Raw genomic sequence first — 239901 nt, forward strand, 5'->3', positions numbered from 1 at the left:
TGCCAGTGTAAAGAACAAGTCTTCATCATAAGATGGAATGGGGGAGATGTATTGATCTGATTAGGCTAAAAAACCATGCTGACACTCAAAGGAACTTGGGTTGCAGCAAGTCATGTTGGGGTGCAGGAGCAAAGGCTGCTCTCCCTTTGAAAACATAACATCCAGTAGGTACTCGGATCTGTAGCTACAAGACGTGTATTGACTTGTTTACCCACAGAATTTGAACTGCCTCAGTAGGTATGCTACATATAAAGAAAAAGGAAGATGCTTTGAATTGCCCCTCTTTGGGGGCCTGGCTATTATTTCTTTGCAAATATGACTCCTAAATAGTGTCCTCTTGTACATTAAAGAGAGAGGTGAGAGAGAGAGACCTACATTTTAAACCTCTTCCAGATACATTGAGAATGAATTTAGCATCTTTCCTCAGTTGTCTACGTGTAGTGATGGAAAAAATCCTCAAATCCCAGAATACTGTAGTTAGTTTTTCAAGAGGCAAGTGCCCATATGCATATACAAACCCTGTACTCCATCATATGATTTTCAAGAAACTTTCACTAATAAATCTGAGGCCGGGGGGGGGGGAATATGTGTGTGACCCCATAGAATACAAACATGAAATGCTTGGTTTTCCAAGCACCAGAGATATTTTCAGCTAGTACCCACATAGTTTGTATACATTTGAATTCCAAAGAGCACCAGTCAGTGCTGCATCCCTGTTGGGAGATTTCCATAGACCAGCGTTTCTCAGCCAGTGGTACCACCAGTGGTATTTGAAGTGGTGTCCGCTGGTACTCATGGGACCCCCAGACCGCCACTGGCAGTGAGACACAATGTCACACAGTGTGACAAACAGTGGCTTGGTGGGCAGAGCTCTAGCATGTGCTTTTCGTATACTCAAAGAAGCCTCCCCCGCCCCCCGAGCCTTTTAGCAGTGTTTGTTGTGTCATGTCTGGACACCCAGTCTGGAAGTAACTGACATCATTGCTAGTTACTTCCAGTGGTACTTAACAATAGGTGGACTGTGAGAAGTGGTGCGGTGGGGGGGGGGCAAATGTTCTGAAGTGCTGCCATAGGCCATCAATAAATTCTTTTGGCTTCTTCAGGCTTTTCTGCAATTACAGACTTGTGCAGAGATCCTTGTCAGTTTGAGCATGGAAGAGAAATTATCTATGCACAAGTCTTACCTGTACATTTCAGGAGGAAAAACTTTCAGACCATGAAGTTATCCTTTCCAAGGGATTAACATTGTGGAACAGCAATCATATTTGCAGATCAGGCACGTACTTTGAAGACATGCCCTAAAAAGAGTGAAGACTTCTGCTTGCATTATAGATTATCCACATGGTAACTGCAGTACATTCTTAGCTCTATGAGTTTGTATAATAGGCCTCACAAGTTTCTTTGTGTTTAATCAACTGCTGTGTTCCTTATAGGAAGTCTCTAGTGTCTGTAGCTGAAACGGCAACTGCTGAGCAGAATTTGAGGTCTTTCTGAAATAATCATTTTAATCAATAGCAAGAGCTCTTTTAGTTGCCCAGGCAAAGTAAAAACATGTTGCTAAGGAAACTAGAAATGTCACTGTTTAACCCATTTTTGCCCAGGTGTATGCACCTTGTTGTGTATATGCAATGTTGGGCAGAAATGGCTTTTTTTAAAAAGCCTCTTGGAAATACACAGTTCAGCCCATGGGAAGATGCCATGGTTTAAAATTGGGACGTTTTTGTGCTTCCTGCTTTAGCTAAAGAGGCGACAGGTTAGAAGAAGGTTAGGGCCTGATCTACAACTTTAGTGCTCAGTGGGGACAAGCCCCCACCTCCTGCAGCAAACCCTCTGAGAGAGTGCTCTGCTCACCTGCCTGGTTTTTTCCAGCAATGCTGCTGTGACTTGGGTCCATTGACAGTGAAGAAGTGGTGTAACCAAATGACTGCAAGATAAGTAGGTGCAAAGTACTCCAGACACTCAAAAGCATTCTATAAATGTTAAGTATGGCCTGCCATTACCGATCTTGTTCATGAACTTCAAGGTTCCCTGGAACAACTTTAAAAATTAGTGCTCTAGATCAGGGGTCTCCAAACCCCGGCCCCGGGGCCAGATGCAGCCAGCAGCGAGCCTCTATCTAGCCTGCAGCCAGCCTCTTGTTCCCTGAAAGCCTCTGGCCCACTTGACTGAACGTGACCAGAGCTGTGCTTTGATTGCATCTGGAGGGTGTTCTGAGGGTCAGAGAGGCTGAGTGAATGAGCCCACTCATTCATTTATTTGTTCATCTAAGTTCCATCTCTTATTTATTTAAATTTTATATATATGTAAATTTTTTTCCGGCCCTCAGCACTGCACCAGATATTCCATGAGGCCCTCTGGCCAGAAAGTTTGGAGACCCCTAGATCAGTGGTTCTCATTCATTTAGCACTGGGGCCCACTTTTAGGGGAATGAGAATGAGTCATAAAGGAATGAGATAAAGGAATAAAGATAAAGGAATGAGAATCAGTCAGGACCTGCTGGAAGTGATGTCATCAAGGAGGAAAATTTTTAACCTAGGCTGCAGTCCTACCCACACTTACCCAAGAGTAAGTCCCATTTACTATCATTGTTAAAAGCATATAAATAGTAGCCTGTTCAAAGTACTGATCTGTAACATTTCCCCAAATGCGCTCACATATCATCAAGTATAATAGATTAAAAATAAAATATTGAAATGATTGGGGGCACACCTGCAATTGGTTTGCAATTCACATAGTGGGTCCTGACCTACAGTTTGCGAAACATTGCTCTAGATCACCTAGGGGAAAGGTGGATTAGATTTGGGGGGGGGGGACCAACAATAATAAAGACATGCATTCTAATGGTACCTGCACATCCTTGCCCCTCTGTCCTGGACCAGTTCCTTAACCCTGTCTGCAAAATGTGGTTTACCAACTGCCACACACCTTTGTCAATATTGCACAGGATGGCTTAATATAAAGGAGATACTGCTATGTAGTTTTGATGGGAACTTGTTTTATAACATGGTTGTTGACAATATGCAGAGAGGGAGGAGAGGAGGCCATCATCAGAACTGCCCCACACTCCATGAAAACTTAGCTCCAGCTGCAAAGTGACTCTTTTCTCAAAGGCAAAATAAATTTCCGTATTGTAACATGGTACAAGCTCAGCAATTTGGGTGCATTTGAGAGAGGTTTCTAACACCTTCCTCAGTGTGAACATCACCAAAAGAGCTCTGAGTTCAATGGCAGAAATGCAGAATACTGTTTGCAGTGGTTGCAGTTGTTGAACTTGCATATGGCTGGCTGGCTGGCTGCTGTGTGGAGCCAGATGCAGGGTCAGCGACTGTCACAACTGAGATTTTTCTGGAAGGGAGAGGAAGGCTGGTTCCTAACAGCTATGGGTCCTCTGCCTGAAGGGTTGAGTCAGGCTGTGCTCCTCTAGCCTGTGGTTGCATAGATTTTCACATAGGCCCCTCTTGAAATCCAGAGTTTCAGCATAGCTCTTACTGGGCAACAGGGTCCTTCCCTGCAATCAAAAGGTCACAGTAACAAGAGCTGCTGCTCTTTTTAACCAGAGTTCCATTTGGAGTGAAAAAGATAAATTGTTGCATTCTTAAACATTTCAAAATATAATGTATTGGCATGCAAGCCAGTGGAGCACAAGGCTACTGCCTGCAACTGAGCACTGGATTTGGATGGGGGAGGGGGAACTGAAGTAGACGGCTGAAATCTTAGAGGTGATGAATGGAGGGAAGTTTTGACTGCCTCAGCCTCCCTCTAACCTGAGATATTAGAAATGCAGTGCAATGTTTTAGTAAACATTCACCCAGCCTCTCCAACCTCCAGTGTGGTGAAACTGGACTGCACTGGCATCAGTAGAAAAGTGTTTGAAACAGTTAAGACGAATCCATGCTCTATCTGTGACCTTGAGCGTGAAAAACTTAGTTTCTACATACCTCCAAGTTCTACGTGCTTCCACAGGAGTTCATGGCAAAGATTTCTGTGGTGGATGCTCCAGATGAAGACTCTGGCCTCCCCACTGACAGTGACGGCTTCCCTCAAGATTCGTGTGACAGATGCATCAATTGGGCCCTGCACAAAGGCTTTGGGGATTCCTCAACTGCTCTACGGGTCTCTGTGTCCAATTCCTTCTCCAAGACCATTCTCCTCTGGTCCCAGAACCTGGCAGCAACTGGTGCACAGGGTGCCCAAGGAGATAAAGGATGAGTTAAAGAAATTTCTTCTATCAGCTGCTTTCCTGGCAGATTCATCCATGGGTAATGTCTTCACCAGATAGTTGTGTGACCCATGGCTAAGGCACATGTTGCACAACCAGGCATTGGGATGTGGACTCAGCATCCAAAGGGTGCCTGGTAGGTGTCCCTTTATCAGGGTGAAAATTATTTGGCAACACCCTGGGCCTTATCCTGGTAGAGAAAAGAAGGCGTTCTTCACCAGGAGGAAGGGAGACCATTCAAAGACACACCACTCCTTTTCACATCCAAGGATTGATCCAGACACAGCAGACAAGGAGGATTCAAGCCTAGATGGCAGCTCCTGTTTTCTCCTACAAGGCCAGGGTCCAACACCTCCCCTCATCCTAGTACAAGAGGGGCCAAACACTAGTCAGCATGACACCCCACCCATGCCCACAGGAGGGCTCTTGCAGGCCATCATGGGCAACTTGGTGGCACTGACATTAGACTGGTGGGTCTTCAAGAAAGGGACTTACTCTAGAGCTTATTTTTTCCACATTCAAGTACACCTGAGACAGAGCATGGACACCTGTCTTTGCTGCTTCCTTTGGTTTCAGGGTGAACATGTCACTGCACTTTTGCAGCAACACCCCAAATTTCTACATTTTTTGATCCAGGCAGCTCTTGCCTCCACTGTAGGGGAGACAAAAAAAAAATAGTGTGAAGAGGGACCTGGAAGTTCTGTCTCCGAACAATGGGAATGTCACTCTAAAGTCTCTCCCACCCACCCACCCCCATGGGTGACTGGGGTCAGCATGCCCTTTCCCTGGTTTGTGGTTCTCTCGCTGCTTTGATTATGACCCTTGATTGCTTACAAAGTGAAATGAGATTTGCTGGCTGGTAAGTACATGATACCTGTTGCCATGGGTACTGTTATCACTCAGTTACATTCCTGCTGTGCTGTAAAGGACTTGGTTTTATTTCCTATTTATGTTCCAGAATCAAATGCTCTGACAGATCGGCCTTTCAAAAAAGTTTTATTCTTCTCCTGGCACAACACTGCTGTGGTCTGTCTTACTCTGATAGAAATGCAAAAGCAAAACACGCCACACTTAGATTCCTATAATGAATAATGTTTTGAGAATGGCAGTCTGCAGATGGATCTGAGGTTTATCTTTTGAGCTATACAACCTGAAGAGTCCAAGTACATAGGTCTGTGGTTCCTTGATAACTGCAGCTTCCTCGCACTGAAAAACATGTGCTAGGTTTTTCCTTGTGTGTGCCTGGTGAATGAGTCTGTCAGCATTGCTTCCATGGCTACCACAACAAACAAGACCACAGAACAGACAGACATTCAGTGAGGCCAGAAGAAAGATTAAACCCCTCTTTGGTAACTTCACAGTGGGGTACAGCATGGTAGAGCAATAGGAACAGAAGGCAGCAAGCCCCAAGAAATCTGGCATGGAAGCATTTCACTGACACTCTGGTATGCTGCTGTCTCTAACAGAGCAATGCCAATTTCTTCAGGAGCACGAGGGCATGTTGGATACGGAGTTGACACCTCCATCCGATGGTTTCCTGAAGGAGGAAGGAAACTTTACATGCCACTTTCTTCCAAGGTCAACTCCTATCTCCAGAGGTAAGGGTTTGTTTAAAAGTAGAATAATATTGGGAAACAGCAGGAAAATAACTTTTCTGATTTGTGAAACCTGCCTGTAGAACATTCTCTTGGGCATTCTCATTGATGAAGGCTACAATCCTATGCACGCTTACCTGGGAGTAAGCACTATTGACTGTAATGGAACTTACTCCTGAGTAAACATACAAAGGCTTGGGCTGTAGGGCATTTATAACCACAGCAAAACTATGTTATGGCATTGCTGATATCGGGAAGGGATGATCTCATTCATCTGGTTGAGGAACACAAAACAAAAAGTTTACCTTAAATGAAAAGTGTGTTGTTGTTTTTAAACTATCATTCATGGTAGCATGTTGATGAACAAGTTCTCACTCGAATGTATAAAACAAAACCAGGACAATGAGGCATTAATATATTGCATGTTGAATCCACACCCACATTGTGTGTTCTCTTTTGCTGCAGATATTTATACTGCCACCCTGAAGTCAAAAAGAGATATTTTAATAGGCACTCTGAAGTAAGTGATACTCTTTGAGAAGCAAAATAATGTGCATGTTTTCTGAAACTTCTTCCGAGAATGTTCAAGAGGCCATTCTGTGTGATGCTCTGATCCATTACCCAAAATGAGTACATCACTCGCCCCCTGGTGGCAACCAGGGAGAAAAATATAAGAAACGGAGTGCGTTCCTCTAAAGCAGGGGTGTCCAAAGTTTTTGGCAGGAGGGCCACATCATCTCTCTGACACTGTGTCAGAGGCCGGGGGGGGGGGGGAAGAATTAATTTACATTTAAAATTTGAATAAATTTACATAAGTTTACATAAATGAATATATTAAAGATGAACTTATATGAATGAATGAAGGTCTTGCAATAGCTCAAGGCCTATAAAGGGCCTTACACAAAGCAAGGCTGACCTTTCCTTTGCTGCCGCTATTGCATCATAGACATTAAACAGCAAGCAGTGGAAGAAGCCCTCATCCCACAGCTCACACGAGAGGTCAAACAATCGCCCTCACGCTGAGAGTAGTTGTGTCAGGCCAGTGCAGGCTCCAAAAAATCTCTGGAGGGCCAGAGGCTCATTGGAGACTGGGGGCTCCCTGAGGGCCGTGTTGAGAAGCTTCAAGGGCTGCAAGTGACCCTAGGGCTGGGATTTGGGCACCCCTGCTCTAAAGATACTACAATAATTGGCTGTTGAGAAGTACATACTGCTTTTTGGATGGCAAAACATGTTGTCTCAACTGATTGCTGTTTTATGGACACAATTAAGAGGAATCAGAGGGAATGAAACATTAGTGAATCAAAGAAATGCAATGCCATACTTTGAGTAAAAGCAATATAGATTTACTGTACTTAAAAAGTTTCTAGCCCCAGCTTTCTCAAAAGCAATTAAAGATGGCTCACAATATCATAAAATAAAAATAGAGGAATAAAACAAAATGGCATAAAATAACAGAGCAACATAAAACTAAGAGGGTGGTGAGAGACGCTGGAGCCAGCATCAGGAGTGGAGAATGCTTGTTCAGCAAACACCTGTCACTGCCTGCTGAAATACATGTTTTTGGCCTCTACCTAAACACCAATAAGGAGGGTGTCATCTGAAAGTCCCATTCATTGGGCAGAGGCCACCACAGAGAAATCTATCTGCTGCGTCACTGCCCATCAAACCTCAGAGGCCCATTGCAGGAGTTTTCAAGTGGCAGGGGGGAGACAGTCCTTCAATTACTTGGTCCCATGCTGTTTAAGGTCATAACCAGCACCTTGAATTTTGACTGTAAACGTACTGGCAACAAGCACAGCTGACAGAGTAACAGTGTAATATGCTCATAGCACTCTGTTAAAACTCTTGCAGCTGCATTCTAAGCCAGGTAAGTTTCCAAAGGGCCTGCAAGGGCAGCCCCATGTACAGCATTTTGTAGTAATCCAACCAAGAGGTGAATACAGAATGTTTTGTTGAATAGCAGTATATAAATACTCTTAAGGTTACATGGATAACCATGGTCAGATCCATTTGGTTCTGAAATGGGCACAGTTGGCATACTAATTGAAGCTGGACAGAAACACCCCAAGCCATAGCCAGTAGCTGGAAATTCAGGAGTACTCCCAAACCATAAACCTGACTCTTCAATGAGAGTGTAACGCCATCCAGGACTGGTTGACACATCATTGCCACATCAGTAGAGTCCCTGGTTATGAGAAGCTCTGTCTTGTTAGGATTTAATCTCAGATTATTATATAATTCATATTATAATTTAATTTTTTATTTAAAATTTAAAAATAAACACAATTGTGTGTTTATTTTTAAATGAAGAATGCAGAGCAAAGTGAGTTGAATTTACTGTACTATACTTCAGTTATCTTTTTCCTGCCTTTGGAGGCAGCACAGACCTCTATGACAAAGTTTCTCATAGTTTATGGATTTGAACCCTTTCTGAACTTTCTACTTCCAGTAAACTTTTTCAGTTAGACGGCATGCCCAGATCGGTGATTCACAGAGAGCAACAGGGGTAGGTTCCTTCTGAGCATGTGCAATTCCAACTTGGTGTATCTCCAGCACTGGCATACCTGGGAGAGGGGTGAGAGGGGCAAACGCCCCAGGCAGCACCCCATGGAGGGGAGGCACAGTGACCCCCATCTCTATTTTTTTTATTTTTTCAGGTCCAGTGGCCTCCCTGGTCCTCAGAAGGCCTTCTGAGGCTTTCAAAATGCCAAAAAAATTGCACTTCCATTTTTCCACAAAAAGAGTGACTTTTTTGGGCAGGGGGGTAGAGGAACTAAATAACCCCTTTTGTTAGCAGCTGTGTGCAAATTTCCTGCTCAGGGTTTCTGGTCTTCTGGGTAATGACCCAGATAGTTTGTTCTCTGATTAGTCTCTAACCAAAGGCATTTGATCCCCATACTGTATATGGTTTCCCTTGCTCTTGGCCACTTTTCTCACAATTCTCATATCAAGAGCTGGTCTGGTATCATGGAAATTACTGCCATCTTTCAGGAATTCTGCAGCTCACTGACAGCAATTTCCAGACAATGGGATGTCACTAATGACAGCCTTATTTTGCAGCAAACCAACACAGGCTGCAATCCTAACCACACTTTCCTGAGAGTAAGCCCCATTGAACAAAATATGACTTCATTACTTCTGAGTAGACCTGCTTAGGCTTATGCCCACAGAGTCTCTTTTGCTTTCTGCTCTGGGGCAACTGATGATGGAGAATATATCTAAGATAACCGCACATGGTCAGCAAGGCTGCAAATATATGGCAGTTGTTGCTTCAAAGTTTGTTTTGTTGGGAGAACCTATATAATACTGCATTGTTTACATAATGTATTTGATTCAGTTTGATATTTCACTTCCTGTTCCTGCCTGCTGCCTCTTTAGTTACAATTAGATTGTCACAATATTATATAAATGATAGAACACATGGTTGTTGTTTTTTAATGGTGAAATTTGCACCAACTTTGTGATATTTTCTCTCAGGATTTTCCCAACATAGGCAGAGAGCCATGGCCGACCTGGAACAAACCACATTCTTCAAAGGAAATATTTAAAGCAGGTAAGCAGCATTATGAAATCAAGCCAAAGACCTGGCATCATTTACTTGATGCATCAGCACTGAAAAGTTGGATTGGGCCCTTAACATCTTATAGAGGCAGAATGGTAGGTATGAATCTTGGAGCATGCAAATATATTTAAATTTCAGTGATCTATTAAAGATTAGGTAACTAACTAAAATTATTTAATCAGTCAAGACCCTGCTAGTTCTCAAATGAATCATATTATATTATTTAATGTTAATAGATGAAAAGCTGATACAGAAAAATCAGCAACAAAGCAGAGCACCCCACAATGGAAGTGAGTCAACGGTTCCAGCTTCCAACAGTACATCACCTACCAAAGAAAAGACTGCAAACAAAATAGATGATTGCAAAGCTGATACTTCCAGATCATCTCTCTGCATCCTCCTATAAAGGTTCTGTCAGGGAAGGTAGCAGGAGAAGGTCACAGGCTGAGGGAAATACAGCCTTAGTGCTCATGCACCCCTTCCTATTCTCCACTTTCCCTTTTTACAGGATCAGCGACTGAAGGGGGGGAGGGAACAGGTAGTTTGAACCATTGCCACCATCCCAGGCTAAAGAAACCAGGTAGGAGGCTGTTTGGGACAAGTTATCCCTCCCAGGACAGCACAGAACCCCAGGGATTTTTTTTTAATCAAACCCTAGTAGCACCTGTGAGCAAGCAGACAGAATTACCCTTTAGCTGAACTACTGAAAACTAGGCAGGCAAATAGTCAAAACAAAACTGGTTTATTAAAAATCCCTAAGCTAAGAACTAACAATATAGGACAAAGAAGTGAAACAAGCAGGCTGATGTTAAATGCCTAAACTCAGGTGGATGGACCCAAGGTGGATGGACCTTGACCAAATTGGATGCAGTAATTTAGAGGTGTCAAACATAAGGCCCGGGGGCATGCAGCCCAGGGGATGCAGCCCGCAGAAGCTTTTTATCTGGCCTTTGGGCTATCAGCTGCTGAACAATGCTGAGGTGTCACTGCTGAAAGGGTGGCCTGCATGATAATTGAGCTTTCCCATCTCTTGAAATATGATCAAGATTTTGTATTTTCTCTTCTGTCATTTGCGGCTAATGAGTTCCTAAGTGACAAAAAAATGCTTTTTTTTTTGTTACAACCTGTTTTGTGACATCACTTCCTGTCTAATGACATCACTTCGCCTCAGTAGGCATCACAAATGCTATTCTGTCTGCTATATGAAATGAGTTTGACACCCCTGTAACTAGTAACATCCAGCTGACAGAGCTAGGATACCACTTAGGCATACACAAACCCCCAGTCCTAAAGTATTTAGGGTACTGAACTTGCACTGAAGCTTCTGAGGGCTTAGAAATGTCCAAAAATAAGGAAAAAAAAAAATAGGGGAAAAGCAGGGCAGTCCTCATAAGTTCCTATGAATTCCTATGATCAGAATATCAATTAAAGTTTCTTGGCATGGCAAAAAACATGGCAATGGAGGGGAGGGGAGCTAATATATAAGCAAAGTCTCTCCCAGCTTGGAAAAGGCTTTTGAAAGGCTGTACATTAAAGAACAGCATACATATAACATTATAATATGTACAACAGCATCACTGACAGTAGCATCATAAGGTATGGGATGTTTAAACAGCTACACTTATCCCTGGTATTTCCTGTAGTTGAGAATTCTGGGCATCACTTTCTGGAAAAATTGAGAGGAGTTAAAAGGTTACAAATAAACATGGTAAAGGGTCTAAGACAGGGATGTCAATTATAAGGCCTTTGGGCTAGATACAGCCCACAGAAGCTCTTTATTTGGCCCCCAGGATGATTGGGCTCTCATAGCACCATCATCAACTGCTCTCAGCTGCTGAGCTACGAAGTGACACACCAGCAAAAGTGGCAGTGCTGGAAGGGCAACCCTGGGAGAACACAATTGTTACATGCGCCACCCTTTCAGCAGTGCTGTTTCTGCTTGAGGTGTCACTGCTAAAAGGGTGGATCTCCCAACACTGCCCTTTCCCCAGCACTATTTCTGCCAAGGCATTGGGAGGGAGAGATGGACGGAGGCTTCAGACGGTGAAGCAGAGTACAAAGGAAAAGGCAGACCAAGAGGGATGAAAAAAGGAGACGCTGCTGAGCCATTGGGAAAGCCCAGTTATCACACAGGCTGCCTTTCAGCAGTGTTGCTTCTGCCAGCCCTGGACTCTACCATATTTTGAAAAGAAAATCAATTCATATTTTTTTCTTCAGTCATTTGCAGCCAATGAGTTCCTAAAGGAGAAAAAAAATGCTTATTTCTGGTCATCACCTGTTTGATGATGTCACTTCCTGCCTAATGATATTACCTCTGGCCCTCAGCAAGCACCATGATTGCTTTTTGGCCTGTTGCATGAAATGAATTTGACACCCCTGGTTAATGAAGTAAGGTCAATGAATAAAAAAATAAATTAACTAAGAATATATTTAACCTGTTTCTATGTGTGTTTGGAAGTAAATCCCACTGGATTAAGGGGAGTTTACTCCCCATAATATATGCCCTGGGCTATAGTTTATCCAGACATGAAGCAGTATGAGAGCCCACATTTTTGAATGCTGCTTTAGACCTGGTCCACGTTCCATGGATTCTGCTGCTTTTGGCGCCTGCCTAGCATGATTTGGTACAGCCAACTCTGGCTCATATATCCCATTACCATTCTGAACACAACAATGTACTTGAACTTAATGGACATATGAAATAAAACATGTACGTACATATCTATCTACCTTTCAGTTTTCACTGACAAAAGCCATTGGGCATGACTGAATGAGAATGTCTAACTCTTTTAAAGTCAATCATGTTAGAGATAGTTCAGAGTAAAAAGAGAATTGGGAAAGAAAGGGGGGGGTTTAATGAGAGAATCAGCACTGAGAAGCTGAAGAGAAGCGATGCAGTCTCAGTTGGCAAGTGTGATACAGGCAGATATCCACATCCATGTTCAAAGGCAGCTCTGAGTAGCAGATACTGGGGATGGCCACCACATTCATTTCCTGCTTGTGAGCTTCCAGAGGCATGTGTCTGGAGCCTGAGAAAATGCTCAGCTTGGTGCGCCTTGGCCTGATCTGGAAAAGCAATGCTTACATTCTGATGGGTCAGGCCCCATGGTTTGTGTTCTAGCATTCAACTATATGAGGAAGATGTCAGAACAGACCAGATGTATGTTTGAAAAGGACTTCAGAGAAAAGGAAAATGTCTCCTAAGTGTAATCGAAGGTATTTTAATACAAATGAACCCAAATCCAAAAACCTGGAAGGGCACTCTGCAAATGCTCAGAGACACAGGTAATGGTGTCAGCATTTAAGAAAACAAAAGATGTTAGCTCTAAGGGGGGAAAAAAGTGTGATGTAGCTCTTCACAAAGGAAGTGACAAAGGAAGACAAAGGAAGAAGTAAATTGAGAACCTGGTTGCAATGAATTCTCATCTTGTCATTTCAACTGGAGCTCAATGTTGTGTCCAAGGTTGGCTCCAGGTTCTGGCGGACCCTCGGGCAAAGCTTTATGCTCAGGCCCCCATGACTTCATGGCACTTGCATGCCCTCATGCCCAGCAAGAGAAGGAGCATCCAAAATGTTTCCCTTTACCTTTCCTGGCTGCCTAGATAAAGGAGAGTGGTCTATCCTCTTTCATTGCTGTCAGGGCACAGTGCCACCTTTCACTTTGCCACAGGGAACATTTTGTGGCACCTTTCACAGTGCCACAGGGAACATTTTGGGAGGAGGAGTATCTAGAAACCGGGGTGATGACAACACAGCAACTTACTTTGTCACCCTCTCCTTTCCCGCTCTCCACAGCTATCTGCAAATGGGCTTCCTCAGGAGCCTGTGTGCCATCGCAGGGCTTTTGAGAAAGCTCAGTTGTGAGTGGGGTGAGCCGGAGAAGGGTGCAACACTGTGAGTCACTCTGTTGAGAGAGAAGTGTTACTGCTAGCTGCCTCATTTAATGACTTCACGGGTTGGCCAGGCGGGCCCTGAAAATTTCAGGGAATATCAGATACTCCTTTGTTGACTATAAAAGAGCTTTCAATTTCACTGCATTTAAATCCTGTCCTCAAGGCATCTGAGGACTGAATGACATAGGAATTGATCAGATGATATTGATCTGCTTGAAAAAAATCAACACTAAATTTATTACAGCTTTCCGGTTATTCAGTTATCCCTGTTGTATCCACGTTAGCAACAAGGAGTGAGACGCAATTCTTCTGAAACAATTCTCTGTCGTCATGGAACCACTGAAATGAAACAATCTGGAATTATGGAATCAACAATGATGGCAGTGGACAGCTAACACATTTTCTTTTTGACAATAATACTATAATATTTGCTAATGATACAGCGGCATCGGCATTAGTGGGGGTATTCTTTCTGGCATAAATACGAGTACTAGCAGGGAGGCTGATCTGGAGTAGCAGGGGCCCCACACCTCATCCCAGCACTCCCAACTGCTATGGACTAAAGAATAACAAAGCTCTTCAGGGCTAATGACACATTAAATCTCAGGTTTGATTTGACTTTCAGAGTGGGTACTTTTGACCAAGTCCCTCGTCAAAGTAAACATACAAAAAAAAGGTAATTTAAGCATAGCAGTCATAGGGCCAAGGAGTCCTCTTATGAACTGGGAAGTGAATTAAAAGGCAAAAAACAGAAGGTAGGAATAAATGGGCAGTTTTCACTAATGCAGGGAAGTAAGCAGAGGGATCTCCCATTCATCTGTACTGGGACTGATGCTATTTATCAGCAGAAACCATTTGTAATCTGGAGTGAAGTGTAAGGTAGCCACGTTAGGGGACAGTGAAATCCAGGAACTCCAAAGGGATCTCCAGGCCTGTCTCTGCAAACGGAGTAGACAGGCAACAAAACAGTCAACGGAATTTGTGCAAGGTGATGCACACATCATCCATTCTCGTGCAAGGAAAGTGCCCTTCAGGTAGACCACAGCTGCGAAGCAAGGACATCTGCAAGAGGGATCTGAAGGCCTTAGGAGTGGACCTCAACAGGTGGGAAACTCTGGCCTCTGAGCGGCTCGCTTGGAGGCAGGCTGTGCAGCATGGCCTTTCCCAGTTTGAAGAGACACTTGGCCAACAGGCTGAGGCAAAGAAGCAAAGAAGGAAGGCCCACAGCCAAGGAGACAGACCAGGGACAGACTGCACTTGCTCCCGGTGTGGAAGGGATTGTCACTCCCGAATCGGCCTTTTCAGCCACACTAGACGCTGTGCCAGAACCACCATCCAGAGCGCGATACCATAGTCTTCCGAAACTGAAGGTTGCCAACTATATGATGCACACAGAGGGGAAATGCTTCGGCTGTTTCTGCCCAACATTGCGTATATGCAACAGGGACCAAGTGCGTAATGACTGGTGATTATTCAGGAAAGAAGTCTCACTGCCAAATGTGTGGAGACAGTGAAAAAGGCCAGGCAGTGGTTCCCAAACTGTGAGCCGTGGCTCCCTGGGGAGACGCGGAGCACACAGGTTGTGGGTGCTTGGGTGCCTCACACGGTGGCGGCGCTTCTCAAAGGACTCGAAGGAGGGAGGGAGTGCAGAGCACCAGTAGTGTGGGTGCTGGGGGGGTGGGCAGTGAGGCAGAGCCTCCCCACTGGAGTCCTTTGAGAAGCGCCGCCGCCGTGTGAGGCACCCAAGAACCCACCACCCATGTGCGTGGGTGGTGGGTGCTTGGGTGCCTCACACGGCGGCGGCGGCGCTTCTCAAAGGACTCCAGTGGGGAGGCTCTGCCTCACCTGCCTTCCCACCTACTGCACATCCCTGCCAGACACCACCTCAGGTCCCACAGGTGCTACCCACTGGTTGAGAAGCCCTGAAATAGACCAACCTGGTTCTCTGTGATGTTTTTTACAACAGCTGATGAACTCCTGAATGAGAAGACACCATCAGTGGTAAGCAGCCAGGAGAGGTCAATGGAGCCTCCATGTTCAGGGGCAGTCTACCAGTTGGCCCGAGGTGGGGTGCTTGCTGCGACTGTCCTCGGGCTTTGCTTCAGAACACTGATAGGCCCTGCGCCTCTCTGCCTCGGAGCAGGATGCTGGGGCTGGTCCAGATGCCCCGATGACGTCACAGCGAAACCAACGGACGGGTTCGAACGTGAGCAGCGCCCTCGTAGTCTCCCCCTTTCCGGCCCCGTCCATTCTCTGCGCGGGAGGGGGCGGAGCGAGGCGGGATTCGCTGGCGTCACCTCCCGCCCCGCCCAGTCCCAGCTGCCCGCTTGTTTGTGTCTGCTTTTTTAATTGACTCTTCTGGTGCTCGCCCGCGCGCGTGTTTTTTTAAACTCCCCCCGGACGGCAAGGAATGCAGGCCCAGAAGGAGAACGTGCCGCAGCAGGTGGTAGAGGAAACAACAGAAGTGCGCGCGCCGGACAGCTCTCTGGTGAGTGTCTTCTCCAAGGCGAGCAGCGCCCCCCCCTCGAGCCTTGGTTCTACCCTTTGTCGCGTCATTGGTTTCGCCCGCGCGCGCTGGTGTGGCGTTTGGCGAAAGGGGAGGGGTCACGTGGTGCGGCAGCGACCGTTGGGCGAGTAGTCGCGCGCTGCTTCTCCAGCCCCTCCCCCCTCAGGGCTCCCTCCCCCACGTCAGGGGGGGTCTGAGGCGTCTCTCTGTGTGGAGACCTGAAGGCCCGTGTGGCACTTCAAGCACTACCAGCGCACTGGTGGCGGCGCATTAGAGCCCCCACTTCACCAATGGCGTCGTCCTGACGCCCCAGCCTCCTACAGGGGCCCCCTTGAGACGTGTCACCTCTTGTCTTTCAGCTCAGTGGAGTTCATTTCCCCATCCCAAGTATGGGTTGCCACATGCCATGGAGGACATGGTGCCTCTGCCTGTAACCACTGCAGAGAAGAGGGCATTGGGCAGGTGCCGCTCAGCATGGAAGGGTTGAAAAAGCTGCACTTGCCCACACTCCCTCTTCTATACAATGGTCAAAGGTATAGGCGCTGTGGCCCCCTTTGTATAGGGCAACCCTATAAGTAAACATGCGTAGGATTAGGCAGTTAAGATCTGTGTTTCTCAAGGTGTCTTCTCACATGGTCCACCTATTCAAAGTTCCACTTGGCATAACTGGTGATGGTGATGATGTCATCACCAGTCACTTCTGGCTTGGGAGGTTAGATGCGGTGCGACAGACACCAGTAAGAAGCTCAAGATGAGGTGGGTGCACTTTTTTGAGGACGGAAATGTACACTTTGGAGCTCTGCCTGCCAAACCAATCCTCTTGGTGCTGTTTGTTGCTTCGCATTCCTGGTCTTGCTGGGTTTCAGGGATCCTGCAAGTATCTTGAGTACTACTGGTGGTACCTGTACTAACGGTTGAAAAGCACTGGTGTAGATAATTGCCAACAGCAGTCTGTTATGCTTGCCATCTTCCAAAGCACCACACAGCAGGTAGGGTGCTGCCAAGACCCTGTGAGGGCATGGCAGAGGGTGACGCAGACCTTCAGAAGCCAGGTGAGGTGTTTTCCATTGAGTTAAATGGGACTTACTCCAAGTTCAGTGTGCACAGGATTGCAGCCCAAGGCAGTTATGTACCATGCAAGGTTAAGGTGGCCAGTTTTTTAAATCTGCTCCTCCTGCCCCTTTTTTAGCCATTGCTTGATCTGCAGGAATCAGCAGGTGAAACTTTTTTCAATAGAAAGATGAATATTGTCACTTATTTAACAACTTTATCTGCAAGAATTAAGGCACAGGAGCAGGTGTGACTGGTTTGTTTTCTGGTCATTTGGCAACTTTGGTGAATGGCAAACTGTCACTGAGCATACCCTTTACCAGAAGTCACAACCACATCTCAGTTCTGTGATATGTACTTATCACTGTAGTGAAGACTGTACATATGCATGAAAAGTAGGGGGAAGAAATTGCTCAAACTCATGTCATACTCCTGTGTAGTCCTGTTTACAGTGTAATGAATTGTGCATTCATATGAGATTTTGATTTCTTTTCCTTTAAAAGAACCATCGCAGATTAATTTTAATAGAAAAGAAACTACAATCTTGTGTGAATTCACAGCTTCCACTTTATACCATTCCTACATTCCCACCCGCTCCCAATCATTTACTGACATATTGTTGGAACTGGTTTAAAGATGTGTGTTACTGTGTGATGCGCATGTTTCAAATATTATATATGTTTTGTTCATATGTTTTAGGGATAAGCCTTAAAAAGTACATACTCTGAGGTCTTTGCCTTTAGTGCATGAAGCAGTGCTGAGTAAGAGAATATAGTGCTAGGTACAGAACAAGCATGTCTGTCTTATTTTCAGAATTGTGGAAGCATTGTATGCTTAACCAGTGTGATATGCTGAATATAACACAGAAATTGGGAGACATGAGTTCACATCCTTTATGAGCTATGAACTCACTAGGTGACTTGGCAAATCACTGGGCCTATCTCAGAAGTATGAAATAGTATCTTGAGCTCCACACTGAGCTTCTTGGAAGAGCATAATAAAACGTGATTAAAATTGTCTACATATGTTTCATATTCACAAAAAGCACTAAATTACTGTACAGTGAATGAATATCCATTCTATTTTTATGAGTGGCCCAATGGTTTTTATCAAATATGAATTTGATCTTTATTTGCATTAACAAATTACCAAATTAACAAATTACCGTTGTAAGCCGCCCTGGGTCCCTTTGTTGTTGTTATTAACAACAACATTGTGAGCCAATCCAGAATTGAAAATTGGGAAGGATCAGGAGTTCCTTTCATTTTCAAGGCTGATGGCTAGATATGAATTACCATTGTTGGCTAAGTCACAATATTTACTATTAATGTCTACATTTGGTCCTGCAGCATTATCTGCCTCTCAAGCTCCAGTACCTTTCTTCCAGGTCAAGCAGCGCTGTAGGCTTGATGGCCAGGAAGATAATAATAAGAAAACGACGACTGGTTCCAGTGACTTTAGTGACCCAGTTTACAAAGAAATTTCTTTGACAAATGGCTATATCAATAGAATGAGTAGAGATGAGCTGAGAGCTAAACTTGCTGAATTCAAGCTTGACACAAGGTATGCATTTTCCAGGTGCTTATCTTTGAGGACAAAGGAATGTGTGATGTATGTAAAGGAGAGACTAGAATTATTACTTACTAAGCTGTGGTGTAGGCTTCTTCATGAGGAAGTGACTTGAACTATTCACATAAGAACAGCCCCAATGGATCAGGCCATAGGCCCATCTAGTCCAGCTTCCTATATCTCACAGCGGCCCACCAAATGCCCCAGGGAGCACACCTGATAACAAGAGACGTCATTTTGGTGCCCTCCCTTGCATCTGGCATTCTGACATAGCTCATTTCTAAAATCAGGAGTTTGCACATGCACATCGTGTGCATCATTCACTAATAAGGCTATGCTGTATTTCTGAAACTAGGTGTAATAGGGCAAAATTGATGCAGTTTTGGAATCAGCACCCCAAATTCATGTAAAACCACCATGAATTTTAAAAAAAGGTTTTTCTGACCCTAAATTTTGCAGGCCATTGTACATTACAATTGTGTATAAAAAACAGAAGAGGGAAGTTCCATACACACTTTCTAAGTGCTTGAAAGCTAATTTGGTGAAAAAAGGGAAATAGAGGAGAATTGTGGTTAATATGATTATTTACTGATGTACCAAGTGGTGAGCCTTGTCAGAAAAAAATTAAGTTGTAACTAATGCTTCTCCGTGGATGCATTCTGTTGCATTGTACAAGTAACTTATCTTTTAGCCTTGGATTCCTATTTATCAGCTGGGAGTAACAGTGGCCTACTAAACAATTTTTTTCTAAATTTTTCAGATTCTTGTAAAAATATTTTTAGACTTGCTTTAAAGTTGTCACGTCTTGCTCTACACAAGACTGAACAATAGGAGCAACGTTCCCTTGTGTCCTGTTGTATCCGAGTTGGACCAAAACATGCTGCTATTTAAAATTGTTTTATAGTAGTCTACCAGATGCAGACTGACATTTGCAAAGAGAGCTGGCATACAAATGGAGCAAAAGATGACATGTTTCAGCTGTGGTTTCTACTCCGGCCCAGGACTGTGTTGAATCACCCTGGGTTGGTGGCAGATAAGCGCTATGAGATTTTCTTTTCCTTTGGCAGAGGAGTGAAAGATGTATTGAAAAAGAGGCTGAAGAACTACTATAAGAAAGAAAAGTTGATGCATAAACAGCCTACCAATGGAGAGAATTACTATGATTACATCTGTATTATTGACTTTGAAGCAACTTGTGAAGAAGGCAATCAGCCTGAATTTACACATGAAATAATAGAGTTTCCTATTGTCTTGTTAAACACTCGGACACTAGAAATAGTAAGTGGTCCTGTCTCCTTTTTAAAGTATTTTGTTGCTGCTTCAAAAAGGGGGAGGTAGCATTTTAAATGTAGAATGTTGAGTAAGGAAAGCATAGGCAGTGGAACCTTTTTAGAAATTTAAAAGTACTTATGAATATTGTTTAATGTTTGCTAACTGTGTGTTTAGGTGAGTTTTGCCTCTTAGGAACTGTGGGATAACCCTTTCAAATATACACAAGCATACATGGGTTATATGGGTGTGTGTAGTCTCAACAGCTATGTTGGGCCCAGAGAAGCGGGAGGTCTTGGGCTCCTGTCTCTGAAGTCCTCATTGATATAGGCACAGTAGCCAACATGGGGCATTCTGGGCCATATCCACCAGACTTGTCTCCCTCCCTCTCCTGGGTCTCAGAGCAAAGGCAGGGAGAAGAACGACAGCACCCTAAGCCTCAGGGCCTTTTCCAGCTTCCCAGAGCTCCTCTCTTTAAGTCAGCCTCCAGCCCCTTCTCATCCATGGCCCACTCATTTTCTCCTGACCTTGGCTGGTCCCTTCCTCCCCCTTTCTTGTTTCACTTTCTCTGCCTAATTGCCCTCTGGATCCAATACCCATTCTCTGGGGGGGGGGATGGAAAGGCTCCTGCAGGTACTTTCCACTGGACACAAATGCTGCTGTAGAGACTTGCAGCATGGGGAGCTGTACTCTGCTCAACTGGACAATAGCCCTTTCTCTGCACCACTGAACCCTTCTCAACTCCAGAGATGCACCTAGACCTGGGCAGGCTGCTTCTTGAAGCGGGTAAGACTGGCCCCACTCAAGCTACTGCTTGTTAATGTCTCTTGATACTACTCATCATTTAGCAGAGATATTTGAAGTGGGAGCTAGCAGTATGTCTCTTTTTTGTAAGGCTTAGTCTACAAAGGTAGCAACCTGAGGTGATCGAGTGGAATGCAGATGTGCTGTGCATGCCATGTTTGATAGTTTTCCCAGTTACCAAGCTTTCTGCATGTTAAAAAAAAAACCTGGCACACCAGCAAAAATTGTTCTCTTAAGCCTTCCTCTGCTGTGCTTGTTTTCTGATTACAGCATGCTTTTTACATAGGAGTGCATTCAAAAATGAGGTGTGGGTCCTACAGTCTGAAATGGTAGTTCCTCCTATTTTATTCTGCTGCTGCATGTGTGGACCAAGCCTAAGACCTAGAGCAGCAGAAGTTAGATTTCATAAGTGCTTTATGAAATACAGATAATGAATCTTTATTTTGTCTGATTGCTTGTTAGAAATTATTACCTTATTTATTGACCGTTACTTTCTGCTTTTATAAAAGAAATTGATTTTCTTTTTTTCTTCCACACTGCTGCCAAATCAGCTTTCTTTAATTTATCTTATAGGAGGATACATTTCAACGATATGTGAAACCAGAGATTAATCCTCGGCTTTCAGAGTTTTGCATTAATCTAACAGGAATCTCTCAGGTAAGAGTCATGAGTAGCAATGACACAGACGGTTCTAAAAGGATACAAAATTAAGATTTTGACTGAAGTGCTAGCATCCAATTCAAAATGCAGATACACTCTTCCTTTTTTATCCATAGTTAACTTGTTCCTGAAAACAGACCTTATAGTGAAAATCCAGCTGAATACAATTATTACATTAATTTGAATAGGAAAAATTCTTACACAAGGCACACTAGTTTATATGTTAGGTCATTGGTTTTCAAACTTTGTTCTGGGAAATCCTGGCATTCCTTGAACTCTTGTCAGCATTTCTCAATGGGAAGATCAGTGTTGGTAGATAAGCTTCCTGAAAGACAGCTAAAACAAAGTTGACTGTTATTTACCTTTCTCTGCACTGCAGTCCCTCGAGAATGTTTAGCAAATCCTTGGCTGCATTTTCAGTCTGTGTGAGGCAACAATAAAGCCTAACTTGATAGTACGTTCTACAGCAGGGGTGCCCAAACCCTGGCCTTGGGGCACATGTGGCCCTTGAGGCCTCTCAATGTGACCCTCAGGGAGCCCCCAGTCTCCAATGAGCCTCTGGCCCTCTGGAGATTTGTTGGAGCCTGCACTGGCCCGACGCAGCTGCTCTCAGCGTGAGGGTGACTGCTTGACCTCTCATGTGAGCTGTGGGATTGGGGCTTCCTCCACTGCTTGCTGTTTCACATCTGTGATGCAGTGGCAGCACCAAAGGAAAGGCCAGCCTTGCTTTGTGCAAGGCCTTCTATAGGCCTTGAGCTATTGCAAGACCATTCATTCATCCATATAAGTTCATCTTTAATATATTCATTTATGTAAACTTTAAATGTAAATTAATTCTTTTTTCCCTGGTCCCCAACACAGTGTCAGAGAGATAATGTGGCCCTCCTGCCAAAAACCTGGGACACCCCTGTAGATTCTAGAGCAGTGGTTCCCAAATTGGTGGGTCACGACCCTCAAGCCAGGGAAGCACTTGTCCCTGTCTCTTTAAGGAGCAGGGAGGGCGGAAAGGCAGCAATGCCATGCCCAGGATCATGCTGCTGCTGCTGGGTGGGTGGGGGGTTTAACCTGAGGGAATGCCAGCCTCTGGGAGGGTGCAGGTTTTGGTTTTCAATAGCTTTTTTACTGTCTTGGAAGCTTGGGGAGCCCTGCAGAGATGTCTGCTGGGCTTCATGCCTTCCCCCCACCCCCAAGATACTGGCACTCACTCAGGTAAGTTGGAAAAAACCCCTTTCCCCCAGCAGCAGCATGATCCTAGAGATAGCATTGCTGCCATATCCTCTCCCTCACACATGGTGCTCCAACTTCCTTATAGGAGTTTGGGAAGCACTGCTCTAGAGTTCTCTGCCTCACACAGGGGTTCCTCATCAGATGTGTGAATGTTCTTGGGCAGACAAGTGCAAACCATTATTTGAAGATTAGAAGGTTGAAAAGCATTGGAGAACCCACCATGAACAGTGTAATGAGCTCATGTAGTATAGTGGCAAACAGCCCAATCCTATCCTTGGGTGTGCTGTATCCAGTGGAAGGCTTCAGTTGAGTTAATATAACAATAACAATCTTAAGGTAACATTCAATTCAAAGCAGGCAAGGTAGCACTAAATTTTGAAATGGCTGTTCACATCCTAATTATTTGGGTGAGAGTTTTTGCTTTTCACTGGTATGCTATGCAGTAGTGAATGCACATTTTAAGTGTTTTTCTTTTACTAATTCATGAAGCACCAAAGGTATAGGATGTAGATCTTTCTTATCAGCCTTTTTTACAGAAACAGCTTACCAGCCATGGTGTGTCACAAGAAACTAGAAGATAGAATCTTTTAGAGTTTAGTGAGTGCTAGTTTTATTTTCAGAAAACTATAAATTTCTCAACATTCTTTTAGAGGTTTGACCTGTCTAAATTCTCAGCTTTTGTTGTCATAAGAACATAAGAGCCCCACTGGATCAGGCCAAAAGCCCATCTAGTCCAACTCCATCTTATCTCATCTCAGTCTTGTTAATCTTTTTTTTCCTTCCTAAATCTGAGTTTCCAGCATATAATGTTTGCATTTTCATTAATTTCTGGCATTGCATATTTTCAGGCCCTTGTAGACAAAGCAGATGACTTTCCAAAGGTTTTGCAGCATGCTATAGAATGGATGGAGCAGAAGGAACTGGGAAGCAAATATAGCTATTCCATATTGACAGATGGGTATGTTTTGGAAATAGTGTGCATATATTTAGTCAATTCAACTTTGTATGTATTACTGTCAGTTGAGGAATATGTAATGCAAGATTTTGGCTGTGTTTTAGTGACCTTTCACTAAACTGCTGTAGCCCTTTGGAGTTACAAATTTTGAAATGTTAAGATAGGAAATGAAACTTTTCCTGCGGTTGTGAACGTTGGGACTCTTTGGTTAGTACTTAAATGGAGGAATTCTCAAATACTCCTGATGATTTAGCTCCTCTGGCTCCCTTCTTTTTCACCATATGTTTCTATTAAGAAAAGCCTTGGCATAAGGTTCACTGGAAGCAGGCTTCCCTGAGACACCCTTAAAGTACTGTGCCCATGTATTGATTGCCCTTGTGTCATCTGAAGAGGGGTAGAAAAAGACAGGTCCTAACCTAACCAGGTCTACTCAGAAGTAAGTCCTATTTTATTCAGTGGGGCTTACTCTCAGGAAAGTGTGTTTAGGATTGCAGCCTGAATGTGTCTGTCATGTTTTTTCTCTCCCTTTTTTCAGATCCTGGGATATGAGTAAATTTTTGAATATCCAGTGTCGTGTTAACCGACTGAGGTATCCTTCATTTGCTAAGAAGTGGATCAATATTCGAAAAGCCTATGGGAATTTCTATAAGGTTTGTGTCAAGGTCATGTATCCTGCCTGACCGGTTCATCCTATTGGTAGGAAAATGAAAAGTCTAGCAGATGTCTTTCTATATCAGGAAGGGCATGGAACTTGATTGTACATTGGGACTAGTGAGCAGTTCTTTAAGCTTTTGTGTGGCCACGTCAGATTAGTGTGGTCTGCTAAATATACCAGACTTTTGACAATTGGAACCTGAAGTTACTTTTTGTCTGACTTCCACAGTTGCAGGAATTAAATAGCTAGGCACTGAACATGAATTACCCCAACTTGGGGGAAAAGAAAAATTAAAGTCTCTAATACTGCATTTCCTTCCTCCCCTTTATTGAAAAGTTTTCTACACATAACCTTGATTAGTATCCACATCACTCATGTTATTCATGTTTTCAATAAGTGGATGGGTGAGTCCTTGAAAACAGGAACCTAGTATTCACAGAAAGCAAGGCCTTGCAGTAGAATCCTTCACAGGTCAACAAACTGGTACTTGATTCCTACCATCCTGCCTTTGGCCTCTGAAGTGCTAGTCTGCAGTGTATTGTCATGCTCCCAATTACAGTTCTTCCTGACTCAGCTGGTCTTGGTTGCCTGTGAACAATGCTCCTCAGGAGCATCTTCAGGCTAACCTCATAGCAGAGGTGGGGAGACACAGGAGTAGAGCCTCAGCTTGGCTGTAGATGTATTGAGGAGAAAGGGTGGCAAATAGTGATTGACTCTAGTTAGTGCAAGGTAGACTAGGCTGTTAGTAGCAGTAGGGTAGGAAGCAGAGTCCCAAATCAGCTATTGCTTTTCTGTGCTCACTCCCTTTGAATTTGGTCACACGCCAAACTTGTTTGACTTCAAGCTTCCAATCACCAAGACCCCAGTCTTTTAACTGTTCCTGAAGTTTCATCAATCTGGCTTGGTCACATTTAGATAGAGATTTTTTGTGAGTGGGAGGGATATTATCAAGGGGTTGTAAACTTATGGGAATTCTAATGAAGGGATAGGTTAAGCTAGAGCAGAGGTGTCCAAACTTCTTGGCAAGAGGGCCACATCATCTCTCTGACACTGTGTCAGGGGCCAGGGAAAAAAGAATTAATTTACATTTAAAATTTGACTAAATTTACATAAATGAATATATTAGAGATGGAACTTAAAGGAATGAAAGACGGTCTTGCAATAGCACAAGTGCTATAAAAGACCTTGCACAAAGCAAGACCAGCCTTTCCTTTGCTGCTGCTGCAGCTGCATCACAGACGTGAAACAGGCAAGCAGTGGAGGGAGCCCTCATCCCGCAGCTCATGCAAGAGGTCAAACAGTTGTCCTCATGCTGAGAACAGTTGTGTTGGGCCAGCGTAGGCTCCAGTAAGTATCTGGAGGACCAGAGGCTCACTGGAAACTGTGGGCTCCCTGTGGGCCAGATTGGGAGTTCCTGAGGGCCACAAGTGGCCCCCAGGCTGGGGTTTGGGCATCCCTGAGCTAGAGGAACATTGCATTGCTCAGTGTACTCTTCAAGATTATGAATACTTTGCTGCAATTCCAGTAACTGTTCCCTTCTGCCCAATATGGATCCCCTTTATACAGATGCATAAAACTAAGCCTTTCTTTTAAAATAGCAGAACTGAGTGTAATATGGTTTTTCTTCTTTGCCAGATGCCCAGAAGCCAAACTAAACTGTCATCCATGCTTGAAAATCTAGGAATGGATTATGATGGACGGCCTCACAGTGGACTTGATGATTCTAAGAATATTGCACGAATAGCCATTCGTATGCTTCAAGATGGATGTGAGCTACGGGTGAATGAGAGACTGCATGGTGGGCTGCTTCTGTCAGTCTCTTCATCTACCCCAATAGAGGGAGCTCCTGCACCACAGATGCCCAAGCTTAGATAAAGATTAGAAATTGAGTTCTGCTGTATTGAGAACCTTATCTGAGATCAGCCATTTCAGTGAACTAACTTGTGCTTATTTGCCAGTAACTTGCTGAAATTTACAATATATTATTGCATCACCGATGTACTTAATATATGTTAGTTTTATGACCCTCATTGTTGATCCTACTAGTTTTGATATAAACTATGCAGGAAACTGATAAGATAGTTGTTTATAAAATAAAGTCAAAGCAAAAAGTTTGGTCCACACATGTAACACTTTTCTTTAATTCAGTCAGTATGAAGTAGTATTGAGTAGCATGGGGTGGCTCACTTTTGCTTTTCTTCTTCAACATACAAGGATATACTGTGGAAAATGGACCAAATTGGCTTGCCTTCTGCTCATATTTGACAACCATCAGTTTTGATTGTTTAAATCAGGCACAGTGCAGGCTATTCAGTGATTCCAAGTTTGGATGGGGATGTAAGAATGTGGAATTTTATTTTAAAATTGTTCATTTTTAGACCACTTAATAGAAAGAGGTTTTATACAGTAATCAAACATTTTGTGTCTTTTGTTTTCAAAATATACTAAGTCCAAACTTAGTAACTTGTAAAGTCTCATTAATTTCAGTAAGTGAGTTAAGGCATGTGTTTAACTCTCCCACTGAAATTGATTGAACAAAAAAGTGCTATTTTTGACTGCCCATTATTTTGACAATACTTTTATGTACATGGAGAGCTTCTGCTTATTTTTTTCCACTACAAATTAAATAGTACAATGTGATGCATTCTACCTCTGTTGTAAAAAGAACTGCAGGAACATACTTCCATAATATTTTAATATGTTTTGACTTTTGGTTTGATATATGATATTCATCATAAGACCAAAGGGAAACTTGCTAGTCTTGTGTATAGAAATAACTATGGGAAACTGTCAGAAAAACCTGTAAACTTTTGTCTCAGTGTTGCAAGTCATGCATAATGTGAAAGATATGCCTTAATAAATACAGGTCTGATTTCTCCTGGCACATAAAATATACAATAGTTTAATATTGTTCAAATGTATAGCTTTTGTTGGTGGGTAGATGATCCTTCTGTTTGAGTTGGTTTATCAATCATATTTTTATCCCTCCCTTTCTCTAAGGAGTTTAATTGCCTAATGTGGGTGTCATATCCTCATTAAGCTCATGAGCTTCAGAGGTTATTTATGTTCTGTACCCATTTGTCCAATGAGTTTTATGGCTGAGCAAACATTTAAGCCCAAGGTTTCTTCATCAAAGTTCCAGTAACTGTGTGTATGTGTGGGTCTCTTACATAGAGTGCAGCTCTGGTCCCCTTCAGAGGGCTTAAGGAACTGAAAGAGCCACAATTTTTGGAATTGGGGGGGGGGGTCCAAGAACAGCTACTCTACCTGTGTGTGTATAAATACTATACTGCCCTTCCTCCAAGGAATTTAGGGTGGTATACATGGTTCCTTCCTGTTTTTGTCCTCGCAACAACTCCAGGAGGTAGTTGAGGCTGAGAGATAGTGGTCACCCAGAAGCTTCATGGCTGAGTGGGGATTTGAACCTGGGTCTTCCACATACAAATCCAATTCCCAAACCACTACACCATCCTGGTTCTCCATTCTATCTCACTGGTTCTGTGCCTTGTTTCACTTGTTTAGTATATTTACTGTCCCACCATTCTGTCAAAGCAGTCAAAGTGATTTCCATCTTTATGGAATAATGGCTGAAGATCTAAGAGTACAATCCTATGACCATTTACTCAAATAAATTCCAATAGACTCATGTAAATATGCACAGGGTGTAAGAGATGGTAATCTAAAGAAAAAGAGCTGGAACAGAACAGGAAAAACAGGCACATGCAGGTATTGACTCTGTAATCCCAAACTCCATATGGTTCTGTTTATAGCTTATGTGCTCAGAGCATGAAGCAAGAGTTGGTCCAACTACAGAACTTGTCCTGAAAAGATCCTGTTAAGAAATTTCCCCTCGTGCCAGTTTCCCTATCTTCCCCCACCTCACGTTGGTGCTTCCACATCAAAAACGGTTGCACTGTATCGGGGGGGGGGGGGGAGAGGATTGGGAGACTTCCAAGGTGAATGGGGATTTAACCCCCCTTACACTTCTTGAAGCCTCCTGCTTTGCTTTCCTCCTTAGAACTGCACTAGTGATTTCATTAGTACAAGGGGAGAAAGGTGACGAGTGCATTGCTGGAAAGCACTTTATGGCTCTTTTTCAGCAGTTAGCACTGGTGGAATGCTTGAGTGTGAAAGCCCAGTAGGACTGGCTGTAAGTTGTAGACAGATAGGTGAAGATGGGATGTGAGAACAGCAGAGGCTAGGTAAGAATTGTACCATCTAAAAGCTATGCTTAGGTACCCTTTCTATACTTGGTATGCAGCTGTAACCTCATGCAATAACTGTTGCAACATCAAGCAATAGGACAGCTTGGTTGGCAACCTTCAGTCTCAAAAGACTATGGTATAAGCCTACAGCACCCAGTATTCCCTGGCAGTCTCCCATTCAAGTACTAACTAGGCCTGACCCTGCTTAGCTTCCGAGATCAGACGAGATTGGGCATGTGCAGGGTAACTTTGATCAAGATGACACTGTCTCTGCCAGTGCAAGTCATAGGAAGCCATTCGCTGATGTGTAGGCAAGCAGAGCTAAATTAGTTCATGTTTAGAAATTTTTTTTTTTCATTTATCCTGGCAAGGATTAGTGGAGATAATTCTATTTATCTGTTCTATTTTGGGCTAGTTAATGTTTCTCATGATTTTTCTTAAGGTAGATTTCCCAACAATTTCCTGAGGCCTGCCCCGTAGGTGCAGTTCATGGCAAAATGCATCCATGAGCCACATCTGTGAGTGTCAATGTACAGGGGACATGCAACCACACGTTCACCCCAATCCAGGGATTTCTTCAGCCATGCTAGCTTCTTCTCAAGGGCTGTTAATCCATCCTCTGGCAGTCTTCCTATGTTTATGCATTGCGTAGCAACACTTGCCCAGCAACTCTGGGGGAGTTTCCCCCAGAGAGCTTGCCCTTCTGAGGTCAGACAATTTCCTGGTTTCAGCATACTAGGTGATTTACCACTCCCATTTCCACTGGGAAGTTTTCCCATCCTTCAGTTTTGTTCTTTAACCAAGAAAGCAGGATTCCCCCCCCCCCCCCGGGGGAGGGAGCTGGTTATTCAGGATGACCTGCCCTAGTTGGAACCAGGGAAGAGAGCCTGATACCAATAATGTGTAATAAAATCATTGGGGGGGGCGGGGTTCAATGCAGCAACCACATGAATCCTTTTCAGCTGAATGGTGGGCATCCAAGCTCAGCCCAATGTCTTTCAGCATACTTAAAAGTTCTGGGGACCACAAGAATGAGACTTCCCCCATTCAAGGGGGAATGGAGAGCATGGGCAAAGGGAGAAACATGGAGGGAAATTACATATTCCAGATGTTTAAAAATAAAATTTTCAAAGGAACAGTTATGTCCCAAGATATCCTGCAAAAAATATTTACATAAAATATCTCATTGAGTGACTAATTAGCACCCAAATGGCTAACGTTCTTCCTAATAACTGGTGTGTCAGTGAATGGAAAATGATTACTATTGCCTGGCTTCAGTTTGCTGAATCCATCTAACAGATGCACCAGCCACAGGCATAGTACACGATTGGCTGGTCCAATTTTACGAGGGCACTTCTCTTCCCATGTTCTGTTCTCTAATCAAGAATGAGGGGTTCTCTCCAAGCCAATTGATTGCAGGTTACCTAGGATTCTGTACCCAAGCAGAACCAGGGAAAGAAGCTAGTCAGTGGACAGGTGGGATGAGCGGTGATGCTGGATCTGTGAGATTTCTGCCAAAATGATCAGAGAGAGCTCTGTGGCTATTTCAGCAGTGAGGAGCTGGCTTCATTAGTGGTTCAAATCAAGAAAGAGATGGGGGTTTTTTTGGAATAAACTTTTTGTTCAAGTGTTGGGAAAGTGTTTTGTTTTGAACTAAGTGTTTATTTTTAAAGCATTTTACAGCCAAGTTACGTGTCATGGCATTCTGAAATAAATCTGAAGAAATGTGGTCACTGCCTTCCAATTCAGCAATAAAACAAGGGCAATAAAACATTCCAATGCAACAACAGCTATTTACTAATGCACAGCAAAAGGGTGCTGAGTTCCTTTGCAGCATCAGGGAATTACAGTAGCAGCAATCTACAAATGTGCAAAAGACAAGTGCTGGCAAACTGGTTTCACAGAAGGGGATTGTACGGCCCCTCAATGACACCACCTGCTAGTGCTTCTCCCCCTCAGCTTTGAATGTTCATGCCTGGACAAGTAAGCCTCCATCACAGCAGTCTCTCTCTCCATGAAGGAATTTGGTATGCACTGTGATCAATGCCCAAGGCAGAAGTGATATTCCCCTTCCAACTCTCCACTCCTGCTGAGTGACCATGCCCCCAACTTCCCAAAGCAGAAAGAGGAATTCTCTCATTCAGAATACATCTGTTGCAATGCTTCAAAAAACACCAGGTTGTTTGCATTACCCACAGTTTTGGGATGACTCATCTGATGCAGAAGGTCCTATCTGTGGGAGAAAGACTCCTCTGAGGATCTAGGCTCAAAACCACAACTTCTTTGCTCTCCCCTACACCCCTGGGCCTATGCATCTGCTGCACTACTCCTGTGCAATTCATAGGGTATGATCAGCTCACAATCAACACACAGGAACTAGTCAAGGATGTTGAAGGGCATGATTGCCCTGGTGTATCCAGAATGACTATTATTCTCCTTCACCAGTTTGTTGTTCCTCAGTTCCTTGGTTTTGCTCTAGCATGCCTCAAGGTCTCTCCAGTAACCCATCTCCTTGCATGTTTCCAAAATGTAGTAGCACTGCTCTACATTTTGGTAATTTTGGGTGAAGGCTGCCTGGACAAATGTCAGTGAAGGATCTCAACTCCTCACTCCATGAAAGATTCATTGGACAGCAAGGAAGCCCCTTACTGCTGGAACTGGAAAACCACTTTACTCCATTATGGGTTGAACAAACTTGTTTTCTTGCACCCACTGATCAGAGGGTTCTTCAAGAATCTAAACTAGGGATCCCTAAACATTCAGTGGCCAGGATGACATCACTCAGTATTGTTCTTAAGGTGGAACAAGAGTGAGTCAATTATTGAAAATAAGGTACACATTGTGTACATCACTCTAAGAACATTCACAAAAAGAGAAAAGTATTTGTGACTGCCTGCTGTCTTTCTCTCGCAGCTGGGCTCTCCCCTAGTCCCACAGTTTGCTTCATCCAGCAGGCAGAAGAAGGTGTATGGAGATAGGCAAGAGTGGATGGTGGAGTGGGGGGAGGTTCCATGGGCCAAAGGGTGTTGGTGGACCACTACGTGTGACTGCACAGAAGAAGGAAGAGAGGTTGCTTACCTATAGCTATAGTCCTTTGAGTGGTTGTCTCTGCAGACACCCAACCCACCTGAGTGTCTCCTCTGCAGGTCTGGCTCCAACTGTGGAACCTCTCGACAAATGCTACAATTTGATTATATGGAACAGTTTTCAAAGGAATGGAAGGTTTGAGTGTATTTCCCACCTTCAAAGCACATGGTGTGTAATAGCACACAAAGCACATGCTCACTCAAGAGCAGGGGCAGAACGCTCTGCAAGGCTCTGGAAGCTTCCAAGGTCAGCTCTGCATATGCAGAAGTCCACTGCATGTAACTGCACAGATGAAGAACTACAACTGCAATCAAGTCACCTGTCCTTGATGTTCTAGCTCAAGCATGGCAGGACATGGTGTTACCGACAGAAGTTGCCAACTGGGAATCATTCGAGGAACCCTCAACAAATGCTCAAGCGGAGAGTCAGCGCAGCGTTATCAAACTTCAGTAAACAAGGTCATAAATTGCCAGCCCAGCTGAAGATTTTGTGTGGATAAAGGCTAAAAAAAGAACTCTTGCACCAAGCTAGCCTTGCTTTATCAGTCCAATTGGTTGCAACATCCTTATCTGGGGGTATGATCCAGCCAAAGTTAAGCATGCTTAAGTCCCGTTGGTTTCCATAAAAGAGATACAAGCACCTGCTTAACAGCCACTGTGAAATTAAGATGATGTGAAAATGCTTTATATGGGCTGGGTGGCACCCAAAAATTTCCAAAGTATACAAAATCCCATGCTAGCTCAGCAAAGAAGATCCACAAGCTTTATCCAGCTGTTGTTGCAAATGGGGATGCACATCTGGAGCTACTGGTTGCATAGTGGCTAAGAGACTGCACTACGAATCAGGATTTCTGAAGTTGAAATCTCGACTCTACCATGAACTAATTTTGGAGACCAGAGGTGACCACTTCCCTTTCTGTGGCAGTTGAGGGTCATTAAAATGTATGCACCTTCCAGGATTATTGTAAATATAACAATAAAGTAAGAAGTGTGAAAAGCTTGAACATCGGAAGTGTTATGTATGTACTATTATTACTAGCTGTCCACGACTATAACTGAATCAGGGCCTTCTTGTCCATTTTCATTCCAATTTATTTTCCTCCACTGGGATTCTTTTTGTCCCCCAGCACATACGATCCCATTTGAAAACCCCTCAAGAAGTGTGGATGCCATTATGCTCACTTTGTCTCTGACCTAATTTATTTGCTTTGCTGAGCCAGTGACAAAGTCCTAAGTTACTCAATAGCCAATGCAGGCAAACAGGCCCACAGAATATTATGTCCTGACCTCTAAAGCAGAATTAATAAAATATTAGTAGTAACTGTTAATAGACAGCTTTGCAATTTGGCTGCACAACCAGAGCAGAGTTAAGCTCTTTTAGGGATCACTGACTCATGTGTGTAACTCTTGTTGGAATCAATGGGACCCCAAAGTACTTGGTTGGTTTAGGCAATCTAAATTGGTTGTGGCTTATCAGTGAAGAGTTCCTGAGGGCCATTGTAGAAAACTCACAAAAATGTCTGTAGAAAATGTAGAAAACTCTGTCCGCAGTAATTATGAAAAAGGAAAAAAAATCACTGTTAGGAATTATTAAGGAAAGATCTGAAGTTTCATAAAGCTTTATACAAATCCATGTCCTATTGTACTGATCTCCCATTAATCAGAAGAACCCAGAAACAGATTGGGATTATGACAGATGTCCATATTCTTGGGGGGGGGGGGGAGAGTTTAGTAGTATTTTATCCAAGTGTTCCTCTGTGTAATCCGGGATTTTTTGCACAAGGCTGAAGTCTTAAGTTAGTTTGCTGCACTCCAAATAAGGCTCAGCACAATGATCCCTGCTTTATCAGTCATTATATGTTGCTGAGGCCAAACATCTCCACTGTGCCCAACTTGTGCGTTTCTTGGGACATCTGGCTGGCTACCAATGGGGTGAGATGGCAGATGAACCTTCTTCCTGATCTTGCAAAGCCGTTCTTCTGTTCTCCTGCATCCTAAAGCCATGCGTTCTCCATGCCTGTCCCATTCACTGACCTCTACCCTGAAGGACAAACCATTGCTCAGTTTCTGCATTCATTTTTGTTTTGGGGCAGAATATGGTGTATCTTTGTATGCTATTGACAATAAGTTCAGCTCTCCTTGTTCTCCTAAAGTATGTTTGATTTTGTTACATCACATTTGTACTGGTAGTCATTTCTTTCTAATATTTTGCTTTTCCATCACCCCACTACAGTGGGCATAGCTGCTTCTGTGAGGAGCCACTCCTCACTGTCCAGACAATGTTCCTGGGGTCCAGAAATGTACTTTGCACTGATCCATTCGTGAATGGTCAAGCTTCAGAATCAGATTGGCACCGTATAGCTGGTTTCAGTTTCGGAGCACATGCATTCAGAAACAGCCATGGTGTTACAAACAAAATCAAAGGGATATGTAATATTAAAGTATGGATACTACACTTGATCTTAGCCAAAAGACAGAGAATATCTATTTATTATACGTTGAAAACAATTTTCTTTTCCTTAGGAGTGAAACTGTGGGTAAATGTTGGGCCAGAACTTTGATTCAAATTTCATACTGTCACCAGGTGAGAAGAGATAATTTCTCTGGGGCTGGATGTGGCCAATATATTAAATATTCTAAATACTTTTTTCACTGCACTAGAATCTTGCAGTGAAGGGAGGGGTAGCACTTCATGTCCCAGAATCTTTGCTTTTATTTTTATCTCTCTTTTTCACGTGCAAGTGAAATGCGGATGCCAAGCGATGTTTAAAAGTATCTGGACAATTCCTCAGAAACTAAAGGAGTTGGCAGATTAATTCCCAATGGTCAGGGGCCATTAGAGCTTTTTGCCCTTTTCTATAATGAGAAGAATCAGAATAAACTATGCAAAATCTTATGCAGATTTGTTTCATTTGCAGAGGTTATAAAAGCTGCAGAATTTAGTTTTTCTTGGTGCAGAACCTGATGCAAAACTGAGACCTCAGCAAAGCAGCATATTTGCTATCCTGACATCAAGCTTCTGTCTGCCCTGCAGAGTTGATATGACCCTCTTCAGAAGTTGACTGCTGTACATCACAATCTAGGGGCCAAACTAGACCGGATGTGGGAGGCAACAATGCTGGGTTTATAATGTGATCAGAGTAGTGGTGCTGATAGGGGTGTTTACTGCTTTTCTCACCGGCGCCTTTTCCAATCTACATCGCACACCTCCCAGCCGCTATTTGTTCTGAAGAACCTCCAAAGTTGCCCTCTTTCTGTTGCCACTGAATGTGAGCTGCTGACCCAATAAATACAGATTATTAACTCAACTATTATTTACTATCCTGGACATGTTCTAGATAATTTACAGTACAAACACACTTTCGTCCTTGGTGTCCATTCCTAGGGGGCCCAGTTTACTGCTTTGTGGATGCCACCATCAACACTGGCACGGATTACCCTTCTTGTTTGCTGTCTCCCAAGAGATGCCAAAGACTTCCTGAGGTAGGTCATGGCTGTGATAGATTGATTGGGAAACCATGATGGCAGGTTCCCAAGGGGAATCTGATCAGTGACTGAAAAGATTGCTAGCTTGGGTATCTGAATTACCTGGCACACTTCTGCATCTCTACACTGTGTTCAATCTACAGTAGCAATTTTCAACCCTTTTCATTTTATGGCACACTGACAAGGCGCTAAAGTTGTCAAGGCACACCTTTGGTTTTTTGTCCATCGACAAGGCACACCACACTGTCAGTGGGGTGTTCACATCCCCCAATGGCCCTACTAATAAATGACTCTCTCCCAGACTCCCGCAGCACACCTGCAGACCATTCACGGCACACCAGTATGTGGCAGCACACTCACAGAAAATTGCTGATCCACAGAATGGCCTTATTAAGAATGCACTGGATTCATGGGCTGGCCTAGTTCCCACTGAGTTGATAAGCCTGTGTGTGGGTTGTACCACTTCAGACCACAAGTGGCAGCTCACGTGATTGAATGCTCCCCCATTCAAAGACAACAGCCCTTCCTTGCACATAGAAAACGAGTGCCATGGAGTAGGCGAATCAAGAATGCTTCTCCTTAACATTTAGTTTGCTTTGATAAGGAAATTATTTTGTATGGAGCACTCAGTACTGAGTTCCCACCTGTATTCTGAAGTCATACATCCCCACATTTGTTGCCTATCTCAGTGAAGCGACACTGTTCGGGCAAATATAGATGGTCATCAGCAAATGCAAGGTTCCCATTCTCATGTTTGTGGCCAACATGCAAATCGGCCATGCCAAACAAATTCACAGCATTGCCAAGCCATTAATCAGCAGATGCAAGAACAACAGTAATTCAGTGTTGTTGGAAAAAGACCAGCAGGTCAAACACATCCGGCCAGTGCATATTGGCTTATTGTTGCACAAGCATCTTCATGGTTTGTTAACTCAAATTTGATCAAGTGGGAATCATATGCCAGCAATTTCATCAACTTTAAATTGTCAGTTGTGAGTGGCTTTTTGTGGTCTCTGTGCAGTCACATTTCTGGAGTTCTGTGCATGTGCAGAGTTGGCCTCAGAAATTTCCAGAACTTTGTGGAGTGAGCTGCCCCTGCACTTGATGGGGGAGATCTATCAATCAAGTGCAGGGGCCTTAAGCGTGGAAAGAACCCTATCCCTACCCCCCCAGTTGCTTTTTGATTACAGCTGAAGCAGCATCATTAGGACTAACTCCTCTTTCTCCTTTCAGAACAGTGGTTCTCAAACTTTAAGCACCGGGACCCACTTTTTAGAATGAGAATCTGTTAGGACCCACAGGAAGTGATGTCATGACCGGAAGTGACATCATCAAGTAGGAAATTTTTTAACAACCCTAGGCTGCAATCCTACCTACACTTACCCAGCAGTAAGTTCTATTTACTATCATCATTAAAAGCATATACAGAGTAGCCTGTTCAAAGTACAGATCTGTAATATTTCCCCCAATGCAGTCACATGCCATGGTAGCATCAAGTCTAATATATTAAAAATAAAATATTGAATTGAATGGGGACCCTTCTGAAATTGGTTCACTGACCCACAGTTTGAAAAACATTGTCTTAGAACAAAAGCTGGCCTTAGGGAGCCCTTTGCACTTGAGCATGTATGATTTGGGACAGGTACATACAATACTAAATCACCCCAACAGCAGTCCATTTAGTTGGGGGATGTCCTTAGTAACTGAATGAGAGACAAGGGGATTGCCCATGAAGGAAACCTCAAAGCTGAAGCCTTCCTCTCGGTAACTCATCATTGTCCTGTTGCGAACCTGTTTTCCATCCGTCGCAAATCCCAAGTTCAAAATATTTTCCAGCCAACTTGGACACAATTCCCAATCCATAGAAAATTCTCTTTCAATAGGAAGGGGGTCTGGTCTGTGTGTTTCCACGCTCATCACCAAGATCATCAGCAGGATACGCAAATTCAGTACCAATTGCATTCTGATAACACAGTGGTGGCCACAGCAGATCTGCCTCTGTTCAGGATAATGAAGGGCAAATATATCCACATATCTGTCCAGTCTTAGAAGGTTGAATACTCCCGCCACAACCTGGAGACATTGAAGCTAATGGTGTGTGGAGGATCTAATAGTTGGCATTGACAGTGCAATAAAGGACACCCTAGCTCATTCCATAACTTTCTCACATGCAAAACATATTTGAAGTGGAAACTCTTTTGTGCCTATGCAGCATCCAACAAAACAGAGGATGCCTCTTTCTAGGACATACTACAAGGAAGGCATCCACCCCAAACAGATGGGCTTGACAAATCTATTCATTTTGCTGCCATCTCTGCCTACCGTCTGGCAGCAGACAATAAGAACAGAAGAAGAGCTGTGCTGGATTAGGCCAAAGACCCATCTTGTCCAGCTTCCTGTATCTCACAGAGGCCAACCAGATGCCTCAGGGAGCACACAGACAATAAGGAACCTGTATCCTGTTGCCCATCTCTTGCAACTGGCTTTCAGAGGCTATCTCTAAAACTCAGAGGTTGCATACAATAATCATGACTTGTAGTCTGTGATGAATTTTTCCTCTATAAATCTGTCCAATCCCTTTTTAAAGGTATCTAGGCCAGGGGTCATCACCACATCCTGTGGCAAGGAGTTCCACAGATTAATTATTCACTGGGGTAAAGAAATATTTCCTTTTTGTCTTTTCTGACTCTCTTGCCAGTCAATTTTAGTGGATGACCCCTGATCCTGGTGTTGTGTGAGAGGGAAAAAAAACTTCCCTCTAGCCACTCTATCCATCCCATGCATAATTTTATGTGCCTCAATCACATTGCCCCTCAGGTGCCTTTTTTCTAGACTGAAGAGCCCCAGAAATTATAACCTTTCCTCATAAGGGAGATGCCTCAGCCCTCTAATTATTTTGGTCAATTTCTTCTGAACTGTTTCCAATTCCACTATATCCTTTTTGAGATGTGGCAACCAGAACTGGACACAATACTCCAGATGTAGACTTTCCATTGATTTGTACAATGGCAAAATAATGTTGGTTATTTTATTCTTAATTCTTTTTAAGTTATCCTGAGCATGGAATAGGCCTTCTTCACAGCCACCGCACCTTAGGTCAACACTTTCATCAAACTGTTCACTAGTACCCCAAGATCTCTCTCCGGATCTGTTACAAACAGCTCATAACCCATCACCATACATGTGAAATTTTGATTTCTTGCCCTGATATGCATCATTGAAGTGCTTCTGCCATTGAAGTGCATTCGTCATTTCCCTCCCCATTCCCCCAGTTTGGAGAGATCCTTCTGGAGTTCTTCACAATCCAGTCTAGATTTCACCACTTGGAAAAGTTTCATGTCATCCACAAACTTGGCCAACTTACTGTTTATCCTTGACTTCAGGTCATTTTTGAAAAAAAAAAATGAAAAGAACCAGTCCCAATAAGATCCTTGGAGCACACTGCTTTTCACCTCTTGCCTTTGTGACAGTTGCCCATTGACACCCACTCTCTGTTTCCTGTTCTTCAACCAGTTCCTAATCCATGAGGACCTTCCCCCTTATTCCCAGAATATCCTCTTCTTCAGAATGTTCTTTAAATGTTTGGCTAACCTTTACCCACCAATCAGATCTCCAGCTCCATCATGGAATTTGTTGTTGGTCTTGTCCTTGTTCATGGACAAGCCTTTCAAGCGTATGGCTATGGTGAACGTTTGCTTGCTAACAGTTAAAACAGTACTCTTATCAGTCATCCCTTTGGCATGGAGGGCCAGTGAACTGTGTGCTTTGCGCTCTAACTCTCCATGTACCACACACCACCTGGACAAAGCAGTATTGAGACCAGATGTTACTTTTTTCCCTAGTGTGAGCTCAGTGCTCCACGTTAATCTAAACGTAGCACTTTCAAAGCCCACCTTCAGAAGGGGAAAGAGCCCTGCACACACTGAATGTTAAGAGAGTTCTTTCCTGGTCTATATTAACTGAACTGCAAAATCCTAGGCAGACAACACTTTATGGCTTCATGTACTACCAGCAGCGCTGCCAGACAAAAATGTTTCCACCCAGCATCTGGCTCAGTGATAACTAAGACCATCTCTCTGGCAAACCAGTTGGCTAAGAAGGAACCTCTAGCTCCTTGAAGGGCCACACCACCAGAGTGGCTTCACTCTCCACCACTAACCTGAAAGGTGTCCCTGTGCAGGAGCTCTGCAGGACAGAAATATGGTCAAGAACAGGTGCCTCACTTAGGCACGATATTCTGCAGAGCTGCTTCTTCTGATGGATCTGCACCTACCTCTAGGTGAGGGGATAAACCAGCTAATCTCCATTATGTGTGACTGCACAAAGAAGAAGAGCAGGTTGCTTAATAATAGCAGTTCTCTAAGTGGTCCTCTGAGCAGACACACAACCCATCTGACTGTTCCTGCTGCAGGCCTGGATTCCAACATCTGAAGCCCCTTTCAAGTAGGAAATATGGACCAGGGGCAATCTTCAAAGGAGGGATTGAGCCTTCTTCCTATGTTTGAGGCACACAATCATGAATGGGTCTCCCCTCTTGAGCTCAGGGCAGAACACTCTGGAACCTTCCAAAGTCAGCTCTGTGTGCACACAGAACTCCACAAAATGTGTCTGCTATTAATGAACATCCATTTAGGGCACTGGTTCCAAACCTGTGGTCCGTGAACCACAAGTGGTCCACAAAACCCTGAGAAGTGGATTGTGAGGTCTTAGGGGAAAAAAAATCACCTTTGATCACTTCCAAAGTCTTGCCAAGTAAGCAACCTCCCATGGACCACCAAAGAGAGTAGAGATTGCCTGCAGCCACAACCACAAGTGTCAGCTGTGGCTGTGGGCGGTCCATTCTCTGTCCTCTCTGATAGTCTGTATGGGAGTACTTGAGAGACAGACTACCAGAGATGGTGGAGGCCAGTCTACCCACAGCCACATGTGGTCCACGATGATTCCAATTTTTGCCTCAGTGGTCCGCAGGCTCTGAAAGGTTGGGAACCACTGATATAGCGTGACCTTGACTGCCTCACTCTACTTTCTGGTTATCTGCTATTCTGGTCAAGTCTTCCTCCTCTTCCATTTCAAATATCACGCATGGGTCTGTCGATGGCATCCAGCCTATCAGAGGGACACACATAGGCCTTGTTACTATTGGATCCCAAAAAGCGCAGTACTCTAGACATCATTGTGATGCAAATATAATATATATAGTACTCGTCTCTGGATGAGAGGCTACTAAAGTGCAGATGAGAACTTTGACAAATAAAGCATTCCAGATTTACTGTTTGCCGTGTAGTAACAAGTCAAACAGGTTGGACAGTCAGTGCGTCTATGATTGAGTTCTCTTCTGTTTGCTTTGCACGAATTGACTGAGAGGCGCTTTGGCTTGCAGGCCTGCCTTTTGTGTACCCTCTCCTCAGTGTTTGCTTTTCTCCTTGCAAAGACGTGTGGAGCCCAATAGAAAGACGATTTTCCTTCACGGTGGAAAAATGGCCCTGCTTACGAAGCAATGTAGGTAGATTTTATCGCCATTAGGATGTCAGCATGGGGAAGGGATCTGAACCACAGAAAGTGACCTACTAAGAAAGTTACATGGGAAAAGTTACATGGGAAGCTGCACTGATGTGAATGAGAGCTGTGCAAGGAGATGGTAATAGGGACCATGTTTTTAGTGGAGCAAAGACTGAAAGGCTGGCAGGATCCCCATGACAAATGTAATGTCTGATTTGGTCTCCCACTGAAATAAATTGAACTGGTGTGTACAGTAAATTGTAGGACTGAGATGAAAATTTTCCATCCAAATGCCAAGAAAACACTTCCCCCCTACTTTCTCAGTGTATTTTGCCACTGCTTGTGAATATTCACTCCTTTCTCTTCATTCCTACTCCCCACTCTTTCAACAGTCCATTTATCCTCAATGATGTCATCACAGGGGAAAAAAACTAATTGGCTGCATTAGATCATGACTCCATACCTTTCCCTGTGTGATCCCTGATTGACGGAGATCACCTGCATGACTAATGCAGGAAGCATGAAGCTGTGAGCAGGGGCTTTGAAACAGTACCAAAGCAGTTGCAGGCAGTGATAACAATGCGCTAATTATGTTTTAATCCTGCTTTTCAGGCAGCTATTGTTTCATAAACTGGCTGGCTCACATCAATCCAAAATTCAATACAGCTCTAAATACAATTCAGTACAGTGTCTGGCCTAGAAGCCTTAAAAAGGGACTGGATGGATTTCTGAAAGAAAACTCCATCACAGGTTACAAGCCATGATGGGTATCTACAGTCTGAGATTAGTTGGTCACACATCATGAGGGCCAGGTGGGAATTCCTTGATGTCATCCAAATTAACCGTGGATGGCAGTTTTTTTGCCTTCCTGGTGAAAATGGCAAGGGAAGGACAGTGTGCCCAGTAGGTTTCCTGTTTTAAAAATTGCTGACTTGTGTTTAATAAAGTGGCCCAAGTGAAACCCAAGCTGCAGTCTGGTGTCTTCATTGGGGGGGGGGGCGTGCAAAAGTAAATAAAATGCCAAATGCTACCTCAGAATGACAGATGCAGGGAGGTGGCAGAGAGATGCAAGTATCTTGTTGTGTGCTCCCTGAGGCATCTGGTGGGCCACTGTGAGATGCAGGAAGCTGGACTAAATGGGCCCTTTGGCCTGATCCAGTGGGGCTCTTCTTATGTTCCTAGAAGTGGAGGCAGAGGAGGAAAGTCTGTTTGACAATGCCACAACAAAGAGAAGCTAATACAGAAAACAAATTCTTTGTAATAAAATATGTAATATTAATAGTCATTTGAATCCGGCTGGGTTCAGGGTAGTATGACTGGGATTCATCCTTGAACAGTTCATCCCTGGAAATGCTGTGCCAGCCCTTTGTCTTCAGAATGGTGGCAGGGGCCAGTGTCCTTTCCTTGGCCCCCAGTAGTCCCAGGGCAACTGACAGTTGGAGTAGAGTACTCTTCCTGGCAAGATGCAGACAGCAAGGTTTCCAAAGTTGCTCCTTCTCTGGCCAATGATGGGATCCAGTCTGGTCTTCTCCTTGCCATGGTGGAGGCATCCTCCTAGTAACCCTTGTCTCTCTGGTTGATTACAAAGGCCAAAGTGTTCTTCCCCACACATTGAACTGAATAGAACGCCCATTCACAAATTTTCTGATAAAATTTTTCCTCACACTCCACATCACTATTTTCAACCCCAAATGCTTCAACTCCCAATGCCTTATAAGGCATTAGGAGTTGAATATTTGGGGTTGAAAATAGTGATATGGAGTATGAGGAAAAATTTTGGCATTGGGAGGCCCAGGGAAGCCATGGGTCTCCTAATGCCTTATATAAGGCATTAAACATGTCACTTCTGGTTTCCCTCAGGCAACTGGAAGCAGTTATTTTTTCCCTTTTTGGTCATTCTGAAGCCTGCAGAGTCCATGGGTGGTTACATGCGGCTTCTGTGGGTTTCAGAAAGCCCTCCGGAGGTGACTGAAACATAACTCCGGTTGCCTTCAGAGGCTTTAAAGAAGCCTGAATCTGCGGATTTCAGTAGCCATGATTTTCAGTATCCATGGGGGTTCCAAAAATGGATCCCTCACAGATACTGAGGCCTCACCTACTCTCTGCAAAGGCACTTTGGCTCATTCTTATACACCAGGAAGTAAGTAGCATTGAAATGAACTGAAATGAATGGGGCTTACTTCTGAGTAGACATGCACAAGCTTGTTGTTCCTTCTCTGACTCCACCTTGTCCAGTGCTTTGCTACAGAAGCGGGCACAGACCAGCTCCCGCCTTCCCCTGCCCTTCTGGTTTCTTGCCACGGCACTTGCTTGTGGCAGTGACACAGGGAGACACTCTGTGGGGCCCCTCCAAGTGTGGGACCCAGGGCAGTCACCTGTTTCCTTCCCCAAGGGCAGGCCGGATTATGGCCCCTGACATCAGCAGCATGGAGACTCAATGGCTCGTGAGAAGCCAGGTTCAATATCTCTGCAGGCTCTGGAGAGCTGCAAAAGGATTCTCAGAGTGACTGGAATCCTGGGGCAAAGCCTGCCAACATTCCAGTGGAAAAGCCAGGCGGCTGAATTATTCAAGCCCAAAGTCATTAAGCAGCAGTATAATAAGCAAACCTGAACTCTGCAACTCTTCGCCATTTGCTAAAGCCCATTATCGTTGCTGCCAAGTAAATACGGCTGTGATGCATTCACCAGGGCGACAGCCAGTGGCCAGTCGGGTTCAACAAGATTTTGCCTGTATTGTTGCTGCTTGTTCTCGGAGGTGTTCAAGTGTGAGAGCACTGGGAAGAGTGCCAGACCTTCATAACTCATGGGAACTGTCACAGTCCCTTTGACTCAGAATTCCATTCACTGAGGGAGGCCTTGAATGTTTCTGAGCCAAAAGAGTGGCCTGCTAGTGTGTGCCAAAACTGCCCCCCACCTGAAAAGTACCAGCTGACCATTCAGTTGCCAACACAGAGGTGAGCAGGATGTATCAATGGAGGGACAATTGTGGCAATTGGCTTTGTTGGCAAGTTATTTTGGAAAGGGGCACCCTAGCCAGTCATCTTCCATACTCTTCCTGTGTCGCCCACCTGCTAAAGTAGCTGCTAGCCAGAGATCCCAAAAACTCTTTATTACTCAGGCTGAGAAAAAATTGTGTGGGGGCTGACCATAGCCTTTTGGCTGCTCCAGGTTGCAGTTGCACTTCTGTGCACACTTACAGGGGAGTAAGTCCCATCCTAATCAGCAGGACTTCCTTTTGAATAAGGAGGCATGAGGTTGAGATGCAGAAGACAAGGAACACATTTCAGTTACCACAGAAATGCTACTAAAATTAGCTGGTTGTAGTACATTCTTGCTCTAGCTGCAGTGTGTAGAAGTACAGCATGGATTAGAGCCAACATATTTTTGATTGGACACATCTCTTTAGAACACAACCAGAATACAATCATGGCTGGCCTTGAGTTTCAGGGGGCCCTTTGTGATGGAAATGCACAAGATCCCTTGAGGAGACAGGGTGTAGTGTCAACAGTGGCCCCTTGCTCTGGCAGGCAAACATAGGGTTAAAATGTGTAAGTGCGCTGCACAGCTGCAGCCACTAGAAACAATCAGGTGACTAAGGGATAAAAGCAGCACCTGAAGAAGGGAAAGTTTGCTGGGTGTAGAAGGAAGAAATTAGGAGAGATAGAGAGAGCAGAAGGAATGAGCTTGGAAGAGAGAGACCTAAACTGATGGATTAATGGACTGAGGAACTAACTGACTGGCTGGCTGGACTTGCTGACTGATGAACTGACTGACTGATGGGCAAATGGACTTCTGAGGATTGCTGGAATGGGCACTGCTGGAGACACTAGAGATTGGTGTTTGACTGCCACTCCAAAGACCTACTGAGGACCAAGTTGTTGCTGTGGTGGCTGGAGAAGCTGCTGGGAGGAGAGGGGAGGAAAGAGGGCCTCTGCAGGTTGAACAGGTGAGCTACGCTGGTGGTGGGGTCCTGCAGTGCAGAATTTAGGGCCATTGTTGGGGAATGCAGGGGAGCTAATTAGCTTAAGGTGGGCATAGGTTCTCTAGGTGAAACTTGGACTAGGGATCTGGTGAAACATCCATGTCAATGCCTTCTATGGGTTCCCTTCTTCCTGGGTGATGCCTGAGAGATTTGCTCTGCCAGCAGCACTGGAAGGCTAAGGACAGGGAGGTGGCCTCAGGGATCAGCAGTGAGACCTTGGAAGGCCCTGGGTAGTTGCCAAGGGATGTAGAGCCCTGGTGTTGGCCCCAAGTACAATTTTCTACCACAACAGCCCTCCAGAGCCCTGGGTAAGGGGCTGGCAGTTTTCAACCTTTTAGCACTGGGACCCACTTATTAGAATGACAATCTGTCCAGGACCCACTGGAAGTGATGTCATGTCCGGAAGTGACATCATAAAGCAATTTAAAATAAATAATTATAAATAATTAAGTTAAAGTAAACCTGTATTGGCAACCTTCAGTCTCGAAAGACTATGGTATTGCGCTCTGAATGGTGGTTCTGGCACAGTGTCTAGTGCGGCTGAAAAGGCCAATCCGGGAGTGACAGTCCCTTCCACACCGGAAGCAAGTGCAGTCTGTCCCTGGTCTGTCTCCCTGGCTATGGGCCTTCCTTCTTTGCCTCTTTGCCTCAGACTGTTGGCAAAGTGTCTCTTCAAACTGGGAAAGGCCATGCTGCACAGCCTGCCTCCAGGCAGGCCGCTCAGAGGCCAGGGTTTCCCACCTGTTGAGATCCATTCCTAAAGCCTTCAGATCCCTCTTGCAGATGTCCTTGTATCGCAGCTGTGGTCTACTTGTAGGGCGCTTTCCTTGCACAAGTTCTCCATAGAGGAGATCCTTTGGGATCCGCCCATCATCCATTCTCACGACATGACCGAGCCAACACAGGTGTCTGTTTCAGCAGTGCATACATGCTAGGGATTCCAGCACGTTCCAGGACTGTGTTGTTAGGAACTTTGTCCTGCCAGGTGATGCCGAGAATGCGTCGGAGGCGACGCATGTGGAAAGCGTTCAGTTTCCTCTCCTGTTGTGAGTGGAGAGTCCATGACTCGCTGCAGTACAGAAGTGTACTCAGGACGCAAGCTCTGTAGACCTGGATCTTGGTATGTTCTGTCAGCTTCTTGTTGGACCAGACTCTTTGTGAGTCTGGAAAACATGGTAGCTGCTTTACTGATGCGTTTGTTTAGCTCAGTATCGAGAGAAAGAGTGTCGGAGATCGTTGAGCCAAGGTACACAAAGTCATGGACAACCTCCAGTTCATGGGCAGAGATTGTAATGCAGGGAGGTGAGTCCACATCCTGAACCATGACCTGTGTTTTCTTTAGGCTGATCGTCAGTCCAAAATCTTGGCAGGCCTTGCTAAAACAATCCATGAGCTGCTGGAGATCTTTGGCAGAGTGGGTAGTGTCAGCTGCATCGTCAGTGAAGAGGAAGTCACGCAGACATTTCAGCTGGACTTTGCTCTCAGTCTGGAGAGGTTGAAGGTTAAAGTAAAACAAATAATTAAATAAGGGGAAGCCAGCCCTGTTCCACCAAGTGAATTTTCTCTAGCCTGCCTTCAGTAACACTCCCCCCCCAAAGAATCAGTAAGATTTTCAGCCCTACTGAGCACCCAGTTCAATTTAAGTTCTTATATTTCAAGCATATCACTATCAGGACCCAACTGGCTTTCTAAGTGTGAAAGCCCAATCCTATGCCAATCTACTCAGAAGTAAGTTCCATTATAGTCAGTGGGGTTTACTCCCAGGAAAGTATGGATAGGTTTGCAGCCTAAAACAGAAAAAAATTAACCTTACCCTGTCAAGCCTGCCCTTTCTGATGGACTAAGGCAAGTTTACCTACTTCCAAGTAAACACGCAATACAGCTCGGTTTCACTTTCCATTGGGCTCCATGCATTTTTGTTTTCCAGTTTTTTGCCAATAACTTTTGATAGAAAGGAGATATTTCACTCTGGTTTTTCCATTGCATTCTGCTGCAAATTCTGCATCCAACGGTATATAACACGATGGGGTTACTCCTAACCACCATGATCTTAGCGTGTCACCCCCCCCTTGCGTGTCACCTGTGTGGCCTGCACCCCCCTAATGATACCACTGCTCCACACCATTGAATACAGTATATGCTCTGCTAGCACAGCTGCATTAGCACTATGGTGGGGGATAGGATTGGGCAGTAACATTTATTTGCAAGAAGTAGCAGACAAAAATAGCATCAAACAACAATCTAAGGCATTATGCATTATTCTCCCTTTGGTTGATGGGTCATATCATACCTTGGCTATCGCCAGGACAAGCTATAATTATGAGAACTTTGGAGCAGAGAGTCAGAGGCAGAAGGCATAGTCAGGGCTAGGCTGGCATGGAGTCAAGTACAATGGAAGCCAGTCTGGCTGAAGGCTAGAGGCAGAAGATATCATCAGGGCTGGGCTGGGGTTCAGTGCCAAGGAAATCAGTCCATCAGCAGGCGAGAGGCAGGGAAGGGTGAGATGAGGCAAGAGAGTTGCTCAGACTGAAGGGCTGGCATGAAGACATTCATTTTTTTAAGGTGGGGTGTGGTGGTGTTGGTCAGCTGGCACACCAGCCCAGCATTGCCCCCTAGAGGGCACTCTTTCCATGGAATACTTGCTTGGCCTGGCTTGGGTCGATGAAGGGCCAGGGTGTGGATGGCACCAGGAACTGCCTGGAGGGAGATCTAGATTGAAGTGCACACCCCTTGCCCTAGTAGTAGTACCACACAGGACTCAAATACTACACAAATCATTCAAAAGGTGTCACTTGCAAAGCAGCTGCTACTGAGACATCTACCACCAGCAGACATTGGGCAGAAAAAGAGTATGAAGAGGGAGAATGCAATATTTATATATTTCATTTCTATCCTACCTTTCTCCCCCTGAGGGAAACTAGAGGGGGGGAACTTGAGTTCCAGGGTAGGCGTTTCAACAGCTTAAAGTTCCACTTAAGTCAAGGCAAATGTGGAGGAAGAGAGATTCTCTCACTCGGTGTGACACACATCAATCAATATATCATACACTTATAGAGACAGGGCTTTGAAAAGCCGGTCTGGAAAGCTTACCCCAAGACGCAGTTTTCATTCTTCATGCTAACAAAGCTTGATTTGACTTCTAAGCAGTCTTAAGTGTGAAAACATTCATGAGTCCAGGAAGGATAAAATTTCTCTCGAGTTGTGGGACCAGTTTTCTCCCAAGTATTTCTGGATACTTAATATAGCCATTAACTGAACAGGCTTGAATGGGGATGGGACAGTTACGGGTGTGACAGACAAGGAGATACAGATAGGAGGAATTTGCTGGCTGCCAAAATGAAATCTAGTCATAGTGAAGTAGCAGTAGATGTGTCAAGGTGGTCAAGATTTTCTTCCTCTTTCTTTTAAAAATAGAAGTTATATTGTATAGGAAGTTTTCTTTAGGAGCCTCTTACACAAGTCCCCATCTCATAATGAATTTCTCACAGCTCTTCCCCTGCCTCTCTCTTGCTGCCGGTGTCGACTCTTCATGGTGGAGGTGAATACTGTATACACGCAGCACTTTGCATAGACACAGGAACAAAAAGATCTTAGGTGGCCCAAGGAAGTTGACAGTCTGGTGTAATGCTTCAGGAGTTGAACTTACTCGTAGACCTGCCTGGAAGACCTAAGTTGAATCCCCACTCAGCCATGGTGACCTTGGGCTGATCACTATCTCTCAGTCTCACCTACTTCACAGGGTTGTAAGGAGGGAAGGAATCATGTACACCACTTTGGAGGAGCAAGGAGGAGCACAAGACATTCTGATGATGAGAGAAGTGCATGAGTGGGAGCTGAGTTGTGGACAGAAGTGAGAGGACTGTGATGTGGCAAGAGATGGCCAGAGTCAACGTATTACAGCTCACTACGGCGCAACTGCTTCCTCTATCAAAACATCGGGAGACCAAATCATGGATTCATCATGCATTGTATGACTCTCATCCATGGCATTAAGAAACAGTTCCAGGACTGAAGCAAGGTCTAAAGGAAGTGAAACGTCTATTTCAGAGGTCATATTTAGACCAGGCAAGCTTTCAGAAGTAGTTCTGAATTTGTAAAGGTAGGATTGCCAACTTTTGATTATGCAAAAATATTGGCTCCCTGGGCTGAGGGGGCAGAGCTAAGGTGAGCGAGAAACTGTACCAGACAGGATGGCCCAAAGCCAGAGTGAAATGAAGCACTTTGTGGAAAGAGCTTGGCAGAATCTGGCAGGCCAGTAAGCAGCACCTGAGAGGTCTCTGGGTTGGCAACAATGGCAAAAGATCTCTGTTGGACTGCTGGCTTTTGAAACCCCCAAACTGGAAAGAAGCCAGGACATTTTTCTTATTGGTCTAACCCAGGGGTGCCCAAACCCTTAACCCATTGAGGCCTCAAGGCTTCTCAATGTGGCCCTCAGGGAGCCCCCAGTCTCCAGTGAGACTCTGGCCCTCCGGAGATTTGTTAGAGTCTGCACTGGCCTGACACAACTGCTCTCAGCATGAGGGTGAGTGTTTGACCTCTCGCGTTAGCTGTGGAATGAGGGCTTCCTCCACTGCTTGCTGTTTCACATCTGTGATGCAGTAGTGGCAGCAAAGGAACAGCCAGCCTTGCTTTGTGCAAGGTCTCCTTCTGGAGTCACTGCAGGGGCAGAGTGGTAAATCATTTGGCCTGTGGCATCAACAATGAATCTTTTCACTGGTGTCCTGGAGCTGCATGAGCCTCTGCATTCCAGCTAATGAGAGTCTTTCAAGCTGCAGTTGGGGTGACAAGGAGCTGCCTCGACTTCTGCTGACTCAGAGAAACCAGCATTGACAACCAGCCTGCAACACAGCACGCATAGCAAAAGGAAGTCACCATCTATTTTGGAAGCATCCACAGGTCCAATTATAAATCTGGAAGACAATCACAGTCACATTTGGATACACTGTCTTAATGAACCTAGGAAGCAATGAACTGGATAATCTGCAGTGGGATTTATATTCATTGTGTTCCAACGGCTGGGGCTCCAAGTCTCTCATTTGGTTTTGTCAGACTGCATTCTGTCTGTCCTGCCTCTCTTAGTAGTTCTCAGTTCCTCTGTGTGCTCATGTCCCACTTTGCCTAGCAATAAAAAGGTCCAGGAGCTGCAGCACAACCTTGCATCAAAGGAAGCAGGAGAGTGGGCATTTTGTGTGAGTCTATCTCGCAGGTTCCCAACTCATGGTCCCTGGAATACAGGTGGTACTCAAGCGGTCCATAAGGTCTCAGGGAAAAAAAAATAAAAGATCACCTTCAATCACTTCCATCATCTCACCAAGTGAGCACTCCCCCATGGACCACCACAGAGGGTGGACAATGGACTGTCCACAGCTTCAGCCAGCAACAAAAGCAGCAACCCCCAAATTTTCTCTAAAATAATAAAGCTAATGAATCTTCAAGTATTAAAATTTAATTGCTTTTTTTTGCATGCAGGAGGAGTGAGGGGATTGCAAGTGGTCCGCATCAATTCCAATTTTTGCCTTTGTGGTCTCCTAAAGGTTGGGAACCACTGGTCTATTTGCTATGAATCTATCAGGGAGATCAAGCTGCTACATGAACCAAAGGAAAGCTCTGCACACCAGTAAGCCAGAGCAAGGCAGGTGATGCTTTTTGACCCCTATGAAAGTTTCTAGGTCATGCTGGCCTGAGGCAGGTTCATGCGCATGCATCAGATTGCAGGATCTATGTGGCCAGTGTGTCATCCTAGAAAAACCACAGACAGAGCTTTCATACTGCCTCGTGTACATTGGTTCTGAGAAATTTACACAGTTAAAAACTCCCCTTTTTTCCTGTCATCTGTTCACTTCCTTTTGATGTTGCAATGCAAACCAACCTTTGCTAACAGAAAAAAGACTTTCTTCTTGTGTCTGCTTGTGTGAAGTTGAAAAGGGGAGTTAAAAAAAAAAGAAGAAGCCCATATTGAGGGCTCAAATATAAGAGATCAGGGTCTGTGTCCTTTAGAAAGCTGTCCCATTCTTTTCCCAGTGGTAGTACGTTAAAAAATGGGAGGGGGAAGGAAAGGGGGATCTTTGTCCCACATACTAAATTATAATACTAGATTTGGAAAGAAAAATAGCAGTAGGTAGTATCCATAATACCCCTTCTTCCAGAACAAGGAGTCCATACTCTGGGCAAACTACTTGTGGTGGTGGTGGGGCAGTTCCCCACTGTACTGCCTATGGCTTTTCCCTGGTCTAGAATAGCCTTTAGAAATAAGACTGGGAACTGGTTAGCAACTTCAGCTACCCGAGTGGGCCTTTTACTTTTTGGGTCTTTGAATGGCAGCTTTCTGCACTGCATTATCACACACTGCTTTGGAAAGGCTCCTCAGCTTCAAAAGTGTTTTGCCATGCATGGGTTGGGGTTCAAGAAACACTCCTGGCCAGAAGTGGCATTGGGGGTTGGCCAACTTGGACACAGGCTGAGGACCCATGCCCTTTAATTGACCTGCCCACCTAGGCCAGCCCTTGAACCCTTAAAACCAGTGGGAACAGTAAAGCCCAATGCACCATCAGGGGGCAGGCAGGGGGTCTCAGTGCTGGACATTGCCCCATGGCTTCCATCACCCTGATCCTGGCGCAATGACTCAGCTATACGCAAAACCATGCAGGATAGAGCTGGTTGGCAAAAAGCACACCGACCTAAATGAGCCTGCTACTGACCCCCTGCGCATTCACTCAGAAGAAAATTCCACTGAATTCCATGGGACTTACTTCACATAAGTAAACATGCATAAGACTGTATCTGAAATGTATTACCATTCTTTGCACCTTCTGTTATTTCCTCATTGCTGCTTCCGGTTTTGTTCCTCAAATGAAATCATTATTACCCAGCTGGAAAGAGGATGTCAAGGAGGTGAGATTTCCTTCCCCCTCCTGTTACATCCTCTTCGAGCAGTGAGTTTCAAGCATTGAAAAGGCACTAAAAATTGTCAAGGTACAAAATCAGTTTTTGGATAATTGACACCATGCTACTGGTGGGGGGCTCACAACCTCCAATATCCCTACTAATAAATGGTCCTCTCCCAAACTCCCTTGGCACATCTGTGGATGATTTGTGACCAACGTCTTAGAGGATTTATTTATTTAGTGTATGGCATATAATACATGGACTTATATAACATTTAAACTAGATCAAATATCAATGCCCAATTTGTCCAGCCATTCAAGGACAGCATTACCTTTGGTAAAAAAAAAGTTGGATCAAGGGCCAGTATACACCCTCAATTTGCAGCCAGACACAATGTGGTGTATGGTTTGGCGGGGAAACCCACAATCACACTGTGGGGAAGATACTAGCCCCCATTTAAACATTGAATCCTGACAAACACCATGTAGGACACCATGTAGGGTCTTAGAGGAATGAGTGGCGGAATGTGGAGAAAAATGTGCTGGAGATGTGCTTTAAAGTGAGATGCCCATTCTGTAAGATCCTGATTGTACTGAAGTGGAAAAATCTTTCCTGTAAGATCCAGTTTGGAGGGAAGTGTGAAATCATTTGAAGTAGATGGAGAATGCAGAGGACTGCCCAGTCAGAGGAATAAACAGACAATTTAGCAACAGAGGGACAGATCTTGGCTCAACAGAAGTAAGGCTATTTTATTATACTGGACCAAGAAGCGTTTAGCTATATAAGTGGGAGAGGTGAGCCTTTTAAGGGTGGTTCATGACTGAAGTGCAGCTCTGCCCTTTTGAATACCAACCCTGCACAGCGGGACTCAGAGGATGTAGTCATGTAATAAGCAGTTTGTTGTTTTAAAATGTATGTCTCTCATTCACTGCCTGGGACCCTCCTTTTAGAACATAAGAACATAAGAACAGCCCCACTGGATCAGGCCATAGGCCCATCTAGTCCAGCTTCCTATATCTCACAGCGGCCCACCAAATGCCCCAGGGAGCACAGAGTTCCAACATGGGGGGGGGGACACGGCAGCAGTGAAATGGGATTTCCTCTTACTTCCTCATGGAAAAGCTTTCATGAACTTTTAAAGTAAATTGCTGGAGTGCTTGCTTATTGGTTGATCAAAGGGATTTGGGATTCCCCAGGGAACCATTGGAAGGTTTGGGTAAAATAGCCGAAGACTAGTGATCACCCTCCTTCTGCGTGCAGCCAGAGCCTTGGAGATGGAGAGGCGCATGTAGGAAGGAGGTGGAGGGGGACATGCTCAGCAGTTGCAAAGTGGATGACATTGCAAGGAGGCGGGATTTGGGCACATAAGCTTGGGAACTGTGTAAACTGAAGTCTAAGAGAATCTGGATGCCCTTGGCCCCTTGGGGCAGGACGTTACAGAGGGCATTTCCCAACTCTCGTTAAAGTCACAGTGTCTGGATTGCTCTTCCAGTTGTGTCTCATATTGCAGTCCTTTCATTTTCGGTGGGAGCTTCTGGGAACCAAACCAGTCCTTAATCACATGGCCTAATCCTCTATTTTAGTCACATATGCAGGGCTGGCTTTAGGGCAATTGGGACAATTGGGTCCAATCAGGCCCCGTGCCTGAGGAGTCCTCATGCTGGGAAAGCTAGCAGATCACCTGCTGCTGCAGCCAGCACCTCACTCTGCAGCTGATGCCCATGAAGCTTGTGCGGCATGCTGAGCATCTCTGCTGGCAGGCCCTCCCGCCCACTTGTGTGTCCAATTGGCCCCAAATCGGGGGCCTCAGAAGCAGTTGGGGGTGATGCCATCATGTCACCACCATCTGCTTTCAAGTGCCATCAGACCTTGGCTGGCTGGTGCTTTGCATTCTGGTAAGTAGGAGGGTCTATAGGGTTGAGGTTCTGCATTGGCCTCTGCAGCTCCCAAGGCCAGCCCTGCACATGAGTATGATGATGAAAGGTTTTTATAACTACCAATTCTTCAGGCAACACCATGAGTGTAGTGTGAAGCACAAGAGAGAGATATAAGTACAAAAGGCAGGCTCCGGATTTCACATTGGTGCTTGTATATGTGGGCTACTAAACAAGCATGAAGCTAGTTGGCTGGGGCCCAACTTCAGTTGTTTGGGAAGTGGAAAAGATGTCAATCAAGAAAGAAAAAGTTGTGTTCTGTTTACAAAAAGTAAAGCAAGGAAGGAAGCTTTCCAGTAGACATTGCACAGGGTATGTAGATAATTTTTTTTCTCCAGACAAAGCTTTGCTGGCTGTACTGCCAAGAAAGTCAACAGAAAAAAACACAGCTGTTTCTCTGAAGCCACACCAGCACCCAGTATACATGACCCACCCTCTGCAGCAGCAAGCCACTAGTTAACATTTACAAATACATGCCCTTGTGTGACCCAGAAACCAAAACACAAAGGTAGTGATGGACAGCTGATTCCTAGCTTTGGAAAGCGGGGTGGAAGTCATCCATCTCTCAGATAAATGACTCTGCATTGTCGCTGCTGGCCAAATGCAGCAAACATTGCACAGTTGCATGAGAAAAATGTGAGTGCATGTTCAAAAATAGAAGTGTGTCTCAGAACCAATTTGGACATGACTTTTGCCTACTCATGCTTTTAAAATGTGAGCAGGGAAACTGGGAGGAAAAGAAACAGCCAAAAACATGAAGCTTTGTTATTCCTGAATGGCTCATGCAAGATGCTGGAGTACTGAAACTGGCCTTGGCTGTGGTTGGGGTGGTGGGTTGGTCAATGATCCACCATTTGGAGCTAATCCAGTCAATTAGCCCAGGCCATGTGCAGTCAAACCAAATAAAAATACTTGCATGAGATTACTTTGCACGAGACGGATGTCTTTGGCATAATTCATAGCTTGCAGACATAGGAGTGCCAGCACCAAGTGGAGATAAGCACCAGTTAAACACGTCAAAACTCTTTTGGGTCCATTGCGGAGCACTGGGGTTGTGTGACTGAAGTAGTTGATGTGGTTGTTTACTTGCTTTGTGAACTGAAATGATCCGGCGGAGCAGAGGACAGAGTATTCTTGAGCAGAAGCCAGGAATAAAATGTGAACATAGAAGAGAGGCTATGTTGCTGGCTTCAAGGGCCGCACCACATTCCTTGAAAAATGACAGTCTCCAACCATCTTTGGAAGTGGTATTTTAACCAGTTTCAACCAGTTTAACCAGTTTCACAGTAAGTCACTTCTGGAATATTCAGGGCTGGCCCAAGATCTCCTGATGCTTGTGGTGGCATACCATGTGCTGCCTCCCCTTACTCAATGAGGCACCAGCCTCTACTCCTCTCACCCTCCAATATTCTTACTCGGCACTCTCCTGCCCTTCACACTTCCTCCCTGTTCCCCTTTTCCAATCCAGGGAGTGGAAGGGAAGCAGGAGCAATCGGGACAAGCAGGTGGACAGAGCTGAGTATCTCTACCAGTCTGCTGCCTGAGGCGACAGCTTCAGTTGACCTCATGGATGGGCCGGCTCTGGGAATACTACTGTACCAGCTGTCCTTGCTGCCACTAGATGCAATGTGGGAATTACAATCGATTGTTGGCAATGCCTCTCGTTGTGACAGGGACACTATTACTATTTTTATTAAGATCACTTAATTAAGATTTTTATTAAGATCACATATATCACTTTTTCAACAAGAATAGTTCACAAACTGGTTTTGCCTCCCTGCCGCCATCCTCAGACCTGCTGCCAAAGAAATCACCCAAGTGTCTTACATTTTCCAGAAGGGGTTAATGTTTCCTCAGTCAGAACACAGATTATTTGGGGGGGGGGGGGGGGAGAGAACATTTGCAAACATTTTCCAGAAATTCAGTTTCCTCAATGCAAGAGGGGAAAAAGAACCCCTCAAAGACGGAGTGAAGAAAGTATCTTTGATCTCAGTCTCATTAAGTTACTTTTAGCTCTGGCTTCAGGCCACCATCATGTGAATCTCAGCGATGATCTTTCATGTGCAGCAGTCCTGGCTGACATTCAATGAGAGATTAACATTTTACCAAAAGATGGGTGGGGAAGAACAAGCCCAGTTGCTCATTTCTGATGGTCAGTGAGATGATTAAAGGCACTGACCAAGAAGCAAAGAAGATCTCTAACGGCCCAATCCTATCCAACTTTCCACACCAATGCAGTTGCAATGCAGCCCTGTGGTAAGGGAACAAAATTTCCCCTACCTTGAGGCAGCCTCCATAGCTACCCTCCCACTGCAGGATGCACCACACCCCCAATTGGCACAGCTGCATCAGTGCGGAAAAGTTGGATCGGGTTGGGCCCTAACATTGTTGAATTCTTGTACTATTGCTCCACCACCAGCACTGTTGAGCTCTGTGCCTGCTCACTGCCTGTGTACCTCATATGGGTGTGTATGTGTGTGAGGATTGCGTGAACCAATCCAGAGGATTAACTGGCTTTGTTTTGTGGTGAATGATCAGACTAAATGATTTTTGGTTCCTTAGCACTATGGTTGCTTTAAATTTCTAAACATAATTGTATTCAACTCCAGAACTCAGGGAAACATATTCTGGTTTTCCTCCCTACATCCCTATAATCCTCATAACAACTTCATCAAGTAGGTGAGACTGGAAGGCATGGCCTGCCTAAGATCTCCTGCTGCCTGTGACACAATGCCAAATGCTGCCCCCCCTTACCCAATGGTGCACCAGTCCCTGCTCCTCCCACACTCCAATGCTAATCTAGCTCAGCCCTCTGTTCCCCTCCACATTTCCTCTTCCTTTCTGTCCCCCTTTACAAATCCAGGGAGTGAGAGAAGCAGTGGGTAGAGACCCCAGCCCTCTCACAAAGCCACTTTTCTCTGAGAAAAGGGAATGGCTGCTCAACCAGGCCGTTGTATAGATACTCTTTGTCTCCTAGCAGTGGATTGTTTTCAATCTTACTTTCAGAAAAATTAACTGCTAACCACAGCTGAAGCAGGGCTTTTAAAAGGCGCAAAAGCCTCATCCTAAAAAAGAAACAAAACCAAAAACTTTTCCATATGGGGTTGGCAGAGCCTTCATCTGTTTTTCTAGACTCTAGCATGCTACTTTCCCATTTCGGGGGGGAGGGGGGAAAGAACCCAGTACTAGATGATGATTTATTGCTCACTCTTCTCGCGCAGTCATGCTCAAAAAAGGAACTTCACTGAGGGAGGAAGAGAAGGGCCAGGACTTGGAAGGGCATCTTTCCAAGTCACGTATCAAATGAAACCTTTGACATCTGAGTAACTTAGCAAAGTTAAGGTGAAACTCACACACTCTCTTCCAGTGTAGCAGTACTTCCTATCAGTGGTTCTTATTTATCAGTGACAGTCCTCCTTTTCTAGTTCCTGCCCCTGGTAAATTGACCCCTTTTTGTGTTGAAGGGATGGGGTGGGCAGAGCCAGTGCTATCATTAGGCCAACTAGCAGCTGCCTGTAGCACAGACTTCAGAGGGGCAAGGTACAGACCTTTGTGGGGCACAGTTTTATAGATTCGTTTTTTAACTCTTTTGTAAAAAAATTTAACTGAGAATTTACATTTGAAGATAAATACTACCATGCTATGAAATATAATTCTTATATAATATAGTCTTATGAAAAATGTCTATAGTCTAGGGTGCACTGGCCCTAGGAGTGGGGTAGAATTTAGTGTGTGTGTGTGTGTGTGTGTGTGTGTGTGTGTGTGTAGTACATTAAGGTTTGGGCTGCTTCAAGTTTTTGGCTCATCCAGAAATATCCAAGTGAAAGGAGGGGAGGGGTAATGGATACAGGTGTCAGCTGGCTTGGGTCTGCCACTGGCCAATTGGCTGGGCTAATTTCAAGACACCCCCCCCCCACTACTGGTCCACTGCTGCAGAGTCCCCTCCCAATTCACACATGGGGAGGGTCAAGGGTGAGAGAGCTGCTGCTGTCACCCTTTGCCCACCCCTGGATGTTTAAGGGACCCAGTGCAGGGCTTTTCCCCCAAGGCCTCCACCAGCAAACTGGTACTTGCACTACATGGACATATCTTGCCTCTGTCTAGTAGCACACACATGCATATAAATACGAAGGTGTGGTGTTTTATCAGTTATGCTTTCCTAGCATACCTTCAACCAGAAGCAACACCCGCTTTGCTTTTAACTCCATCCAACTGGCTGTTACAGAGTAAAGGCATATGAAATACAGCAGGCAGATCTCTTTGGTACTAGTCAAGGTGTTACCAAAATACAACTGTCTTTTTTCAACTGCAAAATAGAGGCAGATATGTTGTACCACACAGTCAACTTTGGAAAAAAGAAAAAAGAAAAGCTGAGATCTTGGTTTCTCTGCATGGAATATACCCTCTGTGCCAGTTTGTCTTCTTAATAATACAGGTATTTCTATACCGCCTTTCTTGGTCCTCAGATTTCTCCTTAGACTTTATTCAAGGCGGTTTACATAGGCAGGCAATTTTTAAATCCCCGTAGGGATTTTTACAATTTGAAAGAAGGTTTCTATCTTTCAAGAAACCACAACATTCAGGTGTTTTTCTTGATCTGGCCGCACATTCTGGCCTCCATCCTCCCATGCTCAGAGCAGATGGAATAACTCGGCTCAGGTTGTCAGCTGCTTCAAGGTCGCATGGTGCCGGTGGCCTCGAACTGGCAACCTTCGGATGTTATCTTCAGGCAAATGGAGGCTCAACCCTCTAGACCAGACCTCCTGTCCAGACTTTCTTAAACCTAGATCCCAATATAGCTAAAGTGAGTCATGATTGAGGTTTCAATCCTACACAGTTACTTGAGTGTTAGACCCATTGGACTCACATCTGAACAGTGGAACTTCTGAATAATATATTTAGGATTTTGCTGTCCTATTAAAACCAACTGAACAAGTGAATTGTGAGATCCTGCCAGGAGATAAAGCACCATTACTTTCAATTAGGTTTGATCATCCCCAGCATCACCTGCTGCATAAAAGTAAGAGGAACTGCTTGTGGATCCTGAACTTGACCCTCAAGATTGAATACAACAGGAGTTTAGAAGCATATAGTGTCTATTACTAGGATACAATACTTGTATCAGAGATGGTCAAACTGTGATCCAGAAGTGCATCTTCCTATACTGCACCTTCATGGGTAGCCAAGCTCTAAAATAAACAGCACTGCCTAAGAGTCACATTGTTACAAAGTGCATGTACTTGTACCTTTTAAAACTGTTCTGTTTGCATTGATAAGCGAAACTTTCAATCAAAAGGTAGGGTAGTTACTTCATGGGCCAGATCCAACCTTGAAGCCCATGAGGTGTCTTTCTCTGTTTTACATAAAACATACCTCTTTTGCAATCATGTTGCTTCCTAATTCCACTTAATCGGTATCTAGTATAGCTATTTTCAACTGTTGTGCCGCAAATGGTCCTTAGTGTGCCACAAGAGTTTGGGGGAAAGAGAGTTTATTAGTAGGACCATTGGGGATGTGACTCCTCCGTCAGTAGCATGGTGTGCCCTGAAAATTTTAGCACCTTGTTAGTGTGCCCTAAGATGAAAGATTGAAAATCATTGCACTAGTACCATTTGGCTATCCTACCTTAGGTGTCTCTCCCTCCTTCCAAGGACTCTGCCTTCTGGCTCAAAACACACAGAACTTGAATAAAGGCTTGCCAAGATATACAAGTAGACTCTACCTTGTTTAATATGTATTTATTGCTGTCAGATAAAAACAAACTCACCATAGTATTACAGAAAATACTACAGAAAAATAAAACTATTGTGATTATAAAGTGCATTTTTTCAGTTGTGTATAAAATATTTTTAAAAACATGCAAGGCCCTCTGAAACACAGCATAGAGGATAAACTTCCTCAATTACATTCACATTGGGCAAGAGAGACCAAAAAAAGTCAGCTTTAAACAAACAGACAGGCTGAACTGAGTGGGTTTCCATCTCAGTCTGGTCTCCATCCACGTCATGGCATACAACTCTCAGTCTCACTCTCTCCCACAAATTTTGGCACAGCCTATAATAAAGTCCCTAATATCTTTAAAGGGAATCGGCTTACTGAAGGCTGTAAAAACCCAGGCACTATTTGATGGATTTCAACGATTTCACCGTTGAAGCTCCTGTTCTTAAGTCACCTAGAATGACACCACAGGCTCCCAGAGGAAATCACCTGAGCCTGAGGTCCTCAGGAAGACAGATTTATGAAAGACATTGGATTCTACTTTGAGCAGAGTAGCCAACCTGATGTATGTTCCAGATATGCAGGAGTTTCTCAATTCAAGGTATCAAACCCACTGACTCCAGTCCCAATTCCATTTGTGACATGGCCTGTTTTTGCACACAGTAGGGTGGATTACATGATCAGGACCTGAAGCCGCCACCTTGGTTCATAACCAAGAAGTCTATGTGCAGCCACAGCATGCAAACTAAGTTCGTTCTCGTGCTCAGCCTCATGTAATGTTCACATGCTGAGGGCCACATATGAACCAGAAGCTGATTAGAGGTCAGCCTTGAATTGAAAGGACTCAGGTCTGTTTTATTGGTTAATCACAGCTCAATTTTCTCAATGAATTGAACTTACATCAACATCTATGGGGCAGTCATTATGAATAGTCCAAGTTTGTAATCCCAAGTTTTTGCCGGGTTAAGGGAACCTGGTATATGTACTTCTCCGCTAAAGGGCCATTAAAAATACTCACGGAATGGTGTTGTATATGATACACAGTAACCGTTAATTGCTGTTTCATTATGTGTTGGGAAATCAATCTTTTCCATTCTCTCAGAGGCTTCAAGTAAACCAAGGTATGGCGCTGGACTGTTTTTCAGGAACAGAAAGATTAAAGCTGGTTAGCATTATAACTGTGTTTCACCAGATCTGTGTTGAAGTGGGGAGTGACAGGCATTTCAAGCCCCCCCCCCCAAGTGGTCCGCTGGCAAGCTCCACGGCTCCAGACGCCATTTCCTCCACAGTGGGTTGGCAAGGACAGCGGGGGAGGGGCAGCATAACTTATCAAGGAGCCAGATTTAACCCAAAGGCTTCCAGTTGCTGACCCCTACAATAGAGAGATTTTTTTTTTTTTAAATAGCACCAGCATCTAAGGTTACTTAACCCAGGATGTGTTGAAATTTCCCGGTGTGCATAACAGCTCAGTTACCATTTCAAATATGAATTCGAGTTCTAGGTTTGCGGCTTGAACGAGTGAAGTAACATGGCCCACTACAGCACGATGAGGAAATGCTGGCATGCCAGAATTTTTAAAAGCGCTAGTAGTGGCACATTCGGGGCCATGTTCTTGAGGCTTGCCCATGTGTATGCGCAAGCTAACGCTCCAAGAGAAGGCTCTTGAATCTCACTCACTAGGCAAGCTGCCTTGTCATTTGCCAAAATGCAGAGTGTTGCAAGCACTCCTGCAACAGCTTAATGGCTATTTTTCCAACCAGATGCAAAAGAAACCCAGTTTCAGCTTGCATCTTTGGTGAAAAAGCTATTTAGGTACTACCCTCCACCTCACCCAGTGGAACAGTCTTGGAGCACATTTTGGTTTCACCACTGGATATGAGGCACGGGTGGAGCTGGCATAAACCAACCGGCTTCATGATTGCACTGCAACACTCCAGAAGTTAATACTATATGTCCTATACATTTTGTGCTGTGAAGGAATTCATTCTTTCACATTGTTGTCAGGGGAGATAAGGCAAAATGTGCTCTGTCCAGGGGCACTGTATCCAATGCACTGTACAGGAGTAATTTTCTAGCAAGTTAGACTCACAATACACATCTGAAAGTATGGATGATCATGCGTTTCCAAAGCACTTCGGGCTTGGAAATACAGGTCCCCACTGAACTTGAGAACATTATTGGAACCATCTACTCCAGCTGTCAACAGGGGCGAAAATACTACGAAATGAAACAAATTAACATTTGTGGTCACCTGGCAGTTCTTTTGGGATTGTTTTGCCTTAAATCTGCTCTTTTGAAAGGTTTCAGCTCTTTTCCCCTGCCACCATTTCCCTGTATGCATCTGAGAAATGGGGAGGGGGGGGCAGACAAGAAAAATGAGACTATAGATATCCTTTACATGACAGACATGGCTTTCTTTGATTTTGTCAGTACCATTTACCCACTTTCTAAAATTAGTAACAAAAAAGCAGTTTAAAAAAAATCTGTAACCCTACAAACTACACCCACCAGACCAAAGGGGGAAAAAAGGATATTTAAATAAGATGGTGGCATGAAAAGGTAGAGCTTTTTGAAGAAAAAGACTTCTTCTTACCCCCTGCCTCCCAACCCACAAAGGCACATTATTAAAAGAGCAGTCCCTTCACCTAAGCTAACATACGTTTTCTCTGAAGCTACAAAATGACACTGCTGAAGCAGTAGAAAGCATCCTCTGCCTCAGTGGTTGCAATACACTCAAAACATAATATGACTTTTTGAGAGAGACACTCATACACACACAGGCGCAATGGTGAGTAAGCACCCTGGTATCTTCCCACAAACGAAGGTATTTCCTAATATGGAAGGAAGCAGGGTCAACATTCTAGCTGCAGTTATAGTCACTTCAATGTGAAATGCTCTGTCTCTCTTGGATGGACAACCCAGTCTGGGGTGAATGGCCTTTGCTGACATCTTCACCCTCACAGGCTGCCGAGCTTCTCCGTTATTTCTTGACATATTTAAAATACACATCTATTATAGCACCCGAGTTTTGCTAAACAACAGGACAAGAAAAGGCCTCTCTACACAATTTTGTTGACGTACCACAAGAAAACACACAAGCAAACATTGTCTGCACTGAAGCACAGTGTGCTGAAGTGGATTAGGAGACTAGCAGCATTGTCCTGAAATTGTAGGGACATCTCCTCTCCCCTTCTTTTTAGCTGCTTCAATTCGCAATAACCAAGCTGACGCAAAAAAAAAAATCTGCTTAAAAACCATCCAGAGGCAGGAGTTTCAAGAGTCCTTTTGTTTCGCTTTCTACAACTATAAATACATGCCTCTTTTGGCAATGGTGACCGCAGCAAACACCCACAAGTGTTTTAAGAACTCACAACCTGACACATTAAATACACAGTCTTTAATTTAGTAATAAGGCCCACGTTTTTCATATCCCGAATAGCTAGGCCATTCAGGAAACAGGCCATAGGAACACCTTGGGCTTCCAAACTGGTCAAAGGCAATTCCAAAACCAGATTCATCCTGAGGTGGAGAAATCTCCTGAGCATATCTGAGTTCAGACCGCACAATTCTGTAATTCAGGCCTTTGTTGCTGTCCCAGTACACTTTGCCATCACACTCGTAACACACAGCAAACTCTACTCTTTCGTGGGGCCGGACTCTCTCCGGTAAGCTGACATCAAAGGAGAATGTGTCCTTGTCTGAACCTGCATATGTGTCCTTAACGTATTGGCATGGGTAATCTGTGAAAGTTTTCCAGGTATCAAATGTCATCCGGATCTTCACGGCCTTCTCAAATGCAAGATTCCTGACTTTTACTGTACCTGTGATAGCTTTATCTTTCAACATGCAGTTTTCAAGACAGACGTAGTCTGCCTGGAGACGATTCCGAAAGTCTAGATAATCTGCGGAAGGTTGTATAAAATCCAAGACAAAGTTATCATTGTCAACCGTTGTCAGACCCACAATGTTGTTGATTAGTTCCGTGAAATTAAATGGAATATCCAATGGCTCATCAAACTCGGAGAATACTTTGACCACTGTCAGAGACAGACCCCTACTGTCTGCAAAGGAAACCTTCTTTTTCACCCGGTTTCTCTGTAAGGGTTTTTCTTCGGCTCCCAAATCATTTAATTCAGTGCCGCCATCCACATGAATGCAGGGCCGCAATGGTGCCTTGGGCTTTGGTGCTACTTGATAGCCAAAACTCTCTCTTCGCAAAGAGGGTGAGCGCAGGCACAGTTGCATAGCTACATCCACTGCCATCATGGGCTTGTGAGGAAAAGAGTTCAGTATTCTGAAAGGAAAGAGGAATAGGATGATCAATCACCACCATCATACATTATTCTGCAGTAAGCCCAGGTTTATTACACTCGAGCCAAGTGGTCTCAAAGTGTGGGTCACGACCTGATTTTTTGTGGTTCACAGGCTAGCGCCAGCTGTGGTCCCACAAAACATTCTGGAACACTCCCAAAAGTTACAAGGCATTCTGGGGTGCTACCCGGAAGCCACAGCAGCTTATGACAGTAAAAAGATTCACTGCCATAGACAATCTCAGCTATACAACAAAGGGCACCTATACAACACTCCTGCAGAATGTTGAAGTTCTTTGTTATAGGACACAAAATAGACAAAAAAAATCAGAGATTCAGGAAAAAAAAATCAAATATCAGTAGTTTACAAAGACTCCAGATATATGTTTTTTTAAAATACATTTTTTTTACAATGAAAACTGAATGGAATACAAAGCATGCATACATCTCTTTTATAATATATCTGGATTTCTTTTGGTTAGTTCTTTTGATAGTTGGTTACTATCACAAAGCTAAGTGTTTAGCAATTGTCTCTGCTGTGCATATTTCTTTTGATGGTACGTTTACCCTAAAACACTGGAAATTTTAAACTAAAAATATTATTTTTAAAATATCTGAATCTATAGCCTTCCATCACTGAGTTAAAGCCTGCTTTCCTACATAACTGAATGAACCAGAGGTAGGGTGATCTTTGACTTTCCGAATTTAAGAGTTACGATGGGTACAGAGGAGATCATATATTGCATTTATTATTGTAGCCATGTACAAGTGCAGTCAGTAGCACAGCCACAGGAAGCAGCGGCATAGCACTAGGTTTTGCAGGGTGCCTCAGTGTGCCCTGTAAGCTGCCCCTCCCTCCCCTTTGCCACTGCAAATGACTCTGATGGGGCAGCTCCAGAGCACATTGCGGCACCCTGCAAAACTTAGTGTTGGCCCCCCCCCCCCCGTAGCTAAACTACTGAATACAGTAGTTATAATACAATGTTTACTTTCCATTTTTAAAGTGAAAAACCATGTTCTTCTTGGTTGACTATAAATCTTAGTTTATCCTAAATCTCAGTTTATCCTAAGCACAGCTACTTAGAAGTAAGTGTGCGTTCAGTGGGGCTCTGCAGGAAGAATGCATGAGACTGCAGCCTAGCAGAGCAATCTTGTGCATGTCTGCTCAGAAAACTCCACTGTGTTCACTGGGACTTACTCCCTAGTAACTATGCATAGGACTGCAGCCTGAGAGCCCAAGCCTATGCATGTCTACTCAGAAGTAAGTCCCATTGGTGTCAATGAGGCTTACTCCCAGGAAAGTGTGGATAGGATTGGGCTGTAAGTTCTTAAGTGCCCAGTCTTGCTTGGCATACTTGAGGGGTTTCTGTTTGGCTTTCTGTACACATTCAATTCCCCAATTGCCCCCTTTGTCTCCAGTCCACTGGGGTGTGAAAAATATATATGCTGCACGATCAAAGCATTTTGGATTATGCCCTTGGATAGTACAAGCGTCTATTTAGGTGCAAACCAGTCATGTTTCGGTTGACTGCTAAAACAATTCGCATGCACGCTTATCAGAAAGTTCTCCGTTAACAAACTAGATGGGGAAACTAGATTCAAATCACTGTTTTTCTGGGCAATTTAAACCATATTTAAATCACTGGCTGAAATCAAAGCAATTTCAACTCAAGCCACCTTGATGCACGGCATGCTCTTTTTAAAACACACACACACACAGCCCTGTTTGCCATGAAATTCACACAGAACAATTACAATATGGCAGCTCAAGCACAGATCCAGAGTTAAATCTTTGTTCCACCACAGCCCTCCAGTGTTCTCTTCAATGTCAAATGAAGTATAATCGCAAACTTTCCTTCCTCTTTATCCCTATGGTGACACCAGAAACGCACCCCCACCCATTCATGCAAACATTTCTATTAAGGAATAATAATCCTCCTATAAAACAGACTGCTAGAAGGCCTCCTCATGAAATACACAGCAGGGGGCACATCCACCAGCAGGCTTACCCAGAAACCCAGAAGTTGCTAGACGGAAGCCGCAGCCTGCTCTGCAGCATTTTCATGCCTTTCCAAGAAGGTAGCAGGTTACTGAATCAATGGTTTCCCAGCTCTCCTTGAGCAGACTAGCTCAGGCTAGACAGCTGACTAAAGGACCACTCCTACCCTCTTTCTGCCAAGCCTTCCTTTTGTAGCCAAGTTCTCCACTCCCTCAACTACTGGGAAACTTTCCTCGGGTGTGAAGAAACAGGAAATGAACACTGAATAAGCAGCAGCCAGGAAGGGGAATTCTTGAACCCTGCTGAACAGGAAATCGTGGCACACAAGCATCCTTTCAGGGTCAATTTGTTTCCAAGAATTAAGACACTTTGGAGTTTGTATACCACACAAAGTTTGGAGAAAGTGCCTGTCACTGCAAGCGTCAACATCAGGTGGTGTCCCACTTTTTACTCTCTTGCTACATGCTTCCGCTCTGGCCCCTTCCAAGTATTCGAGATGCAAGTTTGTTTCCCTCTTGGTTAAACATTTTTGCCAGTGACCCTGAGAAAGAAGAATATAAGTAGGAACGGCTATAACGTGTAACTGACCCACCAAAAATATGAAATAGTGTTGCTCGCTTGGAAAACATCACATTCCAAGAGTTCAGGTTGCAACTTCCTGGGCTTGTTGGCGCATGAGATAATAGATTTGCTTGGCCACGCTTTGTTCCAAATTATAAGCAGCGCTCCTTGCGCATTTATCTAGGGTGCAATTTTGAATGATCTACATTTTGGAGGAGTGTCACTGTATTCCATGTATGTCAGCAGAATCCCTTTATGTATGTAGGTAGGCAAGACTTTTATGACACAGCAACTTCTATGCTATATTGCACCATATGCAAGCTGTCTCAGGTTGGTACAGAAGCTCACACTGTCCCTCCCACATTCCTTTTATTGGTAATCAGGTCACAGTACTCTGAACGTCTTAAAAAGAGATAGCAGCCAATACTTCTGGGGGAAAAAAATGCAAAGAACACATGCATAATTAGTCTTTGCCAATGTATTAAGCTACATCAACATGGTGCAGAACACGAAGCTGGCAAGCAGGTGAACAAACGTGGAAAAGTTCAGGAGCAAAGAGCATACACTGGGAAGCCATCTCCCATCAGCAGGCACTAGTGAATACTGACCTCATGTCCAGTTCTCAGGCAAGTTAGAATAAATGTCCTGCCTGAAGTTCTTGAGGGATGTGTCCAACAATATTCAGACTACTGATCTGACCACATAGAGTTTATTGGTATTTTGGCTTTCTCACAATGTTTGCCACTATCCCAGCAGCTTAGCTTGAAGATTGGGGGGGGGGGGGGGTTGAAAATTTTTTATAAAGAACTCACTGAACAGGATCCCTCCCTGCCTAACAGCACATTGGGTTGCCATCCTGATTGGCCAGGTCATAGCCTACTAGCCCAACATGTCCAGGATAAGTGACAAAGAAAACAACACGACGGACATCATTCTCCAGACTAACCATGGAATAAGATGACAGAAAGCAACGGATGCAAACTGAAACCAAACAGGGCTAGTACACACACACACACACACACACACAGTTATTTATTTATTTTTACAAGTCCACATATTTAATGGACTGTACAATATTTTGTGAACAGGAAGATTTCTCCATTTATATAATTCTGACTAATATACACATGGATTCAGTCAACAGCTAAATTACATCTGACAAATCCAAGACTCACCTAACCAAAAATTGTATGCATTTATGAGCAATCCTGTGCTGCCTAGATATTCATAATACTAAAATCTTGGTTCTTACCAAGGGTCTTACAGGACTATGGGGACACGATCCACTGTTTGGTCTATTCCTTGGACAATGGTTTCGAAATTGTATTCTTGGGACTTCAGGGATTCCTAAGCAGGAAGCACAATCCTATGCATGTTTACTCAGAAGTAAGTCCAATTTTATTCAAATACGTTTATGTCCAGGAAAGCGTACAGGATTTTGCTATTGGAGGTTTAGCTGGGGGGAGGGTCAATGAAAATATCAGTAAACATAAATCAAGCTAGTAAAAGCTTGCCCATCACTACTGTTCTTCACCTACATACAACAGCAAGACAACAATGAGTGCATTCTAGTGCCAATGAGTGCATTTGTTGTGGATGTGGGGCAACAATGAGGCTCAACATGAGCAGAACATGTGCTCTAGAGCAGGAGTGTCAAACAAAGCCTGCGGGCCTGGATGCAGCCTCAGGAAGCTCTTTATACTGCCCTCGGGCTCTCTCAGCACCACCATTAGCTGCTCTCAGCTGCTGAGCTATGCTGAGATGTCACAAAAAGCAGCCCACATGATAATTAGGCTTGCCCATATCTTGAAAATATTATCAAGATTTGCATATTTTCTCTTTTGCCATGGAGTTTCTAACTGAGAAAAAGTTCTTATTTCTGGTCATGACATGCTTAATGACATCACTTCCTGTTTTATGACCACTTCCAGCCCTCAGCAGGCAACATGAATGCTATTTGGCCTGCTATATGAAATGAGTTTCACGCCCCTGCTCTAGAGAGCATGCCTTGGAGCTTTCTGCAGCATGCAGGCGTTCTACAGCAGACAAGCTGATGTAGAAAGGCTTCCCTGAAGTCAGAAAGTCTGAAGGCCACTGTGTTTAGGCCTCAGGCTACAGTGCAACAGGATCCAGAGCCCTATCTGAATAAAGATCACAGGCTTGACTTGTCGAACATGACCATCTTTTGTACAGTGCCTTACAGAGAGATTCCATACCAGGCAATTCTGCTATCATGCAGATTGCCCCACAACAAACAGACCAACCCCTGCTGAACAAATGCCTTATTTTTTCTTCTCCACCCACTGACTCTTCTATGCTTATGTCCAATTTGAAACAGTAACCAAAACATTTTGATTTGGCCAAAAATGCAGAAAAAGAACTTCTCATACAATAAGAAGGGTGCAGCAGTGTCATCTTGCAAGGCCAGAGATCGCTATTTTAACATCTGCTGAGGGGGAAAAAGTCTGCTCTGCACTCAGAGAAAAGAATGGAAATTGGCAATGTTTTGGGTTGAGTCCCACTGAACACTTCATAGGACTATGAAGTGAGCAAGTTGTTTAATCTACAGTCTTCCAGACCAAATGTGAAGTTTTGCTCTGGTTCAAACTACACAGGCTCATTCTAATCTGGAGCATAAAGGTGCCCAGAGATATATCTGTTGACAAGCCTCACATACAAAGCTTCCCAACTTCCTGCAGGATGATGTAAGGATTGCCAATTCTGTCATGTTTAAAAGATTTCAAAATCTGATGCAATACCCAACCCAGTGGCCAGAGATTCACAAGAATTCACAAGACGACCTCGGGCAGATACCGCTGCCCGAACGGCCCCTCCTGACCGAGGATTTAAGTCAGATAGAGGTTAAAAGAGAAGATGTTCAGACCTCATTGATAAATTAAAGATCAATGTCACTGGGCCCTGATGGCATCCACTCAAGAGTTATTAAGGAATTGAAGAATGAAGTTGCTGATCTCTTGACTAAAATATGCAACTTGTCCCTCAAAATGGCCACGGTGCCAGAAGATTGGAGGATAGCAAATGTCACGCCTATCTTTAAAAAGGGAAAGAGGGAGAACCCAGGAAACTATATGCCGGTCAGCCTAACATCTCTATCAGTTAAGATGGTGGAATGCCTCATCAAAGATAGAATCTCAAAACACACAGACGAACAGGCCTTGTTGAGGGAGAATCAGTATGGCTTCTGTAAGGGTAAGTCTTGCCTCACGAACCTTATAGAATTCTTTGAAAGGTTCAACAGGCATGTGGATGCGGGAGAACCTGTAGACATTATATATCTGGACTTTCAAAAGGCGTTCGACACGGTCCCTCACCAAAGGCTACTGAAAAAACTCCACAGTCAAGGAATTAGAGGACAGGTCCTGTCATGGATTCAGAACTGGTTGAAGACCAGGAAACAGAGAGTGGGTGTCAATGGGCAATTTTCACAGTGGAGAGAAGTGCAAAGCAGTGTGCCCCAAGGATCTGTCCTGGGACCGGTGCTTTTCAACTTCTTCATAAATGACCTGGAGACAGGGTTGAGCAGTGAGGTGGCGAAGTTTGCAGACGACACCAAACTTTTCCGAGTGGTAAAGACCAGAAGTGATTGTGAAGAGCTCCAGAAGGACCTCTCCAAACTGGCAGAATGGGCAGCAAAATGGCAGATGCGTTTCAATGTAAGTAAGTGTAAAGTCATGCACACTGGGGCAAAAAATCAAAACTTCACATATAGGCTGATGGGTTCTGAGCTGTCTGTGACAGATCAGGAGAGAGATCTTGGGGTGGTGGTGGACAGGTCGATGAAAGTGTCGACCCAATGTGCGGCAGCAGTAAAGAAGGCCAATTCTATGCTTGGGATCATTAGGAATGGTACTGAGAACAAAACGACTAATATTATAATGCTGTTGTACAAATCAATGGTAAGGCCACACCTGGAGTATTGTGTCCAGTTCTGGTCGCCGCATCTCAAAAAAGACATAGTGGAAATGGAAAAGGTGCAAAAGAGAGCGACTAAGATGATTACTGGGCTGGGGCACCTTCCTTATGAGGAAAGGCTATGGCATTTGGGTCTCTTCAGCCTAGAAAAGAGGCGCCTGAGGGGGGACATGATTGAGACATACAAAATTATGCATGGGATAGACAGAGTGGATAGAAAGATGCTCTTTACACTCTCACATAACACCAGAACCAGGGGACATCCATTAAATCTGAGTGTTGGGAGAGTTAGAATAGACAAAAGAAAATATTTCTTTACTCAGCATGTGGTTGGTCTGTAGAACTCCATGCCACAGGATGTGGTGATGGCATCTGGCCTGGATGCCTTTAAAAGGGGATTGGACAAGTTTCTGGAGGAAAAATCCATTACGGGTTACAAGCCATGATGTGTATGTGCAACTCCTGATTTTAGAAATGGGCTATGTCAGAATGCCAGATGCAAGGGAAGGGCACCAGGATGAGGTCTCTTGTTATCTGGTGTGCTCCCTGCGGCATTTGGTGGGCCGCTGTGAGATACAGGAAGCTGGACTGGATGGGCCTATTGCCTGATCCAGTGTGGCTGCTCTTATGTGCAGCAGTATGCACATGGGATAGATATGTATTTGGGGGAAAAAGAAAGGTGAGTCAGCTTAGCATTGTCACTTCTATGAAGATCACTTTCTATGCCACTGAATTTAGGGCACTTGCAGTCATCCAGCTTTTCGTATTTGCACAACATATTTGACTTGAGACAGCTACAGCTAAGAGATTGTTTTCAAAGGACTATACAAAATCATGGAGAATAAATCTGTTGACGGCTACATACTGAAAAAGAATACCCTGCTTGTAACTACCCAGAGAAAGCTGGTTAGCCATTGATGAAAACAAAAAGTCAGATTAGCTGCACCTTTGACCTGACAGAATAAGGCAATTGCTATGTTCCTCTTCTTTGCCTTCAGTTAATATTTCTGCATTTCATGAAAAATGAGCAGCTGCTTTCTTATTCAAGTGTTTCATCAGTAGCAGCACAAACCTAAAATATGGATCATTTACCTTCCTTCCGTTTGAGGTTGGCAACTCATTTTTGTAATTAAAAGATCCTTTCCTCCATCAGCTTATGCAATCACTCACTGTCACCCAACTTCTTCTTCCCCACTATTCATCAACTCTTCAAATACTTTATGATGAAAGAGCTTTTACCAGAGTACTGTCTCTGTTTTCTGCAAGCTTGTTGGACACAGAGGGTGCCCAATAAGCTTACATAACAGCTTAGGGCAGGGGTGTCAAACATAAGGCCCGGAGGCCGGATGCAGCCTGCAGAAGCTTTTTATCTGGCCCTCAGGCTCTGAGTTGCTGAGTTAGGTGAAAAGGAGTTACTGCTGAAAGGACGGCCCACATGAAACTTGGGCTCTCCCATATCTTGAAATATGATCAAGATTTGCATATTTTCCTCTTCTGTCATTTGTAGCTAATGAGTTCCTAAGTGAGGAAAAAGTGATTATTTTGGGTTATGACCTGTTTAATGAAATGCGATGAAGTGATGTTTAATGACATCACTTGACAGTGCTGCCCTCTCCAACAAACTCAGTTACCATTACTTGCTAAAACTAAGTTCAGATCTTAGAAGACACTCTGCAGCCCCAAAGTCTACAGAATGGAGGACAAGGATATGGCTCAATTGCATCAGGAAACATGCCATAAACAAATAGAATATGGACATTAAAAAAAAGAGTGTGCTGGGTACCAGCAAGATCTTCCTAAAGCAAAGCAAATAATTGGGTTATTTCCTGAGCAATTCATTCAAAAAATCTGATTTAACATCTAAGCTCAGGAATACAACTAGAGCTACTGATCATCTTGTATCCCTAAGACTGCAGGACAATTCATACATTCTTAATGTGGAATGGCCACACTGCAGAGGTTGGCTCCCACACATATCAGTAATGAAGGGAATCATTTATATCATGTGGGTAGACCAGATTACACAGCATTCCCCATGTTAGAAAAATCAGCCCCTATGAAAGAGAACATTCTCATGGACATACCTATGCAATCTGACCTACCCACATAATATTGTACAAATATTCTTACACTACTGGCATGATAGCTAGTCTCGGGAGAGTGGCTTTGCTGACTCACCAACAGTAACATATGAACTGTCCCCAAGGCATCTACATCTAAGAGCCTCCCATGCAGAAGGTCTCTCGGCCATCAACTTACAGAACACTCCATTTTTGTACATGATCTATTGTTACGATAAGTGGGGGTGATGAACACCCAGAGCAAAGGGAGTTGCAAATCCAGCACAAAGGGATTAAATACATACAGCCCAATCCTACGCAAGTCTACTCAGATGTAAGTCCCATTAGAGACAATGGGGTTTACTCCCAGGAATGTGTGGATAGGATTGAGCCGAAAGTCATTAAGGTCCCCCCAGACGGATCTATTTCTTTTTTTCTTGCAAGAAATTCATTTCAATACCTACAAGGCACAGAAATTAAGAGTTTGATTACCCAGTTCTTCTGTTCCACATGCAAATAAGTGCCACTGATTTTAAAGGCATTTACTTCAATACAGAAGATATTAAGATATTACAATACAAAAGATATTACAGAAGATTCAATACAGAATACAGAAGATATTAAATTCTGTTATGAAAATGAGCAAACCAACTCCTAGAGAGAATTCATCATTAATAATAAATTACATTTGTATACAGCAGCGCTTCCCAAACTTTTTAGCACCGGCACCCACTTTTTAAAACAACAATCTACTGGAACACAAAAAACTTTACTAGATAAAAAAAGAGATATAGAAATATTTTATTTAATAATAATTAATAAATTATTAATTAATAAATTATTAATTAATAATAAGGGTCCTGTGTTACTGAGGCTGCTAGAAACCTTACATACAGTATATGTCTATAGATATTTGCTAGGCTCTCCCTGGAAGTGGAGTTCAAGGACTGTTCCCCCAAACCTTTACAGTCATTCCAGAGTACCCAGAAGGCTGAACTGGAGAGCAAGATGTGTAGTTACAGACTTCTAGGCCAGACAAAATGCTGAAACTGAGTTTTCATGTTATCTGTGGCACACCAATTACTAGAGAAAACTGGAAAAACTGAAATTTTAATTTGGGGTATGAAGATTACCTCATATCACAGGTCACTGTTGCAATTTTCTTCTGCAAACTGGACAAGGGTGCTTGCAAAGTTGAAAAAAAATTTTTTTAGAACCTTTTCTTGACCCACCAAAAATGGGCTCACGACCCACAGTTTGGGAAACACTGGTATACAATATCATCTTTCTTTCAAAAAGCTTGCACAGATGTATGCACAGTCTCCTGGATCCAAATCCCAACACTCTGTCCACCTCACCATGACAGACCACATGCTTCCCACCACATCTTGCATCACAGGTTCATTCACTGACTCATGCAGTGCTCCAAGTCATGTGGTGGAAAAGTATCACCCCTTCAGCTCGCAGCATCACATCCAGGGTAGGTGCTCTATCCAGAGGTCTGCATGTGCCAAAATCTTATCTCCTCAAACAACCTCTGCCCCAGGCCACACCTCCTGGATAAGAGCTTGTGAAATTGCACAATACTTATTTGGTCATAGCCATGTTACAGAATCCTACTTACAGTACTGTCTATTCAGAAACAAGTTCTACTGTGTTCAGTGGTGCATGTGCACAAGACTGCAACTTTAAAATGGTTTAATAGCCCCTCACTCTTCTGAGGGAACCAGAGTTTCTGAATTCTGCTAGAATTCTCAGTACTTCATTAAACTACCACCAGGATAATACTGTTATAGGTTTGTTACCACTCAGTTTTATTCCCACCCCAGCAAGGACCTGTTAACTGACCCTGGAGAAGCCAGAAAAAAAAAAAACTTTCCAAGGAGTTCCTGTCTGTGAAAAGGAAGTCCTGTTCAGTTTTACATACCTCATAAGGGCAAGGGGAGTGAAGGATCCAGCTGCTTCAAGGTGTCAGGGGCCAGCAGTGCTCCAGGACTTGGCATCCCCCAGTAGCTACAGATTCATCACCTAGAGAGAACAACAGGAGAGGGGAGGTGAGATCTCCATAAAACAAACACCAGGTGCCCTATCTTTGCCTAGGTGTCACAGGAAAGCGCTGCAATCTAAGAAGGAAGTTGCCAGCTCATCAGTCTCATCTCTCTGGACTTCCTCTATAGCAGGGAGGTGACCCGAATATAAATCCTGCTGCACTGCACCTTGCAAAGTGTTTTGATTCCATACCTCCCTCCCATCGAGAGACAGGCAGCAGCCCCATCCTAGGCATGCCTACTCAGGACTAAGGGCCCAATCCTATCCAATTTTCCAGTGCCGGTGCAACTGTGCTAATAGGGCATGCACTGCTTCTTGTTGTGGGGCAGCAGTCACAGAGGCCTCCTTAAGGTATGGGAACATTTGTTCCCTTACCATGGGGCTGCATTGTAGTTGCACCAGGGCTGGAAAACTGGATAGGACTGGGCCCTAAGTCAACTTATAGTCAATGGGGCTTACTCCCAGGTAAGCGTGGCTAGAGGACTGCAGCCTCATTCATCCCTCCGCTGCCCTCTCCCATTCCCCATTCCAACCATCACGCCAAGCAGGCAATGCAGGCGGCTCACCTCCCTTCTACCCTCCCAAAGCTGCAAGCCAGGTGAACCTCACCGAAGGCTCAAGTCTACCTGACTCCCCGCTGCGCATCAGGGGTTCGAGTTCTCATGCACGCTTCTAGGGAAAAGGTGCACCCCAGTCCTTTCACAGCACCGTCCTCCGCAGGCTTACACGGATGCAAGTCCCCTCTCTGTAGCGGATCGCTCCATCATCAGCAAGAAGGCACTGCAGCCACGGCTTCTTTCGGGGCCGACCTCGGAAGCGAACGCCGGGGAGGAGAGATCGGCTCAGCCCGCCTCGGAAGGAAGGGCACCTGGCTAAGTTTGGGGTGACTCCCTGCAGCGCAAAGCAGCAGCTCTTATGGCCCTTCCGAGTCGGCTCTGCGTGCACTAGGCGTTCCAGTGCACTGCACCACCGACCACCCACTCTGCTCTCTGGCTCGTCCGCTCCGATGCCCGGGTACTCGTTACTTCTTAAGGCCGCTTGTCCTGATGCGAACGCTCTGCTCCGGGGCGAAGCCGCGCCGCAGCCAATAGGCGCGCCTCGAACGTCCCGGGTCGACCAATGGCGGAGGAGTTTTCCCGTGGAAGAGCAGCAGGCGGGCACGTGAACGCCGGACTGGCTGCGGAGGGGTGACTGCGGTGCTGCTGGCTGATGGGAGCGCAGCCGTGGTGCACGGGGGCTGGGTGTTGGCTGAGCGGTGGAAGGCGCGAGGTCGGTCCCTCCAGGCAGCAGAGGCAGGCGGTGTGTGCCAGCTCTGTGCTTTAGGCAGGGCTCCTGCGAGTGGGTTTGAAGGGCCCGATCCTAGCCACACTTTCCTGGGAGTAGGTGCCATTGACTCTAATGGGACTTACTTTTGAGTAGACATGAGCCTCCATAGGGAAGCAAGTTCTTCTGGAATTCCGCTGGAGTGCTTTCTGTACATGCTTTGGGGCCCCCTTTCCCTTACTGCTCAGAGGTGCACCTGTGGTCATCACATCGTGGCTTGCATGCGCTCAGGGGTACCACACAGCAGCTGTACCTCTCAACAGCAGAGAGATGTTGCATAAGCCCTCCTGCCCCCTCAGGAGTGGGGGAAAAGGTTCCAGTGCCAGTCAGCAAGTGTCCAGTAGTAGCCAAGTGTAGAGGAATCAAGCGATGGATGGGCATCCGTGAACCGTTAGATCTTAACCACGGTTGTACACTTGAGGATGGACGGCTGGATGTGTGAAACATTGATGAAGTTGTATTTAAGTCATTTCTGCTCAACGTTGCATATATGCAACAGGGACCAAATGTGTACACCTGTGGGCCGGGCAAAAATTTCAGCTTCCCTGAAGTGTCTGTCAGAGGTATTGTATCAGAGGTGACAAATAATAATTATTAGAGAGGAGGTGGAGTTTCTTTACAAGTGGAACTCAGGCTGGAACCATTGGTCCAGTTTGGGTGGAAGCATTCCTGGAGCAGATACAGGAGGACCTCTCAACATAAAAGGGTCAGCGCTACACTTGTCTCCCATTTTGGAGGCCTCTGCCACCCCATCAGCACACAGAAGGCTGAGCCTGGCTCCTGGTGCTCTCCTAAGCTGAAACACAGGTTTGTGTTTCAGTGGCGTCACTTGTTTATTAACTGTTAAAAATGCTGAATACAAAAATAGAGGCAGGATTGCTCGGAATGCTATATCCAAAGTGGGTTGTCCATCGCCAGAGGCCTTCTAGTAGGTTGCCTCCTATTCTCACAGATGCAGAGGAAGTTCTGTCTGGTACACAGACACTCTGGGGTATGTTCTGCCATCTAGGTAGGTCTAGTCTCCATCTCCCTCACCCTCCTCTGGTATCTCCCCTTTGTTGAATTTTAGATTTTAAGCTCCTTAGGGCAGGGACTGAGGGCCCAATCCTGAACAGTGCATGCTGGCTCATGGCCAGCATACACTGTGGCAAATGTGCCATAATGCATGCTTGTGGCAGTTAGCGCCGGACCAGCACCAATGCAAACTTGCTGTGAGCCCACTCTGGGCTGGCATCAGTTGAAGGCCAGTGGACTGCCCTCCCCAGTGCTCTGTGCGAAGCGCTGGGCAGTGGAGAGGTAAGTGGGGGGCATGAGGGGAGGCGTGGCATGGAAGGGAGTAGGGCAGGGGGTGGAGATGGGCAGCAGGCTCTGCCGCCATATCCTAACACCCCTCCAGGCCTGGAAGATCCAACACAGATCTCCTCAAATATGCATCCACTCAATAGCGGGCGCAGACTCAAGACCTATGGGTCTGTCTGAGGTTTCCACAGCTCCCTTATTCCAAATAGCCCAGCCAGTGCTTCCCAGCCCCTTGGGATGCAGCAATAGCCAGTTTGGTGCTGCTGCAGCCCTAGGCACTGGGAAGCTCGAGATTGGGCTGCCACCCTCTTGTACCTGTACTTTGTAAAGTTTCAGCTACACTGATGGCACTAAATAAATACCATAATTCTACAGTCCCCTTCAAACATCTCAAGAACCATAGCTAGAAAGCTAGAAGTGCAGAAAGCGACTTCCTAAAAAATAAACAATCTCCAGGCTAGGCACACCCTGCAGCAAGTTTGAGAACCATTGCTACTGCTGGGCATCAGGGGTGAGGCTGGAAGAATTCAATAAGTGCTGGACTAATGGGGAAAATGATAGACGGGGAGATATAATTGCCTCCCAGTCTGGCTCTAGAGGTAATAGGCTCTTGGAAATGAGGATGCTGCTGTGCCGTATTCCCATAATATTCCCAAATGCAGACCTTGGGAGTATTAGGTACCACCACCCCTTTCTCCACATACCACAACTCATGTAGTAATGGTGAAGGCATGTAACTGTTTGCCTAAAGTGGTAATATGCAGAGCATCTCAAGAATTACACTCATCTAATTTATTATGCTATAATCCACATGTATAGTGCATATGGTGTACACAGAAGCAGTTCCTCAATCCAGTTAATTAATTACTGGTAGTTGATTAATCAAGATCTTCAAGCAAAGACTCAATAGGCACCTACTGGAGATGCTCTCTAGGAGGTACAGGCAGGGGGTTGGATTAGATGACCGTGGGTCCCTTCCAACTCTATGATTCTAATTAATGAATTAGACCAAGTGCTCGAAATGTTCCACATTAGTATCTATGCACCACTGATATGCAGTGTGTGTGCTGGGATGGTTCCACACATCTCTTTAATTGCTTCCCTTAGGTGTTCGGGTGTTGTAGATTTTCTACCATGAATTTTTTGTTGGCATCCTTCAGTCTCAGAAGACTATGGTATCGCACTCTGAATGGTCCTCTCCAGTGTGTGAAGCCTGGGTAGATATGGAGGATAGACTGTTTCCCATGCAGCAAATCCCCCCTCTCCACGTCGCGGGAATGGTCCAATGGAAAGGCAGAGGCCAATACAGTTGGTTCCAGCGGCGTCGCAGGAGTTTCCAGAATGTGCCTTTGTTCAGCCATGAACTGCCTCAGGGACTCCAGCTCTGGATTTTGCCTCGAGGTTGACTCCTGAAGCCATTTCCATAACTGGATGTAGCCACAAGGCAGTGGAGGTTTGTATGTGTGAATTAGAGCAGTGGTTCTCACACATTTAGCCCCACTTTTTAGAATGAGAATCTGTCAGGAACAACCAGAAGTGATGTCGTGGCTGGAAGTGACATCATCAGACAGGAAATTTTTTTAACAATCCTAGCTTGAATCCTACCCACACTTACCCAGGAGTAAGTCCCATTTACTATCTTTGTTAAAAGTACAGGTCTGTAACATTTTCCCAAATGCAGTCACATACCATGGTAGCATCAAGTTTAATGGATTAAAAATAAAATATTGAAATGAATGGGAACTCACCTGAAATTGGCTCGCGACCCACCTAGTATTTCCTGACCCACAGTTTGAGAAACACTGAATTAGTGTTTGTACATTTTTTAGAGACATCCTGTGGGAGACATCCTCAGACAGCCCTAACTGAGGTCTTAGGATTTGAAATGTGAATGTTAAACCTAATGACCCTGAATGCTCATTTGTATTACACATGCATCTTATCTTCTTTTTCCTGTGAACAAAAATCAGACACCACTGAAGATAGAAGAAGAGGGGGCTCAAAGATCTGTAGTCCCTAGTGTGTTTAACTTTGAGTCAAAACTACATGTGACACTAAATGCATTCAAGTACAGTTGCAGATTTAGGTTACGCTTCTGTACATACTAACCTGGGAGTAAGCCCCACTGAACATCATGGAACTTATTTCTAAATAAATATGCATAAATTGCACTGTTAGTTTTACTTGTATGTAGTGGAAAGTGGGGCCACAATTTGGATTATAACCTCAGCGAGCAAGTTGAGTACATTTATCTCTGGGTTATTTTCCTGTTGAAAATGTCTTCTAAGAAACAGCTAACAGTAAAAGTGTCACTGGAGTATCAGAGGCCCGTGTTCAAATCCCCACTTAGACAGGAAGCAGGTGACTTTGGGCCAATTTTTCTCTCATTCAGCCAAACCTACTTCAAAGGGTTGTTGTGAGCAGAAAATGTAGGTGGAAGGAGAGAATTGTGCACACTGAGCCACCTGCAGAAAGGGCAGGATAAAAATATATTAAAAGCGATGTAGCCTTCACATGTGAAAACATCTGCAGGAACAGGTCTATAGACCAACCCGGAAACACAGTTTCAGCCAAGGATTGCACCACAGTGAAGGGCGTCCAACAGCTAAACTTGCCAACAAGAGTGCAGGATGGGCAGTTGAATAGGGCAGCCAAGACACAGTCTGTGGAGTCAAAGAGCAATAAACTAGAAACCAGGGAAAGTTCTGGAACAGATTATAAAATGAAAGCTTTGCACCATTTAAAATGACACTCTTTTTCTGTCGGTTCTCTCAATTGTTAAACTTTCGAGTCCTGGTCTGGGGACTGGAATACAGCCTGTTTTGTTCTGTCCTTGACTCTGTCCTGAGGTTGCCTCTGACTAGGTTCTCTATGTGCATTGGTAGATTGGTGTTTACTGTTGACGTGCACTGCCCTATGGACAATGAAAATGACAGCAATGTGTTGATCTGGTGGTGTGACTCTTATGGTACAATAAGGACCATGTTGCATGTTACACGCTGTGTTTCTTTTCTACGATTTTTTTTAAACTGAAAGCAGCCTCTGAGGCTGTGAGTTTCAGCACAGGAAGGGGAGAGAGAACAACCAAAGGGCTACTTAATCTTTTCTCACTTGGCTGTTTCCCAGCTCAAAATTTGCTGTCTCCTAGCTCTTTTGCTGTGAAAAAAGCAAAAAGCAGCTTAAGGGAATGATTCTGAGTAGAAAAATGGTGCACAGGGAAAGAGCTAAGTGGTCCTTCCACTGAAACTCATGGCTTTGGAGGTCAGTTTAAATAATAATAATAATAATAATAATAATAATAATAATAATAATAATAATAATTAATAAACATCAGAGAAAAGATACACATGGCTGCATGCTATGTGTAAGCCCTAAGTCCTGGGGTGTTCTTTACTATTTGCTGGTATTCTGCTTCCTGAAAATTATTTGTGAGTGCTAATATTTTAAATAACATTCTTAAAAGATATTTGCTGGTGATATACTACAGGAATACTCTCCCAGCTGATTCATCTTTAGCATTCTTGTGTGAGTAAAGATGGTTGGTATGTTTATTGAGTGTTTCTGTTACGGCTAAATAAAATCTAGGCTGCCAGGGCATATTACTGGCGCATCCAACTTAACTGTCCAAAGGTCATTAGACTTGGCTATAAATTTTGCTTGGAGGTCATGCTCTCTTAATTTGGTTTTGTTGAACTGTGACCTGATTCCTTTCTGTCCTGTGTACTTTTCTGCTCTGGAGGAGAAGATATTGATCAGCTTGATGGTGTAGATGGGCCAGTTGCAGAGACACCATTGTTCTTCTGACTGCAAGTAGGTGGGGTGGCCATTTCCTTCATATGGTATGTCTTTTGTGCTTTAATAGAAGTTATTAAGGGCATCCAGCCAACAGCTGAACTCTTTTCTCAGCTTGGAAATGATAGAACTAGTGCACTGTATCTGGGCTAGGGAGCCACCAGCTCACTAGGACAGGGGTGTCAAACTCGTTTCATACCAAGGGCTGAACAGCATTCATGGTGCCTGCTGAGGGCCGGAAGTGATGTCATTAGGCAGAAAATGATGTCATTAAACACATCATAACCAAAAAATAAGCACTTTTTCTGACTTAGGAACTCATTAGCTGCAAGTGACAGAAGAGAAAATACGTAAATCTTGATCATAGTTCAAGATATGGGACAGCCCATATAGCAGTATCACCTCAGCACTGCTCAGCAACTGAGAGCCTGAGGGCCGGATAAAAAGCTTCCTTGAGCTGCATCCGGCCCCTAGGCCTTATGTTTGACAACCCTGCACTAGGAGGTCTTGGGTAAGCCACTATTTCCAGTTCCCTGCAAAATAGGGATAATAATACCAATATGTACCTTAAAATGTTATTGTCAGGATTATTGAGAAAGCAAATATATGTGGCATGCTTTGAACAGTCTCTAGTAGCAATGATAAATATGGTTTAGCCTTTGAATTAGTATGTGGGCAGCTGTTAAAGGTATAGGGGACCTGGCAAGAAAAAGATGGTAGCTCTACCAGTAGCACAATAGTCAACTTTTCCACAGATTTTTTTTTTTTTAGACAATATGGTGTTCCTACCCCATGCACAGCCAGTTTTCATCATGTATGAAAACCTGTGTCAGTGTGGCCCTTTTTTCTGATAGTTTCTGTGCCATTCACAACTGCCTGGCATGCAGAGGTTCATCTGGTGCAGCTCCTTCAGGTATAGGGGTGATGCTGTGATGGAGGAAAGCTGCACCGGTTAAAGCTGGTCGTATACTATAGCTGATAAAAGCACAGGAGCTCTTCTCAAGAAGCTCTTGTGAGCCATTCTTGTGCCTGGTTACATTCCCAGATGAATAACGTATCAGTGGTTCTCACACATTTAGCACTGGGACCCACTTTTTAGAATGAAAATCTGTCAGGACCTACTGGAAGTGATGTCATGACCAGAAATGACACATCAAGTGGGAAAATTTTTAACAATCCTAGGCTGCAATCCTACCCACACTTACTTAGGAGTAAGTCCCATTGACTATCATTGTTAAAGGAATATACATAGCAGCTTGTTTAAAGTACAGGTCTGTAACATTTCCCCAAATGCAGTCACAGACCATGGTAGCATCGTCTAATCTATGAAAAATAAAATATTGAAATGAATGGAGACCCACCTGAAATTGACTCGTGACCCACTTAGTGGGTCCTGACCTACAGTTTGAGAAACACTGACATTGGCTCCCCAGCGTGCACCTAAAACACAGAAACAGCATTGGAGGGACCTAGATCTCCCTCGTAGCTTCACAAGCCCTTTCGGCATTGCGCCATTATAAACCATTGCCAGACTTCTGCATCTTGGCAGTTAATTAAAGGTTGATCCGCTCAAACAAAGTTCAGTTACCTCTAAGTCACTGAATTTCCTGGAGAATAATTTTACATTTTCAGAGTTGGTTTTCGCAAGGTCTGTACTAAATTGGTATCTAAGTAGAGGCTGATGAGTTAAATTTAAACAGGTGTATTGCTTAATTAAACTTGTGGTTTTTAAACAAATATTACGTGGCAGCGTTATCTGGAAATAATTGGAATGGAGCCCTAAGCTCTCCTATATGGGAGGAGAGTAAGTCCCGGAATTTTAACTAAAGTGGAGGGATATGGGTGAAAATGGGTATTGGTGATCATATAAACATGAACTATCTAGCAGTTTGTATTCAAGGATCCTAATTTCGTTTTCTGCTAGTTTTTTAAAGCTCTGTGCCAATTTTGCCAAGCCCAGTTGTGGAACAGCCCTCCTTTCCTTGGATCTATGTTTTTAAATCATTTGCACCCTTTCCTTGTTTCTTTTATTTTGCCCTGTTTGCCTAGTTCTCTTTGGGGAGAAGATCAGCAACCTGTTTATAACTATCTGGAGATAAATAATGGCATCAGGGGGATTTTGGGGTCCGAAAGTGGCACAAGCAAAAAGAGTTAACTTTCCCATCCTTTTCTGCTGTGGTCCTGATCAGGATTAGTCCCCTTACAACTCCTTTCTCTCTACTTCTCCTTGTACTGTTATTGCTCTTCATTTTTTCTGCCCCGTTTAATAATACTCTGAGAAAGGTGATATGAGAGGCCATAGCTTAATAGTACAGCACATGCTCTGCACTTGCGCAAGTTCTTAAATTCAATCCGTGGCATCTCCATTGCAGGGATCTCAGGGAGCAAGGCAGGGATAGACCTCCATCCTCAAAACACTGGAGCTGCTGCTTATCAGTATTTAGCTTGGGTGAACGAATGTGTTTAAATGATGACATGACTCGCACGGTTGTTTTTTTTTTGGGGGGTGGGGAGGTGAATGGTATTTAGCCAGCTTGTAATAATGGAGGCTGGGCATGGCTGCAAGGGAATGAGTGAAGGAGCTAGACTGAGAAAAACCCCTGTAGTCATTATATTGCATACATATCCAGCATCAGTTATCAATGTTTAGCAGCTAAATAGCCTCCCCATGAGTGAAGTTATCATGTGCTATGTTGCTGCCATTGGTTTGCAGGAAAGCATTGCTACATGCTGTGCTGAGATCCACAAATGCCTACGCTGCCATGGTCTAGCCAACATCAAAGTACAAACCCCTGCAAAATTGGGTAAGAGGCACTTTTTCAAGTGGGTGCTCCTTTTTATAGCAGGGGGAGAGTAACTGGCCCACCTCACCCCAGCACTGTCTGTTCTAGTGGCTGTCTGCTGGTATTCCTTGGCATCTTTTTAGATTGTGAGCCCTTTTGGGACAGGGAGCCATTTAGTTATTTGATTTTTCTCTGTAAACCGCTTTGTGAACTTTTAGTTGAAAAGCGGTATATAAATACTGTTAATAATAATAATAATAAAGTACCTACTATCCAATCTGTTACATGGCCTGTGATGTCATAATGAATTGTAGATGCAGTCAGGAACCTTCAGTTAAGAAATATTTGCCATTCTCCTTACCAAAAAGGGACTAGGGTAGCTTACAACCTCAAAACAAACCACAATAACATCTATTATCTATAAAATGGATTATATGGGCTAAGGCTTGCGTTACAGCACCGAAATGGCCCTGGTCTCCCTGATTTGACCTATGCTGAGAAAAAGACAAAGGGAGCATGACTTTGCTCATTCTCCTGGACCTTTCAGTGCCCTCAGCATCATTCAGGACAGACTGCCAGGGTTGGTATCATTAACACAATAACTTTAAAGGCAGACAACTTGCCTGTATCACGGGGAGAAATGCAAAATTCATGACCAAACAGGCATCTGGTTCATTGGCTTATATGTGGAGTCTTAGGCTCCCGCCTTCTCAGTTTGGCAGGTGGATATATGGGACAGGCTGTCTCAGTGGTGGCACCTTCCTTCCTTGGGAAGCTCCTTGTTTAGAGAAGCCTTTCAGATCCCCTTATTTGCCATCTTTTGTAGTTTGGCTAATGGTGGAACTAGATGTTATAGCTCATATAGGGCTGCTGCTGAATGTGTAATGTGTAGGCATATTTGGTGAATGATGTGATGTCACCACACTGAACACTTCCCCATCCCTGCATCGCTTTATTGGCTTCTAGTCTCCGGAGTGGAGAAACTCCCAGCATGATAATGTCTCATCATACATTGATTAGTCTGAGGCATGGTAGGATAAAGAGAGAGAATGAGACACCTGGGACTGTGGTTTTTGGCAGTATTCCCACCTGACATCACTCTTGTGATAATCTGACATGCTTCTAGTTAGCAAAGCCTTTGATTAATGGCCATTTAAACTTGTGTTTACAATTGTTTAATTGGTCTGTATTCTAGATGGTATTTGAATTGGATTATAAATCACCTTATGAGCTCTTTCAGGGCACTAATAGGTAGATGATTTTATATCCCCCCTTCTTCTTCCCCTCTTGTGCCTTTTTTTAAGACTGTGAGTTTTTGAGTAATGAATTTCTCTCTCCATTCTGAGTAATATGCCCTGTATATAGATGGCGTGGTACAAATAATAAATGACTGTATTATACAGTATGTATTCTCTCTCTCTCTCTCTCTCTCTCTCTCTCTCTCTCTGTGTGTGTGTGTGTGTGTGTGTGTTTCACTTACAAAATTTCTGGGCTATTTGACATCTATCACAGACGGGGAGGCAAAATCCAGCAATTGCTCATACATTTTTTTCAGTCTTCCTTCCTTAATGGGGAAAGTGACTCTCCAAACCTTATGCTTTGCTGCATGACCAAGCACAAGGGGACCCACCTCCTGTTCCTTTGTTGTGATGCCATCTATATTGGAGTCTTGTGACTTCTGGTTGGGTGTAGGTTCAAACTATAAATCATCACTATGCTTAGGGAACAGGACATTTCTCAGGTTAGATTGTCTGGAGATGGATAGGCTTGACCGTCCCCTGGAGCATCTATTCACATCATCTGGGTGTGCCATATTGGTCATTCTCATTGGATTTTGTATTGATGCTTGGAGCATTCAGAGCTTATACCAACCTGGGTATAATAAGATCCCCACTCCCAGCATTTCCAAACATCAAGCAAAGTTGTCCAGACCAGTGATGTGCAGTGTGGGTGTGGCAGGTGAGGCAGAACCACCCCATTGTATACCATAGAAAAGCACTGCAGCTGCCCTGCCTCCTTAGACACAAGGTGGCTCTCCTTACATCAGTTTTCTCAGGACATCCCTGGTCCAGACCATATTTTTTTCAAATACACTAACTCTGCTGACTTCTATGGGGCAAGAAAAGAAATTGGTCAAAGAGTTGTGTATTCCAGGGAATAGGAGGAACTGAGATTGGTACATCACCAAGTAACAAAGGGCAGCATTTGGTATGCCAGGAGTCTTAAGCTGGGATACCACCACCAGTAAAGGAATCTGAAATGTGGGGGTGTGGAGATTCACAGCATTACAGCAGTGATCCACTTGGTAGGTGGTTTTAGTCATTTATTGGTAGCATGGGCAGCATGAACCAGAGGGGTTAGCTGCATCTCAGGGGCAAATGTGACTATGCAGCCCTGAAACAGAGCAGTTACTGAAGGTGGTCTACATACAGGCATTCATCAGCAGAGATTTGAACAGCATTGAGCTTTACAGACATCCTTTGAGCAACCCAGCGAAGTAGGTGAGTTATCATCCCTGCATTTCTGATTAGGTATGGAGGCTGGAAGAATAATGGTTTATTGAAGTCCCCTTTATGAATTCATGCAAGATGTAACATTTGAACTGGGGGCTTCTTACTTAGTCTCTTCTCTACTACTCTGTACTATTTCTTAGCACCACAGGCAATTTCTTTTTTTTTTTCCATCCTCAGAACAGCCTGGTAAAGTAGTCACCATTATTCCCATATTGCAGACAGGAAGCTGAAGCTGAAGTGATCCCTTCCTCAAGGACACACAGCAAATGCCCTGCTTTTGGTGGGATTTAAACCCATCCAGCACTGTGCCCAATGGATCTCATACCCTCTCTGGTCCCAGTTGCTGTCCACTTCTTGAACCAGATAAAGTCAGGCTACAGATATATATCCGCAATAGAGTTTCCACCCATTTGTGTTGCTCCTTGGCCTCTCATAACTGGAAGAAATCAGCCAGTAGGTATTTTCCTCACTGCTATAGCACCATATCAGATAGATACTGAATTTCTGCCTTTGATATGACTGCTAAAAGTATAGGATCTGTGCCAATAAAAAGGTGGCACCTCTGTCCCACAGTTGTGTGTTAGATTTGATTTAACAAGAATGAAGATTGGCAAACTTTTGACGTCATGAGAGAGAATAACATCTCCTTCAACTAGGCTGGTTCATAAAGAGTTAACCCAGATATCCCAGTATGTCTTTTTTGTGTGTCCTTGTTTTTAGTGACACTTGTTCTATTGGTACAGGTTAATTTTGCTGAGCCAGTTTTTGGAACTACATTTGAAGTTCCTCTGAGTCATCTCTTGGTGACTCAGCAATGTTTATCTAGTTTACAGGGAGCCCACAAACCTGATAATTGTTTGGCAAATAATACCCTCTGCTCTGCTTGGCATTGCCAACTTCTTTCTGAAGAATGGTGGTTGATCATTCTTCCTGAAGAATGATGATCTTGTGGTTAGTTCCCTCAAAGTAAAGGTATCTTCTGACTTTAAAAAATTGAATCAGCTGCTACAAATTACTTATGCTTCTTCTAGTGAACATGACATGGTTGAAAGAGAATGCCGGCTATTAAAAGCAGTGAATAATCAAAGATTAGTGACAGCAGTGATGTTTCTGGCAAACTTCTCTTGTAACAATGTAATCTCAGGCAAAAATGCTCTCAATCATAAGAACATAAGAACAGCCCCACTGGATCAGGCCATAGGCCCATCTAGTCCAGCTTCCTGTATCTCACAGCGGCCCACCAAATGCCCCAGGGAGCACACCAGATAACAAGAGACCTCATCCTGGTGCCCTCCCTTGCATCTGGCCTTCTGACATAGCCCATTTCTAAAATCAGGAGGTTGCGCATACACATCATGGCTTGTACCCCAGAATCATATATTCTGGCCCCTATGGCTAAAGGTCTATTTTAGGAAAAACAGGCACCACTAAATAGCACAACCTTCTCCCCGCCCACATCTTCCCCACATCCAGGACTAGCATTTTCTGAAGCCTGAAGCAGCATTCCAAATGCTGCCCCTTCTTACTTGATGATGTGCTAGCCTCTGCTCCCCAACTCTCCAATGATCTCAACACTCCCCTCCCCTCCCCTCCATACCTCTCTCGTTCTAAGTCCCCCTTTTCTGTTTCCAATCCAGGGACTAGCAGTGGAGGCAAGTAGGCAGACAGAGATAAGTGCCCTCCCATCTGCTGCCTGCGGCATCACTTCATGCATCTTCTTTTACTATTGGTCTTCAACCTTCTTCATGCCATGACCCTAAGTAAGTGTGGGACTGGGGATCTACTGCCGATCCCGCCCCCCAACCGGGACTCAATCCACCCAGTTTTGATAAGGCAGTACCATTACAGTATTGGATTGGATCAAAGCCCTCTCTTGCACAGGCTTTGAAAGGTTGCCTCCACCCCATGGGGTAACGATCCATAGGTTGAGGAACACTGTACTAAACTTTACCAAGGAGGTGCTGTTTCGTGAAAATCCCCTTTTTCCTTTTTCCTTTTGTGATTTTTATATCTGGTTATATCATACAGGCCAAGCAAACAGGCCTGATTTCCAAATCCCTGGTAAAAGTCACAAGTTTACCTCTCCATGCACACAGCAACAAAGTCTAAAGCATTGTATTGTTTAAGAAAGGGTCTCCTGATCTAATCACTGTTATGCAAAGCCATTAAAACTCAACACACAGGACAATCAAGTCAAGTCAAGCTCATGATGATGATTACTAGGAGTCTGGCATAGCTCCTATTGTTGTAGCTTAATCACTCTTAAGTACCGTACTGGAACAGCCAGCTACCTGCTCTCCCAGGAAGCCAGCCTTTGCTGATAGCTGATTTCCGGACCCTTCCACTGTTTTACATACTCCACATGTCCCACTGTGTACTGAGCATCTAGGACAGCTCTAGGCCACATCCGGGTCATTCAGGTCAGCAAAAAGCCTTTTAAGAGAGAACTTAAGAGAGCCATGTGCTCTCTCTCTCTGGCTGCCCTTCCAAAGGCAGAGGTCCTCCTTCCAGGACTTCCGCCCCCCCCCCATCCATCTGCTCCTCAAGACAGGTAACTATCTTGCTTTTCTGAAACTCTTTCCCTTCTTCCCCAGCTATTCCTCCCTTCTTTCCCTATCTTTAGTTAGCAACTGGGTTATGCAGACCAGGGACCCCTAAAATCCTCCCCTACAAGTTTCCCTTTTCCTGATTTCTTCGGATGCACCAAATACACGGCACATGCAACCACCATAAAGCTAGGTACATAGGATCCAAGTACTAGGAACCAAGAAACATATGCTTACCATTTTCCATGTGCATTATGTATACCATTATGTGTTTTTGCAATAAAAATATAATCCTATTGAAAGTTATCTTTCTCCCAGTCTCTTTTCAAGCTAAAGAGGAATTTCTTTGCATTACGCTGTCTTGTTATCTAGCCTGCGATTCTGAAGTTTCCAAAAGGGTAATATAATAATTCCCCTTATATCATAACAGCCCTTTTTGGTAACAGTGCAGTGAGAAGGCATGGGGCTGCTGTTCTTGGTGGCAGCCATGCATTCCAATAATAATGTATAGTTTTGCCTTTGGCTGTGTCTGAGAAAATGTGATGTGTGAAGGGAGAAGGTAGGCAGAGAATAACTTAATTGCAGGGCATATGATCTGAGGGCACATGGCACAGCCACCTTGCTGATGTAGGTGTAAATCCGACCAGTGTTTGGAGGAGAATTTGCCTGTGGAAATCCATTTACACTGCCTTGAGTTTCATGATGGCTGGAAGCAGGGATATAAATGGGATAAATAAAATTAATAATTAAACAATGCCGTAGACATGAGGGCTTCTATAGCAACATCTTTCTAGATGCTGGGGATCTTCTGAAGGGCAGCCAGATGTCAAGGAGGCATAGGACACAGTCCACTTCTGATTTGAACCCAGATTGGAAAGAAATGTGTGAGTTGCTATAATCCAATGGGATTTCAATGGATGCTTCAGTCTTACCTCTCTCTGCAGATTGGTCTCATCTAATAATAGTACTATTAAATACTACTGAACAGTTAGGAAATACTGTTGATTAATTAATGTTGCTCAAAACTTTGAAAGTTAGAATGTGTTTTGTGATCCAAGACACCACATGCTGTTTTCATAGACTTTGGACTTCTAACTTGTCTCTTTCCAACACTGTGTCAGGATGGCTAAACCTTGAGAATGTGATATTCAGCTAGAATATGCATGATTTTTCATGTGGGCTCTAAGGGTTCACAGATGTGCACACAAACCCTTTAACAGTGAATGTGTGGAAATAGTGTCATGGTAGTAGTTGAGGGAGAAGCTTGCAGAAACAGTTGTTGAGAAAACAGAGAGACACAGAGATTTTAACACTGAAGACAAGTATGGCATTTAACAAATGACAGAGGTAAGTCTCTCCACAGCTTTCCAAACACATAAATATTTTTTATATCCTGGGTAAATTTCCTGGGGTGGGGGAGTGTGTATATTATCAGTATGGTTCAGATCAAACTGTTGAAAGGCTGACACCAATTGGTTACTGTCCATAACAACTACTCCCATTTCTGGAGAGATTTTGCAAGTGGATCATATAGTGTGGCCCGAAGTTGCTTTTCGATGCTTATATTTAAAATGTCGGATGAAAAATCAATGATGGAAAAACTCTTGGAGTTCCTATTTTAATATCATGTTAAACTACCCCCAGGTTTTTCATGACATGAGGCTGCTGTAATAATATTTCAGGAAATAGAAAGAGGTGTCCTAGGCATTCTGTCTCATATTCCTCATCAGACACTTCCTTCCCAAGCCTTGATGGATCAGAGGTCAAGTTAAACTGGTGAGAGTGGTGGTATCCCTTTCTAATGTATCTGCTTTCAGCCATCAACACTTGCAATTTGAAAAACCTGCTTCAAAATCCCACTGGCCAGTCCAAATTTAAAGAGTTGCCAAGTTCCACCCATGACTCCTGATTGGAGTATGAGTATCTGAACGGCACTCTTTCTGCCCAGAAGTGTTGGCTTGAAAAAGAGAGATGTTGGTATGTGTGTATTGGGCTTCACCATCCTATTATTTGGGGGATGTGAATATGGGGGAGGGAAATATATTGTGGCTAATAGGATCTGGGGGGGGGGGAGGGATTTGCAGCAGCAGTCTTGTGCAGGTGGGGAAAAGCTTAAACCCCGCTCCAAATCAGGCCTCCTGTCCTGTGGCAACTTTTAGGAGAAGAAAAAGATGTCAGGAAGGCCAATTCTGCATCTCCCAAATAATGTATGTTTTAGCCCCAAGTTGGTTTTCCTTTCTGATTTGCTTGTGTGTTTCATGCTTTATTGCTCTCCATGTTTTACCAATAAAAATAGCAGCTTAACTGCTCTGCAGTTCATTTTGTTTTATAAACTTATTTTACCAATAAAAATGAGGGTGTCAGGCTGCAGCTCAACAATAACTCCATGTGTGTTGTAGTTATGCAAAGTGAGTGAATGGCAGTAGATGCTTAAGAGGCTGGAAAGATCCTGCTCCAAGTAGGACTGGATGTTGCAGACATAGTCACTCATGTTTCTTAAAAATTTAAACAGTTGGGCAGCCTGTCCAGTGCACAAGGCAGAGAGGGAAGGGTTAAAGCTGACACAATTCTTGGCAAGGAAAGCAGTTCATGGATCCTGTGTCTAATTTGTGCATGTGTAAGCCAGGTCCACACCATAGGTGAAGAGCCTGCTGTGAGGGTTTTTTTTAATGACGCATCTGTCTTCCCCCTACAAGTGCAGGAGAGGTTCAATGACACTTTCAGTCATACAGCTAGAGCTTCAGCAAGTTAAACGTGAAAAGACTGGAGCTTGCTTCTGAACAAGGATCGTCTTTCTACAGATGCTTTTCTTCAGGAGGGCCAGTAGGGTATAGGGAAGTGCTGGCAAGGGCCCAGTTCTCATTGAGGTGATAGACCACTTCAGACTGCAGATGGGGGCTCCAGGATGAAATTCTCGCTTGTTCACAAAAATTCCTTGCACACAGAAAACTCCATATCAGGAAGAATGGTGCCAGCAAGGCTTGCCCCTGGCATGCTAGCTTGCTCTCTGGAGATGATTGATTTGTACAGAGAAGTACTGAGTCATGTAATTTCCCCGCCCATACCCAAGTTGACCTTCTCAGTGGGATCTAAGACTGGAGAGACTTGGGTTCAAATCCTCATACGGCCATGTAGCTCACTGGATGTCCTTGGGCCAGTTGCTAACTGGGCAGTGCAATCCTACATTGCACTGGAACAGGCAGGCTGGCGGGCCTGCACTGTATCCAGCACAAGTTTGGGGCTGACTACATGCCAGCCCAGGGCAAGGGGAACTAATTACCTGCAGCAGCCCCAATGGGGCTACTTGGATCCGCGCCACCTAAATTGATGGTGCAAATTCAAGCAGCCCGGCGCTGGCCCACACTACCCAGGAACAGGGTTAGGGTTCGGCATAAGTGCCAGATCCTGGCCCCATCTCCCACTCCCCACCTGGCTGTCCATGGAACCACCTGCCGCCTGCCCTCTTCCACCCCGAAACTTAATTGTTGTTCAGTACTGAACACCTTCCAGCCTTCTCCCAAAACCGGATTCAAAGTCCACTCTTTCTTCCAGAGCTGTTGATTGCACAACACATAGGAGTAAATCACTTGAGAAATGTCTGTACTGCATATATGCTGTACAAAAGTACAGAACTTCTTTGCAGTAGTCAGTGGGAGACTTGAATACATGCCCTTTTGCCAACTGACATACACATTGGCCAGTATTTGCTGACTGATCTTTTGAGCATGTCTAACAGAAGTGGTGATATTTAGCATGGCCTGGCATATGTCAGGCTTTTAGAAAACATGGCACTATTTTTGACTGTGGGATTTGTTGAGGGACATAGATAGCTCAGGTCAGTTCTACAGAATTTTACAAGCGGCCTATTTATAGAACGGTATCTTCGTCAACTGGGTCAAATGTTGTCAAGAGTAAAATCCAGTTAGAACACCAGTGACAGCAGCTGGGAAAAGCACATGCTAGTTGCTTCTGGAGTCTGAATTTCCTCCTGGGTTGTCCTCAATGCTCTCCCATCTTAGAGCCAATCTACATCTGGTAAAAAGTTCATTGGACCATCTCATTTCAGACTTCAAGAGGCCAACTGCTTACCAGAGTGCTTCCAGACTCCGTTTAAGGGGCTGATTGGCAGCCCCTTCATGTGATCTGACTTCACAGGTCACATGACATGACCTGTGACATGACCTGTGAAGCTTCATGTGAAGCTTCATGTGACCTGACTCTGTGATATTGATGAAGCAATGACTCCTGTATATACCCTGTACTTGTTGAGGTCCAGTCGTGAAACCTTGCTGTGATTTCCACTGATACAACCCATTTTCAACTTTAACAAGACTTTATTGGTAATGGCCCCATGTGTGTGGAACAACCTGCCACTGGAGATCCACCAGATCCATGAGCTTGGTTTGTTCAAGTGGACCACTTGAACTTTTCTGTTTGGACAAACATTTGCTCTTTAAGAGGCTCTGAGCTATATACCTTATTTCTACTGCTGCAATAACTGGACTATTACATATATTGCAGCTGCAATCCTACACACTCATACCTGGAAGTAAGTTCATTGAACTCAGAGGGACTTCTGAGTAGATGAGCACAGTCTTGTGCTATGTGTGGTTTTTATGCTTAGAATGTTTTGCTATTCTCTGCTTTCAGCATTCTTTGTTGAAAGACGGATCATACTTTTTTTAAAAAAGTGAACATGCTTTGGTCTGGGCTGTAATTTTCTGAACCAACATGAACCACATTACATCCTCTTCTGTAAGTACTGTTTAGAGATCAATTTGTGGGTCCCTCTGTCCTGGAAGATTTGGGGCAAAGGAACTATAGATATTTTGCTCTTGTGGAGGATGGAAATGGAGCATTATAAACCTTGGGGGCAAAAGGAAGTGTGTAAATCTAGAAAGGCAGGTGTGAAATTCCCCCTAGGAAGCAACATATTAATCATTGTTTTAGCTTATTTCATAATTTCCACTGTAAGGACCACAGTGATAGTTCTGTATGCCAATAATGTTGGATTTAGGATGGAGTGAAAGTCACTCAATGAAAAATTTGAACAGTATATGTGGAAAGAAAGTCCCAGGCAGAGCTGGACCATTGTTTCCAAATGCAGCAGGGATTCTGAAATGAAAGTAGGCAGCAGAAATAAAAGAAAGAGATTGCCTGAGCTCTCACCATGCCTACGCTGGAGGAATGTCTCAAATTGCCAATTCAATATTGACCTTACTGTACTACCCATAGGCCCCATTGTGCTACACCCTGTGTCAACACCCACCAAGGAGCACTCCTGTCAAGAATCACACCCTTCTGCAGACTGGAGATGTGTGCCTGTGCTTGTGTGTGTGAATGTGTGTGTGTTCTCTATAATAAACCAGAGAACACATCCCACAAAATTAGGGGATGGGAGAGAACATGGGTGCCTTGGGAAAACAGATTTAGGGAATAAAAATGTAGACCATCTGCTGAGAAAATGACCTCAGAGATCACACTGGAATTATTAGTGTTTCAGTGAAGCATGGTGCACAAATGTATCCTGGCTCAATGGTAGAGCACATTTTAAACCATGTGCTACCCCTGGCATTTCTTGTAAAAAGGATTGCAGGCATTATGTGTGGGAAGACCTCTCCCCAAGTTCTTGAAGAGTTGTAGCAAGCCAGAGTAAAAAAAATTACTAGACTGGGCTGCATGGACAACTGGTCTCACAAAGGCCGCAATCCTATGCATACTTATTCGAGAGTAAACCCCACTGAATACAATGGGACTTACTTCTGAGTAAAAATGCATAGGATCATAACATGGATTGGGTAAACAGGTAGTGATTGTCCTTGCATTGGGGTTTTCCCCTAGCTGTGGCTGAGCTAGTGGGTATGCCTATCTGGGTACAGGAGACAAAACCTAACCCCAGCACTACAGTAAGCAGAAGAGAGATTTGGTTGCTCTTCAAGGCTGTTGCATTAGCCTACTACATTATTACCTAGATCTAATTTTACAACACTTAAAAATGCAGCAAAAAGTTCATATGTTACTGTTATCATTCTGAATGCCATTGAATGTCTGATGTCAGACACCAGTTCCATGGCATCTCAACTCTGAAGTACAATAAAATATTAGTGATTGAATATTCAGCATTCACATTTGTACAAAAGAGTTGACACACTGTCATGAAGAGAAAAATCCCTATGTGTTCTCACTGACTCTCTGAGAAAGACTGATCAAGTCTTAATGTCTTACTATTTACTAAATTAGGACTTTTCCCTTTCATGTTAAAGAAGTCAGTTGACATTTAAAACGGCCACTTTCCTCAGCAGTTGAATTCCAGCTCCAGTTCTGCCTGGTGAGAACACTCCGTGAGCACCCCTAGGCTTCCAAGTCTAGGGTTCTTTCTTTCAGTCATTCTCATCCTCCTGTGTACCCACCACTGAATGCAGTGAAGCTCCCTTTTCAAAAACAGGAGGTCTCAAATTGCTTTGTTTTTTCCACTGGGGCGAGATGCTGACCTCTTAGAAATCCACTCTTTTCCGGGCTCTGTATGACCAGCTCTGGAATGTTTCTCACGAGAGCAATTGAAATTACCCCTTGCTTGCAGTTTTCTATATATATCAACTCTAACAAAAGCCAGATCCAAAGTGAAATTCTCAGGTCTTTGGCCTAGCCAAGTTTTGTGCAGTCTTCTTTCCTCCAAAAGAGGAAACTCTGCTTTTTTTTCCTTTTTTTTTTTTAAATCTGAGGCTGGCCAGGGCTATATCTTAAAAATAGATCTTTCACTGTCATTGGCGTAGAGATAGCGAACCCTTTCTGATCTCTGACTTAGCTCAGGAGTTCAGTGATCGGAAATGCCCTGTTTTGGGGGTCTTTCCCATCCTGTAGATTTGTCAGCTTTTGACGACATGTGCCTAGATACGTGCCTTTATGCATGTGGGCACCTAAATTGCGAGCCCAGGGTATGGACACAAATTCCATTCTTGGAGAATTTCTCACTAAGGGGGAATGTTTCCAAATCAAGCACACAAGTGTGTGTAACGGGGACTTTTGGTCTTGAGCAGCTGAGCATCTCTGTAAAGTTCTCTGAAGGGCAAACACCAGCATTGGCTCCAACTTTAGGGGCCTTGGGGTGGAAGTCCTCCAAGGGCCCCTCAATGGTACACTCTCCTCCCATTCTTCAGAAAGCACATGTGCATGCCAGATACCCTTCTCCTTATAGTGTCCAGGACCCAGGCAGTAGACAGCTGAGAAGTCTGTTTCACTGCCATTGCTATAAATATAAGTCACGGAGGACTAGCATCTATTTTGTATGCTGCCTTGAGTGCCCTTGAGTGTGGGAGAAAGGTGGGATGTAAATAAATAAATATGCTTCTGCTAAGTCTCCCCATTGGGCCTTGGCTCCCAGATGGCTAGCATGGTTATGGTGGAGGGCAGCAGGATTTATCATATGCCACTGGAGGGAGAATAATAATAATAAAATAAATAATAAACTTTATTTATATCCCGCCCTTCTCCCTAAAGGGACCCAGGACGGAGAAGAGGACAGTTCCACTGCTGCTGCTTCCCACTGCCTTCCAGTAAGCCCCATGGGAAGCAAGTAGCAATAGCCAACCATCCTCTTCCATTCCCTGGTACTATGTAACAATTCCCAGATGTCCCTGGAGGCCAGAATGTCCAGGAATTGTAAAAAGTCACTGAGAGAAGAAGATGCTCCACTGCTCCCTCACAATCACCTGGAAAGCATCCTCAAGGGCCCTGACTTGCCAGGTAGTGAGGGAGGGAGCAATGGCAGCAGCAAACTCTCACTACCTCAGGTGTTGGCCAAGAGCAAGTTTGGGCTCTTGCATGGACATGCCCCACCACTGGTGGAACTGTCTTGGCAAACCAAGTCAAGGGGTCAAGACTTTCCAAGGAAAAGAGGTTTTGTTAAATAAAAAAATATTTTGGGAGGGGGAGGGGAGAGAGGTGGAGGCTTGTAGAGAATGGAGTGGGGGAGCAGATGATTCCTCTCTTGGTCTGCTGGGACAAGATTTAACCTTGGAAAAAGTATCCTGTTGTGATTGCCAGGCAGGCTTCCAAATTGCAGTGATGCCGGTCTGGCATCAATTATTTGGGATCCTAGGAGCATGTGCTGAGCACCCAGGGCTCAGGCTTCCAAGTGGGGACTTCTGTTCAGCATGAACAACAAGCCATTGGGGTGTGTATGTGTGTGAAGTGAGGCAGGAATGCAAACTGATAGACTGAATTGGTCCTGGGCATCCTAGAGAGGGAAACTGTGCAGAACAAGTGTCTGTTGATTTGTCCTCAGAAGAATGCACTGATCCAATTTTCCGGGCCACGTATAGAGGTTCAAATATAGAAAACAAAAGACAGGAAGGATTCTGCAATGGGAGTCTTCAGGTGCACCACAGGCTAGGAAATTGGCATGCTGTTGTCTCAGGAGGTGGTCAAGAGATTGGTCTAGGAGTTGGCTGGGTGGTGTAATCACTGCAGAAGGACATTTGGCTCCAAGTTGCCATATAGTCTCAGGAGAACCAAAGTGATGATAATAAGATGGTTTTAAACCAGAGAGCCCAAAAACCAGAGAGCCCAGAAGAACAACAGCTAAGGAACAAGTGGTACTAAAGTGGCTTTAAGAGACAGTTTTGAAGGAACAAAAAGAGAACAAGGATCAATGGATACTAGTGAATTTGTTCTATTGCATTTGGCATGGTTAGACTGACCCATACAGACTGTCATTGTCCTCAGACTTCTGGCTACTTGTCTAGGCAGGATTTCTCTTAGCAAAAGGAGAGGAGGAAGAGCAGTGGAGGCAAGTGGGCAGATAGACGTATGTGCCCTGTTTGAATCTGCTGCCTGAGGGGAACTGCTTCGGTTGGCCTCATGAATGGGCTGGCCCTGAGTGGGGGTAGAGACTGAGAGATGGTGGCTTGCCTAAAGCCATCTAGTATGCTCACTGGCATTTAAACTGGGGAACTGCACTTTGATTGGTGATTAATACTTTTATTCCCCCAGGAAGGAGATTTGAAAGAGGGAATGATAGTCATTGGTGTTTGCACCCATGTTAAATAGGTTTGGCAGTTTTTCATGTTGTTTCAGATTCAGAACCTGCAGAACTTGTCTGAGCAAAGGTGACAAAAGAAATGCACATTGAGAAGAGAAGCCTCACTCAATATAAATCAAAAACTACTGTCTTTCACCAACCTTAGAGTTTGGATTTTTGGCAACAGCTGGAAAGGAATTAAATTTGAAATCTGAAACCTTTAAAGGCATAAAACCCTGGAGAAGAATGTAGACTGATTATTTTCTATGAGGAAGCCACCATCCTAAGTCCACCCAACAATCCACCCATCTGTGTTCTCATGAACAAATCCTTCAGTAAATATGCTTTCATATGCCATAGCTCCTATGGGGTTCCTATTCAAGGCCAATACAAATGAACATGGGGTTTCTGTTTCTGGGATTGCTGGAGAGCAATAGGGACTTTTAGCTTAATTACTGGGGGGACAAGGGTAGCTTGCCTCTGCATGTGCAGCTAATACTACTTTAACAGCCCAATTCTATCCAAATCCCCACCCACCTGCATTGATGCAGCTGTGCCACTGAAGCATGTGCTGCATCCTGCAAGGTGGGGGCTGGCAGTCACAGAGGTCTTCTATAAGTAAGGGAATATTTCTTCATTTGCCTGGGGGGAAGACCACTGCCCTGATGGACCTGTATTGGTTTTGCTGGACTGAGACCAGGAAGGGGGATAGAATATTGGCAGAGCCAGTGCTGCTGATATATGCCCCCTCCACCCTCAAAACGTCCCTGCTCTGCTCCAATCCCTGCCCAGTTTTACCCACCCCCTGCCAATGTAGGCTGCACTCCATAGAGCATCATCTTTTGTGATTACCGTGTTTTGCTGTGCTGCCAGAATGCGAGTTTTGGTGGTGCAATGGGCCCATAGGATTAGTTGTAAATGTTGCATTAGCAGCATGTATAGAGGAGCATAATGAATGAAACATCCCTTCCCTATGATTAAGTGAAATAGTGCGCTGGTTAGTGGATGCAGTACAAATGCTCATGGTATGCTTACCCCACAAATGCACATAGAGTCTGACAAAGTATCATCCAAACTGGGCCCAGTGAGACCCTAGTCACCTAAACAGTGTCCTGTATGGAGTCATCTGCCCCGTAGACTACTCTCCAGAATCTTCTGCACTGTGTGAGTAGACATGTAGGTGTTCCTCATTTGAAGAGTTGATGAGGAAGGGGTTCCTTAAAGATAGGAATTTTGAAAATAATTGTCTTAAAATTTTAACCTGGACATATAGATGTAAACTAGAAAATGCAGTAATGCTGCCCCCATGTGGTCACCCATGCAATATAACTGAAATATCTAGAGTTTCTGACTGCATAATTGCACGTATAATTGTTGAGACACAATGGCTATGGTTAGCCTTTAAAAATCCAGTTGAGGAATCCAGGGCCAAAATCTGATCTTTGTTCTAGAACAGGAACTATGAAGCAACCACTGTCTTTGAATAGCCCCGAGTGATACCTATCTTGTTCACCATCTGGGCCTGAAAGAAAGCTTTTGCCCAATAGTTACTGCCCAAGTAGTTACTAGATGTTGGGGTAGTGTCCTAGAGCCTGCAGCCTATGGCAGCTACTCAGAATTGAATGAGGTACTGTGTTATGCCTCCAAGAGCAGGCATCCCCCTTATAGTGGTGCACTGAATCAATAGTAAAACAGTACAGGAACAAAAAGAGGTCATACTTCAAAGGCAGGAGAATTTTAGTGTGTGTAACACAGGCAAGATAATGCTCTGCAGGTGACACTGGTTATCTGAAGTCCTTTATTTGACTCTAGTTTTCAAAAGGTTTTTGGGACTGAAACTACCTTGGTTGCTTTGGTGGAATCCCAGTCAGGAATTAGGCAGGAAGATGCATTTCTGTTAGTTCAGTTGTGTGTTTCTGTTGGTTTCTGTCATTTCTGTTGAACCTTTCAGTGGCAGATGGTGATGGCATCCTTCTGGAATTCCTGACAGGAATAGTTTTGGGAGGCACGAGTCCTTGCTGGCTCTGTTCATTTCTCCAAGTGGGCAGGTTCCAAAAGTTAGTACTGGGGATTGTTGCCTGTCATCATAGCTGTTGGCTTACAGTGTTCCACAGGGTCCCAGCTTGTTCTCAAGGCTTTTTAATATCTGCATGGAATCACTAGGAGAGGTTGTCACAGTATCATCACAGCATCAGTACACATCACAGTACACTGATTGGTCTCACCATCTGAAGGTGAATGTTTTGAGCTGGTGTCTGAAGTCAGTGAGTGCCTGGACATGGACAAACAAACAGAACCTTAACCCATTTCTGCCCGGCCCACAGCTGTACACATTTGGTCTCTCTTGTGTATATGCAGCATTGGGGAGAAATGGCTTAATCTAGACAAGACAGAGGTTCTGTTATGTAGACAGTAACAGATTTAGGATTAGGTGTCTAGCTTGATCTGGAGGAGGGTTGCCCCTCTTTTGAGGAACAGGTTTGTAACTTGGTAATGAATCCCAGATCTGGCTTTGCACTTGAATAAAGAAATGGCATCTGTGGCCAGGAATACTTCTGCACCAGTTCAATTGGTGTACTGACTACCATTTAACCTGGTGAGGATAGCTCTGGTTAGTTGCATGTGCTTTGGTTACTTTCAGGGTAGATATCTGTAATGGCCTCTATTAGGGGGCTTTGAAAACCATCTGGAAACTTCTGTTAGTAGAAAAAGGAGCATTAGGTGGTTGACAGGAGCTCATTTTTTTTAAGATCATATAAAATCTTTATTGACTTGTTGACCCTGGCTCACAAGTTGTTTCTGGGCCTCATTCAAACTGAACATCAAAGACCTAAATAGCTTGGGGCCTCATCTCAAGGACTGCCTCTGTCCATAGGAACCTGCTGTGCACTTTGTCCCCTTGGGAGAAGTTCTGCTTTGTTTTCCTTTGTGCTCACCACCAGCATCTCCAATTACAAAGGACAGAGCTTTGACAGGCTACCAGATGCCTTACTTTTAGTTGGCATCTTCTCTATGTACAATATCTTTAAATGCCAGTTAAAGACATTTTTGTTTAGATACACTATTCAATAATGTAATTCAGTGTTTCTCAAACTGTGGGTCGTGACTTGATTTCTGGTGGATCCTGCAGAGCCTCCAATGAAAACATGGAAAATGATCAGATAACTATGATATGATCAGATATCTATGATCTATGATATCTATATATCAGATATCTAAATCTATGATCTATGATCAGATAACTATGAAGAACTATAAAGAACTGGAAATCAATTATTGACTTTCTGCATGAGAGAGAGAGAGTAATGAGTTCATGAGTTGTGGATTTGAAGATTAGATTGAAAGGAACAGAGAACGCCTTTCTTGGAAGTAAGCATAGGCTTGTGCTCTTATCTACTCAGAAGTAAGTCCCATTATAGTCAATGGGGCTTACTCCCAGGAAAGTGTGGATAGGATTGCAGCCTCGGAGCCCAAGCCTATGCCTGTCTACTCGGAAGTCAGTCCCATGAGAGTCAATGGGGTTACTCCCAGGAAAGTGTGGATAGGACTGCAGCCTCAGAGCCCAAGCCACGGCATGTCTACACAGAAGTAAGTCCCACTGTCGTCAATGGGGCTTACTCCTGGGTAAGTGTGGCCAGGCCCGCAGCCCGAGCCTGCTGCACACGGGCTCCGAGGCCGGCCAGCTGAGCTCTGCCTGCCAGCCAGGAGAACGTGCAGCGCCCTGGCTGGAACTGGGTCACTCGCAGGCAGGCCCCGCGCAGCGCCACAGCCTCCCCGCCCCCCGTTCCCATCACAACAAGTGACGTCACCTCCCTGGGCCGGCGCCGCCATTGGCCGCGGGAGGCGGAAGTGAGGGCGGGCGCTCTGCCGCCGCCGTTGCCGCAGTGACGGGACCGAGCGCTGCCCAGAGCTGGGAAATGGCGGCGGCGGCGGCGCCCTCGGCGTCGTCGCGTCGCTCGCAGCACCACCACCACCACCTGCCGCCCCACCACCCGACGCCCACGCCCGTGTCGCCGCCGCGGAGCCCCAGCCTCTCCCCCGCCGGAGCCTCCCCCCAGCAGCGGCCCAGCCTGGCCGGGCCCGAAGGCGAGGCCCCCGCCAGCGGCGGCCGGGAGGGGGCAGCGGCGACCGCCACGGAGAGGCCTTTCCTGCCGGAGAGCGTCGGCGAGGGCGCCGGGCCTCCCCCGCCGCCGGGCTCCGGGGCCAGCAGCGCCGCTAACAGCAGTAGCAGCTCCGGCTCCGCCTCGTCCTCCTCGTCCTCGGCCGCCTCCAGCCCGGCCGCCGCGGACAGCCCCGACCCGCCCCCTCCGCCGCTGCAGCCGCCTCCCCAGCCCGCGGGGAGCGGCGCCTTTCGGGAGCTGCTCGAGGCCTGCCGCAATGGGGACGTGACCCGGGTCCGGCGCCTGGTGGACGCCGCCAACGTCAACGCCAAGGACATGGCTGGGAGGAAGTCCACCCCCCTGCACTTCGCTGCAGGTAAGGGGCCCGGAGGGGGCTCGGGCCGGGGCTCTGTTCCGGGGGGGAGCTCCCCCTCTCCTTCCCTGAGTGTTGGCAGCAGCGCTTCCCACCCGGGCCTGGAGGGCAGGCAGCCTCTGCTCCTCCCCAGGCAACGGAGTGGTGATGGCCGCGCCTGCCACTGAACAGGGGTCTGGTGGCAGATGGGCCCAGCCCTTGTGGGAGTTAGTGAGGCCCTGCTGTTGCCTGCTTGATCCCCCTTTTTGAGGCACCCCCACGGTTAGGGGGCAGAGGAAGGCACCCCCACAGTGTTCTCGACAGGACGTGGTTGAAGTGCTGGTTGTCTTGCAAGAGCAGCTACTTTATCTTGCTTGTTTGCCTCCCCCCCCCCCCCGTGGACCAGACAGTCAGCTTCGGCTGCCTAGAGAATGAGGCTGTAATCCTAACCACACTTACCTGAGAGTAAGCTCCATTGAACAAAATAGGACTTACTTCTGAGTAGACCTGGTTAGGATTTGTGTCCTAAGTGACCAAGAGAAGGTGGTGGGAGTGGTCCTGCTTCTTCTACTTGCTTTAATTGTCTGGGCAGCATGGTTGGCAGGATGGAGTCCAGCAAAGACGTCCAGTGAGAACAACTGTTCAAGAGGAAACTTTTCCTTGCCCGAAAAGCATTGGCTTCCTCTGCCCCCTAACTTGTCTCTTCTCTTGGGGTCACGTGGCAGGGAGGTATCCAGAGAGAGCACCCTGCCACGTGAATTTGAGTGGGTGAATTTGCTCAGGCCTGCTCACTTATCCATGCTGGGTGGTGCAGAGGAAGGAAAAGGACCGCTGGACTTGATCAACCCTGCCACATCACCCAGAGGGAAGAGCACTGTGGCAGGTGCTGACTCTGTTCATTCTGGATTGTGTGATGGGGAGGGACCAGCGAGATCTTCCAGAGAGATTACTCATTTATTGTCTTGCTGAGTGGGCACAGTGGGATGCTTTGGGCCCACTGAGGTGGTGTTTGTTTATGTAATTATTTAGCAAGACTGGGGTCTTGCATATGCTGGAACTGACCTAGGAGAGGCAAGTAGTTCTAAGTGCCTTGAGAGTTCCAGTCACTGACTTTACAGGGCTAGAAGTGTAGTGTCCTGTTGGTCCTTTAGGTCCAAGTAACAGATGTTTCTAAGGGTTCCCTTATGTCTTTTAAGACTGGGTTTTTTTCAAGGTATATACATGAAAATGTGCAGTGTTAATTAACAGAGACCTCCTTTAAACTAGAGCCACTGAAATTAGCTGCTTGTTTCTGCAAAGAACCGATCACGTCAGAGTGATGAACTTGCATTGGATTTCCCTTTCCCTTTTGTGGGCTGGGAAAATGCCAGCTTGCAATTTCTCCAGTTCATAGAAAGGAAAGGGAATGCTTTTTAAAGTTTCCTGCTCTGATGTTGTTGCTGTTCAAACGGTATGTCCTCAAGTGAGTATCTGATTGTGGGAACTGACTTTGGAGAGCTGACAGGATCTGCTTTTCCAAGTGTATTTTTTTTTCCGTGTGTTTCTGTGTAGTACTGTCTGTGGAATGAACATAATTTTCACAGCACTAAAGATCCTCTGTTCTCAAAACGGATTAGCATAGTTAGGAGAGCTCATACTTGCAGGGACTTCAGCGTTTTTACACGAGACACTTCAAAGGTATGCTCTATATAGCAGCTAAAATGATTTTATAGTGAGGAGGAGTAGCAGTATAACTAACAAATGTGAGTCCTTGCTTCACAAAACTGGTTTCCAGGATTCTTGAGGGAATTCTTGAGTGTAAATCAATATACTGTGCATTTGTCATGGAGTTTTGTCCTTAAAAGTATATTTGAGCTTTTCATGTACTGAATGTAGAAAATACTTTGATTGTATGTTCTAGTTGATTGAGATTTACAGTTACATTATAGAAAATGGCAATATAAAAAGTGCTTTAAACTCAGAGTCAGAGAACAGAAGTGGGGGACTTTCCCGTTTCTTCCTGCAGCCCATGTCAAAAAATGGACTTGGCCTTTCTGGGGGCTCCTAAGAATAGTATGTGTGAGAGCTAGTAATGAATGGAGAACTTGGTGGAAATTGTAACCTTGAAAGAGTAGAAATGTTGTTCTGCTTGTGTAAATTGTAGTTACAGATGAAGATGGGATCATCCCATGTGTAAATGTATTTTATTCTTGGGATACTTCTTCCATAGTACTGTAGCATGGCTAGTTGCCAGGTTAAGAATTCTGTATAGTTCACAGGATGGTATTAAGGGAGTAATCTTCTAAAGCAGTGCTTCTCAAACAATCTGATGTGGCTTTTTTTGTTTCCAGTGTTCCAGGGACTGGCATATCTGGGCCATATTATTACTGTAGTTAATAAATATTTTTGTACTGCTTTTCAAGAAAAAGTACAGTCAATTCTCTTTATACGTGAGTTCTCTTATCTGCAAGGGGCAGAACTGCCGCCTACCTCTCATCTGAGACTGTTCATGTTATCTGCTAATACTGTGCCAGTGCATTCGGGGAAAGGGGGGGGCTTGGTGCAACTACGAGCTAGAAGGCAGGGGCGAAAGAGGCTTCAGGAGGAGAAGAAGAGATAGTGGCCTTTTCATGAGCAGAAGGCAGCATTGGCATCATGCAGGGGAGAGAGGAAGAGACCCCATACAATATATGGCTGATGGGGAGAGGGGATGTGGTAGTTATGTGCAGCCAATTATACTTCTTATTTTTTAGAAAGTTGTCTGGACTGGATTAGGTTTCCACATCTAATGGGTATTGGAATTCGCCTGTAAAGAATCGGACACTTTTGTGTCCACTACCAGACATGCGCAACCATCTTGGGGGTGCCAGGTGAGCCTTCACAACCCTGGTGATGATGAGAGGGGCTGCTCTGGGGCTGGGGCAAGCCCAAGGAAGGAGCCAAGGAACAGGTGGAGGAGGAGGACAACGATGGCTGAAGCAACCCCCTCCCCACTGCTGAACTCTGAGGCCTTGTTGTTGGGCCTGCAGCTTTCAGTAAGTTGAGGGATAACACAGAGAAATTGTCATCGCCACAACCTTTAACGCATCTAGGGATATCTGTAATGGAGGGGGAAGCATCAGATGTTGGAGATGTTGATGAGCCCTCTTTATTGCTCAGCCCCATACGCTTTAAGATTCATGTTCGTGGAATATAAAGTGAAGCGGGTCCCCTGGAACCTAACCCCATTTTTTCCATGGGCTCAATAATTCTGTATTTGCTAATTTGGTATCACTAGGTTTTCCAGGAACCTAAACCTAGTGTATAACAAGAACAGGCTATAGTTCACAAAACTGTTTGCATAGCAAAACAAATAGATAAGTTTCTCCCTGTCCCCAAAGGGCTTACAATCTAAAAAGAGGTGGAGAGGAGACACCAACAACATCTTCTGGAAAAGATGCTATGCTGGGATGAAGGGGAACAGTTGCTCTCCCCTGGCTAACTATTTATTAGACCAGGAACATGGTCCAGAGGAGCACTGAGTCGATAGAGCTGTCTCTCTTCCCCCTCCCCCCAGCTTGGACACAGGACTATTACAGAGGAAATCTTTGTTTTAAGGTACAGTCTTCCAGGTTCAGATCACATTATTGTGATTTAACAAACCAGGACTTCCTCATCACTCAGCTCTTTTTTGCCTTGTGTTCTCAATCTGTTGGTTTGGATGGTCTAAACTGGGTTGAAGGAGAGCCTTGCTCTTTATTTTCCAGGGAATGGTGGGGTTTCTTAAAAGATTATGAGAACTCATCAATGAGAAGATCATAGTGACAGATTAGTTTACATGAAAGACAACTTGTTCACCATTATTTATCTTCCCTTGCAATATGTGGATACTGGGTAGTACTGGATGAATTATTGAAGATCAGGGCTACTCAAAGTGCACTGCAGACTAGTGCCCATCTGTCATCTATCAGCTACCAGTCTGTGGTGAATTTCCAGGAAAGAAACCAACAATAGTAATTATGTAGCACATTGGGGAAATAAATTATCATATTAGATAGCTTGAGAAGCACTGTTCTAGATCACATTCTCAATTCATGTGGGACAGTGGTGAACTCCTTAGAATAAGGGTAGCATAAAAATGTAAATGATATTTTAAAATATTCCATTGCAGCAATGGGAAAACACACCATAATCTATCTCCTTGTCCCTCGAAAAATGTGTGCCTTTGCTGCAAGATGAGTCTTGCAGCTTAACAATAGGAGAACTGAACCTGTTTTTTCAGAATTGCTATTCTACTTTTAAGATAGATTTCTCATAAATACAGGGTGTCCACCTCCACCTTTTGAGGTAATCCTCCATGCAAACATTTAAACAATGGTTAACAAATCTTTATACTTGCCTGAAAAGAACTCTTATCGTTGACTCCCTGCCTTAAAATTCAAGTCTGTCACGAACTGGAAACTTATCTCTTGCTCAACTATCAGTGTATGAGACCAAAAACAGAAAAGTCTGGGCAGCTTGCGCTGCTGTCGGGCAAGCCTAAAAAATTCCTCAGTGAGAACTGAATTACTACAAAAAAATCTACCTCTCTATGCTATCAGTATCAGCTCAACTTTCTTTAGCTGTGTACTGTATGTGCACTGGCCTATAAAATGCCTTAAGAGTGTTTTGAGCATGTGCACTGGTCACAGTATCACAAATATAAATCAGTGGTCACTAATGGTCACTTAATGGTGATTGTGGATTTCTATTGAAGACATCACTGCCCCCCTTTTCTGCAATTCATAGAGAAGTCTGAGGGCAAGAAGCACACACTATTGGAGAGCTAGTGAAGGGAACCATGGGACCCTATACATACAACTGAAACTGGTAATCCGTAATTGGAAGATGTGAAATGTGTATCCTAGAATATTTCAGATGAGAGGGTAAATGCCAGGTTAAGGATAACTTGATTTCTTCTGTAATTTAAGATACCATGGGATACTGAGAGGGAAAAACTGACTTAGCTAAAAGCTGGAGCCAATAATTATATTTTTAAATATGACTTCAGGCTCAAGTTTAAAGATTTATTGTATTTGTTTATATTGTGTTGTATATATCATGCATTGCGGATTTCTTGTACTATATCTGTATACATCAGGGTAGATGTCAGCTTATGTAGAATTCAGACTTTGTAATCAGTTTAAAAACTTGAATAATTTGTATGTAAATACAATTTTATTGATTATTTTTATTTTAGTAGTGTTTCTGAGTTTTCTTTTATCACATAAGTAGTTATTTCTTTTTGTTGTAACCTGTGACTAAGGCACATTGCAATGAAAAAGTTAAATGTAGTACTAGAAAATGTACAGCTAAGTTCTTGGGGGTTAAATATTGTTTAGGTATGTATTTTAGATTTGTCAGCCCTGAAAGAAAAAGATCATGACTTCAAAATAGACTTGTATAATTTTTGTGTGTAGTAGAAGTCTTGATGCGATTATTTAAGCTGTAGTAAGGTTTTATTTGGTTGCAATTTTCTATCTTTGGTCAGTCATGTTCAGAAAGATCAATTTCATATTTCAACTGAAGTGCACATATTAACAGTTGGAAAATTTGTTGCATGGAAAAACCAGCCTCATGAGACAAGACTGAAAATAAGTTGTGTCTTTATCTGTTGTAGAAAGGAGGTGATAAGAGATTGCTAGTACAGGACATACCTTGGGAGGACTTGTGTGTTGTTTAAAGGTAACTAGTGTGAGAACGAATGATTGCATTTATTGTTTTGTGCTCAAGCTGAAATTGTGAGCAAGCAGCATCACTTAGCACATAATCTCAGCTGCACAGAATTTAATGACATCTACAGCCTTAGAAACAATGTTGCCATTGTAGTAAGAGGCTGACAAAGGAGGCGCTGTGTTTATAGTGAACAAGTCAGATTAGGAGCGAGAGACTTTTCTCCAGTGCCACATAGCTACAGGTCCTTTGGGACCCCACTGAGCAATACCAAAAATGGCTAGAACTATGTAGTCTGCTGGGAAAATCTTTCTATAGATGTGCAGAAGTAAATTTAGATGCAAATGGCAAGTTTGTGCCCTCATTTGCTACTCAAGATTCACAAATTAGGAAATTTTGGATGCACTGGTATACTTGCAGTGGGCATCCGGCTGTGTATACTCTACCCTTAGCCCTTTTGCTGCCAGCACTTCCTACTCCCTTACCTCTCCAGAATGTAAAATGGATTGATCCCAGAGGACTCCTGAGAGCAATCTCATTGGCTGTTGTGGGACTCATGGCTGCCTAGAGTTTGCATTATGAAAATCTATAGTCACATGGTGACTCTAGATTTGCTTAACTCTGTGTGTGATTTTTGCACATCCTGGTGACCTACTTTCTGAAGTCTCCCATCACCATGGATGTAGAAAGTTTATACAATACATATACAGATGGACTACACACTATCCAGAATGTTGTCCTTGTGTCATGGCACATCTGGTGGTTCAACTTTATGATTTTTGTGTTCATAGCTGTTTCAAAATAGTGGATAGTTTGTATCTTCAAGTCAGTGGAATTGTTATAGGGTACCCACATGGCCCCACATTTTGTCAGTGTTTTTATGCAAGGCTTACTTACTCAGCTCTTATTCCAAAGTATCTCTCCTACATCTGATACATACAATGAATCTTTGATTTAATGGACTTCATTTCAACACACTTCAAAAACTTTGGGAATATTGAACTATCTCAAGAGTCCACCAAGGTCTGCTAAAACCTGTATTACAGAGCTCCCTCAGCAGTACTGTGGGAACTCTAAGATATTTAAGTGTTAAAAGGGAATCAGGGCTGTCTTGCCTACCTTCCAGTACTCCCTTGGTGCTGGTACTCTCCCTTTTGCCTTTGTGCAGGGCACTGTAGGAAAGGAGATGTTTCTCCGTTTCTGAAGCCTCTTTAGGAATGGCAAGTTCCTCAGGAAATGAGTTCCCCTTCTGAGGCACTCTGTATTCCTAGAGTGCCCTGCATGTGGGAGAAAATGAGAGCTGTAGTACCATCTGTACCGTCTTCCACAGATACCTGCCTTAAAAAACCTGTTTGGTACTACCAGTCCTCTCTCCTCCATGTCACTCTAGGTATGGAGATGTTCCTCTGGTGGAGAGAGCAGCATCGCTGAGGGAGCTGTATAAGGTAAAGGTTTAACTATTTAATGCAGTGGTGCTCAAACTAGCATCTGCTGTGTGCTCGGAATGTGGTTCCTCTCTAGACCGCATCTGAGCATTCTGCCTGTGCGCCACGTGAAGTCCTCCTTGTTTGGAGGACAGGGACACTCTGGGCAGTCGCGTCATCTGCCTGGCATCCCAGAAGGCTGCGCAACAGGACATCCCATAGGAAGGATGCATGAACTTAACTGCTGCCAACTTGGATCTCATGAGATTTTGTAAGTTCCAAGAGGGTGGTGCCTGGGAGAAACAGGTAGAAGGAGCCACCAGCAGCATCCTGCAGACACCCTAAGGCAAGGGTGTCCAAATTTTTTGGCAGGAGGGCCACATCATCTCTCTGACACTGTGTCGGGGGCTGGGGAAAAAAGAATTAATTTACATTTCAAATTTGAATAAATTTACATAAATGAATATATTAGAGATGGAACATATGAATGAATGAAGGTCTTGCAATAACTCAAGGCCTATAGAAGGCCTGGCACAAAGTAAGGCCAGCCTTTCCTTTGCTGCCACTGCAGCATCACAGGCATGAAACAGCAAGCAGTGGAGGGAGCCCTCGTCCCACAGCTCATGCAAGATATTGAACAGCAATTGTGTCGGGCCAGCGTGGGCTACAGCAAGTCTCCAGAGCGCAAGAAGCTCATTTGAGTCTGGGGGCTCCCCATGGGCCTAATTGGGAATCTTCAAGGGCCACAAGTGGCCCCAGGGCCGGGGTTCGGGCACCCCTGCCCTAAGGTGTTGCAACGTACACTTTGAGAAGCCCTGATAAAGGGCTAACCTGAAGTGACCACCCATCAGAGGACTCCAGATGAGGAAATAAGCCTAGGAACTAGACCCTGCAATGAATTCTGTTATCACCTCTGTGCTTGTATCTACTTCAGAGTCACTATCGTAGGATCCAGCATCATCTGCATGTGTTACACCTACATGTGTAACATGAACTATGCCATCTTGTGCCACTATGCAAAAGAATAATGGGCAGAAACCAGACATTATGGATGGTATCCTTCTGAAGTTGAAATGTGTGCTTCAGTCTCACCATACCATCTGTTACAGACTTAAAAGTTACTCTACTTCAGAAGGTCTTCAAAAGGGAAGCTGCTGAGTTTGTGGCAGTACTACAAACTATTTCTACCAGTTTGGCTCAGTATAGGTTAGGAGTGGCTGGCTCACTACAGAAAGTAAATGTCCCTTGTTAGGTATTAATGTACATGGTTCATGTTTATGTATGTGGTTCATTCTCAGTGTACCAAATGTAAAGAAGATCCATAGTAATGTGACATACCATTCTGTTGCAGTGCTTGATTTTCTGCTTTTACTCTGCAGTAACATTTTCCTCCCCCCATCTATATATCTGTGACTGAGTAGTTTTATATACAAATATAAAATCTGCCAACTGGGATATAATCTTGTACTCTGACTCATGAAAACCCATCTCAGTATATACGTAGGTTACTTAAGAGATTATTCAATTTATTAAACATTCTGGATATTGAAGAAAAACTTGCATTGTGGGATTATTGTAAGGATTATGTCAAGAGAACATGTTTACATCATTTTGTACATTCTGAAAAAAACTATGCAAGTGCTAAGTATTATTGTTGTCATCAGGGCAATCTATTTCTGCTCCGTATTTAAAATCTAGGGAATATCTTAAACTCTGGTTCCAGCTTTGCCAAATATTCATCCATATTTTATCAAAACATGTTTTGACTAGCACTGTTCTGGAAGCCTTATGCTACAGATTTCAATTTGGAGGGCCCAAACCATCTCTAAATATATGTGTGGTTTTTTGACCTGTTCTTGGATTCATGCTGCTCCATAAAAATTATTATTCCCATGATGTAGCTGGGGATTTGAGACTTGCCAAAGTTGCCTCTAGGGAGTTCCTGACAGAGGTGAAATCTGAACCAGGAGCCAAGGTAGAGACTAAATGCTAAAGCTTCCCTACCACTCTGGTTTCATGCACACACTCATGGTATTTGCTTGTTTAAAAATAAAAAATATTCAGAGTCGAAAGCATGCATTTGCAAGCATGTCTAGTTTGAGCCTTAGTCACATGTCTTCACAATGCCCTATGATGGGTGAAATTTTTTGAAATTGGGTACCAAATTGGCAATAATCGTCTAAAATGTTCTCTTGCGTTCCCATGGTAATTTTGAACAGTGAATTATCATTTATTATTTGTATTTTAATCATTTGTATTTTACATATTTTACAACAAAATGTTTGAAAACATTCTTAACATTTGCACACCCTATCCTTTTACTTACCATTCAGTCTGCTCCATTCAAAGTTATTCCGCCATTCAAAGGCAAATAAAATAAAATCATGGCAAACTGTTGATGAAAGAAGAAGTTTTATACAACATCTGCAACCTGCCTGGTCCATGCTGCTTCTTTTTGAAATGGAAGTGGTGCAGTTTGGGTTCCCAGCCAGCTCTACTACTGCTCATAGGCTGTAGGCCACACTCCTTATGAATAAACTAAAGGGAAGGGGGCAAGCGCCAAATCGCTTGTCCCTTTCCACTTGTAGGTGGGAAGAGGTGATCTGGAGCATGGCAGTCCTTCCACTACCACCCCTTCTTCTTGTAGCACTGGAAGAATTGGAAAAAAGGTCCTCATCTCCCATGCTCGTCCTTGCATGGGATTTAAAGTTTGATGGGAAAGTGCCCCTTTAAATGTTAAATTCCATTCACTGTGGCACAAAGGAAGGGTTAGTGAAGTTCTCCTTTCTCATGCAGAATTTAAAGTTTAAAGGGGTACAATCCCTTTTGACTTCAAACCCTGTGCATGAATAGAGCATGAGGAGGGATGCTGCCCCTGCCCTATGGTTATATTTTTTTAAAAAATCCTATCAGAAAGATTGTCAATTACATAAACTGTTAAATTTTCTAAGAAACATTTTCTACTAAAGGTAACGATGGATCATCACAAAAAGTAAAGTTCACCTTATAATAAATGGTTGCTGCCGGTTTCAGTTCTGTTCAAACATTAGAAGGGTAGTAAACAACTTTTTCCATTGATAGATGTTTACACAAAGTATGGAATAGCTCAATAATATCTAAATTCAAACATATTAAATTGAGAAAAGGTTATTGAATATGCTTTGGTACATTGTGTTGGCAACCTTCAGTCTCGAAAGACTATGGTATCGCACTCTGGATGGTGGTTCTGGAACAGCGTCTAGTGTGGCTGAAAAGGCCGATTTGGGAGTGACAATCCCTTCCACACTGGGAGCAAGTGTAGTGTGTCCCTGGTCTGTCTCCCTGGCTGTGGGCCTTCCTTCTTTACCTCTTTGCCTCAGACTGTTGACCAAGTGTCTCTTCAAACTGGGAAAGGCCATGCTGCACAGCCTGCCTCCAAGCGGGCCGCTCAGAGGCCAGGGTTTCCCACCTGTTGAGGTCCACTCCTAAGGCCTTCAAATCCTTCTTGCAGAAAGCCTGCCTTTTTACAATATTGGAATAAATCTAATTATGTCGTAAATATACTAACATTTTAGATACTGGAATTCTGTGTGCTAAACCTTTTTGTTCTTGAACAATTTTATTAGAGTTTAGGGTGCCATCAAAGTATTGTGTTTAGAGAGAGAGACTAACAGCACAATCCTAGGCACGTCTACTCAAATATAAGCTCTATTTAATTTAATGGGATTTACTCTCCTGTGAGTTTAGTTTAGGATTGTAGTTTAACATGACAAACCAGTCTGGAGTTTGCTTCTGTTTTATACCTCTCAACACCAAGAAGCAGAGCAGAATTCTTGGAAGCTGACTGCTCTGTATTCATTTCTGCAGCATGAAGCAGCACATAGGCCACCAGCTGCTCAATCCCATTCTAATTGTCCACTCTGTTTTCCAGTATGGCTCCTGATCCCAGGGATGAACCTCCCCCCCCATTTACTTAGATTGCTTTCTCCTGATCTGAGACACAATTGAAGGGCTCCTTAACTCCCTCCTTCCATTGAGCAGCAAAGGTTCTAGCAGAGGTTTTCTTTTCTATACTTCAGTTGTTTACTCTTTGTGAAAGCCAAAATCTAGAGAAGTTGGAGTTAAACAGCTGAGGTACATAAAGGGAATGCCTCTGTTTGTGCTGGGTGTGTGTGCTAATGTTGCTTCAGCTTGCTGATTCATTCCAGGGCAAGTCAAGACAGCAAATAGTGCTGTTGGTCTTTCAGCCCTTGCTCAGTTCAAAATATGGTCCCTGTTAGAAATGAGTTGCTGCTATAAATACCTCTGTGCTTGTCTATGTAATCATTTGAAGATGTAAGTTCTGTATAGGGTTGACCTCTGTCCCTCAGTGTAGGTAGACAGGGATGAACTACAATATCACCAAGATATTTAGCAGTAGATTTTCTGTTTAAAGGTGACTAGGTCTCTCAATGTTTGCTGTATCTATATACTAGCATGAGATGCATGGATATTTTGCCTTACGTATTTGTATATTCGTAACATTTTAATGGTCTAACAAAATTTGATTCTTTTTTGTTTGTTTTGTTTGTTTACAGGTTTTGGAAGGAAGGATGTAGTGGAACACTTATTGCAGACAGGAGCCAATGTCCATGCTCGTGATGATGGTGGGCTGATACCTCTTCATAATGCCTGTTCCTTTGGTCATGCTGAAGTAGTTAGTCTTCTGCTATGTCAGGGTGCAGATCCAAATGCCAGGGACAACTGGAACTACACTCCTTTGCATGAAGCCGCTATCAAAGGCAAGATAGATGTGTGTATTGGTAAGTACATCTTTTAAAAATGTCCTTGTATTGCTTGTATTGCTTTATTGTTTATGCTCTCTCTGTCTTGCTCAACCCTTTATCATCTTGAAACAACAATACAAATGTGTTCATTCATTTTTATCCAATCTTTTGCTGACAAGTTCCAAGGTACCAACAGAAGTATAATATTAAAAACAATTTACAGTGAAATCAAGTTTAACAATTTTTAAATAGCAATTAACAGACTAAAAAAAGCATTCTAGCAGCAACAGATACAGGAATAGCTCACAAGCCAAAACTTCAGTGAAATAGGTGAGCCTTGAGCATCTTTTTAATAGCAAAGATGGGCCTTCCAGGCTTTCTCAGGCGTACATCTACATCTATGGGGGCTAAACGGAGAAGGCTGGTCCTGCATGCATGCAGTCGAGTCATGTGGAGGAGAGCTTCCCTCAAAGACTTTAATGGATGGTAGATTTGTATGGCAGAAGGCAGTCCTTAAGGTGTGGAGGACCTCAACTGTATTAGGGATTCAAAGATAATAACCAGTGCCTTGAGTTGAGCCTAGAAACTGATGAGAAATCTGTAGTTTCTGCAGGATAGAGTAATATGCTTGCTTCATGTTGTTGCCATCAGTAATCTGTCTATAGAATTCTGAGCCAGTTGTAGTTTTGGAATACCTTTCAAAGCAGCCACATGTAGAGCATGTTGCAGTAATCCTGTTGAGATGTGACCAAAGCATCTGTGACTATGGCCAGATCTACTTTCTTGCAGGAGGCCTGCAGCTGGGCAGAAATGCTCTTGGCTGATTCTCAGCACCACCAAAAACTGCTCAGCCGCTCCCTCTAGGATCAGGGCTGGGGAGTAGGAGTACCTCCAGGCTACACATGTATTCTTTCAAAAGCTGTGGTACCCCATCAAGGACAGGCTGGATTTCTGTTCCGGATATCAGCAGGCTTCCTGATTTGAGGTCGTCATGTTAACTGTGGCAAGTGAACTGCTGCCCCCTGATAAAGGTGAAGGGTGAACCCAGCCATCTTTGGAGCAAGAGAGCAAGTTTGGGGATTGCCTCCTCATTTGTGTCCTCCAGTGTTGTGAGAGAGACTGGAGTGATTTGAAGAATCTTTTTGTCTAGCTTCTTAGATAAAAAATTGATGCAGTCAGACTCAGAATTGACTGTATAAGGATGATGTTTTGGCAAGATGTTCAACTGACAATTTTTAGAATGTCTAAACTTTTTTATAGATCTCTAAATCCATTAAATAGTAATCAGATTTTATTGGATAATATCTTGTCCGCTTTGACTTACATTGAGGGTATGCTGTAGATCAGTGCTTCCCAAACTCCTTCATGGGAGTTGGGAGCACTCTACATGTGTGTGGGTGAGGGGCTATGGCAGCAATGCGATCCTCAGGACTGTGCTGCTGCCAGGGGGAAGGATTTTGTTTTAAAACTTAAGGGAGTGCTGGCCTCCAGGGAGTGCGGGAGTCCCGCAGATGCCTCTGCAGGGCTCCCCAAGTCTCCAAAACAATAAAAAAGTGATTGAAAATTTCCGGTTTTCCATTGAATACCGGAAGTGGTTTTCAATCATGTTTTTTACTGTTTTGGAGGCTTGGGGAGCCCTGCAGAGCACCCTGCATCGCCTGAAAATCTGCTTCTGGAGGTTAAGAAACTATCAGGAAGGAAGGACTACAGATGGAAGGGGAATAGATGAGAATCCTCTCCCTCCTTTGTTTGAATGTTAGTGCATGGTGTGTTCCTGCAGCTTAAAGGAATTTGGCTATGCCACTGAAGGATAACAGCTGGAGTTTGAAGGGTTATGTATACATAGAACAACATTGTTCTAGGCCCTGTTGGATCTAGGAAGTCTGCCTATATAAACTACCTTGAGCAATATCTGAAAGAGTACTCCATGGAGCCCTTCTGTGGAGAAGGAAAAGTGGTATATAAATAAATAAATAATGGTGAATGTTAGCGCATAGTAAATAGTTGTATTCAAACGCTTATTTGAGAAATTTATATCCTGCCTTTCCCATGCTGAAGCTAAGGCAGCTTACTAAACTCCATAGTAGAGTACAAATGAATTTTTACAATAATAGTTCTATGGGCAGCTCGTAGAATTCTTCTCTTCCTGTTGGATTCCTTCATGGCATGGTTGTCACATCTGGCATCTTGGTATGCCAGCTTCTGAGCTTCCAGGAGGAGCAGTCTCAGGTCCACCAATCTGTAATGAGTGACTCCTAGCTCTGTTGCCTGGCAGCTTTATCAGCTTTTAGTCTCCCATATAAAACTCATCCTGGACTGCTCCTACTTAGCATTCCACTCAACCACCAGACCACACCTGCTGCCACCAGACCATGCTTACTTTTTTTGAGATACAACACCATAACAATAACTTAAGTATAATTCCATAGTTTAAAATCTGCACTGCAATGTCATCTTGACTGGGCTAGGGATCTCCATCAGTTAAAGATGTGTTTGCAGTTAGTTTTTTATATAATATAATTTGTCTAAAAGCTGAAACGAGCTGAAGCTAACTTCTGTGAAACCACCAAGTATGAACTTTAGTTGTTATACTGAAAAATCTGTCTTTAGTCTTATTGTATAAAACATCTTCTTCCATCAACAGTTTGCCATGATTTTTAGTTGATTTGCCTTTGCCTTGATTTGAATGGCAGAATGGTTCAATGGCAGGAAGCCTTTGAATGGGGCAGATCATCACTTCTTGATAAGTGCTCTTATGGTGTAAGATTTTGAGATCAAAGCAAGATCATGGCTGACAGTTTGGGCTTATCTTGTATGAGGCTGTCTTAGTCTTCAGTGAAATCCTCCTGTTCTATTGGTGATCAGCAACCTTGGGGGCAGGAATTTGGGAACTGATTAGAAATACAAAAGTGATATTTAATTTCTGTCCCTTTAATATGCTAAATTTGTTGTGCAGAGTAACCGTTAACCCCTGTTCTTAAAGTGACAAAAAGGTCTCAATTTCTGCATTCCACTATGGAATATTCAGAAAATTAGTCTGATTGAATTGAACTTTCTTGTATGATCTCTGACTTCCTTGGTCCTCCATCATCTGGTGATCAATGTTTTCAGTCAGAATTTGTTTTTGTGGTTCTAAAGAACAGGAGAGGGAGAGAACATGATTCCCAGTGATCTGGAATATGAAAAGAAATGGAAGTAGGCAGGCATTTTAGTTTGTGAAAAATCTGGCTGCCTGAAATTGTAAAGTGCTGCTTAACACCCTGCAATTTGTATCCAGACAACTGAATAGGATGTCTTCTTCTGTCTAGCAGTATGATAGGTATGTATGAAGTTGAGATGCTAAAAGTCACCATACTTGGTGGTTCAATGCCAGAAAAACTTACTGCTTGTTGCTGCTAAGCTACTGCAATTTTGTTTGGAGTAAAGGCAGTGCAGATTTTAGAGTCTGAATTTTGCTTGGTAAGACCATGTGGCTTTTCAGTAGAAGACTAGCAAAGGATACTGCTAAAATTATGAAAGATGGTTATACTTGATCAAGCTGTTGGGCAAACTTTAGAAAATAATGTTTGTGGATTTGAGCTATTATCCAGAGAGCTGCAAGGCTAATTACGTATGTCAATGAAATTATGATCTTTTTATTAGCAGTACCCTTCTCACTCTTTGAGCTTCCTTTGAAATGAAAATTTCAAATGCAGTTTGCAGTATGGCATAAGGGGTTGCAGTTGCCCAAAGGGGAAGAAAAATTGTTGGATTGAAGTTTCCTTGGGTCAAAGGAGCTCTCTAGATTGTGTCCTTTGCTTTCTTTCTCAGAAATTAGGCAATACTGTTTTTTATTTGGATACATGTGTGTTTTAAAATGCTTGCCTGTATTTATATGCCAGAAGTTTGAAAGCTATTCCTTCTTTTCCCCTTACTCAGTGCTGCTGCAGCATGGAGCTGATCCAAATATTCGGAACACAGATGGGAAGTCAGCCCTGGATCTTGCAGATCCTTCTGCAAAAGCTGTACTTACAGGTGAGAAGTACAAAACTGCTGGGTTTTTCTTATTACATTGGCATGTGTGATCAGCTTCTTAAAATTCTCTATCTGTAACATGTAATATGAGAACAGTAAATGTATGCAAGGTTTATTGTTTATTGATTTAGTGCAGCTGTAGGTTACGGCCAAATACAGTAGGTATGTGTAGCTTATCGTACTTGCATTCAGCCAGAATCGTGCAGTTTCATGTTGGTTGTTGTCTATGTGTGCAGTTCCATTTGAAATAAGCCCTATAGTAATATTTGTCATTTTTCAGTATAGTTATCAAGTTCATTTTGTGTAAACCATCTCAATCCTTTACAACTTTAATGATCAAAGTGATTATTTGTAGACCTGAAGAAAAAGGCACTTCTCCAAAGTTTGCATACCATAATATCGACTGGAAACTTGAATTAACTGAGCAATTATGCAGATGTATTTAAAGGACTTAGGGAGAAGATGTAGCAGGGATATAATCTGAAACCTATGTTCTTAATTTCCTCAATCATAGTGTTACTATATTTCTGAAGATTTTCTAACCTTTGAGGCTAAAAAAAGGTTACTGAGATAAATGTCAGAATAATGGTGGTGTTTAGTCTTTCTCATCTTTGTTCATTTACTTTCCCTTACTTGCAAGCCAAAAGGAAGATATCCAAGTCTAGGAGAATGGAAGCGTAACTCGGTCTTTTACTGACTTGAGGAAGCACAACAATTTGCTCGGGATTCTTCTGGGCATAGGGGTCTTGACTTTAGTTTGCAGTTATGCTGAGAATTGAATCCCTGATTTTTTCCCATCAGAGAGGGTGGCACTAGCTATCTTATTGAGATATAAGTTATATTGATTTCTTAGAAATACATACAGGTTGAGTCTCCATGAGGGTTTGGTTCCCAGAACTCACATGGGTGACAAAAATCGTGTTAAAGCAAATCATTAAAAAAACAATGTCCCTTTGCTCAGTGATTTAAAAACAGCGTTGCTGAGCTTTGTAATGCATGATAGAGGAATCGGGCACACAGTCAGTCTCTCTCCAGGCGCTTAGAAAGGCTTCACTCCGAGGCAGTCCCTTCACCGGGAGCTGCAGCATGGGGAAAGAATGGAGGAGGTGACAATCACTTCCACTTAGCATTCTTTCATGTGCTTAGGGTGGAATGGAGGGGTTGCTTTCTTCAGAATGAAGCTGTTCTAAGTGCCTGGAGAGAGAATGATTGATGAATTGTCTGCTGGTTGCTTTCCCCCACATTAATGTTGGAGCCTCATTAAAGTTGTTGAAAGTTTTTCCCCCCTTCAATTTCAAGGACCTTTCAGGGTGAAAAATCTGTAGATAATTAGGTTATACCTGTATTTCTTAATGATACAGTACAATGTTGTCAATGTTGTCCATTCTTTGGAAAATGTTTATTAGTTCTGTGCTTTCCAGAATTGTAACAACCTGAGCTTGTTCTTTTGTACAACATATCTTTACATGTGTTTGTCTGAACAAAGTTTCCTTAAGCTTTGGATTTCACTTTATAGCCTTTGATTTCTTAAGACTGGATTATCTTCTGTTATACTGCCATCACATCTTCATTAATTGACTCAACATTATATTGATATAGCACCAGATATGTCAGGCCAAAAATGTGAGTTGCAACTCACATTGCAAAATATCTTGCTAGTTGCAACTAGGAAAACAGGTTTTGACAAGCTGGAAGTTAAAAGAAGGGATATTATATAGTAGTACTATCGAACTCTGGAGCAGCAATATTGGCAAACCAGGAACATGACTGAGCTTTTTAGTATGTACCTTAAGGCGGAATTCCAACAACTTTCCAGCACTGGTGTAGCTGTTCCTTTGGGGCATGTGCTGCATCCTGCAGTTGGGGGGCAGTCACGGAGGCCTCCTCAAGGTAAGGCAGTGTTTGTTCCCTTACCTCAAGAGTTGCCTTGCCCTTACCTCGGTGCTGGAAAGTTGGTTAGGTTTATGCCCTTAGTGAAGTTGTTACACCCCATGCCTCAGTAAGCTAGCTAGCAATGCTTTCTGAAAAGGAGAGAAGGATCATAGAAAAGGAAAATGCTAGTCTGTGTTAAAGAACTTTGGCAAACTGGATTCAAGTCACTAATGCCCCGATACTGGTTGGGAAAACCGCAAGATCAACACAAACCCTAAGGAGCCATCTTATATGGAGTCTATTCTGTCCAGGTGTTTTTTTTTTTTCCCCAGATCTTCTTAGCACTATCTGTCGAGAACTTCAGACAGATCTTTTCTTGCCATACTATCTGAGATGCAGGAAGTCTCATATGTAAAGCATGCAGTGTAGCACTGAGCTAAAAAATTGTATTGTTAGCTTTGGTGATGCTATTGTGAATGTTATGGTGCTCCTGTATTTGGGATATCATCCAGGCTTTATTGTGCATTTTCAGATATAGACCTTTTTTTGTACTCTTAGGTGCAATGACCACATTCAGGGAGAACCAGCAGGATTTTGTTACTTTGTGGCAAAAAAGCGATCCTGTTAATGTTAATTTTTAATACTACATTTGTTCATTGCAGCAAGAAAATGTGCATCTAACAGATTATAAAGTTTTAAGAGAATGCTGAGTGTCCCCAGGAGGAGTTGCTATGGAAGAGATAGGATTATCCGACCAAGGAATCACTCTTGCTCCCCAGCACACTTGACTGATAAAGGGGGTACAGGGGTGAGCTAAACATGTTAACCTTTAAAAGACAGCCTTTAGAAGGTACCATAGGACTAACCAATTTGTTGTGGCGTTGGGTGTGTCTGATTTATCACACCAAGATATTTTGGCTGCAGTTTGTAGCCAAACCCAAATTTGTGGTTACAAGGATCTCTTCTGTACTCTAAGGCTTGAGATTCTGAGTTGTGCTACACCATCAAAATGCAGTGCAAGATGGGAGACAATCCCTTGCTCCTTTCCTCATCTTCAGACTTGGATCTGAAGAAGTAAAGAGTGTTCACAAATGTTGGAGGCCTTGGAAGTCAGGATTTCAGGGATGCTAATGGCATTCCAACTCTAAGCTGAAGAGGAAGACCGGGGCTTGTTCTAACCTTTTGCTTTCGAGGTGCCGTGAGCGTGCTGGAAATGCCAGACAAGCCTGAACTTACACTTTCCAACTCTGGAGGTGGAAAAGGCAGTGGAGACTTGGCTGCTGCATTTGGAGCACCTCGAAAATGCAGTGGCCAGGCAACTCGCCACCCTCCTCTCATTTTTGGAGCTGGGATGCAGGATTGTCCCCATGGTGTTTCTTGGCTTTCTGGCCAAGCCTCTGGCAGTAGTACCTTCCCTCAGTAAGCTCTCTTAACTCTTTGAGAATCATCTTCTATATGTGAATCTTTGTTCTAACAAGCGTTGCATAACTAAGAACCTGCTCCTGGCAAACAGAATGAGTCTGCACAATTCATAACCCGTGAAACCAAATGCAGTCTACAAGTGTCATATTGTAACTTGCCCATTCATGATGGCTCCTTTGGCTGATTTATGTTTGCCACACCGGGCTGGCAGAAAAATTGGCTTTCTCCAGCGGGTCCAGGGTGGCTCAATCTCTGGCATCTAAGAAGCTCCTCCCTCCTGGGCAAACAGGGTCAGATGGTCAAGATCTCACTTGGGGAGGGGCTTCCTGAAAACCCCAGACTGACCTAGCCTCGTCTGCAGGTGACAGGGTCACCAGCTCGCTCCGAGAGACCATGTCTCTCAATCACCATTTTGGAAATTGGCGACCTCTCTCTCAGTGGATGTGCCATAGCACCAAATTGATCGGAGCTTCCACAGAGATCATCAACTCAGCAAGCATGGTAAAGGTGACAGAGAAGGACATCAGCTGCAAACAGCAGGTAGAACCAGCTATGGCGGGCGCCTTACCTCATGCCATCTTCTCAGCACCCCTGCACGTGGTGGGAAAAATGACTGGAGAGGCTGTGAGTGGCTAATCCACACAATGAGGACAGCTCATCCGTCTGCCCACCCACCTCAGGCAGAGATGACAATAGATAATGGAGAAGGAACCTCCTGTTGCTCCAGAAGGTGTTCTTGGCTCTGTTGGGCTCCAAGTTCACCTCCCCTTCCCACTTCCAGCAGAAAAGGCTCTTGCAGCCAAAGGGCAGAAGGGACTCAGAGCACAGCAACTGCCCAGGCCCTGACCTGCCCTTACTGGCCCAGAGAGCAACCAGAATTCACTTCAGCCCTTGCGTCCACCTCATGGGAGGAAACCACCCAGCCACAAACTACCCCAGCATGTGGAAGCAGGAACACATGCTAGGTTTGTCACATAGCCAGATCAGGTCAACGTCTTCTTGGAGGGAGGGGGGCTCACTATTGCTGGTTCACTGAGGCAAATACAGCTTATTGTGCCTAGCCCATCCTGCAAGCCTTTGCCACAAGTCTTCTGTGCCAGAGAGAATACAAGGTAACTAGAACACCCTTGTGCCCATTTAACAAACCTACCACCACAAGCCGGGGTGACAGGGCTTCAGGGCATAAACGTGAACAAAACAGCCTGATAGGTAGGTCAAGTCAGTGCCTCACAATGTGCCTCCCTGAGCTCACCACCTACCCAGCAGGAGGTAATCACAATGTGAGCAGGCAGGGTGTGCATGTCTTTGATGGCTGACTGCCTGTAGATAAGAACCCCAAGATCACCTAGAGATGCACCAGGTCCAGAAAGCAGAGCAGGAACACTGTTGCTCTGGACTTCTCACCAAGACATAGGCAAAGGAAGGAGTTCAACTGGGGCCAGCCTGAGCCAGATATGTCCACTTCCATGGAAGAGGGCAAGTTATCTGAGGAAGAACAGTTGGTAGAACCCTGTGGCACATGCCTGTTTCCACCCAAGCTTTTTCATAAGCCGTCACAGAAGGTCTCGAGTTCTAGAGCTACAAGACATCAGCCAGGAGGTGTAGGAGACAACCTTTTGGGGGCAAGGACCCAACACAGTGTTTCCAGTGTGCCAGGAAGGTTCTTGAGGTTTCCTATGCCTGAGTTCTTCAGGGCAATTCTAGAGAACGGACCAATCAAGATAGACCTATTTATATCCCCAGACAACCAGCAGGTGGAAAGGTGTGAAGGGACTGATACCCTGCATCAGCCACGGCCCAGCAGTAAGTTTATTGTTCACGACTTACATGAAGGTTTCATTTTTATCTCCATGTTTCATGCCCTGTGTTGGGCCTTCTGGCATGGATCCGAGAGGGGATAGGATAGTGGTAACTGTGGCCACCATTCCCGCCCCCTCTGGGGCCTGAACCACCTTCCCACTGCCTTTGAAAGCCTTCCCCACCCCATTTTGCTGCCCCCTTCCACCCTGTGGAGAGCCTACCTGCTCCAGTGAGTGCAGGCCTCTGTGTGGTGGCTGCCGGCCAGCACAGGCCATGCGACTGGTGCCATGGGCCTCCACACAGCTGCAGTGTGTCTTATGGCACATCTGACAGTGCACATGCCTGTTCTGCTGGTACTAACTGGCATGTTTGGGCCGTCAATTGTACTAATAAAAAGTTCCTCTCTTTAAAACAAAAAGAGAGGTCTCAGTGTTTCCATGGCAGTCCAAAAGAAAATTGTAGATGTGAAGAAATTTGAAATTAGTGAGTGAGAAATTTAGTGACAAATGCTATTGCAGTTCTTTCCAGGTGTACTGTGACACATTTCCAGTCTTTCACAAGTACAGAGAGCAACAACTTTACTAGCCACTCATCTTGCATTGTATAAGTATTGAAATATCTGTTTTTGTTTTGAAGATTTGCAGCTACTTGCTTCAATTGTCACATTCTCTTTGGATAATACTGATAACACTTGTAAAGGCTCCTGAGAACGGCGTCAAGGTCATCAATATACAGGTGTCACCCATATCCTTGGATCCAGTTTCCGCTGTTTCAGTTATCCATGGATCAAAAATATTTGTATAAATTTTTTTTCTGCATTTTACTGGCCTGGTTTATTGTCTGTTTGGAATCTCTCTCCAGCACTCATTGTTCTGGTGCATTCCAGCTTTCCTGCTTTCTCCCCATTGGCTGTAGGTGTCTTTGTGCTTGACTGGGTTCTGCTCTCCGTAGCACATGGGATCTGGAGAAAGTGGCCAGGGCTGGGTGAAGTGGTCAGTGGAGGACGGGAAACAGAAGCAGCAACAGGAAAAGTTGCAGGGAAACCTAACTTGGTTTCACAACCTAACGTGGGTGGGGACAAGTTGCTCAAGTTGCAGTAGGTTGTGTGGGTGATTGGGGAAGCGAAAATGACATATATTAGGGTTTGCTACTGTCTTGGTTTCAGGTGTCTGCGGTGTCCCCCACCTGTATTTTGCATTTTTTCCTGAAATTCACACTTTAAAAATAATCTGTATGCAACACTGTGAGGACCAATTATATGGCTCATATTCTGTTATATTTTCCGTTTTCGTCCATTCTGTGCTCCAGTCATGCAGGCTGAACTATCAGTACTAATACTAATCAGTATGGCTGGAAGAAAACTAGTCCAAGAATCTAATCCTTTGTCTGTGGCAACCAAATAGACCTTAGTAGTTGCAGTGTTAAGAGAAAAGATTGACAGAATCAATCCTCTGACACCATTGTTCTTTTTATATCATATGTATAAAATTAACTCTTTGTCATCTGCTCTGTCTGTAGAGCCATCTAGTTGCAAACTCTCATATTTAGCATCCTGTAGTTCACAAATCATTTTATTGTTTTGCAAAATGTGAGACAAATTTCTTGCATCTTTTGTCTTTTGTATACTTAACTCTTAGTTCAACCCCATATTTACCAGTCAATTCCAGTAACACTTTGAGGTCAGAAAATGACTTTTTGTTCTTCACAATATAAGTCATGTTAACAAGTACGTTCAAATGGTCAAACAAAGTTTGATTCATTTTTTTCCCCACACCTACACAAAAGCTAAAGGGGTTAGCTTTTGGAGCCAAATAGTGCGTTGTTTGTTTGCTTTTACACTTTTCTGGTACTGCAGTGATTTAACATGGTTTTTAAAATGTCTTTAATTTGAAAGGTTCTGCAAAACCTTTTCCTGTCTTAAATTCTGATCTGCAATGCTGAGGAAGGAAGCAATACTCTACAACTTGCTGTACTTGTGGTCTGATCAAATCTAAGCCGAGTGAGTTCCTTGTACGAGTTCCTGCGTTTCCTTCTTCCCATTGTTTGAAGCTGAAGGAGCTGTTTTGTCAGTTCTTACTCACTTTTGCTTTCTGATTCGTCTTTCACAATAGCCCATTCATCTTTACATTCTGATGAAGATTGTATGTATATACAGGTAGGCTGTCTTTATTTGTGGGTTTGGAACAGTAGATTTGACTCAGTGTGGGTTTTGAACCTGTGCTAGTTTGCCACACCTGACCTCCTGGATGTGACTGGAACCACCTTCTGATCACATCTGGGAGACTTTCTGAGGCCTGAAGAGACTGCAGGCCGTGTGGCTGCTCTGCAGGTTTCAGTATCCTTGGGGTCTGATAACAGAACCCCTGTGGATACTGAAGGCTGTCTGTATTTTCTTTCTTTCTTGTGTGTTAGAGTAATTTATCAGTTGCAATTACTTTGCGTTTTCTTGTTTTCCATGCTTCATTTTTTTAGTATCCACCAATTAATAATCAATAATATGAAGTGATTGCATCCGACCAGATTAAGTAAAGGCAGTATTCCAAAACATCAGGAGTCAAGACCCATGGCTGTGTGATTGTTAGTTTTTTCTTCCCCCTGTGATTTACAAGCAATTCACAACCCTCCTTTCACCCACTTAGCTGTGGGGGGGGGGGCGGCCAGGTTTGTCTTTCTATCAGAGGATTGTGGACAGAAGAGTCAGGGCAGGGAGGGTTGCTACAAAGGGAACAGATGCACATTGTCCCTCAAGCACCACAGGAAGAACCCAGAACAGCAGAGATTGCTGACATGTGCTATCCTTCATTGCAACTTGCAACAGATGTGCATCGCATCTGCAGGCAGTTGTGGGGGCGGGTTTGAACTCCAAGCTATGAGAAGTTCACTTGGGGCTGCAGGGATGGAGCAGCACAGCTTTTCCAAAGTCAAAGCTTTGCCAGAATGGTGCTGCAGTTGCAAGAAGCCTAGTATAGTGGATAATCTCTATACAACATGGAAAGGTCAGTCTAAGTCTCACCGGTTTGCAGATTCCTTTTAAAGTCAGCCAGAGAAAATCTTCAATCCACGCTGCAACGAGAATATTCTTCATGCTTATAAAATACACTTCCAACTCCTGTCAAAGTGACAGCAAAAAATCTAAAGATCTTGATCCAAAAAATAAGGAATGTTCATCAAGAGACATCATAAAGTTACAGCACAGTTACTCAAAAGTAAGCCCCATCGTGGTTAATGGGACATCTTACTTCCAGATAAGTATGCATAGGATTGCCATAAATAGGCAAGGTTTTAGATGCGACTTCCATTTTAGATTTGTTGTATCAGAAATAAGTAATGAATTTGAATTATGATAATTAGCAGCAAAGCCATGAATGGAATCCTGTTGCTGTTTGTCGAATAATAGTTTGCAGCAAATTAGAAGACAGGTTCTTATCCCTATCCCAATGGATCACAGTACTGCAGTTTGCAGCTCATTCCAGAGTGAGCTGAGATGGATGCTGCAAAGGGCCTTGTGGTATCTGACCCACATAAGCTGCACTTTTTCAGATGGTTTTAGTAAGCTTTGGCACAGAAGGATGAGGAAAACAGGAAGGCTTCCAGTTTGCTTTGAAAGTGATGCCACAGATTTGTAACATACTTTTCCTGTTCAGTCTGTTTTCAGTATTGCAAATGAGCTCCGGTATGTAACGTGACAACAAACCTGCCTCTGAACAAGTGCATTCCCCCTACATTAGCCAATCACAGTTTCTCTCACCAACTCTGGATCAAAAAGCAAGCAAATAGGCAAGTTCATGGCTGTTTATCTACCTTCAACTCACCTTATCCCAGTGAGGATGTGTAGTCACAGTGGATTGATAGAGAGTTATCGGTACCAGTGGCATAGCCAACAATTTTGGAGCCCAGGCCAGAGCTAAAAATGATGCCCTGGAAGCAATGTCACAACCTGAAGTGATGTTACCTCCAGGTGTGACATCATACCTGGAGTTTTAAAAAAAGTAAAAGAATGAAAGAAATCTGTCTCCTCCCCCAGCAGCTTGCTACCCCCTCCCTCTGCTGCCTCTCCCCAGCTCTCCTGCTTTCCCCTGCTTACCCCCAAACCCCCGGAGCAAGAGGTGGCAGTGTTCAGAGGCTGTGCTCCCCACTCTGCCGCCTCTTGCGTAAAATGCTGTTTTTTTCCCCCTCTGGAGGAAAGCAGTGCTTTTTTCAAGAGCTGCTGACAGCGAACAAAGTCTCTGACCACTGCTGCCTCTTGCTGTGCCACTGCTCCCCAGCACCAGCCCCTCCTGCTGGGCCCCAACTGCCCAGTTGCTCCCTTCAAGCCCCTGGAGGAACAAGCAACAAGTGGCTGTGTTTGCTGCCACTGCCTCTTTAAAGAAAAAAAACTGTTCATAAGAGGTGACTGTTGCCACCTCTTGCTCTGCTGCCTCTCCCAACACCAGCTCTCTCCTGCTCACCCTCCAGGCCCCCAGTTGGGTGCACACATCTTGGCACCGGCTGACATGATGCCCCTACCCAGGACTGGAGCCCAGAAATTCTGTGTGAGGGTGAGGGCAAGCTATTTTTTATTTATTACTACTTTTTTTCTTTTGGAATTTTGTGTCCCTAAGAATTTTGCACCAAAGGCAATCACCCCTATGGCCCTGCCCCCGCTATGCCACTGTTTAGTACTGTTGTTGGGTGCATCATCCGAGCTTGAAGCCTACAGATTTCCCACTGAGCAGCCAGAGCCACCTCTACCTCCAGCTCAGTGTTCCGCATTCTTGCCCAACTGTTTGCCTCCTTGCCCAGTCACCCATTATCCCCTTTTTTCCTTTATTTGCTTCCTTCTAGATGCTTCACCTTTCTTCTTAATCATTTTTTTCTGTTTTTAAAATATGTATTTGAAATGAAAATTCTGACCTTGCTTTCTTCTTGGTGCTTTGCCTCCTGCCCAGTCTGTTTTACTGTATTTTATTTTATTAACCTGTTTGGGATTTTTGGGGGCTTTTTATTTTTACCTGGGGGGGAGCAGCCATTTCTTAGGGGCCACAGTCTTTAGTTGCCATGGCAACCTGGATTTTTCGAGCCCAGCTTTAACACTTCCTGTCGGGCTAGTATTCAAGGTTTATCCCTTGATCATTTTAGTTGTCTTTTCCTTCTGCGTTTTCCAGCATGGAAACCCTTTAAGATAGGATGACTCAGTTTTAGGTATTCTAAATATTTTACCATGAATTTATATAATGGCACGATGATAGTTGCTGCTGTGGCCTGCCTGTTGGCACAGTTTTTATGACTACTGAAAGGCAGTTAATTCTGGCAGACCAGTAGTGTTTCAGCCCAATAGAACTGGACTCTGCAACTGAGAATCAACATGATGTCCAACCATTAAATATGTGTACAGTCAGTTCTCTTTATATGCGAATTCACTATCTGCTAATTTGCTTATCCACAAGGGGCAGAACTGCCACCTTCCTCCCATTATTTGCAATTTTCTTCCCCATTATCTGCGAATATCGTGCTGGTGCACTTGAAGCGGGGGGGGGGTCTTGGCACAGCTACGAGAAGGCAGGTGGGGTGAAAGATTGCAGGAGGAGGATGAGAAGTGATAATGGCTTCATGAGTAGAAGGCAGCACCAGCACTATGCGGGGGGGGCGGAGAAGAAAAGATGCCTACAGCTAGCAGGGGAGGGGCTGGGGTAATTGCATCCAACCAATGATAACTCATCGCTTTTTAGAAAGTTGTCTGGAATTTTCAACATCAAACGGGCATTGGTATTGGCTCTCATGGACAACCATCTGACATATTTGTGTCTGCTTCAAGGCTTGCTCCACCATCTTGGGGACACCATCTTGTCCCCTTCCTGGGGACACCAGCTGAACTTTCGCAACCCTGGCAATGATGAGAGGCCAATTATGAGAGGTCTGTGGAAGGCTGCTTGAAGGCTGCACTGGGCCTGGGGCAAGCCCAAGGAAGGAGCCAAGAAACAGGTGGAGGAGGAGGATGGGTTCCCACATGAGGTCTGTGACAGGCATATAGAGATGATGCTTAGAAAGGGGTTTGAGGCCTCTGCTGCTACTTTAAGGGCCTCTGTGCCTGTCCCTTTTTTTCTAGGGCTGTTTTCCTAAAACCTGGCCTTGGCTGAGTAAGGTACTCCCAAGGAAGTCAAAGAAGAGCTCTGGAAGATACTGTTGTCTCCTTTTCTGGCAAACTCTTTGATTGGTGCTGCCCAGTTCTCAGCCACTGCTGTGGCTGCTGATGTGGTGGCATGGCAGAACACATGATTGAGACACTGAGATGTGGACCCCAACTTCCAAGTACAGCTGGTTAAGATCTCCCTTATCCCCCTTATGTGGGGCAAATTGTTTAGCAATCTTTTGGAGCCCATCATGGTTGAAACGAGATGCTCCTTGAAGATGTTCCTTTTGGAACTCCAAGTTTAATCCCAGACAAAGAGATTGAGAAGGCTTTAAGCCCAGAGACGACACTCAGTATGACATCATAGGGATGCAGCCTACGCATATAGGCGGCCCTCCCACAGTTGCTGCTTCTATTTCAGGCTGTTAAAGTCAGTAAAAGACATTTGACTTGTGCACAATTTGGAGTGGTAGCTCTCTGACAACCACCTGAATTCCTGGGCCCCTATCTAGAATCCCCCACTAATCTGGATCTTCTCTCACATTAACTTCAATGGTTGGGGTGTCTACCTCCAGGACTCTGGAGTGCAAGGTTTCTAGTCATCCTCCAAGACCTCTAGATGCATTGGTTTTCTCAAACTCAGACTATCTTCCAAGTGCTCAGGTCCTTCCTGACTCAGATCAGGAATCATCCTAATGTACATGAACACCACTGCAGAAGCCTACATCAGGGGTGTCCAAACGTTTTGTCAGGAGGGCTACATCATCTCTCTGACACTGTGTTGGGGGCTGGGGAAAAAAAGAATTAATTTACATTTCAAATTTGAATATATTTACATAAATGCATATATTAGAGTTGGAACTTACATGAATGAATGAAAATCTTGCAATAGCTCAAGGCCTTGCACAAAGCAAGGCCAGCCTTTCCTTTGCTGTTGCTACTGCATCACAGACATGAAACAGCAAGCAGAGGAGGGAGCCCTCATCCCACAGCTCACGCGAGAGGTTGAACTGTTCGCTGTCACGCTGAGAGCACTTGCATTAAGCCAGCGCAGGCTCCAGAAAGTCTCCAGAGGGCCAGAGGCTTATCGGAGACTGGGGGCTTCCCGTGGGCCGGATTGGGAGTCCCCGAGGGCTGCAAGTGGCCCCAGGGCTGGGGTTTGGCCACCCCTGGCCTACATGTACAGGTGGGAAGGAACTAAGTCCCTCTCTTCACAAAAGACGAACTACCTCTTCCAATGGAGCAGAAATATCCTCCCCCCCCCCCCCCCAAAAATCAGGATGGAACATGTTCTAGGGGAGACTGACATGACAGCCAACTGGCTAAGCAGGCAAGTCCTTGACCAGTCCAAGTTGTCTCTGAACCCAGAGTTGTTCAGGGTGATAGTTGGCTGCAAGATGTAGACAGACTTGTTGGTGTTGCCAATCAAGCATCAGTTCAAGAGCTTTTTCCAAGAGCAGGGTGGCCCGGTCCTCTGTCATTGATATGCTGCACTAGCCATGGCCATTGGAGACCTTGTACACCTTTCCCTTTCCATCTACTCCCAAGGGTCCTTCAGAAGCTTAGGGAGCACAGTTGGTTCTCATTGTGTCCCACAGGCCCAAATGCCCACGGTTCACAGGTTATTGAGATGTCAACCTTACCACCCTGGCAGTCACTTCACAGGGATCTTGTTCTTGATTCTTGGTCAAGCGCATGGTAACTTGACTGCCTTAAGGTTGAGCAGTGGGAACTGATTGCCTTAAACTGTTCATAGACCATTACATCTACCTTTCTCAAAAAAAGTTCAAGCAACTGAATCTGTAACTTGATGCAGTGGGCTTTCATTTTGTGGTGCTGAGAGAGAAGGCTAACACATGAGCCTCCAACCATCAAACATCTCTTGGAGTTTCTTTAGCCCAGTTTAGACACATGTCTAAGTGCCAGCATGCTCAAATACCAGGTGTCTGCCATCATGTCTCTCCTGGATCACTCAGGGGAGTGTCCTGTCCCCCCATCCCCGTGTTTGTGAATTCTTGTGGAAAGTGGCCCTGCTGAACCTCCAGTACATAGTGTTCCCTCCTATAACAATAAAAGTTGTGTTGAGGGTGAGCTCATTCTTTATTCCCAGAGTTATTTAGGTTTTGCTTTAATCTTGCTCCAGTTCCAGGGTTTGAGACTGGCATCAGTGATTGGTGTGCCGCAAATGGTCTGCAGTTGTGCTGTGGGAGTTTGGGGAAGGGTCATGATTAGAAGGGCCGTTGGGGGATTTGAGCCCCCCACAAGCAGTGTGCTTTGTCAATTGTCAAAAAACTGATAGTATTGACAATTTTAGCACCTTGTCAGTGTGCCATGAGATGAAAAAGGTAGAAAAACTTTACCATAGATGTTTGCCAAACCTTTTGCTTCTATCTCTCTTGGTGTAAGGGCTCTAGGAAGTCTGTGGTGCTGTTTGTTTACAGACCAAATTAGAGTCAAAGATATGTATGTCCACCTTCTCAGGTGGGTTTGGGAGTGCATAATAGGAGCCCAGGGAAAGACAACCCCATTGGGAATTATGATGCACTCAGTTATGATGCACAGCACGGCAGTGGACTATAGGACCAGCCCTTGAGGCTATCTGCAAAATGGCAACCTAGAAATCCATGCATCCATTTGCTAAACGTTAAAGAATTGTTGCTTTTGCCTCGGCGAACTCTGCCTTTAGAAGGCACACATTACAGAAGGTGGAGTGGGGGCCCGCAGTATAATTCCTGTCCTTAGGGAGGCACTGCTTGGATATGTCCCACAAAAAAAGACTGAGCTACCCTAGAACCACTGTAAAGTAGGAAAATTTGATTTATCTATGAATTCTCCTCAGTGGATCCAGGGAGGCTCAGGGTACAATCCTAACCTGGTCTATTCAGAAGTAAGTTCTGTTGGGCAGGAGGTGTGGTCTAGAGGGTACAGCCTCTCTTAGCCGGAAGATAACATCAGAAGGTCGCCAGTTCAAGGACGCCAGCAGCTCCCTGAACGGCTGAGAATGGCGAGACCTTGAAGCAGCTGACAAGCCCAGCTGAGTGATTCCACCTGCTCTGGGTGTGAGCAAGAAGTGTCTTGGCTGCCCTCCATGTGAGAGATGGAGCTGCTTGTCAGCCTGCCTGGGAGAACCGGAGGCCAGAAGTGAGACCAAACCAGGAAGATCCATTCTGAAATGTTGGTTCTTGAAAGAGAGAACCTCTATGATAGTAAGTAATCCCTAAATGACTGAAGTAAATGTTTCTTTGATCCCAGTTTTCTGATAAGTCAGTCCACAGCTTGTGGGAAAGGATATAAGATTCATATCATGTGGTTAAACACGTAGACTGATTTCTCTGTGGAGGTGTCCATATGTGTGGAAGAGAGACTTGTCCATGAGTATTCAGAAGCTGATCACATCGCTTGCTTAGTGCATTTTCCCTAGGACAAGAGTTGCCAACTTCATTGGGGTGGTTGTAGTTTGTAGACACTGGTCCAGGGGAGTAGAACAATCTGAGCTCCTTCCAGATAGCACACATCTATCATAAAGTCGGCAGTGCAACAATAAGGGCTTTGCAATAATGGAGCATGTGCTCTCAGATGACATGAGGCACTTGACTGAGCTGGGCCCAAGGGACAGGTGTGCTTCTTGAAAGATCTTGTTAGGCAATTTGAAAGTTGGTTTTTTGCTTTTCCATTATGTCTGTGAGATACCGGACAATAACACATTAAGTTCATTGCCGCTTTTCTGCCCAAGTTAAACTGTGAGCAAAAATTTTTTTGCCCTCTTGTTTTTTTTTTTAAAGATGTGCCTTTCCAGAGTGAGGAAATTAAGCATGTGGCTGTGGCTGTGGCTGTGCATCCTGGAGTTTTGTGAATAGTTAAAATATTATGTAAAAAAATGCCTTGTATGTTCGAATGGTGTTTTGAAATAGGTGTGGGGGAGCAGATATTCTGGTATGTGTAATGAGAAGCACTGTAAATGATGAGTAGGGGAAAAGTCTCCTGGGAACCCAAATTTTGTAGTTTTGTGGGGGCTATGTTTGTCCTTTTAGTTGAACAGTTGGCCATCCCTCATGTAGAAGAAAATGTTTTACAAATTGGATATATGTTGCTGTTAAAACAGTGAAATATGCTATGACCTGGCAAATTGGATTAAAATATTAGAGGTTATCCTGTGCAAATATCATTCTCAAAGAATTGTAACTATAAAAGGTCAGTCTTTCTGTCTGTTCTACGGACTGTACTATCTGTCTGCTGGTCAAATTGAATCACATCTCCAGCAACCTGCTCAGTATAAGAGGCCATGTATTATAGCTGTGATCCAGAAAACTGCAACTGATTTGCATGTAACTGCAATAAACTGTAACAGCTAGCAGAAATAAAAATTGAGACAATTGCTTGGCTGTACCTGGTAGAGAGCATCTAGTTGTTCCTGTGTTGCATGTGCAATTTACTGTGCAAGACTAGAACAAACCATTCTTAGTCTCCAAAGTATCTATAATAAAATGCGAGTTTACATTAAGTTTACAAAATGGCAGCTTAGTGTCAAGAAATATACAATATAAATAACCACTGAGAAATGTAAGTGTGCATATTACCATATGCAAACTCATATTGTAATCTGCTAAACAACCAATGCTCTTTGAGAAATGAAACTCTGGTGTTGCTAGTACTTAAACTTTCTTAACTATTTGACCAAACCATTATTCATGAATGACTTTTAGAAATAATTTGATTTGGCATAATATGTGATCCTTGTTGATTTCTGAACCTGAGGACCACTTCCATAATCATATCTGCGAACTTCTCTACAGGTATGACACCAAAACATTTTTCAGCTGAAAATGTTTTCAGAATTCTAACATACAAGCTCCAAGAATGGATTAACACGTTCACCTTGAACTTTATAGTGTTGATTCATTCAGTGGCTGCTCCTCCTACTATGTCATTTATCATTCATCATTTGTCATTCATCTATTTGGGTTGTAGTCTGAGTCCCACTGAAATCAAAATGAAATAACATAGTCATGAAATCATTGATTTCAGTGGTCCCTAGATAGCATTCACTTAGCTTGCAAATTTATTGTTACTTATTACTCTTTCTGGACCATTTGCCTCCAGCTTGGGCTCGATCTAAGCAATACCATGAAATGATTTTACTGTGGGAATAGGTTATAGAGTTGAGATGGATTCCAAAGGCGGAATGGGGAGGGAACATCCTGTGTTAATGGAGCTAAACAAACCCCATTTATAATGTGAATTATTTACCCATCACAAGGTGAGCATATCTTTTAAACTGGGTCTTGTGACTTTATATTCCTTTCTGAACTTCTTGAGGTTTCCTTTTTTTACGTACAACCACAGTGGTAATATCTTATGCTTATGCTAACTTCAGTGGTTCTGATCCCGCTGTCTAAGCTACTGTGATGTCATAGAAAGTTAAAGTACATTTTTAATCTTTTTTAAAAGTACTTGCAAGACCCTTCTTGTCATAATGTTAATACCATTTGTACTGCTGCTATCTGCTTGCCTGCCTATGCAGCACTATTCAAGTTTTCTGTTCTCACTGTTTAACAGTAAGGTAGGCAGTTGATATAGTCTAAAATGAAGTAATGCAGCATCCTAGGCTGGTCAGGGAAGGTAGTAGGAGAAAGCAGGCTATCTGACGGAAATAGTGCTGAGTGACTAGTGCTCATGCAGTCCTTCCTAATGTCTGCTTTCCTCTTTTACTAGATCAGCAGCTGAATGGGGGAAACTGGAAGTTCTGTGGTCAGCATTCCAGGCTAAAGAGACCCCCTAGGAGAGCACAGAACCCCACAGGTTCTTACTAAAAATAAGTTGCAGTAGCAATCAAGTGTGAAAACCTACTGTGTTATTCCTGAACATGGACTAGGCAGGGAAAGAGTAAAAAGTGAACCAGTTTATTAAAAACCCAAAGGAAAAAGAGTTAAACAAAATGGGGAAATGAGGGTAGGGAAAGTACATCAAGCAAGCTGGTAGAAAATGCCTGAACTCAGCTGGATGGACACAGAGAAAAGTGTGACCAAATCGGAAGCAGTAAGTAATAATGCCCAGCAGAGCGAGCTAGGCAACCACTTAACAAACTGCACAAACCCTCAACATATTGCTAGAACTGATGAGGTCTGCAGGCTATCCTGGAGTGCAAAGAGCAACAAGTCAAAATTTAATTCCCGAAACACAACTAGCTCGTCCCTATTGCATTGTTTCCAGGAATCCCGGTACCTGTAATTACTGGAGAGTATGTGGGTGTGGCTCCCACTCACCAGCACTAGATTTTGTTGAAAAAATGGTATATAAATACTGTTAATAATTTCACAAAATTACAACATGTATGCATTTTTATCATTTTACACAGTTAGATGTCAAAGAAACCAAAAATAGGGTCAAAAACAGAGCACCAGGTGTATGCAATACAGTGGCAGAGTTAATCAAAGCAGATATTGAAACCAATGACTTTCCTCACCACTGTGGCACCCAGGGGCATATCTCCAGGGGCACCCGATGCCTCCCACCTGGAGGTGTTCTGAGGGCTGGAGAGGCTGTGCTCCCCCCCCCCCCAAACTCTCAGAAGGCCTTCTAGAGGCCAAAATAGTCACTTCTGGTTTTTGGCCAAAAACCAGAAGTGATGATTTTCCGCCCCAGAAAGCCTTTTGTGGGCTGGGGAAGCCATGTGCCAGAGAAGGCCTTCAGAGAACTGATAGTTTGAAGAAGTGTCCTAATATAACTGCAGTGGAATCTTGTTTGTGTTGTTAAATTGTATAAAATGTTTGTGGATCAATTGGGGATATACACCACATGTTTTAAGAGTCTGTCTTGTGTGGTGAAGACTAATAGAAAAGTGATCTGTAAGATTTTTGAAATTGATTTGAAACATTTATCTGGCTCTCAGCAGATTGAGGTCGCCTACAGCAATTTAAAATTGACAGGTTTAAATTTAAATTCACAGTTCTTACAATGAAATATAAATAGAACTAGCAGCAGTGATTTAAAAAAACAACCACCTGATGGTCTTTTCAACAACAAACTCAGAACGTCTAGATTTCTTTTGAGGGCCAGCTAGATGCTTCTTCGCAGTGTGTTGAATCTCATGCTTGGGTTTCCCCACTTTTTCTTTGTTAAAGGCAGCTGTGCACTCTCCAAACCAGATTATACCAATTAAAGAACCTTTTTCTTATCTAATTTTCTTGTTTTGTGAAGGGTATGTCTGTCTTCCTGCCTCTAGAGGGTGCATCATATTTTAAAACAGGGGTGTCAAACTTGTTTCATACAGAGGGCCGAAGTTAGCATTCAGGGCTCCAGCTGAGGACCAGAAGTGATGTCATTAAGCAGCTAATGGCCAGAAATCAGACCCTGTTCTATTATAGAAACTCATTAACTGCAAATGACAGAAGAGAAAGTACGCAAATCTTGATCATATTTCAAGATTTGGTAAAGCCCATTTCAGCTGTAACACCTTAGCTGTAACATGTCAGCTGAGAGCCTGAGGGCCGGATAAAAAGCTTCCGGGGGCCTCAACCGGCCCCCAGGCCTTATGTTTGACACCCCTGTTTTAAAACATTACATGTTTTTAAAACACTGATTAGGCAATTCCCTTGCCATAAGACTATCACTGCAGCAAGGCTCCCCCACCTCATTACTTGTACAGTGTTACTATTGTGGTAGGGCATTTAGTTCCAAGGAAGAAGTTGCTCTTCTTCCAAATGGTATTCAGCCCAAGTACTAGAACTGGCAGTCTTGTACTCTATTTTCTCATCCAGAATTATATACCTCCTAATCTGGAGGTACATTTTTTTAATTCCTCAGAGCCCAAGGATAAGATAATTCTATCCTTCATAGCCAGAAAGTGCCATCCTGACTCTTCCCTTTCATAGCATGTATGTAACTCTTGGGAACTGTTATTGCAGGCTGAACTATTCACTTATGAGCAAAGCAGCACGCATGTTTAACCACTTAACCATGCTTCAATAAAAATAATGGTAAATCTTGTTATTCTGTTATATTCTATATACAGCACCTTTTGTGCTGTGTACTCTTAAGATTGAATTTAAAGCCGAAATACCTACAATTGCCTTCTGTTTAGTCTGCATTGCATGAATAGAAGAAGCTGCAGTTTCAATGCACTGCTTTCAAACTCCTAAGTGTATTTTACATGTAGATTGTAAGATTTCTGCTACTAATGTTGATAGTCTTGTAAATTAGAAGCAGTTTATATATCTCTGAGAATTGTATCATTTGATGTTTCTGGTTAAAAACTGCATAAAAAGTGGCACAAAAAAGAAAGTGACCAGGATTCAAGGAAAAACTGGTCTAGTTCCACATGTTTAATGAGGTTTTCAACTTGAGTTTCTTGAATAAGAGGTCCCCTGTGTCCCATGGTAAACTGCTTATGAAAAATTAGTGCAATTTTAAAAGCACTGTGATATACTATGCTTTGTTCCAGTATGTGTGTGTGTGTGGGGGGGGAACTACTGGACGCATAAAAGTTCTTGAACATTCTCACGTATCTCCAACCAACACGTTCTGCATTTGATTTTGTGTGGAGTGTGTGTGAGTCAGACAAGCAAAAAGAATTTACTTAAAGTGAAAAGGAATACTATTGAGGTTGTAGAATGTCCAGTTTCTCAGGTGGTGAGTGAGTAAAATGTTCTCGTCCTCCAGTCTTCACATTTTTAACATTGCCATATGAGAAGGAGCTATAAGCATACATGCATATTTTGTGTGTTAAGGTCCCTGCTTCAGTCTTTGGCATCTTCAGTTAAGAGAAGCCAAGCTGGGGAAGATCTGTGCCCGAGACCTTGAAGCTCCACTGTCGGTTAATATAGATAATCCTAGGTAACTTATTTCCTTAATACACTAATTTATTAATTGGTATGTACAGAAATATTTGTAATTGGAGCAGAGATCAGGTAGTTACTAGTTATAAAACATGGATCATTTGATGACACTTGTGATGACTTGCCAGTGCTTGGCCTCCAGTATCGAGCCACATTATAAATACATGAACAATTGTGCTGTACAGTGACTGACAAATATATTTTTCTCCCACAGTTCTTTATTAATAAAGGGAAATCAGTATTTCATAAAAAATGATCATACATTTAGTTTTAAGGGCTAATAAGAACATAAGAACAGCCCCACTGGTTCAGGCCATAGGCCCATCTAGTCCAGCTTCCTGTATCTCACAGCGGCCCACCAAATGCCCCAGGGAGCACACCAGATAACATGAGACCTGCTTCCTGGTGTTCTCCCTTAATGTTTCCATTAAATTCAGATTGTATTTTAAATTTGAAAAAATTTAACGGCTGAAACTTCAGAATGAGAGCTTCAACAAAATGTTTGAGTAGATTCCAAGGTATGGGTGTGTGATACCATAGCTTTTAGATTCAGGCCAATTCCATCTCTCTGACCTCCCTTTTTCTGTGTCATTTTCAACTGATACTCAACCATTCTGTCTATTGTTTTCAAATGCACACAACTATAAACTTGCTTATGGTCTTTAAAGGTCTGGTTATTACTTTAAATGTCTGGTTGTTACTTTAAATGTCTGGTTATTATTATTTTGGGTGGCCTTATATTTATGTTCTTTCATCATTTTTTGTTTGGTTTCTTTTACGGGGCTACAAGTGGGGCCTTGGTATCTGCGAGGGATCCATTCTTGGACTCCTCGCTGATACAGAAAAACATGGATAATCAAATACATGATTTCCCACCCCCTTCTCCCTTTGAAGGGAATCAGAGCTGTGCCCTGATCCCCTCTGGAGGGCTTTCTGAGGCCCGCAGAAGCAGCACGCGTCCGCCTGCTGCCTCTCTGCGGACTTCAGAATGATCCAGAGAGGCAAAAAAAATGCCACTTGGGAAACTGGAAGTGACTTTTTTTTTTAACATATAAAGCATTCTGGGGCCCAGGAAAGCTCTCCAGGGTTTTCAGAATGTCTAATATGGTGAAAAATGTCACTTCCAGTTTCCCAAGTGGCATTTTTTCCGGGCCATTCTGAAGCCTGCAGAGGCAGCGGGTGGACATGAATTGCCTCTGTGGGCTTCAGAAAGCAATCCAGAGGGGTTTGGAGCACAGCTCAAGTAGAGCCCAGTCTGGCTCATTGTGGTCCGGGGGACCTGCGTTGAGCCAGATCCGTGGATGAAAAGTTTGCGGATAAACAGGCTCCACCTGTATTTTAACATTTTGCTAGTGGATGAGGACTGGTTAATAATTATTGTAAGCAGCCTTTGTGATCTCTGTGGGCAGGGCAGGACAGGGCAGGGCACAATTTTAATAAATAAATAAATGCACAGATTGGATTAATACACTCTGCCCAATTTCTGATCTCATTCATTAGACCCTTTTATTTTGTTTTCTCTCTCTGCTGGAAATGAGCACTACATATTATGGAGAAATCCACAAATTTAACATCGCTGCAACAGGGCAGTAACAGCATATCTACCAACCAATACCCCTCCAAGGTAGCATGAAAGAAAGAAGTTGCCTTCTTTAGACCAGTGGTTCCCAACTTTAGGAGCCTGCGGACTACTGGAGCAAAAATTGGAATTATCCTGGGCAACATGCAACTCCCCACGCCCCGGCACACAAAAAATACAATGAAATTTGTAATCATTACAGACGATTATTATTAGAGAAGATTTGTGGGTTGTTGCTTTAGTTGCTGGCTGCGGATGGTCTGTACTTCACCCTCTCTGGTGATCTATGGGGTAGTGTCTCCTGGGGAGAGCTCCCCCATGGACTTCCAGACAGGGCAGAGAACGGACTGCCCACAACTGATGCAGGAAGTGATCAAAGGTGATCTTTTTTTTTTCCTGAGACCTTGCGGACCACTTCTCAGGGTCTCACAGACTATCAGTGGTTGACAGATCGCAGGTTGGGAACCAGTGCTCTAGACAGTGGGATGAGTTAAGTGTTTTCTTATATTAATATGGCATGAAGACTCTGAAAGCTAAGAAGGGTCACTGTGACTGGTAGTGGTGATTTTTTTTAAAAAATTATTTTCTTTGCATTCTTGTCCTCTGAGTTGCTATAGTATTTCTATCTTATTTTTGGGTGGCACCATATTATGTTCAAATAAATAGGCACTCAGCCACTTGAGTTTCCTGATTATTAAAAAAAAATCTAAATTTTTTCTGGTACTGAAGAAAAATCATCTATTTTTATCCAACATTTATTGCTGATGTTGTACTGTGGATGCTATGCAGAATGAAAGGACAGGATTAAGATCGCTTGAGTAGCCTGCTGTTGCAAGGATTGCTGCAACTTTAATTCCCTGGCTTTATGGCTTTTAAATTAAGGTGTGCTCAGCATTGGGGGGTGGGGGTGCAGAGTTATCTACTCAGCTTTTTTTTTTTTTCCCCTGCTTGGTATTGTGAAGACTGGAGGGCTAGTAGAATACTTTTTCAAGGCAAAAATAGTTCAGAATACTTGGCAGTGGGTACAGCTAGAGTTCAAGGCATGAATTTTGCCTAAAGGTACAAAAAGAGAGAGGCATCCTTTTAATGGTAGCTTTTAAGTGCAGCTTTCTCAAAGCTTTTTTCCTGTTCTTCTGTATTGATGCATTGCTTTCCTTAAGATTTGAAACATACTCTTGTGAGGAAAAGCTACATGAAGCTCTGATGTAATGCAGTTCCATAAGATTTTGTAATTTGGCTAGTGATATTCAAAGAATGTCTTTGCAAGTTAGGGAGAGCTTCAAAGGCAAGTTATTTGTACCTTTTTTAAAAGAAAAAAAACATTATTGTCTGGGAGTGTCCATGTGTTTTATGCTGTGCTGGTGTACTGTGATATATTGAATAGGAAAAGTGGGGGAGGGGACATTGTATTCAGCTGCCATGCTGTTATCAGAGGGATTGTTTCTGGACACAGGTTTAGCATTCATTGGTTGTCTGAAGAAAGCCATTTCATCCGAGGATTGGACAAGAAGCTGCGTCAATTTGCTGCCCGTCTCCAAGGCACTGGTGATGCTGCCTCCACAAGCTGGCTAACGTCACAGCTCCATCACCCAGCGGGGTGTGGGCTCGCTCGCTTTTCTCTCTCCCCCTCACCCCCCATTCTCTATTTAATTCTGTATTTGCTTCCTGCTGCATTTCTTAATCTGTCTTCTGCCAAATGCTAACAGCATGATATTTTGCAATCATTTAGGTGAATATAAGAAGGACGAACTCCTGGAAGCTGCTAGGTAAGTGCTGCTCAGAATACAAATTGTTTGTTTTGGGGAGAGGAGGTAGAAAGCGAGATTAAAAAATGGGCTTTTATGATCTCTGTCATTAACCTGTTATGAAATTATGTAGATAAACAGTCCCTATTAGCATGATTCTCTTTGGATTTTAGCCACTTGCAAAAAGCAAAATAGTGTGTCTATTTGTAATTATGCGGTATGGAGGTACAAGGTGGTGGTGGTTGATTTTTGACACATTGTGCTCCAAATTTCTTATAGATGTATAAAATGATAATGTTAGGAACAAATAGTGTATTGAGATATTTTTACTTCTCTTAAAGGCATATGTTCCATTTTTGTTATTGAAACAAATATTTATAGCTATTTATAGTGTCTTGGGGAATGTAGCAAAAATAGATATTTGGGAAATGTCTTTCAGTAGATACCATAAATAAAAATTTTTACCAGATCATATTATTAATGGACATATTTCATATTTGAAATCTGAAATCAATCTCTGATAGTTTACAGGGTGGTTCTTCAAACATACTGGTATATAGAGCGTTAATGTGAATCTCCCGTTTCAGTTATTTTATAAGGGATTTTTTTCTTTTTTTATTCCACCACCGTGCAGGAGTGGTAATGAAGAAAAACTAATGGCTTTGTTGACACCTTTAAATGTGAACTGTCATGCAAGTGATGGGCGAAAAGTAAGTCTGTACATATTTAATCTATTTGCAGTTTTTTGAAAGCTAACCTCCATGTTTTGTTGATCTGAAAATACGTTTAACCTGACCAGTTTTGTGTAGCTGTTGTAATATGTGTCTCTACACCATGAAATAAAATGATGCTGTGTCCAATATTGGCAGTTTGTGTCAGATTGATAGAGGCAGTAGACCTTGCACTTCAAGATAGTGTCATTTCTTTTGAACGTTAGCTTATTGGATTGCATTTCAGACTGTTCTCTAATAAAAATATATTGCATATTATGAATTCTTAATAGTTATAAAGGAGCAGTTTATCTAGTATTGTATCTTTCTGGAATTGAGGAAGGTTGATTCTTAGCCCTTATTACTTTGCTTGTTGCAGCTAATTCCAAATCCGTGTGATTAGTACCCACGAAATATTGTTAACTTTTGACATTTTATGCTTTCAGCATGTGGCTGCCACTTTATATAATAGGGATGCTGGATTAGAAATTGGATTAGAAGTGAGGGGAAGGGAAGAACATACAAAAGCAGGGTACTGGCCTGGCTTGATGACATGGTATCTTAAATTATATGATCTGCGGTTGATCATTTAATTTCTTTGCTTATCTTTAAAATATAGCAATTGTTATACTAGATTTTTATTCTCTGAACTAATCAGGGTCTCTGTAGCTTAATAATTTTTCAAGCATTTGCCAAATTCTTCGTAATGTAGTCTAAAGCAGGGATGAACAGTGTGTGAGGCTGAAGCTGAAGAGAGAATGGGAGGCTCACAAAAATGTGGGCAGGTTGTGGCTCATGGATTGTCTACTTCAGTATCCTGGCATTAAATCTGTTTTCAGGAAATAGATCTATGTATCTATATTTCTGTAAAGAAAGTTCTTTAAATATAGTTGGCAACCTTCAGTCTCGAAAGACTATGGTATAAGCCTACAGCACCAGGTATTCCCAGGCGGTCTCCCATCCGAGTACTAACCAGGCCTGACCCTGCTTAGCTTCTGAGATCAGACAAGATCAGGCATGTGCAGGGTAACAGCTTTGTCTAGATTGTGCCCAGAATAAGCTCATTTCCCTCATTTATTTCAGTGGGAAAGTTAAGCACATATTTACAACTTTTCTATTAAAATTAATTGGGTTTAAATGTGCTCATCTTTAACTAGATCATATCCTATCTCTTTAAAAGCATAATCTCTGCAGTCCAGCTGTATTAAAACAATTGCTTCAGATTATTGGATTGTGGGAATCAACTTGTATCTCCAGTTAAATGGTGGAGAATTTTTAATTTTTGAAGCTGTTGTTGGCATCCTTCAGTCTCGGAAGACTATGGTGTCACGCTCTGAATGGTGGTTCTGGAACAGTGTCCTCTCCAGTGCGCGAAGCCTGGGTAAAGTAGGTATGGAGGATAGGCTGTTACCCATGCAGCAAATCCCCCCTCTCTACGTCGCTGAAATGGTCCAAAGGAAAGGCAGAGGCCAATACGGTTGGTTCCAGTGGCGTCGCAGGAGTTGCCAGAACGTGACTGTATTCAGCCATGAACTGCCTCAGGGACTCTGGCTCCGGATTTTGCCTCGAGGTTGACTCTTGAAGCCTTTTCCAAAACTGGATGTAGCCACAAGGCAGTGGAGGTTTGGGATCAGAGTTTTCCTTCTCTCAGATGAGCTGCCTTCCCAGGCTGATGAGTCCCATCTACCCGGTGGCTGTTTAGTCGCCTTTTTGAAGCTATAGTGATTTGAATTTTTGAAGCTATAGTGATTTAAAAGCATTCTCTCTCTCTGTGTGTGTGTGTGTATTTTAAAACTTTTCTTACTATACTACAGAACAGACATCAGTTTAATGCCATGCTGAATTGCTTAAAGTGTTTTAACTGTTCACAATTTGTCAGTAACTGAGTGCTCTAAATTAGAACAGTCTCGGATTACAATCATATGCAGTATTTTTAATTGTGTGGAGCGCTCTGTTTGTGTGCATGTACGCATGCATTTTAAAAGGGAATGTTTATAAGCTTTATTCATGTAAAATGTTGAACAGAAAACCAGTGTGGTGGTGTGTAGCTAAAATTCCATAGGTAAATGGTTCTCATAGCACTTTTGCAAAATCTCACCAAGAACAGTAATACTTGTTCAAGAATGTAACAACTGCATGTGCAGAATATTTCTGAGGGTAGAACATTTCAGACACTGAATCATTTAAACATTTCAGATGTGGTAGCATCTATATTTGTTAAAAGGCTAAATCTCTATTCAAAGCAGGAAAGCATACAAAAGGTGGTCGTTCATATAATTAAGTTTGGCAGTTATCTGTTAAGAATTTGAGATTCAGGGTTGGTGCTACAAATTGGTAGGATTGTAGGGTCAGGTAACAAATTTGGGGGTTATGAATAAATAGTAACAAAGTTCCAATTATTTAGTTTATCAGGACTGAGTAGGCGCAATTTGGATTCTTTTCGTCAGACACCCAAAATGTCTTGGGTCATCTCTTTAGTTACTGAAAACATATCCACCATGGTTTGGACCTCTGCAGGGCTTTCCTCACAGAACTCCACTTGCACAGTGCCTCCCCTTTTCCACTTAGCAAATTGCAGGTAGTGCATGTGCAATGCTTTTGGTCATGTAACCATGGTTAAGTGGTTGTGGGCTGCAAACTTGAGCACTCCCTCTATCTGCAGAGCAAATCCTATCCTCACCCACTTGCTCCTACTGTGTTGAAGTCTTATATTGGAACTAGCCTGAACTGTGGTTAATACTGTGACATACCTGGGCTCCTATATGTCCTTGCCCATCTTCTGGCATCCCAGATGGTTTCTGTGTAAACAGAATTAGATGGGTTTCTTGTTGTCTGTACATTGCCACTGGTACTAAATCCATCCTACTGACCCAAGATCAGTATGTGCCACCACCTACTAGGTTAAAGAGCAGTAGTGCGCTTCTGTATTATGGGGGACAGATCTATATTATGGGGGAGAGAGTGGTGTGTAAATATTCTTAATATTTATATACTAAAATATTCCTACTAATAACCACCCAACTCTCCTAGAAAACCAGTGTACACTGTTGTGGTAATTAGGCTGAAAGGATATAGGCATTAACCATGTGGTTAAAGTTTCATTTGTTAGATAAAAATGCAGGTTTATTTAATCTTATAGTCATGTTCATAAAACACCCCCCAAGAAACAGAGACTTCCAAACAAGAAAATAGAGTGAAATTAGTCTAGCTTAATATATGTGCTCTAGTTCAGGGGTTTCCAAACTATGGCCTGGGGGCTACATCCGGCCCTTCACAAGATGTTATCTGGCCCTCATCAACTTAAGATATTTTTTTCCCCAGCCACTTAGGGGGCAATCCTAACCCCTTATGTCAGTGCTTTCCAGCACTGACATAAGGCCAATGCAGCTCAGAGGTAAGGGAACAAACATTCCCTTACTTTGAGGAGGCCTCCGTGAGTGACACCCGACTGCAGGATGCAGCACATATCCCATTGGCACTGCTATGCCAGTACTGGAAAGCACTGACATAAGGGGTTAGGATTGCGCCCTTAGTGGAACAGTTAACATGTGCAGTTCTGCCCACCACACTCCTTTCCACATGGCCAGGATGTTGTCAGCCTGGCTCAGTCACCTGGGCCATATGCTTTAAGTCCTTCACACCATAATTATTCAATATTAACCTCACCCCTGCCGATAAAACAATTTGGGTTTCCACATGTTGACTTTTCAACAACGCCATAATCACAGTGAGGAGATAGCGTCATTTTTGCACATGCGTAAAGAAATAATAACAAAACTTGGTTTTGTAATGGATCGGACACAGAAATTGCTGTGCATCGCTTGCCTCCGCCCTATATAAATTTTTTTGGGGGGCCCTCAAAAATATGCAGTGTGGCCCTCCTACTGAAATTTGGAGCCCCCCCCCCCCCCCGCTCTAGTTGGTATAATAAACAAGTAACTGAAATATGGCTCCAGACGATCCATAGAAAGAAGCAGTTGTTTTGACTCAGAAGTCTTTTTCTGCCTTCTTGGCAGAAGAAGCAGTGTGGAATTGGGATAGCGTAGCGTTTATTCACTCCCTCGGCTGTGAAATTGATGCAAGAGAATAACCAGCTTTAGAAATTGTTTCCTGGTTGAGGATATAGTGCAAGGTATGTTGTCTGGTCAGTTGCACATTTAGTGCCTGGAATGAAATGTATTAACTGCTTTTGTCCCTTTAAAAATAGAGACAGGCTGACCCCATCTAGATACATCTTAACTATTACTCCTATTTTACATGTTGAATTTCTAACTATCCATGAGAAAAGCTACTAACGGGGATTTGAAACCAGAGTTTGAAGCGAAATTCAAAATCACTTCACAGGAACTGCCTGTCCCCTAGAACTTTAAAATGTACAGAAGAACTTCTGAATGAGAATACACAAGTTGTCAATAAATTTGGGGAAAGTTTCATTACTATTATTAATACACCTATGTGCTTGCTAATAAATCTGGTTTAATATGTTTTCACATTGATAATTTACAGATTGAGGTTGGTTTGGAGATTCAGATTGTTTTAAAAAAAAATCCAATATGGCTGTTGCTGTACATATTGCTGTACATGTTGCTGTACATGGTCTTTCCTCCAGCTAGGAAAGACCATGCAATGAATTTAAGCCACCAATGATGCTTTGGCCCTTAATAGTCCCTATTTTCAGTCGTCTTTGTAAAATATTGCTCAGTTGAAAAGTGATTTTGGTGAGCAGTTAGAAGAGACTGTAAGTGTTCAAGATGTCATTGTATTGGATTTTAAAGGACATTAATAGTGTTGATAGACTCCCTTGTTCAAGCTTATTTTGTACTGAGGGTATAGTATCTAATAGTCTATGCTGACTAATGACAGTGAAAGATAATCTAGTTTTGCTGTTGTTGGCAGAAATCATAACCCTGAGTTCTAACAAGTAACAAAATATTTTTGTTTCCTATATATAGAAATACACTTGTGCCCTTGTTTGTGTAAGCATATCTAATACACCTGTGACCTTAATATCTGACAGTGAACACAATGGTAAATGAGTTGGGTAATACAAAATGCCAAGTGATGAAAAGCATTGGCGGTAAATTTGTTGTGAATATGCAGAACAAAGTTAACACTGAACATTATGCCCAGCATGAGGAATGCTAAATTAAATTAGACAAATTGTATAATTCTACAAATAAACATATACAGGTGCAGCCTATTTATCCACGGATTTTTTATCTGCAGATTTGTCTCAATATGAATGGGGGGGGGGGAACCGAAAGTCACACACACCTTTGCCTCCTTTGCTCTGCATTGGCGTCTCCATTTCCAGGCAACCCAAAACACTGCAAAAAGGCTCTGCCTTGCCCAGGCAGGGAAATAGCCCTGGAAGAGGTTCCCCTTGCAAAGGAACAGTAACACTCCTGGAGCCCCTGAGCCAGCAAAGAGGCTGAAGAGGGGACGGGGGGGGGGGGGGGGGTCTGAAAATCTCTGTAGCCAGAACATGTGCATCAAGGTGGGGAGCTCTCTCTCTCTCTCTCTCTCTCTCTCTCTCACACACACACACACACACACACACACACACACACACACACACACACACACACACACACACACACACACACACACACACAGGTGTGATAGCAACAGAGGGGATTGCTTTAAAAAACCCAGTGAGTGTTTGCCAAATCCCCCCCCCCCGTTGAGATGGTGCAGGCAATCACCGACACAAGCAACTCTCCCCCCCCCCCCATGGTGCAGGCTATCAGGGACACAAGCAAGCCTTCCCACCAAGCAAAGCATGAGATTTAGCCTACAGTCCTCTCCAGACTTTCCTGGGAGTAAGACCCATTGACTACAATGGGGCTTACTTCTGAGTAAAAACGCATAGGGCTGGACTCTTAAAAACTCAGTGGGACAGCTGGCAACAGGGAGGGCTGAGTATGGAGGGGAGGGGATTGATAACAGCTGCCTTAGTTTCCTTCCATCTGGAAGTGTCAGGCTGCAGTGTATTTGCATAACTCTGTGGAATTTAGCACAACGTGTTTTTTGTTAATCGCGTTGAGTCACGGAACGGAACTAACGTGGATAAATAGGCTCCACCTGTACTGTATGTACCATTCAGCATGCTAGTAAGAATTATATGCACTGTCAATAAAATTTTACATCACCAAATAACTTTTGCAGCATTGCACTAAAATTAATTGTCTATGTAGTATAGTCTCTTGCTTTTTCTAAAATAAAGTTCTTGTTAAAGCTTATTTCTTCCACATGTTCTTCTGTGTGACAAAAGGACAGTTGGCTTAGGGGGCAATTATGGAACCACAGTTAACCCTGAGAAGCAATCATACAATATATTCTTGTAATAATATGGGAGTCCTTTGGCAAGTTTCTACTTCAGTAGCCCTGGGAGTCACTGATCACGCTGTGATCCTGTACACACTCACCTGAGAGTGTCTTCCATTGAACACAGTGGGACTTAAACATTCATAAACTTGTGCTATTAGAATGGTAGGTAGTAACTCCAGGTTTACTACTATTTCTAAATACAGGTATATATTGCTTAATGACGGAGACGCGTTCTCCAGACCTCGTCATTAAATGATTTCATAATTATGTGGAAACTTACCTTTTGTGTTCATGGTGTTAGCATTAAGAGGCCCCAGAGGCCTCTTCAGGGTTGCGTTGGACCTCCACGGGCCTCAGAATGACCTGCAGAAGTACTTGGAAGCTACTTCTAGTTTTCAGAAGCAAACTGGAAGCAGCTTTCCGAAAACCAGAAGTGGCTTCTGGAGGCTTCTGCAGGCCATTCTGAGGCCTGTGGAGGCCCGGCACGACCCTGAAGAGGCCTCTGGAACCTCTTAATGACAACACCACCAACACAAAGGCAAGGAGTTTTAAGCTACTATACCATAAACCAAGAGTGGACTGTCCGTTGTTGGTTGGAGTGTCGCTAAGTGATGCACACCTGTAGCAGTAGTTTCCTGTTGTAAAATTCAAGAGCTGTCACCAATTTCTGATGCTTTAATTTACCTCAAAACATTGAGGTTCTGAGGCAGTTTACCAACATTTCTTACACTCGGTGAAAGATTTTTGTTAACTTGTGATCTGATCTACCCAAACAGTTAATCACCTAGATCTTGCCACTTGAGAGCATTGCAGGTTTGACAGTGTTCTTGCACTCAAATTTTTGCGCATAGTAAATTGGCATATCATTCAGAAGTCGAACTTAGAACCCTTTTCCCTGATGACTAGTTTTCTGTGTGCAGAGATTGTGGAGTGTTTTTTTCATTAGTCATGCAGTCCCTTCAGACATCTAGTGTGAAGTGATGCAGTTCAAAAGCCATTTTTCCCTGTGATTAGCTGTTTGTGTAGATTGGGCCTTCATTCTGTACATCTGTGTTGCAACATAAATGATGTAGGGCACAATCCTAACCCCTTATGTCACTGCTTTCCAGCACTGGTGTAGCGGTGCCAATGGGACATGTGCTGCATCCTGCACTCACGGAGACCTCCTCAAAGTAAGGGAATATTTGTTCCCTTACCTCAGAGCTGCATTGCCTTTATGTCAGTGCTGGAAAGCACTGACGTATTGCGCCCATAGTGGTACAATTCAGGAACAATTTGTCCCAACAGGCTGTTAGAGTTCTAACTCCGACTACCCCTTGTCTCCAAAGGAAGAAATGATTGTTATTGACAAGATGTGCGTGTCTCATCCTTTTCTGTCTTTATGGAAATGATAGAGAGAGCTATCACAAGGTCTTTGAGCTTATTTAACTACTTGCTTCAATGTAGTGTGTGTTTCAAATATACGCTGCCGTGTTGTTACACAGTGTTATAAAGTGGAGAATAAAAGCAACTTGAAACATTAATTTTCTTTTCATGCTGAGCGTACTTAACAACAAAGACCTTCAATATGAAATGGAGGTCCATAGGGACATGCTGCACAGTACAGAGCAAAAAAATCTCATCATGCTTCCTGTGTTTGTGAATGAGCCAGCTACATGCATCTTATTTCAGATCCTTGCTTTTGCAATCTTTCACTACTTTTCTTAAGTAACCTAAGCTGGGGGGGGGGGGGGGAAGGTGAGATCATTTTATCATTCTGCTGTTGCCCTGAGTGAATTTCTGCAGTGCAGAAATATCACTGTCATGGGAGGTCTTAAAAACCTTTGCAGTTTTACATACGAGGATGGGATGATATGAAGAGACATGGTCTCCTTTCCTTGTCTGCTGTTGTATTTAAATATTAATGCAGTAATGTATATTACTACATGTTATAATTAATATTATACAACATAGATTGTAACTTGAAAATTTTAATTCGCATAGGGCACAGATCTCCAATTTTGGAGATCTGTATTTCAGTGTAAGATCTTACTCAGCTTCGCATTGGTTAATGTTTTTCAGATAAGATGCCCACTTGGAAATTTCAACCAAATTTAGTGCATTTATAGCCCACCTTTAGGATAAAGGTGGGTGCTCAAGGTGGCTAACTAAATATACAATAATAATAAAATATAAAAAAATTAGAACAGTAAACAATAAAACTATCAAAAGTAGCAATATAGTGAGCAGCAGAAACCAGTAGAGCAGCAATAAAATAGCAAAAGGTGGCAATAAGCAGTAAAACAATAAAAGGCAATAAAAGCAGCAGTAAAAGGCGCTCATAAAAAATGACATTAATAAAAGGTGGCAATAAGCAGTGGTAAAAGCAACAAAAGCCCAATCATAATAAACCCACCCGATTACAACCCAAATGCCAACTGAAATAAGAAAGTTTTCACTCCCTGGCAAAGCATCTCAAGGGAAGGGGCAGTTCTGAAACTGCAAGGGAGGGAGGTCCACAACTGTGGTGCCACCATGGAAGACGCCCTACTATTTGCCACTGCCCTCAGCTTGCTTCCTGTGGAGGTGGTACATGCAGATGGCCCTGTCTGAAAATCTTGGAGGGTGAGTAGGCACATATGGAAGGAGGCAGTCCCTCAAGAACCCTGGTCCTAGGGCTTGAAAGGTCATAACTAGCAACTTGAATTGGAACAAAAAAGGACCATCAGCCTGAAGCAGCAGTCCAATAGAATCAAAGTAGTGCCAGATGGCTCTACTCTCCAATTTGCCACGATCTTTTTTACTTGGATTTAAAGAAGACCAGTTGTAGTGTTCCTGAGGCCATAAACAATGTTGATGTTACCATTGTCTCTAGTTCTAGAGCAGTCTTTTAGTCTGGGAGAAGAAAATAGTTTTATCATCCTTAAGTCATTTTGGTTACCAATTTATTTGAGAGATTTATATCTCTATATACTATATTTGAGATATATATTTATATCGGCCTTTCCCATGCCGAAACCAATGCCCAAGGCAGCTTATGAAGCTCCATAGTAGAGTGCAAATGGGATTTTACAGCAGTGGTACTGTGGACAGCTCATAGAACCCTTCTCTTCCAGATGGAATCCTTCATGGCACAATTGTCACATCTGGCATCTGAGTATGCCTTCCGAGCTTCCAGCAGGAGCAGTTTCAGGTTGGCCAAGCTGTAAGCAGCAACTCCTCTTGGCTCTGTTGTCTCATGACCACTTTCAGTCTCCTATCCAAAATTCAACCAGAACCATTCCTGCTTAGCATTCTTCCAACAGTCTTCCACTCAGCCACCAGACTACAGCTGCTGTAAGTAGCTAAAACCCAACATTGCAATCTTCAGCTTCCCTTTGAAACAAGAAACCAGATTACCAGTAAAATACTGATTAAGGTTCTTTTGGGTTGCAATACTATACGCCTATACCTGGGAAGTAGTTCCCTTTGAGCTCAATGGAACTTACTTCTGAAGAGAAATGCCTAGGTTTGGGCTGGCTACTAGCCAATTCTGAACAGATAAGCTGCTTCTGGTCCATCAAAGGTTATTTGTATTTTGTATACATCAGTGGTTCTCATACATTTAGCACCGGGACCCACTTTTTAGAATGACAGTCTGTCAGGACCCACCAGAAGTGATGTCATGACCGGAAGTGACATCATCAAGCAGCAAAATTTAACAATTCTAGCTGCAATCCTACCCACACTTACAGGAGTTAAGTCCCATTTACTATCATTGTTAAAAACATATATGTAATAGCTTGTTAAAAGTACAGGTCTGTAACATTTCCCCCAATCCAGTCACATACCATGGGAGCATCAAGTCTAATATATTAAAAATAAAATATTGAAATGAATGAATGGAGACCCACCTGAAAATGGCTTGCAACCCACCTGATGGGTCCTGACCGACAGTTTGAGAAACACTGGTATACATAATAGCAGGGGTCTCCAAATTTTTTGCCAGAGGGCCACATCAAATATCTGCCATGGTGTGGAGGGCTGGAAAAAAAATTAAAATATAAAATTTAAATAAATAAATTAGAGATGGAACATAGATGAGTGAATAAATGAATGAATGGGCTCATTTATTCAACCTTTCTGGCCCTCAGAAGACCCTCCAGACACAAACAGAGCACAGTTCTGGTCATGTTCAGTTGAGTGGCCTGAGGTTTTCAGGGGACAAGAGGTTGGCCGTGGGCCGGAAAGAGGCTTGCTGTGGGCCACATCTGGCCCCCAGGCTGGGGTTTGGAGACCCCTGCATAATAGGATTGCAACATTGAAAGGCAGTTCTGAATTCAGAAAAAGGGTTCTAAAAGAATTCACTATGGTATCGTGGTTGTTCACCAATAGGCTATGTTTCTTATTCAGACAAATGAGAATACATTCCCAAGGATCATCTCAAAAAGAGTTACAAGAATCAAGTACAGTAATTGCATATTTCACTTTGGAATTGTTTAAATAAGCTATTTTCAACCACTGTGCCATGGCACACTGGTGTGCTGCGAGTGGTCCACAGGTGTGCCACAGGAATTTGGGGGGGGGAAGTCATTTATTAATAGGGCCAATGGGAGATGTGAGCCCCCGCTGCCAGCATAGTGTGCCTTGTCAATTGTCAAAAACCTGGTAGTGTGCCTTGACCATTTTTAGTGCCTTGTCAGTGTGCCGTGAGATGAAAAAGGTTGAAAATCACTGGTTTAAGTGTTCCACATTCAGTAAGAGAAGTTTAAAAATGAAGGGAAGCAAGTTGTCTTTTATTGAATGGTTCAGTCTTGCAGTGTTTGCATTCAGGTACCTCATGTTTACTCTCATAGGAGATATTGCTTAAAACTATCATTCTTAAAGACCTCCATATAGGACAAGAATGATGATTCTATTTTTAATGTCTTTATACCCTTTCTTAGCAATTCAACCCAGAGCATCTATGGGTTCTTTCTTCTCTGTAATTATTTGAATGAGCCAATTCATCCTCCTGAATTTCTTCATTTGATCTTGTGCATGGGTGCCTGAGAGAGGTTAATGAGAGCTGGCCTGTGCATAAGGGAATATTACTACTCTGTGATCATAGCTGTATTTTTTTTTTTAGCAACTGTGGTTGCAGACATGGTTGCTGGCTTACAATGTGTACAGCTGATTGCACTAATCTTTCTCCACACAGTGGACTTAAATATTTATACCCTGCTTTTTCATTCACCCTCAAGGTGGCTTATAGTGTAAAGTTTTTAAATGGGCCATAAAAATAAGTATATAGAATAAATTACCCAGAAAAGAACAGGACCACAAAGCCAGAAGCAATTCAACAGCACAATTAGCCCGGCTTTTGGTGACTTTCCAAAAGGGGTGCAGCAAAGGTATGGCTATTTTGGGAAGGACCCCTTACAGTCTGTAAGGACCCTGACCTGTGTCCCTATCCACCATATTGTAGATAGCAGGAGGCCAAACAAATAATCCTGAGCAGATTCATATGGAAAGAGGAGATCCCAAATCATTTACCTTTCTAGATCATTACATCATCACCAAATTTTCAGGTTGCTGAGCTCCTTGGCTGCACAGAGCATTGCTTGGGGGTGTGTGTGAAGCCTTCCTGCCCAGTTTGTAGAGTGCCTTCTTTTTCAGGTGTACCCTATCCTTCTCCAGACATATTTAAGGAGTTTTGCTTTCCTACAATCCTGAATCTTTGCGCACCTCCTTCTAGACCAGTAGTTCCCAAGCTTCTTATCTTCGCGAACCACTTCAGTGTCTGTGTTGATTTGGGGAACTGCCAGTCAGGAAGCTGCAGAGTTATATGACACACAATCTGGAAGCCGCTTCTGGGTTACGTCAGCCCATGCCCCGCATAATTGGCCATGCATAATTTGTGCCCCATAATATCTTGTAGAAGGGACTCAGCACCATGTGGCCAATGATGTGAAGCATGGGCTGGCGCGAACCAGAAGCGGCTTCTGAGTTGTGCTCTGTATTACTTTGCCTTGCAGATTCCTGGTCATGGCAGGCCCCTGACCCACCAAAAATCAGGTTGTGACCCACTATATGGGAACCATTATTGTAGACAGTAAAACATCTGGTGCTTCTGCTTCCTTAACTAGTACCCTGTACAACTAAGGGCGCAAGCCTAACCAGGTCTACTCACAAGTGAGTCCTATTTTGTTCAATGGGACTTGCTCTCAGGAAAGTGTGGTTAGGATTGCAGCCTAAAAAATTCAACTGTTTCTCCTCTTCTCCCCCCCCCCCCCCAAAAGAAATCCAATCCTGGTTATTTACAATTTTCTGTGGAGCTCGGTGCAATTAAAAAGCTTTTCCCACCATCCAGCTTTCTTAGCATAGGCAAAGTCTTCATTATTTTCATCCACCCGAACATGGGGATTCATTTGTACTGTTGCAAGGTGTTGCGAGGTTCAAAAGCAAGACTCAGTAGGCAAGAGTGGTGATCATCTGCAAGCTTTATTTTGTTGCCAGCAACGGGCATCTCACGGGACTCCAGTCCAAAGCTTGAGAGGAATTTTCCAATCTGAGCCTGTCCCTTATATTTCATTTTGGCTCCTTTGTTTGAGGAGTTTTACACTTTTCATTGGCTGGAGTTTGACATCATAGATGGGGCTTTCTCTGGATTGGTCAGAGATAGCCTTACAGACATTTGATCGGTGAGCTTCAAGTTACAGGTTTCAAATAAGGCAGTACCATACATTTAAGCATATAGAAAACTTTGTTTTCAAGTACCAGTAGAGTGCACTGTAACCTCATTTTTACTCAGAACTGGCCTTTTGGCATGTCTTCAGTACTTATTTCTTGGCATCCTTAACTTAGGTGGCCTTGGCAAGAGCCTCCTGTTTATCTCTTACATTCCTTCTTTGTCTTTACCAGACACCTTGGGGCTTTCTGCCAACCTGTGTTAAAGCTAAGTCCTCTGGTCTTTCCTCTATTCCATGTTCTGAATCTATATGTGACCTGTTACCTTTTGTGTACCTTTTAAGGGATGTATAGTGGTGTATATTTAATATAAGACAAACCAAACTCTTATTGTAAGAAAGGATTGCTTTTAAAAACCCTTTTCTCATTTATTTTTCAACAAATTACAGCTCCCTATGTCTGTTGTAGCCCAGACAGAGGCTCTTTCTTGGATTCTTCTGTTATCTGTTTCTGTCTAGCTGTTTGTATCTTTGTTTGTTAGAAAATCCTATTTCCACCTGCCAACAGATAAGCCTCTCACCATAATGTTGCATTGCTAAGGCTCCTTCACCAAAATGTTGCAAGTCCATGTACTTTTCCTCATAACAGTCCCGTTTTTCCCGCTTTCTGGTGCCAAAAGTCTATCTGATGTAACTCCCTTGTTCAAATTCTGCAAGACTTTGAGTTCTCAAGGTCTACAGAGATACAAGCTTAGCGAATGCTTTTGCCAAGACAAGAGTGTTATCTTTGAGGAGTTGCTTTTCCCACATTCCAATCGTCTGTGAGCTGCCTCTTCCAAGGTTGCATCTGAGTTACATTCCAGACTTGAGGCTTAAGCATCTTTAATTATCAAATCTAATAGCTTTTACTATTCTGTGTGTTTTTATGCTTTAATCAAACTTTTAATGAAATCAGGCAATTAAATTTACTGTAATAGCTTATATATATATATTGGTTACACTTTAAAGACAATAACTATTAAGTATTGAAGAATTATTGACAAGCATGCAAACATTGTATTCTCTTTGACATTTCTATGAAACTTTGTTATAATACCCTCTAAACAGCTCTCCCAGTGTTCAACATATGTATTTGACACTGTTTTTTGGTTTGAAGAAGTCTGAAAGAATTATGATTTTAAAATTGCAAAATGTTTACTATGACATATATGCAGGGAGCTGAAGATGGGAAATTCCAGCATCCTCCCTTGTAATTCAATGTGTGTATTGTTCTGCTGGATGCCTTGGTATGCTGCCAAGAGCAACCTTGAGACTTTGCTATTTTTAGCAAAACTGCCAGCCTGCCGTTTCTGGCCTGCTTCAAGCAGAGACAGTGATGGCTTTTAAGTTTTATTTTTATTAAGCTGCTAAGCACTTGCTCTATTAGGTTATTAAGCTAATGATTTGTTCTAATTGCATAGCATAAATGGCTTTATTCTATATTACCCTGTATTAGTACCAGAACACAATTGCAACAGGAATCGGTTTTCAACAGCAGAACGAAAAAGGCCAGTTGGAGGTATACTTTCCCTCCATTAAAATAAATACGTCTCAGGTTGTTTGTTTTTTCTGTCAAGCTCCATTCCTTACAACAGTTCTGTTTTTTGTAGACTTTCAAACAAGTATTTTTGTTTGAGCAGTCTTGGGAGGATAGCATGGAAGGAATCAGTGGCAAAGCATCTTTTTTCCTTTTTCTGTGTGGAAAGTTGAAAGGCCAGCTACAAGTGAGGGCATTGGAGAAGGAATTAGAATAGGACCCTGCTGAGATGGAAATGGAGAGGAGAGGGGCAAGAAACAGGAACTAAGACTGAGGGAACTATAAAGGAGACTTTAAAAAAAAACACATTTCTAGTTCCTGCTTAATCAATCAGAGAACTGCAGGAGCATGGCTGGATTAGTGATGCAGCAGCAGAGGGAGTGGTCTGCTAATATGAAAGATGCTAATAGGGAAAATGCTGGCAATTTAAAACAAAAATGCATAAGCCAGAAGCAACTTCTCCTGTCTGGAGATTGCATCCCAATTCTGATTTCCGGATTAAAATTCTTCTTTGCCCACAATGTGTATAGCTCCTGTTTCCAAGGTATTCACTTGAAAAGGACAGCAAGGATGTTATAGGTTCATCAGTACAATGTGTTTTGTGCTTTGTGATTGTCTATGGATTTATATTTCCATTGTTTAATTTCTTTAGAAAAAAATTACACTAGGTTGTATCCTAGGTTTAGACATAACTAAGGAAGAAAGCTGCTTTTTTTTTTAAAGAAAAAGCTGTGATTCTCATTAGAAGTAAATGAGAGATAATAATCTGTTTAATCGATATTCAGTTTACCAGAACTCGCCCATAGTTCTTTGGGCAACATGGTATTTATAAATATGTGTTCTTTTTAAAACCGGCAGATAACAAACTATCTTTGAAAAGGCATTTGCCTTCCACTATTTCAGGGGAAAGAGTGCCTCTTTTCCAAGATGGGCCTTGTATGCCATGTACTGTAAGAACAAAATTAATATTTTCCTTTTGTGCAAATGTATACATTTGTAATCAAAAATAAAGCTTCTTTAATCTTCTAAGAATATTGTAATTGGATAAAAATCCTACTCATAAATAGATGCTTGTTGTGCTGTTGCTCATACATGAATATGCCTATAGATATTATCATTGTACCTTTTATGTGGTTTAGAGGTTTATGGTGACAATGGCTTTCTATAAGACGTCACGCCAATTTTTTCTCTCTGTTGTAGAAGAAATAATAATTAGTGTATGTATAGTACTTTCTTTGAGCACATAGAGTGCTTCATATGTACAATATTATCTTGATGTTATCCTTACAACAATTGTGTAACGTTTATAAATAGTATTAGTCCCCTATTGCAGCTAGGTAGCTGAGACTGAAAAGGAGTGGCCTCCTATGACCAACTGGTGAGTGGTGATGACCAACTCAACTGGTGATGACCAACTGTGAAATTGAACTGAAGACTTCTTGCTTTATAGCCACTGCATATACCAGTTATTGGTTTTTAAGCACAAATTAACACCTGTGAAGCTATGAAAGTATTTTGATGGTTAACAGAGGACACAGCTTTGACTGTTTGGGTACTATAGAGAAGGCTGTAGCATAGTAGCATTTTTTGTGAACTTACTGGGAACAGAGAGTGAAGGAAGGTGGAGACAACTTCTGGAGTGCATTTATTTCCCACACCCACCCACCCACCTCTCAAAATACTTGAAGGCTGTTCAAGTAGTTTTCAGGCCAATGGTAACACGACCCTCATAAGAAAGAGCAGTGATTCTCATTCTAAAAAGTGAGTCCAAGTGTTAAAAGTTTGAGGACCACTGGTGTAGAAGTAGAGGTATAGCAGGCATTGTGAAATTGCTTTCCAGTCAGTGTTCCCACCTGTGTCTACAGTAGCTCTCCACAAAATGCTTGGTTCACCCTTGGGAGCCTTCTTAACATTGCCCTTCTTATGTTGCTATCTTTTGTACAGTCTACTCCATTACATTTGGCTGCAGGCTACAACAGAGTTCGGATAGTTCAGCTGTTACTTCAGCATGGTGCTGACGTCCATGCAAAGGATAAGGGGTATGTAAGATTGTATAGTAAATTTACCATCTTTGGTAGTGATTGTGGATTTTTTTTTTGCTGTACATTTATAACTTGATTTTGAGTTGCTAAGTCTTCCCCTCAAGGTTTAATATAGCAAAGACACCCTTGCTTATTGTCCTGAGACTCCAGCTCCCTTTCTGGCAGGGGCTCAGAATGTAGACCATAATGTATATCCAGTTGCTTTGGATTTTGAGCAGCTGAATTTGTGTTGTTTGTTAAAGTTGCACAGATGCATCTTTGAATTCACCTGATGGTATTTTTTACAAGTAATTGCACATTAATGTTTTAGAACTGTTATAAAATCTCTAAAAATCATGTGTTGGGTCCAAAAGCTAAATGTGTATATTGATATACCTTTAATGCAGCTTTTCATTGTTTTGGTTAAGTTGCTGTGTCTAGTTTTTAAATGGGTTCTGTTTGCAACATTGATAAAACTTAGCCCAACAACATAAATAATCAGGATTATGAATATTGGAATAAGAGAGGCTCATTTTATTGAAAAGTATATGCCAGACAATAAAATGGAATTATGTGTAGTGAATGAATTGCATTGTAAACAAGTGAAATGCTTAGCGCAGTGTTTCTCAAACTGTGGTTTGGGACCCGATTTCTAGACTCCCGCAGAATCTCCAGTTAAAACATGGGTGATGGAAAGATCGGATAACTGATTGCCTCAAGCCCAGAGGCTATTCAAAAATCAGATAGCTGCTAACTACCTTGCAAAGAGCTAAGCTCCTGCAGTTTGCAAGCTTGTGTAAATCTAGGAAGATAATGTTTGAGTGTCTTTTTTTCCTGGTGTGTTTTTCCGAGTCTGTCAGTGGCAGATAGTGGGGGCAGGTGAAGGCTGGGTCACATAACAAACCTTGAGGCTATTCATTAGGGCTGCTTCATTGCAAGAAATGGATTGAGTTTTTTAAATAAATAAATAAAAATATTTCTTGAACACCTTTTTTGAATTCTCACCAGGCAAGTGGGTCCCAATAGTATCATTTTGAATATGGGTCCTGGTGCTAAAAAGTTTGAGAACTACTTTATTACTGTGTTACAATCACTCATAAATGATACAGAAATGCAGTCTTATATGTAATTTAAAGTTGTTATGATCATGCCCATAATGGGTATTTATCTTTTCATTCATGTGTCATTACCTCATAAATTGGAAGATTACTTTTACAATCATATATTGTTAAACATAGTGGGTTTTTTCTTATGCCATAAAGCAGTGATGTTTGACCTGTATTGCTGGTTTCTTTGGGCCTCCTTGAAAATTTCTTCAGAAGCTCTTTAGACTGTGACCAGTTAATATTATAGATTGATGATTACATTTGTTGGTTACACTGCATAGTCAAGATTTTTACAAAAATGCAATTGAACTGAAACAAAGATATTTTTAAGGGTTTAATTAAAATGAAAACCTTTAAATGTATACTTTTCCTTGTGAGAAATGTGGTTCTTAATTCCATAAGTAATTTCAGGTAATGTAATCTTAATTTTTTTATTGTAGTGGACTTGTTCCTCTCCATAATGCATGTTCCTATGGACATTATGAAGTTACAGAACTGCTGTTAAAGGTAAGTTAAACAAAAATAATTCCACATTGTATAGTTATGTTAAACTAATGATTAGCTTGTGTATAGCGCTCTGTCCAAAGTGTTTCACAGATGTAATCCCCAATAACACAGGCTTACAAAACTGAGGGTCAGAAAAGTTTTTCCCAAACTTTATGCTGGTTTGATATGAATTTGGGGTGCCGATTCCAAAAATGACATCCGTTTTGCCCTATCACATCTAGTTTTGGAGATATAGTGTCTGCTGATAGCCGTCCGGCAGAGCTGTTCCGTGTGGTGTGGGGCCTCCTCAATCAGGCCCAGTGGACCAGGAGGAATACATGGTCAGCCGCTGTGACGTGTTTGCGCAACATTTTGCAGATAAAATCGATCGCATTCGTTACGACTTGGATGCCACATTGACAATGTCTGATGATGTCCCCCTGGCAACTGCTTGTCCTGTGTTGTGGGATTCTTTTCAGCTTGTGCAGCCTGAGGATGTGGACAGACTCCTTTGGAGTGTGAGGCCGTCTGCCTGCCTGTTTGACCCTTGCCCAGCTTGGCTGATAAGAGCTGCCCGGGGTGGACTCGCTGAGTGGACGGGGAGGGTGGTTAACTCTTCTTTGGGGGAGGGGACGTTGCCACCTGCTTTGAAGCGGGCGGTGGTTCGCCCCCCTCCTGAAGAAGCCCTCCCTGGATTCCACTGTGTTGAACAACTATCGGCCAGTCTCCAACATCCCATTTCTGGGCAAGGTAATTGAGCGGGTGGTGGCGGCCCAACTCCAGAGGGTCTTGGATGAAGCGGATTATCTGGATCCTTTTCAATCTGGTTTCAGGCCGGGCTTTGGGACAGAAACTGCCTTGGTAGCCTTGGTGGATGACCTACGCTGGGGACTGGACAGGGGGAGTGCGTCCCTGTTGGTCCTGCTGGACCTCTCGGCGGCTTTCGATAACATCAACCATGGTATCCTTCTGGGCCGATTGGCCGAGTTGGGGCACTGTTTTGCGGTGGTTCCGCTCCTACTTGGAGGGTCGGTCCCAGATGGTGGTGCTGGGGGATGCCTGTTCGACACCCTGGCCCTTGAAGTGCGGGGTGCCACAGGGTTCAGTTCTGTCCCCCATGCTATTTAATATCTACATGAAACCGCTGGGAGAGGTCATCCGGGGGTTTGGAGTGGGGTGTCATCAATACGCTGATGACACCCAGCTTTATCTCTCCTTTTCTCCAGACTCCAGGGTGGCGGTTGAGGGCCTGGAGTGCTGTCTGGAAGCAGTGAGGATCTGGATGGGTGCTAACAAGCTGAAATTAAATCCGGACAAGACAGAGGCTCTCCTGGTTCGGAAATCCTCGATGCAGGTGCTGGATTATCGGCTTGCTCTGAATGGGGTTGCACTCCCTCTGAAGGAGCAGGTCCGCAGCTTGGGGGTCCACCTGGACTCGCAGTTGCCCCTGGATTCCCAGGTGGCGGCTGTGGCTAGGGGGGCCTTCACTCAGCTTCGGCTGGTGCACCAGCTGCGTCCGTACTTGGATCGTGCAGACCTGGCCACGGTGATCCATGCTACGGTGACATCGAGATTAGATTATTGTAACGCGCTTTATGTGGGGCTGCCCCTGAAGACGGTTCGGAAACTGCAATTAGTGCAGAATGCGGCGGCCCGTGTGGTCACTGGAGCTAGGCGGTTTGACTCTGTCAGCCTGCTTCTCCGGGGGCTACATTGGCTGCCCATTCGTTTCCGGGCCCAATTCAAGGTGCTGGTTTTGACCTTTAAAGCCCTATACCGCTCTGGGCCAGGCTATCTTAGAGATCGCCTACTCCCGTACAATCCGGCTCGTCCTCTCAGGTCATCAGAGAAGGCTTTTTACAAGTGCCGCCGCCTAAGGAGGTACGTGGGGCGGCAGCAAGAAATAGGGCCTTCTCAGTAGTGGCACCAACGTTGTGGAACTCCCTTCCCCTTGACTTGAGAATGGCTCCCTCTCTGGAAACTTTTCGGCGAGGCCTGAAGACCTTGTTGTTTAATCAAGCCTTCTGACTTCATGGCCTTTTTAACATCTTTTATACATCTTTTAGTTGCTTTTTACAGGCTTGATTCCTCTAAGTACTGCTGTTTTATGCTCTTTTATTCTGACTTTTATCTGACTACTGTTTTTATGGGTTCTGCTAATGTGTTTTTATCTGTTTGTGAAATTATGTTTTAATCTGTTTTATATGTTGTTAGCCGCCCTGGGTCCCTTTGGGGAGAAGGGCGGGATAGAAATAAAGTTTTATTATTTATTATTATTATATAGTATAGCCTCATTAGTGAATGGTTCAGGCAGCTTCCTCATGAGGAAGCCATGGTGTAGGTTTCCTCATGAGGAAGTTGCTTGAACCATTCATGAAAGAGGCTATGCCGTGTCTCCAAAACTAGACGTGATAGTTTACACAGGCAGGCAATTTAAATCCCCGTAGGGATTTTTACAATTTGAAGGAAGGTTTCTTTCAAGAAACTACAACATTCAAGATGTTTCTTTCTTGGTCTGGTCGCACATTCTGGCCTCCATCCTCCCACGCTCAGAGCAGATGGAATAGCTCGGCTCAGCTTGACAGCTGCTTCAAGGTCGCACACCTCGGAACTGGCGACCTTTGGATTTTATCTTCAGGCAAATGGAGTGTCAAGTCCTTATTACATTAATTGAACATGTGTTAAAATATCCATTCATTGCAACCTAGGCTTCATTAGATGATAAAATCTGTTTTAGCGCTAAAATTAACAGAAATGCCGACATTACATTTAAACTTTTAGTTGTCTTATTCTTTCTTTACTTAGCATGGAGCTTGTGTTAATGCAATGGATCTCTGGCAGTTTACTCCATTACATGAAGCTGCTTCAAAGAATCGTGTGGAAGTTTGTTCTTTGTTACTCAGTCATGGCGCAGATCCTACATTAGTCAACTGTCATGGCAAGAGTGCTGTTGACATGGCCCCGACACCTGAGCTGAAAGAGAGACTCACTTGTAGGTATCTCTTGATGTAAATTTTGTATGCTAGACTGATAGGCTTACTGTGATTTTGCCAGAAAGGTGAAAGATGTTGTATTGACCAGTGGCTGTTGCTGAATCTTTGCCCCCTTTCCAGACCTGATCCCATGCCATGGGTCAAGGTGGACCTGCACCAGCAATTTCATTAGCACAGGTCCAAGTAGACCCCTCCACAACATGGGGGCTTACTCCCATGATGGGTACAAATGTTCCCTTTTCCAGAGGAGACTTCCACAACTCCCTCCCCCCCCCCCATGCAGCAGAAGGATAATGGTATGATTCAGGTGAAATGTGAGACCATTGTTTAGTACTGCATGAATTAACAGTAAAGAAGTCTTGGCCTCTTCCTCGTCTCCTTGCACTAAAACCTCTCCCAGTTTGAAGTAAATTTTAACCAGTCGCTGGGTCAGAACTGGCAAACTATAGTTTGTTTCACTTCTCTTAATCCAGGACCCTAAACTAGAATCAAGCTCTTTCAGGAAAAGAGAAACTCCTTATACCTCTTGGCCCCCAAAATATTTTTGTCTTCACAAGGTTCACTTGGGTATATTTGCACTAGAATAGTTCTTAGTGAGATATATGGAATTACATTTTCCCCTTAACTATTTTCTAAACCAATGTTATATAAATCTGACACTCATGAATATTACATTTGTTGCCCTGCAGATGAATTCAAAGGACATTCCTTATTACAAGCAGCAAGGGAAGCAGACTTAGCCAAAGTAAAGAAGACACTTGCCTTGGAGGTCATTAATTTCAAGCAGCCGCAGTCCCATGAGACGGCACTGGTGAGATTATAAAGTCACTCTGTTTGCTTTCGGCAGTACTTAAAGTTTCATGTACGTAATTGTTGTTGAAGTGATCTGCAGGTAGCCTGGTGTCTTCAAGGTTTATTTAGTTCAGTCCTTTACAGATCTAACTTGATATTTGATCTGCTAGTGACTTAATGGCTGAATTAAGGCGGAACCCACAGCAAGCATCCTCTTTTGTTAGCCCAGTTTGAGCTGCAAAGTGAGATTTCTGCCATTCAGAGCTATAGTACAATAAAGCTATGTTCTCTGGCACTTGTTTAAGTGGGGACAGAGATGCCAGCTGGACAGATGGTTTGCTTAATGAATTGTCAACCAAGCAAGCCCCACCCACCCACTTCCGAATCTCTTCCCTCACTTACCTGACAAGGTTCCCTCTTCAGAGCCTCTCCACCCTGTTTCCTTCCATTCCTTCTGGGAATGGAGACATTCCACTCTCTTCCACAAGAGGACGTCCTAAAGCAGGTAGGGTGTGCATTGTCCCTAGAGGGCTGTCACGAAAGAAGGGTGGAGAGGCTCTCTTGTTTAACAGAGTGGGGAGCTGAAAGCTTGGGGTGGTGAAAGCTTTGTCAGCTGGCACGTTGGGATAACTGGCCTCCCCTGCTCCCCTCCCCGCTGGATAACACTGCTTTCCTGTACTACTTTTCAAGTTGTCTTCTTGCTGTGAAAATAGTAATACAACCCTGTGCATTAGTAATGATTTCTCCAGCTGTAATTGCTTCACTATCTGCTAGAGTAGACAGTGTTTTCAAAAAAGTCTACATTTTGCCAAATAGAAAATAATTCTGAAGCAAAAGCAACCGTTTTTACTGTTTGTTTTACTGTTCATTTGCAAGTGAATGAAGTCTCTAAATTATGATTACAGGCATGCTCCCTTATCCATGAGCTATCCTGAAGGGCTTCACCAGTCCTCCCAATGGTTCTCCATGAAACCAGAAGTCACATCTTTTGAGCTATACTGCTGAGTCTGAGCCAAGCAGAGGCTAAGGACGTCCTCTGCTGGGCTCAGAAGACCCTCCAGAGTCGAGGGGAGCTCTGCTCCAGAGCTGGGGCACTTGGGACCTCTGGACCCAATCCACTGATATGGGATCCATGGATATGACTCCCCTCCTGTATTTTCCTGCTACTGTGAGTGCGACATCCGTGTCTTAGATTTTTTAGTTTTGATTTTTCCATTCCAGGTCTAATTTTTCCTAAAGTACAATCCTGTGCATGTCTATTCAAAAATAAGGCCAATTGAGTTTAATGGGACTTACTCCTACAAAACTGTGTGTAGAATTGAAGCCCTAAACTGTCTTTTGCATCTTTTACAGCACTGTGCTGTGGCTTCACTTCACCCCAAACGAAAACAAGTCACAGAGTTGTTGCTTCGAAAAGGAGCCACTGTCAATGAGAAAAATAAAGAGTATGTTCTTTTTTTAAAAAACAACCCTAACACTTATTAAGATGCAAGAGGTACATTTGAAGGCTGGTAATAACATATTTCTTTTAAAATCTAGTTTCATGACTCCCTTGCATGTTGCTGCTGAACGAGCTCATAATGATGTTATGGAAGTCCTTCATAAGCATGGAGCAAAGGTAAATTTTGGACTGTACTTTAAAAATATTTCACTGTGTGGGGAAAGTTATCTTCGTTTATGCAGTGACGTAGCTAGCTGGGAGTGGGGGTGGTCTGCCCCAGGTACCACCCTTGGGGGGGTGGCACCACAAATGCCCCAGCATCACTAACAATGCGAAGGTTAGGAGTAACCCCATCATGCTGTATACTGTTGGATGCGGAATTTCCAGTGTAATGCAATGCAAAATAACAGATTGAAACATCTCCTTTTCATTAAAAGTTATGGCCAAAAAACCAGAAACAAAAAAATGCATGGAACCCCATGGAAAATGAAACTGAGCCATGTTGCGTGTTTCCTCGCGAGTAGGTGAACTTGCCATAGTTCGTTGGAAAGGGCAGGCTGAGAGGAATCCAATGACACCAGAATGGTTCCTATCCAATGAAAGCAGCCCAAAATAAAAAACCCCAAAAGGAAGTCCTTCCCTCCAATCAGATGAATGTATTGAACCCTATGGAAAATGAAACTGAGCCACATGGTCATGTTTACGCACAAATAAGCAAACATGCCTTGGCTCCTGGTCAAGTCAGGCAAAGGGGAATGCAAGGCTAGCTGCATGGTCCTAGTCTGATGAAAGTGGGGCTCATCAAATGCTCCAGAAGGCAGCACCCTCCCAAAGAATAAAACAGAAGCTTCAGCTGGTAAGGTCCATTTTATTTGTTTTTAGACTTGTAAATGCTTGAAATATAAGAATTTACACTGAACTGTGCACTGGGGAGGGCTGAAAATCTCACTGATATTTTTGTAGGGGGCATGTTCTTGCAGGCAGGCTGCAGAGAAAATTCACTTGGTGGAACAGGGCTGGCTTCCCCTCATTTAATTATTTGCTTTTCTTTAATTATAATAAAATAATTATTTATTATTTATTATATATTAGTATTGGCAAACTTCAGTCTCGAAAGACTATGGTATCGCGCTCTGAAAGGTGGTTCTGGCACAGCGTCTAGTGTGGCTGAAAAGGCCAATCCGGGAGTGACAATCCCTTCCACACTGGGAGCAAGTGCAGTCTATCCCTGGTCTGTCTCCCTGGCTATGGGTCTTCCTTCTTTGCCTCTTTGCCTCTGACTGCTGGCAAAGTGTCTCTTCAAGCTGGGAAAGGCCATGCTACACAGCCTTCCTCCAAGCGGACCGCTCAGAGGCCAGAGTTTCCCACTTGTTGAGGTCCATCCCTAAGGCCTTCAGATCCCTCTTGCAGATGTCCTTGTATCGCAGCTGTGGTCTACCTGTAGGGCGCTTTCCTTGCACGAGTTCTCCATAGAGGAGATCCTTTGGGATCCGGCCATCATCCATTCTCACGACATGACCGAGCCAACGCAGGCGTCTCTGTTTCAGCAGTGCATACATGCTAGGGATTCCAGCACGTTCCAGGACTGTGTTGTTTGGAACTTTGTCCTCCCAGGTGATGCCGAGAATGCGCCGGAGGCAGTGCATGTGGAAAGCGTTCAGTTTCCTCTCCTGTTGTGAGCGGAGAGTCCATGACTTGCTGCAGTACAGAAGTGTACTCAGGACGCAAGCTCTGTAGACCTGGATCGTGGTATGTTCTGTCAGCTTCTTGTTGGACCAGAACAAAGGTGACGGGTGACTGCAACAACTACCGTGGCATCTCTCTCCTTAGCGTTGTAAGAAAGTTGTTTGCCCGAGTTGCACTAAAGAGGCTCCAGGTACTTGCAGAGAGCGTTTATCCAGAATCACAGTGCGGATGATGTGACTTCCAGCCATGGCATCACTTCTGGTGGGTCCCAGACAGATTGTCATTCTAAATAGTGGGTCCGAGTGTTAAAAGAACCACTGCCTTAACTCAAAACAGGTCAATTAGACATTCTGGGCAGACACCCTAGTGACCAAAATTCTGGAAATCATTGCTTTTAGGAATAATACCATCATGTCATATACCATTTGATGCAGAATTTCATCCATTGCTTGTGGGGAAATATCCACTGCATTTATTTTCTGGCCTTTATTATTATTCATTTCAAATCCTGAGCTGCTTAGAGGAAGGGTGGTATAAAAATGTGAATGAATATTAACCCCATATGACATTCATTAATTCATTAATTATGTCATATGGAGTGAAAAAAATTTATGGCCCCTGGCTGTCAAATTACCTAGCTATGCCACTTGGTTTATGTGCATAGAAGACAGGGAATGGAGGTTCAGCAGCTTGTCTCATCTTGCACAATTCCATTTACTTTGATATTGGAAATGGGCGATAAAACCTTGCCGTCCCCCACCTCACCTGTGGCTCTCCGGAGAGACAGATAGGGGGAGGCCCTTACTGTACTCTGTCTTGACAAAATATGGTCTTGACAGAAATCTGCTTTGAAACGTTTGCTGGAATAAAATGACTTTGTATAATTTTATGCTAGCCTTTTTTGTAGTCTCTTTTGGTGCTTATTTGATATTAGACATTAAATCAGAGATGCTGTCATGGCGATGTTGAGTGTTATGGGAAAGGAAAAGCAGCACTGTCCTGGTTTTACTACACCAATCTGTTACTACCTCTGTACAGTACTGAACTATCATGAAATCAGCGTGCAATGCTGTAGCTAGATTTCCAGTGTTTTGCACAATGTGGTCTAGTGGCAGTTGTGCCATAAAACCTCTAGTTTGTTCCCTAGTTGGTTGTTCTAATCAGCTTGAGGACAATACAGTCAAAATGGCAAAATTGCTCACGATATTCAGAGTTTCTTGGACACATGTAGTAATTTAGCATGTTAAAACCTAAAATATTTTTACACAGCTGATAAGGGTAAGTTCTCAGTGCTGAAACGGTTTCATTAGTTGTGTCTGTCATTTCCATGTAATATTCTGTTTGAAGGAAATAGGTGCAAATTAATCAGTGCATGAATACATTTTTTTTATATACTCCTGTAGGGAGAAAACCTTCAGAAATACTAAACTGTAGGAGACAGTTGAATCCTCTCTTTAATTTAGATCAGAGTAATGAAAGTAAATGTTTCTACTACTATGTTGAGTATAGACTTATTAGGTTATGGTCTTCACAGCTGTATCACTTAATTTGAAAATCTAGGTTTTCTGCTATGAAAGACAAAATTGAAGAATATCTTTAAAGAGTACTTACATTTTTATTTAGTTTTATACTAGGCATGGGAACCATCTCTTAGCAGAGTGAGGCAATGAATTGCTGAAAAGTGAATCATACTTCCTGATTTTTGTGGCTGAGTTTCTTCAGAATCTCTTTTCTGAAAAGATAACTCTTGATACCACACTTTTGTGGAATAAATGTGTTCAGTCTGAAATTACCTCTTTCAAATCTGAAATTAACTCCAACTCCGTATGCAAATTGATAGGAGGAGACACTGACTGCACTTTGAGTGACTGGTTTGAGGAAACAACTTGCATCCTTGAATTGATTGCCCCAGTGTATACTATTTAGATGCAACCTGTTGATGTTTCTTAAATGCTGTTGTATGACCAGGTGGTATCCAGACTGCAAGTAGGTCTGGGAGATCATGAGGTTGAGGAGTTTCTGTGTTTTTAAGTTTTTTAGAAAGAGAGAGAATACAGTGCAGCATCACCCAGCTGGTTTATGGTTTTTACCCCAACACATAAAAGCAGTAAAATACCACCACTTTAATATATCTTATGAGAGATGTAACTTTACACATCATTTAATAAGTATTGTTGATATAAGACAGCTTCATTTTCATTTTGAAGCCTGTTATATGCGCTGTTTTCCAGATCTCCGCTCCTGACTTCCTTCCAAGCAGGTTTAATAGGGTCATAAAATACATATACAGAATGTGAATGTAGTGTGCAGTGTCATAGACTTGTGAGCCAGCTGTTATCCTGATCTATTATTTTTCTGTGGGGACAGATTTTGGAAAAGAGCCTTTGCCTTTACTCAAATAGCAAAATTGTTACATAATTGTTCATTCAGGCTGTTAATTAAAATTACTATTCTAAATTGTCTTCTGATAAGACACCCCAGCTCTAGAAACGGAAACTTTGCCTTCTGATAAAAACACAGGCTGCTGACTGCTTGGGTTTTGAAAAGCTTGGTTCTCTGAGTATTTCTTAAGACCTGATAACTGAACTTACAGTACAAGTCTTCCCATGGGGAGGAACTCCATATTCCTACAAGGGGGCACTGAGTGTTACACCAAAGACACTAGGATAAAGCCACTGCAGCTGATTTCTTTAAAAGTGTTTTGGATCATACTGCCTTTAGTGCTTTAGCTTATCAAGGGCGGGGCAGGCAATCCCCCCTCCCTGTGCAGGCAGTAAAGGGGTGCATTTGAGCACAGGGTCAGACTGTACGTTTTAACTGTATTGCAGGAAGGCATGCAGGAGAAGAATCATATCTCTCATTCACTCACAATTAGCTCAGTCCCCACTTTGAAGCATTGAGCGTCTGCATGGAGGGGAGCTGCCGAGCCCCTTCTCTGCCCCCCATGGAGCATCCCTGTATTAAGTGTCTTGATGACAGGAGCAATAAAGGAAGAGTAGCACCAGTCAGGAAGGAGAGGAGCCCAAACCTTCCAAGAGGTCAGCAGCTGGAACATCAGTTGCGCTTGATCTCCTTAAAGGCATACCCCATGCTTCTTCTAAACACTTTGATCCACTAGATAAGGACAGCACAAAATAGTTTTGTGAAAAAGCTTTGTTGTATCATTGAAAGTTGTAGCAGTGGGAGGTATCATAATTTGAGACCTTCCTAATTCTCTCTCTTTGAGTGTGACCTTGGAACACAATTTCTAGGAAATGACTTGAAAACCTTGTATTTGAACTTAGTTAGCTTAAAGCACTGGTGCAGTCGTAAGGAAGCCTGGCTGTTTGGATGGAACGTTGCTTTCCTCCAAATACAGTTATAGTTGGCAACCTTCAGTCTCGAAAGACTATGGTATTGTGCTCTGAAAGGTGGTTCTGGAACAGCGTCTAGTGTGGCTGAAAAGGCCAATTCGGGAGTGACAATCCCTTCCACACTGGGAGCAAGTACAGTCTGTACACTGGGAGCTTAATTTCTGTCTCTTGTTCCTTTTCTATTCTGCTTTCGTGTGGATCGGAACAAGAATATGATGTGCCAGTTCTTGTATTTTTGCTACTATTTAGATCAGGGGTGTCAAAACTCCTTTCATACCAAAGGCTGAACAGCATTCATGAAACCTGCTGAGTATTGTAAGTGATGTCATATTCAAGATATGAAAGATCCAGTTTTCATGTGGGCTGCCCTTACAGCAGTAACATCTCAGCACTGCTCAGCCGCTGTGAGCCTGAGGGCTGGATAAAAACCTTCTGCAGGCCGCATCTGGCCCCTGAGCCTTATGTTTGACAGCCTGGATGAGAATGTCTTTTAATTCTTCCCTAGGGCTCAGCACTTTGGCACTGCAGTCAAAAGCCAAGTTAAGCCTTGACAGAAACCAACTGATTGCCCAGTTTTGACAAACCTGGTGGGTCTTTGCTGGGTCCTGAACATTTCTGGAGAGTCCTGATCCCCCTGGTGGGTTTTGGGCAGATCCTGAGAATTTCTGGTGGGTCCCAATCCACCTGGTGGGTCTTAGGTGGGTCCTGAGCATTTCTGGAGTGTCCCGATCCACCTGTTGGGACTTGGGCGGACCCTAAGCATTTCTGGTGGATCCTGCCCCACCTGGTGGGTCTTGGGCAGGCCCTGAGCATTCCTGGTGATTCCTGACCCACCTGGATTGTCTCAGGCGGGTTCTGCGCATTTGTGGTGGGTTCTGACCCACCTGGAGGATCTCGAGCAGGTTCCGAGCATTTCAGGTGTGTTCGGCCCACCTGGTGGGTCTTGTGGGGTCCTGAGCATTTCTGGTGGGTCCTGACCCACCTGGACTGGAAGCTGTGTCATTAGTCAGAAAGTTATATAGGAGAGCCAATTGTCATGCGGACTGCCCTTACAGCAGTAACATCTCAGCACTGCTCAGCCACTGAGAGTCTGAGGGCCAGATATAAAGCTTCTGTGGTCCGCATCCGGCCCCCCAGGCCTTATGTTTGACACCCCTGATTTAGATGCTTTCACAAGTTCATACTTGGCTTTTGACTGGAAAGCTGCAGTATTAGTATTGTGGTCTGGGCCTGCTGCCTAGCTTCTTGGTGCCTGCCAATCAAGTGCAGCATTCAGATTACTATTTTACAGGAATCTAGTACAGTAAAGAAGCCTCCACCTACAATTCTTGATTGTGTACCTGGGGTGAGAATAAATGGGGAAAGCACTGGTAAATATTCTGCCTTTCTGTATTCTTCTCTAGAAGATGTGGGTTTTGCATACAGACACAAAGCCACTAATAAGAGGTCCCAGTAAAATGATCCTCAGTCACTGAATTGCAGAACACAAGGCCACAATTAGAGGTGTTGTGTGTGCATTACTGCACAATACCAGTAAAGAGTACTGAAGTGAAGAAGTGCTCCGTGGAAAAAAGGCACGCGTCCATTTTTATTTGTCTCAGTTTTTTACTGACAGAGGGGCAGTAATGTTGAGAAATTGATGAAGGATTCATTGTAACAGAAAATATTCATTTAGTAGGGTGGCCGGATTTTAAAATATGCTTTATAGCTTTTTAGTAGGTTTAATCGAAAGCGCAGACGTTGACTCCAGAAAACATGGCTGTTGTTCTGGCAGAGCTAATAGATCTGTTTAGTAAGCTGAGAGAACTCTTCATGGTCAGTAGAGCAATTCAGAGCTGCATCTACATAATGTAGATAGGAACATAGTGATGAGCCATGTGACTGACGACTTCATGTATTTGGACTGGTATAGTTTAGGTGAGCATCATAGCATTAAAGCCTGTACATTGTTCGGAAGTGAGCAGTCTGTTAAGCAGTGAACATTCCATTCCATATTGTTTCATATTGAAATGTGGACCACCTTGCTGTAGTACAGGGAGTGCTGTCTCTTGTACAAAACACTGCCACCCCTTCAGGATTATTTCTCTATAGATTCACAATAACGTTTTGGAAGTCTGTTGCTTTATTTGGAGGACTGAACTTGCAGTTGTCAATATAATTTTCATGGCTGAGCAGGAGAACCATGAATATTTACTGCCTCTCTATTTAACTGCTTAATGTGTATCATGGGTAAGATTTTGCAGTGGACCCATAATTGAATATGAACTAGTTTAATTTGTGGAAATGTAAGACTTTATTGAACACCTTATTCTCTTTTCCTATTAATGCCTTACTTCAGAAACTTGGAAATACTTCTAGTGTTCAAGTTAACTTTTACTGCATTCATATACATAGGTCTTTCATAAAAGAGCTTTTAGGAAGGTCTTTTCACAGCATCATGTCCAGCTGTTTATGGTCTACTATTATATTCTGCTGTTGCTTTAATATTGTATTATTGTTGAATGAAATGAGGCAATAATTGTGTGATCCTTCGGATCCCTCAACTGTATGTCACTGTGTGATCTCTCAACTGTATGTCTCCTCAGAAGTTCCATTGTGTTCAGTGGGGCATTCTCCCAGAAAAGAATATAGGATAATAGGTTAAATCTAGGGAAGCAGTATTGACTTGCAAGTTTCTTTCTTCGACATCTGCTCTGAAAATGATTGAGGCTCCTCATTTTTAACCTCTTCAGATGTTTAGAAAATGTGCTTGATGGTCTTGCGCTCTGTCATCCTTGTAGACACAAATAACAGTTTTCTTCCAGTAGACTTCAGTAAATTGACATCTGACCTGCCAGTCATTTTTCCTAGTAGATTTTTGTTTAAATATCTCTTTTCATTTGTTAGGGAGTAACTGTTTAGTGTGATTAACCGACAGAAGGCATGTATTTAACTATCCAGTGAAAAATTTCTGATAGCTCCAGTTTTACCTTGGTCACCATTTCAGTTAATTGCCTACTTCACAAGAAATAAATATGCTTTCAGAAGTAATAAGTAAACGAATGTAATTGATCCTATATTGTCTTGTAGTGTTAATGTTTCCGCATAGCAGGAGGGGCAATGAAATTAGTGTGCTGTAGAGCCTCACTTGAAGTTGCTCCTTCCAAACAGAGGTTACAAGACAAGGTAGATGTGCAATGATAAAGCATTTGTAAATGATCCTTATTACTAAATGTACACACTAATATATATTCCTCGCAGATGAATGCCTTAGACACACTTGGACAAACGGCTTTGCACAGGGCTGCTATGGCCGGTCACCTGCAAACTTGTCGCCTCCTTCTGAATTATGGTTCTGATCCCTCCATCATTTCCTTACAAGGTTTCACAGCAGCACAGATGGGCAATGAAGCAGTTCAGCAGATACTGAACGGTGAGTAGTCTGTTAAATGATATGAGGTGCAATCATGACTTCCCGATAAGATTTTATAGAATGTTTTAGGGCTGCCATGAATATTCACATATTTTTATATTGGCCTCAAAATAAGCAAACTGAACACAGCTGAACAAATTGCCAAATAAGAACGCTAACCTTGCCAAGTATTTGCTTAGAAGAACATAAAAACAAGCAGTGTTTGCAGAGTGAGTTTCAAAAATTACCCCAAATAGGAGGCCTTTCCAACCATGAAAACAAACACAGAATGAGTTGTAATGGCTCAATCGTTTTACAATGAACACTTTACAAAGTGTAATTCTGTCGGTAGTTTTGATGGTTCACATGTTCGTCGCCCTCCAAGAGGGTTCATGTTGAACTTGTATCTTGTACCTACAGCATTTGCCATAGGCAAGTGGAAGCCTGTTGAATGGGTTTGAGCCAGTTGATTGAATATTTGAGACCTGATTTGTCACTCAAAAGCTGCGGAGATACTAGAAGTATATGTTGTGTGACCTTACCAAATATAAAATTCATATTATCCTAGAACCAGCAAGCAAGAGAATACAGAATCAAGCAATTTCTGCCCTCAATATCCAGCCTGGAAGCCTTGCAATATGAGATAAAAACGTTCCTTGAGCTGAAGTGATTGTAGCCATGGAACTCAGAATTGTGCCTTATGAATTTCCAAGTCTATAAATGTCTATAAATGTTGACATTTATTATTTGACAACATTATTTATTATTTATTATTATTTATTTATTATTTATTATTTGACAACATTATTTAATGTTGACATTAAAAGTTTTAAAATGGTATTCCTTTGTCTTCTGAATATGTACAAGTGTTAGTGTTCACTTTAAGGCACTTCAGAACAAATATTTTTCTACATGTTTTCTCACAGGTTTTTAGATTTCTAATCCAAATTTAATTAGTATATTTGGTGAATTGACTAATTCCTTTAGTTTCATTATTGAGGCACATTGTGACAGAAGTTAAAAGGCTAGAGTGGAAAATAGCCATCTGATGGGTAGTTTCAATTTCTTTGTCACTAATGTCTTCATCTCCCTGATATTTCACTCACAAGCAGAAGATAAACATAAAATCTGTAGTATGCATCTGGTTCCTACTGCTAGTGTCCACTCTCCAACCTGCTACATAAAAACAGTGAACTGTTCTGTAAGTAGACCCAGTTAACACAAAATACAGTAGAACAGGGTTTCTTGAACTGTGGGTTGAACCTGATTGTAACAATCAGGTTTCTTGAACCTGATTGTTAGAGGGTTGCGAAGCTGCAGCTGACAAGCTGATAGCAAATGAGCAAAATGCATTGAGCCCTATGGAAAGTGAAACTGAACCACACTGCGTCTTTACTCGTGAGTAGCCTGCCGTGGTCCATTTCAAAGGACAAGCTGTCTTAAAAATGAAACCTATTCTGGGGTATATTTGGGGTGCTGAATCAAAAAATGGCATCAGTTTAGTCTCATTTGCTCTAATTTTGGGGATATGGCATAGCTACCTTATGTGCTGATTCAAGCATCTCCTCACTTCCTCAAGAGGAAGCTTCTTGAATCAGTATATAAGGTGGCTATGCTCTACCCCCAGAATGAGAGCCAGTCGGACATTTGGCATCAAACTGATGCCATTTTTGGATTTAGCACCCCAAATATACCCCAGAATAGGTCTAGCTTTTAAGAAAGCAAAATGTATGTAGGCCTGTATAATTAATAAATTCTTTTGGCAAGGGCTCAAAACGTTTTTGTTCCATCTTGTGTTTGGGTGATGTGTCGTTGCCTGTCTCCTGTGTCTAACTTTAGCCTCTAACAAAGCAGTGCTTTGGCTATACATAGTTGCCCTCCTCCAATATGTTGTTGCTCTTATGTTTTTATTTGTTTTATATATTGTATATTTTTAGCCTTGAATTGTAAGCCACCTTTAGCATTTGCTCCAGCATAGGAAAAGCGGGATAGAAATCTTTTATATAAATAAAAATAATTCCCATTACAATATAAAACAGAATACATAAGACAACTTGTGTGTATAGTCATAGTTCCACCGCATCTTGTAACAGTGGAGACCTAGATCTTTAAAACTACATGACTCTGAAACTAATAGATTTATACATCAATCAGAAAAATTATATCATAAGAAAAGCCCTGCTGATTTGGGCCAAAGGCCCATCTAGTCCACCTTAGTGCTTCTCACAGTGGCCTTCTAGCTGCCTCTCATAAGCCCACAAGCAGAAGAAGCAGGCATTCTTTCCTTTATGTAGAAACTTACTGCTTTCTGTCTACCGTATCCTGAATGGGTATTTACTATAAACTTTGTTCTGCATTTACAACTTAACTTACTATTGTTCTAGCAGTGTGGCTGAGATTTATCTACAACTTTTTGCTTTCATTACCTTAGCAATATGGAGGTTTTCATTTAACTCTTGTTTAAAAAAGAATTTAAAAAATGATCATCTCATGGCAAAGGTGCAATTCTAATTTAGAATTTCCTGGTTTGTAGCTGTCAGTCACTGTGCTATACCACCAGTAGAGGCACACACACTCCTGTCTTATGAGAGAAAACCATTTTTTCCAATTAACTTGCAAACTGCTTCCAGTATTCTTATACATTTTCTTGTCTGTCGTGCAGAGAGTACCCCTGTACACACATCTGATGTGGATTACAGACTGTTGGAAGCCTCTAAAGCTGGAGATTTGGAAACTGTGAAGGTGAGTTAGTGCTAATAATCACCCTGGTTTTTCTGTGAGCAGTTGCTCCATTGTCCACTTCGAGTACATTCTGTGATACAACAAGATGGTAGCTGAGTGGTGGGCAGGTCCATTTAACAGCTTTGGAATCGGGGGGGGGGGACGGGACTAAGCGCAGTGATAGCATTGTAAGCAGCTTGGGACTCACTGTATTTGCTACTGAAGCATTCAGTTCTGTGGAAAGTGTTTCTGCTATTGATGCATTTTTTCTTCTTGAAAACGAGAGAGCCTCTGTCTTAAATTCACTTGTGAATAGTTTACTTTTCTTCACAGCAACTTTGCAGCCCCCAGAATGTGAACTGCAGAGATTTGGAGGGGCGTCATTCAACCCCACTGCACTTCGCTGCTGGTTATAATCGAGTATCAGTCGTGGAGTACTTGCTTCACCATGGAGCAGATGTGCACGCAAAGGACAAAGGGTATGGAATTGATTGATTGAGTAGTAGATAAAGTGGCTTCCTACTTTTCCAGCCATTTTGCTTCATGTCCTCCGGTTACTGTATCTCATTCTCCAGCTATGTAACAGTTCACAAAGGTCCTTTTTATATGCTGCAGTTCTTCTAGTCAACATAAGCATATTCTGGATAAAATGTTAACCTGTTAGCCCCTGTCCAGTTAACAACTACTTCCAGATGATGTGTTTGGACCAAGAGTGCTATGCATGGGGGCGAGGGGAGATAGTTGTTATCAGCATGTTGATGATCGTTGAAGGGCAAGGAATACAAACTTGATTCCTGCAGTACTCCTCTGTACAGCTTCATAGCTGTTAGGAAGCAATCCCCAATAGTTGTTTTCAAAGATGGAACCAATTAAAGGGGGAGGGAGATTCTGTTGTTGGTGCTAATTTCTGCCAAATTTTGTAAGCAGCTCAAGAACAAAGGCAACTGCAACAAAAGTTACTGATAGGATCCCACAAGATTATACTGTTATCTCATATTGTTGTCTGCAAGTAAATATTATCCTCCATGGCTACTAAAGCAGTCTCCTTTTCCAATTCATGCCCCCCATCCCTTGTGACACTGTGTTTACAGCAAGGATATCAAGCTTTTTCATACTATAGGCCAAATAGCATTCATGGTAGCTACTGAAGGCCAGACATGATATCATTAAGCAGGACATTACATCATTAAGCAGATGATGACCAGAAATAAGCAGTTTGTTCTCACATGGGAACTCATTAGCTGCTAATAATAGAAGAGAAAATATGTAAATCTTGATCATATTTTCAAGATATGGGAGAGCCCAATTTTCCTGTTGGGGGGTAGCTCATTTATCTCATGGACCAGATAAGAAGCTTCTGTGGGCTGTATCTGGCTTGTGGCCTTACTTTTGACACCCTTTGTTTACAGAGAGGAGGATGTATACGAGGGAGAATTTTCTTTTTTCTTAAACTGTGAATAACTTGTTGGGAGAGATACACTAAGGAAGGAAACCATGGTGGAGACTAAGTGCAGATGCTTCCACCATGGTTGTGCAGCATTTCACATGCACACCCCAATCCTGCATGCTGAATTTTTTAAAAGAAAGATAATGAGCCAGACTCTCATTCTTCATAATATTTGGCCGTAACTCACCATTTTTTAAAAAAATACATGAAAATGAGAACCTGATCTTCTCAGGATTGTTACTTTCATGTAGTTTACTCAGGTATTGTGTGGGAAGTCATTCATGTCACACTGTGCCCAGTAAATACATCTGGGTGAGCTCAATTTTAGTTTAACCCTTTCATCACCAAGAACAAGTTTGTTGGACAGCACTGATGATTATTCTACACTGGATCAGAAAAATAAAGCAGCTGTGTGTCATGGTCATTGCCCTGGCAGTATTCATAGAGTTCCTATTAGAGATTATGTCTTTTTCTCATTTTGTTTCTGCTTCAGAGCACCTTTTAGAATGTGGTGCTATTTTAATGTAGTTTAAAAATAGTTTTTAACTGTTGTAGTTCTGTCAATCATTAGAAAGATGGTTAATTATCTTGAGAGAGAATAATGCTTTAAGAATGCTCTTTAAGAATAATGCTCTTTAAGAATAACTACAAATATTTACTGAAATAAAACTATTAAATTTTATTCCACCTTTCTTCCATCATGGAACTCATAGGGTTCCCATGTAGTCATCCATCTAAGCATTGACCAGATCTAGATTTGGTTGCATTAGCAACATTGGCTGTATTGTATGCCTTAGGGCCCTGAAATATATATTTTTGATCCTGATGGATGTAATTGACACATTGCTCTGTTTGATTAGTGGCTTAGTACCCCTCCATAATGCCTGCTCATATGGACACTATGAAGTGGCAGAGTTATTGGTGAGACATGGGGCTTCTGTCAATGTCGCAGATCTGTGGAAGTTTACACCACTGCATGAAGCAGCTGCAAAGGGAAAATACGAGATCTGCAAACTTCTTTTAAAAGTATGTAATTTATAATTTCTTCAGAGGTTCAAATTTTCTCTCGAATAGCTTTTGTCTAGTTCAGCCTGCACATGGAGCCATATTTTAAGATGACTCAAACTCTTGGCCCTGTATTCTTCCTCTTCAGAGTAATAGCATCTCTCCAGATTCACTTTGCAAATGAAAAATAATAGTTTGCAAGCAGTGTGCAATAGATATTTGTAAAATTCACCTGAACTCTGTTTACTGTGTTAGTTTCTAATATGTTGGCTATTAGCTGAAACAGAAGAAATTTGCTTAAGTAAATCAGAGATGTGAGGAAGGAACATATGGAAATGGAAAAGAGCATATGTTATTGAAGAGAGCAGAAAGCAAGGGAAGGCTTTCTGTTCCTTGGAAAAATCACAGCACCTGTAAGATGACTTGTGGCTGATACTGATCTTTTTTCATGTGGCTTCTCACCAGTTGCCATGGCATCAACATTTCTGTTCTAGAGAGCATCCGCAGCCACAAGTCAATTTGTTCCTTAAAAAGGAAATGCCTTGGGAGGAACATAATAGAATCAGCTTGTACTACTTGGTCTAATTGAGGAGGAGCAGTAATAACTTTAAAGAATGAACAAGCAAAATTATTTGACCACTTTTTCTTTTTCCTCCTGCTTTCTTTGTTTTTGGAAGTTAATCATGTAACAGTAGATTTAATTAAGATATTAACCTTGATCTAGCAGTGGGAATGTATCATTGTGAAGCAAATGCAGGTATACATCTGACCACACTACATACAGTGCTAATCAAATCCCTGTGGTGTTTAGAACTACATTTGGTGTAAGTGGGAATGCACATTCTCATCAAGGACAAGTCATTTTGTAGGGCCAGTTCGTGTTAATATTAATGGACCACTTATTTGTAAAAGGTGAAAAGTAAAAACTGAATGGATTAAATAGAGGAAGGGAGGGCATTTTCAAGCAACAGGAATCTCTCTAAGTATTATATTTAAAGGAGATTTCCTTGACTTATGCTATGATAAAACGCAAGGTATTTAAAGACCAAAATATTACAAAGAAGGATATTCTGGAGATTTGTACTTGTAACAAGGAATACTGAAGAGAGAAATTTGACAGCAGTTCATTTGAATCTCAGGTTGGACTTAAAGGTTTTCATGCATTCCTTTGAATGAGAGAGTGGTTTATTGAGGAAGATTATTGATTGGAGATTTCAGCAGGCTTCTGAACCTCAAGATAAAACAGCACAAGACTTACTGCTGAAGCAGTGTGCTAATCTTGGGTTTGTGGAGTGGATGATGAGGAGAATTTATTGGGTAGTGAAAAATATAAGACTGTGTCTAATCTTGAATGAACAAGAGATTTCAAACTAAATTTAGCCTGCATATATTCCCACTGGCATCTAAATACTAAACACACTAGGTTCTGTTTACGTAATATTGGTTTGTGTTAGTATGTTCTCCCTTTGGAGAATCTGTCATTAGTGGTGATCAATGTGGTATTAGATTTCGATGGACAGAAGGAATTACTTTATTTTCCCCTTCAGCAGTCTAGCTGCTGATTTGTCCGCTTTCCTGCCTTTTTTGGAAAGACTTTGCTAGTGAGCAGAAACATTAGAACTACAATTTTTAAGTAAATTTTTGTTTGCTATTTTGGTCAGATTAATATTTCTGGTACTGTGGTTACTCCCCTGAGACACCAACCTCATTGGTCAGTTCTTTTCTAGGTGCAGCTTCGAGGGCGGGTTATTACTTTTATAGACCTACCGTAGATACCCAAGTATATATCTCACACATAAGTGGAGGGCAGGCTTTGAGCCAAAAAATCATGGCATTTTCTATGACCCTTGGATGAGTTGGGGGGTAAAACTTAGGGGTTTGTGAAATTCTTTGAAAACGACTTACCAGGAATTGTTCGGAGGCAGCAGCAAAAAGCCAAAAAGAAAAAAAGAGAAAAAAAGAATTTACATTCTTCTCCAAATAGGAAGGGAGATGAATGTGTTATGGGAGTTGTAGGCTGAGGAGTACTGTACAGTGCTGCACTTCCATAGCAGCAGCCCTCATACAAATTACAATTCCCATAAGTGCCTTCACTTCTCTTCCTGTTTGGAGAAGAAGCTAAATTTTTTTGTTTGTTTGCTTTCTGTTACTGCTTCAGAACAATTATTGGTAAGTAAAATTGCTCCTTCCCCCCCCACCCCCTGTGTCCTGCTTCTCAGCCCAGTCTAACTCCCACCTTACCAAGCAGCTGCTCATAGAAGTTTTATTTACTGTATTGACCCATTTATAAGTCAACCCATGTTTTCACAATCAATTTTAAGGTATAAATTTTTTACTTATATATGAGTATATACAGTAAATGACTTGGGGCCAAGATAGATCCTTACATCTTGGTCCATCTTAATTTTGATTGTAAGCTCCTTGGACAAGGGTCAGTCTTTTTTCTGTTTGTTTCTCTGTAAAGTGCCAGATACATTGATTGCAGAATATAAATATTACAAACAGCATTCACTTCTATTTGGGGGTTTGTGAGAAGGAAGAAAGACTTCAAATAGAGAACCTCAGGGAGCCTGCATTTTTTGCTAGTAACCAGTAGAAATGTTGTTTTAGCATGGAGCAGACCCGACAAAAAAGAACAGAGATGGTAACACGCCGCTAGACTTGGTGAAAGAGGGAGACACAGATATACAGGACCTGCTGCGTGGTGATGCTGCCCTGCTGGATGCTGCAAAAAAAGGCTGCCTGGCACGAGTGCAGAAGCTGTGTTCCCCAGAAAACATCAATTGTCGAGACACCCAGGGGAGAAATTCTACCCCACTGCATCTTGCTGGTAAGCAAGTTGTCACAGTTCCTTTATCACATGATTATGTAACTTATTCAGAGCCTTGGAAATAGTGCCAACTACTTAAAGAATCATCCAATGAATGAAACAGGAAGTGAAAGAGGTTAAGAGTGTATATTTTTGTGTTTGTGAGTCTTCTGTGTATTACATTTACTCCTTTGTTTTTCTTTATACAGCTGGCTATAATAATTTGGAAGTTGCTGAATACCTTCTAGAACATGGTGCTGATGTCAATGCTCAAGACAAAGGGGGATTAATTCCACTACATAATGCAGCATCCTATGGGGTAAGTACATCTATTGGCAACCTTTGGATTACATCAGTTTTTGTTTCTGTGGAATGTCTAAAATGAAAAATAGGAAGTTTTTCCTGGACTATGTACTAAGATAGGATGGAAGGGTAGCTTACCAAATGGTAACTGACAGCTGCACCTAACCACTTGTTAAACTGGTGAGGAGATTTTAACACTCTTGTACCTAATGAGAAATCTGTGAAGCAAATGGCAAGATTCTTCTCACTACTTGACAGAACGATATAGACAACTGTGTTGAACTGGAATGCCCTGGTAAGTTACCACTTGGTAAATGGGGCCATCTGTATTCCCTGTAGATTGTGGTGAAACCCATGGCCAAATCGAATTATTGGGGGGGGGGGCAGTCCCTTTTCTAACAACTATCAGTAAGTAAATTTCAGTTTTATATATGAAGATAGGAACAAAAAAGTGCACCTGTTTACATCAGGAAAACCCCAGGTAACTGAAGAATCACAGCGGCCCAGTCTGGAGCTCTAGTTTTCCCCCTTGCATATTGGCAAATCTAGTCCTGCCCAGTTCATGTAGATGTATACATATAAACAACATATTTGCAATGTGTTTCCCACAAAAATCCAACCATATTGGGTTTCTAAATAAATAACAAATGATTTGAGAATTTTTTTTGCTGTGGTACTAATTTGAAATGGATTTTTTCCCAGCATGTGGATATAGCCGCCTTGCTGATTAAGTACAATACCTGTGTAAATGCAACAGATAAATGGGCATTTACACCATTGCATGAAGCAGCCCAAAAAGGAAGGACGCAGCTCTGTGCTTTGCTTCTAGCTCATGGTGCGGATCCAACAATGAAGAACCAAGAAGGCCAAACGCCTCTGGACCTAGCCACGGTAAGCTCCTTTTGAAAAGTTTGTGGTTGAAGGCTGGTAGACAAGTAGACATCAAGAGAAAGATCTGCCCTTAAAATGTTTCTTGTTCTTGTTTTCAGGCTGATGATATTCGAGCTCTTCTGATTGATGCAATGCCTCCAGAAGCCCTGCCAACCTGCTTTAAGCCTCAAGCTACTGTAGTTAGTGCCTCAATCATTTCACCAGCATCTACTCCCTCTTGTCTTTCTGCTGCCAGCAGCATTGATAATCTTGCAGGACCTCTTGCAGAACTTGCAGTGGGAGGGGCATCCAATGCTGGAGATGGTGCAGCAGGAACAGAGAGGAAGGAAGGAGAAGGTAACTTTTGTTGAATGTGTGAAGACAATACTGTAATTTCTGTTGTGCCTGTGTTTTGATTATCTCCTTCAGCACATTATGCAGGTATGAACTATGTAACATTTGAAAGAGCTGCATACAGTCAACCCTCTGCATCCTCAAAGGTTCCTTTCCCAGAAACCTCACAGATGCCGAAACCTACAGATAACAAAATCCATGAGTCTTGGCCCCCACCTGACTTCTGGATGTGACTGAAAAGCATTTCCAGTTGCATCCAGGAAGTCAGGTGGGGCCCTCCACCATGGGTTTGGATCCCGTGGTGAGTCAAATCTGTGGTTTCTGAATCTGTGAATGAAAAGTGCCCGCCTGTATTCCTAGGCTTAACCAGAAATGAATGAAATTCCCATTTTGATCACTATTCTTGACTGTTAATGAATTTTTTTTCCTGCCTTGGGATTCTAAACCAATGAAAGGTTTATATATTTACTAGTTGTATATAGTGCTGGGACCAGGGTTGGGTGGGAGGGGGCTCAGGCCAAGTTGAATTCTGGGCCGCCCCCAGCACTTGCATTTTCACACAATCACTGTTTCTCGTGCTCATCCACTTTGTGCAGCAATCTCTGGTATTTCTCTCTCTCAGTACTCCACCGGGGAAAGCTTCCTCCAGCATTGCTCCTATACTGAGGCAGGAAAATGGAAAGGATAAAAGCAACTATTTTAGCTCTCCACTACCACTGAGGGCAAGGCACTCTCCAGCATCACTCCTCTTCCTTCCCCCTGACCAAGGATGGGTTGGAAACAGGAGCAATTGGAGTATGCCTCCTTCATAACATTTTGGGTGCCCCCTCCCTCAGCATCACCAAATAGCCTCTTCTCCCACCATCCCCATCCTTGAATGGGCTTTGTCAGAGACCCCTGAGCCTCTGAGAAAGCTGTTATGGAAAGAGAAGATAGTAATGATGCAAGTTTCTCTATTGAGCTACTCGTGCAGCCACTGCCTGCATTGGAGGGCTTCATGTCTAGGTTGGTTGGACTCCTGGGGCATCTGTGGGCCCTCACCTGGCTCACTTCTGACCCCACTCCTACTTGAATACAAAGCTTGATTGGCATACCTTTATGGGAATGCAAGGTAAACTTGTTTCTTAAATTCTGCAATGTTTGTTCTAAGATAGTGGTTGTCAAACTTAGGGAGAATTTTACTCCCTAAGTAAGACTTTGCGGAGGAGGGGCTAGGGCAGCAACACTATCCCTAGGATTGTGTAGCTAACAAGGCTGCAAGGGGGCTATTTTTACTTACTGAGGACTGCTGGCAGCTGCAGGAGTTGTGGGGAGCCCCGAGCATCCTTCCTCAGGGCTCCCTGATGCTTAGAATGTTGAGAAAAATTGGGAGCTAAGCACTTCCTGGTTGCTTGGCAACCAGTTTTTCTTAATGTTCTAACATTCTACGTCAACATTCTAAGCATCTTATGTCTGAATACACATGCATAGAGTTGAGCTCTAAGTTTCTCAGAATTGCATTGCTTGTTATATTTTATTTGTTTAAATATAATGAGTTTTGATGAAAGTCAAAGAGTGCAAGTATTTATGTGGGAGGTATAGCAGGAAGTACTTCTTCATGATAAGAGCTGATGAAGTTGACACTTGATAGGTGGTTTAGTGTGTACTGGATGCCTCCTGGGAGAATATGTTGATATGTTCCTTTTTATTGTAGTTGTTGGTCTTGACATGAACATCAGCCAGTTCCTGAAAAGTCTGGGTCTGGAACATCTTCGAGATATCTTTGAAACTGAACAGGTCAGACTCTGTTCATTCCTTCTCAGTTTTGTGCTTATAGTATGTGTGGAGTAGTAGGACACACTGGCTAGTATCTGAAGAACTTTGTAAGTAGTTTGCTATGTTCAAGGGAGCTTTCGTTTCTCAACATGCTATGTTGCAAATGTCTTTTCAAACTGAGGAAGCATTCAAAAGCCCCACATGCAATGTTGCAAATGGCTTTTCAAACTGAGGAAGCATTCAGAAGTAGATAGTAATAGAGCCTGGGGGCCTAGGAATTGAAAACTGTGGCTCTTTGGATCCCGGCATTGTGACCTGGTCACATGACTGGAATTGGGTAAATGTTCACTTGAGTGGCACTAATTTTAGGGGGCCCTGTGCCCCTAAGCACTAACACATGCACGTTTGTGTGTGTCAGTTATACACATACCGCTTTTGCCCATAACCCAAACAGGAGTTAGAGGGGAGTTCTCCTGTGCACCTCCATTGCTACAATAAAACTACAAAGAACAACTCTGATTGCTGCAGCTTCTTGGCCACTCTGAAAGTAATGCCTGGTTAACTGGGCAATGAGAAAGGTGCAGCAGCTGCAGTGATTCAGCCTCTTCCTTCCCATGTATTGTGTTAAAATTCTCAGATGCCACAGCCCCTGACATTGCACAGGGATACAGCAGAGTATCTGGGTAATTTTAAAATGGTGTCCAGGAAAGAGGACAGACCATTGCAGCTGCTCTTTCACCACCACCACCCCCTAGTCTGGTAAGTCAATGGGGACACTTACCGAAAGATGGGGGAGTACAGTGGGCTTGTCTCTAAAGCTAGACAGGATGTGGTCAGTCAGAGGTTTGGGCCCTTGACACTTGCCTAACCTGGCCTCACCTATGACATAGTCTCTGCGCTCACTCTTTTGAGATGTAATACAAGTTTAGAGGTTCTATGGTAGGGAACAGTAATGCATAAACAGAATGTTGTTGTTGTTAACAACAACTTTATTTTTACCCCGTCTTTCGCCCCGGAGGGACGCAAGGCTGCTTACAACAAAGGTTAAAACAAATAAAAAACATAACTTAAAAACAGATAAATCAAGATAGATAAAAGCATATTAACAACAGATAAAACAGAGAAAAAAAACAGAGAAAAGCGTATTAACATCTTAAAAACAGTAGTCAAATTAGGAAAGCATGCAAAAATTTTTGCAGAATTTAAAATCCTTACTCATTTCTAGAAAGTCACAATAATGAGTGAAATATTTGTTGGTCAGTTTCAGGAAATCCTCTTCGATGATAAGTTCATCTTTCTGACCAGTGTTTTGATTACTTATGTGTAACTTGTGGCTTGGTTGTGTTTTGTTTTATTGTCTGTTTGTTCACAGCCCATATTTCAGAAAGTGACTTGGGCCAGGTGAAATCTTAAATGACCCTCAGATTCCCCCTCCCCAAAAAAAGGTGTCTTGGGACAAAACTAAATTATCCTCTGTTTTCACCTGTAATCTCTGACCTTAAAAATGTGTTTTCATATCAAATTGTTTTTAAAAATATGAGCTGCCATGAATGCAGTAAATGAACAGTTCAGGGATTTTTTTAAGTTAACCTTTATCTTAGGGTGGCTTGAACCCAGTCATGTAGAGACTGATTTGTTGAAGTATCAATACCTGTACTTTAATTGTCATCAATACCTGTACTTTAATTGTCATATCCAAAAGGCATGAGTAGTTTACTGTCAATGAGTGTTCAATATTTAAGTAAAAAAGACAAAATACCTCAGATCTAAATGTTGACGGGGTGTGTGTGTGTGTGAAAGAGAAGATAAGAGGATGAATTTCATCAGCCTGCCTATTAGTCTATTTAAAACACCTTTCTGTTTACTTCCAAGGCTCAAGGAAGCTAACATCTATTTTTGTTGTGTCTCTGGAATTCAGATTACTTTGGATGTACTGGCAGACATGGGACATGAAGAGCTGAAAGAAATTGGTATAAATGCCTATGGACATCGTCATAAATTAATAAAAGGTGTAGAGAGACTTCTAGGTGGACAGCAAGGTGAGTCTCTCAAGGCATCCTGTGTTAAAATCAGTTCTGAAGTTTAGCTCAAACAATTATAGAAATCTTTCAGGGTAGGCCTGAGGAAATGAATTATTTAGGTAACATAAATAAACGTTCTGGTAAATGTCAGGTAAATAAACGTTGGGTAAATAAATGTTAGGTAAACGTTCTGTTTAGTTTGACATATTTTTTATAACTGCCCCTATCTAAAAACCTGAGGATATAGTACAAAAATTTCTCCTAGTGGGTTTGCTGGAAATAAAGAAGAACATAAGCAAAGTTTTAAAAAATAACAAGAATGTTATCTCTGCATCCATTGTGCATGGATTGTAACCTGACTTGCTTGAGTCAGGTTGCACCTTGTGTGAAAGGAAGTTCTCTTCAATAGTCCTATCCTTTTCCCCCAGACTTTTATGTGGGCTGGAGGACCCTTCAGAAAAGTGGTATGGTGGAGTTCAGGGGAGTTTTAGGGGGAGGACAGAATTACCGATAGCTGAAATTTGGGCAGAGGCAGTTTCTATTAGATACTTCATTGAACCTACTCCTCCCACTCCATCCCAATCTAACCCTCCAACTGCAGAGTCTGTACCCCATTATATAATCGGTACATTACATAACTGGGACATTTGTCCCTTCCTATGAACCCCAAACCCAAGGAGCCACCATTCCAGACTATTTCTCAGGCTCATTTTCTTTAATCATGGTTAAAGAGGAGCTGCTATTCTGCTATACCAGGTCTCTAAACAAAGAGAGTAATCAAGAACTAAGAATATGAATTTGCTCTTGAACTTGCTGTAAATTGTAATGCATAGTGATAATGGCAACATTGCATCACCACAGAGATTTGGGGAGTGGCAGCAAGATGCAGGTATCTTGTGGTCTTGTGTACTCCCTGAGGCATCTGTTGGGCCACTGTGGGATACAGGAAGCTGGACTAGATGGACCCTGGGTCTGATCCTTCAGGGCTCTTTGTTCTTATGATCATGTTCTGTCTGTGTGCAGATGTAATTTCTTGTGTATATTCCCTTTTCAGGCACCAATCCCTATTTGACCTTTCACTGTGTAAATCAGGGAACCATTCTTATAGACCTTGCTCCTGATGACAAGGAATATCAGTCTGTGGAAGAAGAGGTAATTATTATCTATAAGCACTTGGGACTGACTCATGACCTGGATATTTCAAAATCTTTAGGGTGCTTTCACACCAGGCGCCTGAAATTTGATGCACATGCACTCTGCCTTGATTCCTAGATAGAACTTCTGGTAGCTTGTGATAGTTAGTCAAATGATAGTCAGGTTCTTCTCCCACCCCAGAGGATAAGCTTGAACTAGAAGAAAAGAGCATATGCTATAACTGTAATGGAAAGACATCAATTTGTTTATTGCTTTATGGGAGAGATAGCAAGGCACGTGTAATTATGTAGCATACAAAGACACTAAATAAAAGCAAAAGCGACAAAGTAACCACCACTGAATCTTCAAAATAATAAATGTCAATCAAATTACATGATACTGCATAACCAAATGATAGTGTTTTGCAAAAGCTCACCTAAACTCCTGCCCAGTACTTAAAGCCAAATTATGCTAGATCCGTTTCAGGCTGCAATCCCAAATGCATCCCCTAGAAACAATTTCCACTCAATTACAATGAGATCTCCATGGCCAGCCCATGACCTCTTGACACCTGAGGTGTCATGCCAAATTCTGCCCTCCTTTACCCAATTACCATCAGCCTCTGCTCCTCCTATTCTCTTGTGTTCTAGCTCAACACTCGGCTCTCTTCCATGTTTCCTTTTCTAGTCCAGGGAGTAGAAGTAGGAGGAGGAGCAGTGGTGGTAAATTAGTGATGAGCACCCCCACCAATCTGCTACCTGAGGCAAGCATTCCAGTTGACTTTATGGAAGGGCTGGCCTTAGAGATTCAGCCTTGGGCAATCTAATCTAACTGCATTAGAAGTGCTGTTCAAGAAGAAACAGTTAGCTTAGTTTTCCACTCAAGGCATGCTAATTTGTGCCTACTCATAGCTAGGCCGAAAAATCCTCTAAATTAATTATCCTTTTTTGGATCATGGACCCCTTTGAGAAGCTGATTGACCCCCTCCTCCGAAAATTTCACATAAAACATATACCGTTCTGAAATATTTGTGCCCAGGTTATAGAACCCCTGTATCCTGCACATGCAACTCCAGATTAAGAACACCTTCTCAAAAAACAACTGGCATGAATAGGGTTCTGGTTTACTGTTCTGCTCAGGAAACAACTCGCCTTTAAAACTTTACTTAATGTTGACCCTAACATGCCCAGGGTCTTTCCAGAACCATAGCAAAACACCCTTTCAAAATGTGGAACAGGAAGTATCTTTCCTAATAAATGCAAGTATTCCATCACAGAGGAACCTAAGCTATATGTAAAATAGGATATTGTAGAGGGGAAGTTTGTTTACTTCCTCTTTATGCATTTGAACCAGATTTGGACTGGGGGAATTTCCATTGATTGGCAGAGCACAGCTATGCTTCTAATTGCACCTTGCGTTCTTCTGATTTTAGTATACCAGTGTCTTAGGTTAATCATTATGTGTCTGTCTTGGTAGCTTACATAATTTTTCTGTGTAGCCCTAAACTATGACATGTTTCATACTTACTGTTTCTCACTATCTGGAGATCAAGCAGACATGTCTCTTCTCAGTTACTGTGTTTGCTCCAAAGATGAATGCTGCGGTTTAATGCTTTTTCTTTCCAATGCACTTAAAACACCACTTGAAGCCTGTGTTGGGAGTACGAACCAGTTTGGGAAGACAGGAAGAGGAAACAGCAGGCAGGAAAAGGGCGCCTCCATTTTCTCAATCTTAGTCACCCCCAGCATGGTGCTTCTTCTTTTAAAAGCCTTGTCTGGCTACACTTATGTGCATTTTCATGTACTTTGACTCTTAGACAACAATAATTGAGGGCATTTATATGATGACTACATTCTGTGGATGTTTAAAATGTAGAGTCCTGTGTCAGCCCTGAAATACAGCAGAGAGGTAGAATTGTACAAGTGTGGAGTTCCTTATTTGTCAAACTCAGTGTTTCATCCGTACTCCTCCAAATAAATGTCCATGAATTCTCATCAGACTTCCCACTATCAGTTTTCCCTTTAAACCATTCCTGCCTAAAGTTGCATATAATAATAATAATAATAATAATAATAATAATAATAATAATAACTTTATTTTTACCCCGCCTTTCTCCCCGAAGGGACTCAGGGATATATAAACAACAGGGATCAAATGTGTACACCTGTGGGCTGGGCAGAAATGGGTTAATTTTGTTGAGCGTAGGCAGTAGATTGTCAGCAATGAAGGCATTCTTCCATCTCCCCTGCATCCACCCACCTAGTGATGAAATGAGAATGTGAGCAATGATTCTTGATTAGTATGCTGCTAAGGCAAAGCATGAAAAACATTTTTTTTTCCTGCTCCTTACCAAATTATACTGGACCTATTTTATCACCTACATCCTGCAGCTCCTTCCATTGTGCCTACAAACGAGTCACAGTACAATTCAAAATGAGCATGCATTCAGTATTTCTGGAACATCATATTCTGGGCATTTTACTCTATACTGTATAACTGTTTTACAGATGCAGAGTACCATCAGGGAACACAGAGATGGTGGCAATGCTGGGGGCATTTTCAATCGGTACAATGTCATCAGGGTAAGTTTCAAGGACTCTGCAAGTCTAGGTATAAGCAATTACCAATTTTGTTGATAAAGGAATTTCTGCCAGTGACAGTGGTGAGGGCATCCCCTCTTATAGTCCTCCTTGATGTCAAACTGGCTGCTTAGGGCAGGCCTGGGAATCACACTGGTGGGCATGCTTTCCTTGTGTCTTCTTAAGTTTGACGTACTTAAGCACTCTGGACAAAACAATCTTGGGAATGGATGGAGTGTAGTAGTAGTAGTAGTAGTAGTAGTAGTAGTAGTAACTTTATTGTCATTGTGCTACAATGACAATAAAGATGAGACTGAGCTCAGTTTTCATTTTAACAATGAAGTGTTTTTGCCCATTTTCATTTGAACAGCAAGACCTGCATTATTTTTGTAATACTGATTATTTTTAGACTTGGTGGGGGTGGATAAAGGACCAGTATGAGTAGGTAGACTGTTCAAATCATTGCTGGCATACTTCCCAGTTCTGGAGCTTCATAAGCAATAGTACCTTTGCTCCTGCAGACCTATGTCATGAAGCCAGCATAATAATGCTCATCCCCTAAATTGGAAAGGGAACGAGTGTCCAAATTGCAGCTGCCTTTATGGCCTTCCGTGAAAAAGAGCTGCAGCACCACTCCACTTGTACCTTATGCTTTTTCAGATTGGGCAAAGTGCTGCAGCTGCCTTTTAAGTCTGGCCAAAGATAGTTGCAGTGCTGAAGAGGTGTCCTATGGCCCAAGGGGCAAATGAGCAGACAAGTGACTCCTTGTAGCTTTGAATAATAGTGAACGAGCTTGAACCTTATTCATACAACAGTCTACCATTGAGCACTGTCAGGAGAGAGTTAAGCATCCCTAAGTTCCACTGAAGTCAGTTCAAAAAAATCTTTGAAAATGCCACTGCTTATCTTAAATTCTCACAGGAGTTTGGTGTTTTTGAATTTTGATTAGTGGGTAATTTTTTTTATAGATTCAAAAGGTTGTGAATAAGAAGCTGAGGGAGAGATTCTGTCATAGGCAGAAAGAAGTCTCAGAGGAAAACCATAACCATCACAATGAACGCATGTTGTTTCATGGTAAGGAAGTAGACTTGCCCTCTGAATTTTAGTGACTTATTACAATGTACCAGTATGTGTATTTTTGTTTGCTTTTTACTGTCTATTTGGGATACGTAATCACTAGGATGATTTTGCATTCTAACTTTACATTTATGGTCTGGGCATAATGTTTATTTTCCCAATTTCTCCACGTGAAGAGAAATAGGCAGTCAAGAAAAAATGGTGAGAAGTGTGCCCTGACACTGGAGCCCCAGGTTGGATAGGGAGTGTGCCGTCTGTTCTGGAGAGCTGCTATTGCTCAGTAGGGACCGGAGTGTAAGAGAACATCTTCACAGATGTTGAAGAGAGTCAGCATTGTTTTCCATACATAGAGGTACTGCTGGTGTACAGGGATTTTCATATGCCTCTGACAGGCCCTACCAGTGAGGGGGCTTGGTTGAGCATTAAAACAGGCCTTGCAATGGCCATCTTTCTGTGGTGCAGATGGAGGGGGAGCAGTATACAAAAGGGAACCTTCCTTCTGTAGAAAATTTTTGTGCAGGCAAACTCAAAGTCTTTCCAGTCCTGGCAGCTTGTCCAACTACATACTTAATATACATTCATAGATTTGCCAATAAGTGGTGGAGCTATCTGGTCCCAGAGAGTCACTCTTCCTGTGCGTTGGCTCTATTTTTCTGTACATTCAAAAGATTTAGGATGGGAGTGGTGAATATGATATTTTAAGGGGTGACTGGAAATCATAAGCATCATAAATAATATGTGCAAACCTGCTGAATTCCCGCCTCTTGCTCATGTATACATTGCGTTCAGTTGGTTGAACCTAAATATCCATATTTGGATAAGGGGGGGAATTTCTGTACTGTATGTAAAAGAATTGTGTTCTGTTCTGTTCTAGGGTCTCCTTTTATTAATGCTATTATTCACAAAGGATTTGATGAAAGGCATGCATACATTGGAGGAATGTTTGGAGCTGGAATTTACTTTGCAGAGAATTCCTCAAAAAGTAACCAGTATGTGTATGGAATTGGGGGAGGCACAGGCTGCCCCACACACAAAGACAGGTCCTGCTATATATGCCACAGGTGGGTATCTGGTGAGCTGTTACTTCACAGGTAGAAAGTTGTCTTTTTTGGAGGAGTAGATGGATGGGAGAAAAGATGATGGTTGAGTGTCAAAGATGAAAAGGGGAAGACATGCAACCAACTGCGTCAATCCTCTGACTTGGGGGAATGGAAGCACTAGACTAGTACGTTTCCACATATTAGAAAAGCAGAATTGTGTGAAAGCCATCCATAAGGGGCTGATGATTTCTGCTGACCAGACAAAGCTCTTAAAGGCAAGCTTTCAGCGTCACTTACATTTGACAATATGCAAGTAGCCAAGACTAGAATAGTTGGTCATAGACACCAAGTTTCGCTCCTTCCTCTCTTGGGCAGTGATTGATCCTGTCACGGGAAGAATCTGACCTTTCTGCAGGTTAGCTATGCCCCATACAAGGTCTGAACAAATACTTGTATATTTTTTTATAACAAATAAAGGTGACTTTTTATTACTTGATTAAAAACTGGAAATTCACAATCAGTAGCTTGCAAAATGTTTGGCCTCCATTGATTCCGGATAGTCTTGTGCTATATCAGATGACTTTGTTCGTCGTTTCCTTCTCCCCTTCTATTAGGCAAATGCTTTTTTGTCGTGTGACGCTGGGAAAATCCTTCTTACAGTTTAGCACCATGAAAATGGCTCATGCCCCTCCTGGACATCACTCTGTAATCGGCAGGCCGAGTGTAAATGGACTTGCATATGCTGAGTATGTCATCTATAGAGGAGAACAGGTATGGCACGCTTCTTTCTGCATTGGTGGACCCAAATTGACATTGCCAATTAATTGGTGTATGCTGCCTCTGAATTAGTAAATGCAAGGCTGCTCCATCCAAACTTGATTGCTGCAGGTTCCATCAGTGTTAACACTGCTATTTCCTGTCACAAATTATAGAGTAAGTCTTTCTGTCATCTTCCAAGAGTTTATAATCTGCTTTTCTATATGAGGATACTCAAAGCAGCTACAACTTGTATGTTTCTTAAACATCCATGTAAATTCAATCAGGGCTCAATCATGGTTCCCAGATGTGCACATGGGTGTTCATGTACATGTATATGTTATCATTTACTTAGCAAACTAGAAATGGAAGGAGGGAAGCAATGTAAAAGGAAACTGAAATGCACCGTCTTTCTATTTTTTAGTGTGTTTCAATGTAATAAATGACACTTTTTACATGCAGCATAATTGTTTTTAATTTGAATTTATCTGCTTATTCTTAGGCTTACCCTGAGTACCTGATTACATACCAAATTGTGAAGCCAGATACACCCTCACAGACAGCGACAGCTGCTGAGCAGAAGACCTAGTAAATACCGATTGGGGGAAGCAAATTATGTGACTTAAATAACTTATGGACTGGATGGATGACATGAGTTTTGAAACACCAACATTGTATAAAATTCTTGTCACCCTGGAACTAAGCTTATATGTGTTTTATAAAGCATTGCTCTATAAACAAATATGAGTAACTGATTTGTACTCACTAGCTACTGTTCCTTTTAAGGAAATGTTTACAAAGGTTTGCCTTTTAACAACATATCTCAGGCTCATTTTCCCTGCAGTTGCCATGTTTGTAAAAACATCATTGCTTCAATCAGGATGTTTGGGAACATTATTTAACAAGCAGGGCTATGCCACGACCACACACACACACACACACACACAAATTATATGTATAAAAAATATACATTATGTTGCCATTGCTTTGGTTCTGTGATGTGCATAGCTTGCATTGAATCCATGCTGCCTTCTCAGCATTCAGACTTTGTTTTGTTTTTAAAGGTCCTTAGTTGGCTATTTATTTTACTTTTTGTTTTGTATTACTAACATGAGCCAGGCCCTTCTTGAAGATATTTTTGCACAAAGTCAAGTTGACTAAAATCAATTAACAATGCAATAGGAATTTCTTATCCAAGAAGGCATTAGAGATCTAGTTATTTGGTCTGGGATTCTTTTTGCACTTTTAATGAACTCCTTTTTTAAATGTTGCTAGAAGTATAATTTTAGGGTAGAAACCTATCCCTGTTTAGTTCCTCTTCTACCAAGAGGAGTCCAAACTAGAGTTCATGTAGCAGCCTCATAAAAAGCCACCTCTGTGCTTCAAACACCTCTGCTTTTTCCTGGCTAAAATACCATTGTTAAACACTCTCGGCTAAGTAGGATGCAAAGGATAAATATTTGCAAAGTTTAAATAAAACACAAGAGACACTTTGATAGGATAGGTCAATCTGCCATTGGCAGAAGTGGACATAATGTTTTTTTTCTGAAATGAGAGATCAGGAGTGAGCCTCACTCCTAGACAATCCCTCACCAGCTCACCATCACAGGGACAAGTGAGCAAGAGCATGAGAGGTCCTGTGGTGGTTTTGGACTCTCTTCTGTCGGACCTCTCCCCATGCAGGGAAGCCTACTCCCAATGACCCTGGGTAGAGCCCCCAGGAAAAATGGATCTTTTCCACAAAGGAAGGTTTAAGACATGTCTCATAAGCTATTGAGTCACTTCAACCAGAATAATTATTTTTATATTATATTGCATACATGTTGTCATATGGGGTATCAGCCACAGCCTACTCAGCTAGCATGCAAATATATTTTCTCCCATACAAAATGGGTTTTAAATGCATGTTGGCCAAGGAGTGCATTTGCATTCATCTTATCCCAGAAGGCAGCTAGTCACTTCCTCTCCATTAATTCCCACCCACCCCCACATCTAATTTGAAGAAGCTTCTCTAGGAATTGTCTACTAGGGTGCTTAGTACAACAGTAAAAGCTAAAAATTTTCCAAGAGAAGCTATTTTACAATGCAATAGCTTTAGGAAAGAAAAAGGAAGACGCTGAAAATAAATTAGTAATAGAGATTTATAACTAGGATATATGTAATGGAGAGAGTTTGCAGTCTTGCTAGAAATATAACCTTGTGAAATCTTCAGTCTGAGAGGGTCAACAGCCAAAGACAGTTGGGTTGCACAAATTACAGTTCTTTCATTAATACTTTTCATTCATTGACAGTAAAAATACCAGACCACTGTTGCATTTGTTTTACAAAATATACTGGCATCTGCGTGGAAACAGAGGGGAGGAAATGTTATCGCCTGACGCCACAAGCACAAAAGCAAAGTCCAAAACCTTCCTGGAACAATGTCTTCTGCTGAGAATAATCTCATAGACCTCGCCATTTGTCAGGCTCAAAATTTGATTCAGGCTAATTAAATGATTTTTCATCTGCTTAGAGACTGGACAAAATAAGGTGGGACAACTGTGAACCTTTTTGCTTTTGTTCATGACTGCTTGGTCTGGTTAGGTTCGTTGGCTTAACTTACAGAACTTTGAAGGCCAAATATTAACTGAGATCGCTTTTCCTCTAAAGAAAAGCTGAAATTCAGAAGGGCTTTCTGGTTAGAATTCTGCTGAACATTCTCCTAGGGATTTCTGTTTTAAGTGCAGCTGGGGGGGGATGTGCCAACTGCGGAAGAATTGCAAATAGATGTGAAAGTCTGTGTTCCTGCCAGCTTCATGTAGATGTTAATTGGAACCCAGCTGTTCTTCATAGTGAGGCCAAATGGCTGACATGGATGTGGAAATTCAGTGTTTCCCTCTCTAAGGAGAGAGAACAGTTGGTGCTGTGGTTGTCTCTTGCCTCCAACGTGCTAGTTGAACTAATGGATGTTTTAGATTTCATCTTCAGCCCTAAACTCCCAGGATCTCAAACTGTGGCCCTGATCTTTTAAACTGCCAGTGTTTTTGTACCTGATGTTTTGTGCAGAGTAAAAGGTGCTGTACGAATTGGAACTCCCATTTGCAGTGGCTTTTGTCTTGTAATAATGTGATTATGTTCAAGGCTTTCCTGGTCAGACCCTGAAAAAAATGCATGGATGTTTTGTCTGCTCAAGTTCTTCAAAGATCCTAAATGCCTCCTGTAGGTGGTCTTGAAAAATAAAATGTAAATCTTGCGTTCACTGCCCTTCAGAGTAACACAGTAGCCACTTTTCTCTGATAGAAGATTTGCCTCCAGGTTTATATAGGAAGAAGTCTCATTGTCATTGTAATTTATTAGAACCTTTCACTTTTTATCTGGGGAGAGAACTGGATAAAAACGTAGGGCACATCTCTCCTGAGTGTGGTGCCAAGAGGCATGGTCTTTCAATAAAAATAGTATCTTTGCTATTCAGTGGGGAAACCATTTTAATGGAGTCTTTAAAACCATTTTAAAGACTAGATGTTCAAGGAGATGTTGCATTCACAAAAACCTGGTACAGCTCAGGTTGTTCTTATCCCACAGTGAAAGCGAGGGGCGGTGGTGCCTGAGATTCCAAGGCTTGTGCTGAGCTGAGATTTCTTCCCAGAATTTAAAGTGAACAGGCCTCCGGTGTAGCATCTCAGTCTTCAATACCGTTGTAGCATTGCATTCACTGGGGTGACTCGGCTTCATGCTTTTCACTTTTGAAGTCTGCAGTTGAAAACACAGGTACATTATTGGCCTGTTGGGGCTGTTGTGCACCTGATGCAGCAGCAAACCCAGCTTTACCACCAAGCATGCACTTTGATTGGGACTGAGACCCAAACCAAGCTCCCTGAAAAGTGTGCTTGTGTGCTGCACATGCTTGCAAACACACATCTGTCACATTGCCATTTATAGGTATTTGCCTACAAATGTAAATGTGTGCAGAGCCCTGCTGCTCCATGCCCTTGCCTGTAAGTCGAGATCTCCAGGATGCGGATTGCAAATGTATTGGCACTTCCTGCTGGATACTTGAGCTGTGCACTATATGTGGGGAAACTGCATACTAAGGTTGTCACTTTCCTTAGTACTGTGCTTGGCATACAACTGCTGTTGCTCCAGAAATGCTAACTTTGCCAAAGCTGGGATTGACAAGCCACAACCTGGGAGGGTTATAGATCAATGTCAGAAAGCCTGCCCAGGTTAAACCTCTGACAACTGTAGGTAAGGCAGAGAGAACTTCTTGTCTGAAACCCTGGAGCACTACTGCCAGTCTGTGTTGACAGTCCTGAACTAGATGGTCTGATGCAAGATCAAGCGGCTTCCTATGTTCCTAACTTATTTTTTGTAACCTGCAGGTTATCTCGAATACCTGCTAGAAAAGGAAGTCAGGTGTCAATGTAAAAAAACATCTGCACTGGACAGTAGTTGTTTAGTGAACTCTCTAAGTGAGGGAACTCATAAACATACAGTATTGCTGATAGAGATTTGTCTGACAAATAGAAGTTTGTGGGACAAATAAATGTTTGTGATCTGTTCAGAATTCTCCTTTTTGGAGTTATCAGAGATCTTGGTTCTATTATAGGCTCCTGTGGACTCTCCAAATATAGCATTTTTCATCTTGCAATACAAATGTATTTTGTTTTTAAAGTTGTACTTTGTTTTCCTGCAGATCAACTGTGGAGCAGGGCTTTGAAACTTCTTCATAAATATTGGCACTTAGTCTGTGCCTAGACTACAAATTGAGCCTTGCTGTACAGGCTTTCCCTCTCACTTGGGAACCATGAGAGTTTGCTGAGGGGGGGTGATGTTAAAACTGGGGACCATGAAAATTGAAACAGGAATGGGATTTGGTTTTAAAGAGGGAAACATCTCCGCTTGCAGGGTTAAGGGCTAGAATCCCATGAACACAGTCTCCTGAGGGTTTGGGTGTGTTTGTTTTATAGCAGCCAAAGAGAACTGAGCTTTGCTTAGAAGCAAAGCAAATGCAATGGAATGTTTAACCCATTCCTCTCTCTGTTATTTTCCTATTCTAAATCTCTGCTCCTCCCCCAGTGCTGTTAAGTCTACAACAGAGATAACCTGGGTGCCTGCATCATTCCTCCCCTCCCCCCCATTCCCAACCGTTCAAAACAGCTTCAGGGAGCACTTTAGAGCAGGAAAATGGTACTGGGCAGTGTCCCATTCCCCTGCCCCCCCCCCCAAAAAAAGGGATCTTTTTTTTTTTTGCTTTAAAGCAGGATAAAAAATGGAAGATCTGGATCCTATTTGTTCCAGCCCTTAGGTTGCAAGCCCATTCAGCAGAACACCTTTCGGTGTACCCTGTAAAGAATAGAAAGTATCGACCTTAATAACCCAAATACCGACCAACGGGGCAGTGTTCCTTGGATCTTCTTCCAGGATACTGAATTTCAGCCTGTCACTTTGTAATCTTGGTACTGTTTTCAGTGCTCTTTAAGCTGTTTAATTAAGTAGCACGTACCACATTACCCTCTTACAATATTGCTTTATTAGTTTATAGCTGCAAAGATGAAAAGGAACAATGGGCCACCATCTTTAAAACTCTAAACACACACTCGTGTGGCTGATACAAAACAATAGACAAGAGCAAGAGACAGCCTGGGTGGTGGTCTTGGGGTCGCTTGCACAAACTGCATTGAGACTTGGCAGGTATGGTACCTCTGATACTCTAAGGGTTGGTTTGTATTGTTGTCAGCCCCTTGGCTGTGCTGGCAAAAAAGGCCTAGATTTGTGGTTGCTGTGGAGGAACTGCTGTACATGCTAACAGGGCTGATAAAGCCTTTATTGGCCTCTACTAGAGTTTGCACTGTGTTAGCTTGTAGCTACCAACCTCTTCGGGTTGGCCTAAGATGTGAGAGAACCAAGCATGCAAGAGGAGCTTTGGGGGTATTGCTGCAGCCCTTGCAATCAGTGAGCTCTCTCAAAGGGCAATGGAATGCCCTTTCTCAAAGGACACTGAAAGTTGGCTTCCTCGCTTGTGTCCAAACACTTCCAAGGATTGCAGCCTGTCAGAGAAGAGCTGCGTTCCAAGGTTCTTCAGTAGCAGAAAAAAAGTGCAGAATGGCATTTTGCTTCAGAGTTCAGTTTCCACAGACTCCCAACTTTCATTTGTAAAGTTTCGTGCTCTTATTGTTTTGAAGCTGTACTTGAAAGCATGTGGGGCAGTGTCTGCTGAAATCTCAGAAAGTGCTGATGAACAAAATTTCAGGACCTTTCATAGCCTCATGACTGGTCAGACTAGAATAAATTAGGAAGAACAGAAAAATGTCCTATAGTAGATTATACAGAACAGTGACACTTGATTATGCAAAGTACATCATGTGCATATGTTCAGTTTCTATAAATGCGTATAGATTGTGGAATTTGGATTACTGGGGTAGCAGAATTTGAATTATTTTCAAAAAGAATGGAATGCACACCCCAATTACATTTATTTCTGCTTAAACATCTTGGAGAGCACTCTGTTTCCTTCATACTTGTTTGATGGGAAACTGACTATGATCACTGCTTATGTAACGGGAAATTTACTATTTCTTCTTCCCATCTTCCTTTCAATGTTTCTTGTGCTCTGTGGCTCTGAAGGTGCCTACATTCAATGTTTCTATGCCAGTGGACGCTTTTTGGACTGTTTGTGTAGCTTGCTGATCACAAGTGGATTTCTTGTGTACTGGTTCTGTTCAAGCAATTCTGGTAAAAGGATTGTCTGTTACAATGCAATCTCAATGCTTTCTTATTTTTAATTTGCAACATCTGCAAAACTTGCCCCAGATTTTTTAGAACTGGCAACTTCCTGTTTGCAGTAGCCATCACCCTCTGTATACAACCTCGTAAAAATTTTGACACCTAGTTATTTCCATAGGCACTAAAGTTACTAGCTTTGCCTTTTTAAAAGAAAACATTCTTGTATAACTTGCTTGCATAGCTAGCCTTGTGTTCTTGGTACCTGTTGGCCATAGAAGAATATATGAAGTCCCAACATGGCCTTTCATTGTCTTATTTGGAGCTGGGACAAAGTTGTTTTATTCCCTTCCTTAAAAGAGCATTAGAGCTCTTAACTGATGGGATTTTGCATAAAGCTAAGGTAACAACTGAGTTAGTTCTTATTGTGCTCCAATTAATGTCTGACCTTGACCTATAGTACTTGTGACAGATTAAGAGTCAATAAACACTTTTAAAAAAAAACTAAACTTAAATCCTGCAGTTTGTCTTCAGTGTGTAGTGTCAAAAGAAGTACGTACAGCTAACTTTTTGTACTACAATTTAGTACAATTGCTACAGTTTCTACAATGGCTTCTTTCTACCGTTCTACAATGGCTTCTTCTACAACTTCTGCAATTCTTCCTTTGTTTAACTAAAGGCTGGATATTACCAGGTCTGTTTTTTCCCACTGAAATGCAAATATGGTACTGGATGCAGAATTCCACTTCCTTAGTTACATTTACCTTTTCCTTAAAAACAAAGTAAAATTCTACTTATGTCGAGATGTTCTTGTGTGACCAATAGCTGCTGAGAGCTAAAAAACCAGTGAAGTGAATAAACTAAACTGCCCATGACTAACAGCAAAGACTTGTGGGCTCCTGCCCATGACTAATCTTGCACATTGCAGAATTAGTCACTTACACAGTGTGCATAATTTAAACTAGTTGCGGAATTTTGATTGCCTGGTGCAAATTTTTTTTTAATGTTGATAGTGTCTGGTTGTTGCCAAACTGGGTTAGATCAATAATGGATTAGATTAGTATTGCAAGTTTCACAAAATATATCAGAGTTCCAGACTGCTTTTTGGTGAAAACTGGTCAGTGATGTACCATCATGGTTAATGAGCTGTAAGCCAGGAAGTCTGTTTCAAATCTCATCTCAGCCCACAGACTCACCGATTTTTGGTAGCTGATGTCTCTGCTTTTCATATGTAATATGGGGAAATTAAAATACTATACTGCTATGCAGTATTTTCCTCCAAATACCACAGTGCATTCCTGTATACTTTTCCAAGCTGTTGCACACGCATTGTTTTGTAGTTGTTACAACTCATCAGTATGGTTGGTCAGTACAGTTCAGACCAGGAACTTCCTAATTTGTTAGAAGTACAGGTATTGGAACAATTGAAAGATACAAGTTTATGCTGTTTACCTCTATGCAGGGAGGCAAACTGTTTTATGCACTTTCAAAATAAGTCTGATGGGCTTTGAGCTTTCTTTTCTGTGACAAGGAAAATCAAGTGGGAGGAACTTGACAGTAGATCCTCATTAATGTGTATAGCTTTGGGGGGAGGGGGAATGGAGCTACATTTTATGAAGTGATCCCATAAAACAGAAGGCCCAATCCCATTTCCTTTGGCTCCATATAAAGGATAAGTCATCTAAGAAAGGAGTTGTGCCATATTGTAGATTATCACATTATTCTGCAAGTCAGGAAAACCATACATTGACTTGAGCAGCAGAAGGGACTTTAGTTTTCAACCTTGGGGCTTCTGCAATAGGAGCAGAAAGAATTATAGTAGATACAACTTGCTTTCAAAAAATCTTGCAGCTCTTAGAATTTCTTCATAATCACTACTAAAGATCCAAGAGCCCTAGAGTAGTAAGATGGGTTGCTTTAGCTCAGAAAGCCTTTCAGGCAGCCAAAGGCAAGTTAGAGCTTGCTCAATTTTTCTTAAACTATATATGTATGCCCCCAGGATTCTGCAGAAGTGTATCAGGAATTCCTTGACGAAAAGCTCAATAATGGAAATCCCCTTTAATTAAAAGACAAAGCCTCCCCCCCCTCCTCACACACACACTTGTTCACTGCTACATATCTTTCCCTCAAAGGCACAGTGGGGGGATATTCTGTGGCAGCAGTTCTCAAACATTTTACTGCTACAACCAATTTTGTTGGCCACATCATGCTCCAGAATGCCTTGTGGCTTCCATGTCATGCTCCAGACTGCAAGGCTGCAAAGCATTCTGATGCACAATGCTGCCACCAAAGCAGGTTGCGCACCACCACTACCCAGAACCTGCAAGGCATTCTGGGGTGCAACATGGCCCAGAATACCTTGCAGCTTCCAGGTAGTGCTGGCCCCCTCACTCATCAAAAATCAGATTGTAACCCACAGTTTGAGAACTATTGTTCTATAGCGCAATTTTGATTTACTCTGAGCAAAAGCAAGGTCTTCAAAGGCCCAGCAAATAAGTCTGCATGCACAGTATACTTCAGAATGGACTGTGCGACAGGTGCAACTCCATGTCAGAAGCACATGATTTTGACAATTGATGTGAACAAAGTTCACCAAGGGTAGTAGACCGGTAGACCAGGAAGGAATCCAGCTCCAACGAGGAGTTCTATGAAAGACTAGAACTATTCAATTGTAAAAATCCCTACAGGGGTTTAGAACAGCCTGCCTATGGAAACCGCCTTGGATTAAAGTCTGAGGAGAAATCTGATGACCAAAGAAAGGTGGTATATAAATACCTGTATAAATAAATAAATAAATAGTAAATTCTAAAAATAATGATCTACTGGCTAAAGCCCTTATACTGCCTAGGGAAGCTTCTTTCTTCCCCCTTCTGTTTTTTTCTCCCTACAGAAACAAATTATAGAGCCTCTTTAACTTAGTATGAAATGAGACAACTGCTGAAAATTTATTTATTCAAATGATCATTTTCAGGCAATAAATTAAACACACTGCTGATCTAAAAACACACACACACACACACACACACACACACACAACCACACATGAAAAATTTGACACGTACTTAGACACTATGTAAAAAAAATACACAAAGAAGTGGAAGTTGGAGCTATTGCATGGTGGAGTGTCTTATCAAAAGGTCATTCATGAAGGTGAGTGGGCTGGGCCCACCTCAAGGAGGTATCAGACCTCCCTCCTTTTGGCCTTGGACCATGTCTGTGCAAACATCAAGATCTGGGGGCATGTGGGAAGACATCTGAAGTGCTGCACTGAAAGCAAGCCTATATCCAAGGCATTCTGATGATGATGACAACCACCCTGGGAACCAGGCTGGAGAAGCTGGTAGGAGGTGCTTGGGCGGGGGGGAGGTTTGAGGACCGGTGAGTGAAATATTAGTGCTGAAGAGTCACTAAATTTGGGAGGAGATTGGAAATTGAGGAGTCACTGCCCTCTGCTTTCCAAATACAGACTGGACTACACTTTACATCAAAGAATTACGTTCCCCCATCAAGCAGTTCTTACTCCTTGTATTTGCTACAGATACTCATACTATATCCCATTTCAGCAGTTCCAGGAGTCTCTGATCTGCAGCAGTCCTTGTAAGAGCTGTGTAATACAAACCACATCCTGCTCCTTTTGCAGGTGGACATGTAAGGAGGTGGTTTTGCTAGAGCCAAAGACAAGTCTCATACCTAGGCCATGATGATGATGTCGCTCTCTAGGCTACCATCCTTTCTGTGGCAGAGAAAATTTTGGCAAGGGCTGCCAGACTATAGGAAATATTTTTAAAGGCTCAACAAATGCAAAGGTTCTAGGGTCATGTAGTGACCCCTGGAACTGCCCCAAATGCAGTATAGCAAAATACAATTAGGAGTCTTGGGGGGGGGGTCCTCTAGGTCAAACATTTTGTGGAAAGCCAAGGAAGTTTGTCTGCCACAATTGGGTGAGGAGATGATGTACACCCCTACCTGGGCACACTTTAAGCAAAGGTAAATAGATAAAATCTCAATCCTAGCCCTACCATGTGGCAGGCTCTGTGCGTACAAGCTCATTCCACCTAATAAGGAATTGCCATTGCAGCTTGTCACACAGAGTGAGAGGTCTGGGTTCAGACTCATCCCCTGAACTCTTGAGATGCAAGGTGAGATGCAACTCCTTCCTCATTTCCTAGTCCCCTGCTTACCTCCCCTAACTAGAGTAGATTTGTAAGACCACCTGCAGCCTCGGTACTAGAAAACAAAGGGCTATATCACTCCCCTTGTGAGTCCTGTCCACAGTAACCGGCCCAAGTTTGCTATTCCCAAGGGTGTTGCAACCCACAAAGGGCATGAGATCCTCACTTTGCACAGGATTATTGAGAAGAGAAGCTGGCAGTTTGTGGGAGACATCTTGGATAGGTGAATATTGGGGTGGCAGCAGGCAAAACAGTCCACAAAGGTTCCCAGGTGTGCTAGGCTGACTGCCATGTCTGTCTTTCACTTTCCTGGAAGCTCTTCCAAAGGGTTGCAGGTAGGACACACATTTCCCACACCACTCTAGATCAGTGTTTCTCAACTGATACAGATACCACCACTGGTACTTGAGCTTGTGGTACTCATGAGACCCTTAGACACCTGCTACCCAGAAGCAAGACCCAGGAACACAATGCAACAAACAAGCCTAAGAGACTCAGTTTGGCTTGAGGAGTGGAGCTCCACATCTTGCTTTTCCGTATTCAGAAAGCCCTCCCATCCACCTTGAGCCTCATTGGTTTGTTGCATTGCATCTGACTTCCCAACTCAGAAGTAACTGGCAATGATGTCATCGCCAATTACTTCTGGTGGTACTTCAACTGGACCATGTGAAGTGGTACAGTGGAGGACAAACCTTGAGAAACACAGTTCTAAATCATGCCCCTAGGACCCAGAAAAGCCAGTGAAATGGAGACACATGCAATTTTCTTCGGGTTATGGCAAATGAGAATTCAGAAAGTGATAGCATTGAGGCAACTTTTAAAGGGCGTGGGGTTAAATCTTTGAAGTAAATGCAGCTTATAATATGGGCTTTACCAATATTCCTGCAGAAGGACTTTTTGAGGGGGTCCCTGAAACTAAGGACTAGCTGGTTCAGGGTGAGCAAAAAGCACTTTACACCATGCCAGCTTGACTTCTTGTGGTAGCCTCTAGCTTAGATTTCTTTTTGAAAGGCTTGGAAAAGGCGGTTTTCCAATCAAACTCCACCACAGAGCTCAGAGGTCAAACAGCTCTCCACCATCGTCATGACCACTTATGTGCCTCAAGGACATATGCACATATTTAGTCACTGTTGGAACAGCACAGGGCACATAGCTGTGTCTTGTACATTTCAGCCCCTGCTGTAGAAGGGCTCTATAGTGACTATCTTAGGGTGGACAACATATGGCCCAAAACTTTCCTATGTACATGTCCCTTACTGCTTCAATAATCATCACCACACTGTATGCTAAATAAACAAAGAAACACCCCTATTGCTTTAGAGACACAGTGGATGTTTTGTTGTTACCAAAGCGCCTAAAATACTTCCAAAAGAGGCTTCATTTTTGGACTAGAGAGGCTGTTCCCCCATGCAAAAGAGGTAAATAAGAATATTTTCTCCTAGTTAACTCACTGATATTGCTCTTCTGCGCTATACAACCAGAGCACCTATCTCTGGCTTGGGTGCCACCACAAGGAAAACCTCACCTGGTACATGCAAAAGTGCATTAGGCATGGGAGAAATACCATCTGTGTGCAGCAAAAACGTGTTCACATTTAGCCACAGCAGATTCAAAAAGTCTTCCCGAATTGCTGGATTAAAGGAAGTTACGAGAAGACTCTCCTAAAAGAAGTGACGATAGAAGCATCACACCTAGCAGCTCTTTGAAATAGAAAAGTCCTGTTTGAAAGATTCTCTTGGCAACCACCGTTCTGCTACTGGTAGGGCAGTAACCCTTGCCTTTCCCTTTCCTTCAGCAGAAAGATAGTCCAGCACAATACTGGCTTCACTTGTTCCAGGCTCTATGAGATGCTATCCCTCTGGAATTGAGAACAGGAGTAGAGCCAAGTCTGCCCCAAATGTGGTAAATCATTCCTGAAACGAGTTTAAATGTTAATACAGAGAGCCAGACAGCATGAGATTGGCTTTTATGAAATTATTATTATTATTATTAGTATATGAAATTATTATTATTAAATCAGACCAGGCATCGTCTACTATGACCAGTAGTCACTCTGCACCATCCTGCGTTAAGGTTTTCTCCTTCAAGCCTGCACTATGATTGAAAAAGCTCCAGGATCAGGCCAAATTACACCAGAACAACAAAGTTCAACCACTTGCTTTGCTTGGTGCGATCACGCAGAGGCCCTGTACAAAGATCACTGGATCAGGGGCAGAGAACATTGGTCTAATTTCTATCCTAGTACTAAGAATGCTATAGCTTCAAGATACAACTGCATTCTTTGATGTTATGATCAATGTTTGCTATCCAGATGTTAAACTGCATGCCTCATGATTTCATTTGCTGAAATGGATCATTCTAATGCTCTGGTTTATCAGTTTAGGGGTCATAATTTAGAACTTTTTTTTTAAGGCAGTCTATTCCATGCTACAATATGATTGATATGGTGGCCCAGTCAGCACAAGAAGATTCTGGTGATGGGAAGCTTTATCTGTCTCATAACTAAGTATTGCAGAGGAGATGTTCGGTTTCATAGTGCTGTAACTGAGGTATGGAGGAGTTAAGGTTTGTTTTGTAAATTTCTAATCTCCTCCCACTTCTAGTGGATTGAAATGTTTCATGTGTGCTTCTCTTGCTCAAGAGGGAGCATTCCTAAAAAATTATACAGGAAACAAAAAAGGGCACAGACAGCACAGGGGCGATCTAGGTGCTGGTGAACCTAGTACTGGGGAAGAAAACAAAATACAAATACAAAACAAAGAAAACAAAATTATTTTCTGCCCATGGAAAAAAGTAGCCAAAAAGCTCATAGCTCAATTCCAAATGAATACTATGGAGACACTGATACCTACAAACAGGATCCCAAATCCAACCCTGCACACAATCATGTTTACATCCACTTGTAGAAACGGTCCTTTTTAGCAGGTCCCAGGAAAGTTCCCCATGATGGAGGAAACAGGCCAGCTTCACCTAGCACTGCCAGATGTCCACAGAATGTGTATGCTTGTAATGCTGTATATTAAGAATAGACCCCATTTTTAATCCAATTACAAATGAACACAGCTTCTTACACGACTGCATTTATGGAATCTGAAAAAAAGCTTTCACAATCGAAACGTTCACTTTTTTTCTTCCTTTAAATGAGGCCAGGATTGTTAAAAGGGTGGCACTTTTAACAAAAATAACTTGTAACAGGAAAAAAAAACCATCACAAAAATCAGAAACCAGGCACTTTGGGAAACTGTGGCCCCCCCATCCAGCTGTAGTTGCCGCCAACTAATAATATACAACAACCATTCACGCCAGATGCAGACATACATCCTCATTCACATTAACTCAAATGGGCGCACACACCTCCAAACAGTTCAGTTGGGCTATCCAGATGAGCACTGGGTGTGCATCCAGGTGTTCAGCCGCATTGGCATTGTGCACAGAGCTCTCTCTGCATCCAGACGCATGCCATCCCTTTCTGTCATCCACTCTCCCCCACACACATACCCCAAAACACAAGTAGGGTTTTTACAACTTCAAGTCTTTTTGTATATATTAAAAAGTGAGGTAAGACTCCTGCCAGGACAAGACACACCAATATCGCCTCCCCATCTCCCACGGGTTCTACTGTAGCGCCAGCCATTATTGCTCGGTCTTCAGGTGGATTGCAATTGGCTGCTGGGTGGGCAGAGTACTTTATTGCAGTCAGTTGTGGCCACTGTGGCTGCTTGATTCAGTCCTTTGTCACCTCAGAGCACAACCCACAGATGTCACCTCTAGCAAGTGGGAGACGTGGTGATGGGGCTATGCAGGTAAGGAAGGCTTCCAGGACTAGTGTGTACTGCCACCGAGACAGGGAAACTGAAGACAAACTGGGAGGTTGGGGTGGAAGAGCTCTTCCCTCTTTCCCTTAGCGACCCTGAAGGGCTGGCAGCCTCGGCAGCACAAGATGTTGCCAGTACCTGGGACTCAAACTGGAGCAGCTGTCCCATGAAGCTGAAGTTGGGTGAGATGATGCTCCGGCGTTGCTTGACAAATTCAAAGGCCTCCTCGAGCTTCACCTGCTTTTTCATGATCAGGTATGCCAAGCAGATGGTGGCCGATCGGGAGATGCCAGCTTGGCAGTGCACAAGGACTCGGCCGTGGCATGCCTTCACAGAGTCTGGGAGGAGAGGAGCAGAAATACAGGGGATGAGCCCACTCAACAACTTCTTACATTGTTGGGGCCACAGTTCCATAAGAGAGCAGGAAACATGCAAAATGCAGTAGAGGCTACAAAATCTGCTTTCTTGAGAACGGTAGCTTCCAAGGTGGTTTAAGCGACCCAAGTTTCTAGCCCTTATGACTGTGAAGATACCTGGAACGTGCCTGGCAACAGCTCAGGTGAGTGACCAAATCAGATTTTCAGTTGCTGGGGTTTTAGTTCTTGAGCAAACACAGAATCCATGACATAAAACATTTTCCTAAGTTCTACATGTCCCAGAATTCTGAATTTTGAGAACATTGCACAGATCTGACTACGACAGGACATCTGTTATAGGGTAAGGGCTATTTAAATCATGGGCATACATCCTGCACTGTCCCCCCTTGATTTCTTTATTACTTTCGGCACCTCTTACCAGTACCAAAGTGCACTTTAAAATCACATTTTAGTGATCCGAATTTCCATCATAGGCAACGGATTTGCAATGGTTCATTCGCATAGGCAAGGTAACCCTTTACTGGAGGCCAAAGAGAAGCAAATCTATCAGGATGACTTCGAGGGAGCCTGCAAAACTGGTGGGCCAAGACAAAGTCAGCCCACCAGCCACACATCGTGATCTGCCAGCAGCATGACAAGTCTCTCCTACTTTGGGCCATATCACACAGCCAGCAATTAAAGGAGGCTTACAGAGCAATTTGTGGGCTGAATTCACTTTGATGAGTCAACAGCTGATCCGAGTTGTTAGGTTTTACTCAGGTAGCTGGAAGCCTTGCATATTTTCTCCAGAATTCAGAGTTGGACCCAAAAACTGAGAAGTCAAAGCCCTGACTCCATCTATCTCACCATCCCACACCCAGCACCCAAGCTTCCCCCCACCACCCCTCCAAATGCAGGCATACCTATGTATTCAATGGCTTCCATGAACCAGGAGCTGATGTCCGTTTTGTGGTTGTCTTCCACTGGGATGCATTTGTACTGGAAGTGTCCTTCAAAGTGGTTCGGGCAGTCTGACGAGACGTTCAACAAGGCTGTGATCCCCAATGCATCCAGCATGTCCCTCCTGGAGGCATGATGCGCACTACCAAGGAACAGGAAAGGAAGGATTTCCACTGGGCCACCCTGTGTCAAGAGGAGCAAAAACAGAGAATCACTAGGACCAGTGAGGACTCTGAATGAAGCAAAACCTGTTCAGGTCAATTGGACTAACTACTGTGATCACCAGTATCTCCATTAGTAAAAAGGCAATGGAGGGTGTCTCTCAGTTGGGATAAGGGGCAGCAGCACATTTTAGCCATTAGTTTGGCTACATGCAGAATGTCCTACTCTAGAAGGGTTCAATTGTCTGCCTCCCTCATCTCTTTTCACAGAAAATATTTTTTTAAAGTTCAAACCATCCTTACATTCCACTGAAACCTGATCATGGCTGGTGGCAGCTACTCATTTATTTTCCTATATTTTTAGCTTTTATGTTTCTATGATGCTTTTGCTTCTTTCCGCCTGAAGAACACTTGCATGGGAAAAGCAGCGCAGAAAGTAAATACATGGACAGAACACACAAGCAGTCCTGAATGCACGCATTCAAAGCCTGCACTCAAAACAGCAATCTAAGCTTAAGGCAACCCAAGTACCGTGTCACAAAAAAAATTAATTTATTTAAAAGATGTCTAAATTGCTTTTCCAATGCTCAAAGCGATGTACAGTGAATGTGAAACAGTAATAAAATTGAGCAAAACAATCAACAATAATACATAGAGCAGATAGAAACATCTAACACAGCAAGGATAAAACCACAAAAGCCACGCAGAGAAATCTATTCACAATAAGTTTAGAAGGATCACTAGGGAAATCATCCCTCCTCAAAAGCCAAGTAAAATAAATTTTCAAACCCTGCGAGAAATCATATAGAAAAGGGGGCTGTCCTTGGGTCTTCTGGAAATTTGTTCCCAAGACATGGTGCCATCACAGAAAAGACCCTGCAACTTGCCACTAACTCCTTGGCTTCAGATCACTATGGGCGAAGGCAGTCCTTAAGATATCCCAGTCCCAAGACATGCAGCGTTTTAAAGGTGTAATTACTAGCACTTTTGATTGGTCTCAAAATTGAACGTGCAGCCAGTGTAGCCTCTGGAGCAACAGTAGAGCAGATTCAAGCCGTCTGGCCCCAGTGACCACCCAAGCCACTGCATTCTGCACTAACTGCAGCTTCTGTACCGTCTTCAAGGGCAACCCCAAATAGGGTGCGTTACAGTAGTCTAAACAGGATGCTGCTTGGGCATGGACCACCATCACCAGACCCAAATGATTCAGGTACTGTTGCAGCTTGCACAACACCAGAACACACACATTTTGTGATTTGTTCCAGTAATCTAGGGACAGACAAGGAGCTATATGAGCCAACTAAGCTCTGTTCTCTGGTCAGTAAAAATGCTGCTGGTTTCCCCTTGACAGGAACTGCCCACATATTTTCTTATCTTCTTTTGGCAGCCACTTAACTCATTTTTGCCTGGCCAACAGGTGTACACATTTGGTCCCTGCTGCACATAAACAACATTGGGCAGAAATGGCTTAAGCGAGAAAAATAGCTTTTAAAACAAATGAAAGCAGAGACTATCAAAATACTGAATTGGTTCTGTCGTCTACCTCCAAATTCTGTAGGTATTCCTCATTTGCTCAGTATGACTATATCTTAACATACGTGCAGTCCTATGGACAAGTCCAAAATGCAAAGACTGCCAACTGTCACAAGGGTTTAGCAACAGTACATGTGGGGAGACGTCCAAATCAAGTTTGGACTTGACTATCACAAAAAGGCAACTGTCCACACTCACTATTCCCTATCAATTCTTATCCATCTCTTATCAATTCTTATCCATAGAAATGTCTATTCTAAGTCCTCCAACCCTTCTGAGGGATCCCAGTCTTTCCCCTATAACCTATGGATATTGATTTAACTCTCAGTATTACCATGTCATGTGTTGGTTATACCCTGTAGGTATATAACTGAACTGAATTTAGAGATGTAACTTTTAGCTTGCCCAGACACAGTAAACATATCAAATATAATCATGCTTTGAACACATGACCCTCTGAAATGTATGGCGCTTCATTGTGATCAGTGCTATATTCCCAATGGACAAGAGGAAGTTACATAATGTGCTTGCACAGAGCAAAGTTGCATAGATGTAGAACAAGTGATCAGTATGCCAGGGTACAAATACCTTCATTTTGAGATGGTTCTACATCCTTCAGTCCCTCTCCATTGAGAAATATGCTTCCTCATCAGAAGCTGGGTCTTTGGTGCTAGCACCTATACTTTGTTTCTGCACATCTACTTTCAAGAAACTTGAATGGCTTGAGGCTGGAAGTCTCTATTCCTAAGCTAAGGAAGGTTAAAGCTCCAAGAAGACGCATTTACTCTGCGTCAGAAGTCATATAGAGAAGGGGGCTCTTTGGGGAGAAGGGGAGAATTGGATCACCAGCATCCTACCCCTAACTGTTCCCATTTAATAGTCCAATAGAAATAAAAGCCATTTGAACAGAATTGGCTAAATCTACATGCTAGTTATGTCATGTTTGTGAAAACAGTTCCATATCCAGCCCTTCGGTCTCACTGGAGATACTTGGAACAGATCACAACATAATCCTAGAGAAATCAAAAACCAAACACAACAGACCAATCTCAACAAATGTTATAAACTGGCCTGGCAGAAAAACAGGAAAAGCAGGCTAAAGATACTAGTCATCTAGCAATCAAAGGCCCATTGGAATAAAATGAACTTCAGGGCCCAATCCTATCCAACTTCTAGCACTGATATAGCCAATGGGGCGTGCACAGCATTCTGCAGTGGAGAGGCAGTCACAAAGGCCTCCTCAAGAGAATGCTCATTTCCTTGCCTCAGGGTTGAATTGTGGCTGCACTGGTGCTGGAAAGTTGGATAGGACTGGGCCCTCAGGCAGGTACGGGACAACATTAGGGAAGGGGCCAAAGAAATCACCCAGGCAGGGCATTTCATCAGCACAGAAGACCTCTCATGTTCCCATCAACCATACCTCAGAAATAGTCAAGAGGGTCTCTCCAGTCTTTGGTCAAGAACAGGTTTACACCGCACTCCCACAATGAGAATAAATTATCCAGGGTCCTAAGTTTAGCAATCCTTTTGGAAAATTCTCTGTGGTTTTCCTCACAAAAGGAAAATGGTCGTCTGTGTTCTTACAGGTAGTTGTCCAGAACACTAGACTAAATTCCGAATGCCAAACCATCAAAGCTTTCCACAACCACCAGGGTTTCAATGGGGACTCAGCACAAGCAAGCCAACCTGATCATGCTGTGGTGTTCCACAGGAGCTGCAGCCATGTTCAGGGTGCTCCACAGCGGTCGGTGTTGATGCAGTGGTCGGAGATTTTGTCTTTGCACAGAGTTCTGGATATTCGGAATGAAATCTCTCGTAGCCACCTAAGAGTCAGAGACACAGTTTACAAATCCAACTTGCATTAGCCAGTTTGTGGCAGGCACAAGCCTAGTAGTGCATACAAGTGGGGAGGAAAAGGAGGGGAACATCCTGCAGTTATTGTTGGTAATAATATAATTTCTGCCTTGTCTTTCTACATAGGTATTCAAGGCACTTTACACCAATAAAACCAGTTAAGTAAAACCCACAGTAGCAATTAAGAAAAATTTAGCCATCTCTTCCTGTGCTAGCAGCAGCTAGATCCCAATTAACTGCAGAATTCCTAAAACATTCACTAGAACAGAGTTGCCTTTGCTGCTCATCTGAAAGCAGGTAGTGCTAACACACAAGACTCCCCTCTTTGGAACTTATTTCAGATCTTGGGTGCTACAACTGACAAGACCCTGCATTCAAAGGGAGCAGGACCTGGTGTTTTTAGGTGGCCTTATATGGGGGTGAAGGGAGGAGACTTCAGAAGTAAAACACAGTTACTTTGGATTGAGCCTGGAAGCAAACTGCTAACCAGGAAAATTGGTACAGGGTCAGTGTCCAACTGATTGGATCCAAAGGCTCCAGTCAAAAACCTGGCAAAACCATTCCTAACCCTTCTCAAGAGCAATCCCACCTAAATGCGCTTTATAGTACATAATCTAGCTTGGAAGCCAGAGAAGCATAAATGACTGGACCTCACCTGGTTTGTCCCGCAAAAGGCACAATTGGTATAACAGATGAGGTTATAAAAGGAACTCCGGATGGCGGCTGCCATCTGAGCATCTTGGAGCAGGGCTGGATGCAAGATGACTCCCCAAAAACACACCTACTGCTTCTGAAGAAGCTGCACCTCCATACATCCTGCTCCGAGATGGCAAGAACCCCAACCAACAGTAGCTTTGATCTTGTCTGCATTACATGTCAGTTTGCTTGCACTGCTACCAAACACCAGCTCAGGACATTCATTGCCTCCCCAGGAATTAAAAGATGGAAGCAAAAGCAAGAGGGAGTCGGGCATTACACCAATGACACCCTTGCCCAAGTCTCCAGATGATCTCCCCCAGTGGTTTTTACATAAATAGTAAACAGTATGGGAGATCAGATAGGACTGTGCAGCATCCCACAGACAAGCCAAAGTCTCCCACAGCACTACCTTCTAGGAAGGACAAGAGCTACCTTCCAACATTCCCTCGCCTCACTGGTGTCACCAAAAACCAGAAAAGTGATTTCAATGTTTTGTCCAAATTCAGCCTTAAGCTTTACAATGCCAGAGTGTGGTGTTCAATAGACTGCCATTTTATATTTTTTTACAAATGGATAGAAATAGAAATGCCAACACATCCCACATAAATTCTTCCCCCACCCCACTTCCCACTGAAATAAATCAAGCTTGTCAAGAAGGTGAGAGCAGCAACGTTTGATTACCATGTGAACCATTGCTGATATTCAGGGCCTACAGGTAGCTGAACCCACCCCATGAGTCACACCTCAGCCCTTAAAGTCCTGGCCCAGATCCCAGAAGTTGCCATTATGGAGCAGTGGAAAATCTTCTGCCCATGCTCAGGCAACAACCTGACTCTGCACATCTGAGTCCTGAAGCCCTGACTTTAAAATGAGTTTCCAGCACTAAACCCTAAGGAGCAAATCATTCCCAAACTTCCCCTGGGAGGACCACTTGCCCACTTCTCAAGTGTCGGAGTTCAAAAGCCTGTAATGACACCTCTATTGTCTCAGGTTTGGGGTGGGGAGAGAACTCCCCCTCCCAAACAGATAATTTTTCCTCTTGCTGATGTTACCCCTCACTTGAATCAAGTGTATTTTGCTCACCCAGAGGGGAAGTGAGTCATTCAGATAAATTTGGAGGGATTGCCTTGAGCATGATATTAGATCCAAAGGAGGAAAACCAAAGACACTGCCCTTTAGAAGGACAGGAATAAAAATAAAAATTCACAAAAATAATGGGGCCAAAAAACAGGTGCTGGTTAGTTTCTGTGTTCCATTCAGTGCAATTGGGTTTCAAAATGACCCAGAATATACAGTACACACCCATTAACAAAAAAAAGTGTGCATAGGGGGAAAAGACGTCGTATCACAGAGCAACTGACCGCATTAAGGTGAACTACAAGCAGTATGGAGATTGTGGATGACTGAAATAGAGACTTTTATCAAAAAAATTTTCCACAGCTCAATTTGATCCCACTCTCTGGGAGACGGTGACACTTGATTGGGTTCAAGTTAATCAAGTCTTTTATTCATTAGTAGGGGTTTTTAACTTTTACTTTACACATAACTTTGAGAACCTTCCTTACTCAAGATAGATATGTGGATATTGTAAAATAAGCAAGCTCCCTATTCCAAGTTGGGGCTCCCCAATTAATTTTTGAAGCTTGTCTTTTTTTTTCTTAAGCCCAGTTTTCATCTGAAAGATGCCCTAGTGTTTCCCTGCCCCAAGGACACTCAAAGTCTACTATGGGCAGAGAGAGAGGGGGGGGGTGACAGCACAGTCCCAATTAACTCTGCTAAGCCTCCATTCAACTCCCCAAGCTTTCTTTTGCTACAACCATTAATGGTTACTTGATACAGAGACAAACACATTTTGCAGGAGCAGGAGGTTCTGCAATGTTGTGGTTCTTGAAAGATAGAACCTTTCTTCAATTGTAGAAATCCCTATGTGGATTTAGAACAGCCTGCCTATGTGAACCGCCTTGAATTAAAGTCTGAGGAGAAATCTGATGATCAAGAAAGGCGGTATACAAATACAAATACCTGTACTACTACTACTACTACTACTACTACTACTACTACTACTACTACTAATATTTTGTGAACCATTCAAGAAGCATTAGAATTAGACTTCCATATACAGAGTTTGTCAGGAGCAACAGCCACGAAGTCTCTGGGTCAAAGAATGCCTAAACTGAGTTGGTGACCACAAGCAAGTCAAAAATCTCTCCAATTACAGATGGGGACAGACACTGGCCTACCTTACAGGGTTGCTGTAGGGTTTACAGAACATTAATAATAATATTCAGCTCAATTATTATTATAAATAATAATACTGAATGGGACCTCTAGCTCAGAAATGTCTACACTGACTGGCTGTGGTTCTCCAGGATTTCAGACACGAGTGTTTTCCAGACATAATTGGAGGTGCTAGGAACTGAGCCTGGGAACTTCTGAATTCAAAGCTTCCACTGAATTACAGCCAATTTCCCATGTACATGAAGCACGTTTCAATGTTACCATTCTCATTATTGGTGCAGCCCTGAAGAAGATGGGGATGTCCATCTTCTTGATCAATACTCTGCTGGAGCATGCACAACTTTCCAATTTTGCATGAACAAGAGCACTGTGCAGTTCAAAAGTTTGCAGTCTTACTTGTTGCTCCAGTTAACCCATTTTTGTCTGGCCCACAGGTGTACACATTTGCTCCCGGTCACATATATGCAACGTTGGGCAGAAATGGCTTAAGGAAGTGCAGAGGTCCTTCTTGAACACTACCTGCTTGAGCAAGATGCTGTATACTCTTAAGATCACTTATGCTGGAGAAGCCCTACACAAGACTCAGCAAATCCTGAAGTAGCTGAATCCCAGCACACACTGGATCAACATTTCAGGCCTTGCTGGTAGACTTTACTGTAAGGCAGTGCTATTCAAACTGGGGCATTGCGACGCCCCAGTCTGAGGGCCCTGGTCTCTGCCCCCTTAAGGGGCAGGGGCAGCCTAGAGGTGGGGGGAAGGCAGCGGCGTGATCCCCAGGATCACGCCACTCAGGGGGCTGCAGGGGCTTGGGTGCACTTACTGCAAGCCTCCTGCAGCCTCCCCAGGGTGCGGGGAGCACGGCGCCACTTCTGGCAGGGCTCCCCGCAGCAGGGAAAGTGAATGTGGAGCAATTGTGCTCCACTTCCGGGGCGGGGCGTGATCGCTCCACATCCACTTTCCCTGCTGCGGGGAGCCCTGCCAGCAGTCGCACCGCACTCCCCGCACCCCAGGGAGGCTGCAGGAGGCTTGGGTAAGTGCACTCAAGCCCCTGCAGCCCTCTGAGTGGCGCGATCCTGGCGGCGCTGCCTTCCTCCCCCCGCCCCTGCAAAGACTTACTGGCTCTCAAACTCTCCCAGAGAGTTTGAGAACCACTGCCGTAAGGCAAACAGTTTCAAATAAGTACGCTGGCATTCATCAAACAAAATCTTATAGAATTATAACTTTTACAACTTTCCTAACAGAAAGGAATCTCTTAAACATTACAGTCAGGGATGAACACAGGCTCTTAAGATTTCTATACGGACAAGTTCAGAAACCTGTACTCACATACAATATGTGGCATTTGAAAATTGTAAAAAAGGGAGGGATTATGGAACCAGGATCTGTGCCATGAACATATGAAACTCATTTGTACGGAGTCATGCCATCTAGCCATTACTATATTTGCTGACTTGCAACAGCTCTCCAGAGTCTCAAGGTAAAGATGTCTCTTATCACCTGGCCCGCACCAGAGATACCAAGGATTATGACACCTTCTATATTCAAAGCAAGTGTGCTACCCCTGAACTGTTGTTCCTCCCTAAAGATTTTTTTAACATTTCCATCCCTTGCAAAAGAGCTAAGCCGAATGCTCAGTTTTCAATGTTAACACTGATGCCTGAATAGCAGCTTGCCTCTTCAGCAGCGCAAACTGAAGGAGTGGAAGTATTAAAAAATCCTTGACTACATGCACATATGGTTTATTTGATTGCTTTGTAGCAACAGAGGATAAGTGCAGCAAATGAGCTTTAATTCAGGAGTTTTTCCAGAGAGGAAAAAAATTATGAGTCCACACAGATAAGCAACCAGAAAAGCAATTTGAAAAAAAGTTGCTTAATGTGTGTGTTTAATTCCAAGGTTTCTAACCTGCCTCTCTCAAAAAACGAATGTCCCAAATTATGCAAACTGTGGGGACGAGCTACAGCCTTAGCCAAAATGGGGATACCCAACACATCACGGTTTCTCAAACTGTGGGTCGGGTGGGTTGCGAGCCAATTTCAGGTGGGTCCCCCTTCATTTCGGATATCAGAATTGATGCCAACACAGTATGTGACTGCATTTGAGGAGAGCTGTATTTTTAACAGGCTACAATGTATATGAATTTAACATGGGGCTTACTCCTGGGTAAGTGTGGATAGGATTATAGCCTAGGATTGTTAAAAAATTTTCCTGCTTGATGATGTCATATCTGGCCATGACATCACTTCTGGTGGGTCCTGACAGATAGTCATTCTAAAAAGTGGGTCCTGGGCTAAAATGTTTGCAAACCACTGCAACAGGCAACTGAGGGTCAATCCAGCCTCAAAAGACTTCTCATCTGATTCCCCCCCCCCAATAGATCCTGATGCCACCTCACCCCTCCACTCCACTATGTGCTGTCAGGCTTGGCCCCTGATGCACATCAGCTGCTTGCTGACATGCCAAGCCACAAACAAATGGGAGAGTGAGCAGCTGAGATGCGCCAAGAGGCAAACACTCTGTAAGAGTTTCTGCTGTCATTCATGCTGGGGTGAAAGAGCCCTTTGGCTCTGCGCATCAACTCACTCCCACTCAAGGCAAGAGGCAGGCAAGGTTACCGAGCTCAGATAGAACTCACTCCATTCACAGAACTCACTCCATTCATAATAAAGCCTCGTTAAAGAGCAGTTGCCAGCTAGAAATCTAAGGCAGCTTTGTAAGTACATAAAATATAAAAATATCAAAAAATATCAAACCCAGAGAACTATAAAATGAGGATCCTGTCAGTGAGAGCAGGGCCAAGGAGAAGATTCCAGTGTTTCAACTGGCCCTTTAAACAGGAAAGAAAAATTCAAAAATAACTCCTCTTCAGGCCTGGAATGTTTTTCTGTCATTCAGACCATGTTGTGACACCAGCTGATTCTAGCAAGTTGATTTTTCCATAGCGCCCCATCTGAGTTTCCTGTCAGAGGGCAAGCATATCACCCCACCCCCACACAGAACTAAGACTATAAGACCATAAGATTCCTCCCTCCCCCCCCCTTGTGCCAATTACGCCTTCAGGATGCATTTGAGTCCTGTGAAGGGACAGGAAGTACTGACAGGGCAATAAAGCAGGATCTCTCCCTCTTCCTTTCCACCCACCCACTACTTCTGCAGTTCAAAAGGTCACCATCAGCCTCCTCCTCCCCCCCACAACTGACAGGTCAGACTGGCAGGAAACAATCTCCAGATACAATACAACCTACTGTTTGCAAAAGGTCACACCAGGATAGCTCAACAAAATATACCCCACCCCCACTCCCCAGACAGGGCAAAACTGAAGAGGGATGTATGAAGGCAGTGGATGTTTGGGGGGGGGGGGGAGAGAAGTTTGTCCCTTGCACCTTTTCTCCAGCAGTCTAGTAAAGGACCAGTAAGACCCACAGCCTGAACCAGAGATCCTTGCTCCCTCCACACATTCTTCTCTCCCCCAATGTACGCTGGAGGACTTTTAACCCATTTCTGCCCAGCCCACAGGTGTATACCTTTGATCCCTGTTGCGTATATGCAACGTTGGGCAGAAATTTAATGTATATTTAATTTAAAGTACATTTTAATGGGTGTTATTGTACCCTGTCCTCTCCTACTGCAAAGTAGCTGACGTTCTTGTCCACGTATATCTAAATTCACAGTCAGAAGAACGAAGGAGAAAAGGGGCTGACTCACAGCTCCACTCCAGGAAGGGAAACGTTCATTACTACGAATTACAGTAGTTAAGAGGCGCACCAGCAGTGCGCTAGGCGCTGTATACAAGCACGTGGTCCTTGCCCAAAGCACCTTGGGGGGGGGCTGCCCACACAGAATCTAAGGCAAATAACACAGGGTAGGGGTGAGGGGCAGAACACCCTTCCAGAACTAGGTAACTCACCTTGCAATGTTTAAAGAGCGAGGTGTCTCCGTTTAGGAGCCCAAGCCTTTGCAAGCCTACTCAGAAGTAAGCCCCATGATAGTCAGTGGGACTCACTCCCAGGAAAGCGGCTAGGATTGTAGCCTAAGAGCCCAATCCTATGCATGCCTACTCAGCCCCAGTGGGGGCTTACAACCAGGAAAGTGTGGCTAGAACTGCAGCCTCAGCCAGGCTGGGAGACCCGCCGTGCGGGAAGCACATTCTCAGAGGCACTCTTGCCGAGCAGCGGCGGAAAGCCCCGAGCGCACTCCCGCCCGCAGGCCCCTCACCTTTCAGGAGGCAGATGTCGGCGTGCTCGGTGTGCCTGCGCAGCGCCCGCACCACCAGCGACACGGTGCTGTCCTCCCGCAGGCACTCGGCGCGCGGGCTGCGCTCGTCGTACACCACCACCGCGGCGTAGAGGCCGGAGCGCAGGCGGGAGCGCACCTCGTCCTCGGCCGGCAGGATCTGCTCCAGGCTGACGGAGCCCTTGGCGCGGCGCCGCACGATGGTGTTGCAGCGCACGTTGAGCGCGCCGCGGATGTAGCCGGCGCCGTGGGCCAGGAAGGGCCTGCAGTCCAGCAGGAGGCACTTGCCCGCCGCGTGGCCCTGGCGGTCGTCCCGGCGCAGGAGGCGCTGGAGCCCGCCGCAGTCCACCTCCCGCAGCTCCAGCATGGCCGCTGGCCTCGTTCCGCCTCGCGCGCTGCGCCGGCTGCTACTCCTCCAGCACCTTCATCAGTACAACTGCCGCGGCCTCGGAGGCGCGTGGGAGGATCCCTGGCAGCGCCGTGCCGCTTTCCCCTGCGCTCCGAGCGCCCGCCCCCCACACTGGCCCCCTCCCCTCGCTGTGAATGGAACGCCGCGCAGCCGCCTCCCCTGACGTCACAATGGGACAAATGTAAACAGGGCGCTGCTGGCTGCTCGCGCTCATTCATGAAAAGAGGCGGCTGCCCGGGAGCCTTCCTGCCGCCGCCGGGCTTGGTGGGAGGAGAGCGGGGTGGGGGCGCCCACCTCTCAGCCGGCCTTTCCCAGCTTCTCGCTGCCGTCCCGCGGAGTCCAGCCAAGGGCATTTCTGGGGCGTGGTTGCAGTCCCGCTCCTCTTCCTTGGAAGGGAAAGTGAGGCACACCCAAAACGTGAAGGGCCGCCGGTGGCTGGATGGAGGGCACCCCCGACAGCTGACTTTCTGACTGGGACTGCAGTCCTGGCCACGATTGCCTAGCAGTAAGCCCCATGCTATAGATAATGGGGCTTACTTCTGAGGAGACATGCCTAGGCTTGGGCTCGCAGGCTGCAATCCTACCCGCACTTTCCTGGGAGTAAGCCCCATTGACTAGAATGGCGCTTACTTCTGAGTAGACATGCATAGGGTTGGGCTCTCAGGCTGCAATCCTGTGCACACTTTCCTGGGATTAAGCCCCTTTGAACGCAATAGGATTTACTTCTGAGTTAGACGTGTATAGGATTGTGCCCTGCGATCTTATTCACGCTTACCTGGGAGTAAGCCCCATTAACTAAAGTGGGGTTTACTTCTGAGTAGGTATGGATAGGATTAGGCTCCAAAGTACCTATGTGATATGCACATTGAAACACACGTGTTGATCTCATTCACACATGCCGTTTTAGGTGTAGACTTTTACAAAATATATATGAAGGGAGTTTTACTAAGGCCCAAATACGCATGGCTTAGCTCAATGGGCCTTTTAAATGCATAAACACCACTACCAGTGAAGGCAATTGGGAGAGGGAGGGAGAACTTAAACATTGGTGTGTTTGACTTGGTATGTTTCAAAACGTTGCTGGAGGCAAAGCAGCTAGGGGGCAAATTCCAGCACAGTCCTATGCATGTCCCATTGGGTTCAATAGTGCTTACTTCCAGGAAAGTGTGTATAGGATTGCAGCCTTAAAATGGGGAAATGGCAGACAGAGAAACAGTTAACAACTCAGTGACCCTTTGGAAGCACCCTCTTTGATTTCAAAACTGCCCCCAAGCTTACCCTTACAACCATCCACTGTACAATATGTGGTTTAAGCCTGAGGAATTGGAGGACAACGGGTGAATGCCTTGACCTCCAGTAGTGTAACTCTTTCCAGGTACTGTGGGTTTTACTTCAGGTGCCCTGGTTCTGTGAGGAAAGGAGGTAATAGATGTTTGGTCAAGACTAGCAGCCAGTGGAATAGGTTGGGAGTGTTTGGTGTACATCAACAAAGGTAACTGTGCTCAGTAATCAATTAAGCTGCTGTTCCACGAAAGCAGGAGGGAGGAAAAATGTCATGATTTATTTGTTTATTTTTCTTATTTTTATACCTGCCCTTTCTCCAAGGAGTTCAGGGTGGTATACATAGTTCCTTCCCTCCTTGTGTCTTTACAAGAACCCTGTGAGGTAGGTGAGGCTGAGAGATAGTGACTAGTCCAAGGTCACACCAGGAAGCTTCATGACCAAGCAGGGATTTGAACAAGCCAGAACACCATTGAGGTATGATTTGAACTTTACATTGATTATTCTATACTTCTGGATTCTGTTAAAAAGCTCACTGGATAAAGTGATTCAGCCCACCATCACATGATTTAATTAAGAAGTCTTGTGGTTTCCCATGAGATTTTTGATACCTTCATTTCACTTTAAAGACAGATTGAGCCCTCCCTAAGCTGGGTCTGTTTTGTGAATGAAAGGGCTGGATCACATGACCACCCAAGGTCAATGGAAATTGACCTTTTCAGTGATTCTGACATTTGGAATGGGTGTAACTTCTTGGCAGGTCTGTGCTTGTCATCTCTTTCTGTAAGAATTGACTGTGGCTGGAAACCAAAATAGACACTAATATCTTTCACTGAAGACAGTGGGCTTTAAAAATGTTTAAAATTAGCTCAAGGCCATCCCCGCTAGGAGGCCACATGAAAGGTCACCTGAGGTAGCGGAATGGCACCTGCCTCTGTCTGCCTTCACCACCTCTCCACTTCTTCCTCTCTGGATTAAATAAACATAGAATGATGGAAATGGAAACTGAAGCAGAAGAAGAGTGTGGAGTGGTGGGCTACAGTATCTCCAACGCTCTTGTCTACCAATCTTCTCTCCCCCACACTTTCTCTGTCTACTGTTTTGAATCCAGTAAGTGAGGGGAGGACAAATGGTGGAGGTGATGACTGATGCACTTCAGGGAAGGAGAGGGTGGACCTTGATCAGTGTACCACCTCAGGATCCGGGAGGTCTTTGGGCCAGTCCTGAATTTGCTGGGTCATGCCCCACGCTGAGTTCCACAATTCCTGATTCTTCAGCAGCTACAAACAAAGACATTTCAGCGTCAGATAAAAATTAACTCAAACCTGAAATTACTGCCTGTCGGGCCCGTATTGCTGTTTTTGGCTTGCCCTGCCCACCTTACTACTCCTGATGTGAAACATAAATGTCTCCAGGTGGGGCAAACATGTATGTGCTGAATAATGCCGGTGCACACTTTGAAGAAAGGCTGCTCTGGAGCTAAGCCCTTGTATTCACCTCTGAATGTGTGGGAACGTCTCAGCACCTGTTTGACAACTTCTGCCATAAGCTCATGTTTTTTCCTGCGGGTGCAACTTTGACCCTGTGGAGGGCCTGGAAAAGTTCGTGCTGGTTTGAAACAAGGACTTATTAGGAAGTCACATGACTTGAAGAAGCGATCTGCTACTCACTTTGATGCCATAAATAGTAATTACCTCAGGGATTTGTACTGAAATTTCACAAAGTGAGGAGTTTCCTCTCTGCACCTAGTAATTACAAAGGGTGTCAGGCTCTCCTCCGTCTCTCAGGGAAAGTCAAAGGAAGGCGTGTGTGGGAATGTACAGGCACATTTTGCATAATGAGGAATCTGTCAAAACTCCCTAGGTGAGACCCAATCCAAAAAGTGAATGGAGACAAAAGCACTTCATTTTCTTTCTTTAAAAATGCATCAGGTTCATTGAAATATCCGTAAATGTTGATTACTGTCTTTCACATAATCACCACCCCTTCATATTTTTTTCAAGTTACAGACTTGTATTCTTTTCTTCACAAAGCATCTGATAAAGCAAGGCTATCACGCAACCCTACCAAATGTAACCAATCACCTCCCCACTCACCCTCAGTATTCTCATTCCTGATTAATGTCTCCAGCCCTGCCCTCCCTAGCCACCACAAAATGTTGATACATTTATTACTATTAGACACTAACAAGAAAAAAGAAAAGGAAGGAAGAAGTACAACAGGGGAGGAAAGAGGTAAAAAGGAAGAGGAAGAAGAAGGAACCATGCACCCCCCCCCCCCCAGCTCCTTGGAGTAGCTTAAGCCATTTCTGCCCAATGTTGTATATATACAACAGGGACCAAATGTGTACACCTGTGGGCCGGGCAAAAATGGGTTAAGATGCAGTCATATAAGTTGTGATAGCACATACAACTTATGCTGCTTCAAGGACTGGGAACAGCAAATCCTCTAACCCTCCTTCCTAGAAATCCCCCCTTTTTATTTATAGCCAGCACCAATCTATGCAAGCCTCAATTCCACTGGGCTCATTCCATTTGACCCATAGAGTCAGAGGCCATGCAAGGAAGTGGGAGGAGATCCTGGCTCTTCTCTGCCTAGTGACAGAAGCAGCAGCAACCAGTGCTAGGGTTCTCCACAACCCATCATTTTACTTATCTGACAAAAAAAAGTATAATTTGGCAGACAGACTGTCATAGAGGCTGAAAGCATGTAGAGATTCAACTGTGAAAAAGGTATTGACTCTTCCTTTAGAAACACCAGGCTCCATTCATTGGACTCCAGCCATGATCTGCCCAGATTCTGCTAGTTTCTGTTCAGGAACTGGTTTGAACCTCATCCCTGCTGTAGCCAAAAATATTGGCGACTTAAGAACATTCTGGATGTGCAATCACTACCACACTGTCAATAAACGAATCTAATCCTGTCCAGGTTTGAGTTCTGGAAAAACTTGTTCCACCAGACTGCAACAGAGGCCTGCACAGTGTTGATTGGCTGGCCTCTGTCATGTCACAGACCACTTCCCCCTCCTCCTGCAGATCAGTTAAAAAGTATTTTTAATTGATTCTTTGAGAAATGAGGCAATCAATGAAATAAGGCCTTTGCCTTTTAAGGCATGGGAGAGGGGGTGTGGGAGAGGGGGCAGGGCAAACGGAATTCTGAACTGGCATTCAATTTGCTGACCAGTATGCCCGTCAAACATGCTGCAAAAGTGGGTAGGAGAACTTGGGGTTAAGTTGCTGGAGAAAAAAGCAAGTTCAGATTTCTATGTACACATGTAAACACTCCTAATTTTACTTTCATTTGACATATGAATGGCTTTAGCTTTGCTGCAGCTGAGCTTACATTTATTTCCTAAACAGACATCACAATAACAATGGAAATAGTGGTTAGGGAAGATCACTCCTGGGTATGGTGTCCCCCCCCCATAAAGCTCAAACTTGATCATCTCTGCTGTCATCTTGTGATGGCCTTGCATTGGTTTATCCAGATAAGTTTTCTCCATACTAACCATACTTGAATTAGACTGGACCGGCAGTTTTTGTACAGACGTGACTACCTGTGTACAGAAAGAAGGGTTAAAATATCAAGAGGAATTTAAGTACTCAACAAGAATTAGATTCAACACACTCTGGCTTCCTCTTATATCCTGTGTATCTTGTGTAATGAATAAGAATATTTATATACCGCTTTTCAACAAAATTGTTCACAAAGTAGTTGACAGGGAAAATCAAATAAACTAAATGGCTGGCAGCCCAATCTTATGTGTATCTGCTCAGAAGTAAGTCCCATTAGAGTCAATGGGGCTTACCGTCAGGAAAGTGTAGATAGGATTGGGCTGTAAAATAGTCATTCCAGCAGTGTGTCATTCCAAACGTGGTGTTTCCAAACCTTCTTTGTTTTTCCAAGGGCCAAAGTACATGTTTTGTTAAACACATCACTGGCCCTGATGTGCTAGACTTGGCTTTACTAAATAGACAGTTGTTCTGTATCTATAGTAGCAGATACAGGGAAAACTTGAACAAAGGCATGGAAAGGGGGTGGTCTTTAACCCTTTGCACCCACTACAATCCAGATCCAGTGGCATATCCCCATGGCTGCTATTTTCTCTGAAGGGATATTCCACATGCCTCCCTCCCACCCACCCATACACAGTGTTTCCTTTTTCTAAAGGCAAAGATTATTTCCCTATTGCCCCCAGCAATCCATCATACCACTGCATTATGTTTGCACATCATTTACAAATCAAATGATGCACTGATGCCTCATTCTCCCTCCAGGAAACTCACAGTGACATACCTAAGGTTATGTTTGCCAGTTACCCTGAAACAGCTCTTGCAACAGAGGGTACAGTGGTCTGGGAGCATTTGGGCATTTGGTGGGCCACTGTGAGATACAGGAAGCTGGACTAGATGGGCCTATGGCCTGATCCAGTGGGGCTGTTCTTATGAGGAATGGAGCCTTGTAAATCAGGTGGTGGAGAATGGCCGGCTGGGGTGGAAGGTTGGGGAGCAGCCCCTGATAAGTTGGGGGGGGGCAGCTCTGGCTGTACCTAGTAGCTCAGGATGGAGTTTCCTGAAAAGAACTCACAGCAGAAGCTCTCAAGCCGAGCAGAAAACAAACTGCTTCCTTGGTTCTGGATCCTTCTCATGCAATGTGATGAGGCTGAGAGAGGGAGTCCTTTTGTTTGTTGTGGTGTTGTGTCAGTGGTAGGAAGCCGTGGTTAACCCCAGCTTTGTACCCATGTTGTGTACAAGTATGAATGTATCACACCATGGGTTTTGGGCAGCCCAGTCCCATGCTGTTTGCCTGCCCTGCGGTACAGCAGCACTGAAACGGCCACTGCTGTATCCTGCAGGACAAAGAGAAGCAGCAGGAGATCTCCTTGGGGTGCGGGAACATCTATTCCCTTACCTCATGTAGCACCACCACAGCCCCTATGGGTCTACTCAGATCTGTACCAGTGAAATCACTGGTACAGATTCAAGTAGCCCGAGTCAGGCTTTCAGGTGCAGGGGAAATTGGATCTGGTGGCAGCTTCTGCTGCTGTCCTCCTCCCCCCCCCCCAAACTGCCCTGCGGGCTGCCCTCCCCAGCCTATTGATTCACTGGTTCCATATTGTGAAATCTGCAAATTCCATGATGCAGCATGATGCAGCATGCCCTGATCTGTGATATGCCCATGCGCAGTGCTGAAACTGCTGATTTCTTATGCAGATCTACATGTTCCTAAGAAGATCTACAACTCCAAAGGAACTCAGAGCAAATATATTTCAAGGGATCTTAAACAGAACTAGTTTAAACAGAGGATTTGATAGGGACCTTGATCTACTTAACAATCACCAGGAAACTCTCAGGATAGCAGAACTACACATAACAAGGCAATCAAGGATTTCCCAGACTTGTAAGATGAATGAAGGGCAACTACCCAAGACAACTGGCAAATGGAAGGGCAATTCTTAACAATCCCTGTATCACCCACGTGTGTTTGCAAAGGTAGCTCTTGTATTCGCTCTTTACATTTTTAGGCATAGAACAATTGAGGTGTGCACCTAAAAACGTAATGTGTGAAGGGGCCCACAGTGAATTCCTTTTCTAACCTGTTACCTCCTGCACACAGGGTGACCAGACATCCTCTTTTTCCAGGACATGTCCTCTTTTTTAACCTAGTGTCCTGGAAAGGAAATTAAGAACTGGCCCAAATCCTAACCAACTTTCCAACACTGACATAGCTGTGCCAATGGGGCATGTGCTACACCCTGCAGCTGGGGAGCAGTCACAGAGGCCTCCTCAAGGTAAAGGAATGTTTGTTCCCTTTCTTGGGAGCTGCATTGCGCTTACCTCTGCGCTGGAAAGTCGGTTAGGATTGCACCCTAAATGGCCTCCTTTTCCCGGTGAGCAGGCCCCTGCAGGCAGCGCATAGGCTTCTTGTAATTAATAAATTATGTGTAATAAATTATATGTAATATAGTTTTAAATTTAATAATTAGTGTTTAAATTAACCACATGAAATCCATATAAGAGTGTTTTTAGCTTTTGTTTTGTCAGGTCCTACATTTTTTGGATGTCCTACATTTTGGGATGCCTTGTCCTCTTTTGCAATTATGACATCTGGTCAGCTTGCCTGCACACCAGCTAGGCTCCATGACAGGAAGCAGACACAGATGTACATTGAGGTGTAAACTCCCTGCCACTAGCAAACTAGCACATCAGTGAGAAAAGCTGAGCCTTTTGATGTGCTAATTTATTACATGCAAGGTTTTTTTTAAGTGACGTACAGTACTGATGATTGTGATACAGCCACCTCCAAAAACAGACAGAAGTGATACAGTCCAGAATTCTCCTTCTGTCATTACTGCTTCCTTCTGGGTTAATGTGTAGAACAGCCCCGAATAGAATCCATAGAGCCATCTTTGCCCTTGCTTCCTTTCTGCTGCCCCAGTGGGATTTTATGAGGAATTCCCTTGTGTGTCCAACAGCTTTACACTCCAACTGAGAAAAGGCTTTCAAAAGGTCATTCTGCACACAAGGCTGTAAAACCCAGGGAGCAAAGGAAGTGGAAGATTAGTCGGCTCCCTTCTCCGGAGCTTGGGTGGCAATTAGCGCAAAGGAAGTGCCCTTTTTGGCTGTGTCTGCAAAAGTGTGGAAGTGCCACAAAAAGAGGGTCAACTGGAGACCTGGGGGCAGTTTTGTCAGAAGAAGGTGTTGGACTCCCCTGAACACATGTTCCAATATAGTCCTCCTGACTTGTTCCAACTTCAAACAGCTCAGAGAGGATATTCTCCTCTAAGGGCATCTCTACCCTACCCTAAAACATGATTAATTTCCTTCGCAGCAAACCCAAAGAGCTATTATATTGCTGCTGCCAGGAAGGCAATCAAGGAAGGAGTCTGGGGGAAATGAATTGTCAAGGCTGGCAAAGATTTGTATGATGAAATGTCGATAGATGCCTTGAATTAAGGCGCAGAAATGTACGCCGTTTGTGACTGTCAACCTGATTCATAGTCAAGGACTTGGATCTACGTTGATTGGCACCTCAATTTGCACGCGTGTGCTTGGGAAGCAAACACCCCCCCCCTCCATTTCAAGAGAATTTATTTCCAGGGACTGGGAATACTGTTTATATTCTAGGGTTTTGGTTTCAATCAAAATTGGAGTCTGGTTATAAATTCGAAAGCCACTCTAGAACTGAGGTACAGTCCTTTCGCCCTCAACATATAGACACTACAGCGTGATCGGAATTCATGTTTACATTTGCAGAGAGCAGTATGCTGGGAAGTCCCTGGTTCAAATCTCACAGCAGACATGAACTCATGCCATGGCCTTCAGCAAGCCACCTTTCTGTCTGCCCTCAGTCTGCAATATAACAGCGATGCCACTGGCCTACCTAACAGGGCTATTTTACAGTCTGCAGAGATGTCCGCAAAGGGGCTTGAAATATGCCACATCAGAGCCTTTTTATATTCAGGACTAGTATGCATACATTGAAAAATGTAAAGTGGGAATGTAATGCACGTGTGTTGGCAACATGCTTATCGCACAGGTGTGGTTGTCAAGAAGTTAGGTTTTGCAGGTGCTCCCTGTTGAAGCCTGGGTTTATTGCTGAGTAATGTGTGCAAGGGCCCTAAACACTATATTGCTCCAGAGCAGTTCACACAAACAATTTGTGAGCTCAGCATCCTAGGTGCTTGCTCATACAGTGGCTCTGAATTACTCTCACATTTGTCTTAAGCGCTGAGCCATTGTTTTGCCAGAAGTCAAAGGGCTAGCCCCTGGTGAGGCCAACATTTAGTTGGCAAAATGTGATTTCAAAAACAATGCCCTCCCCAGTAGGACCAGAAGGTGGTGAGGAGAGGAAAGGAGAGAACCTCAGGAGTGGCCTCTGATTGCCCAGATTGGGCTGTTGCTAAGGACCCGTGTCCATCTGGCCTGGCCAATTCCTGTACCCTCAGCATCAGTGGAACTGATAGCACCCAAAGTTGCTTCATGGCCTACAGAACTTAGTGCTGGCCCTCAGAAACTACAAGATTGGATAGAGTATGGATAGAGTATGGCAGAATCTATTGTTTACTGGCTTTCCAGACAACAGTGCTGGTGAACTGTCAGAAGCTACGTAGTTTTTAATGTAGCGATTTTCAGCCACTGTGCCATGGCCCATTGGTGTGCTGCGAATGCTCTGCAGGTGTGTGACGGGAATTTGGGAGAAGGTCATATATTAGTTGGGCCATTGAGGGATGTGAGCCCCCTCCCCCAGCAGCAGCATGGTGTGCCTTGTCAAAAAAACTGATGGTGTGCCTTGACAATGTTAGCGCCTTGTCAGTGTGCTATGAGATGAAAAAGGTTGAAAATCACTGATTTAATGAGTCACGCTTTTGGTTGGACAATATTTAACTTTTAGCTCTCTGGCTTAGACTGGGTCCTGTTTCTTGGCCTCTGCACATAGGAAGCGGTTGCTGCAATGCCCTCCTCTGGATCTCATCGGCCTGAGTAATCTGAAACCCACAGCCTCTCCAAGTCACCAAGGAACCCAGTGAAATTCTCATCCGACTAGTGCAGCGATTCTTGGTTGGCAACCTTCCGTCTCGAAAGACTATGGTATAAGCCTACAGCACCCAGTATTCCCAGGCGGTCTCCCTCCAAATACTAACCAGGCCTGACCCTGCTTAGTTTCCAAGATCAGACGAGATCAGGCATGTGCAGGGTAACAGTTGCTCAGTTTGGCTGTACTTGTCCTAAGAGGTGACTAAACAGCCATTCACCCAACAGGTAGATGGGACTCGTTAGCCTGGGAAGGCAGCTCATCTGAGAGAAGGAAAACTGTGATCCCAAACCTCCACTGCCTTGTGGCTACATCCAGTTATGGGAAAGGCTTCAGGAGTCAACCTCGAGGCAAAATCCGGAGCCGGAGTCCCTGAGGCAGTTCATGGCTGAACACAGTCACGTTCTGGCAACTCCTGAGATGCCGCTGGAACCAACCGTATTGGCTTCTGCCTTTACATTGGACCATTTCAGCGACGTGGAGAGGGGAGATTTGCTGCATGGGTAACAGTCTATCCTCCATATCTACTTTACCCAGGCTTCGCGCACTGGAGAAGACACTGGACAGAGAGGACAGTGGTTCCAGAACCACTATTCAGAGCGCGATACCATAGTCTTCCAAGACTGAAGGATGCCAACACTCAGTGCAGCAACTGTTAAATAACAGTGACACACCCCCACCCCCATGCAAGCCAGGGTGCAAATAGCATCTCTGCAGGGTGTACTGGCATGGTAATTGAGGGAAATGCAAATGAGCTGTGTCTGGGAAAGTTAAGGGGAAATTATGCAAGGCAGAATGTTAAACAAGGAGGGGAGGCGGGGTAATGTTGGCCTGTGTGTGTTTGGCTTTTTTTTTTAAACAATTTCCTAACTATCAGTGTGAAATTTAGATCCTTTTTGAAAGCCACCCTTAAATTAGCTTTTGTATTTCCCCTTGCAAATAATTGAGATGAAAAGCCCACCTTGCCTAATCAGACTTGACGTTTACAGAGCACACCAAAGTATTTCACAGACATTATTTCAGTGCTGTCTATTGTTGTGTTGACAGCTGGTGTGTGTGCATGTTGAGAGTGGGTTTGTATACTGCAAGGACCCCTGTGGGGATGCAGTGTGCATCTATGCACTCAGCTCACAAAGACACACTGTGAACGAGCACACAAAGAGTCCATCCATGGGGGCCAGTTCACCCAAAGAATCATTAAATCATAGAATGTTAGAATTGAAAGGAACTTGGAGGTCATCTAGTCCACTCCCTGCTCAGTACAGCAGCACTGATATGGGGCCATCCAGCCTCTGCTTGCAAATCTCCAGCAAGAGGGAGCCCACAACTGCAGGAGGCAGACAATTCCAGCCCTGGCAGTGGCATTACCAGAACAGGTGTCTTGTGTCACCTTCCATGCAGCATGACACCTCCCTCACACTCACCCAGAGCGACTCATGGCACTCAGAAGTGATTTGGCAGTGATGCTATGACATCATCGCGCCATTGCATGCATCACTGAATAGCTTCCTCGTCAGTCATATTCAGCCTGTTCAGAGCCTGAGGGCAGGAGGGCACGGGCCTCCACTAGGCAGGGCCACAGGTGGTGCTACTATCAACCCTCCCAAGGTGCATCTCCTGGGATGGACCGCCTCCTGCCCCCCACTTGCTATGCTACTGAGTCCTGGACAGCTCTTATAGTTGAGAAATTCTTCTTCATGTCTAGCCTAAATTTACTTCCCCATAGCTTCAACCCATTGGCTGTAGTCCCTTAGAAGTCACAGACAATAAGTCCTCACCTCCTTCTCAATGACAGCCCTTCAGATACTTGAAGACAACTGTAATATCTCCTCTTGGTCTTCTCTTCTGTGGGCTAAAAATACTAAGTTATTTTAACCATTCTTCATAGGACTTGGTTTGTAGATCCCTTACTATCCTTGTTGCCCTCCTCTGAACCTGTTCCAGCATATCAATGTCCTTTTAAAAACATGGTACCCCAAAGTGAACTGAGATTGGGCTGGTAAACAAGAAAACATGGAAGTATATTAAAATGCTGGGAAATGCATTCCAAAAATGGAGGGAAAAATGCAAGGGTATGAAATAAGGCCCTGATAATTCAACAAAACGGGAATGGACGGAATGGCAAAAGTTGGGAAGGACATTAAAATATAAGCAGCAAATAAAATGAAATCAGCTTCTCCTACCCTCCTTATTCACACTGCTTCAGGGTGCTGGCATCCACGCCTGCTACTAGGCAAGCAGGTGAGCCCCCATGAAACAGTAGAGGCTCCCAGCGCTGCACCTGGGCAATTGCACAGAGAAGGATCCAACCTTTGAGAACCCGTGGCCATTAGCCAGCTTTATTGGTGAGATTGGATACTTTGGGGGGGGGTCACCTGGGACTTGAATGTTCCACTCTCAGGGAACCAGGTGGGCTTCATGGCCAATTAGCTGGCTCAAAATCAGGTCCTTGTTTCCTGATCAGTTGGGGAAGAAGGAGAAGCTCAAACTAAACAGCACCACCACAGGGCGAACTTTGCTCCTGTCTCGGAAGGATTCAGCAACCCCTTCAGAATGCGGAGGCGACACAGAAACCTTTGTAGTGATATTGTATTGGCAACCTTCAGTCTCGAAAGACTATGGTATTGCGCTCTGAAAGGTGGTTCTGGCACAGCGTCTAGTGTGGCTGAAAAGGCCAATCCGGGAGTGACAATCCCTTCCACACCAGGAGCAAGTGCAGTCTGTCCCTGGTCTGTCTCCCTGGCTATGGGCCTTCCTTCTTTGCCTCTTTGCCTCAGACTGCTGGCAAAGTGTCTCTTCAAACTGGGAAAGGCCATGCTGCACAGCCTGCCTCCAAGGGAACCGCTCAGAGGCCAGGGTTTCCCACTTGTTGAGGTCCATCCCTAAGGCCTTCAGATCCCTCTTGCAGATATCCTTGTATCGCAGCTGTGGTCTACCTGTAAGGCGCTTTCCTTGCATATGAGGAGATATCATAGAGGATATCATAGAGAATATCCTTTGGGATCCAGCCATCATCCATTCTCACAACATGACCGAGCCAATGCAGGCGTCTCTGTTTCAGCAGTGCATACATGCTAGGGATTCCAGCACGTTCCAGGACTGTGTTGATAACACAGTAGTGATAACAAAGTCCAGAACAGGTGAAAAATAGACCAACACGGCCATCATCCATTCTCACGACATGACCGAGCCAATGCAGGCGTCTCTGTTTCAGCAGTGCATACATGCTAGGGATTCCAGCATGTTCCAGGACTGTGTTGATAACATCGTAGTGATAACAAAGTCCAGAACAGGTGAAAAATAGACCAACAACGGGGAGATCAGGGATGTTCACCACACCTGCCTTCAAAACATAGACAGACAGACAACTTGGCAAAAAAGGCATTCCAAAGTTTCAGGCTTGTGACTGAAAAAAATCCTGTTTCTAGCAGCTATTAAGCAAGCATCCTAAAAAATGGCACATGAAGCAGCACCAATGATTGGGACACGTCTCTCTGCTGCTTTGTATACTTTACTAACAGCATCCAGAGGTGATGCAGTCCAGCGTGAACTTGCCACCATCTGTAAGGTGCGGGGGGCGGGGACTTGAAGCTTTCATAAACAGAGCTCCGGAAGCCCCAATAATCTGATTTTACAGGAACAGGCAGCAATTGCGGGCCATCTGCAGCTCAGGCCAAGACTGTAGTTGCTAATCCTGTTGCAGTATATGAGATCTAGCCCAGTAATTGGGTTACTGAAGGAAATGCCTCTCCTGACCACTCCAACAGATGGATGAACAGCCATCATCAGACTGAATCCTTATTATTATTATTATTATTATTATTATTATTATTATTATTATTATTATTAAATTTCTCCTTTTACTGAAAGGATCAAGATGGATAACGGTAAAAATAGAAAAACATAGAAGCAATTAAAACAATGTAAAAACAAATTATTCAAACTACTTAGACAGGAAAGCAATCAAAAGTTCCCACAGCAGACACAAATCATTCCCAGGTCACCTTCCCCCAAAAGGAAGTGTGCTTTAAGTGTCTTCATCAAAATTAAGAGAGACTTGCTCTTCCTCCAGCATGATATATACTGGTACTATCAACCAACAGTGGCCATCTACTGTTTACACAGCGAAAACAAGTTCACCTTCACATAAAGAAATAAGTGGACACAAAGTGGACACCAAAAATGGCAACCTCCAGAAACTTGCCAGAGAACATTTTAACCTGAAAGGACATTCTGCTGCAGGCCTTAAGGTGACAATTCTCCAACAGAAAAACTGAAAAGGAAGACCCGACCTGTCCCCCCCCCCCCCAAATAAAGATGAATTAGAATTTATGAGACTAAACACCATCACAGGAGGAGGTCTTAATCAAGACAAGTTTTTTTTTTAAATCACACTGTAGATTTAAGTAACTTAGCATTAGAAGTTTGTTACCACCAACTGTGAATTCTCACCATGCTTATAATATGTACTTTTAAGCTGATTAGGAGATCACCTTTGTTTCATTTCCTCTTGCAATGTGCCTGCCTATTGAAGTTTTCACTGTAGTTCATTAAGCTTACACTGAAAGTTGTTAGTCTTTAAGGTGCTGTCAAGTTTTCTGCTACAGACAAACACAGCTATCTTTTTGGAAGGACACTGTTTTTTGTGGGGGAGGATGCTACTCACAGAACTGCACTGGCTCTCGGTTTGTATCCAAACCTCATTCAAAGACCCTGCAGACATACATCTCCCCTGTGCTCTGCATTCAAATTCCCCCTGCAGTAGTAAACTTGAGTCTGGACTCAAGTGGTACACTTCAGGATGCTGGTGACTGAACATTCTGCTATGTGAAAAAAAAATAAAATCCTAAATTGCCAAAAATGAGATGTCAGGGAGAAGGGTTTTCACTAAACCTTCTCTCTGACATGCTAAATCAGGGGTGACAAACATAAGACCTGTGGACCGAATGCAACCCCTGTAGCAATTTATCTGGCCCCCATTATAATTGGGCTCTCCCAGCGCGATACTTGGGCTCTCCCATATCTTGCAAAAATGAACAAGAGTTGCACATTTGCTCCCCTGTCATTTGCAGCTGATGAGTTTCTAAGTGAGAACAAAGTACTTATTTCTGGACATCATCTGCTTAATGATGTCACTTCCTGCTAAATGATGTCGCTTCTGGCTTTCAGCAGGCACCATGAATGCTAACTTTGGTCCTCTATATGGAACAAGTTGACATCTCTGTTCTAAATGTCTAGAAAACGTTTTTATATGGTGACGCTTTCCCCTCACTTGAGGTTCAAAGTGGAACAGTTCAGATTCAGGTTTCCTACTTTAATAAGAACTGGATCTAAGATGTACCGAAGGTGTCCTGCAACCTGCAACAGGTCCCTTAACACAAAGATGTCATGAGGTAGGAAAGACAGTGAGGAGAAGTAGGAGGGCTTTTTGCACTGTAGCTGGTCCTTGAAGAATTCCTTTCCTATGGAAGGCCGTTTGGCTCTTTCATTGGATATTTTCTTATTCCAGAAGGCTTTTACACCAGCAGATACTTTTTAAGAACTCAGATTATTTCATGATTGGCTCTTATGTGTGTTTGGTTAGTATCCATTTGCATGGTGTGTTTTTTAAAAAAATTGTTAACTTGTGTTTTTATTCATCTGCAAGCCACCATGAAAGCTAGGAGGCAGGGTAGAACCCTGAAAACAACACACAGCTAAATGGTAATGCGCTGGTGCTGGTGTGATTGAATCGCAGACAGCAAATGTTTCCTTTTTGCAGCTGGGTTTTTCAAGGGATAGAAAGGGTTAAGCAGTTCTTGAAGAAAATGGACAGTGTGTGATCCCCTTAGGAGTGGAGGAACTGAGCTCCCTGACCTTAACATCTATGCGCTTTTAAGTGCCAGTCTCAGGTTCTCTTTTGGGCACCCTGGAGAGAAGACTAAGAACATGGAAAAATAAACAAACCAAAGCATCCCCAGAAGGCCCCAAACCAACTGGTAAGGCTGTAAAACCAGGTGCTGGTAACCCTGTGTCATCCTGTGCAATATGGGAAAGGTTAAAGGGAAAAAATGCCAAGAATGGAAGTGTTTGCTGTGGTTCAAGGAAAGGTCAGAGCAAATGAGTCAGAGCAAGTGGTGGAATGTGGAAATTATGGGCCTCTTCTTCGCACATTACATGCTAAGCGTTCACCTTCACAAGAGGAAGACGTCGATGTGAGAAAACAGTGTATCATTCAGGCACACTCACCTAAAAGGATTGTTTGACTTCTTGCCCCTTTCCATAAACTGCATCAGCAGAGAATTATGCAACAAATCCTTACCAAATCCAACATGATTTCTTAAGAGAAATATTTTCTCATACAATACTTTTCAGACAGATTTGTTTGTCAGTCACCACGGGGAGCGGATAGGGTGGTCTTTTCCCCCAGAGAGACGAAGGCAGTTTGAAAGAGGGATCACTGATGGTGGTGTGTACAACACTTGAATTTGTTGTTGATAAACTGATTTGGCAGGTTTTTGTGCTGTTTGCAGTTCCAGTGTGTGGCTAGAGATTATGATGGGATGAAATAAATTAGTTCCTGACCTTAACATTCATGCAGTTTACTGGTACCCCATTCACATCTCTTTCAAATTTTAATATGGCGAGAGCCGTTCTCCGGCTTCAAATTCTGTTTCCGCCATTTTGGTCATAAATATTGTTGATTGTCCCATCTCACATTGAAAGGTCAAGTGTGTGCTCTGCCTGGAGCTCATGATGGATCACAGGGATGATCTGCAAAGATCACACTCAGACTTGTGATTTTAAAACCTGATTTATGATTAGATTATGTTGTTAATTAGTTTTATGGCAAGGGCTATAAGTGAGCATTTGCTGTAACGCTTACTGTTAACCTCTCCTTACCCTGCTTTTTAAAAAGCCAATAATTTTCCATCGTGGCTAAATGACTCCATTCTTGGAAACTTCCTGGAGCTGTCAGTAATTAGTTGAAAAATGCAAGGACTTAGACCAGCCAAATGTATGCAATTTATATTCCACTAGTTCCCCAGGAGGAATCAAGCACATTCTTAATTTTCTTCTGTTGAAAACATTGGGACCCCAAAGTGCTTAAGTTTGGATGGATCATGTCCCATATTTGTAGGGAATCTTAGCATCCTTAACAGCCCAGTCCTCCTCCCTCCCCCCCTCCACATGCTGCTGATGGAACTCGTATTCCACCAGTAGAAGGAGAAGGATAATGGTGGAACATCCCTTCTTCAACCAGCTCAGGTAGGCCATCAGTACAGTTGCTGGCAACTGAGTGGTGGAGAATTCTCTGTCCACCTGTGAGATGAGAGCAGGGCTCATGTGGCCTCCATAGGCTGGGGCGTGTCCATGCATTGGCCTACCTCCTCCACAGCATAAAAGTGTTTTATGGCACTTTTGTGACACTCTTTGGCCGGCACAAGAGACTTCCACCAGCCAAGGGCGCCCTCAGGATTGTGCCCTGAATGCCTCTGCTGACTGTACCATGAGCTAACCTAGGAAACTAGCAGTCAAAAGTTGGAGGCCTGGAATAAGAAAAGCAGGAAAGTGGGGCTAAGGGGTTGATTGGAGCTGAAGGTAGGGGCTGAGGCTGAACCTAGAGGGGAGCGGTTTGAAGGTACTGTTTCATGGATCATGCAAGGGCCAAAAGCAAGGCTCTTGCCAATTATAACAAGGTTGACCAATCCAGAAGAGGCATACTGTCTGCCAATTGCAGTGGCCAATGCCTCACATCTCTGGTTGCCTGAAGGGGAACCACAGTGGCTGGCTGCTCACTCGGCTTCAAAGTATGAATTCAACTTCCCTCTTCCAGCCCCAGATCCCTGACCAAACTTGTCCCTCAAACTCGTCCCTCAAAACGGCCACGGTGCCAGAGGATTGGAGGATAGCAAAAGTCACGCCGATCTTTAAAAAGGGAAAGAGGGGGGACCTGGGAAACTATAGGCCGATTAGCTTAACATCTATATCAGTTAAGATGGTGGAATGCCTCATCAAAGATAGAATCTCAAAACACATAGACAAACAGGCCTTGCTGAGGGAGAGTCAGCATGGCTTCTGTAAGGGTAAGTTTTGCCTCACAAACCTTATAGAATTCTTTGAGAAGGTCAACAGGCATGTGGATGCGGGAGAACATTATATATTTGGACTTTCAGAAGGCGTTCGACACGGTCCCTCCCAAAGGCTACTGAAAAAACTCCACAGTTAGGGAGTTAGAGAGCAGGTCATCTCCTTGATTGAGACCTGGTTGAAGACCAGGAAACAGAGAGTGGGTGTCAATGAGCAATTTTCACAATGGAGAGAGGTGAAAAGCATTGTGCCCCAAGGATCTGTCCTGGGACCGGTGCTCTTCAACCTCTTCATAAATGACCTGGAGACAGGGTTGAGCAGTGAGGTGGCTAAGTTTGCAGATGACACCAAACTTTTCCCAGTGGTGAAGACCAGAAGTGATTGTGAGGAGCTCCAGAAGGATCTCTCCAAACTGGCAGAATGGGCAGCAAAATGGCAGATGCACTTCAATGTCAGTAAGTGTAAAGTCATGCACATTGGGGCAAAAAATCAAAACTTCATATATAGGCTAATGGGTTCTGAGCCGTCTGTGACAGATCAGGAGAGAGATCTTGGGGTGGTGGTGGACAGGTCGATGAAAGTGTCGACCCAATGTGCGGCAGCAGTAAAGAAGGTCAATTCTATGCTTGGGATCATTAGAAAAGGTATTGAGAACAAAACAGCTAATATTATAATACCGTTGTACAAATCTATGGTAAGGCCACACCTGGAGTATTGCGTCCAGTTCTGGTCGCCACATCTCAAAAAGGATATAGTGGAAATGGAAAAGGTGCAAAAGAGGGCAACTAAGATGATTACTGGGCTGGGGCACCTTCCTTATGAGGAAAGGCTATGGCATTTGGGTCCCTTCAGTCTAGAAAAGAGGCGCCTGAGGGGGGACATGATTGAGACATACAAAATTATGCATGGGAAGGATAGAGTGGATAGAGAGATGCTCTTTTCCCTATCAACAACACCAGAACCAGGGAACATCCACTAAAATTGAGTGTTGGGAGAGTTAGGACAGACAAAAGAAAATATTTCTTTACCCAGCGTGTAGTTGGTCTGCGAAATTCCTTGCCACAGGATGTGGTGATTGCATTGGGCCTAGATGCCTTTAAAAGGGGACTGGACAAATTTCTGGAGGAAAAATCCATTACGGGTTACAAGCCATGACGTGTATGTGCAAGCTCCTGATTTTAGAAATGGGCTATGCCAGAATGCCAGATGCAAGGGAGGGCACCAGGATGCAGGTCTCTTGCTGTGTTGTGTGCTCCCTGGGGCATTTGGTGGGCCGCTCTGGATACAGAGATGCTCTTTACACTCTCACATAACACCAGAACCAGGGGACATCCACTAAAATTGTGTGTTGGGAGAGTTAGGACAGACAAAAGAAAATACTTCTTTACTCAGCGTGGTTGGTCTGTGGAACTCCTTGCCGTAGGATGTGGTGATGGCATCTGGCCTGGATACCTTTAAAAGGGGATTGGACAAGTTTCTGGAGGAAAAATCCATTACTGGTTACAAGCCATGATGTGTATGTGCAACCTCCTGATTTTAGAAATGGGCTATGTCACTTCGCATCACAGGAAAGTATAGAGGAGAACCACATGGCTACTTCGTGAAAAGAGGATACTGAACATGCAACATCTTTTTATAGAAATAGTTGCTTAGTCTTTTGCTGTGAGATACAGGAAGCTGGACTAGATGGGCCTATGGCCTGATCCAGTGGGGCTGTTCTTATGTTCTTATGACCATGGAAAAGTGGCTTGCTGACTTAGAGAGGAGTGCTGAATGGGGTTGCCACCTCTGCCTGGATCAGTATACTGTATATATATTTTTCCCAAATGTGACAGAATGTCATTAAAGCCAAGGAGGCCTTGTTAAAATCTCCAACTTGCTGCCCATATTCA

The 239901-nt window shown here is 43.5% G+C and overlaps 4 protein-coding genes and 1 pseudogene across 8 annotated transcripts; 2 read left to right on the plus strand and 3 right to left on the minus strand.

The window, feature by feature from the left end:
• Positions 1–15598: 15598 nt before the first annotated feature.
• On the plus strand, positions 15599–26842 carry ERI1 (exoribonuclease 1). Of its 2 annotated transcripts, XM_066616480.1 has the most exons (7): positions 15599–15757; positions 18213–18388; positions 19462–19672; positions 21041–21124; positions 23203–23312; positions 23845–23959; positions 25600–26842. In XM_066616480.1, the coding sequence occupies exons 1-7, from the start codon at positions 15680–15682 to the stop codon at positions 25837–25839; spliced, it is 1014 nt and encodes a 337-aa protein (XP_066472577.1). In that variant the 5' UTR covers positions 15599–15679; the 3' UTR covers positions 25840–26842. The 2 variants fall into 2 exon arrangements, with proteins under 2 accessions (XP_066472577.1, XP_066472578.1); XM_066616481.1 differs by lacking the exon at positions 18213–18388 and having other exon boundaries at positions 15672–15757.
• A 31948-nt stretch (positions 26843–58790) lies between these two features.
• PPP1R3B (protein phosphatase 1 regulatory subunit 3B) lies at positions 58791–74646 on the minus strand. Of its 4 annotated transcripts, none has more exons than XM_066615245.1 (3): positions 74398–74646; positions 73550–73650; positions 58791–63053 (listed from the first exon to the last, which is right to left on the minus strand). In XM_066615245.1, the coding sequence occupies exons 2-3, from the start codon at positions 73552–73554 to the stop codon at positions 62162–62164; spliced, it is 897 nt and encodes a 298-aa protein (XP_066471342.1). In that variant the 5' UTR covers positions 73555–73650; positions 74398–74646; the 3' UTR covers positions 58791–62161. The 4 variants fall into 4 exon arrangements, with proteins under 4 accessions (XP_066471342.1, XP_066471341.1, XP_066471343.1 ...); XM_066615244.1 differs by having other exon boundaries at positions 74298–74646; XM_066615246.1 differs by lacking the exon at positions 74398–74646 and adding an exon at positions 74281–74326.
• Positions 74647–100822: 26176 nt separating this feature from the next.
• On the plus strand, positions 100823–193736 carry TNKS (tankyrase). Its single transcript, XM_066613574.1, has 27 exons — positions 100823–101422; positions 113049–113273; positions 117156–117251; positions 140597–140633; positions 141247–141322; positions 157799–157893; positions 159422–159488; positions 162273–162459; positions 163150–163271; positions 164606–164697; positions 164792–164870; positions 172973–173144; positions 175786–175865; positions 176178–176323; positions 178152–178317; positions 180907–181126; positions 181315–181424; positions 182111–182299; positions 182398–182635; positions 184326–184408; positions 186306–186426; positions 187463–187560; positions 190050–190124; positions 191090–191195; positions 192073–192259; positions 192853–193009; positions 193497–193736. Exons 1-27 carry the CDS (start codon positions 100864–100866, stop codon positions 193581–193583), a joined length of 3870 nt encoding a protein of 1289 aa, XP_066469671.1. The 5' UTR covers positions 100823–100863; the 3' UTR covers positions 193584–193736.
• Positions 142247–142362, minus strand: LOC136642840 (5S ribosomal RNA; annotated as a pseudogene).
• Positions 193737–206929: 13193 nt separating the features above from the next.
• On the minus strand, positions 206930–220178 carry DUSP4 (dual specificity phosphatase 4). Its single transcript, XM_066617049.1, has 4 exons — positions 219697–220178; positions 212377–212513; positions 208960–209179; positions 206930–208018 (listed from the first exon to the last, which is right to left on the minus strand). Exons 1-4 carry the CDS (start codon positions 220079–220081, stop codon positions 207633–207635), a joined length of 1128 nt encoding a protein of 375 aa, XP_066473146.1. The 5' UTR covers positions 220082–220178; the 3' UTR covers positions 206930–207632.
• Positions 220179–239901: the final 19723 nt, after the last annotated feature.

Source organism: Tiliqua scincoides, chromosome 2, assembly GCF_035046505.1.
Source record: "Tiliqua scincoides isolate rTilSci1 chromosome 2, rTilSci1.hap2, whole genome shotgun sequence".
Classification (NCBI taxonomy): Eukaryota; Metazoa; Chordata; class Lepidosauria; order Squamata; family Scincidae; genus Tiliqua; species Tiliqua scincoides.

Bases quoted from the DNA above. Each gene is read 5' to 3' on its own strand.
- ERI1 (XM_066616480.1), top strand. From the start codon at position 15,680: ATGCAGGCCCAGAAGGAGAACGTGCCGCAGCAGGTGGTAGAGGAAACA. The intron at 23,313-23,844 runs GTATGTTTTGGA...CCCTTTTTTCAG, and splicing joins TATTCCATATTGACAGATGG to ATCCTGGGATATGAGTAAAT. The intron at 23,960-25,599 runs GTTTGTGTCAAG...CTTCTTTGCCAG, and splicing joins CCTATGGGAATTTCTATAAG to ATGCCCAGAAGCCAAACTAA.
- PPP1R3B (XM_066615243.1), bottom strand. From the start codon at position 65,134: ATGAAAATGCTGCAGAGCAGGCTGCGGCTTCCGTCTAGCAACTTCTGG. The intron at 63,054-65,078 runs GTAAGCCTGCTG...CTTTCCTTTCAG, and splicing joins AGCAACTTCTGGGTTTCTGG to AATACTGAACTCTTTTCCTC.
- TNKS (XM_066613574.1), top strand. From the start codon at position 100,864: ATGGCGGCGGCGGCGGCGCCCTCGGCGTCGTCGCGTCGCTCGCAGCAC. The intron at 175,866-176,177 runs GTGAGTTAGTGC...TTTTCTTCACAG, and splicing joins GAGATTTGGAAACTGTGAAG to CAACTTTGCAGCCCCCAGAA. The intron at 190,125-191,089 runs GTAAGTTTCAAG...TTTTTTTTATAG, and splicing joins ATCGGTACAATGTCATCAGG to ATTCAAAAGGTTGTGAATAA.
- DUSP4 (XM_066617049.1), bottom strand. From the start codon at position 220,081: ATGCTGGAGCTGCGGGAGGTGGACTGCGGCGGGCTCCAGCGCCTCCTG. The intron at 212,514-219,696 runs GTGAGGGGCCTG...TCTGACTCTTAG, and splicing joins CGACATCTGCCTCCTGAAAG to GTGGCTACGAGAGATTTCAT. The intron at 209,180-212,376 runs GTTGGCTTGCTT...CTCTTGACACAG, and splicing joins GAACACCACAGCATGATCAG to GGTGGCCCAGTGGAAATCCT.